This window comes from Mauremys reevesii, linkage group 21 (genome assembly GCF_016161935.1).
Source record: "Mauremys reevesii isolate NIE-2019 linkage group 21, ASM1616193v1, whole genome shotgun sequence".
NCBI classification, from domain to species: domain Eukaryota; kingdom Metazoa; phylum Chordata; order Testudines; family Geoemydidae; genus Mauremys; species Mauremys reevesii.
In genome coordinates, this window is record NC_052643.1 from 16531435 (window position 1) to 16790807 (window position 259373).

The 259373-nt window shown below is 47.9% G+C and overlaps 5 protein-coding genes across 16 annotated transcripts; 4 read left to right on the forward strand and 1 right to left on the reverse strand.

The window, feature by feature from the left end:
- Positions 1-247: 247 nt before the first annotated feature.
- Positions 248-1189, reverse strand: LOC120388033 (olfactory receptor class A-like protein 4). The gene has a single exon (XM_039509571.1). The coding sequence runs from the start codon at positions 1187-1189 to the stop codon at positions 248-250; it is 942 nt and encodes a 313-aa protein (XP_039365505.1).
- A 25598-nt stretch (positions 1190-26787) lies between these two features.
- On the forward strand, positions 26788-101873 carry LOC120387849 (Golgi integral membrane protein 4-like). Of its 3 annotated transcripts, XM_039509112.1 has the most exons (14): positions 26790-27461; positions 47292-47366; positions 51270-51319; positions 53529-53582; positions 62124-62274; positions 67907-67989; positions 74201-74356; positions 74529-74837; positions 77477-77634; positions 82760-82959; positions 88057-88124; positions 90332-90499; positions 94301-94372; positions 101294-101873. In XM_039509112.1, exons 1-14 carry the CDS (start codon positions 27275-27277, stop codon positions 101402-101404), a joined length of 1842 nt encoding a protein of 613 aa, XP_039365046.1. In that variant the 5' UTR covers positions 26790-27274; the 3' UTR covers positions 101405-101873. The 3 variants fall into 3 exon arrangements, with proteins under 3 accessions (XP_039365048.1, XP_039365046.1, XP_039365047.1); XM_039509113.1 differs by lacking the exon at positions 90332-90499; XM_039509114.1 differs by lacking the exons at positions 88057-88124; positions 90332-90499; positions 94301-94372; positions 101294-101873 and adding an exon at positions 84371-84763 and having other exon boundaries at positions 26788-27461.
- A 10450-nt stretch (positions 101874-112323) lies between these two features.
- FNDC10 (fibronectin type III domain containing 10) lies at positions 112324-145769 on the forward strand. 4 transcript variants are annotated; one of them, XM_039509612.1, is made up of 4 exons: positions 112324-114494; positions 128635-128705; positions 140299-140504; positions 143777-145769. In XM_039509612.1, the coding sequence occupies exon 1, from the start codon at positions 112824-112826 to the stop codon at positions 113535-113537; it is 714 nt and encodes a 237-aa protein (XP_039365546.1). In that variant the 5' UTR covers positions 112324-112823; the 3' UTR covers positions 113538-114494; positions 128635-128705; positions 140299-140504; positions 143777-145769. The 4 variants fall into 4 exon arrangements, with proteins under 4 accessions (XP_039365546.1, XP_039365547.1, XP_039365548.1 ...); XM_039509613.1 differs by lacking the exon at positions 143777-145769 and adding an exon at positions 143683-143708; XM_039509614.1 differs by lacking the exon at positions 143777-145769 and adding an exon at positions 142577-142676.
- A 1440-nt stretch (positions 145770-147209) lies between these two features.
- On the forward strand, positions 147210-206382 carry SSU72 (SSU72 homolog, RNA polymerase II CTD phosphatase). The gene is made up of 5 exons (XM_039509379.1): positions 147210-147449; positions 162850-162993; positions 199447-199586; positions 203829-203947; positions 205781-206382. Exons 1-5 carry the CDS (start codon positions 147370-147372, stop codon positions 205880-205882), a joined length of 585 nt encoding a protein of 194 aa, XP_039365313.1. The 5' UTR covers positions 147210-147369; the 3' UTR covers positions 205883-206382.
- A 9364-nt stretch (positions 206383-215746) lies between these two features.
- Positions 215747-241839, forward strand: TMEM240 (transmembrane protein 240). Of its 7 annotated transcripts, none has more exons than XM_039508538.1 (5): positions 216275-216340; positions 217157-217447; positions 217687-217793; positions 232993-233201; positions 240447-241839. In XM_039508538.1, exons 2-5 carry the CDS (start codon positions 217391-217393, stop codon positions 240593-240595), a joined length of 522 nt encoding a protein of 173 aa, XP_039364472.1. In that variant the 5' UTR covers positions 216275-216340; positions 217157-217390; the 3' UTR covers positions 240596-241839. The 7 variants fall into 7 exon arrangements, with proteins under 7 accessions (XP_039364475.1, XP_039364479.1, XP_039364477.1 ...); XM_039508540.1 differs by lacking the exon at positions 216275-216340 and adding an exon at positions 216739-216868 and having other exon boundaries at positions 217388-217447; XM_039508541.1 differs by lacking the exons at positions 216275-216340; positions 217157-217447 and adding an exon at positions 215747-215791.
- The last annotated feature ends 17534 nt before the right edge of the window (positions 241840-259373 follow it).

Sequence of the window (259373 nt, forward strand, 5' to 3'; positions counted from 1 at the left end):
CACAAGACCACCCAGCTTAGCAGCTAACAGTGCTCTGATAATAAATCATTCCTGATCCATGTGTGTTACAAAGACTTGGCCAAATCCTGAAATCCTCACTCAGGCCAGTAGGCTGTTGTCCTCTATAAGAGCCTTGCATGAGTAGAGAACAGGGAGCTTTGATGGTTACGGATCCAGTGGATAGAGTTTCTTCTGGCAGGAGTTTGCAGCTCCCTGTGTCCCTGTTGCATCCATGCCCGGAACCCTCTTAGCGCGCACAGATCATTCTCCGGAGCGTCCTTCGCAGCTGGCTGTGCCCTGCCAGGATTACCAGGGGGCTCATCCCCAGGAAGAGCGAGGCACAGAAATTTGCAGCCTGAAGCAGGAAGGGTGCGGCAGGCCAGCTGGTGAAGCTGTGGTAGCCGACCGCCAGCGTGTTGGTCCCCCAGCAGCCCACAAACAGAACGACCAGGGCCAGGATGACCTTGGCAGCTCTCTGCTCAGAGGCAAACCTGGCCACCCCGTTCTCAGCCCCCATGGCTCTCACGTGCCCCTTCAGTTTGTGCAAGGTGTACACGTTGGCGCCCAGCATCAGGACCACGGGCACAGTTTCGTGGATGACTAAGGAAGCCATGGCATAGGCCAGCCCGCTCTGCTGGGAAGGGAAAGCCCATGTGCAGCCCAGCAAAGGCCTGGTGGTACTGCTCACTAGCATCGGGGGGAGAGTGGTATTCCCAGCCGCGTGGCTGGAATACACCAAGGCAGGAAGCGAGTACAACGCGTTCGCCATCCAGAGGGCAGACACAGCGATAGCTGCGTCCCTGGCCCCTCTGGCTTCCCTAGCCCCGAGGGGATGCTGCTTCCTTATGGTACGGCAATGGAAGATGCTCAGGCCGGAAGTGGCCCAGGTGCTCATAGCTCTCAAGAGCACCCACGTGAACATGAAGACCCTACACCAAGCGGCGGACAAGGAGAGTTGTAGCCCCAGGTCAGCTGTGAAGAGCAGCGTGTTCCGCAGCGCTGTGAGAAGGAGGTTGACGGTGGAGAGGTTGGCCAGGAGAAGGTCAGAGGCAGCCATGGTGCCATGCTTCACAGTCATGGCAAGGACCGTTAGGAGAACCAGGCTATTGCCCAGCAGGCAGAGCAGGACCAGAGCACCATACAAGGTCACCTGCACCACATTGCCCTGAGACAGCGCATCCGATGTCATTGCTCTGGCATGCCCCGAAAGCCCTGTGAAAGCAACACGAGGCAGGCCTGTTATATCCATCCAAGTGCCCGTGCCAGCCTGGGAAACCCACCTCCTCCCAGAGCCGGAGCACCTTGGCTGTGCAGGCATCCAGAGACGATCCCATCGTCATGCCTCCAACCTGTTCTGCTTCTCTGGGATCAAAACAGGGGCTTCACCTTCAACCCACGTTAACGGAGACTCCCAGCAAGGGGCCAGTTGGGTTGGGGTTTTTTTATGTGGATGTTATTTCTGGGGACTAGCCAGGGACACACACACGGCCAAACTCGTTACGCCTGGGCCACTGAATAACCTGAGCAAGGCAACAGCTTTTGGTCACTACTGTCCTAGAGCAGATCCAGGACAGTGACCTAGAGGTGAAAGGCTCTGGCACCCTACCACCAATTCTCAAATCCCAGGAATGTAGATTCCACTTAGATAAAGGGCCTAAGTGACGGCTCATTATTCACTGTCTCAGATCCACTCACCTGTGTGTTGGGGTCCTGGAACCTGCACAGAAAAGCAAAGGCCCCTCTCCTTCAGTACTTACCATCCTTCCAATTCCTCTCTTCGCTGGTCCGCTCGCTTGTTTGTGTGAACTGGTACTTTTGCTGACTCTGCTAGTTTTCCACTCATTTCATCTGCTCATCAGATGCTTAGCAACTAAACAAGCATTTATACAACCCACTGATTCACCAAATGGCTACAGCTGGGACTTTAAAGGCCTGTGACTCCAGATTGATCCTCCTCCCTTGCTAGAATGAGACAGAATAGGCCTACAAAGAGTTGCATTGTCTTTCTTTAACACTGGGAGGCGAGTACTAAAAGCCAATCGGTGGGAAGGAGTTTGCCAATCTAATATAGTTGCACCTCTCAGCTGGTGATCTTGGAGAAGTTAAAACCACTGATGCTCCCAATGTCCCCTGAAGCAGGTAGGTATGTACCTTTGCATCTACTTTACACCCGGATAGATGGGGAGGCACAGAGGGGTGCAGAAACGGGACAGCCCAGGGCGAAACCAGGCCTGGAACCCAAGCATTTTGACTCCTGTTGCCCTGCTTTAAAGGCTAGCTCATGCTGATGACTCCTACATTTTCTCACGGGAAGCGTTGTCTTTGCAAGAGGGATTTGCTTCTGATGCATTTCAGCAACAGGCTTTATGCACATGTCTCCCGAGGGCAGCCCTCCTTTACAGCAGTCTGATCTCCTCCCTGTGTTTGAGAGGACCCTGACTCTAGGCCCTTTGTTCTCCCCTTCACCTCAACATGGCAGTGGTGGGGTGACCAGCTGAAGAAGGTTTAGGGAAGATCATGTTGTGACGTTACACCCCATATTCTTCAAAATATGGTATAACTAAGATATACTTTATGCAAGATGGGTCTGGTAAGATGTCATTGGAAAGGTTAGAATTTACTGAATGTGTTTATCCAATTTGTATGCGTGTATCATTTTTGTATCTGAAGCTGGGAATATTGACCATGTCTCTGTATTTCAAATGGGCTACGTTGCATGAGGCCAAACAATATTAGTGGCTTATTGAGGAAATGCACACGAGCACAAGGATTACCCCAGGGATGGTGTGCAATAGAAATCTCTCAGAGATCGCGCTGCACAGTGGGAACTGTTTGACCCGGGTTACAGCAAAAAAGCTTTCCAGAAAGAGGGGGGACACTATAAAAGAAGGACAATGACAACATGAGGTGTCCTCTCTGTCCCTAAAACAACACACCTGGAATCACCTGAGGAACAAAGACTGAACAGTGGGAAGTGATGGTCCCAGGCTGGAAGGATTTTTAGCCTGTGTAAGAAAACATGGGAAAGCCAAGGCAGCTAGTGCCTTAAGAATCTGCCAGCCTGTTTATCATTCAGGGTGAGAATTTGCTAATTTGTATCCTACCTATCTAGTGTGTTAAGATCAGTTTGTGGCTTTTGTTTATTTACTAAGGTTATCAGCTTTGTTCTGTTTGCTATCCCTTTAACTACTTAAAATCTACCTTTTGTAGGTAATAAACTTATTTTGTTTATTATTAAACCCAGTTTATGTGATTTCTAACGGGGCGGGGGGAAGAAGTCATGCACATCTCTCTTCACATGGAGGAAGAGGGTGGATTTTTGTGAGCTTGCGCTGTGCGGATTTTTCTATACAGTGCAAGACAGTAGTATTTTGGGTTTGTCTCCCAAAAGGGGTGGGCACGTGAGTGCTGGGGGAGCCCTCTCAAACAGAGCTGACTTAAGTTTGTGTCTTCTGCGGGGTGTGGGCCTACCTGTGTCTGTGTGCTGCAAGAGGCCGGAGAACCTAATTCTTTAAAGCAGGGAGAGGGAACCTAGGTTGGTTGAGCAGGAGGGGCTTCCAACCCATCACACATGTGTATTATGCCACATCAGTGGGTTGCCATAATACTTCTGCCCTACAGCAAAGGAGAGGACGTGACATGTGCTGGTATGGAACGCCTCTTGAGCAGACTCAGCTGACTGGATCACACCATTGCAATCGATCCAGCCTTAAAGGTGACCTGCAAAAGAAAAAGAAACTGGGATTATGCCCCTTTTTTGCTTCTCTTTGATGGATAAAGAATGGCTGAAAGGATTTTTCTGGTCGTTCTTACATTAGGAACATGAGGTCTCCTCTCTGCTATTCTTGCTCGAGGACTCCATGGAGGACTGGAGAACTAGGACATGGCAAGAAGTGAGAGGCTAAAACCTGAGCAGTTCTTATTGTAGAAACCCTTCAGGGCAGCGACTGTCTCTTTGTGATTTTGGGGTCTAGCCCTTTTTTTTAGGGTATGGCTTCACTGCAGGAAAAGAGTGTGTTGTTACCTTGATTAGCAGCTCAGGTGCAACCCTAGCCCCCCCTTGAACTGCTAACCTGAGTTAAAAGCCAAGTTGCCATGTCTTCACTTCTAGTTTAACCCGAGTTCGGTAACCTGAGCTTAGAACACACCTGTGTGCAGTGAAGACCTACTCTTCGCTTCGCCGATGTTTTTGCTGACTCTCCTTTAGCCTCCGCTGCACCTTTTCCTCTCAAATCGTTTTGTCGGTCAGTGGGAATTTCCAAGCATCCCAGCCCATTCTGCTAATGACCCGAGCTCTGACAGCCAATCACTACATCCGCTCTATGCGATTCAGCTCCTCCTGGAGTAAAGCAACGCCGCCGGCTCCCCTTCTTTGGAAAGACAGTTGAATGGCAGGTTGGCTAGTGGAAATGCTGATGGTGGTGTGGGGCTGCCTGCTCTGTGAGCTTCTCAAAGCCCTGCTACTTAGCATGGCCTCACTGCAGCTCCCTGCTAATGCTCCTCTAATTGCTTCGTTTGTCTGTGTGTTAGCAAAGCTGCAAGGCCGTGTTAACTGGCTTCATGGACGGTAGCTCTTGATAATCACACAGCTTATGGAAGCACTATAGCTGCCTCAGAAGGATTCTCCAGATCCGCTGGCCAGACACCATCAGTAACATCCACCTCTTGGAGAGTACCCGTCAACTCCCAGCAGAGGAAGAAATCAGAAGGAGCTTATGGAAGCATCCGCCACTAATTATACCAGGACTTGCTCTCCCCAAGCATGATCGCCTGGCCTGCAAAGGACGACGGGCTCATCCCGCTGGGCCCGATGCAAACTGGGCTGTGTTGCTCTATGCTGCTGTCACCCTGCTGCCAAGCTTCTCTCAGCTTTGGCATCTAACTGAAACAAAGCCTGGTCCTTCAATCATGGGTGGCACAGCTCTAATCTTGGGAGTTTTGTGATTAAATCGGGGACAATATCACCGGTGTGGGCCCAATCCTACAGTCAGTGCTGGGGCGGTTGCAGAGAGGCTGGCTACGATATTGTTGTGGTGCATAGGTCCTGTTCCCGCCGCGCATGGGCCCTTGAGATGTTCAGGGCATCAATTCCTGTCTGTCACCAGCTGTCCGAAGTGCTCAGAAGAGGCTCCAGGCCTCCATGGACACGAGGAGCAGAACTGAGGGTGGTGCTGTGGTGGGAGCCAGGATCCCGTGCAAGAAATCTGCTCCCTTCAGATGGGCACACGAGGAGCCACAGCACAGCCGGCTTCTTGGCAGGTGAATTTTGAATGTCTGGGCTGCTTTGACCCTTGTTTGTCTCAGTCCTGATGAGATCTGGTTGGTGTTGTTGGCGGGTCTGGGGTCCCACCTCCGCCCCTCGGCCTCGCTGTGCACATCAGCACAGGGACATGCCTCTCTCTTCCTAGGGAGACAATGGGGCTTACTTACGTGTCTGCTTGTTGACAGGCAAACAGCGCCTGCTCCTATGAGTCACGTCTGAAATCACTTTGTGCCTTTAGATGGCACCGTCCCCAAAGCTGCTCTGAGAGGATGTTCTGCCAGCTCCAGGGCCAGCTGTGCTGCTCAGACAAAACAGAACAGCCCTCCAGGGCTGCTGGTGAGTGACTTGCTGTGTCAGACGCCAGTGCTCCCAAAACCCTGGCGCTGGTGTGGCCCGGGGCTCTCCCCTCCTCGCGGCCTCTGCTCCATCCCACCAGCAGTGACATCTTTAGCCCTTTCACTGGGCCCTATATGCTGCTCCCCTGGCGTATAGAGGCAGCAAAGGGTTTCAACAGAATTCCCACGGCATGGGGCCGACACACATGGCCCTGTGCTGCCCCCACTCCCACTAGACCTAGTGACTTGCTCTCTGGATACTCTGGGCTACAGCGCAACTCATAGACAGCCCTGGCAGGGGGCCATATGTTAGGGCAACCGTGGGGGTGGCAGTATCTGGGAGGCACAAGGGGGGGTGAAAGCCACTCTCAGTCCCTCCTTCTGAGCTGTGGCTTCTGCACCTGCCTCCTGAGAGGGGCAGTGTGGGGCCTGACTCATCCTGGGAACACTGACGCGAGCTGAGACCGCGCAGGAACGTTTGCACCGAACACAGAGCTGAAATGCTTTTAACAAAGATGTCAGGAAACATTTCTGTTGCTCTCGGGCGGGCCCTCAGCTCCTGACAGGGCAGCTCCTGGTTTCAAGCAGAGCTGGCGTGTTGGCAAAAGTGAAACGGTTTCCCCGAGGTAAAGTTGGAAGGTGACGGTCACAGTGTTTTATGTTGAACTAATGGGGCTGGGTATTCAGAACTCTCTCTCCCTTCACACACACAGTCCTGCGCTGGCCCTCACTTCAGTGGGAATTCTGTCATCCTCTGCTGGCCAAGGGGCAAGGATCACACATGGAATCAGCTCGGCACAATTCTTTCCTTTAGCTTTGAATAATAATAATACCTAGTTTTATCTAGCGCTTTTCATCAGTGGATCTTAAAGCACTTTACAAAGGAGGGTGGTTTCATTATCCCCATTTTACAGATAGGAAAACTGAGGTACAGAGGGGTGAAGTGACTTGCCCAAGGTCACCCAGCAGGCCAGGGAATAGAACCTAGGTCTCCTGAATCTGAGTCAAAAAGCTTTTTCCAGTAGGTCACACTGCGTCCTTGTGTCACCCATACATGATGGGTGCCCTTTCACCACTAAGAGACTGATTCAGGGCAACAGGTCCATTGGCATAGATTTAATACACCAGCCACCATCTTTGTAAGAGCTGGATTACCTAACTCTTTCATCCACGCTGTTCTGGTGCCATTTAAATCCCCACAGCATGAATCCAGCCACCTGTCACCTTCGTTCACTTCCCTGTGTATGGAGAAAACATGTGACAGGCCTTTAATAATTGATGGTCTTTGTTAGCTAGCTGTTTCTCACACAAACTATCCTATATTTATTTTTCTCCTCCAGTTCAGAGTTGCTTTGTTTCATTTGTGCTCTGGCTGGAAAAAAGAGCTGCTGTTACACAGAGATACATTTGTTCAAAGCAATGATTATGTTTGCACAGGTAACATCTAAACAAGTGCTTCACTGCCCTGTGTGTTGCAAACAGCTAATTAATCAGGAAAATATTAACAGCCACTTTTTTTCTTTCTTTGAGCAGCCGGCGCTGTGATGTGGTGCTGCAAAATGCAGGAGTTGATTGAGCCCTAAATAATTGATAACACTAGAAATCACGTCTGTGAGTGAGAGTGACAAGTGCATATTAGGTGGGTCGCTTTCTGAATGGAAATGGGCTGCTGTTATGCACCTGGAAGCTGAGCTCAGTAAACGTAGATGCCAGTTCAGAACTAACCCCAAGGAATTCTGTTCAGTGAAACTAGGCACAAGTAAAGTGTGCAATTCTTTGCAACAACTGGATCTTAGAACCACGGGATAATGGAGTGCTTGGGATTATCCGGGCAAGGTTATTTTTTGTTCTGTATTGCTAGGGGGCTGAGGTTCTGGGTGGGGGGCGCATCCTGCAAGCCACGGAGGGCCTGATTCTGTTCCCCTGCAGCATGTGTGTCCTCACTTACACCTACACTAATGCAAAGAGGGTGTCGAATTACTATAGCAGCCAGAGACCTCCGCAGAGCTCACAATCCTGTTCTGTCAGGAGCTGTGCATGCAGCGCCTTCCCCAGGTGACTAAACAGCAGGAAGGTGGCAAGATGGAGGCACAGGGCAAAGAAGCCACTTCCCCAGCTCACCCAGCAAGTAAGCTGCCCAATCAGAATGAGGGTATTTTACACCCACTTTGCACTGGGATAAATCACACCAGGAGCTGAGCAATGCAGGGTCGGACCCAGAGCATGCCCTGTGAGGCGCGGGGGGCCCTCCACTCCCAGCGGCTCCAGGGGAGGCTCCAGATGTTTAGCACCTTGCTCTTCCCCAGCTAGCAGCGTGGCCAGGCAGGCTGTGGCCCAAATCCCACGTTGCTCCTTTCTCCCCTTTCCTACCAGCCACCAGCTGCACACTCCACTTCCCCTTTGAAACTTGCCAGACGTCCCTGCTGGGAGGTGAGGGGCGATTTGGGAGGTGAGGAGATGGAAAAGGACAGGAGGTGGGGGGGGGGAGGGTATACACTGGGGCACTGAGAATGCTAGAGCCCTGCTTTGGGGGCTGTTAATTAACAGTTAAAATAAACTGTCGAGGGAGCCTAGGCTTGACTTTGACCAGCTAAATCAAGCAGAAAGGTTTTCCTGTGCATCTCCCCCAGGGGATATCCTTGGTTAGGTTGGGGTTAACTTCAACCTCTTTTTCCTAATCAGGACATACCTACAAAGTCCTCTTCTGGGGTGGTGTTAAGAAGCTCTCCAGAGCTCTGGCTTTTGGCATCTGCATACCGCTGACCTGAACAGGGCTGTTCTCCTCTCTCAGAGCTATTGTTTCAGGCTCTCTGCAGACTCAGGCAGGCAGCACTGCATAAATCACGGTCAATTCCTATATTCAGATTTTTTTTTCACAACCATGAGAGCAAGAATCTTAATTTTTCTTTTGAACAAAAGCTGAGATTCTGACAGATTCATTTCTCCAGGAGCTGGAGCCCGAGGCCCAGGCCTATGATGTCAATGCCTTCACACGACCATGCACATCAGGGGCACTCTTTGGGTAGGAGAGGGCTGAAAAGTGCATCCTGTGTGATGAAAGGTGCCATATGCCTGGATTAGTAATAAGATAGAAGTGTTTTGCTGAGTAGGTCGCTCTCTGCACGTCACCCTGGGATACGGCTATGAAGTTGTCATTCCCTGTGTCGGGAGCCTGCTCTCCAGTTTGCACTCAGAGTCGTTTTCATTGCTGGCTTCAGCTCTGCTTAGTGTTCAATGGCAGCCTCGTGCCAAGGCACTATTGCAGGTGACTGATTTGTCCATCTAATGGCCCTCTGGGAGGGTCAGACGCCCACTGAGGGAGGACTCGATACCAGGTGGCCTTTCTGTGGATAGTCCCATCAGTGCTGTATCTTCTGGCTAGCAAATGAACAGCAACACCTGCCATCCAGCTGCCACCGAAGGTCCTGAGGACTGGTTGGTCTTTCAGCCCTGTGCTCATTTCCTGTCCCAGGCCAACCCTTCCTGCTTTAGGGCCTACTCCACTTCTTCAAGCCGGGGCCACTTGCCTGCTGCCTGCGCTAACAGCTGTTCTGGTTCTCAGGGTAGTTAGAGCTCCAGCGACAGAATCAAAGCAAGGTTCTCCCTACCCCTGAGTATCCTCCTTGAGTCCTGCCTTGTGTGCAGGGGGCTGGACTGGACGACCTATTGTAGGACTGGACGAGACCTCACGTCTATGATTCTGAGCTGGAGGGGCCATTTCAAAGAGGGAGAGACCAGTTTAATCTCGGTGGCTCATTCGGTCCTTACCCCCTCCCTGCTGAAAGTGCCAGTTGTCATAGCGCCAGAGAAGGGTGCGGTTAATGCACAGGACAGGGACTCAGCAGAGCGGCATTCAATCCCAGCTTGGCCACACGTTCCCGGTGGGATCTTGGGCAGCGTGCCCAGGGCCAGTGCACTGAACTCTGAAAATTTGCCCCTTCATCACTCTGCACCCTCTCAGTAAAATGGGGATAGTGTTAATATTTCTGAGGATGGCTGCAAGGATCAATTCCTTCGTGTTAGTGAGGTGCTCAGATTTACGATGGGCTGGGCCACATAGGTAGAGTATGTGATGTGGGCAGTTGCCAATCAGGAACTGACTGAGACCTGCCAAACTCATTTCACCCACTACATCTGCTTTTTAAAAAGGAAAGGCTGTGGCAACACGCCGGCTGGGAAAGTGTATCAGACGATATGAAGAAAAGCCCAGTGGCAGAAGAAACGATCTGTTATATTTCTCTGGCTGCAAGGTACCGGCAAGAGGATTTATCTGGCTGTAAAAGCTGTGACTTATTGCTTTAATATTTTACCAATGTTGCTGCATATTTAACCCCACTGAATGAAGGAACCTGTTAATCTTCCTTCCCAGAATGTTTTACAAGGGGCCTCTGCAGCAGTATCCGCAACAACTGTGCTATTTCACAGCAGAGACTAAGTAGTGCAGGGGAACTCAAAGGGTGTGGCAATGTGTCTCTAGCCTCGCAACAGACAAAACCACGCTGGGTCACTAGGTTTGTTTCTATTCCACTGTGACTCTGGGAGAGAAGCACGGACTACTCGGTAACCCACTCGGCCCTTCCTCTGTTTAATGCACTCATTGTATTAGCAGCCCTCATTCATCTGCTGCTCAAAAAGGACCAAGTCCTGTTTCCCTTACTTAGAGGATTAGTCCACTGTTGTCATCCAGCTTTCTATCCTGAGTAAATTGAGTGGGGTTGTCTGTTCCTGTAGGGTGAAATTATTGCAAGCTTCTGAGGGCAGGGACTCTCTTTATTCTGTTTGCACAGCACCTGGCACCCTGCGGTCCTGGTCCAGGACTGGTGCTCCCAGAGGCATCTGCAATAAAAAGAATGAATAATAGTATTCCCCTGAGCAGAGAGTCAGCTCCACCCATCCATCCAGCTCTAAGGCTGCCATCACCACGGTATCTGTCTCCTGTAGATTCAAAGAGGACTATGCTTTCTTCAACTCCACCAGAGAGGTCCTTTGGGGCCATCTGCCTGTCCCAAGTCAGGTCAGGGGGGGGGGGAGGCGGGGGGGGGCTAGCAACCTGTAAAAATCAGCTTGCTACAGAAACGCCAACAAAAGATAGAGTTAACAGACACTTTTGGAAAAGAAAAAGAAGTCAACTCAAAGATGCATGACATGGTGGTGTGGTGCCGAGAAAGCCACTAAGCCGATCACCCTTTTCCAGCAGGGAGGAGGATTACCATGGCATGCACATGGAGGACCATGACGAAAGTCAGGGAAAGCAAGGGCGGCGCAGAGGCAGCAGCAGCAACAACCTGACCCTACTGACCCTACTAGCGAGACGAGAGGACAGCTGGACAGCTGGACAGAGAGACAGGGAGAGCTGTTTGAGATCCAGACCTTCATTAATAGCTGCCTCAGAAGGATTCAGATTCTCCCCAGATCCAGACACCATCACACCATCAGTAACACCAGAGGAGAGATCAACTCCCAAGAGAGGAAAGGAAGAAAAAAAAGAAGGAAGGGCTGGGGGGGATATAACACAACCAAAGCAGCAGCCAACCAACATCAGAGGACAGGCACAGCAGAAGAACCCCCCCAAGGCAAAGCGGAAAGAGGGGCGAATAAAAAACGACGCTAGCTTCAGGTTGATAGCAAATGGCCTATACCCTGAACCAGCAACTAGCCGGAGAAGCAGGGAGAAGAAGACTTGGGAGATCTGTGTTGGGCCACCCCCTGTGGGGTGGGGTGGTGATGCTTTCTTCACCTGCCAGGCGCTGGGTGTTCTGTTGCGAATGACTGGGTGGGAAGGAGGATGGCAGGCAGGTTTTGCAGATCGCTCTGAGGCTTGTGATTGTTCTCACTTCTTCCAGCCGCGAGTTCCATGTGCCTGGGCCAGCTCCTACGAAGGTTCTGTCTCATGGCCATTGGCTGACTACCATTGTTCCAGTTGAACACAGCTGTCATTGGAATGATGGTCACAGAGGCCGTCTCTGTACTAGCCGGGATCAAAACAGGGCTTGAGGAGGAGTCAAATGGGTTTGCGCTGGCCGTACACTGGGGTGAGTTTTTTTGGTTTTGGGGAGTCCTTTCCTAAATGGATGTGGGATGGAGCTTGAGGGCCTTGTTCTACCCCTGTGTTACTCCAATTTTATGCCAGTGGAAGTCCACTGAAAACAATGGAGTTGCACTGACGTAAAACTGGAATTCCATTGACTTCACACTGGAGGTGAATCAATCTTGTTCCAACATGTTATCCATTGGCTGAGATTTCTTGTGCTCCCTTTCAGTTCCCCTCGCCTATTACACTCCTCTGAGAAGTGTCACTGTTGTGGCTAGTCAATGGAGATGCACACAGAGATTTGGGGTTGGTTTGTTTGATTAGCACGTATCACCCACAGAAATACTGCATTGAAAGAATATTATCGAGGTTCCAATGTCAAGCACTCAAAAGCTAGGAAATGCCAGAGTTAATGCACCTTTAATTCAGCCTTTGTGTGTATAAGCATTTTGATACCGCCACTAATTACATGATCAAATACTATTTTTCCACCTGTTTCATTCGGTGCACGGGATGGAACTGCTCTGGGGATAATTTTTCAAAGGCTTATTACTTGGCCAGATGTGGGCAGATTTTCACAACGATGGCAAAAAGCACGTGCCTGCCAAATTTCAAGTCCCTGCTCCAAAGCCAAGAGACTTGTGGACTTTTCAAAGAAATGGGCACCAGAATTTTTAAACAAGAGCAAAGCAAAATATTTTCCCCAGCCTCATTTTTGGAAATGTCCAAACCACTTTGGCTTAAATTGTCCAAAATCTTCAGCCTGAGGCAGAAACTTGGCATGGAACATGCACCCCCAGATAGTTTAAAATTTGGCAAAGCTATCAGCAACTGAAATCAGGGGCTTCTCATGGGAACTGTTGGGCAGCCTTAATAACTGGCAATCTCATACCAGCCCCACCCCCCAACAATATAATATAGATGGAGCTATATGTGTTCAGGAATAGAAAGGGTTCCATTTTTTTCAAAAGCAGTCAGGCAAATAACCCCATGCCCATAATTAATTAGCTACGTACAGAAATATTTGCATAGCTTTGAGAAACAGTCACCGAATCAATGACATTTGCCATTTTTTTTGCATGCTCAATAGTTATTATGCCTCACTCCTCCTATTGTGTTCCTGGCCTGTGCAGCTCTAAAATGTGTCTAAATGATGTACTTGGCCTGAGTGCTTCCTTCCAGATGAAACAGCCTGGAAGAATTGGATGATTTGAATCCACACTTCCTCATTGGAACTCATCAACATATTTGTTCTGTCTACTGCCATGTATAAAACACCAAGTGTACTTGGCAGAAACTGCTCAAGACCATTAAAGAGGGAAAATGGATGCAGGGATTAAAAAAAAAAAGTCAAAATCAAGCATTTCTGCCCCAGTTGCAAAGGAATTCGTGTGAACTAGAAGCTGGACATGCACACGTGTAATACAAGTGGGGATAAGGCATTGTATGACAGAGAAGGTATAAGATGGAAGCAAGAAAAGCTAATTGCTGGACATTTCATACAACATACAACACCAGGCCAGACACCGCTGTGCCAAGGTACTGAATGACATACTGACAGCAGAACTAGAATAGAGGGAATATATACCAGAGGTGAACTTACACAGACACACTAGTACCAGAATACTAGTTAATACCACCCACTTTACGATTATTGATTGATTTATACTGGATGTTTGCAAGCTTCAGTGAGTTCACCAAGTATTTATGCCGTGACAGTGAAAACCAAAGGAATAACAACAAATGAGTCACCACTTAAAACCCCCTACCGTTTTCAAAGCGGTGCTCCACAGAGTTAGCATAATCCTAATAATAAATAACAAGTTACACACTGCACGTATGTTATGCCTGGACTACCAGGATTGCAACGCACTTTAGAAAGGTGCGGGAATGTTATCACCCCTATTTTACAGATAATGAAACTGAGGCATAGGGTGGTTCAGGTGAATGCTGTCTAATGGGGTGCCCAAAGTAAAGCTCCTGTCTCCATATTTCAGCACCGAAATAAGTGGTCTGATTAGGTTCAGAGCCAGTGTACTCAGCACCTCTTCCTATCATCAGTCCCTGTCCTAACTCAGGCACAGAGGTCAGGCAGAGGGTGTGGCCACTTGGAAAGGATTTACGGTTGCCAACAAGGAAATATTCCTGATGAAGAATGTCTGAATGAGTAGATCTGTTCTCTAGCATTCGGTAGATATGTCTCTGGAATCTGGAAAACTGAAAAGATAAGGAACAAATTAGTATTTAAATATATGAAACCATTCTAGTAGCCGAGGTTCTATTTACGAGGACTTGCAAGAAATGGCTTCCCAGCCTTTTCCTTTGACATATTTTATCAACCTAAATGAGTATTGCACATGAAAATCTGCCAGGGAACTCTGTCCGTGCTGGTGTAATTAGCTAGCAGGGCGTACAGCAGGCAGCCTTGCTGCTTATTATCTTAGGATTCTAGAGGTTGTGTTATGGCATGAATCTGTACTGCAACAGAATGTTAACGCCTGATAGAGCCTGTGACATGCAGCATCCGGCTGCACTGCTCTAACCTTTGAAATGTTCTGGATCAAATTCATCCCTGCCGTGACTGCAATTAAATCAATTGGGGTTACATCCGGCATGACTCTGGCCTCTCTGTCTCTTGATAGACTGGGATCCCACCTTTGTCGCAGGCGGGAAAGGTACATCGTGACCTTGCAGCACCCAAACAGGTAATTTTAATATGCACTCCTGGGGTCCGATTCAGCTCTGGTGTATGCAGGTGCAGCGCCAGGCAGTTGCACCTGCTTACACTGAATTTCTGAATTTGCCCCCTCCCACAACCTCTTTGACTCCTTTCTCAAACGGGTTTGATGTATGGACACACTCCATGGGAAGCAGCCCCTGCCCTTTGCTCTCACCAGGGCCCGTGCAACCCCATTAGGCAACCTAGGTGGTCACCTAGGGCGCTAGCATTTGGGAGGTGGCATTTCGGGTCCTTTGGCGGCGACCGCGGCGGCTGGATCTTCGGCCGCCCTGGTCGTCGTCGGCATTTAGGCGGAGGGAGCTGGGGCCAGGGGGCGCGAGGAGGGCCGCCTGCAGCAGTAGGGGGGGGGCAGCACGCAGGGGAACCACTCCCCGCCCCAGCTCACCTCTGCTCCACCTCCTCCCCTGAGCACGCAGCCCCGCTCTGCTTCTCGCCCTCCCAGGCTTGTGCCGCCAAACAGCTGATTGGCGCCACAAGCCGGGGAGGGAGGAGAAGTGGAGCAGTGATGGCGTGCTGGGGGAGGAGGCGGAGCAGAGGTGAGCTGGGGCGCGGAGCTGCCACACGGCTCCCCGGGCCGGGGGGAGCTGCTGCGGGGGGGTGCCTCAGGGCGGAGGGTGGGAGCTGCCGTGGGGGGAGGGTCTCAGGGTGGAAGGGGGTGGGGAGCTGCCACGGGGGGGGGCATCTTAGAGCAGAGGGGCTGGGGCAGAGAGCTGCCACAGGGCTTGGGGAGGAGGGGGGCGCAAGGTGGAAGTTTTGCCTAGGGCACGAAACATCCTTGCACCTGCCCCGGCTCTCGCTCCACCAGGACACCTAGGGGATGCAACATGCCCTGGCTCTATTGGAGCAGTGCAGGGAGGGAGGACCAAAGCAGACAGGCCCTTGTGAAGATCCCCCTGACAGCTGCCTTCTCTCTGTGACGTGAGGGGGGACTCCCATTCGAGTGCCCCTGCTGATCTCCATGGGGGCCGCATGTGAACAGGCAGAAGCTGCTCATGTATAAGCTGGTTCTTCCCACTTTATTCACCTCCTCTTGGGCACTGTCCTCTATATGCCAGACAAGAAGCCTGCTGTGGCGGGGAAACATCAAGAGGGCTTGAGGGATTGATTTAGGAAAGTAGATACCAGGAGGTAAATATGCCTGGCATAGATTAGCTGGGGGCAGGACGTCTGGAGGGATCTGTGGGGAGTTGTTGCAGGAGTGGGTGGGTGAGATTCTGTGGCCTGCGTTGTGCAGGAGGTTGGACTAGATGATCATGGTGGTCCCTTCTGACCTTAAAGTCTATGAGTCTATAAGAGGCAGAGGAATTGTCTGGGGCGCAGTAAGGGGTGATAAGTAGGAGAAACTGGAGTACCGTCAGAGAAGGAAAACTTGGTCTGAGGATCAGGAAAATGGTTCTATCTGATTGTGGGATGTTTCCCCAAGCCAGGCACCTGACAAAGTCCCATTACTTCAGAACCTAAAAGCAGCCTGCACAACTCACTAGCAAAAGTCCCACAGTGAACAATCCTACACTGTCCAGGAGGCGAAGGAAATAAGCCCTCACTCTAGATTACTTCAAAGAGGTTTTTTCCAGTGTCTAAATTATGTAAAGTGGCCAGGAGAGTCACTTTCCACGAGGTTTGTCGTTGACGTTTGTGTACAACTCAGACTTCATGCGACTGTAATTGCTCCTTGAGATCAGATTGTTCAGGCAGTGCTGGCTAACCCACACAGTAGGGTGCGAGAGAGGAGGGCCTGGTGCCTGCTTGCCCATTGGGCAGGGTTTGCAGCTCTCTAACACAGGTGCCTGTGTGTATTTTGTCTGACAATTTCGCCTTTTGAATTTCTGCGGAAGTGAGAGACAAACAATCGCCATTTAAAGCCACTCTGACTTTTCCTTTTGAGGCCAGTAACAATTTTTCATGTTTAAAGATCTCTGTGTAATTAGCTTAGTGTCAACTTGATTGTTGGTGAGAGAGAGAATTTCTGACAGTGTAATATAGAATGGAGGCTGATTTTCATTACTGTAGCTTCATCTCTTGCAAGATAGAGGAACAACTGCCATTAAATGGATCCAGTTGGCTTTTTCCAGCCACTGGGGATGTGTACCCGGACAGAGGCTGCTGAGGGCTATCAACTAGCCATAGGCTCTTCAAAGGAATAGTTGAGTGGTTAATGCTATCTCTTTAGCAAATCATAATAGATCTCAAAGAACATACATTGCACTGCCGTGACAGATATATTTTGAAAGGTTCCCATTACAAATGTACTGTATGGTAGAAACAAGGCATGGGGTCAAATTTTCAAAAGCACCTAGATGGTTGCGGAGCATTAGTCCTATGGAAAATCAATGGGCCATTTTGAAAACCCCACCATCAATGACTGACCCATCCAGCTGGCCACAGTTATATTGAACCCCAAGAAAATAGGAGAGAGTAGGTGGAGCTCTTTGATCACTCCTGGGCATGTTGATTTACACAGTTCTAACTGGACTTCCGTGACTGACGCCCTCATTAGTGACTGGCCAAGGTAGCCAACAAGGGATCTGTCCAGCTCACCACGCAGTGCATTCTGAAAAGCTGCCTCAGGTTTTCATGGACATCTAGGCAGTGCAAAATATTTGTGTGTCCAACTTTAGTGAAAGCTTGCCTAATACAAAGGAATGAATGTTCCCAGAGAAGCTTGGACCCAGAACCACTAGATTTCAGTACTAGAGTTGAAGATTTCACACACATCTACTAACAGTGGGAGCCATCCTGGTATAGTGGAGAACACCAGACTAGGAGCCTGGGGTCTGTTCCTGGCTCTGCCACTGACTTTCTGAGTGACCTTGGATGAGTCACTTCCTTTCTCTGTTTCCCCTCCCTCCATTTGTCTGTCTTGTACCCAGGTCACAGACTGTCTCTCTTTATGTGTGCGTAGCAACTAGCATGATGGGATCCCAATAATTAATAACCCACTAGCAACTCTGGCTGGACTCTGAGAGAGCAGAGGGAAAGGGTAGGTTGTATTCAGCTAGGATGGGTCGGCAACCTCTGGCACACGGCTCGCCAGGGTAAGCACTCTGGTGGGCCGGGCCAGTTTATTTACCTGCCGCATTGGCAGGTTCGGTGGACCGCGGTTCCCACTGGCTGCGGTTCGCCGTCCCAGGCCAATGGGGGCAACAGGAAGTGCTGCGCGCTGAAGGATGTGCTGGCCACAGTTTCCCACCACCCGTATTGGCCTGGGACCGCGAACTGTGGCCAGTGGGAGCCACGGTTGGCTGAACCTTACGACGCGGCAGGTAAACAAACTGGCCCAGCCCACCAGGGCGCTTACCCTGGCGAGCCGCATGCCAGAGGTTGCCAACCCCTGAGCTAGGAAAACACTTGTAACCCTGGAGTCACTCAGTGCAGCCAATAGATTTTAAACTGGGTTCAGAGGAGGGGGATGTATGTTTGTTCCTCGGATCTGCTCTTGCTGCAAGTCAACATGCTGGTGTTTCTTCTTACTTAGGGCTTGTCTACACTGGCAAGTTTGGGCAAAAAAAATCTTTCACCCCTGCGAGAGACTTTTGTCTTTTCCCCTCTCTTTATTGTCTGTAAACAGCCAGTGTAGACACCACGCCGTTTCTGCCTTCCCACAGCACCTAGCGACAGACGGTGTCGCCAGGCACTGTGGGATACATACCCACAGTCCATTGCTCTCGCTGTCAACATGTGGACATGATCTGTCGACAAAGGGAGCAAATGTAGACTTTGCTTTTGTTGATTTTTTTCGTGTCAACATTACTATTTGAAGCCTTTATCTTGTCTGGGTTCTACAAGCAACTCTTATTGTCAAGTGGAAGCTTGTTTCCACTGCTAAAGTATGCCAGGAAGTGGATAACTGCTTGGCTCCGAGCAGGGTTTTTTAATATCCGGATATGAGAAATTGGTTACACTTTGTGTCTCTGATGCAATAAAATACAGTCACAGGTAGATTAATTTCCATCCATCAGGTTCTGTGCCAGAAGGTGGCTATTAGCTACGGAGATGTGTACCTGTGCCTCTAGCATTGCCCAATAGCTACTTAATTACCCAACACGGAGATGCAGAGATCTATTTTCAGTCTGCTTCTTCAGGGACACCTGCCTGCTTGGTTTCAACTGATGCTTCGTGTAAGGCGGAAACACACAAATTCCACAGAGGAGCACAGTTGTGCTCGTACAAGAATCCAGCAGTTCTGTAGTTCATGCATGTGAGTCCTTGCCGTTGCAATGCCAGGAGTGCATTTATCCTTATGCTCTTAGAAGATGGTTATTCAGTTTCATACAAGAAAGAGGAAGGGAAGAAAGAACATCTTCTTATACATTGATAGGATTTAGAGGACCCAAAAGGAAACCCCAGACCCAAAGAAGCTACCTAGGAAGCTCTCTGCAGCATTCATGATGATTTTTCAATATATCTTGGAACACGGGGGAAGCTGTGTCCAGTTCTGGTGTCCACAATTCAAGAAGGATTTTGATCAGATGAGTGGGTTCAGAGAAGAGCCATGAGAATGATTAAAGGATTGGAAAACATGCCTTACAGAGACAGGCTCAGGAGCTCAATCTGTTGAGATTATCAAAGAGGTTATGAGGTGAATTGATGGAGATCGCATGGGGAACACATGTTTTATAATACAGGGCTCTTTAGTGTAGCAGAAAGAGGTCTAACAAGATCGAGTGGTTGGAAATTGAAGCCAGACAAATCTCTAAAACTGGAAATAAGCTGCAAACTTTTAACAGTGAGGGTAGTTAACCACTGGAATAATTTACCAATAGGGACATATTACAGCCAAAACTTCTTTCAGTGAAATGGCATTGCTAAAGTTCAATTTTTACGTGTTATCAATTTTGTTTTCACTGAATTGTTCATGTAAGTAAAAAATAATAACCTTTAAAACCCAAAACAAAAACAAAAAATTCCCCCCAAGTCAAATTGTTTCTGATTCAAAATGTGCTTACATTTTATTCAAAAACATTAAAAAACACTTGAAATCTAATCAAAGCGTTTAGTTCAACTCAAAACTAAATGTTTGGGGTTTTTTGATCTGCTGAAAAATTCAAAAAAATTCATTTTCAGTTTGACACTAAATAATTTTTTTTTCTGAGTTGTCAATGAACTGAAAAAGACATTATTTGCACAGCTCTACCCAGGAGTAAGAGGTGCATTAGCTGTATGGCAAAGGGGTAATATATATATCAGAGTTGATGGAGAGTGCCTTCAGTTTTGCAGCACTTTGAAAAAAACCCAAAACCTTAGCCTGAGATTTCCATTGTTTTCCTGCTAAATTTTTTAATTACTGCTGGGAGCTGGAATGTTCCCTGGCTCTAATAAAAAGCCATGCTGGCTGCACCTCAGTAAAGCGGTTAAGACTGTGCATATTTTACAGGGAAGTAACTTCCTTTTAAATTACTTCTCCTGCTTTGCAGGCATTGTACAGACACAGGCAAGGGAGCTATAGAGCTCTAATTGCACTATGATCAGCTTTCTAAGGAGAATACATTCTTTGCCTCTTTCTGTTTGCAGCTTGTCACTTCAAAACCAATCCTAATTTCCTTTAATTAAAAAGGTACCTGACTCCCACAGAAGCACTGGACTTGCCCGTAATAGCTTCTTGTCATGCACGGCCAGGTGCAGTCACTGCAGCAGTATTGCCAACCCAAACAAAGATCTTGAGTTGTGATTAAAAAACCCAACCCAGGTTATTACAAAAAATATTTGGGGTTCTCTTTATTTGAATTCTGGTTTCTGAGCTTGAAGGTGAACTCAGTTCATATTTTCAAGCTTTTCTTGGCAACCATGATAGAACCTTACTCTCTTTTTTTTTAATGAAAATTGAGATTCTTATCTAATCAGTTGACTCCAGGAGCTGGGGCTTTAAGGAAAAGCACCAGCTATCATGATAAAATATCCAGACACCAAATATCATGGGATAAAGTCGTGAGAGTTGGCAACACAATGCAGTGCCTCAGAATAAGAATAGCTGAGCCTGATTGGAAACTGTGATTCAGAGAGTGTAGACTTTGGCTCTGGCTGTTGAGTTTGTCCTTTGAGTTGGAGGTTGCAGGAATGTGTCTGGGAGTTTCTGCCATCTTGAATTATGGTGGAAATCTGGTGAGGTCTTGAGATCTCAGCCACACTCTAACTGGAGTAAGAGAACATGTCCCTTCCCATTCTGGAGCCAACCCAGAACCAAAACCATGGAGGTGGACTTGAATCAGGGGACTCACACGTGACCCCAAACAACTGACAGCAGTTTTGAGTTAGGTTCCAGCATTGGCCTATCTCTCTCTCTCTCTTTTTTTTTTTTTGGCGCAAGCCACTTTTCCTCCTTGTTCCTCAGAGAGATGTGGTTTGAGTGAAGGACTGGGAACCAGGAATGGCTGAATTCTAACCTTGTTCACATAACTTCTCCGTGCCTCAGTTTCCCCATAAGTAAAATGGGACTAATCCTAATCCTGTTCATTGGGGGTGGGGGTTGTGAGGGTTAATTTGTGTTTGTAAAGTTCTCTGAGGATGGAAAGTACTTAGTGTTGTTGAGACTGGTGCAGGCTAAAAATCAGACTCTGTTTCTATAAACCATAGTGGGAGAGTCCCCTATAGTGGCTTTGTCTCCCTTGAATGGCTGATACACATAAGACTATCAGAGTCTACCTCTGCTGCGATTTAGCTAGAGAGTCCATTAGCCCAGGTAGTCGAGGCTCATGCTTTTGCTCTTAGAGCAAAGATCTAGATCTAGAATTGCAGCCCAAATGGAGGCAATTCTGTTTAGTATTATGGCCGCACAGCACCATCTCTCTGCTCCCGCCCCCTCTGGTCTGCAGGATTGTCCCTAAAACATAGCAGAGTCCTGGGGGCATTGGGATCCCGGCGTTCCTTGGAATAGCCCCCAAGCAGGGGAGCTGTGGGATGACTCAAGGTGCTCGTGTGGGTCATGAAGTAAAACCAAGGCAACAAATCGAATTTGAGATCAGTCACCAGAGCACCCCCCGACCCTCCCGCCCACCAAAACAACAACAAGAATAATTTGAACAACATATTTTGAAAAATGGCTTAACCTTATAGATCCTCCTGAGGCTCCTTCTAATGGAACCTAATTATAAGCTGTCAGTTCTCATTATGGGAACGAGTGAACAGCTCAGCTTCTTAGACCCCTAAATTTGGTACGCGCCAGAGCCTCTTTGTACTTTAGGTATAAATGCCCCCTGGGAATCAGACAACTGGGGATGGGACACTAGATGGAGAGGGCTCTGAGATACTACAGAGAATTCTTTCCCGGGTGTCTGGCTGGTGGGTCTTGCTCACATGCTCAGGGTCACATGCTCAGGCATATTTGAGGGCTGGGAAGGAATTTCCCTCCAGCTCAGATTGGCAGAGACCTGGGGGGTGGGGTTCACTTTCCTCTGCAGCGTGGGGCATGAGTTACTTGCTAGTTTGAACTAGAGTAAATGGTGGAATTCTGTGTAACTTTAAAAGAACAGTTGAGGACTTCAGTAACTCAGCCAGAGGTTAGGGGTTCTATTACAGGAGTGGGTGGGTGAGGTTCTGGGGCCTGCGATGTGCAGGAGGTCAGACTAGATGATCCCTTCTGGCCTTGGAGTCTAGGAGTCGAAAGCATTTTGACTTGTGTGAGAAAGCAGGTGGAGTCTCTCTAAGAAGCCAGCATGCACTGGGGCCGGCAAATATTGGAGTGCACATGCAACATGAAAACTGTGTGTGTTTGTGTGCACAAGTGCGTGTATTGGGAGGGATCCCTTCCAAAGATTCTCAGATGACATAAGAAGAGCATTAAATGCAGCTAAGAGCAACTGTTGTGAAATTCTTTAACTAAACCACTCTTGAGCAGAGCCCATTAATTGACTGATCTAGGAGAAAGGTTTTGGGATCCATGCCCAGTGAGCCATTAACTTATCAAAAGTGCCCAAGAGATGCTAGAAATAAAAAGAGTCAGTGTGAAAAATGCAACGATACCTGCAATCATTTCTACAGAATTCTCAATGAGAACTAGTCAGGAATTTTTTGACTAAACATTTTTTCCATCAGAAGATTCTAATTGATCGAAAATTAAACGTTTTGAGGGAATGAATGGCTTGATTCTGATGCATTTTCAACTCAATAAAAGTTTTGACTAATAGAGATTTGAAATTGTCATTGTCTTGTTTCATCATTTTCAAAATGAAAACATCAGGTTTTTTCAGTTTGAATGACTTTTTGTTTTGAAATTTAGACTGATTTTAGTAATAACAAAATTAAATGCTCAAAACTGAAACAAACCAGTTCAAAATGAAATGTTTCAATGGGCCTGAAATGATTTTTTTTTTCTGCATTTTTGGTTTGTGAAAATTTTCAAGCTTTCGACTTTTCCTCCCGATTCATGGTAGGATAATTGTTTTGACATCTTGAAAATTTTCAGGGAGAAGAAAACTGCTTCCTGCCCAGCTGTGTTTCAATCACTAGTGCAGAATACCGCAAAATGTAGCTGTTATCAGCATGGCCACTAACCTGCTGTGCCTACTTCCCCCTCTGCCTCACACTCTTGTCCCACCAAGACAAGTGTTGATAAAGTGTATGAAAGAGACAAGCTCCCTGTGGTATCTGTCAGGGGCCGGTATGGCCCATCCAGGGCTCCATGCTGCGTTTGTGGGTTTCAGCAGTGCTCGGTGCTGTTGTGGAACCCTTCCCTTGTGGCAGCCTACAATGCTCTGTGAGTTCCTCGATGGCTATAAAAGAGCAAAGTGTGACAGAATACACCTAATAAACAATGAGATGTATGTGGACTGGAGAAACACTACCCTAGGATGATGTTCATCATGCTTCTTTGTGACTATTCCCAAATGTATGGAAGAGGAAATCTGTCTTGTGAATTAGTTCACTGGCCTGGGAGTCAGGTAATCTGGATTGCAATCCGTTGAGGCATCTGGCACTGGTCACTGTTGGAAGACAGAATACTGGGCTAGATGGGCCATTGGTCTGAGCCAATATGACCATTCTGATGTTATGCTGGGCATTTATGTTAGATTTGAATACACTGGCCACATTGCGACAAGATGATTGTCATGAAAAGGCAGAGGTAAGCGCATGGAAGAACCTTTCACTTTAAAATGTGATTTGCAGCTGAACATGAAGGATCAGGGAAGAGCCCACAGCCACTTTGGAAACACCGATGGCTTGGATCTAAGCTCAACTGACTGCTCAGGCACAGCAGGCTCTGGCACTGCACGGAAGGAGCTGAATACTTACTGCAAGGACAGCTTCTTTGGAAGGGCCTGCAGCACCTTTAAAATGATCTGCTCAACGCAGAGATGCCGCTCAGGTTAGAGAGGACAGTTTCCCAGGCTTTACCCACCCATCGGGCCCGGATGCCTTTCGTGGACTTGTATGTTGCTAAAATTAAATTGACAACACAGCATAAAAGAGAGATTTTAAAACGTGATAAAAGAAAGACAAACCCAGAGAGATTTGATTTTATCAAATGCAATTTAATACAAATGCTCCAACTCCTCCTGGTGAAGGTGGCCAACAACTTTGACGTATGATCCTAGAACTACAGTCACCTTCACTCATTAGATGATGAAAGCATGTAAGACGCAATCCTGACCCTAATGACGTTGACAGGTGTTGTGCCATTAACTTCACAGAGGCCAGGAATTCACCCATGGACCCTCAGCTTGGTGTTGGGTCTTTCAAGATATTTCCGACATACCATCACTGGAGTTAATCTAGGCATAGTTGAAAAAGGCATTTCTTTCTGCAAGGTCCATCTGCTCCATCTCTACTTGAGTAGGTAACTGGCAAACCTCCAGAGGACCAAGGTTTGGTTCAGATAAACACCTAGAAGGTGGTAGGATGAACAGCTAGAGAAGTGCTGCTCAAAATGTGGCTCACAGAAGCTTTCCTGGTGGTCTGCAGAATGAACCATTGCTGGGTAACATCACATGGCCGGGGATTGGGAGAGATGGGTCAATGGAAGAATCTTTCTCTTGTGAAGTGGCTTTCTGAATGCAAGAGCTGGACAGCTACAGCAACGTAATCTTTCCAAACCTCTTAAGTCTACAGATTTGGGATGGAAACCTCACCAGCCCTTGCTTCCTTGCAAGTCATCGGGATGTTTCTGCAGTAAGTGGATTATTTGTTGTTTAGGCTACAATTACCCTAAAGGACTCTCTAGTGGTATTTTGGCACCTTCCGGACTCAGGTCAGAACCAGAAGAACAAGAGGGGGTGACAGGAAAAGCAAGAATAAGGTAAGAAAAAAGGTATCCCCACATTTTTGAACAGATGTTTGATTGAAGGGAGAAGGTTGGTGACACTTTCTGAGCGAGAAACCCAAATGTTGAAGTTCTTACTCAGGCAAAACTCATTAGAAAACCCCCCATTTCCCTTTACCCATCAGAAAACAGACCCCCCCCCAGTCCCCTTTATCCCGTTACCCATCAGAAAACAGAAACAATTCCATAAATCGGTTGTTTCTTGTCTGCCGCAGCATCAAGCTCTCCTGCACTACCCCACCCCTGCTACATGCGGAGATTGCGGGGGGGGGGGGGAGGGAGAGCTGCAGTCCATCCACCTGTTTCCATTGGATTTCTAGTGGCCTGAGGTGCCAGAGAAACTTGTATTAAAAACAAAAATCACAAACATGTCAGTTTGGGACCAAATGTGACCTGATGAATGTTTAACTCTCAGCCAGCACCACAACAGGCAGAAGCTGCAGAGCGCTACAAAAGTCTCCCTTGCTTCCTTTACAATACTAATAAGACACTGAGCATCCTCTGGTCCATTAGCTGGAGCTGCAGGCACGCATCATCCCCAGACACTGTGCCACCGCCAAGCTCTCCATCTTCGGGGGCTGCTGGAGCTTGGAAAAACCAGCCCAGATAGAAATATGCTTCCTCATAACAACAGTGACTTATCGATCTTGTCTGCTGGCCCTCGCTTCCTGCCGTTAATGCCTCTGGCACCGCCCTATCGACCTGCAGCTGGGCCAGCCTGGTTCTCCCTGAGTGCGGGGAGAGGAGCAAGAGGCAGAGGCAACCCCCTGTTGCAGAAAGCGCCGCTGGCTTCTCCCCAGCACCACTTTCACCCCCCATTGTTCCCCCCTCAGACCAGATGCTCCATCCCCAGCCCCTCACCCTCTCTGCAGCTGCATGCTGCCAGCCTCAGCTTGTCCCGCAGGCCATATACATTACCTCCAGAGCTGCCTGCAGTCCATAGGCCTGGATCCCTGTTATAACCTGGGCTGGTATGGACCATTACCCAAGTGCATCCCTGTGTACCCCTCTCCCCCACCCACCCCACATTCTCCCCACACTGCAGCCTTGCCTGCCCCCCTTCCCAGGAATACCCCATCCCCATGCTGCAGCCCCACCTGCCCTGCCCCCCTTCCCAGCAATACCCCATCCCCACGCTGCAGCCTTGCCTGCCCCCTTCCCAGCAATACCCCATCCCCACGCTGCAGCCCCATCTGCCCTGCCCCCCTTCCCAGCAATACCCCATCCCCAGGCTGCAGCCCCATCTGCCCTGCCCCCTTCCCAGCAATACCCCATCCCCAGGCTGCAGCCCCACCTGCCCTGCCCCCCTTCCCACGACTACCCCATCCCCACGCCGCACCCCCACCTGCCCTTCCCCCCTTCCCAGCAATACCCCATCCCCACCCTGCAGGCCCGCCTGCCCTGCCCTCCTTCCCAGCAATACTCCATCCCCACGCTGCAGTCCCACCTGCCCTCCTTCCCAGCAATACTCCATCCCCACGCTGCAGCCCACCTGCCCCTTCCCAGCAATACCCCATCCCCACGCTGCAGCCTTGCCTGCCCCCTTCCCAGCAATACCCCATCCCCACGCTGCAGTCCCACCTGCCCCCCTTCCCAGCAATACCCCATCCCCACGCTGCAGCCGTGCCTGCCCCCTTCCCAGCAATACCCCATCCCCACGCTGCAGGCCCGCCTGCCCTGCCCTCCTTCCCAGCAATACTCCATCCCCACGCTGCAGCCTTGCCTGCCCCCGTCCCAGCAATACCCCATCCCCACGCTGCAGCCCCGCCTGCCCCCTTCCCAGCAATACCCCATCCCCACGCTGCAGTCCCACCTGCCCTGCCCCCCTTCCCAGCAATACCCCATCCCCACGCTGCAGCCCCGCCCCCCTCCCCAGCAGTTCCCCCTGCACGCTGGTACATCCAACCTCTTCCTCCTCAAAACAGCCCCAAGCCCCCCTATGCTGCTACAACCTCCTCCTCCCCACGGCTCGGCCCCGCCTCTTTGATCCTTCCTGGGCGCAACCACCCCCCACTTTCCTTCCCCTTCCCAGCTCAGCTCCTCCCCAAATCACGCCCCCCTCCAGCCTGGGTCCTCCAGCGCCTCCTAAGGGGGCGGACTCTCTGCAGCAGCAGCTCGGGTGCATTGGTCAATTTTCATGTCAGTTCCCCCTCCCCAGTCCCCGGGGGCTGTGGTTTCCTCTTTGAAATTGTTGCAAGTTTGAGGCGGGGGGAGGCAAGAGCCGGAAAGTCTGGAGGTTCCCGCAGGAAGGGAGGGGGCCGGGCCCAAAGCGCCGCCCCCGCATCGATCTTGGATCGATTGATCTTTGCAGCACATGGGAAGCAAAAGTTTTCCTCTCCCCGCGTTCCCCGCCGCTGCTCCCCGCCCCTGGTGCCCGCCGGCGCAGCAGCTCCCCGGGACCAGGCTCGGGCGCCTCGCTGCGCCCTTTGCAGCTGCGCCGCTCCGCCCTGGGTACTTCGGGGTGGTTTGTGCCCCGCTCCCCCGCGGGCTCTGAGCGGCGAGAGGCGACCGGCAAGGGGAGAAGCAGCCGCCCCCAGCCAGGGCACCCGGGGACGGGAGGAACTTCAGGGATGTGCCGTTCGCGGGCAGCGTGTTCGAGCTTCGCCCGGCGGCTTTAGTGGACGCGGGGAAGCGACGCGGCTCCGGTCTCGGCATGGGGACTGGCATGTGCTCGAGGCGGCAGAAGGGGCTCCTGCAGACCGGCTTCTGCCTGGTGGCGGTGGCTTGTGTGGGCGCCGGAGTTTTCACGTACAGTCACTTGCAGCAGAAGGCGAGGAGCGCCGAAGCCCTGGCTCTGAAATTCAAGCAGCAGCAGGAAGCTCTGTCCGCCCAGCTCCAAGGTGAGTGAACCCCCCCGTGCAAAGTGGGCTGTTGTAGGCTTCCCCCACGGCCCTGCTAACAAGTGTTGGCTGCTGGTTGTAAACAGGCTCGGCTGCTGGTTTAAAGGGGGTTAAGAAGACATTGCTCCGGTCTGCTGCTTTTTTAACCCCTCTGTCTGGAAATAGGCTAACTGTGCATCTCAGGCGCTGTCTGCCCACAGCACTAAGAGTCCCCCGGGTCTGTGTTTAATTGTTGAGTTCAGTTACAGCTAATCTGCCCTGGTTTGTGTCCTGGTAATTTCTTCCGATCATTGGCACAAGCTTTATGTAACTTTATTTTTTAATTCTATCAATTGACTCTTATTTCGCTAGGCAGAATCAGACCCATAGTACCCAGCCCTTCTGGATGAGGAAAGTTAGGTGCCAGGATACCGAATTGTGGGAGGGAAGATGCTTTAAGTTATCATAACATCCGGTACAGCTGTTTTGAGCAAAGAAACCCCCTCAGTTTAGTGAGAACATTGATCTGCTGTTCCTGTAGTGTTCCTGCCTGTCTGTTTTGTTGTTGATGGATGCTAATATAATGCCACAGCAATGAGGCGTGCTTAGGCGGAATTGACTATGCAGAGCCCATCCCTGGAATCCAAAGGGAAATCGCTTTTGTGGGGCTGTCTCTCTCTCTCTGTAATTTTTCCAGAAGGACCACCCACTTAGACCAGCAGAGTTTCTGTCAGCAAACTTTTCTAGCAGCAAACTTTTTAAAAAAAAAGTTGTTTTCCCCCTTTTCCTTCAAAAAAAATCTCCAAACTTGGGAATATTTAATTTTAGCTACTGGAGAGATTTCCCAGAATGGCAGGATGGAAGACGCGTGTTGTTCTTGTTCTGAACTCTCTTCCTTTTCTAGATTCTGCATTCTAGACTTTTTGTCTCTGCTAAAACTAGAGCTCCCAGTATTAACACCAGCATTCTCCCTAGGGCCTGAGCCAGTCTGTATCTTTGTTAGATTTAAGTAGAGGGATTTATTCCTTGAAGACCAATTCTCTGGAGCCCAGAGCTCTGCATCTGTAGGGTGGACTCAGCTATGGAATGAATGCTCATAGAACACATTTCATATGGCTACACGCCACTCTGATTCTGGTGTCTCAAGGACAAGAGAATCACTTAAACATATTTCTTGTCATAAATAATAGACTAGATTCTGGCATGTAAAGCCAAGATTGTTCCTCGGACTCAGAACAGTTATGACCTCCATCAGATATAAAATTATATCTTATGGACAAGAGCCTGCATTGCTAAGAAGGTCTACTGGTTCCATCACTGCCATTGCTTCAGCATAATCCTGCTCAAGGCATTTTCTTTTCTGGGTCAAATCTTCCAAAGTGTGCGCATGCTGCATTGCATGCGCGCAGGTGCCAGTGTGCATGTGCTGTGCAGAACTTGGCATGCAACTCAGCACATGCTCTTCTTACAGTTTGGACTCTGTTCCCATCTGTAAAATGGGTAGAGTGACTTTTCACCTGCCTCACAGGGGTGTAGCAAAGTGTAAATCTGTGGAGTGCTGTGTATGTGCTCAGTACTTACAGTTCGCTTCTGTTTTTCCTGCTAATCACTTGTGGCATTAAGGCAACAGCTACAGGTAGTGCCTCCAGCACCACCTCACCAGAGGCCTCCCACGTGGACCTCTGATCAGAGGCAGCTGGGACAAGATAGAAGGATCAGTAGTGCAGATATTCAGTCCACGTTATTTCTGCTGACGCTCACCATCGGGGTGGGGTGGATGTTAAAAGAATAAGTTGAGACCACCAATCTCTGGGACCTGGTTCTGGGAGCAGGACAGAGGAAGTTACTGAAGCCAGGCTCATCATGTTATTCCACTCAGAGAAAGTTTGTTTAGATGCGTGGACAGGTAGTAAGTAACCTGGTCGCTTTCAACACTACCACTAGCAAATACAGGCATTGCCATGGAAACCTTTCACATTTTGGGAACATTTTGTCCAGTTATTTTAAGAAAGATAAAAGTTTGATTCAGATTCTGCTGGCGAGAGAGTCAGAACAGGCTGGCATTTGCAAAGCTGTCAGCACTGTTCATAGGTACCTTCAGGTTCATTGGTAGTTGCACATCTTGCTGTATAATCTCATGCTGTCTTCCCATACCTCCACCAGCAGCATTGGGCTGGTGCTTAAAGCCGGGGAGTGGGCTCAGGGTTTCTGGGGGCTGTACCCAGCTCTGCAGCTGTCTTGCTCTAAGACTTCGAGTGTGTCGCTTTACCCTCTTGGTGCCTCAGTTTCCCCCATCTGTGTGTAAAACGGCGACAGTATTTCATAGGAGGCTGAAGCAGGCAATGTTTATCCAGCACTCTACATAGCTCTTCCCGTCTCTCAGGTACTTCCTGTTCCCTTCATAGCCAGCATAGCAAGTGGCCAACACTTCTGGCTCTCCTGTAAATAAAGTTTTAAAGTGGAACGACAGGCCACAAATTATTGCCAGGGGAAAGTAAAGCGAGGGGAGGAAATGAACCTGTTCTCCTTGCAGGGCTGCCCCGGAGCCAGTGACGCGTGGCCCATGTTATGTCCTCTTGGTTGGCACAGGGAAATGTATCTTCCCTTGCTCTGCTGTCAAACAGGAGCCAAGCAGCTGCTGAAATCGCTTTGGAATAAAATGGGCAGGCCCTGAACTCGGCTGCTTGTATCAGAAACGTGAAAGGAAGAGAGGGAGACTTTATAAGTGTGGGGCTGCCTCCTGTCTGACCTAGTCTTGCTGCCACCAAGCCAGGGCATGAACCATTGGGGTCCCCTGCAGCTGTGACCTGTGGGGCCTGAGGGGGAAAGCTTGCCTGCCGCTGCTCCGGATCCGAGGCACGTCTGGTGCCTGGGGGTGCTGGCATGAGAGAGAAACTACAAGGCCTTCTGGTCCTTGGCTGGGCTCAGCTTTCCTGTCAGGGATGAGGTTGGGGGACCCGTAGCGGTTCAGTGCGAGGTGGTGAGGGGATTACATAGGAGCACTCTGTCAGGTTGCAGCCTGGCGTGCCCTGCCTGAGATCTCGTGCCCGCTGACGCTCCAGGTTCCCCAACCCCAAACTAATGCAGAGCCCTGACGTTTTGTGGCAAGTGGCTTTAAAAATGCCTCCCTTTTGCGTGCGTGCGTGCGTGCGTGCGTGTGTGTGTGTGTGTGTGTGTGTGTGTGTGAAGGTTTTAGATGCTCTTTCCCCATGACCATATTGACGGTGGAGACTGAGACTTGTGTGATCTTGTTTCAGTTATTTTACTAGCAAATGCTGCTGTCGGAGCATTGGAACAGAGGGATGGGAGGGATGTACTTATAACCCCCTCTGGTTCTCCCTGACCTCTGCCCCGTGGCCTGGCACGTTAGAAGGTGGTTTTGAAGTGACATATAAAGAGGGCGTCTGATTTTAGGTTTTAACCAATTAAACACCGATAAAACACCTCTGCCCCGTGGCCTGGCACGTTAGAAGGTGGTTTTGAAGTGACATATAAAGAGGGCATCTGATTTTAGGTTTTAACCAATTAAACACCGATAAAACACCTCTGCCCCGTGGCCTGGCACATACGCTCACACACTCAACAGACTTCTGGGCCGGAAGAATTCTCCATCTCTTAAAGAGCCGCCATCATACACGGGTGACAATAAGACTTTAATACTCATACCCCAGCCACTGGGCATCTGTCATGTGTTTTGTTTCCTTTGCCACCACTCGTGATTAGAAGGAGCTGCGTGCTAATGCTGGCTCTCATTCTGGTTTGTAATCTGCTGCTCCCTCTCCCCCTCCCGTCCCCATGTGTGATTTCTTGAGAGCGGCTGCAGTTTGGTGTTTTGGGAGATGGAGGTTTGCTACGCCAGAGATGGCGCCAGTGTCACAGGCAGTGGGTGGTGACGTGACTGAAGCAATCTGGCAGGAGGACTCGATTGATCTCTGTAGAGGAGAGAGCGGCAGAGAGAGAAGCTACCTGAGTGGTTAGCATGTGGGGTGAGGAGGAGGGGCACAGGGCAAAGTACTGCATTGAAGTTTGTGTGGGACTTCGTGTGCTGTGAAACTGCCTGAAGTTTGCAGTTCTGAGATGTATGTTTGGTATCCTGTAGTCGCAATTGCTGCAAACCCACTCATCCTAGCAAAGCACGAGCCGTGGCTGGTTATTGTAACAAATCCAGGGCTACCTTGGAAATTCTCTGCCAAAGCTTCTGCTCCAAAGCCACTGGCTTCTTACTCCAGACTTGAACATAGAATCTCCATTAGCTGTTCATGCTGTAGGGCATAGGACACACAGCTGAATTCCTGATTCCTTCCAGTAGAGGTCAGTAAGCTATGACCTTAACCAGGTCACCCCATAACATTTGAAGTCTGAAACTGTAGATTTTTATTAAGGACAAAACGATTTGTGTCACCAGGTAGCTGAGGACATGAAACAACTTGTCATAGGAAAAGATGCACCAAGATTAACAGCAGAGTCAGTAAGGTGTCAAGGGCGCTCAGATCTGGCCCCATCTACACAGCTCATGTATGTTAGTATTTCTAAGCAAATCCTCCAGCTCAGGGGAATGTGTGTAATGGCAGGAAATGATTAGGAAAATCAAGTCCATTCTTTTCAGAAGTTCAGGGCTTTACATTTTAGTTTGCTTGGCAGCATGTGACACTGCTTTAGCCCTGGAATTCTGGCTAAACTCCAGCTCTGTTAATTACAATCCGACCTCCTTAAATACCCTGCTGTAATTTCAACTGGCTACAGAGTTCTTCACTTCCTGCCCTAGGCTGCTATGTAAAACTACTCTGCTCTGTTAAACAGCTGCTGTATTCCACCTCGGAAATGGGTGAAGTGATCCTTCTGTACAGATTTTACTTCCCGGTTTGTGCAAAGCTTAATCCCTGTTTACAAGGTTCTGGTAGCTTTGCGTGAAAGGTGCTCTGGAAGGCCACGTTTGATCCTTCTCATTGGCTGCAAGGAAGGCTTACCTATCTCTTAAAGTACCTGGCCCTGGGAGTCAGGAGCTATGGGGTTTGTGTTTGGCTGTGCCACAGAGTTCCTGTGTGATCTGCAGCATGTCATTACCTAGAGATGGCCCTAATTTGTGACGTGTGGATTAGGATTTTTGGATCTGGGTTTCGGTTCAAGTTTGTCACTACATATAGCTGCTCCATGTCTCAGTTTTCCCATTTGCATCATGGAGATAGTAGCACCCCATACCTTATGGGGCTGTCAGAGCAGACCTATGTTGCACAAAGGACATGGCTGAGTGAACACTTGGGTATCGCAGAACACATGCGAGTGTCTCTTCTGACATGAAACTTCCCTTGCGTGGTGCACCATGCACTTGGTTCTGCTGTAGTTCCTAACAGCACCGTGCGGTTTAATCAGAGCTGGGGGCCTTTGGTCTTGTCTGGGCTTGGCTTGGCAGCTGTTCCCACTGTTAGAAGGTGGTTTTGAAGTGACATATAAAGAGGGCGTCTGATTTTAGGTTTTAACCAATTAAACACCGATAAAACACCCTTGATTAAAAAAAAAAAAAAGTGTTTATCCAATAAACACCAGAAATAGTTCCTTGTATCTAAGGGCTTGCCTGCATGGAGCAGTAATATGTTCTTTGGGGGTGTGATTTTTAAAGCGCATGAGCATGCGCACTAATTGGTCCATGTAAACCCTGCTGGTGTGCGCTAGAGGTACTCTAGTGTGCTGTTTGAAAGAGTAGTATGTTATAGCACATTAGGGATCAATATGAAAGATTACTCATTATGGGTGTATACTACTGTCGTGAGCAGTGTCTATAATACACATGATTATACAAAGAGAGAACCTTGAAAACTCCTGGTTTTGGACATCTACATAACACTCAAAAATTGCTAAAAATCCCCCAAAGATTAAATGCATAACCCCTGAAAAACAGAAGCCTGACATATAAACAAGCCCATGTGGTAGGGGTTTGTACTGACTGTGTCCAATATTGACCTCTCAGGTCAGTGCATCTTGATGATCCGTTGATTATGTCTTGAAACTATCCGTGTTCTTGGAACTAGCGCCACTCACTGAAATACCCTCATGCAAAATACTGTACCCAGAGGGGACAGTTCCTCTTTGCTGCTCAAGCAAATGTAATGAACTTCGGTGTGAAATTGTGAATCAGAGGGATCCTAAAAACCAGCGGTGCCATCGCTTGCCGTCTTCCAGGCGTCTTCATTGCTAGCCAAAGCAGCCACACCTTCTTCCTGCTGGAACACCATGTCCAATCTCCCATCCCACCAAAGAGTTGTTACCATCCCTGGCTGCGTCCCAGTTTAACTTAGACTGGGAGTTCCTTGTGGCAAGTGAGAAACTTGCAAAAAAGGCCAGTGCAGAGAGGGCCTCTGGAAGGTGGCTGACCTTCTTCAGATGAGAGTGTCATTGACTGAGGCTCCTTCATGTGGGTCTGTGTGTTGACCTTAGCTTGGAGCGAGCAGGGCAGGGAGACCTCCCCCTCCCCCCGGGTGACCTCTCGCTGAGGAAATAGCTGGATAAGTGCTTCTAAAAATATAGTTGTTATTGAAGACTTGCGAGTGCTGTGCCGGTGTTTCGGCTGGCTGAGCCACTCCAACAGAGGGGGGCCTGCGTCGAAGGATGATTTCAGGCCCTCAGGGTGGAAAGTTAAACAGCAGTTCCTGGCCTGAGTTACGAAGAGCCTGTTGAAAACTGAAAGGATCACTCTTCTCCCCCTTCCCCTTCAAATGTACAGTTTTTCAAGAACCAAACTGACAATCAAGCAGCTGTGACAGTGAACTTTAACTCTTCCTGATCCCAGTACTAACAATCCCAAGTGTTCAAACATTATGAGGCGGGCCCCAAAAATCACAGGATTGACTTGAAAAACATGACAAGTTTTACACTGTTTGGGTTTCTGAGCCTTGAGGTTGCACTCAGGTCATGCTTTCAAGCTTTTCCCTGTAACCATGAGAGCTAGAAACTTTAATAAGGAGCTGAGATTCTCACCTAATCATCTGACTCCAGGAGCTGGGGCTTTAAAAACACAAAAAACCCACCAGATAAAGAATCATGGAAATGTCAGGCTGGCAGGGACCTTGAGAAATCATCAGCTCTAGCTCCCCTGCACTGAGGCAGGACCAAATAAGCCTAGACCATCCCTAACAGAGGTTTGTCCAATCTGTTCTTTAAAATCTCCAATGACAGAGATTCCACAACCTCCCTTGGAAGCCTAGTTCATGGGTTGTAAAACCTGCAGGGGAACGATTTTAAAAAAGAGCCAAGCATTTCCCTTGTTCTCAGGGTTGGCTTAGCGTCTAGGCCACAATTGACCTGACAGTGTCCTGGCAGAATGGACAATGCCTTTATCTTTAGTGGAGTCTAGAAGCACCAACCAAGACCAGGTCCCTATTGTGCTGGGCACAGAATAAAAGACAGTCCCTGCTCTGAAGAGCTTACAGTCTAAATAGACCAGATGGCCAAAGAGAGAGTTATCCCTATTATATAGCAGAGGAATTGAGGCACAGAGAGACTAAGTGATTTGGCCAAGGTCATACAGGGAGCCTGTGGCAGAGCGGGGAACTGAACCCAGGTCTGAGCCCTCATCCAGCATCTTACCCACCGGTCAAACGACTTCTTTATGATGTGAGTAGTAACCGACCGTCTCTTTGCTCTGTCGCTGCTGGGCTGTCTCCCTTGGCCCCCTCTTTCATGCTTCACTCAGCCACGTTAGCAGGCAAAACCTTGCTGGCAGAGTGAGGCCGGCTCCAATTTACTACAAGATTTTTGTGTTGTTGAATTGAATGGGGCGGGGAGGAGGGCACTTCTTACTGACCCATTCTGTGGTTCAGGCGCGTTGTCGTGGGCCATGGTGCTGAGGGCTCTGCCAAGAATGAACAATGCAGGGGCTGTGCAGCATTGGGAACGGAGGCTCAGCGAAGCTGCAGGGCCTGGAATAGTTACAGGGACATGGAAACATTTGCAAAGGGTTGGGGCTCAGCTGCCTCCGCCTGCCCAGCTGTTTCAGTCACCTTCTCCCTATCAGCCACACTCCTTCAGGGGCTTGGAAGGTCCTTGCTGGTCAGTTGCTCCCATTGTTGATCCTCCCAGAAATACCCCGAGCGATGAGGATTCTGTGGAAACTCTACGCTGCCCAGCGAAACTTGCATGGCTGCTGGGTTTGCTCTGCTTACTCCCCGGGCAGAAGCCTTTGCTTATACACAAGTTCTGTCTGCCAGACACGGGACCAGTCCCGTTACTTCTTTGGGCTTCACTCTCGGGACCTTTAAAATCAGAACTTGTTGCCAGTTAATGTTGTGAAGGCCAAAAGTATAACTGTGTTCAAAAGAGGCTGAGAGAAGTTCATGGAGGGTAGGTCCATCAATGGCTATTAGCCAAGATGGTCAGGGACGCAACCCTATGCTCTGGGTGTCCCTAAGCTTCTGACTACCAGAAGCTGGGAGTGTCTGACAGGCGATGGATCACTTAATTGCCCTGTTCTGTTCATTTTCTTTGAAGCCTCTGCCTCTGGCCACTGTGGGAAGACAGGACACTGGGCTAGATGGGCCTTGCTCTGACCCAGCATGGCCGTTCTTATGATACTCGCCTGCCTTCACAAAGCACTTGTGGGACCTGAAGCTGACGTGTTGCAGAATTGCAGAGCGTGAGAGAAGCAGCCTGGCAGGGCTGCTGCTGGAGGGGTCCCCTTCGCTCCGTTGGCTGTGCGTGCCCAGCGATTCTGGGGGCTGTGCGCTCTCACTCCGTTTTCTGCTCTCCGAGGGACCTGCCCTCCGGTTGGCTCAGGGCTCAATAGATGTTTGAAGCAGGGAAAGTGGTAATTGTTTTTAACACAAGCTGCGCTTGGCTCTGTTGGCTTAGCTAGAGAGGAGGTGAGGGCCAGTGGTTAAAATGCATGTCTGGGCATCAGGAGATCTGGGTTCTAGACTGGACTTTGTCACTGACTCACTGTATGATCTCTGGCGGGTGATGTCCCTGCTCCGTGCCTCACTTTCCCCAGCTGAAAAAAAAGACGTAGCTCGGTCTACACTGAAAACTCAACAGCTATGTTGCTCAGAGCCCCGAAAAATTTTGCGCCCTGAGCACTGTAGTTAGGTTGACCTATCGCCCCCCCCCCGTGTAGATTTGGGGATGGAGGGATTTTTCTGCTGACCTAGCTGCTGCCTCTTGGAGAGGAGGATAGATGGACCTACATGGATAGAAAAACCCCTTCTGTCGCTACAGGAAGCGTCTACGGTATGGGGTTACAGAGGCCCAGCTGCAGTAGTATGGCCAGAACTGAGACTTAACTTACCTCCCCCTTGAGCGTGTTGTGAGGCTTTATGCATTACGTTGGAGGTGCTACAAAGGGGCCAGGTGAATGTCTGGTCTAATGAAGATCAGCGAATTTCACTCAGTGATTTCTGCATCGAGCCCCTAACTCCTGGCTGTGCTAGAGCACGTCTTTTAGGGAGGCTTCCAGTCTTGATGTCAGGACTTCGGAGTTGTAGGTTAAGCTCATGTCTATATAATAGAGGTGTGTGTGTGTGTGTGTGTGTGTGTGTGTGTACACTCCCCTGTGGGTGTATAAAATAACATACACCGACATGTACGTAACCCTAGTTTGAAGCTGGGTGGCTGCACAATAATATTTTAGACACAGTCAAAGCATTCCCTCTGATTCTGAGTCCCTGCTGCCACGTGTCCTGCATCCGTGGTATCCTGGCACCAAGCAGGCTGTGTGTATGGGAGGCTTTTGGATGAGGCGGGGGGGGGGGGTTGTTTTTGCCCACTGCCGTGTGATCAAGCAGATGATGTGACAGCCTTTCAAGATTGATTATAGACATCTGGGGATTTGGGCTGTGGCCCATGTAATGTGTTGCAAGTGTGTGTGTGTGTGTGTGTGTGTGTGTGCGCGCACAAAAGGGCCCAGCTGTGAAAGGATTTTCTTTGGAAGCAGCTGTTTTATCCCCTCTTCCACCCAATCACAGCCCAGCACCATGCCCCAGCCTGGCCACGTCTCCTTTCTGGAAGCAGGGGGTATTAGCGAACCAGGAAGAGCTCTTGGGTAGCTTTCAGATTTCAAACTGGATTAAAATCATCATCCATCAGGAGGTTTCTTTGGCACTTTATCTGTCATGTGGCTGATACACAAAACAATCCTTCGCTTCCCCTCCGGGTTACCCTGTGCGCAGCATAGATGTTCTTTTGTGCATGCAATGGGAGAGCAAGCTGGCTGGCCCATTTATCCTGAATGGCTTGTGTCCGCTTTAGGACCAATTAATGGGTCGGGGAGTGGGTGGGGGGGAGGAAGCGTTTGTCTGGCTGTCTCCTGCGTGCTGCTGACACAGTTTCAGAGCAGCTGACCTGGGAGGCACTGGGCAGCTTGAGTCTTGCCGTGGATTCGGCCTGGAGCTGTTTCAGATTTGCGACAGAGAGGAAGCATATGATTTAGCTGGCCAAAGGAAAACAAACTCCCAGGCTTCCTAGCTAAGGCACCAAAGCCGGCCTCCGTTGTGATAGAGGAGCATCTCCTTTGCAAACCTCCAGCCCAAGCAGCTCGTTTGCTGATGCTACGGCACAGGGCAAGGTATCAGAACCTGGAGAGAGAACTAGTTTGTATCCAGCCTCCGGGCACTTTTAATGCAACCGTGATTTGCTTATTGTGCATACATAGCAACTCGTCGCACCTTGAATGCTCCAAAGCATTTTACAAGTTGGTGTCTCTGTAGAAATAATGCATCTAGGGATCTTTCACCTGACACTTAAATGCAGCCGCCTATGCTGTTGAATGCAGTAGCTGCATGATCAGTTGGGAATAGTCTCAATTGAAAGTACGGTGAGTGGCTGCTTTTAAGGTAGAAGGTCAAATTGGAATCACTCAAACCGCAAAAACTAACCCTCACCTCTTGTGAAAAGTCTTTACTGATCACACATGGTTGGAACATTCTACCTCCAGTAGCGCAGTGCTCCCCCAACACCATGCTGGTTCGATGCTCACGCAGAGTTCGTCCTACCAATTCACCAACACCCACTTTGTGCTGCACCCAGGATTTCCTTAGCGTCCTCCCAATCCAATTATTGGCCTGGCCTGGCCTGGGGCATCCAATCAAATGCAGTGTCTGTGCGCTGGCTTGTTTCCACTGGAATCTTCAGTTCAAATCCTATCTTGGGCCGAAAGTTCAAATAAACGTGGTTTCCCTGGTCGTGCCCAAAGCTCCGATGGTGCGGCCTGGAATGACAGGTCCTCTTCAGTGGGAGGGGACAGAGGATTAGAGCAGCTGTAGGTCAGTGGAAGCTTGTGCAATGAAGACTCAGGTCAGCACTCTTGAGGCTCATTTTAGAGCAATCCCGCTTGGGATACAGTGGGCCCATAGTAGATTGACTGACTGAGCAGCATGACTTGTCTTCTGGACAGGAAATACTTCCCTCCACCCTGTTCCTTCTGTCTCTTGACCAGGGGCGGCTCTAGGATTTCCGCCGTCCCAAGCAGGGCGGCATGCCACGGGGGGCGCTCTAGCGGTCGCCGGTCCCGCGGCTCCAGTGAACCTCCCGCAGACGTGCCTGTGGAGGGTCCGCTGGCCCCGCGGCTCTGGTGGATCTCCTGCAGGCATGCCTGCGGATGCTTCACCGGAGCCGCGGTCCCAGCGGCCCCTCCGCAGGCATGTCTGCGGGAGGTCTACCGGAGCCGCGGGACCAGCGGCCCCTCCGCAGGCATGCCTGCGGGAGGTCCGCCGGAGCCGCCTGCCGCCCTCCCACTGGGACGCCGCCCCAAGTGCGCACTTGGCGCGCTGGGGTCTGGAGCCGGCCCTGCTCTTGACACACTTGCATGGCTCTCTCGCTGTCTTTCATCATGCTCTGTCTTCCTTTCTAGGAGTGTGTTTTTCCCCTGCAGGAATTTTTGTCAAAATCAACACTTTTTTTAAAATGGTTTAGAGCAGACTGTGATGAAAACAGCCTTTTCTGTCGAAAGAAGGTTTTGGCGATACTTTTCCGACTAGCTCTAGTTCCGAGCATGTCTCTGGCCATGGGTCTACTGTCACACCCTTGATTCCCCTCCAGTCTCTCTCCCTTGGTCATTCCTTGAGGATTCTCAGAAATGTTCAGCATTGGCCTAACTTTGCAAAACTCCCATTAATTCCAGCGGGAGCAGAATTGGGCTGGTGCTGAGGGCTTCTGAAAAGCCCACCTAGGATTTGCCTTAGCTGTTATGAACTTGCCGTTATTGCTAACGGAGTTCGTTCTTGATGGTATTTTTTAAGGCTGTTCTTTTGTTTCACACCCTGTCCTTTAATGTCCCATCAAATGTAATTGTCAGGCGCCTTTGATCTTATTCATTGATATACGCGGGGGTGGGGAGGCGCGGAATTGCCCATCCTTTAAAGACTTTGTTGCAGATGTGAAATTGCTCACTAGACAGATGCTCTTAGGAGATGAAACTCTTTGATCTCTACCAGCGTTTAGCTGGAAAGTCTTTTACTAGGTTAAGCTGATGACTTGGACCACCTGAACCTGCAGGTTGGACTAGATGATGACAATGGTCCCTTCTGGCCTTGGCATGGATGCACCTATGAATCTGAGCTATTGGTTGCAAATCTGTTCTCTGCCTGTGGCACGCAGTAGTGGAGTCTCCGGAGGGCTGGAACGCTTTGTTTGAATTCTGGTTGTTGGGCTTGGTTTGTGGGTGCTGGGGGGTGGCCTGTGTTATACAGGAGGTCAGACTAGAAGATCAAGTCATCCCTTCTGGCTTTTAACTCTCTGACTCTAAAAGCAACCACGTGTGTAATCCACAAGTGCTACAGTTCCCGTTAGTCCGCTCTGGGCCCCGTCTATAACTGGACCCTGGTGTGGCTAGACTAGAAACTCGTATCATTACCCCTCTTGCCTGGATAAAAGCAAGGCCTGCAAAGAGGCGCTCTGGTTATTCACACACGTCTGTCCATTGGGAGCATTCACTAAGCGCACGGCTCTCTGTGTTTTCCCAATCCGTTGGAGTGGCAGAGGGGTGATTGGCCTTTTAAAGAGAAGCTTATGAAATACCAAGTAAAAGTTGTTCCTGCCCTGTAGCTGGGCCTCATATCCCCGCTCCCCATGTCTGTGTGGGCTTTCACCAGCTTCCTTGCTGTGCTGGTGGGTGAAGGGAGGGAATGAACAGAACAGGGAATCATCAAGTGATCCATCCCCTGTCGTCCAGTCCCAGCTTCTGGCAAACAGGCTAGGGACACCTTTCTAATTGCTGGTAACCAAACCCCTGAGGCCCCACCCCTGCCCCAACTCTTCCCACAAGGCTCCACCTCCATCATTTGCTCCTCTTCCCCCCGCACCCCATCGCTCGCTGGATCGTCTCAAGGAGCCTGCCTTCAGGTAGGAGGTGGCCCCAGCTGAGCAGGGGCTGGCGTGGGTTAATGACCCAGCACTGCCCCACGGTAACCGGACTTTTGGTTCAGGTGCTATTTAGGGTTGCCAAGTCCCCTTTTTGAAAATCCGAGCACCTGGCAACCCAAAATGGCACCCAGACACAGATGCCAAAAACCAGACTGTCTGGGTAAAAACCGGACAGGTGACAACCCTAGAGTGCAGGAATTTTTTGCTTCAGAGGGACCCAACAGCGACTGTGATTATGATTGTGAAGGGCTCCTTGTTACCACAGTCCACAAAAGCATGCGCTTGGGCACAAAGGGTGCTTCACGGTCTCAGGGAATCTGTACCATTGACTGGCTGGCAAATGGCATGTGACACTTATACTCAATACATGGCATCCTTCAGAAAGCCATGGCTCTACTGGAGGGTCTGTCAAACAGTGCAACTAATCCTCTAATACAGTGGTTCCCAAACTGGGGTTCGTGAACCCCTGGGGATTTGCGAAATGTTACAGGGGGTTTGCAGGAAAAAAAATCCCTAATGGCAGACAGAGCTGTTCCTAGGGACCTCAGGCAGCACAGGGCCAGCAGCCCAGAGCTCCTGGACTTCCAAGAGCTAAGCAGATGAAAGCGAGCATATCTATCACACTTCAAGACTCCTTATAAGAAATGGAAAGGGAGGTGGATATTTTTTCCTGTTTTTAAAATTAAATAGGCAGCTAGTCTTGTTTTTTAAATTATTATGAAGAACAAGTTTACGCTTTGTTGTAACGTGCGTTGTTTGCCTGGACTGCTCAAGCCCTGACTGCTTGTGGAGGAGGAACTCTTTGAGTTGGCTTCTTAAATACCTTCCTGCTCTTTCACATCTGATACTCCTTGATGAAACACAGGAGTCTTGTCTTATAACAGGCTTATTCAATGTGATACAAGCTACAAAAGTGAGATCTTGGAAGAGTGTTGCCGTTTTCATAATGTAATAAAAATACTGTAATGATAAATAATAATAAATAGTGTGTAATAAGCAAGTCATAAAAACAAATTTTATATTTCCAGGATCACTGATTTTATAATTTATACTCAGGTAAAGGAGAAAATCCCTAGAAAGATTCATTTTTAGGAGGGTGTTCGTGAGACTTGACATTCTAGTGAAAGGGGTTCACAGGTTGTTAAAGTTTGGGAAGCACGGCTCTAATACCATAGCGCGCATTTCACCATCCCTGAGAGTGGGAATCCTCTCCAGAATACCCAGAGACAGAGCTGCCAGCAGCCTTTCTGCAAACTCACTGGCAGGGTGGGGCCTTGCTTGTAGAGTGGGCTGCACTCTGTGGTACGCTCTGGCTCTTGTTTTATTACTGACGCCAGCTCATCGGTTCCCCGGAGGTGAATCTCTGACTTTGAAACCTCGCTTAGCCAATGGGAGACCCTCAAGCGCGTCCTAGAACTGAAAGGGCTAAATGAAGGGAAATCTTCTCCACATCCTCAAATGCCCGTGCGGCTCTTTCTGCTCTACCCGCTAATGGACTGGCCAGCTGGGAGCCTTAACGAAGGGTAAGGTCTTTATTCTTAGTTCCAGGAGGATTTTAGCAGCCATTGAAGTAACTGCTAGTGCTAGCATTGGTTAGCTGGGCACTTACCACAGCAATTCATGCGGCTGTCCCACAGTGCCCCATGTCCCTGCCCCTTGGAATCAGTGGTAAAATTAATTCTCCCCCTGCTCTCGCCCCCTCTTCTAAATAAATATGTAGGTAGCTTGACCAGTTTATTTTTAACAAGAGAAGTTGTTTCCAGCTGTCCCCAATACCTTAAATTCCCCATCTGTAACTAGGGTTGCCATCTCTTCAGGTTTCCCCAGGGTTGTTGCCTCCCAGATCGCTGTCTCAGAAATCTATCGGGGTGCTCAGTACACACTGCCTGCAGTCCAGTTTTATGGGCTCAGGATTATCCCAGATGTCCTGGAGTTCTTTTGGGTTTTTTTTCGTATGTACATCTGAGATGGCAACCCTATCGGTAACCTGGGGATAATGCTATTATGACTGGCTTTTGTGGGTATGCACCACTGCCCTCTAATGCATGGAACAGGAGCTGCTTACATGTGTCATACACTCTATACAGCTCAAGAAGATTTTCCGTTAGCTCAAGTGGTGGGCTTCTGGGGCAGGAGGATGAGTGTTGTGACCACACTGCTGCTGTGATGTTCTGAATGCTCATGATAACAACCAAGACGTTTCTAAGTGACCATAATTTGTTACAATATTCTGCCTATTGCATCACAAGGATATTGTTAGTATTCAGTTAGTTAAGGGGCCACACTTAACTTACATTTCAATCTGTGTGAACAACGACTTTTCTAAGATGGAAGTTGTTGGGGAATCGTTTTCTTGAAAATAATCAGTCAAGATTTTAAAACCCATGTGGAAAAGTCCATTAGCATTTAATAAAGATGGAACCAATAAGGTTCTATAGAAGCTAGGCTAAAAAGCTACAGAGTTAATATCCATTGTAGAGAACTTCTTAAACCATCTAACAGAATTAAATGGAAAATTCTACTCTTGCTTCAGAATTTGATAAATCTGTCTGCAAATTCTATAGGAAGATTATCCTTCTTTATTGAATTCTTGAGGCGTTTTCCATAATTCAGTGATTGGCTGTCATTCTGAAGGATCCTTCATAAGTTTAAACAGATGGAGATCGATACTGAGTTGGTGTAAAATGTCATTGCTAAATCAGTGGGGTTATTAAAAGTTATACCAGCCAAGGATGTGCCCCCTAGTGAGCTAAATGATTCTTGGACACACATTCGTCTCTGGGGTGGAACACAGCAGTTGTTCAAACAGTGCACAGCAGCACTACGCAACAATCTAGGACAGAAAGTGAAGATGCCTGTATCCAGTAGCCTGCAAGTGGCCCTGATAGCAGGTGGGACCTTTACATGCTACTGTAGAACAAGTGTTACAATTCAGTCACTGAAATATTCAGTCAGACCAGAAATGTGCAAAGAGTGAAGAAGCAGCAAGATGGTTGTGTGACAATGACATGATTTTACAAAGGCCCAGTATCTGATGACCTGGAAGGCTGCACTGGCTGGAGTTATACAAATGCCTTCAACACCAATCAACTTTAGGTCTGGGCTTGTGATCACAAATGAGCGCTGTTAATGCAGCCTTACCTGGTCCAGTATATTTTATAAATGGAATAGCCCCAAAATGCCTGTGTCGTCAGATGCTCCTGGTGTGGTGCTCTGCTCTGTTCAATGTTGATATCAATCGGCTGCGTGTGTGTGTTCCCTCTGTGTGCTGCCCCGGCTCTGCAGATTGCTGGCACAGCAGAGCCCGAGAGAGCCCCCAGTGACCACAGACTCTGATAAGGTACGAAGGCACCTGGGCCAGGTTTATTGTCAAACAGAGCACAGTAATAGTTCCCTCTAGACTGTACTCTACCGGGCATACTACGAATATGTGCCCCCTGGCAATGGACTCAGCTCAGTCAGTGGCGGGACTCTCCACTGCCCCCTAGGCTGGACAAAGACACCACCCCAGGGACGCATTCTTATACACAGCTACAAACAAGTTACACCTCACTCCTGACGTACTGAGGTACAATCCCTCTACGTAGCAAGGTGCCGCCTCTCACCTTGTACATGTTGGTTCAAACAAAACAACTCCGTCCATCATGTTACCCTTGTGCCTCGTCTTTAGGATGGGTCAGCCTGTTCCTTGTTATCTGTGTGGAGTGTACGAGTATGCGAATGTTCTGATATCTGGTCTCCAGTACCTTTTAGGTCTGTCTCTCTTTGCAGCATCAGCCCTTTCCTTGCCAGCTTCTGTGAGCAGGGCCTGCCTCTGTTCACAGCTTAACTCTGCTTTATGTTAACAAAGTCTTGACCATTACTTTAGTTCAGGCCTTAGGCCTCATACCGGGCCACTGATAAGGGTTTATGTTTCAAGGCCTCATCTTACTACAGCCTGATCATCTGGTAAGATTGCCAGGAAAGTTCACTAGCCTAAGTGCAAAAACCTACTGGATATTTTGCTCACTGGTTTTTAAAAAAATAAAAATAAAAAAGGCTAATGGCCTCAAGCAAGTGGGTAAGGCAGACGTCCCTTGATCTTGCGCACACAACCTGCAAGCTCTTGGAAGATAAAGACAATTCGAGTTGCTAGATTCGGGTGGAGCCGCTAGGAATGGCTGGGTCTTGGAGCCAGCACAAGTTGGAACAGAGCCTAAGTTCAGGGGATGTTTATTCCTAGGATTGGAGCAGCTTAAAAGAACCTGTCAAGCTGTGGTGGTTTTTTTAAAAGTTCCATCACTTTTTATATCCCCTTGTGGGCTGGTAAACAAGGGGCTGGACTTGGTCCCTTCCCATTCAGCGATACAGGGTGTGGGATTAAACAGCAGCCTTGTGGTTTTTTGCTGGAAGTTTCTTGCAGAGAAATACTGTTGAGCTTCTCAGGTAACTGCATGCGTCAGCCCAGTGGTGAGCCCCGGGCTCACATGCTAGCTGGTGATTAGTGGAACCTCCTTTTAAAAATCACTTTCTGGTTTTTTGTTTTTTTTTCTTTCTTCCTCAAATACATGGATAATCCTGTCTGACCCAAAGTATCTCTAGCACTAAGAACAACTTTTGCATTCTGTGTGGATTTAAAATATAGACACATGCACCACCCAAATCTGCTGCTGTTGCTTCTAAAGTGTGTTAGATCCAGGTCTTAGTGAGGATGGGTTGCACCAGTGAAGTAGTGAACTGTGGGAGAATGGGTCCTCCATGTTGTGACAAGGCACCCTTGTGCTTGTTATCTGGTATGTTAAAATTCGCCCACCATGTTTGCCTCTTAGCAGCTGAACAAGAGACCTTATAAATGTGTCTGCACACATCAGCCAGGTATAAAGAGACAGTCAGGTCTTCTGCAGACACTGAGTCTGTGAGGCAGGGACGTGCTTTACGGATGAGCAAAACGAGGCAGAGTTGGGTTAAGAGACTGGCTTGGCCTCAGACAGCGCTGGGAATAGCACCCCCGAGCCCTGACTGGTGCTGTTGTGTCCTCCTTACTCCTGCCCTTTAACACTTTCAGAAGAGCAACTGAAATTGGTTTGAAGTAGCAGTGAGTGAATGAAATTGACTTGAGTAAATCAAATCAGCGAACGCTATTACTTTGTATAGTCCCTTTTTCTGACCCTAACCGTGCTTGACACACACATTGTTCACTTGAAGTCAGTTCGGGTTGCCACGCTGGGTGTGTCTGGGGAGGGTTTGCTGAAGAGCCGGCTGCGTTTCAGTGCTGGCTGACATGATAGCTGTCTAGCTGGAAAAGCTCCTTGGGATGGTGCAGGTTGAAGGGGGGCGGGGGGGTGGAGACGACAGAAGGCGTGTGTGTGTGTGTGTGTGTGTGTGTGTGTAAGATGTGAGCTGGAGCATTCTGTGAACTGAAGAGCAGCCTTGGTAACTTATTACGAAGTAGGACTTTGTTACGGGTCGCATCAGAGGTATAGAAGGATTGTATAGCTCCTTTAAATATAATCCTGCTTTAAAGGATAAGGAATCCCTTTTTAAACCCAGTAAAAAGCCGCTGTTAGCTTCTCAGCATTAGAGAGAGACTCCTGATTCTTGTCACTGGGAGGGGTGAGAAATGGGGAGTGTGTGACTGTGTTTCTGGTGCATTTAAATCAAAGCCACACCAGCTTGATTCCCCCCACCCCCTGCCCCAGGGACACATCCTCGGCTGGCGTAAATCGGTGTAGCTCTATTGACTTCAATGGAGCAACATTGATCTCTGCTGGCTAGGGATATGGCTCCTCAGAATCTAGGGGTGGTTCTCAAAGTAGCAGTGGATTTGTTCCACTCCGGCCTGCCCAGTGCGAGAGCCATTTCTCCATGCAGCAAAGGAGCAGCAGTGCGGGATCAGCCGCAGGGGCGGCGGGGTGCTGTCAGCCTGTAGGGCGGGGGTCGGCAGCCTTTCAGAAGTGCTGTGCCGAGTCTTCATTTATTCACTCTGATTTAAAGTTTCGCGTGCCAGTAATACGTTTTAATGTTTTTAGAAGGTCTCTTTCTATAAGTCTATATTATAGAACTAAACTATTTGTTGTATGTAAAGTAAATAAGGTTTTTAAAATGTTTAAGAAGCTTCATTTTAAATTAAATTTAAAATGCAGAGCCCCCCGGACCGGTGGCCAGGACCCAGGCAGTGTGAGTGCCCCTGAAAATCAGCTCGCGTGCCGCCTTCGGCACCTGTGCCATAGGTTGCCTACCCCTGCTGTAGGAGAAGAGCTTTGAGAAGGGCAAAGCGATGCATCACCAGTAGCCCAGGGGTGGGTAAACTGTGGGCCGCAGCCGTTTTAAACCGGCCCACGAGCTCCCACTGGGGAGCGGGGTCTGGGGCTTCCCCCACTGCAAGATTCTCTGTCCCGCTTCAGGGGAAGCTCAGGATGCGTCCCCTGCATGCACTTGTACTCCGTGGCTGTGGGGAGCAAATGCAGGGGAATGCATAATTGTTTGGCTGGTTTATGTCATGCTTTCCCTGTCTCTTTGCGTCCCTAGTTGTGTACGAGCACAGATCACGTCTCGAACGATCCCTGCAGAAAGAGCGAGGGGAGCACAAGAAGACTAAAGAAGGTGAGTCTCTTGCGCAGGCATAGCAGAGGCCGGCAGCAACTCGGATAGTCTCGCCAGGGAATAAAACACAGCACCTAGAGTGGTTTCCACCTTCACAGCACTGTTCAAAGGTTAATGAATCCTCCCAATGTCTTCATGAGACGGTAGGTGGGAATTATCCCTGCTTGACACATGGGGAAACTGAGGCAGAATGGTTCGTGCTTCACCCGAGGCCACTGAGGGAGGAGGTAGTGTGGGATCAGGGATTGGAACTCTGGAGTTAATGGCTCCTACTCCTGTATTTATCAACCCGTCTCTCTGGGCTCTTGCATTGACACCTGTGATGTAATATCTGGGTTCTTCAAACCCATTAACTAAACCCAGCACTGGACCATGCCTCTTCTTTCTAAATAGGTAAACTTTATGGCAAGGTGAAATAGCTTGTTCAGTTTCACAAAAATCAATACAGCTATTACAGGTTCAGTGTTTGCAAGGTGCTCTGAAGATGTGCAGCTGCATAAGTGCTTCTTAATAATAATAGCATTATTGCAAGCTCTTTGTTATCGACATCGGCTACAAATTGTAAAACCTCCCATTAGCTTGAAATGCAGAGATGAACGTGTCTATTTTTAAGACCATGAAATTGAATAGGAAATAAGAAGCAAAGGGACTAGAGCCTGTCTCTCATAGTAACGCTGAATGCTGGATGGCAGATCACTTTAGCCCTGAATGTTGCTGGCAATTTAACAGCTTGGTTTGTATCATCTGTGGAGAAATACGTCTCTCCCTTTTGGCCTCATTCCTAAGCTCCCTGCATTTCTGGAAACGTTGACATGTATCAGCCGAGTTTGTCATGAGTCTGTGGATAAATAGTTGACTCAAATGTTGAATGTCTGTCTTCTAATATTTAGATTTCTTTCATAGTTTGTCAGCGTTGCTCTAGGAAAGGAGGCGCCTGCCAAATGGATCGCTGCAGAGCGTGCATGGACTCTGAATGGCTCAGGGCTACGTGCATCTTGGCTCTGAGAACGCTGAGGAGCTTTTCCCCATGACTGGGTCCAGTAGGCCATTTATTTCAAGCAAACCTCGCATTGCTCGTGAAGTGAAGGCCGAGGAGCGCTGTCTTTAGTTAGCCTTCACCACGCACTCCCCATTGTCCTGACCTGCTGTACACGCTGCAATTACTCGGGTAGCCTCCTCTTGGGAAACCATCTATAGTGAGCCATGTAGTGGTTTTGTGACTGGGGCACAAGGAAGTTGGCACGGTTACGCCACGAGGATCTGCGAGGCCAATGCCTTAACTCCCTGTACCCATCCTTTCCCAGGGGGGTTTGATTACCATTCATTGTGTTGTGGTAGCACCTGGGAGTCCTGTTCTTGCACCACGATCCCCTTGTGCCAGGCGTTGTACAGACATAGATCCAACAGACGGTCCCTGCCCCAAAGAGCTCGTGCACTGAGCTGATGTGCTGCTGTGCCCTTAAAGTGAAGGGTGGCAAGTCTGTGAAATATTGGGCTAGAGTTTGCTCAGCATTTTGGGGGGTAAAATGAAAAGCTCCGCCCACAGAGCATCCCTGCAGAGTGGCAGGTGCTTGGCTCCCAGTGACACAGCAGTTGGGGTCAGTTCTGTTTCTCTGAAGCTTCTAAGTAAGTTGGGGGCAGAAGTTTCATAGAGCTATTACCTTGCCTGACCAAGATACGGGCCCCTTTGCACTCTGCGCAACAAATGTGCCATCTAAATAGACAAGATGGACAAAGGCTGGTGAAGGGAAACTGAGGCACTATGTCAGGAAATGACTTGTCCATGGTATCTCAGCAAGTCGCTCACAAGGAATAGAGCCCAGGTCTCCTGAGTCCCCTGGGCCGCTCTGCCTCCCAGCAGTAGTGATTCACACAGCCTTCTTGGGAGTGAGAGCACAGAGCCGGAGTCCTGGTGGGGCTGCTCTCGCAGTAGGAGGGAGAAATCTGAGGCACACTGGTGCTCCCAACGGTATCACCCCCTTGTCTGGTGCTTCGTCGGAGCTCACTTCTGATCTCACGGCAGCCCTGATGACTGAGCTGAGCAAGGGAGGGAATCTCTGGCTTTAGAACTGATTGGACAAAGCATGGGTGCTTCTGGCCCTGTGCTGGTCTCTGCAAGCCCACCAATACGTTATGGGGTCTAACTGTTCTGTGTTAACTCCTGCTCCCCTGATGTGGTACCTTCAGCAAAGAGGGCTGGCACTGTCAGATCCTGGTTGCTTAGGGGAGCTGCGTCTCTCCCAGCAGGGACAGTCCTCTGGAGAATGCAGGGGAACCCCGGTGGTGGGAATTTGGGAGATGCATGAGAGCACCAGTGCCATGTTCTTCATGGAAAGGCCCTTCTTATTTGTGTGTTTGATTCAGAGGGAGGAGCACGCAGGCAGACACCAAATAACTGAATCCCTTTCCCAATTCCAATAACAGATTTACAATACCGTGATTGGATCTAGTTAGTACCGAGGTGGGGTGAGGAATTCACCTAATCTCCCATTCTAAGAGGACACAGTGTAGCAAATAAATGACGCACCTTTGTGAGGCTTGCAGGAGCCAGTGCTTCCCCATTGGCTGGTGCAGACAGGACTGAATGCAGTGCTGTTTACGCCTGTCTGCTGGAGTTGGGTTGCACGTGAAAATAGGCTCATAGACTTTAAGGTCAGAAGGGACTATTATGATGATCTAGTCTGACCTCCTGCACAATGCAGGCCATGTGTGCATCTCGCTTTGCTGGGCTCTTATTTACATCAAAGTATCCACCAGGCAGCTCAATTAGAGGCCCAAGCGCTGGACTATCAGGGGATGCTGCAGAGCAGGACAACGAGACGCGCTAGCAGAGCTGCATGTGTGGCCCCAAGACTGGACTAATGGGGGATGCTGCAGATCGGGGTTGATGGACATTGCTCGAAGCGGGCAAGGGACGCAAGCCTGGAATAGCAGCTTGGTGCTGTAGCGCCCTGTTGAGGTGCAGCGCCAGAGTGGAGTGGGCACTGAAGGGAGGTGAGAGGTCATGGGAGCTTGAGGAGGCCAGAGCCAGCAACTGGGTCCCTCACTTGGCATAAGCAGTAAAGCCTCAGGAAAGGACAAGGCCCTCTTTTTCAAAGGGCTTTCTGGGTCGAATGCAGCGACACTTGTGTTTTCCTTAACCCTAGACACTGTTGTCTTCATGTTTTGCCTCTTGCAGTGGGTTAAGTTGAGTCTGTTTGAATCATTTTATTACGATGTGTTTTATGGCAGTGCCTAGGGACCCCGATCAGGTGCTGTACGTGCAGTACAATGACTTTCCCTGCCCTAAAGAATTGACAGTCCAGCCTTCCTATGTAAGTCGTGTCGGAGAGAGGATGAGATGTCCCAAGGTTCTCTTTGGACTCTTTGAGCTGGCTTTGGCTCACTAGCCACAGCCCTTGGCGAAAGGTGTGCGAAGATAAATCAGTTTGCTGTAAAGTGCACTGCTTCCTCCACCTGTGTATGCTGTAGCTGTGCCGCTGATGTTCTCCTTCAAGCCCACAGCCATGCTGGGAGAGATGCCACTGTGTAGCTTTAAAATGTATTTCTCACTAGCATCTTTCATCTCAAAGGGCCCCCAAAGAATTGCGCAATCTTTGCACCACTGAAATGCTGCCATCCCTGGGGTGCAGCGTGGCAGCCATCTAGAACACTGTACTGCAGTGGGAAGAAGGGAAATTTTGGCCATGGCAGACGGGTCTAATGGAAAGTACTTACACGGTCTGTGATTGCACAGAGCAGAAAAGACCTCAGTGTTCTTTAAGTCTCTTAAAAGCTTTTGCATTCCATTGGGCTGTATCACAGCCTTTTGTCCGGCTAGGAGTTTTTCCTCCTTCTGAAAATCTAAAACACATCCTTGTAAATTCCATCCAATTAAACTCTCTCTTCTTTTTTCCTTTCTAGATTTTTTGGTGTATAAATTAGAAGCTCAAGAGGCACTCAACAAAGAGAAGGTAGGTGCAGTACGTCCCTGTGTGTGTTTGAGAGAGAGAGATGTCCTTTTAGTATTTCCACAGCTGCACACCAACATACAGCTACCCAGAGGGAAGTGAAAAAAGACTCATTGGGGATGATGCTGGCTAAACGGTATATTTGCTTTTAATGAAGAAGTTAATAGGGTGTATTTGTGAGACACTCCTGTGAATGTGAAGAGCATCTACAGTTACTGGGGAAAGAACGACAAGGAATCTTGATCCTCATGCTTCAGGGCTTGGGTCAGGAAGAAATGCATCCCTAGGGGGTAACCCACTTACTTTAGATTATAGGACTTGTTACTCCCTCCCTGAAGCATCTGAAATTGGTCACTGCTGGAAACAGGGCACCAGACTAGGTGGAACATTTAATCAGTTCTTCTGTGACTGCTAAATATCATGCAGTTACAGAATTAGTATAGTGGATATACTTGCTAAATAGACTGATGGCTACGCAGCTCCATAGCAATTGTGTGTTCTGGAAGCTTATTAGGTGGTGGTATTTTGTGCCCTATTGAATATATAATTTGAGTTGTGGGTTAGAAGATAGCAATAACTATGCACTGTGCTTAGTTTGCAATTCCATGGTGCTGCCTGTGATCTGTCCCGTGCTGTTTAAAGCTGCCCAAATACAGATCTGAGCAGAGAAGCTTATGAAAAGGCAACAATTCTGCATCTTGTTCACCACCTGCCCCCTGCAAGCGCTGATTTTTCACAGGGAAGAACAGAATCTGGGCCCTGTCTTCTGGACTTGTCATTGCCAGGAAGGTAGAGAGGAGTCAGAGAGCTTTGGGGTGCTAGGAGCAGGGACCAATGGAAGGGCGCAGGGCGGAGTGAGAAGTGCATGAAAGAGAGGGAAGGTCCACGCTTGAGGGAACAGGGCGTTTGGGTAAATGGCAAGAAATCCTCTCAGGTAAATGAGAGCCAGGTGGTGCCATTGAACTGTACATGTTGGAGAGACCATGTTGCCTTCTGCTGCCACCCAAGGAACACAAGTGGTGGAGCTGCAGGCAGATGAAATGGGTCTTGGTCCTCGTCAGCACACTAACTGCCCTGGTTTGATTAAAATCGAGTTGGTTTAAAGCAATGCAAATCATTCTCTGGGCACGTTACGTATCTGTAAACACACATCTGGTAGCTGTGCCCATATCCAGGAGTTTAAACGGATGCAGTAAAACCAGCGCAAAGATTGGTTTTTAGTTACATTTGGTGTAATTTTCGCATGTAGGCGAGGGCTTAGGGCTTGTGTTGTGTCTCTCTCCCCCCTACGGCTCGTTAACAAAAGTTGACAAGAGCCGTCATCCCAGTTCTCAGGGAATTCTGTCCTTTACAAAGCTCAGGTGCGAGTCACAGGCCAGCTAGAATTACTCTGCATTTGCACCAGAGGAATGAGAGCAGAATCCTGCCCCTTAATTTTAAATAACTTCCCTGTCTGCATCTCAGTGCATGTACTCAGGAGCCAGATTCTGATCTCGCTTACACTGGTGTAACTCCATTGAAGTCAGTGGAGTTACTCCAGTTTTATGCCACTGTGAGAGCAGAATATAATCCTTCATTTTCTTTAAACTGGAAAAAATTCCTTGAAACCAATATCTTTTGTGAAACAGGCAGGTTCGATGAAACACCTGTACTGAAAAACTTCTGGTTTTTAAAAAAAAGTTAAAGCCTCTCATTTCAATATTGTCAAATCAGAAAGTTTTTTGAGGGTTTTTTGGTCTCAAAACAACTTTTCACTTAGAAATGTTAGTAAATTTTACACTAAATATTTTAATCAAAATGAAAATGAAATGTTTCAAACTGATCAAAAAGAAATATTTTGATTAACCCAAACCAAAGGGATATTTTTGGTTCACAAAATTTTCAAGCTTTCAAGTTTTTGTCCAATTTGTGATCGGACTTTTTGACGTTTAAAAAAAAAAAGTCTTATGGGACAGGAAAACTGTTTCCTGCCCAGACAAAACTAGTAGTTTGGTTATTTTAAACTAATCCATTCTAGCAGCGCTTCCTGAGAAGTGACCCTTCTAGGTTAAATGGATACATTGCATAGTCTTATACAGGAGACCAAACATCGTGTGCGTTGATTTGCATGTACTTTTAATGGCATGATTATGTAGCCACGCTGATGTTTGTGTGTGGTTTTGATCTGCTTCTGTATCTTCTGCATTCTAATGTTTTTATGTATTTGTTACAGCAAGATTCTATGAACAGATATGGGGCCCTCAGTTCACAGCATAAGATACTGAAGGTAAGTCAGTGCATGACTGGTGAAAACACACCTGTTTCTGCAGTGAAGACATGGCCGGATAGATTAACGTCGTGCCCTTTTAAACTTCCAGAACTGTCTGTGCCTGGCTTATACCATGGATCTTACCCTCCTATTGTGACCCAATAGGGCTCATGTTGGAAACAACAAAACAGTTCTTTCCCCCTCACTTTGAATCCGCTCAGGCTTTCACAAAAGGTTTGACTAACACACAGGTGCTGGGAGACTGTGCTGTTGAGTGGCTAGAGCAGCAGAACTGGGTGTGGGGGCTCTTGGCTTCCAGTCTCATTTCTGCCAGTGACTTGCTGTATGGTCGTGGGACGTCATTAATATCTGTACCTCTGCACAATGGAGATAAGGTCATCACCGGAGCGTGAGGTGGCGTAACTACAGTGTGTAGGGGTGCGTTGGCTGAAGGGGGCTGTGTAGCTGGTTCCCAGGCTGGCTGTAGGGGTGCGTTGGACGAAGGGGGCTGTGTAGCTGGTTCCCAGGCTGGCTGTAGGGGTGCGTTGGCTGAAGGGGGCTGTGTAGCTGGTTCCCAGGCTGGCTGTAGGGGTGCGTTGGACGAAGGGGGCTGTGTAGCTGGTTCCCAGGCTGGCTGTGGGGCTGCATTGGCTGAAGGGGGCTGTGTAGCTGGCTCCCAGGCTGGCTGTAGGGGTGCGTTGGACGAAGGGGGCTGTGTAGCTGGCTCCCAGGCTGGCTGTAGGGGTGCGTTGGCTGAAGGGGGCTGCGTAGCTGGCTCCCAGGCTGGCCGTAGGGGTGCGTTGGCTGAAGGGGGCTGTGTAGCTGGCTCCCAGGCTGGCCGTAGGGGTGCGTTGGACGAAGGGGGCTGTGTAGCTGGTTCCCAGGCTGGCCGTAGGGGTGCGTTGGTTGAAGGGGGCTGTGTAGCTGGTTCCCAGGCTGGCTGTAGGGGTGCGTTGGCTGAAGGGGGCTGTGTAGCTGGTTCCCAGGCTGGCTGTGGGGCTGCGTTGGCTGAAGGGGGCTGTGTAGCTGGTTCCAAGGCTGGCTGTAGGGCTGCGTTGGCTGAAGGGGGCTGTGTAGCTGGCTCCCAGGCTGGCTGTAGGGGTGCGTTGGAAGAAGGGGGCTGTGTAGCTGGTTCCCAGGCTGGCTGTAGGGGTGCGTTGGCTGAAGGGGGCTGTGTAGCTGGTTCCCAGGGTGGCTGTGGGCTGCGTTGGCTGAAGGGGGCTGTGTAGCTGGTTCCCAGGCTGGCCGTAGGGGTGCGTTGGCTGAAGGGGGCTGTGTAGCTGGCTCCCAGGCTGGCTGTAGGGGTGCGTTGGACGAAGGGGGCTGTGTAGCTGGTTCCCAGGCTGGCTGTAGGGGTGCGTTGGCTGAAGGGGGCTGTGTAGCTGGTTCCCAGGCTGGCTGTGGGGCTGCGTTGGCTGAAGGGGGCTGTGTAGCTGGTTCCCAGGCTGGCCGTAGGGGTGCGTTGGCTGAAGGGGGCTGTGTAGCTGGCTCCCAGGCTGGCTGTAGGGGTGCGTTGGATGAAGGGGGCTGTGTAGCTGGTTCCCAGGCTGGCTGTGGGGGTGCGTTGGACGAAGAGGGCTGTGTAGCTGGTTCCCAGGCTGGCTGTGGGGCTGCGTTGGACGAAGGGGGCTGTGTAGCTGGTTCCCAGGCTGGCTGTAGGGGTGCGTTGGCTGAAGGGGGCTGTGTAGCTGGTTCCCAGGCTGGCCGTAGGGGTGCGTTGGCTGAAGGGGGCTGGGTAGCTGGTTCCCAGGCTGGCTGTAGGGGTGCGTTGGACGAAGGGGGCTGGGTAGCTGGTTCCCAGGCTGGCTGTAGGGGTGCGTTGGACGAAGGGGGCTGGGTAGCTGGTTCCCAGGCTGGCTGTAGGGGTGCGTTGGACGAAGGGGGCTGGGTAGCTGGTTCCCAGGCTGGCTGTAGGGGTGCGTTGGCTGAAGGGGGCTGTGTAGCTGGTTCCCAGGCTGGCTGTAGGGGTGCGTTGGCTGAAGGGGGCTGTGTAGCTGGCTCCCAGGCTGGCTGTAGGGGTGCGTTGGCTGAAGGGGGCTGTGTAGCTGGTTCCCAGGCTGGCTGTAGGGGTGCGTTGGCTGAAGGGGGCTGTGTAGCTGGTTCCCAGGCTGGCTGTAGGGGTGCGTTGGCTGAAGGGGGCTGTGTAGCTGGCTCCCAGGCTGGCTGTAGGGGTGCGTTGGCTGAAGGGGGCTGTGTAGCTGGCTCCCAGGCTGGCTGCTGTTCTGTATCACCTATTTTACAGGATGCCAAGGAGCTGTGGTCTGGGTAAGGAGGAGGTGCCAGCACCACGGGATCTGGGGGTGAAGCCATTGGTGCTCTTTTGTTGCCCAGCTGCCCCATTCTGAGAGCTGTTACGGGCCATTGGGAGGGCATAGGCGCTACAAGCAATTATTGTCAATGAACCTTCCATAAGGATAGCTGCACAGGAGATGCTGATTGCGCCTGACGTGTCATTGTACCTCTAGGTGATGGCTGAATGCCATGGTGATCTTGAGTTAAAATTAGACAGCCTGGGCCTGAAATCTTGATTTGGGTGAAGGAGAGGGTGCCCTGTCTATCTGTTATGAGGGCTGCTGCGTGTGCAGAGCCGGATAGGGCCGAATCAGTTAAGAAAACAGCTGTGTCAGCAGCACCTTCCCTTTCTGCAGTTTCCTTTCTGCCTACAGGCCTATCGTTAGCTTTCTGTGTTAGATCTGTATCAACCTGCGGACTGCGTTTCGCTGTTGTACTGGAGGAGGTGGGCATGGGCTGGGGGACATGACCAGATAGAAAAAGCTCCACGGTCCTCGGTGGCTAGTCGTCCAGCGCCCGCCCCACGGACAATGTTGGGGCCCACTGCCTCACTAGGTGTGTGTGAACTGTTCAGAGCGGAAAGCCCAGCTCTGTGTGTTCAGGACTCTACCGGGGGCTGCATGCCGAGCGAGAGGTGGGGTGGAAGCTCTTTGTCAGATGAATCTGGCTTTGCAGCGTCAAATGTGAGGAGGGAAATACAAATTTTCACAAGTTTTACACAAAAATAAAAGATGGGCGTTTTGTCAAAATTTCCCCCAAAACCCAAAATTGGAGGAGGGGGAATTGCGCACACCACCACAGAAGGGCCTCCTGTCTTGCACAGGCCTGTCTGGGAGCAGAACTTGCCCAGGACAAATGTCCCTTTGTCTTTTTCCACACTCGGGTTGCTCCTCTCCATCATCCCCCCCCTCCCCTGCATTCCACCTGGACCCTGGAACACTCTCTGCCTTAAAATCTTCCTTAGTGCTGTTACTGCACCTCCCAGCTGAAGATTTCAACCTGCTTCACAAATGGGAGGGAATTAAACCTCACAGAATCCCTGCAAAGTAGACAATATCCCCTCTTCCACCGAGGGGAAACTGAGGCCCTCTTCTGGCTTCCTAGAGGAAAGGGCGCATATATGAGAGAAGCCACCAGCTTGGCTCACGGGCTGCTGCTCCCTCTGTATCTGCGTGTGATATTCATTTGTAACAGGAAATGAGTCTCCTGGTGGAAGGTGTGTGGCTTTCTCCCCAAGTAACAGCAGCCTGTGACCGGATTGCTGCTGTCTCATCTGCGATGTGATTTCTCACGACTCTTTGCATCTTGAGTGGAGACTGAATTTTTTTTTAAAACGTTCATCAGAAGAATGCACCCGTCACCATTTACTGTCTGCAAAGGCGAAGAGCTGGATTCGAATGAAAGAGATTTGTAGACCAGGACCTCCTAAAATTTGCCATACTCTGGGAACTTGCAATGAATGGCATTTTCCTAGCACTCATGGTACAGGGCATGTATTATTTACCTCTTCATTTTTCTAAACTGACATTTGCAGAGCTGCTTTGTACGCCACGAGAGAACCGTTTATTTTGTACTGCATTTCTCCAGTGCTCTCCAGAATTAAAATTGCAGCTGGCAGAGAGGTCTCGGGCACTGTACACCCTCTGAGCAGGAAAGTGAATGTGGGGGTCTTATGCCGTATTCCACATGGCACAGATCAGTGATTCTCAACCTCTCCAAGACTAGATGTCTTGCTAACAGATATACCCTTGCTCAGCTGCAAATTGAAGGGCTTGATGTAGGGAACACTGAATAAGTTTTATGATAGATCCATAATACATCTTAAATACTTTATGGCTTCCATTACCATAATACCTGAGCACTTCACAACACTTCTCTGAAGTAAGAATGGATTAGTGCCCCCCCCTTTTTTTTTACAGGTGGGAAACTGAGGCACAGAAAGATTAAGTAACTTTCCCTGGGTCACACAGGAAGTCTGTGTCAGAGCCAGGAATTGAACCCTGGCTGCCAGCTAGTGCTCTAACCACTGGACCATCCTTCCCACAGGTCAGATCTTTAAAATCAGTCTTTGGTCAGCAACCCAAAAACTGAGCAAAAAACTTGTCCTGCAACCTACTATGTTTAAAATAAATAAATTAAGAAACATTGATCCAAGGCTAATGAAATGTCAGTGTAATTTAATCCAAGATGCATCTTTTCGTGAATTCCTTTTAAAAATAAATTTAATAAAAATGAATTGTAAAAATTTAGTTTTATATTAAGTCAATCAATTATTTTAATGTAAGAAAGTAATATCAAACTATATTTGGCTGAAATCACATTAAAAAGGGACATACGCAAGTCCACTGTGAATGTATTAGAGAAGGATTGCAGCTAAAAGTGCTAATTAATGATCGTTAATGTGAAATGTGAGCTTGCTTGCAGTACATCATGTTCTCTGTTCTTGGTGCAATGCACTATTGAGTGTGTTCTCAACCCGACTTGTGCCCATTCCACAGCAGAGAGAGGAGTCTGTTATAGTTCTCAGTTACTGGACTTTGACTCAAATTGTAGAGAGTCATGGCTCAATCCCTGCTCACAACCAGGATGGTGGTGGTCCTGCTTCTTTAACACGTGGTGTTGGATCACTCTCCAGGTTTAAACTTGTTCCTGTATTTTTGTCTATAGGAATTGGGTGAACATGAAGCCGAGAGCAGCAGTTAGACCTTCTGGTTAAGACCTTCTGTCTCTGGCTCCAAACTTGCCCCTGGCTTCTCTTTCTCTTGCTGAGTTTATGCTCAATGCCTTTTTCCACAGATTGGAGCATACCACGCTCACTCGGGCCATGCAGTTGCTTTTGCACGGTCCCAGAAGCTCTGGACACTGCAACGCTGTTGGCGCTGTTGAGGGACCCACTTCCAGGCTGCTCCTGGGACTTGAGAAGTCCTCCTGCATTTATAAAATGAACCATGTGCCGTGTATGCCAGACTTCTGGCTTGGTACACCGCAAGGTGTGAATACTCAGTGTACTTGTAAAGGGTAAAATGGCAACCGAGACTCATGGCTTCTCTCCCCAACATTGACTGAGGTCTCGAGCAGGTTTATTTAACGTCACATTCCCTATTTCTTGATGTTTCCCACTTTTGAGTTGCAAGCATTTTTAAGCCATTAAGTTTGCTCTAAGCAGAATATTTTTCCAGAGGCTGATTTGTGGCTGACCAATCCCCTGGAGCATGTATGTTTTTCAGTTACTTTGGACCCCTAGTAAGCCTTGCGTTCACACAGCATTACAGTTCTTTGTAGCTTATTTAAAATGGCAGGCAGGGAAAGATGCTCTTGTGGTGAAGGAGCTGGACAATGGGCCAGTCTACACTGCAGAAAAGGGGTGTGCTTCACTCAGAGTGGTTAACTTGGGTTACAATAGCAGTGAGGACGTAGCAACTCCGTTAGCAGCTCGGGTTAAAGCCCATAGAGCAGCCTGGAGCTCAACGTGAGCAGCTAACCCTAGTTAAACGCCAAGTTGCCATCTCTTCACTGCTATTTTAGCTCAAGTTCACTCACCCTAGTTAAGGACACACCTCTCTTGTAGTGTAGACATACCCTGAGACTCAAACCTGGGTTCAGATCCTGATCCTGCCACAGACTCCCTGGATGACCTGGGCAAGTCGATTAGTCTCTCTTTGCTCAGTTCCCTATCTCTGTAAAATGGAGATCGTAATCCTTCCTTTGTCTGTCTAGACTGTAACTGTTTGTGGCAGGAACGGTCTCGTCTCTCCTCTATACAGCGCTTACAGAATGGGGTTCAGATCTCAACTGGCGTCTCCAGGTGCTACTGCAATACAAATCCTAAACCAGCACTGGGACAACGCTGTGGATTATGGGATACTATTTTCATCCGTAATGTATGTATGTGAGGACCTCTGTGGCATCTCTCTCTTTACCTTATTGCTCTGAGTAAGATTGTTCAGCAGGAGACGGGTTGTGCTATGGACTTCCCACAGATCTGAAGGCCCTATAAAAGTACGTCCCATTGTTCTGTGAAGCCGCGAGGGTGACTCCAAGCACTGATGGCATTTTAAAAAAGTCATTTAGGGGAAACAAATTGGAATTACTGCTGTAGCCCTGCAGAGTTATTGTACTGAAGGGCCAGGAGTTCACCTGCGAGCCAGTCGATTTGTATATGTAATTGGTGCTGGCAAGCTAAGTGTGGAAGGACTCCATGGGTTACTATGGGAAACCAAAAGGAGGTGAATTCTGGTTCACTGGGTTTGAGCAAAAGGATGTCTCGGCAGGTTTTGTTCTCTAGTGTGGGGAGGGCAGGGAGACGGAGTCTGTTCTCAAATTATTTCAGCCTGCATTTTTGAAACTCCCCTCCCTCTGAACCCAGCCCCTGAGTCTCCTTAGGGCCCCTGGTCCCTGTGCCCTCGCCTTTGTCTGGAGTAGAGCTGATATGTGGCCTGTTGGCTGTAAGTGTCACCCACGGGTCATATTGAGGCAGCAGATGTGGGACTCCCTCCAGCGCTGAGCCATCTGTACTAGTGGAGAGGGGGTCCCCGCAAGGGATTCTCTAGCAGTTTGGTGCAGTGGCGGAAAGCAGCTAGCAGGTTTGCAGAAGGCAAACCCAAAAGAGAACAAAAGTAAATCCCCATGCAAGAGCGCAGTGTGTGCGCGCTTGGCAGGCAACGTCGGGACGCAAAATGGCAGCAGGAAGGGGAATTTGTCCTGTTTAAAGGCGCGGGACTTAGGAAACTTGGCTTAGCAGATCAAACTACACACCCCGTGGAAACCTCTTCTGTCCTTCCGTGTAACGTCCTGCAGTGCGGCAGGAGCTCTGGAAAGGACGTCTGGGTTGGTGCAGCGTGCCACATGCATAAGGCAAGGGAAGGTCATGGTCTTTGGCTGGAACGTTGGGTGAAATCCAGAGCCATGTGCCAGACCAATGAAAACGGAACGTAACGCAGCAGGAGGCCACGTGGGGTGAGGAGTGTCTCCAGGAAAACACGTGCTAAATCCATCTGCCGGTTGGAGACTCTGGGACAAGTAACGGCACTCCCTCCCGGTTAACGTGCACCATGCGCTGCGCTAAGCTGGGTGGCTTCCATGGAGAGACTCCAGTTCTTTCTTCCCCCTATTGTTACTCAGAACAGAGACGTTTTCCCCCTTGGCTTCTCGGGCCCTTCCTCCCCCAAATCCCTCCCTCAGCGTGGGTTAGAAACTCTCTCCTTGACGTGTCTGGAATTTTTTGGTGCCTCACTTCAGGAACCATCTTCAAGAGGAATCCTCCACGCTCTACCCCAGGGGACAAAACGGGCAAAGAACCCCTGAAAACAGATCCCCGTGTCCCGCTCCTCCCCTTCGTCAGCCTCCAGTGAGATGACAGCGGGAGGTGCAGGAGGTGGCCTGCTTTCGTTGGCAGTAATATGAAGTTTTCTGGGCTTAAAGGGCCAGGCAATTTTGTGGCTTGTTGCCATTTTTATGATGGGGATGAGTCAAAAGCCTGGATCCAACACCCCCGCCCCCCCCAGGAATTCATAGTTCCATATGGAAACTTCACGGCCCCAAACGTCACCCGGGGCAGCGTTACTTAGTGGTTGGAACACATCAGAGGCCTGAATGAAACAAGCAGGCGGGTCACAGTCCCAGATCCCATCGGACAAGCTTTGACAGCCCGACACCCACCGTTGTGAGTGGCTCTGACTGCGGCCTTCACAACCTCAGCCAGGAGGCCGGGATTGTGTAGCGCATGGAGCCTCAACCCTCTCGCCTGCACACGTTTCCCTCCAGCTCCAGGGCGTGTGAAGTAGAGTGTGTGGGTGATGCTTGTCGGTGGACAGAACAGCTGCCTGCAGTCTCCTGGGTTGCCAGTCCAGCACCGTGAGATCTGGGTGATCAGCACTGGAAATAGGCCAGGGAATAGCAATGCAGTCATGGAGCTGAGGGCACTTCAGCTTGTGGTGTGGCTACTGAAGAGCATGGGATTGTTACTCTGTAAACTATTCTAGCATGTGCCTAAGTGGGGAGAGGGCCAGGAAAAATACAAGCGTTGAATGGACTTTTGGCTTTAACTCCATTCCTGGTTACCTGGGTGCCAGGGGGACTTTGGAGACGGGGAAGTGAGGCTGAGTTGGGCTGCAGAGAGGGCCCTGTAGTGGATAGGTGCGATAGAGGTGGAACTGCAAAGGCATGTGCTGCCAGTGCTTTGGAAACGTCCCAGCAGAGGGAATCAGACAGCCACGGGGGTGGTGGTTTGCACCAACCCTGAGTGTTGCTTTTTTTTCTCCCGTTCAGAACCAGCACGAAGACGTCAAGAAACAGCTGCTCGACCTGCAGCTGCAGCACAACAGCTTGAAACTAGAGCATCGCAAGACGCTGGAGACCCACAGCCAGAAATACACGCAGCTGCAGCGGGAGAAGGAGAATGAAGTCACGGGTTTGCAGGGTGAGCATGGCGGGGAGCTGGGCTGGAAGGGCGTTGGGAGGCGAAGGTGTAACTGACGGCCTGGGTGTGGGAGAGGGCACCCTTCTTCCTGTGAGCTCCCTGCTAGTTCCCTTCCGCAAATGCTAGAAGGATCCTGAACAGAGTACGGGCTAGTTGGGCATCCGTGTATATGAGAGGCAGGGGAGGGAGGCTGGGGCAGTAGAGATAGAAAGCTGTGTAATGGTCTATATTCAGGGAGTTTGTGTCAGTTGGTTCCCAGTGTCCATAGCGCACACCATCCCCATTGGCAGTCTCAGCAGAGAGGCCAAGGACGAAAGAGTTCGGGCTCCACGACTCTCTCTCGCCGCAGGAGGTTCGGGATGAATCCTGTTGGCATGGGACAGTGGGGAAGCTTGCCTTGGTGCCAGCCAAGCAGACACTGTCCTGTGGCTAAACAGACGCTGTTGGACCTACCGTTCTCACCCACAGAGCTGAGCGAATAACGGAGTTTTTGGCTTATTGGCAATTCCGAAAATGTGGTTTGGGTCGAACACAATGTGTCATGCGACCCGAAACAAAAGGCTTGGTCTCCATTTTTGAGTGGGTTTTACGCCTTTTTGGAATTCTAAAACTAATGAAAGTTGAAGTTTCAAACTGAAAATGTGTTTAGACTTTTTTTCTTAATTTGAGGTGGGGGTTTTTTTTGTTTGTTTTTACGTGAACCATTTGGTGAAACGGACACACACAATGTTTCGGCGTTGCCACATCTGCATTTTTTTAACCAAGGGGTGGGGGAAGTTTTGGATAAAAAATTTCACCCAGCATTAATCATGAGCACCAAGTGGGATCCCAGTTAAGGGCCTTCTGAGTAGAATTCTGCCCAAGGGTGGCCCCACTAGTCTAAGTGGTGAGTGTTTTAAGTTCAGCAGAAGTTGTATGAATTCCACACTTCCCTCTTTGTGTCTTGGTATTGCTGCCACACCCCTCACCATGGTATCTGGGGCCATGTTCTGTTAGCCAGAGTCCTCATGGTGCTGCCTGGTGAGACACTGACACAGTGGAAGGGAACGGCTTGCTCTGGAGGATCCTAAGGGTTCTCCAATTTTGGATTCGGACGCATTGAAGTGCTGTTGTGCTAGCCAGTGTGTTGCCCGTGTGGCAGGAGCTTCTGCTGGAGCAGAAGGCTAGAAACACACTGTGGGAGCTCTGGCTGGGATTCTCCGTGCCTGTGTCCCATGGTACCCCTGTGTCCTACTTTCTCTGAGCACCATCTGCATATCAGCATCTGAATTCTCGCCTCACTGTTATTCTCTGAGGAGCTGAAGGCCGAGCCCCCATATTCTTTCTCTCCTGACTCCAGTTTCCCGTCTCTTGCTTCACAGTTGGCGGTTTGATCAACTACATGTGCTGAGTTTGGTTCTGGGATGCTGTACACAGTGTAACGCTCATGTCCTTCAGAAGGGTGCTCAGCACATGTGCAAAGAACACTTCAAAACGCCAGCTAGATGGACCCTGTGGCTTATGGCACAGGGCCAGGGGATCAGGCTGTTTTAACCTTGCTAAGTCATGGTCATCGTCTTTCTTGCCACTTCCCTGTTTGGGGCTGCCGTTCACCCACATTTTCTCTTTCTTAAGAATATCGTTGAACAGACTTGTGAATTGCTTAATGGCGTCTCTTCTCAATGATGTTAGTGCATCCAGGTCAGCTGGCCTAGGGGTTTTCTCCTTTTTCTTTTTCCTACGTGCTTCTCCAATTTCCTCCTCCTGCCTGCAATCTGTCGTGCCTCAGTTTGGCTCATGTGTTCTTCCCCGGTCATTTTCTCTCTTGCTGCATCTGACTTCACTAAACCCACGGACACAAGGGGAGCATCACCAGAGCGCCACTGAGTCATGAGCATTACCTGTGTGTGGGTGCAGTCTGGTGACAGCATCCAAGGGCAGTCTGAGGTCATGTTAATTCTTCACTGCCCGTGTGCAGCTCTGGGTTGCTGGCATGTAACGGTAGAGAAAGGATGGCCCAGTGGTTAGGCCCTAGCGTAGTGCTTGGAAGACCCAAGTTCAATTCTCTGCTCTGCCACAGACTTCCTTAGCCTCAGCTCTCTTTCTATAAAATGGGAGTACTAGCACTGCCCTACTGCCCAGGGGATAAATATGGAAGGAGTGTGAGGAGCTTAGCTGGTTGTAATGGTGGGAGGCCAGTGTAAATCCCTTCATAGAGCAGACCTTCAAGAAGTGACCCAGGCTGAATGCTGTGAGCAAAGAGACCTGGGCCTCAGGCACTGAGTAGAGTCAGGGTTTTATCCCAGTTTCAGAACATTTCTCCATTTAGCACTCACGGGTGGTCCGGCGGGTGCCCCAAAGGCTGGATCTGGCCCGCCGGCCGGTTCTGTCCGGCCCCTGAATGACTTCCAGCTGTGCTGGGACATGCTCCGGTGCCAGGGCACGGCACAGCTTGGAGAGCGCAGGGGGAGCTGGTACCGTGCAGCTCTGTGGATCACTGCACCCCTGTTGAAAGCCCCTTCGAACTGTGCTGCACCCCCGTTCCCCATTGAAAGCCCCTTCGAACTGTGCTGCACCCCCGTTCCCCATTGAAAGCCCCTTCGAACTAGCGTTTGAGCCACTGTCAAGATAAAGAGTGTAGATGAGTAAACCCCAGCCCCTGGTGACAGCCAAAACCATGGTGAAACCCGGGGTTTGGCTAACCAGTTGCTTCCCTCTGTGGATTTTAGAGGTTCCTTGGAGCTGGAGCTCAACCTCTGGAACTCCCTAAGCCATGCAGGGGCGGAGTCACAGGGGAACAGAGTTACTATATTTGCCACAATCCCAGGGGATATCATTTCACCCCTGGTTAAAGTGGAGCTCAGAAAATCCAGGTCACACTGGTTTAATATTTTGAACATACTTGGCCTAAATCACTGCCCAGAGGTCCCCAGTCAAGATCAGGGCCCCCTTGCGCCCACTCCCTGCCCTGATAAGCTTACAATCTAAATAGACAAGGAGTGGGAGGGGAAACTGAGGCACGGAGCTTGGCAGTGACTTGGTTGCACAGCAGGTGGGTGACAGAGCTGGGAATAGAATTAGGGTTTCCTAAATCCTGGGCCAGTGCTCTACTCACAGGACCACAATGCCTCTCCCTTTCATTTCATTCAGCAAGGAGAGTGAAACTAGATTAGCCAGAGTCACTTCCTGCTGCACTAGTCTGGCATGGCAGCGTTTGGGTGTCCCACGTTACAGGAAGAGATTTAAATGGAATCTTCTTGCTTCCCTGTAAACTACTTTTTCGTTAAACAGTTTCTGTTCGGATATTAGATCTTGTAAATTCTAGAAGCTAAATTTTGGAGTAAATGTAACCCTCCCTTTTTAATTAGTGGTACGTGTATATAAAACTCTTCTAATGGCAAAAATTGTTCCAGGGAACCTCTAAGTCCTGCAGAGCATATCTATTTAGGTCAGTTTTTATTGAGGTTGTGAGATTTTTGAGGTTCATTTCTAGCCCCTGGATTGGGTCTGGGAGAGTGAAAGCTGCTGGTGTGGTGTGTTTTTTAAAGAATCACTGTAGCCTAATATTTGAGTAATGCTGCTAGGGTGGAAAAAAGAAACCCTACGTGCAAGCTAAATAGATTACCCAAATATTTGATTCCATCTCGCTCTTTGAAACACACAGCAAAAAACAGAGTGAGGAAAATGATCTTTATCAAAGCAAAGGGGGAATAAAACTCAGAAAAAAACACTTAGGGGTGGGAAAAAAATCTACTCAAGGAATCCGACTTCAGCCTGAGATAATTGATATTCAGTGTCCATCTTCCCGGCTGCTCGTTCACTCGGTACGATATCGTTCCTGTATTATTAACTCTACGCTGGCTGGTAAATCTTTCCTTTGTGGGAAGGGTGGTGTTTGAAACCACGGTCTATGAAAGAGCATAAGTGATCCCTCTCTAATTGAAAATAAAGGAGGCATCAGAGCAGCAGGAACCTTTTTGTAACGCAGCTGGAAACCAGGTGGCTCTTAGCAGGTGTTGTGACGAGAATTACCCACTCTTGCACCAGGGAGGTGGTTCAAACAGGTGACTGCTGGCATGGCAGCTGGGTTGTGTTCTCAGTTCTATGGCTCATTTATGTCACTAGTCACTTTGCTGTTTTGTGTCTCTGTCTCCCAGCTGGGAGCATGGAGATACTACGCACTTTTGTAAAGCCCTTTGTGATCTTTGGGTCACTGCATACTGATTCTTCCAAGACCTCCGAGGCTTGCAAATACTGCTGAGCGAGCTGGGCTCTGCTTCTCTCCCTCTCGCCCCAGGTCCCCACGCACACCCCCACTTTATGTTCCCTGCTGTTTTTTCCACTCCCTCGTTATAGGACTTTACGTGTAGTAACACCAGGTCTCTCCCTTGCTCTAATCCACACAGTTTGGCTCTCTCCCGCCACGTGGAGCTGCCCCTCAAGCATCCCTGCTTTCTGCAGATTTGACCAGGGTTGAACTTGCACTAGAGAAACGCCCTAAAGACAAGAGGTGACATCCTGGCCCCGCTGGGTATGTTCACACTGCAGTAAACCACCCGTGGCTGGCCCGTGTCCGCTGACTTGGGCACAGGCTGCAGGGCTAGAAAAACCGCAGTGCAGACGGTCAGGCTTTAGGCTGGAGCCCGGGCCATGAGACCCTCCGCCCTCGGGTGTGACACACGCAGTGAATAGAGACACCATGGTAATTAGAAAGCCCGATAATCTCAAACAGAAATCTACCCTGCCAATTCAGCCTACAGTGCAGTGGCTGTATGGTGAGTGGAAATACCACGCCCTCGCTTGGCATGAGGCCCCTCAGATCTGTTTGCAGGCTAAAATACACACCAGGGTAGGTTTGAGGTTCTAGTGGTGTTTTAATACAGCCTCAGGCAGAGCCCAGAATAAGGCTGGCACAGTCTGTCTCTTCCCTTGGGGATATAGAGTCAGTTCCTGTATTCAGTGCAATGCAGTATGTCGAAATTGGTGCCTGGCCTTTCATGCATTAGTGAGGGTATGAAAAGTTTGCAAGGAGTACAACCCTGATGCTTCAGGGCATAAGCCAGCCGCTGAACAGGTTAGGAAGTAAATTCCCCCATGGCCAGGTTAACCAAGAACTTCCTTCTCCAGGCTTTCTTGTGCCATCCTTTGAAGCAACTGATTGAGAGATTGGAAACAGGAGGCAGTGCTGGCTTGGCACCCCCGGTCCGATGTGCTTTGCAGTTGCTGTATGTGCTTGAGGGTTGACCGTACTCTGTCACGGATGCCCTGCCTGAAGCGCCTTCCTTCCAGAGTAGGGGCTCTGGCGTCACTGCCTGCCTGCCAATAAACAGCAGGAGAATAGCTGGGGTGCAAGTGAAGGGAAAACGTCTTATTCTGACCTAGCAAAGGGCATAAATATGGTGACTGCCCCGGCCAGCCCTGCGGCCATCTGGTGTTAGGTCCCTCTCTAGAGGAGGGAGTTACTTGGGTTGACTGGAGGGGCTGGTGGCTTGTATCTGAGAGGCTGCCCCAGTGGTGCCTGGCTAGTGCCAGCTGATCTTCCTCGTGCTTTGAGAGCCCCGGCATTTCCATCTGGGTGAAAAGGATGCGAGCGAGAAGCTGCGCTTAGCCACACCATTGTGTTCACCTGTGTTCTCTTTCTCTCCTCTTGCAGATACTGTCTTCAAACTCAGAGAGGAGAGCAAGCTTCTCCGGCAGGCCCACCAGGATGTCCACTCTCAGCTCCTTGATGCTCAGGTAATAGATGCTGTGCCGTTGCTGGGCTCGTAACAAGGTAGCCTGAATGCAACGGCTTGATCCTGAAGTCAGATGAATGGTGTTTGTAACCGGCTTAGAGCAAACACGCCAACGGGATAAGGCTTCCCAGCTGCAGAGGGATTAATGGCAAGAGGCCTTGTGCTTCTAAAGCCGGTTTGGCCTAGTGACTCAGTGCACATAGACCTTAAATTGGAGACTGTGCTTTGCTACCGGCTGAGATGAGATGCGGGCTCTCCTGACCTTAAGGTTTCCCAGGGCTTTCCACTGTTGTTGGTTTGTGCCCTGGCCTCTTGACCAGCACTAGTGGCTTTCTAAAGCGATGTGCTTGCAGAGCGCTTTGAGAAGGTGCTGTGGGGGGGCTGAGCAGTGGTTTCATTTGAAGTGTGTGGATACTAGGAAGGGAGGGGATTTGTTTAGGGGAGGTCACAGGAGGTGTGGATGAAGCTGAAGACAGGGGAATGTGAGAAGAGCATCCCAAGAATGAAAAATGTCCCCCAGGGAATAAACTCTGAACTGAAGCGATGGGAGCATCATCCTTGGAGTGCTTTCATTATCCAGAGCACTAGGGAGTACTGTAGGGAACGGCTCTGCACTGGCTGGGGCATGGACGGATCTCCCAGCTAAGGCTTGTCTGCGGAGTCAGTGGCATGTGCTTAGTTGCACCGTAGAATTTCCTGACTCTGCAGCTCTCCCATCCTGGTGGGATACCTGAATGGAGAGGACTGATTGGATTTCATGCATAGACTGGGAGGTCAAATGAAAACGAGGGGTGAGGACTCCCTGGCATCTTCCAGAGGTCGTTTGTTATTAAACGGCAGAAAGAAACCCACCTTCTTTGCTCCCAGTCCCGAAGAGCTGGCTGCACCTGGACGGAAATCTGCCACAACCTGGGCACTTCTTATGTTCAGTATTCGTTGAAGCTTTGTTAGGGAGATGATTCTTGAAGGAATCTTCCATTCCATTCCTGATGCTCGACCTTTTTGGCTCTTCCTAGGAGGGCTGCAGCACATCCTCCACCTCCGAGGCCCCGGCCTTTCAAAGGGAACTGCTGCTCCCTTACTACCTTGAGGGATCATTCAACGGGGAAGCCTCTTGCCAGCTGAATTTTCTTTTTGCCTCCTCTTCTGAGGCGGGGAAGACGATATCCAGCCCCAGTTCCAAGATCAGCTCTGCCCTCCCTCCTCCCACCCCAGCTCGGTTCTGTGGCATTGAGATACGCAGCCTTCCAGCTGTTCAGTGCAACGGGAAACTGTTCCCCTCTGATGCTCTGTGTGCAGTGACTTTATGCTATCAGCTGAGGGGTCTGCGTTACAAGACCCATGCTGCAACTGACTCTCCTCGGTGCCCTTCTTAGCAGTCTCGGCACAAAGATGAGGGCTGAGGCAGGTCTGGAGGGAGGTGTCGGGGAAGGGTGCTCTGATACTGTCCATGTTGTGTCCACTTTTTCGCCAAGGGAAGCTTTCAGTCTCCAGGGCTCTTCACCAGCACTGAATTCAATGGAACGGCTGTTTGTTTTTCCTGTCTCCGTTCTAGCGCACAAGTCTCAGTTACACAATTCCCAGATTAGGCAAGGGAAGCAGCTGGTGTGGTTTTAATGCGATCCATCCAAAAGTGTCTGGCAAGTCCCCCAAGGATCTACTTACCTCCAGCACTCAGCTCTCTGTATTATGAAAAAAACCTGCTTTTTTTTCCAGTCTGAATCCTTTGGAGAGAGCTTTGCAGCCTGTGTTCCTGCAGGGGCTTGGTGGGGTTTGTTGTACGGACGTTTTCCCCTGACATCTTTTAATCCTGCTTATCCCAAACTGACCCAACACCAATATCATCCCAGAGATCAGAGGTTACACTGGTCTGGGGCTGGTCCTGTTAGTCTTGGGACTCATTCTGGGCCGATCACGCTGCAAGAACGGGAATCAAAACCGCGGAGCCAAGTGACCCTTGGCTTTGGGGGCGGGAATAGATTCAGGAACATCTGCCTGTAAGGGGATGAACTAAAACCCCGAGCTGGGGAGAAATCTGGATCTGAGCTTTGGGGGGCTGAGGCCCATCGCTATACTAGACTAAGAGACCAGTATGGTCCTGGCATGGTTTGGGTCCCCTAGTACTAGGGACAACTGTTTTGCACTCTTAAAAGGTGCTAGCAGGGTGTGAGACCACTGACGGTGAGATCACGGCATTCTGATTAGTAGCGTGCTTCCTCCCCAGCCACTGGAGTTCCAAGGTATCTTTGCTAAAATCTTCAGAGACCCTGCTCTCAAATGGCCTGAAGTCTCCACTGCTAATCCTAGCTCTTGATGCAAGCAGCTCTTCAGAGATTTGTGTTTTCATTAGGTGTTTGCATGATGCATATCACGATGGGGAGCCCGGATCCCTCATTGAGGTCCATAGACGCTACCATAGTGCAAACTGCTGAACTTCTTTGGCTGAGATGGTTGCAAAGGTGCTTTGGTTGGTGGAGCAGGACAGATGCTTTCAGGACCAGTAAATCTCGCCGAGCACTGGGCCCGGCCAGTCATCGGAGTTGCAGTGATCCCTGCTGCTTGGCTGAGACAGTAGTTAGCATTAACCAACCTCTCTGTGGGTTAATACCTCCCGCAATAACCAGCGTGTGTCATTAAACCCAGATCTCAGGATCATTTCCATCCCGAGTGGTGTTCAGTCACCTTCTGCCAACGGCGATCAGATTAATTGCAGAGAGAAATATCGCCGGGCAGTCCTGCCTGGTTGAGACGGGGACACACTTGGGAATGCAAAGGGTAGAAAACGTCTCTCTTGCTGCTTCGTGCGCTGATGCTTTTGTAGAGGGGGCCTTGGAAGGGCTCCTAAGAGTGACACCAACAACGTGTCATTGTTGAGTGTAAAAGCTGTTGAGCGGGGGTTGAATTTTTGGGGCAGAGAGGGAAACCTGACAAGCAAGGAGCATGTAACGCATGCAGTTTTCCTGGAGAGGCGCTTGCGATCAACACGGCCCCTGAATCCCAGCACGTTGCAGGAGTCCCACTGCTCCAAGATGGGGCTGGGGGCCATGGGGCCCTCATGACGGGCAGGCACTGCGTTTCCAGTGAGGCACTGTGCAAATCTGGATCAAGCTGGGACTTTGCAGATTATGGAGGAAGAGGAGAGACCGAGGGGGAGATCAGTGTCTTTCTGAGGCCCTCAAAATGAGCCAGACACTCCAGCAGCTTTGTCAATAGATTTTCGGAAGTCATGTCACTGGCTGGATTAACGTATTCTGTTGCTAATTAACAGCCTGCAGTCAAACACTCTCCTGGGCTGTGAGCTAAGCTCAGAAGCGGGGAGCTGGCTGTGGTTGGATGCGGCTGACAGCCGATCCTTCCCCTGAGCCAGGCGCCAGGGTTGCCAAGGGCTGGAGAGGAGGGGATTTTTCTTCCCCTTATTTGCAATGTTGTTCTTGTCTCCTGGCCTGCTCTGCTCTGGCACTCCCTGGAGCCATCCAGCTTCACGAACAGTTCATCGCTTCAGGTTAGTTACCTGAAGCCAACGCTGGTTGTTGGCTCAAGTCCTGGCCGCTGGATCCGAACGCAGTCGCTCTGACAGCTGTTGGCTGGCCCATGTGACATTTCATTGGACGGATGAGGGGGGATCTCGGTAAGTTTCCCCCTGGGCAGGTGCCCAAACAATCACCAACGTACTCAGAGACTAGCCTGGTGGTTGAACTGCCTTCCCTGCCTCCTCGCGGCTGAGGCATGGTGGTGGGACGGCTCCCATGGGCCCAGTCCGTGATGTGCCCAATCTGGGAATAAATAAAGGACCTCAGTCAATCCAGCACCCTCCACTTCTGTCCCTCACTGTTTCACAAATCCATGCAGAGCTCCCCTGGGCAGCATCCACTCGTTCCTTCAGGGAGCGGTGGGCGTTGTCCGGAGTCCTCTGCTTGGGGTCTCCAGCTGGCACCCTTGTTTTGACCCTCACTCCTGTGCCAGTTGTCCTGAGAAATCAGCCGGGTCCTGGTGCTGGTGCCCCGCCCTCAGTTGTGTGAGCAGGGCTTTAGCTTTGGGTGGGCCTAGGCCCTCCCTCCCGGGATTCAAATAGGCCAGCACTCTTAACCAGCACCAAAACCAGCAGGTGATGCAAACTTCTCCAGACATGTGCCCTCACCCTACCTGGCAGCACCCCTTCTGCAGATTGAAATGCAGCTCAGCCTTTCCACTCATTCACCGGCTTGGCCTCTTTACCAAAACTCTAAGAAATAGCCTCAAATGTGGATTTAGTGGTGTGGGCACCTGTCCTCTACGAAGTAGACTGAGACCAAGCCAGCTCATATAGGCCATTGAACAGCTGTTGGAGGGTGACAGGTTTTCTGGAGCAGCCTGGGTCAAAACCCGAGGAGCTACCGGCTCTGTGTCCATTACCAGTCACCCTTGTAGCTAAAATATTCTTGTCTGGCTCACTAAGTGCTGAGAGCATCTGCACCTTGGCAGAGAATGCAGGATGAAGGGTGAATTATTCTCTAGCTAAGCACCTCTCAAAGGCTCTTTTGTGGATTCTGTGCTGGGGATATGACAGCAAAGCAATCAGAAAATCAAGCATATTGTGTGTCTGCGTGTGTATCTCTCACACACAGACACCTCCCCCTTTCTCTCTGACATTTAAAAAAATAAGTTAAAAGATTATTACAGGTGCAAAGTCAATTACTTGGAAATTAGGAGATGCCAGAAGCAAGGATGCCTGTGTTACCTTATTTCACCCCCTTGTGCTGTGTCCTGTGGAAAAAGGAGTTTGTGATCACACGGTAAAAGACTCTCATAATGCGTAGATGCACAAGGGGGTTGAATTTAGGTTGCCATTGACTTCACTGGGCCCAGGATTTCACTCTTGGTAGCTAAGCAAGCAGATTCCCTGCATCTGCCAGCAATTCTTTCTATTACTGCAGTGCTGATTTGCACCAATCCTGCCTGCCTGCTGCAGACGACAGGTGAGCGTTTATGCAGAGGGAATTTACGTAGCGTGTTCATTGTCCAAGGACTGCAGAACCTTTGGCATGCCTTAGTAAATTGACAGGAGCATTGAGTAGCTGGTGTTCTGATCGTACAGATGGGTGAAATGAGGCCCAGAGGGGCGAAATGACTCCCACCCAAGGCCTTGCAGAGTGAATCAGTGGCTGAGCTGGAACAGAACCCAGGAGTCGATACATGAAGTCCTCTGTGCTAGACTCCAAATAACTTCCCGTAGATCATAGTCTATTTAAAACCTCCCCACTGTGTGCCGGGTTTGCTAGAATGAAATCTTTCTAGTTTGTTCTAATTTAGCCAATCTTCTCCTACCAGCTGGGCTGATCCGCTGTGTCCTGCAAGCCAAACCCCACCTACTTTCCCATGCTGCCTTGTCTGTTCTTCAAAAACCACGCACCGCCACCCCTGAGGTCAAAGCAAAATATGATCACAAAGGAGAAACTTGAAATCAACCATCTCTGCTCAAGGAACTTTCCTCTCTGCTCGGAAGACTTACCACCCAACCCCGGTTTGGCAACCAGATGCAAAGAATTCCCCACCCCTCCTCCCACACAGACTTCCCTATGAATAAAACCGAGAGGAGCATCCAGCCCTTCCTGAAAGGCTTTTTCAAGCCCTTTTGCTTTCTAGGGTGGGGAGGGAGGAAATGAACTGATAAGCCGCAGCAAAGTGAAAAGTGTTTACATTTGCCTTGGGGTCCAGGGGCATCCGTTTTCATTGAAGTAAATTGAATGGTCAAGCAGAATTAAGCCAATTATTGGGTCAACCCCTCTGAGATGAACACGTCCGCTGAGAAATGGTTCCCTGGAAAAGAGCCCGTATGTACGTGTGACCCAGAATGAAAGGGACCAGAGGGGTAAGGGCAGAAGGAATCTCTGTTCTGCAGCGTAGGCTGTAAAGTCGGTTTCATGGGTCAGCATTTCCGATGTAAAAAACGGATGGTAAAAGCTGGACGCTATCAGGGTAGGGAAACACTGAGTCTGAAAGGAGGGACAAACGGGAGAATGACCAAGGCAGAGACTAGCTCTTCTTGGGGGCTTGCTGCAGCCCTTGATGGGGTGGGGCTGGACAATCGATGTGAATTCTCTCCAGCCCCTTCTTGCACACGAACGCCCAGCCCTAGCCGAGAGGAGAGCAGGACTTTAGTGATGGCTTTTCCCAGTGGGGAACTATTAACCCTTTGTCACCCGAGTTTTTATTTGCCCTTCTCGTTGCCCTAGACCCAGATGGAGGAGTTCAGGCAGCTCAAGGAAGCTCTGCAGAAGATGCCAAGTTTCAAGGAAGTGGGACCTGCGAAGGGGCACGAGCAGCTCCGGGCAGTGAAGGAACAGCCCCCGGTGCTGGGCAGCAACCATTTGCAGCTCTCTAGGCAGAAGGTACAGTACCTGGCATTGGGCCTTGCTGGGTCCAAACCCAGGCATGTGAAGTCTCCTGGGAGAGGAATGCTGCTTGATGCGGTGGCTGAGTACCTGGGGTTAATTCTCCCCCTTTCCCGCTTTCCGTAGTTAACGCAGCCTTGCAGAATTCTTTCTTCCCTCCTCCTTCCAGGTGTTTGCAGCCAACGGGGCCAAAATGCCGCAGAGCCCCGTGGATCGGGAGAAGCCCGCTGGTGGGAGCCTGATGAGACCACAGATCTCGGGGGTCAGGAGCCAGGGAGAGGGGACTCTGCCCCAAGGCCAGACCTCGCATAATAATGACGGCCCCAGGCCTCAGAGCGATGTGCTGTTCGCCCATCCGGCCCCACTGCAGGAAGCCAACCCACCACCAGCAGCCCTGCCTGCCCGGCCGCAGGGACACGGGGACAGCCCTGTGATCCGATTCACACGGACAGTGAACAGTGTGCAGAATGGGAACTCGGTAAGTGGAGTGTGCAATCCAGGCCAGGACTTAGGGAGAGCCTGTCACACTAGACAGCACAGGCTGAGAGCTAGGGAGTGAGAGAGAATCCCAGGGTCTGTCGGGATCCAGCAGCCTCTCTTTAAATTTGGAAGGGAATCCAGCCTGCCTGGAAACCAGCCCCCTGTCCTGGGAAACAGACATCGTTCAGCACAAAAATGAGTCAATTCCTGCAGTCTGTAACGAAGCAGCGGCACCCGCAGCCATACACATGTTACGCACGGTGCAGACCCTTGGCAGGGGCATGGTTGCCCGGGAGGGGGGTGTGTCAGAAAGGGCAGTTTGCCCCAGGCTCCCATTTGAGGGGGCCCCCACACTGAGTGGCCTTGTGACCCGTCGTTCAGTGCCTCAGCGCCACTCAGGTTTGGCTCCGTAGCTCCTCCATCATGATGGAGGTGCCGGGTCAAATTTTGGTGAGCGGCATTGGTGGCACCGCGATCCCACGAGCTGGGTCATGGCGACCAGAGTGGGGAGCCAGGCCCAACCACCACTGCAGGGTGAGTGCGCCCCAGGTGAAACATTTCCGGGGGTGCCCGTGCCGTGAAGTGTGGCAAACCTTGAATTCTGAGCAGCTTTGCACTTGAATCTGACCATTTTCCTAAATGTTAATGTGCACCCCGCGTTTTCCAGTCCCCGGAACGCTGTGGCATGGTTTAATGTGCTAATCTGCCGCGACTGCTGCCCCTAGATCCCTTGCGAACAAGCAGGGCGTTTTTATTTGTGTTGGTCGTGAGAGATTACTTTTTTCCTCCCCTGGAGTCTGCTCATTTTTGGTTTCCAGCTTTGATTTTCATTTGGAGATTTCTTCCCTCTGAGCTGAAGGGAAAGGTGAAGCCCTCTCTGGCTCAGTCTTCAGGAAATGATCCTTTGCGAGGTGTTTGCATTTCCTCTTCCCTGGGTGTTCTCCGCCAGGGGGAGAGTGCTGACTTCTGGCCTGAGGTGCAGCCAAGCAGGATTTAATGAAGTGATCGGACTGTTTCCGCTTCTCATTTTCCCAGTTCTCTCTAGAGTCTGATTCACTCTCTTTGCAGACTGCTGAACAGTAGTACAGAGAAGGGTTGGCGCTTGCAATCCCATGGCAGCAGGGATTCCTGCTCCTTGGAGAATGCTTGCTCTGCAAATAGTTCACCCTGGGTGTCTTCATCTAACCTCATCCTGGCTACCCCACTTTGCCATCTAGCTACAGCCCAGAGGTGGACCTAGAGCTTCAACCACATACTAGGAGGCGCCTGTCCGTTTGCTCCAATGGGCTTTGGATAAGATCCTTAAAATCCCAGGGTATCAGCTACAGGCTGGTTTTTCTGCTGTGCAGCCAGTGGAACTGACTCCACCATCAGCCACTGGACAGGGAATAAGTGGGTGACCAGCCAAGTCCTCTACTTCTCCTCCTTTTCATTCATCTCGCTCCGGAGGGCACTGCTCAGCCATATTTATCCTAGTTATTCATGGCCTTGTCTATTGCATCTGAGCACTTTGTAGCCATCATGAATTTACCTGTCCCCCGGGGGAGTATGATCATCCCCCGCATTGCAGCTGTTGCAGAGAGACTGAGAACCTTCGTTCCCGAGCTGCCGAGCGCCTGCAGCTCCCATTGCCTTCCCCCAGCTAGTGACTCGCCTGGTGTCACACAGCGAGTCTGCGGCAGAGCCAGGAACCCACATTTCAGGGTCCCACAGTGATGGGCAGGTAGAGCTAAAAACGCTGCCGTAGCCCGGCGTAGAGACGCGAGAGGTGAAGCTGGGCATTGGTGTGTGTGGGAAGACCGGAGACGGGGAGTGAGGGAAACATTCTAGAGCGCAGGTGGGGGAAAGAGGCACCAGAAACCGTGTTGGTCCCTGATCAGTCAGTGCCTGTTTCTCTCTCTCTACATCGCTGCAGGCATCTTTTATGCAGCCACTGGTTGGGGAGCCCCAAACTATATTTATCTTTCAAACCACACGTGGATGTGGATTTTTCACGGCTGGCCTGGTCCAGAAACACTCCTGGTCTCTGCCTTGGAGGAAGGACATCCTGTGTGGACTCAGGAGGATGGTCCAGTGACTAGGGCCCTGGCCTGGGACTCGGAAGAATGGGTTCAACGCCCTACTCTGCCACAGACTTTCTGTGTGACCTGGGGCAAGTCACTTGATGCCTCAGTTCCTCATCTGTAAAATGGAGTTAATAGCAGCACCGGCCTGTGTCCCAGAGATGTTGTGAAGATGAGTAAGTGTTAATTACATCCTGAGAAGCCAAACCACAATATAATAATAATAATCGCAATGTAGTTACATGGTAGTTACTGTACCCTTATTTTAAGGTGTGACCCTAGGCTTGCCCTTTTGTCCAATGGACGTTGGCCTGCTGAGGACAGGGCAAGTACATTTCACATAGCCTGCCCGACAGAAGGGTATTTTTCTTCTCTCTCTGGGACATGAATTACTTTCCTTCGCTCAGAAATGGTAGCATGGCTGGCAGGGAATGCATCTCCCCTGCAGAGCGATTCCTGTCCTAATGTTCCCTGATGAAAGATGTGATCCAAAACCAGGAACCTTCCAAACCCGAGGCGGCCGTGAGGGTCCGAGTGGCCAGGTAGATTGTACAGCTCTTTGTCCTCTCTGCAGGATGACAAGGTGGTGGTGAGCATTCAGGGGAAAACCAGTGAGGAAAACCATGCTCCCAGAGGGGTGGTGCCTAATCTGAAACACCCATCTACGTTGGAGAAGGAGGCGGCTCCAGCCAACCATCCCTCGGCAGGGAACAAACCGGCGCAGATGCAAAGGTTTGTATTGCAGGGCTCTCCTCTCCCGCTCAGGCTTCAGGGGGAAGAATGCTACAGAAGGTCATCAAGACTGGCCCATTGAACTCTTCCCCTTGCTGGGATGTTCAGTGTTATCTTCCATGTAAAGAGCTGCAAATGAAGACTCCAGGTCCCAGCATGCTCTGCTCTTTCTTGATTTGCCCATACAACATCCATCTTGCTTCAAGCTGCCAGGCCACTTGTGTCAAGATGCAGCGCTGCATGCTGGGACGCATGGCCTGGTGGGTTCCATTTCCATGAGAAAGGGGAGGGCAACAGGGTGGCATGTTGCAGAACTCTCCGCGGGCTGTATTTAGCCAGCAAAGTGGGCTTTGGCTACCAGTCCTGTAGGTGTCATGCAGTAAGGAGAGACTGGGGAGCTTCTGTTGAGCAGGGTGCAGGGCATGGATTGAGTCTTAGCCAGAAGAAATGGCAGTGCAGAATTTTGAGTGGACTTCTGCCAACCTCTCTGCAGTGGGGAACTTAAAAATAAAAATTGTGTTGTTTAGCAAGCTGAAGATATACAGCAAAGTGGAGGCCAGACATTCTCAGCAGAAGGGCTGTTAAGGGATCCCATCAGCTTCTCTAATTAAGAGGTGTTAAGCTGTGTATTAAAGCTGAGGCTCACTCATTTTTCCACTGATTAATCAGTAATCCGTCAAGCTCTGTGGGAACAACCAAAGCAAGAGTTGAAAGCTTGTCATCTTCAAGATTATATGGTAATGGAGAAGTGGCAGGCGACTGGCCCCAATTGAGATGCTGACTTTTCTCCTGGCTTTGCATCCAGGTTTGAGGTGACAGTTCTATCCTCTTCTCATTTGTGGATTTCCTTCCATCTTGTGGATGGAGCTGTTGCTTGGGTCCATGTCTCTGTCATGCCAGCAGGGAAAGGTTCTTTGAAGAGCCTTGCATGATTGTAAGGTGGACACCTACACCTTATCTACATACAAATGTTGCACTGCTTTAAAATGTTTGTTAAATCTCTTTGAGTTAAACTCTGGGGCATTCTCCTGAGTAGATGCATTTGAATTGTTTTGCAATTGGCTTATCTCGACTTTAGCTTAATTCAGTAAATGTAAACCAATGGAATTATCTCCACTCAGTGGCTTGCACGGCTTTAACTAAAGAGATTTAAAACAGGTGCAACTTCTCTTTTTAGGTGAGGCCTTAGTATGGAAATTTTCCCGCCTCTTGGGGGCTGTAGTTTTTATTAGACAAATGCAGAAGGCCTCTTTGTACATAGCAACCTCCATCGCTCGGCCTTCATTCCATGGTATAAGGGAGAGGAGACGAATGCTCTCTGGATAATTTACAAATAAAGGTGGATTCAGAAGTAGGCGGAGACTGTTACACTGAGATCATGAAATGGATACTTATTGTTTGTGTTGCACGCACGCTTAGGAGCTCCAGTCATAGACCAGGACCCGTTGTGCCAGGCGCTGTACAAAGACAACAAAAATACTGATCGTCTGAGTGAAGGACTCTGCTGAGCAGGTAGCAGAATGAGCGTTCTGCATGTGAAAACACTTTCTGATACTGCAGTTCTTCCAAGTCTGGCTATGATGAAAGATGAAAAGAGCATCTTTCTCGGCTCATCTGCTCCCTACAGGTTACATCTACTTACTTTATTGAAACAAACAAGATGTGGCTCCCGTTAGATCTGCAGATGCAGTCAAGCTGGGGGAGAAACAGCTTCTGAATTGTCAACTGAGTTCTGATGGGAACAGTAACAGTTCATTTCCTGCCCGTTGTTCTTGTTCACTTAGATGCCAGGGCAGGCACCGCCTCTTATGTATCTGTACAGCACCTGGCCCTATAGGGCCCTGATCTCCGTCTGGTCCTCTACGTTCCACTGAAACAGCAATTGTACTAATAACCAATGGAGTTAAGAAGCAAAGGGGATGCAGAGCAACGAAAGTCAGTGGAGGTGGGCGTCACTGAAGGCACCAGCGCTATATGTTGTTGCATATAACACAGAGGGGAGTTTGTCACCAGTAAATAAGTCAGAGCACACAAGCGTTGAGCTGTTTGGCACGTGGAGACGGAGGCCGCAGCATGGCACTGACGGAGCATTGTCCCTGAATGGATCTAAGGTCAAGAAGTCGTCAGAGCAGCTAGGGACTGTCATGTTACCTAGACAGTGTTTGAGGGGGTGGGGGAACATCAAAGTGACATTCTCTTGGAGATGTCAGTGCCAAAAATAACACAGCCTGCCAGAGGCAAAGAAGCCATTTGTCCAGTGTAGGATTGGGAACTATTGCAGGGGTGGATTAGATCAGCAGATTCCAGAGAGGCTCTTGATGGTTGATTTACATTTTGATTGTTTCTGTGGTGGGTGATCCGGGATGACATTCTGGCTGCGGTTTCCTTTCTAAAAGCTTGCGCAGTGCAGCGTGCTGGCTTTAAATGCAGCGGCTGAGCCTGGTGGGAAGGGAGGAGTGTGCAGAGCTGCTGTTGGTGAGCCCAAACCACTTCCACACAAGGGTTCGGGGAGGACAGACAAGTTCTACAACAAGCCAGGAACCAAATCCTAGAGTGGCTCCAGTTGGCTAGGCACCAAGAATTCTGGGATACGCACCCAGAAATCCTTGCACCAGGCACAGGTAGCTGCAGCCCCAGTGTGGACACAGGTATACAGAGTGTAGGCACGTTTGGCATAGCGATGTGGATTCTTGGAGGCGGGCTTAGCTAACGTGCTTGTGTGTGCATGAGCCAGGACCCAGAGCAAGCCTGCAATGTAGACACATAGGTTGGATGCGCCAGTCCCACTAATTTTAATAGCAACTGGGTGTCTAGATCTCTTAGGCAGATTTGAAAATCTCAGCTGGCATGTGCATCTGAATCGGAGGTCTCAGGCTGTATAAAAGAGGAATCTGAATGTGAACTGAAGCTGTTTTTTGAGGTTTAAAAGTTCTGGTAGTGCCCATCATTTTTCACTCCTGAAAGTCTCCGTGCCTCTGGGATGGGTGTTGGAAGTGGTAACCTGTTGCAAGCATTTGTAGCTGTTCTGGAGAGTTTCCCCTGCTGCTTTCGAGGAGACACAGTGTTCAGAGAAGCAAATTGGTCTTTTGGGGGCTTTCCCTGCATTCTGAACCTTTAAGGTTCACTCCCCAAAATGTGAAGGAGTTCTTCAGAAATCAGGGCCGAGTTCAAGCCTAGTGTAGGTAGGTGCCACTCAAGTGAATCTCAAGGTCTGGGTTTGGCTCGTAGTGTATTCTAGATCTTCAGAAGTGTGAGGCTAGGTGCTTGAGTGATTCTGAATCTTATCCATTGTGTTGCGTTTCTTCAATGAGTTGGGTGGAGAACAGCCTCCTTGTTGGAGAGGTCTGGGCCATCTTTGTACTCTATATAAAAGACACTTCCCTCTAGCACTGGTTGAGAATATCTGCATAGGTATCCTACCTTAAATACCCCTGTACAGCCCCCTCCACAACCCATCTCTCTGCATCTGTACTGCACGTTTATAGACAGGGAGTGGAGCCTCTGACTGGCCATGTAGAGATGGGCTCCTGAGCCCAGTGGTTGGTACAGATACCATGCAGAGACGGCAGCATTGAGGAGAAGAAGGTACGTGGCATTTGGCATTTCTCCTGTCGCCGACCATCATTAAAGCCTTGTTGTGCCAAGAGGGAAGCAGGCACACAGACAGTGGTTCCAGGTAGCAACAGGAGCATGTTTGAGGCAAAGCATTCACAGGGAGGGATCAGACTCCCAGCCTAGCTCATGGCTGGCCAGAAGGAGCTGCCCGCACTTTTCCGGAGCTCAGAGGCAGGCTCGCAGGCTGGTCACAGAGATCGGGCCCCCACACACCCCAAATAGACTTTCACCACAGCATCTGTCACAATTACTACAAACCGCTTATGAGAGAGATTGTATTAAAATAGACCAGCAAAAGGCTCTCTGCTGTGCCACACTGCAACAAGTTCCTTATATGGTAAAAGCTGAGCTGTCTGGCACTTGACCAGCCAGAAAGCTCTATAAACCGGCATTTCTGATCTTCATTGAAAGTCTGGTTTATAGTCCGGTTGGTGCGGGGCCAGCAGGCTCCCTACCTGGCTCCCTGGAAGCGGCGACATGTCCCTGCTGCTCCTAAGCGGAGGAATGGCCATGGGGGGGCTCCGTGTGCCACCCTAAGCACTGGCTCCACATCTCCCATTGGCTCGGAACTGTGGCCAGTGGGAAGTGCGGGGGCAGGTCCTGCGGGTGGAGGCAGCGCAAAGAGCTGCCTAGCCACGCCTCCACCTAGGAGCAGTGGGGACATGTCACAGCTTGCGGGGAGCTGCCCAAGGTGAGTGTCACCCAGATCCAGCACCCTGAAACCTCTCCTGCACCCCAACCCCCAGCCCTGAGCCCCTTCCTGCACCCAAACTCCCTCCCAGTGCCCCCACCCGCATCCTGAACCCCTCATTTCTGGTCCCACCCCAGAGCCTGCACCCCCAGCCCAGAGCCTGTACTCTTAGTGAACCAGAATATTTGACTAACTGGCAGCCCCCCATCCCTCAATATGCCGGATGACAAAACTTTTACTGTATCATTACTTCTCTTTAAAAAGGCTTTCTACACTCGTCGTCCAAAACTCTACAGTTCTCAATAATGATTCTTCAGAGTTTGGACTCATTATTCTAGAAGACTGTGGTACAAGCAGCATTATTACTTTACATAAAGGTTGAGACATAAAGAGGACTTTTGGTTTGGTATTTTTCCAAAAAGGCAAATTTATGCCGTCTAATATGTGGGAAGCATGAAAATGTATCCATTTGGAATTATCCATATAGCAGTGGCAATATTTTCTAATTTATCACAGTGCATGAATAACAGATTAAAGCCGTTCTAATAATAATACATTGCATTTATAAAGCATATTTTATTTGGCATTTGTGTAGCACATAAATTGTTCTGTAGCTTTTCCATGTAGCTTGCAGCGATAACTAATGCAATCAGCTCCTTTGCCTGAGATGTACAATTAGGCAGGAGTTTTGAATGTGTGGGAGGTGGGTTTCTTTTTGTTTTTGTTTGTGTTTTTTTTCTTTCCCTGTTTGCATTTAGCTTATGAAATGCCAACAAGCTGTGTGGCTTGTTCTGTTTTTTGTTTCTTACTTTGCTGCAGCTGGCAAGACATTGTTAGCAAAGTGAATGCCCGAATGGACGAGGAACAAGTGCACGGTTACCCAAAGCACCTTCACTTTGACACCAGATCTGAGCAGAATGGCAATCTGTTGCTGGCCAATCAACAGAGAGGGGTGGAGCATCTGATAGCCAATCGGGAAGGAGACAAGGAAGGGACAGATGATGAGGAACTCGAGATGGGTATGGTTTCCATAACGCAGTGAAGTACAGTAATGACCTATGCTTAGCAAGGGGTTGCTTTTTGAACAAAGGAAGTCTCTCAAAAACTTCAAGAGAAATTTTAATTGGAAAATTTTGTCAAGAGATATCGTGTATTTTAAATAATCCAAACTTGGTCACTTTTACCCAAGTTTCTAGTCTCTTTTGTTTCCTCTGCCTCATGCCCTAGCTTGGTCCTGTTTGGATTCTCAGCGTTGCAGGAGAATGCTTGCAGCCCCCAGTGTCTCCAGCATTAATACGTGCACTCCCCAAGTGTTCCTGGGAGGACCCCATTCAAATACTGACATGGCCCACCCCTGCTTAGGGTTAGCACCGATAGACTCAGCGCACAGGTAAACCAAGGCATGTGTCATTGTGAATGAGGTACAATTGCTAGGAGTTTTAAAAACTCTTCTCCTCCCTGCCTTGCAAAGTGCAGAAATGGAGCCTGGCTCTGGGAATCCCCTGACATCCTCCCTGCTGCTGTGTCCGGGAGGAAGATGTTAAATCCGCAGTCCCCTTATGGATGACTAAGGAGTTTGTTTTCCTAGGGATGGAAGGAGAAGGGACCCACCTCCAGTAGTAATTTACAGGAGAGGCTGTCATCTGAGGAGTGCACTGCATCATCTTATCATCAGGGATAGGGCAGCCCTTTCATCCAACCTTGACCTGTCCCCTTTCTCCAGGCCGTGTGCATCATATGTACTAAAGCAATATGCTCACAGGTCGCGGCACTTTGTTTCCCATCTATAAGAGAGGGATGGAGAATCCCCTTCCATTGTTTCTTGCAAGACTTGAGTTCAGTCTCCCATGTGATTTCTTTTTGCTTGTTTTGTTTGTTTGTTTTTTGTTTGGAAGAGGGATTCCAATCTTAATCATGGTGATGAATTTCCCAGCATCCTTTGGGGGTGATGAGCAAGCCATTTCAAAGGCCAGCTAATTCCGTGAGTCAGTCAGGCAACTGCAGCCATCTTGGAAGACTCAAACTCTGAGCAGCTGGGGGAGACCAGCCCTCAAACCATTTGGCACATGTTAGAATTGTACCCTCTGCTGCTCCAACTGCATTCAGACTCCCTGGACTGGCTCAGCCATCTAATAATGTATTTGCAAGGGAAGCCGTTAAAAAGGGACGAAGGGGGAAGCATTTGACCCGGTGTGACCCATCATCAGGCCAGGAAACTGGTTCATGAATAATTCACCAGTTGAGGTTTGTGAGGGAAGAGCCTTTATCTCTGCTTCACTTCACAGGCATAATGTATCAATGTAAACATAATGTATAAATATTGTTAAGCTGAGGGTTGGGCGATCGTACCGCCTCATTGTTGTCATGCTGGACAGCTTCGGCCTTCCAAACAGGGGAATTGGGGGAACAATGAATTTCCCCTTTGTTTAGCGATAGCTGAAACAATAGAAGATGACTTCCCAAGGACTAGACTGCTTTCAAGCCTGGGCAGTGTGTGAGCCATGTGGTCCAAGGAGTTTCCTGGGGATCTGATAACAAATGCAAGGATGAGGGATGTATTTGATTGTAGCCGTGCATCTGTGTGCAGGAGAGAAGCAGCAGAAACACCTCAAAGAGTGAAGGCAACAAGGAAGCCCCAGAGACAGCGAGAGAAATGTGTGACCTTGAGGGGGAAAAAACGAAAGTGAGAGCTTTTGAGCAGAGTGCTGGCTGGAAAAGGGCTTGGAACTGTGAACAGAGAAACTATCTCCCTTCTTTTTTATTCCTAGCGTGTTCAGGGAAACAGGACTTCATGTACATTCTTTGTAAATAAACAGGATTGCATCAAAGAAATACCTGACTCCATCATCAATTTCTGTCCCTAACTGAAACAATCCATAAGATCCCAAATATTGATTAACTTCTCAGGTCTAAAAGGCTAAATTTAATTACAGTAAGAATGCAGATTTGATCAGTGCAACCGCATGGGGTTACTAGACCAAGCTGAACTAACAAAGTCTTTGTTGCCTTTGGTCAGTGACCTGTATCTAAGTGTCACTGGGATTCTGAATGAAATATTCCTTAGACAGGTTGGCTAGTAGGTGGGGCAGGAAGTTTAGGAGTCAGGGCTCCTGGATTCTATCCTGGGGATCTGGGTTCAAATCCTGACTTAGATCACAAGCAAAAATGAGTTTGGTGGTCTCAGCCTGAACTCTTGCCAGTGGATGTTGGTGCAGTTTTCATTCTCTGCTCAGGAAAGGGCTCGGATTAGGAATAGCGGTGGTGGTGAGGGGCAGAGGTGCAGATCGGTACGAGTAACAGAGCCGTAGGTAATAAGGCCATAATAAAGATAGGGAGGAAAGGTCTAGATCATTGGGTCAGTGCCCTTCCAGTGCAGGAGAACCTCTCAGATATTTGACATGTTAGATATTAAACTGATCCTGTGCTGATCGGGTCCAGTCAACTGGACACAGAGAAGCGTGGGGGTTGTGTGAGAAAGAGAGGAGAAACCATGTTCTTGTTTCAAAGCCCAGATGCCTTGTCCCTTCCCATAGAAGGACCCAGCTGGTATTTCATCTTTAAATGACCTGCTTTCAACAGGTTCCCCCAGAAGAATCAAACTAATTGCCTCAAATCAAAGCAAACTCCTCTTTGAAGGAAACAGGCTCGCACTGCGGGGGTGGGGATGGGGGGAATGTTGGGACCAGCAGGACTTGGCCTCCATGTCTTAATTGGGATTAACGCCCTAGGGAACGACTTTACGGCCCAGGCCATGAAACTATCTAATTGGGAGCCCTGTTGCCTCTTGGTCTCTTACTTAATGTTTCAAGAGGGAAAACTTGGCTAATGCTGATGACAGACAGCACAGAAACACGGCCCCAGCTCCCTGCCCCCGGCCTTCGTTAAGGTCATTCTTGTCGAGGATTGTTAGGAGAAGGATAATAAATGATGCACTGTCAAAATGGGCGATTCGTCCTCAGCTCTCTTCCCCGCCCCGTGCGCCCCCCCCCCCGCCGGAGTCCTGAGAAGCATCTCAGGCAGGACTTATTTTCTGTTGCTTGTTTTTGCTATTAAAAAATGCATCTAGGCCTCAAAGACACTGGGTCTAATGCAGCCAGACTTGGACCATGAGCCTGGAGGGAGAACCATCTCCGCATCCCAGGATTAGAGACTACAGTGAATGAAGCTGTTTAATTTTTTGGCGGGGGGGGGGAGTCACTTCTGAGTGGGGGAACCATCCTGGAAACTCAGCTCACTATTCTGTTAGCACCCCGTGGTTCCTTCCAGCACGTCCTGCTTTACACCCCCGAGTCTGCCTTCGTGTGGTCACCAGGATTCTCAGTGGGATGTTCTTCACAGCTCATAAACCCTGCTTCTAACTGCCCGGAGCCCTATGGGCTGCCCCTCCTTTGTGCACCCTCAGGGGACCTGGGTGTTGCCGCCTCGGTTCTCCCAGCTCCTGCCACTTTGGGGGTGAAAGAGTGGGCGTGGCGCCTTGCATTCCCTCAGAGCGCTACAGATTGTTGCTGCAGCCGTCTCTTGGGGCATACTTGCCCTCTAGGTTACACAGCAGGCCAAACAGGGGCAGCCCGATGCTGGAGGCTGCTTTGCATCACCCATATCAACCTGCTGTGCTTGCCGCTGCAGTGGTCAGCATGACCATTGGAGCCAGCGCAACCAGATGCTGTAGCTGGACCTAGTCAGCTCCAGATCTGGTGGGGTTTGGGCCTCCCTCTGGTCAAAACAAAGGGCTGTGCAGGGTCCAGAATGTATGACGGGAGAAATAAACATAATGAGCCACCTTGCTTCCCCCAATGGACTCTCGGTGTGGTTCCCCTTTCCTCTCTCCCTTGGCACATGGAGCACTGGCCTTTCATTTTCAACCGCCATGCGCTGACAAAGGGCGAAGTGGCACTGACCTGTAACCCACCGTGGCACAGCGGGGCCGGCAGCGATTCTCTGCCTGGCTGCGCAACTGGGTTGTTTCCATGGATACCACCCAGCCTCTGCAGTAGCCCAAGGGATAGAGAGAGAGAGACTCATTCCTGAACGTACAGTTGAGTGACTGAGCATCCGGTGGCTCAGTAAGCCAATCACCCTGTGGTCTGACTCCAGCTACCTTGCCACCTAACAGGAAGTAGAGGGGTGTCATTGGCACATCAGGGATCATTAAGCCTCCGAAAAGGTGGCCTTACAAATCCCTTGCCCGTAAAAACTGTTACTGTTACGTGGAGTCGTTTTTCTTGCAAACTTGACATGGAGAACAATGAGTCACGGCCGCTGTCTTACGCAGCACACAAGACTGATGCCAAGATTTGGACCCTGAGAGGATGTACCCATCCCCCCCAGTGTCGCCCGTCTGTGCACTGTTTGTGGGAGTGTACATTTGTTTTGGTGTTAAATGTCTTTTCCACTCTTCCCCACGTTGTCAGTGGTCAATAGACCCAGAGGTTTTTGTGTCGCCAGCATGTACTTGCACCATAGATGCCAGGCAACGTTTTGGCAGCTGGGTAGAGGGGGTTTCTGGCACCCACGAATATGCGGGAGGTGGTTTTGGATTTTGGCACCGAGGAGGCAGTGGAAGTGCCTCTGCTAAGCTGGGGCAAAGGTGACTTCAGATCTTGGAGGCAGGGGACTGAATTGCTCCTTTTCCTGTTGCCCTTGACCGCAACTTGCTACCCGAGCGCTGTCCTTACATCCAGCCATGGCAAATAAGCACTACTATTATTATTTAGATGCTACTAAAGTGGTCGTTGACGAAACAATCAATGTTGACATTTTAACATACCATCATTAGGCACCAGGATTAACCCTTTACAATGAATGGGGAGCAGTTCACACCCCTCCACGCTATTGTGTCAGGCTGTCTGCAGAGACAGGCAGACAACACTGCATCAGCTTCCACGCTATACCTGTTCTGGGGGGTGGTAACCAGCCTGCTCTCTGGTTCCAGTGATGCAGTGTCTTTCCCAGGTAGGCACGAGTGATCAGTTCACTCTCTTTCTTTCTCTAGGAGAGAGAGAACTTTCCACGGCGTACAGGGCCAAACGGTCTCATTGCCAGTGCCCTGTGGGTTTTGCTGCTCCCTGGATGAGCCTTTTGGTTGGCTGGATTGACTCATTTCATTTGTCTTGCAGATGCTGGGATGATCGAAAGAGAAGAGACTATGCACATGCGAAAAGAGGCGGTGGTCCAGGAGCCAATGGTAAGAGAAGTCGCCATGATGTCATCACTCGAATCTGACTGACACCAAACTCTTCCGTTCAAGCAGAAACTTTCCATGCAGCCCACGTAGCATGTCATTCCCAGATCTCTCTCACCCCCGCCCCCAAGAGGGTGGTGTTTTAATGAAGAATAGTGGGTGTTTTCCTAGCATCCCTTCGAGTGCTAACGGGAGGTATGGTCAGCACAGGGTGAGCGCTGGGAGTTCTAATCCCAGTCCCTGCCATGAGTTCTCATCAGACAAGTCACTTCTATGCCTCCATTTTTCCTACCCTAAAACCAGGCAAAATTACCTCTCTCTGATGGGTGTTAGGTGGAGCAGAGCTGGTCAAACAGAGCATGTGTGGTATGAGGGGAGGGGGGATCTTTATTTGCTGTTTGATGACATCTTGTATATAGTCAGTTGCAGAATCTCTCACCTTGGGGGCCACACACCTGCTGTTTCAGGGGCCCTGAGCACCTTCCCTTTCCCATATGGCTAAATAGGTCCCAGTTAGATCTCTGCTGTGTGGCTGGGGGGGGAGGGGATCCCGAGGAGCGGGTGCTGAGTGTTGTATGGAAAAGGGGGTTGTGGTATGGAAAAGGACCGAGAACCGCTGCCCTAGCGGAAGGAGGTTGTTTCAATCATCTGTAAAGCTGATCAGATCGCAGGGAAAAAAAAATATACTGGCACATCCTTTTCTCTGACACGCTCCGGGAGAGGCAAGGCAATGCACTGACTGGTGTTTATGACGATGGTCGGGCTAGCTCGGCTAATTCACTGGTGGTTTGTTAAGTGCTCTGAAGGTGAGACGCGCTATGGAAGTGCCAAGTGATATTCGTTCGGTAACCGATGTCCATTGGGAGAGCTTCAGCTCCATTTATCTCCCTTCGCTTAGCTTGGAGAGGCTGAAGGAGAGAGCCCAGGCTCCCCTAAGAGGAGCAGTAACTTCAGAGAGAAGTGATCTTTCCCTACCCATTTCTATAGTGTTCCCCCATGACACTGGCAGGGCCTTGGCCCTCCAGCCTGTTTGACTTTCCTTTGCCCACCGTGGTGCCTACAGGTCCTTGGGACATCACACCTTTATCCATGACCTTGACTCATGCACAGGCTTTCACCTTTCTCTGCCCTCCCTAGAGGGGAGGACGTCCATGTTTTCGTTGAGGATGCCAGCTGATAATTCTCCCCCCACCCCGCAGATAGGAGTCAATGCTGATCCAGCTGCACTAGAGGAAACAAACTCTTCCCAGGTAACCTAGGAGGAGAATACCAAACCAAAACTATGGCAGATATTAAGCACGGGAGATGATGGGGCCTCCTCTCCCTCCCAGTCCATTCTTTTATTTCAGTGACAGGGTATGTTTCTAGCTGATCTGCTACAAGGTAGAAGTCTTGCATCTCCCACAGCCTGGAGCTGTGTGTCTGCCTCTCTCTGCCGGAGCTCAGGATTCGATGTACCTCCTGAGAACATCTGTGCCAAGGAAACCATCCTGGTTTTTGGTTCCCGGAGCTTTAGATCTGAAAGCATCATGCACATAACAAAGCGTAGAGCATTGTGTCAAAAGGCAGATTTGTTTTGGCTGAAGGCAGCTTTTTCTTCTGAGGTCGGTTTGATAAACAGGGAGTACAGCTTCCTCCTTTCCGGGGGACTGATTTAGGGTCATCGCACCTATTGCCAATGAGTTGGTTTGCCTCACAGGCAATGAAACAACTTTCTGATGTGAGGTGGTTTCCTTCCTTTGGTTGCTAAAGATTCCAGGCAATGACTTCCTAAGAACTTCATTAAGACTCAACTTCTGCTGAGTGTTTCTTCGTTTACCAACGTAGCTGGACCGATGGAGAGACCCACAGGATAGACACACATAATGCCATGGGATTTCAGCAGGGGCAGAAAGTGAGATGAGGGGGGCAGATTATTGGTAAGAAAAGAAGATTGTCTGTTCTTGCTAGGCCCCATCACCTCCTTTAGCCATAACTTCTTACAGTCTCATCTGAGGAGACTCTGATCTGGCGAAACCCCTGAGATCCAGCCTGAGGAGGACTGCTGCAGTGAGGTGGGAAGCCTCCTTCCTGGAAGCTGGTGTCCCCAGCTGTTGCTTCTCCCACTCATTGGCCTGGGCTTAAATGCTGGAGAAAGCCAGCTCGTATTGGCCACCGTGTGTCCCGGGTGTGGGGGTGTTGGGTGCTCACAAGAGGTTTCTCTCACCCAGATGCCTGATGATGCTGCAGACCCTGCTCAGGACCCCAATAACCAAGGGGAAGATGAGTTTGAGGAGGCCGAGCTGGAGAGGCCGGATTTTGAGGAGAAGGTGGTCCAATCAGACAAATACAAGGAACCCAGCATGCTAGGGAAAGAGGAGACACAGAAGCCACTGAAGGTAATGTAATGTGATGGGGAAGCCATTTCTGCAGGGAGGGCTGTCAGGGGATTGATGAAGAGGGTTCTTGGCCCTACAAGTGAGAGGAGGAAGAGGATACATGCCCCCCAAGAGAATTTTCACCCCCAAGCCCCAATGCTCTATTGTGATGGGCTGGCAGTGAGAGAACCCTTCCCCCATCATCTCCTGCTCCTGATTCTGGGCAGCTTGTGGCTATGGAGTTCCAGCTGGGTCATGACCAATTTTCTTTTGGCTTCCAGGAGCTACTGGCAAGCTGCCCTTCTTTTTCCCTCTTCCACCTGCTCTGAGGCTGACATGGAAGCACCCCGCAGCACCTGTTCTCTGCCCAGCTATTGTATAACATGTCCCACTTGCTCTTCAGCCCGTTCCGATGCCACTCTGGGAGCTGGGCCTCCCAAGACCATAATTCTTCAGGGGGCGAAGGGAAGGGGGCAGAAATGTGGTTGTAAGGTGGACTTTATTCCAACTGTGGCCACTTGCCACCATTGGCAATAGGTGTAAGCACAGGAGGGCTGAAATCTGGGAATCCTGGCAGATGCCATGTCTTTAGTGTTAGAGCCTTAAGGGCCCGCGGCTCTCGATACGTGCTCCTGAGCTGATGCCAGGTCTCTAGAGAAGGTAACTCAGAAACTTCTCTCCTCTCGGTCTCACAACACACGAGCCAGGAGATGTTCAATGAAACTAAAAGGTGAAACATTCAGAACGGATCAAAGGAAATCCTTTTTCACGGACCCTGGGGCAATGAGCACCACAGTTTAATCCCAGGAAGCTAAGGCTGCGAATTTAACTAGACTCTCAAAGGGGAACTGATGGAATATCCTGGCTTGTCACACTTAAGGACAATCAAATTTCTCCAGAATTTTGATCTTTTACTTTGGGGCTTAAGCCAACTTTGCACGATTAGAATCCAGGGTGAGATCTAACGTGGGGGGCCGATTATCCCCCTCTCTGTCTACTTCAAGATTCTCTCGCCTTCCTCGGAAGCAGCTGGTTGTAGCCATGGTCAGAGACAGGACACGAGACTAGATGGACCCTGCTTGGTCTAGTTTGGCGATTCCCATGTTTCTGTGATGTGGCCGTGGTGGACTGGTGGCAATTACGCTGTGTGAGGGAGAACCTTGTCTCCAAGGAGATGCTCGCTTGCAGAAGGAAGCCATTCATTTTGTAAAGTGCTTCTTGCTGTCTGGAGCGAAACTCTGCAGCAGGGAAATATTAGCTTCTTTTGACAGGCTGCCGAGAGTTCTCTGTGTCGCTTGTTTTTAAAAGCAGCATTTTATCAGTCAGGCTCTAAACTGATGATTGGTAGCAAGTCTAAAATCACTCCAAACCAATAGAACAGACATTGGAGCAAAGAGCCTCACCGCTGCAGGATTGCATCCGCTGAATAAAACCCTCCAGCTCCTTCGTGGGAAAAGAATTTGTACCTTAACTATTTCTCTTTGCACAGTGCTAGGCTGAGCTGTTCACGCTGTTTGGACAGAGCACAGGTACCTTAGGAGGAACGACCTGAGGGTGCAGGCAGTGAGAACTTGTGCAAACTTAGCACTCCTTTGGGAGGGAAATTTAAACTCCTTCATCAGCTTGGTCAGTTTCTTACTAATGAACTACTGGATGGAATCAGAACTGCACAACTGTGTGTCATAAGTCCTGTATGGCTCATAGGAAGCGGTGATTCTCCTGTAGTCCAAGTGGGAGAGGCCTGTGCTTTTGAGGAAGTTCTATCCCTGCTGTTGCCGTTCTGTTCTGAATGGCTGTCATTACGCGTTTGTTACAATCTATATTGCAGCATCAAGACACTGCGGCAGCCAGAGCTGCATAAGCACAAGGTATAAATACAGCATTGGCAGGCAGATGGCTGACAAGAAAGGATAAAGTCAGCAGCCCTAGGGAGGACAGAACTAACCAGAGGCCAGAACTCTCCCCGTCTGTCGTTTTTTTCCCCCTCTTACCTTTCTTGTTTGCTTCCCTTTCTCTCTTACTGGATCTCCCCGCTCAGCCTGCTCCTCCCCACCATGCGAACGCTGCAAACCTTAGCACAATGCCTGGCTTCTGTTCCACCCGCTTGCTTTTCTGACTGGGGCGGTCAGCTGGGTTTGGTGTCGGAGCACTGCTCCCTTAGGCTGTAATTAGCTCCCTGCTGGGCCCAGTGGGGAGGGTAGTCGCTTCGGTCCCATTTGTGGGGTCTGGAGGGCGGCATGTGTTGGTGCAGCTCCGGGCAGGAGCAGGTGGCCTGCTCACAGCTCAGCCCGTCGGGTGAATGAGGAGATGCTGAATCGTTGCCCCGAGTGAAGGTCTGTTAATCAGCAGCTGTATCAGCATGGCTGAGTCCTTCTCTCCGGGAGGTGTAAATTATTGGAAGCATTAATATTTCATGCTCGCCCAGCAAGAGGTTCCAAGAAAACCCCCTCAGATCCAGCTCTGTTGGTCTCTAACTCTGCGGCTGGGCAGGCTGCTGTGGGTTGAGTCAGGCACAATCTGCCCCTGCCCGATACCAGTCCTGGTGCTCTCCTGAGCCAGGGCCACTAGTGCCAACCTCTGACTCAGTGGAGGAGCTGGGCCTAGAACCTGGTGTCTTCGCTCCCAGCCTGTTGGCCCATGCTGCCCCCCAGAATAATGAACAGCTGAACCGATTCAGCCAGGATGCAAACCCATGAATATTCCCAAGTGAGCAGGGAGCCCTCAGCCATTGCTATTGAGAGGAGAATGATCCAGTGACTTCCCCCCTCCATGGACCCTTTCTCTCATGGCCACGCCCTGTTTTAAGGGGCTCGGCCATGGTGCCCTGCAGCAGCCCGGGCTCCTTCCCTGCTAGCCTGCAAGCAGGCAGTAGCCATGGGCCAGATCCTCAGCTGGTGCGAATCACCGGCGCTTACCTGGAGTCGGAGAAGCTGCATTGATGGCCCCCAGCTGAGGCTGCGGCCCTGCACGTGGGTGGAGAGTGCTCGATCGTGACTCCCCCTTGCGCTCCTGTTCGGAGACCTTCTCGGTGCGAGCCGCTCAGCGCGGCGGTTTCCCTGGGCGAGGGGGTGCTCTGCAGCCCTCCGTGCACTAGGAAGGCTGAATTGCTCTTTGTTTTCTCAGGCTGCCTCCCAGACAGCTGCCATCTCTCATTTTAATGGGCAGCAAATAGAAGGAATGGTCTTCGCTGCCGGCTCCTGGCTGGAAGGTCTGCACTCGGCTGTGCTTTGCTAATGTGGCTTGGGCAGCTGCAGTGGCGTGGAGGAGCAGGGATCGGTGACACTGTTCTCCCTGCTGTCTCCTAGAGCCCCGAACGGCTCTCCCCTGGCACGTGGATGCTAGCTCCCCTGTTCGATTGCTGCCCGGCTTTGCCAACGAGCTTGTTCTCTCGCTTTCTAACAGATGCTTCCCCACTGTCTGCAGGGACTGTTCAACCCAGGGTGGCTGCTTGCACACCCGGGCTCCGTGCAGAGCTCTGACACAGCGCTGATCCCTACCGTGATAGCGCTCCCATGCACAGGCAGATGCAAAAGGCGGGTGGCTGCTGGGAAATGACTTGGCTGCTTCCATCCGCCCCCTGGTTGCCTGCAGGATAAAGGGGACAGAAGCGTTGATTGGGGACAAGCACCCAACAGAGATGGGGTCACCTCTGATGTTCCAGGGTCTTGATTCAGCAGCCTCCAGACCTGGGGCTCTAATACATGAAAGTCTGGGTCTCCAAAGCGGCTTTGCTGCTCTGTCGGGGTTGGGGTGGGGAGGGGGGTGATTCTGGGAGCTTTAAACCAGGCCGACCTACCAACGTCTGCCCTCCTGTGTTTCCAGGGTGCCGCTGGGCCAGACAAAGCCAGGGAAGAGCCAATGGACGACTACCAAGAAGATCAGGAGCAAGAAATTGTACGGCACCGAGGTTCCTCTTCATTTCCTGTTCGGTCGTGTGGTTGCGGGCGTGTTTGAGACCAGGAGCTGAGCCTGGTGCAGTGGTTGGCCAGACCTGTGCATTGGGACAGCCGTTAGGGGAAAGCTCTCAGCGCCCTAGGAATAGGAGTCAGGCTCTTCGGGACAGGAACTGTGCCATTCTGCAATGTAATGGACTGAGATTCAGGAAAGCTGGGTTCTATTCCTGGCCCTGCTGGGTGACCTTGGGAAAGTCCCTCCCTGCTCTGTGCCTCAGTTTCCCTATGTATAAAATGAGCATAATGATACTGATGGGAAGCGCTGTAGAGGAGCTAGGTGGCATTATTCTCCGATGCCGTTGTGCCGCACCTAACAGAATGGGCCCCGATCCCAGCGGGAGCCCTCGGGTAGTAGCGTGATGTGCACACAAGCCCTTCCTTTCAATGGTGTTCAGCACCCCCCAAGCTGTCCTTTTCTTCAGTTAGACTCGCTGGTGCTCAGCACCTGAGTAAATCAGGCCTTGGCTGATAAATAGGATGAACAAGGCTTTTAATTTTGTTAACCCTCATCCCCTCCCCCGCATGTAAGTAATGACATACACAAGATGTTGCAAAGCACCGAGGCCATACAAGTGCCCCCTTGCTGTTCAGGGGCTTCCCTTCCATCCCCCACCCTGATCAAACCAAGCCCCGATCCTGCTAAGAGCTCTGCACTCAGGCTCAGCACCCGCCAGCAGGGAGCCCCATGCAGGAGTGGGGTCCAAACGCTCTGGCTGGAACAATGAGGTGGGGGTGAGAGGAGATAGTTCATCGAAATCTCAGGATCGGCCCTTGTCATCTCCCCTCTTTCCCTGGTAGTTTGATCTCCACAGCGAGCTGAATCCTGCCCCCTAGCAGGTCACTGAGCACGGCCGAGATGCCACTTTTTGTTTAAATTGTCTAATTTGGGGAGCAGAGTTAGAACACCGCCGCCCCGCAATCTCCTTGGTGCGTCTCTGCCTGTTGCATTTTGCTGTGGCATCTGTTTATTCCGGTTATTAATAATGGATGGGAGATAAGTGCCTCCAACAGAAACCGTCCCCTCTGGGCTTCTGCCCGCTTTCAAAGCGGAGCGATTACCTATCTTCAGCTACTTCTTGTTAACTCTGCCGCAGCCAGAGCCAGGAATCCCAAGGCTCCTTCTGGGGATGCTGACACTGCTGATGTAAATGCATGATCAGTGGTTAAAAATGGCTTGTTGCTATGCAAGCTGAGAGAGGTGGGTGATTGGATTTCACGCCTCGGGCCATGAAGGCCCTGAGTCAGCAAACACGCAAGCATGTACACAAGTCAGTGGGGCATAAGCACATAGTTAACTTGTGTGAACAAAACAAAGCTGCAGATTTCGGAGAGAACCATCCTACCAGGGGGGTAGCCTCTCTTTCTGACTGGCCTGAGTTTTCAAAAGTGACCTGTGATCTCGGGTGCCCAACCTGAGACAGCTGTAAAGGGGGGGCCTGATTTTCAGCCTGTGCTGAGTACCCACCCTGTGAAAATCAGGACCCTTTAAGGGGTCTGAAGTTAGGCAGTCTCTGTCTCAACTCATTTCCGGACAATTTAGGCCAAGGGTTTTATGGTGCGTTCTCAGGGCTTAACGCGGTCTGAAAAATGTAGCGGTAGTGGTGATGTCTGCCATCATCTGGGAGAAGCAGATTTGGTAAGACAATGCTTAAAGTTCACCCTTCAGCAACCCAGCTCAATGTAAATTGTTTTTTGCTGGGTCTGCAACCCTTTGCTGCCTCTCTTCCCTAGCTTTCCCCCCACCCCCATTTAAACGCTGGCTGGTTTCTATCACATCTATCACTGGGCTACATCATCTCAGAGCCAGGAATAGAACAATGAGAGATTATTTTCATGCCAGAGGCTTTTTAAAATAACAGTTTTTGGTGGTTCTTCCTGTGGTAATACTAATAATATATAATATTTGTCTTCTGGTTATGGACCTTTTAAGGGTCACATTTTCAAAATTTTCTCCACAGCCAGGAGGGCTAGAAACTTTCTTTTTTTTTTTTTTTTTTTTTAATTAAAGCTGAGGTTCACACCTAATCACAGGACTCCGGGAGCTTGGGCATTGTCAGAAATGGTCAACGCTACTGGCGAGTTTTATTTTTGGTGGTTTATTTGCCCTGCCCTTAGGCCAGTTCTCAAATTTTTGTACTGGTGACCCCTTTCACATAGCAAGTCTCTGAGTGTGACCCCCCCCTTATAAATTAAAAACACTTTTTTCTCTATTTAACACCATTATAAATGCTGGAGGTGAAGCGAGGTTTTGGGTGGAGGCTAGCAGCTCGCAACCCCCATGTAACAACCTCCTGACCCCCAGTTTGAGAAGCCCTGGTTTAGGCAGTGACCGCAGCCATGTCAGTTTCATTTCTGATTGTAGCCATGTTGAGTCACTTTCGCTGCCTGGCACTGTGCACTAGAATAACCGGATTGTTGCAGCCATGCTGGCAGAGCTTTCAATTGAACCATTTCCATTTAACTTCAAAAGAGAGACGATTGCGGGAATGATTTTCCATTTAAACGGGGATTTGTGTACGTATGTGTATGGGGAGCTGTTTTATCAAGATCTAAGTTTTCGTCCCCAAAATGAATTCAGTATCTAAATTGCAGCACCCTGGCAAGCTAATTTTGCCTTGGATACAGCCTCCCTGAGGTCTTTGATTGCGAAGAGCCAGGGAGATGCCCTTTGTTGCCACCTGTGGAGTCGTCTTGAATTTTTACTGCCATTTGATTTGTAACATTTAAATGCAATTTCCACTTCAAAACCATGAAAAGAGGGATCTCTAATTCTGAGGCGCAAATGCGACGCGGGGAAGGAGGAAGACTTGCAGGGGGGGTTAATGAGCAATTTCTCTAGCTAATGCCCAGCTCTCCTCACCTGCTCCATGCTGTGCCTGAGACGCAGCCATCTGTGGAAGCTGGATGTGTCTTTGCCCGCGGGGATTCTGAGGTTTCCTGGCTCACATTTAGGGAAATGAATGACCTTCTGCAATAGCAGAAAGGGGTCAGATTTTCAGAGGCCCCCCTGAGCCTCAGTGGGAGCTGTGGGTGCTGAGCCCTCCGCAGATCGGGGCGGCTGATCTCAGTCACATGGAAATCGGTGAAATAACGCCCTTGACTTCAGTGGATACTGGAGCAGGCCCCCACAATCTGCCAGTCTTGGCTGGGTTTGAGGGTGGCACATGGAGGAGCGCTGACCCCAGCTCTGCAGTGCGACTTCTGTCATGGAATAAATAACCATGATAAAAGGAGAGCAGCTGGAAAACGTGAACCCTAAATGCTCCAAAGGCAAAGAAAAAGACCTCACACTTATGTATTTTTAATCTCATGATTTTTTAAGCCAGTCTCATGATTTTGGGGCCCCACATGATGGTTTTTGATCATGTAGGGTTGGCAGTGCTGTTCCCCTTAGTGCCAGCTAAACCAATGCAGTGTCCCCTTCCCTCCCTGTCTCTGGCTAGGGGAAGCTTCAGTTAGCTATCTGTCCCAGTGCTGCATCCTGCCCCTCCCACCGCCATCTCCTGCCTCTCTTTTACCACTGCCCTTTGGCTGATGGGGTCCACTTGCTCCCCTGTTTTTACTTAAGAGCTGGCCCAGGGATGGCCTTAAGCGCAAGCTGAATAAACAGCTCTTAGGGGCTTGCAGTCGTCAGCCAGATCCCCACCACTAACCCTGTAAAAGCTTGGGATGGCTTATGCATAACACCATGCATACTGCGAGATCAGCCCTTAGCCGTAGCTCCAGTACTCTGGCCCTGGAGGGGAGCCCTCAGCCTACCATCTCCACTGAGCCCATTGTACGTTCTCTCATGGCATGTAAGAAGAATAAATAGTTGTTAATGTCGAGCTCTCTTCATCCATAAATCTCAAAGCACTTTACAAGTGAGGTATCATTATTCCCATTTTACAGATGGGGAAACTGAGGCACGAAGAGGCAAAGTGTCACCCAGCAGGCCAGGGGCTGAGCCAGGAATAGAACTCAGATCTGCTGATTCCCAGGCCAGTGCTCCGAACACTAGGCCCTTCTTGCCAGATGCAGGCGTGGGCTTCCTTGGCTCAGCAGGGGCATTATTTCCTAATGTCAAATGACAGTGTTACATGAGAGGAGGCTGTCTCTGGGGGCGTTAAGATATTTTCCTCTGTATCAGAGGTTACATGTGCGGCATTTGATTGATTGATTGGTGATAAATCTGTGGGCTCAGCCTGAAGTTTGGAGGGAGGAAGGCAGCAGTCCTGCACAATATAGGACATGAGTTTCGCTGTTCCTCCCTGCGGGAAGGGTGGTTGCTGGGAAAGGAAGGGGCATGACCAAACGTGGGGTATTACTACCTCCTTTACTCCTCTCCCTGCCCTTTGTCATTGACTGCACTGCTTTAGAAAGCTTTTCCTGTGGGCCTGGGTAGTGTGACATAACCTGCCTCTGTCTTGGCGTCATTTGGGTTCCTCATGGGACTCCCCTCCACCCCCCCCAAAAAGGCTATTCATTCACCATCGTCAGGGACTTCCTCCCTTTGTAGCGAGAGCTAGCCCTCGCAATCTCTGTATGCGGCACTGGAGGTTTCCTGCAGTCCCGTGCAGGGAAGCTCAGCAATGGCGCAGCAGCTCAATAATGACGCACCAGCTCAATGTTCGGTGGGGATGGAGCCCTGGCATTCGCTCAAAAGCAGCGCTTCCCAAACCGCATGGAGCTGGTGGTTGTTGGAGACCTCATGAGGCTGGCTCCTTTTCTTTGACTCCAGCCGCTGAATTGCATTACAGTGTGCTAAAGTACAGCCGAGTGGTGTTTTCCCATGTAAGTGCTGTAGTTGTCACTGGGATGTTATGTGATGGCAGATGGGAGACAATGGGGGTGGGGTCAGGAAATGGGAGGGGAAAAGTCCCCAACGGAGGGATAGCTCAGTGGTTTGAGCATTGGCCTGCTAAACCCAGGGGTGTGAGCCCAATCCTTGGGGGTGGCCCATTTAGGGACCTGGGGCAAAAAAAATAGTTGAGGATTGGTCCTGCTTTGAGCAGGGGGTTGGACTAGATACCTCCTGAGGTCCCTTCCAACCCTGAGATTCTATGACAATCTCTGTGTAGATGTTGGCCCCAAACAGAGGTTTGCAACCCCCGGAGCTAATGTGTGTCTAGGAAGTCAGTTCCAATAGCCTCTAGGCAGCAGATCTGGAGTGGAGTCTTTCCAAAGCCTGGGGGTAGGGTTCTGAGCCCGAGCCGTGCTTTGTACCCGATTCAAGCGGGCCCGCGCGGGCTGGGATCTGAGATTTGAGAGAGGCCTGGAAGCACTTTTTGACTCTTCTGCTATTTTAACGGCTCAATGTGCTTGTTAGAAACTGGGTCAGAGAGCGAAGCTCTAGGCCTGGCTGATTCAGTGAAGCTGGAAAGGAGTAGAGAGCAGACAACAGCCAAGCCAGCAGCAGCCTGTCTCCTAGAAACTGATGAGGAGAGAGAGACCAAGCTGCTGGCGAGCGTCATTGGTAATAAAAATCTACCTTGGAGCCCCTCCCTCTCCTCTGCCCCAAAGCGTCCCTGCTGGTCAGCCTTCCGGGGGGAGAAAGCCCATCTTGCCTGTCCCGTGTGTGTGCTGCTGGGGGTGGGGTGGGGATGTCCATGGTGCAGGAAGCAAGTCGCCTCGGGCTTCAGCACAAGGCTTGTAACTGCTACGTCGGCGCCAGATGTGGCGTCGTGTTCAGACGGGGTCTGTCTCTCCCTAGCCTGCTGCCTGTTCAGTACCAGTCCGGGCCCACCAGCGTAATGAGCAGGTGCACGGCTGCATGTAAGCACCCTGCAGGGGAGAGAGTGATGCTCTCACAGGCCAACAGCTCTACTACAGCTGGTGCTCAGGGTCCTAGGCTGCCGGGAGAGGCTCCCCCTGTGGAGCTGGGGCCAGCCCGAAGGTTGCTGAGCTCCGGAGCAGTATGAGGCCCTGGGATGTTTTGTTTGTGCTGAATCGTGAGTGCCGATCTCTGAGTAGTTCGGCACAAGCCAAGTGCAAGCTGTAGGTGGCTGGGTATCCAGGCCTAAAGATGCCAACTAAGTGCATCAGAACCCAGGGAATGACAGGGTGTTAATTGGCCAATTAATTGTAAATCACAGCCATTTAATACCCTGGGAGTCTATCCTCTCCCACCCTTTCCCTGAATCCCAAGGATATGTTCTTCTATACGTCTGCAGGAACTGAGATCATACTCAAGTAGTCCTTGAAAAACAGGAGGACTTCGGTCAGTTCGCACCTGCGGGGTTCATGCAGTTAAATCCTGGGGGATGTTAACTAGCTGTGAATTACAGCTAAATGGCCAGTTAGCACCCCTGGTGCTTCCCCGAGTCCAGAGTATTGTGCCCTGGGACCAGCTCCCTGTGAGTGTGGCACAGTGCGACACACAGTAAGGGCTTGACGCCACTTAAAACACTGCAGCTTCACTGTTAGCTTCAGCGTGGACCCTGCCTAGGCCGGTGGGAGGGTTTCTCCTGTGGGAGTAGGTGTTAGCGCTGTCTACACCGGGACTTAGGTTGGCTTAACAACGCCACTCGGGGGTAGATTTTTCACACCCCGACCGTACCTCATTTTCTAGTGTAACCTAGGCCTAAGAGATGGTCCTTGCCCCAGAGACCTGACATCTAACCCGATGAGGCAAGACACGGTGCGAGGGAGGAAGGATGGTCATCCTCATTTAACAGGTGGGGTAGAGACTGTCAGTGACTTGCCCAAGGTCACCAGGGAAGGCTGTGGCAGGGTTAGGAATCAAACCCAGATCTCCTGGATCCCAGCCCACGTTAACTGGTAGCGAAGCCACGAATGCTGGCGACCACTTAGCTGACTGGGTTGGGCTCTTGCTTTCTGTTCCGTGTTGATTTCCCCGTCTCTCCTTTCTTCCTGCAAATAGGAGGATCACGGAGGGGAGGTGGACGATAACGAGGACCTGGAGCTAGTGCAGGAGCACAAGGACCGTGGGGGCGTCCCAGGAGCTGAGAGCAAGAAGGACGATTACTACTGAGGGTGCCAGCGGCTCAGAGCGCCTGGGAGGAGCAGGAGGGAGGAGTTGCAGGAATCTCCTCGAGAGACATGGCTCCGGTATGACCTTCCGAAGGCGAGGCCGGAGGAACGTGTGGCCAGCCCACAAGCAGGCCGCTTCCAAAGGCACAGTGTGTGTGTTCCCGGTGCAATCTTGGCCACGCCGCCCGCTGGCAGAGAAAGCAGAAGTGCTCTCCGACCCCTGGCGCGGCCACATCCTGCTGCTTCTCTTGGGGGCGCTAATTGATTTCCCCCCGTTTATTATTCCCCACTCCCCTGTTTCAGATGAAGGGTTTTTTTGGGTTTTTTTGTTGTTGTTCATTTTTTTACTGCTTGGGGCATGGGAGAGGCAGATGTCTGCAGAACTACGAGACACCAGTGGTTGCACTGGCCCAGGCTGCTGCCCTGGACTCACTTGACTGATCTCTAATACAAAGGAATCTCTTTATAAATCCTTTGGTTAATGTTGCTTCTTTAAAACGACGTCTGTTTGCTATCTTGGCTCGTGCCTCCGGCTGCAAACCCCACCTAGAAGTGGTGTTGCTAGGAAAAAATGAGCGTCATGGTTGTTTAAACACTTGGGGTCCATCAGCAACTGACCAGCTGGAGCCCAGAGCGGGGGCAGTGGGAGTGGAAACTAAAACAGAACTTTGGGCGCAAGGGGCAAATATCTCAACTTGGTAAATTTTTGGGTCACTTCTGGTGGCTTGATGGGATCCTGACCCCCCTGGGGACTGGGGGTGCATGGGTGGTTAGGAGTGGGGGAGGGTTATACCAAAATAGACACCCAGGGTGGATTCATTCATCTGTCCCCTGACCAGAATGGTCAGCGGAGTTGAATGTATCCTTGATAAATCTCTGGCAAAGGGTAGAGGCAGCAATCATTTTACCACTTAGCAGCTGCCAACATTACCAGTAGCTGGGTTCTTCCTACGGATCCGTGGCTAGACCCCTACGACCTGCTGTCCCACTGGTCCCGATGAAATGCTTGTGGGAGGCAGGAGCAGTGGTGAGTCTTACTGAGTGGAGAGAGTCATCTGGGGTCGGGGCAGGGTCTGAGTAGGACACACTTTTGCAGCAAACCCCTAACTGACATTTTTGGCTAGTTTGAACGCTCTTGTGCATGATTTGGAAGGGACCATGGAGGGGAGGTGAAAAAAGCCAGCAGTTTGACTACAGCAAACAATGCTAACCTCCCTGGTGATTGTACAGTCATCTTCCCCCCTCTCCTGTACCATCCCCCACCGAAGTATTCCATTAACATTGCTACTGGCCCTCAGCAATATTGCAGGAAGGTGCGTTTCAAAACAACACGTTAGGGAGCAGATGTACATAAGAACGGCCAGACTGGCTCAGACCAATAGTCGATCTAGCCAGCGGTATCCTGTTGTCTGACTGTGGCCAGTGCCAGGTGCCCCAGAGGGAATGAACGGAGCAGGTAATCATCGAGTGATCCATCCTCGGTCTCCCATTCCCGGCTTCTGGAAAACAGGCTAGAGACACTTCAGAGCATGGGTTTGCATCCCTGCCCCTCCTGGCTAATAGTCATTGATAGAATTAGATAAGTTCATGGAGGATAGGTCCTTTTTTAACCCTGTTATAGTCTTGGCCTTCACACGAAGTCCAGGCGGGAGTGTGTTCTCAGGGAGATATGGACCAATCACTCCCCAGGAGCCTACTTTTGAATTTACCACCAGGCATTCGCTTGCTGTGAGCCCGACATTGATCTTGGATTTATTATTAGAGCAAGCTGTACTGATCCACAGACACTTCTGTCAGTGCTATTCAGAACTTCCCGGAGATGGTGGGGATGCAGCGAAAGCACAAGCACACAAACATCCCCGAGCCCCCTCTGTGCCAACCCACAGAGGACGTGAGTGGTTATAGCCACCAGCGAAGACACCCTGACTCTTCAGCTCATGCTTTTAGCTCTGAAGGTGCCCAGTTCAGTTCCCAGTGTGTCAGCCAAGATGGTGGCCATTGTATCTCCTCCCACTCAACTCTGTACCCTGGGGGGGCTAAATTGTGTTCTGTTAAGCTCGTGCACCCCCACTAATTGCATAGGTGTGAGAGCAGAATTTGAGTTTACCATGCCTTTAAGAAATCCTATTCCCCGATTTTTCTGTCTGTCAAAATAGCTGCTATGCCTTCGTCGAATGAAAAACAGCCTGAAGTTCACAGGAAGATGATGTGGCACCTCCGGACATCCCCAAGCCGTTCTCAGCAGAAACCTCACTGCCGGCCAGGGCAGTGCTCCGTGGGAATGGAAAGGGGGGCTGGTTAGCGGACGTGCTGGGGCTGCATTAATATCTCTGCACAGCGCGGAGCTGCTCCCCTCTCCTTGCCACGCACCACTTGTAACTGGAGTACTTCCCCCTTTCCAGCCATGGGCCAGAGACCTGCAGCCAGATGCTGTTCACTTGCCCACAGAAGTGAAGCTTTAAGTGGGTCCTGGGCTTTGGTGTGTTGGGTTTTTTCCTGATTTCTGTGCCTAATTTAGAACAATTCCACAAAACCCCAGTTAATGAGCATTGCTCCCCAATCTCTCTGCTTTGTACAACTCAAGCAACGTGTCGATATACCCTGCTGTTTTAAATATAGGGGGGAGCTGAGGGTTCAGAACTTAGTTGGGCACCCGTATAAATATTTTGGAGAGACAAATTGTCCACATTGCAACAGGCACTAGCTGGTACCTTAGCTGCCCGCCTCAGCAAAGAGGCCGGGGACAGAGTGGCAAATTCCTTGCCTCTAGTAAGACAGCCTCTTACGCCAGGTTGTCCCTGGAGGTCAGGGTGGAGGCACATTAGCCAAGCTCCACTGCTGCCGGTGCTATGTTCTCCCTCTGGATGCCACACCATGATCCGTTAGGGGGAGTTCAGTGTAAACTCCAAAGGAACAGGCGTCACCCAGAGTGATGTGGATGAAACAGTTAACAGTGTGCCTACGCTCTGCCTTATCCTCCTTCAAACCCTGCTGCAGGAAGCAACACGATTCTGTCTCCACCGCATGCTATAAATAGATTCATCAGAGGAGAACGTCTCTGCCCAGCTGCATCCCAGTCAGAACCATCCCTAATTGTCAGCTGGGCCCCAAGAAACGTCGTTGTTCCACAAACCAAGATAAGATCAGCAGTGACTCGTAGGGTCTGTGGTGTGAGGGTTTCATCTCTGCATGCCCAAGTCGGCAGCGTGAGATGAGTAATGCTGGTAGCTTCCTACTGAACTTTGTTTCTCCTCCTCCATTCCTTTCCCTGTTCTTCACCAGTAGCTCCCAGATGGTGGGAGTAAGGACAGGCTGGAAAATAAACTCCTAGTAGTGATGAGACCGGTGTGCTGATCTAGAGAGACTCAGCAGAGGTTATCTAAATTAGGAGGCTAATTCCCTGCCTGCATAGCAGCAGTGAGTAATCTTTGAAATTATGACTTGGAAGGAACATAAGCACTCCAGCCCTAAATGCAAGGCTCCCTGCTAAGAGAATGCATTTAACAGCCAGCCATTGTATGTTGGTCTCCGCTGATACCTAAGTAGCTCCTCTCTGTGGACTGTCTAGCAAATCCAGGTGTGGGTCTAAAATCTACACAGCATTGTGCTAATTTTGTCAGCCTGGGGTGATGTGGACCCTAATTGTCTGGATTATAGCCAACTGCCCCCCATTAAAATACCTCCTCTAGTGTCCCCTCTAAAATGGGGTCTGGAATAGGAGGTGTATTCTACTCCTATTACTCTGCCCTGGACAGACAAAATGGAAAAACAGCGAACTGGTGGGGATACATCTGTGTGCAAGAGCACTAAAGTTTGTTTGAAGGCTGCTTAAAAGCAGATGATGAAGCAAAGGGTTTGCCTGGGCAGCGTGGCCTGAAAGTTTATGGCAGATTAAGGACAAGCATGAAAGTACATTTAAATATGACTGAGGTGTCAAGGGAACAAATGTTGAGCCAAAGCTTTGGTTCAAAACCTTTCATGGCAAACCAACCTAGGGGAAGGCACAGAATCATAGGGTTAGAAGGGACCTCAGGAGGTATCTAGTCCAATTCCCTGCTCAAAGCAGGGCCAATCCCCAGACAGATTTTTACCCTAGTTCCCTAAATGGCCCCCTCAAGGATTGAACTCACAACCCTGGGTTTAGCAGGCCAATGCTCAAACCACTGAGCTATCCCTGCCCCCCCAGCATGCTGGGCTTAGCTCTTTGACCCAGTCAGAGAGGATCCAGGATTCAGTCCTGTATATAGCTGACTGGCTAGTGCAAATGGGATACTGGGTGGCCCAGCTCAGAACTCCCCGTACTCCCATTTTGAACTTGAGGGGGCCTGTTGGTGAAGGTGATCTGGGACACTCAAACTGGAGCCCACCAAACCCAGCTCCTGGTCCCCAACCAGTACTGAACCAAGAGTTAAGGTTAGCCCATGATGTCCTGTGGGCAAGTCACAGGGGGGTGGAGAGAACTCAGGAGAGGGCACTGGTCTGGTTCTTTCAGGCATGTGTTTATCAAGACACTGAGGCTTTGGCTACTAAGTGTAGTCAAAGCGCCAGCGCTGGGAGAGAGCTCTCCCAGCGCTGTCCGTACTCCACCTCCCTGTGGGGAATAACGTACAGCGCTGGGGCTTTGACCACACTGGCGCTTTGCAGCGCCGCAATTTTTTCACACCCTGCTGCAGCGCTGCAAATTTGCAAGTGTAGCCAAGGCCTAAGGATTATTATGCATCCTGACCAGGCTGCCAGGTGAGGGGCTCTGCAGTGTACGTGCAGGTGACAGATGTCTTTTAACCACATCAAGCAAATGCCACAGTTTCAGGACAACAGATGCAAATGGATGGACATTTGCTGGATGTAGGATAAGATGTTTCCTGATGTAAAGTCTCCAATTGGCTGATTAAACATGTGTCTCAGGAACTGAAGCAAAACATTTTGTTGTTTGTTTTTTTCCCTTCTGGCCATTCCAAAACCTGATCAAAAGCGAGCGTGGATTTTTGTAAACAAGCACATTTCAGGGTTGGTATGAGGTCAGAGAGTTAAGTGCAGCTTCTGTCTCTGATATTGACTTTCACTTGCAACCTCACTGCTGGAAAAACACAGGCACAGCACACGGTCTAATTCGCCTCTCTGCAAATTTCTCCTGCCATGGGGCTGTCTAGGCAGGGCATGGCTTTTAGCTGCCTCTTCCAGGCCACAGCCTCACAGCAGGGTTGCAAAATGTACAGTCAGCCTCTTACTAGACAGAAGGCAAAAAGAGACGTAGAAAGGAAATAAGGTAGGGAAGGAACAAGAGACACAAGGGAAAAGGGCCACAAAGGTTCACAGCTCAGGGGCCGTCTGGGATGTAGCCAAAGCCAGGAGAGGTGGCGAAGTCAGCTGGGTTCTTCTCTCTGGCCAGGATGTGTCTCAGGGTCAGCACAATGCAGGCCTAATGGAAGCCTGGGTCCCAGGAAGCGGTGAGGGCAGCAGCCACCATGGTGAAGTTGGCTCCTTCTTGTTCTCTCATCTTTCATTCCACCAGCAGCTGTGTCCACGTCTCTCCTAGATGAAGGATGCCAAAAGGGAGCGGTGGGTGGAATAGCCCGTCCTCCCATTGTTTTGTCCGCCTAATTTCTTCACACCAAGTTTGGGTCACTGATTTCCAGTTTTATGCTTCTCTTGTTTACCAGGCATGATCTTAACACAGTCCTTGAGCTATAGCAGGTTTTTTGTTGATTTAGTCCGTCTACCTTTTGCACCTTTTTCCTTCAACATTTGTTGTTACAGGTTATTGTGACACTTTATGAACTTTCACTCACTTTTCACAGTTCAGCTCCCAAACAGGGTCAATTTGTAGGCCCGATGATCACAACAGCACAGTGTGTTGTCCCCTTGAAGAGGACCTGAACTCACAGCAATGTGTTCAACTGAATGCTTAGCCAGAGGTGTTACATAATTAAAGGTTGGTATAATTGTTCTGGAAGGAAATTTGTCCCCTCTGGAAGACTGTCATATACCGACAATGCTCTGAGTTTTGGCTGGCAGAGTACCACTGCTCTGGGATTTAAGAGGGAAAACTATCATGCATAGATATAAAGAAATTGTAAATAACAGGAGACCACTCCCCACGACTCTTTCCAAATTCACTATGAGCTGAATCTGTATTCAGGGGTCTCCAAAGGCTCTCCCCTCAATGACTAACACTTCTAACAACCTTTCAGCCAAGGGTCTCCTTTGGAAACCCTTTACTCACGCAGAGCAGAATGTTACTCAGTGAGTCCCCTCACGAAGGGTTCTTTGTGCGGTTAAAGTACTGTTCAGCATGAGGCAGAGTAGCTGAATTAGACTCAAAGGAAGCAATGTTACAATATTGGCCACAGAGTGGTTAATCAAAATCCTTAGCGAATCTGGCCACCTGCTCTGAGGCATTCTAGGGCACGCCCTTCTACTGCAGTAGACTAACAGGACGTCTCTGGTTTGATTTATTTCCCCTCCCCATAGGTTTTAACAGGGACATAAAATAAGGCCCAGGCTAGGGCCATGTCTACACCGCAGGGGCTCTAGTGGCGTGACTATGGCAAACTTTGCAAATATTCCTTAGTTACGCTTGACAAGCCGCCTGTGAGGCAGGTACAGGATCACACCCTTGACCACCAAAATGAAGCCAGCTTTTGAGTGGAATCTGTTTTAATAGCGGACAGCAGTGCTGCACAGACTTCGGGGAGGCAGGATGGGAGGATGGGAAGTGGAATGGGCTCTGAGCACCTGCCAGACACCCCCATCTTTTATGTAAAGTGTTATCAGGTCCTTAATGCCAATACATTTTCCTCAACGGGCCTCTGACCTGAGAAGATTAGGCACCTCTAGCAGCATACTACCCTCTATTCCCATCCTGGTGTAACGGGTCAGTGCTCACTTAAAATGAAGTGATCTCCTACAACATGTGTGAACGCTGCCTGCTTAATCTGCCCCACCTTGTATTCCACTTACTCAGATTTCCTTCCCCAGCCCTGCAGAATAGCTCTGTGTAGCTTGAAAGCTTGTACATTTCACCAACAGAAGTCGGTCCAATAAAATATTACCTCACCCACCCTGTCTTGCTGCTATCCTGGGACCAACAGGGCTACAACGCTGCAAACAACAATTAAAAAGGTAAGTCACTCAGAGAAGTTGGCTCAACAGTAGACAATTTGGTCATATAAATGCTCAACACATTTAAACGAGGCTATATTTTAATAAATCTCAGACCGGAGTTAATTATGCTTTGAACGCGTTCAACTAGCTGCTTGAATTCAGGCCAAGTCATTTTCTGAGGCAGTAAAATACATTCAATCAAACTTCAGTGCTTCAACTTTTGTTATACATCAAACTTTCACAAGCTAGTAAATGTTCCTCATGGAAAAAGCATAAAAACTCATTATCCAGATTTCTCACTCCTGTATTGTTTATGTTAGGATCCATTGCTTGCATTTTCCATATTACATTGTTATTTCCACTTAAGTATTTGTTGCACATTCTGCTGTTAGCCCAAACGTCCCAACCACATATATCAGTCATTCTGCACAACACAGCTAAGATTCCCTTTTCTTCCCATTCAAAGGGATGCTTCTGACCACTTCCTTATAATAACGACGAGTCCAGTGCCACCTTAAAGACTAATGGATTTATTTGGGCATAAGCTTTTGTGGGTAAAAAAACCCATTTCTTCAGATGCATCATTCCTTATAATGGCTTTTCATTCTCATTTTGTGCCCTCCCGTTTACATTCTGGTCTCATTTGCTTCAGCCCATGCTGATTTTTCCCTGCATTTGCCAAACATTGATTCCCTCCCCCCTTGCATTTGACAAACATTGATTTTTTCCCTCCTTTCTGTGTTAATTAATCAGAAGCCAATACTTCACCTTGATGTTTCCTCTTGTGTGTATGCGTGTGCAGCATTACTGATGATGTAATTGATGCTGCCCATAATATATGCATGCCAGCAGGGGCAGCACACACATTATCTGTGACAAGAAGTGGTAGCTATTTTTAAAACCTAATTCTTGGCATCAAAAGCAGCAGAAATAATAGACAAAGAGGTAATATAAATCTCTATATATGGACCATATCATTATTCACTAATGGTGTAGGATGGGAGGCAGAGGAAGAAACCATATGTTCTCAGCACTATATATGTAATACTATGCAGCTTATACCATACGTTCAGAGAACGGTCACTGTTATATGGGTGATATGGGCTGAGTGAGTTAACGTCACTAAAGAAAACATTCAACTCTTGATTAGGGAACATTAACCATATTCTTGATCACAATAAAGTTTTTCTACATAAGGTAATTTGAAAATTCTTCCTTGCAAGATTTTGCAATGATGGGGCCAGTGTTGGACCAGGAAGTATTTTACAGTTAAAAAACAATAACAAAATGAAGCATCTTGTCCTTCAGCAATATTTATAGTCTCCCTTGACTGGTGGAGGAGGGGAAAGTACAGTAGTAACTTCCGGCTTCTCTGCTGCTTAAAACCTCTTAAGACTCTTCATAAAGTTGTTTATAAAACAATTAGAGCAAATGATAGCGTTGGGTGGAGTCTGGGGTTAGGCAAGATTTAGAGCAGCTTCCACCACTTTAACTGTGCAAAGGATCCTCAAAGAGTTGAGGTTACATGTGTATTTTTATCATCCTTTATTCAGGAATCTCCTGCTTCCGCATTTTGACAATGGCAAGAGCGGCAGGAACACGCTCCCAGCATAAATCTTTCAAGAGCTTTCTGAAAGCATTATGCGGTCAAGCAAGTGTGCCTGGTGTTATGTCCCCACCAATGGTTGTCTTCACTTTCCCTCTGTATTGCAGAAAATGGCTGACCCCAGGAGACTGAGTGAATGGATGAGTCCTTCTGGCAACTGGAAGTGGCTTTGGCTTACAAGTCTCTCTGGGGGTGTGTGTACATTGGTTAAAAAAACCCACAGCACCGAGTCTCAGAGCCCATGTCAGCTGCCTCCCGAGGCTCAGGCTGCAGGGCTATGACATGTCAGTGTAGACATTCGGGCTCTGGCTGGAGCCTGGGGTCTGAGACCCCAGGAGAGGGGAGCATCTGAGAACCCAGGCTCCAGCATCTTCACTGCAATTTTCAGCCCCGCAGCCTTTAACCCTGCCAGCCCCAGTCAACTGACCTGAACTCTGAAGCTTGGTGCCACATACGTTTTATTGCAGTGTAGACAGGACCCAGCTTCAGCCCGAGCCAGCTACGGGAGCCAACCACGGCCATTTATTGCAGCGTAGATGTATCCTGAGCTAGCAAGGGACTGGACTGCATGTCTTAACGAGTCCTTTTTCTTCTCTAATTGCTATGATGGGTGTAGCCAAGCCATGCCACCGACTGCCTTTCTCCTAGCCTGTGTCTGACTCAGTATGTCGTGCTCAAGTCTCCCCCCACCCCATTCCTCTGCAGAAAGGCCAATAAACCCTACCTGGCCCCCAGGGCCATGCTTAATAAGATTGAAATTCTAAACCTGAAAGCATAACCTTTAGTTTATAAGAAAATCAAAACAAAAACACTTCCATGACCAAGATACCACTCACTCACCTTGATGTAGCCTGGTCCAGGGGGCCAGGACACCTGGGTTCTATTTAGGGCAACCAGATATTAAGTGTGAAAAATCAGGACAGGGTGGGGAGTAATAGGAGCCTATATAAGAAAAAGCCCCAAATATCGAGACTGTCCCTATAAAATCGGGACATCTGGTCACCCTAGTTCTATTCCTGCTATCCACTTACTGTGTGGCCCTCTGACAGCATTTCTGTTTTAACATTGGGTCAATATCAGTCTGGTCTAAGCAGGGTTAGGTGATGGAGTGTTAGAAACACCTGGCAGCCTTGCAACCTGTCTCCACCAGAGCTCTCAATGTTGCTAATGCTGGTGGAGCTGCATGAGTCTGAGCAATAATGGGAAACTTCCTACAATTTTCCCTAGAAAAGGGCCCTCAAACATTTCCCATCCAGTACAGTGCTGTCAATCAATGGGATTACTCTGGGCTACATGGCAGGAAGTGCCAGCTGGACTGGGCCTACCCTGTACAACAGGGGTTCTCAAACTGGGGGTTGGGAGGTTATTACATGGGGGGCCATGAGCTGCCAGCCTCCACCCCAAACCCTGCTTCGCCTCCAGCATTTATGGAGGTGGTAAATATATAAAAAAGTTTTTAATTTATAAAGGGGGTCACAATGAGAGGCTTGCGCTGTAAAAGGGGTCACCAGTACAAAAGTTTGAGAACCACTGCTGTACAACATGCAGCAAAGGGATGAGGGCAGAGCTAAGTGTGAAAAACAGATCCGTAGTGATACTTCGTTCCAAAGGGAACGGAATTCCGTTACTCCCCATTTCAGTCACAGCTCTGTAGATTTTAAGGGCCAGATGGGAGCATCAGGTCATCTATTCTAACCTCATTCCTAAGCAAGGCCAGAGACTTTCACCCAGTTACCCTCTGTCAGGCCTGGTAACTTGTTTGACTAAAGCACATTGTCTAGAAAGGCATCCAGCCTTGATTTGAATCTACAGGAAGGAAACTGGTCCAAATCTCCTCTCATTGCTACCGCTAGCAGAACTGCGTAGGTGCAGGGATACTTTAAAAGTCAAACACAGATGGAACTTTTGGGTAGAGGCCCCTGACTTCACCCCTCTCCATAAAGTACAGTGGATGTTGATAGGATCCAAATGGGGGGTGCCAACCCTTTAGGATTGTCCTGGAGTCTTTAATTAAAGCTTAGGTCATGTGATGAAACCTCCAGCAATAGGTCCGACCAAAACTGGGAACCCTCATCCAAATGTATGTGGGTCTGATCTAAAACCCAGTTGAAGTTAAGGGGAATCTTTCCATTGGCCTCAAAGGCTGTGGGATTGGGTGCTTTTTGGCGGAGTGGGGCAGAAGCGAGCCTTATTTCCCCCGTCTTGAAAGACTGACAGTGTTCAGTGCCTGCCTGCAGGACGCGGGAGGGTCTGAGCTATTCGTTGCCTGGGCTCTGGTTTAATCACCGGCTTCATCCTCTCCCCATTTGCGCTCTGCCGAAGCGCAGGGCAGGCGGGTTTGTGCTCCGCAGCCCAGGGAGAGTTAACGCCGGAGCCGGCTCTCCATTGGCAGCCGGGGGAAGCAGCCCGGGGGGCGGCGCAGCCCTTTCGCTGGAAGTTGGCGGGTCTGCAAGGCGCCTGCCGCCGCTCCGCTCCGGGAGGAGGAAGGAGGCAGCGACTGCTCCCTGCACCGGGGACTCCCGGGGCTAACTTAGCCGGCGCTGGCGGAGCGCGGGCGCGCTAGGAGGAGGCTCCTTTCTGGGCTCGGCGCAGGACGCTCCCGGCCTGGCTGGGATGCCTGGTCCCCGCGGAGCCGGAGGGAGTGAGCTGGCCCGGGAAGCGCTGCCCCTGCCCGCCTGCTAGGGCTGCGGTGCCGCCCGGCCCGGCCAGCATGCTCCGCCCGGGCACGCTGCTGCAGTCGCTCGCCCTGCTCTGCCTCTGCCAGCGCCGCCCCGGGCACGTCTGGGGCCGGCTGATGGGGGGCTCCGGGGAGCTGGCGGCTGCCTGGGACCCGCCGCCGGCCAACAGCTCCGGCGCGGCGCCCTGGTGCCCCTACAAGGTGTTCAGCGAGGGCCAGGCCGGCGGCCGCCTCTGCTTCCGGAGCCCGGCCCGGGACTTCCAGTGCCCGCCGCCCAGCTGCAGGGCGCACCGCTCGCCGGGCCGCGCCCTGGTGGCCAACGTGCTGCGCAACGGCAGCGTCCTGCTGCAGTGGGGGGCGCCCGGCGGGCCGGGCCGGGACCTGCGGGGCTTCGCCCTCAACTGCTCCTGGGACGGCACCTACACCCGCTTCCACTGCGACAGCGTCCAGCTGGGGGCCAGCTGCCGGGACTACCTGCTGCCCGAGGCGCACGGCAGCGTGCGCTACCGCCTGTGCCTCCAGCCGCTCTACCGCGCCGGCGGCCCGGGCGCGCCCCGCGCCGACTGCGTGGAGTTCAGCCTGGAGCCGGCCAGCATGCGGGACATCGTCATCGCCATGACGGCCGTGGGGGGCTCCATCTGCGTCATGCTCGTCATCATCTGCCTCCTGGTGGCCTACATCACCGAGAACCTCATGCCGCCGGCCTGGGGCCGGGCCGCCGCCGCCGCCCCCAAGCGGGGCACGTAGGGCAGCCGGCGGGGGGCGCCCCAGAGCCGGCGCCTGGAACCGGCCCTAGGGCGCCCTCTGCAGGCGGGGGCACGGAATCTGCCCTGGAGCTCTAGAGCCGGGGGTGGGGAGCCACCCCTAGACCCCCCAGCCTGGAGCTTCCTCTGCGGCCAGGGGCCTGGAACCCGCCTCTAGAGCCAGGGGGCTGGGATCTGCCCTGGAGCTCCTTCTGCAGCCAGGGGATGGAACCAGCCCCTAGAGCCAGGGGGCTGGGTTCTGCCCTGGAGCTCCCTCTGCAGCCAGGGGGATGGAACCAGCCCCTAGTGCCCGGGCCTGGAGCTCCCTCTGCAGCCAGGGGATGGAACCCACCTCCCCTGGAGCCTGGGCCTGGAGCTCCCTCTGCAGCCAGGGGATGGAACCCACCTCCCCTGGAGCTCCCTCTGCAGCCAGGGGGATGGAACCAGCCCCTAGAGCCGGGGCCTGGAGCTCCCTCTGCAGCCAGGGGCCTGGAACCCTCCACCCAGCTGGGGCATGGTGGATCCCTCTCCATCAAGGGTGGTGATGGACACTTCTCTTCCTAGCTGACTCCAAAATGCATATTGATCACAGTGCTGTAGGGGGTAGACTTTGATTAAAGCGTCACTTTGGGGTTACCAAAGCCTATAACTTTTCTATTCCTGTTAGCAGCGACAAGGACAACTTAAATCCAGAGGAAACCAGTGCCATCACCCAGAGCAGATCTGCAGCAACCTGAGGGACCTCAGTGCCATTGTATGACTCAAAGATCTTTAGAGTTGTATGCGGTATTATTTTCCATAGAGGACTTTCTATAGATCGGTCTTAACTAGACCAAGGGAAGTTTTAAATAGCTAAAGAAAACTGTGTTTAGAAAGAAGCAGGGGAGAAACAGTCACACATTCAGGTGTCTGGACATCAGTGTTCTGTGATAAAGAGCTTATACTGTGAAATATTTGTGAGGTATGTAATTGTGGTTGGGCATGGTCATGCAGACATTACTAATAGAAAAGTAAGTATTGTTATGGAATCCTGAAAGATTGGGTTATAAGCAACCTCCGAGATAATGTTGATGTGTGCATTTTATTGTGATTTTTAGAACTAAACATTCCACAAAGAAAGTGTGAGGAGTTGGGGCTATGTGCCATAACCTAGATTGTTGCATTGTTTTGCAGTCGTGTTACATAGGAAAATTCACAGTAAAATTGAGTAAGTTAGTAATAGGATCAAAATTAGGCATATTAATTAGTGCTGATTTAAAGCATTCAGAGATATAAGCCTGTTCTTCAGCACATATATCGTTAGGTACCATCTTTTTTGTGAAGTTGTTTTCCTTCATTTTATTTGCAGACCAGTTGTTAAAATACCAAGATCTTTTTGTTTTAATAGCAAATTTGCCAAGTGTATCATGTAAAGGTTTGGAATATTTTTTTTATTGTTTTATATTTTTAGTAAAAAAAAAAAATTTAAAAAGCAGCTATTCTGCCTGAGCCATACCCAGTTTTCAAACTTAAAATATCTCAGTGAGTTAAAAATAAAAATCAGGTATCTGCTTGAAGTGCCAGCAAAATTGCAGTTTTGAAAAGTGAACTAACGTATTTTCAGGGGCCTCAAATAAAAAAAGCATTTAAACACATGTTTAACTTTAAGCATATGCTTAAATCCCATGGATTTAGATGTGCTTAATTGCTTTCCTGAATTGGAATGCTATCCTGAAACGTGGCCAAAGAGAGTAGATCCATAAAGCTTAAGAAACTCTGGGGCTGATGCAAAGTCCACTGAGCTGAGTGGAAAAACTCCCATTGACAGCAGTGGGTTTTGGATCAAGCCCTATGCTAAGCAGCTCAACAACTCAGGGGCCCAGACCTGCCCCTATTGAAATCAACAGTTTTGTCATTGGCTTCAACAGCACTAGGCCCTTTGAAAAGTAACAAGTGTTTTTAGAAAAAAACATTGGCTCTAGCCAATGTGTCTCAGGTGTCTGCCTGCTGCAGCTTAAAAAGGCCAATTTAACGGAGTCTGAAAACTGGGATTCATAATGGAAACATGAACTGAGCTTTAATTATAATGGTGTGAAAAATACACAATAATAACTACTGTGACTAGTCTTCGCTACCCCATCTTTTATGACTGCAATACACCTTTGTTCCACTAAGGTACCACCTCCTAAACTCTGAATTCTGTTCTGTAGTGGCTGAGTATTTTTAATATAGGAACACTAGCTGTAATCCATTCACTCGATGCTACAGTAAACTAGGAGTTTAGTTAAACTCTAGTATTCGTTACATTGTGCCTTAGTATTGAAAGTTTGACCCATTAATATTATCTTTTCTGTTCTTGTTATAACTGTTAGAGGAACATGTGTACCTTCCACAGTGTTTGTCTATTTAATAGGAAAATCAACCTAGGCTAGCTGAATATTACTTGAATTTTAATATATATTTAAAATAGAGTAAATTACCTTCCTAGAGCTTCTGTGTTAGTTTTTGTTTAGTATTGTCTCCACATAGTTTACTGGTATAACAAAAATCTAACATTATATCACATTAAAAAATAATGGTGGGGGGAAATAGGGTTTATGTAACAGTGTATTATTAATAGATCACATATGAAACAAAAGTGTTTGTCTGAATAAACAAATATGTTTATAATCAGTAAATGCCCAGTGGGCATTTCTTAGGTAGGATGGACGACCTAAAACTTGTAAGTAGATGGCATATGTAGAAACCCTCTAGGATCTGTTAAAATACAATATTTGTACTAATCAGATGAGCACAGCCATACTACAGCCTACATTTCTCTCTCTCTCTCTCCCCCCCATGTGTGTTTTTAATCCAGCAAGCAAACTTATTTCCTTTAGGACTGAAATAATTTCAGGGTGGTCAGGAAGCTGAAGGTCTGTATTTTGTCAGACAAAAATACCTCTCTTTTTCATTATTTCTTCATGTTTTCCTTCTAACGAGAAGCTTGTTGTAAATTACACTTCTTCCCTTCATGAGTTTCTTGCCTCTGAACCTTGGTTTAAAACCACCTGACAGTATTTAAAATATAATTGCAATCGGGGGATGAGCCCTGACAGACAATTTCATTCACGTTTTTCCCCAGAGAAAGAGAATGTGTGAAATAATCTGAAATTAGTTCAAGGATATTAAGACAAGTTGTACCTAGTGGAGTCATGTCATCCTTTGTGTAAATCCATTAAATTCAGTGGATTTAAGCCCACAGTGAATTTGGCCTAGTTTCCTTTGAAGGCCTCGCATGCATCTACCCTATGGTCAATCCTAGGCAGGATTAGTAGAGTGGAACTAATATTGTACATTTCTATCCATTTCCGTCACTTGCTGTTGCTGTCTTGTCCTTCATCTTGCCATGAATTGCCAGACTTGAAAGTTAAATGTATAACTAATGAGCCTTGTATCACCTTGGAGTTGACCTTAATGCATTAAAAGAACATAATATACACGTTATAGGTTCTGACTGATACCTTTTTTGATCAGGTGAGTTAGAAGTCCTTTCTGATTCACATAGTGGATAAACCCACCTAAGGCTTGTCCTAGTTATATTGCTTGCTGTAAAATTATTGCAACATTGTTATACAGGTAGAAACACATGGAATTTTTGAGCAGCTGCCTTATGGAAAACATTGCCAGCATAACACTTCTGCACAAAGATTCCCCCCCGCCCCCAACATACAGGGTTTCTGTGCACACCTTTTATTTTTCTTTGTTCTTGTTCAGTGTCCCACATGTCTACGAACCTGAAACAAAACCCAGTGAGGTCAATAGAAAGTCACCCATGGACTTCACTGGGCTTTGGATCGGGCCCTATAGTGCTGCATCTGTTGTGTGCTTTTCTCAGCAAATTAGTTGTAAAAATATTTCCTTTAAAAAAAAATTAACACTGGTGGTTCAGCTGTACAGCAAGTATGTTCTCAGCTGTGCTGGAACTTTCAACACCCATATTTTTGGTTTGATTTCTGGCCAGTATACTAGAATTGCAGCGGTGCTTCATTTGAGAATCTCAAGTAATTTGCAAGCAGTTGTAAGTATTTTTATTTCCATTTTAAAGATGAGGAAACTGAGGCACAGAAAGGTTATTGAGTGACTTGTCCAAGGTCACACAGAACTATTCTGGCAGAACCTGGATTAGAATCCAGACTATCTGACTTCTAACCTGCTTTTAATAAATAGAATCAGCTTTAACAACTGTTTTATTTTCCAAATAATGGGCCGGATCCTCAGCTGATGTAAATTGGCATCGTTCCGTTGAGATCCAGGGAGCTATGCTCATTGACATCAGCTGAAGCGGTGGCCCAATCCATTTACTTCTTACTTGGCTTGATATTCAATGTTCCATTCAGATTTATGTGCCGTTTAAAATAAGAGCATTAAAAATTAACTATTTTCATTTCTCATCGTCCATCATTGATGAACCATAGTTTGGGACAAACATTACACAATTTCTTTTCACATATCTTCTCCTTGAGCTTCTTTGTAAAGAGGGGATCACAGTAGCGACCGTATTTTAATAAGAGGAGTTAAATTCATGCACTAAAGACTCTGAACACACTACGGTCCCTACTGAATCACTTTCCCCACTAATAACAACATGGTCAAAACAGCCCTGTCTGGTAGTTCATCCAGTGCAGTCCCCAGCCCAAAGGTGGCTGAATTTCTGCAGTGGGTGAAGTAAACTGTTATTTATGTGGAGTGTGGTAGTACCCCTAATCGCTTTCCAAACACTGAGGGGGAGAAACAAAGCCCCTGCCCCAAAGAGATTGCTGTCTATATAGGTAAATCCAGCATACAGGTAATGGCCCCAGCCCTTCAATCAGATCTGATAGTGCTGATCTTTCCCCTGTGAGATGCCCCACGGAGCCAAAATGATCAGTGTGAGGATAGACACCTCTTTTGTTTTTAAATAGAAACTATCCCAATCTAACCTTTTATTGGGACGTTCTTAGCTCCAGACCCAAGCCTCCTACAACCACAAATGACTTTTTAATCTATGTACTCACAGAACCAGCTCCTGATCTCAGTTACGCTAGCAGAACAACATCAGTTAATTCCTAGATTTATGTGTGGCTCTTTCAAATAAGCTGCATTGGTAGATACTGGTGGGGAAAATGCACTTGCTACAACATCTTCCCCTCCTATAAAGAGAGACCCTCTAGCAATGACATCTGCTTTTGTGGATTGCATTTCTGCAGCATGTTGGGCGGGAGGGGTAAGAAACAAGAGCAACAAGATGTACTACAAAGGATTAATCCTGTTGTGGGAATTGCTGCAACTCTCAGAAGGTTTATCTTATCAGCATTACATTCATTTCTATGCATTATGGATGGGATGTGTAAAACAATATCGAATGGCTTCTCATTGGCTTTCAGTGGATTAAATCTTGACAATATATTGCGGCGTCGGGGCAGGAAAAATGAGATAATTCTCTCCCTTTGTATATGGTTAAGCAAAACAAGAAAACAACATGTTCAATAATAACCCATTTGCAATTGATCGTTTTGATTTTTTTTCTACAGCATGAATAAGGAAATTCCTATGTAGCAATAATGGGGATGCTACTTGTATGGGCCTTGATAGCAATTGGATCCAGACAAGCTGTATTGTATAAAATGGGGCAATTAAATTAAACATTCTTAGCCAGCTTATGCTGCAGGGGTATGATTGATCCTGTTCCATTTCAGACAGTTCTAAAGAGCTGGGCTAGATGCTCAGCTGGTGTATGTCTAATCTGCACAGTTCCATGGACTTCAATGGCGCGGTGCTGATTTACACCAGCCAGGGAGCTGACCATTGTCTAGTAATATTATGGAGGGAAAATGGAAATAGCTTCTGCTGTGTTGTCTCTGCCTTAGCAACTGGGGTGTTAAAAATCCAAATGCTGCAGTCGAAGGGGTGTTTGGACTCAGGGCTTAGCTGCTAATTTTCCACACAAATACCCTGCAGTCTGCAGGCCACGTGTGCAGCTGTTAAAATAGGATGCGGCTGAATTATGCTTGCAAGCAAATTTTCTCTGTGCCCGTGTGCTAAATGGGAGAAAAATCGGTATTTGCGGAAAGGTGAGCAAATGGAACTTTTCGGACTGACTTTGCCTTTGAATCATCTCAACTCCCAGGCAGAGATGGCCTCAGCTTCAGGCTAAGGTGGGTGGGTTGTTTTTTTTTAAATTACGTTAGATTTTGTGTTACATTAAAGGGAAAGTTCAATGTGCTTTGCTTCCCTGTGTGGTGAAGGGAAGGCTGGTACTTTGCTTCCATGGACACCTGGAGTAGTAATCTTGCAGGGTTGCAGACCACTAGGCTGTTTTTCACCAAAATGTTGTAGAAAGAAGAGGGGGTGGGGAGGGGAATGGTAGATAACAGCTACCTTGTCATGTTCCTGTATAAAAGTCCTGTTGCAGGCCAATTGTGAGCAGATGCATCTTCTGTCCTCCCCCCAGTGTTATTTGCACTCTCTCTTTGAGGGCCACCCAAGTTGAAAAACGGATCCAGTCTTTGCACTGTTTTCAGGGTGGTGGGGGTTTTTAAGCTTCCCTTGCAATGTCCAAGCCTGTCTCAACTCAGACCTGGAGAGATTATCACCAGGGATGAAAGAGGGACCCACAAAAGCTTATGCTCAAATAAATTAGTTAGTCTCTAAGGTGCCACAAATACTTCTGTTCTTTTTGGGCCTCTTTAACTCATTCAGCCCTTGAGTAGAGAGAAGGGGGTTTGGTTGACCAGGCCCCAGGGCAGGGAGCTCCAAGGAAACAGAGAGACACTCCAGGAGGGCTTTTACTTATTGATTTGTTTATTTGTCTCCTGATTGTAAAATAGAATGGAAGGAAAGGCAGCTAGAGGCTGCGAGATCAAGGAAGGATGATCTTGTAATTAAGGCACTGAACTCAGACTTGCTGTGGTGGGATGTACCAGACCCTTCCTGGCCCATGCTGGAGCCCTCGTCACACCTGATGCAGTTTCTGGTTCTGCCACAGACTCCTACCTTGGGCATGTCTCTTAATCCCTCAGTGACCCAGTTCCCCATCTGTGAAGTGGGGATGATGATAGTCCCTTTGTCTGCTGTGTCTAATTACAGGAACCAGTCCTTACAGTGTGTGTGTGTGTGTGTGTGTGTACAGCACCGAGCACAATGGGGCCCGAATCTCGGTCAGGGCCGCTAGGCATTACCACCATGATGGTTCTAATAAATTGGTGTCTGTTTGGATTAAAGCTTGATTACCCAGTGGCAGTGATTTTGCATTCAAATCTGAGCCTCCTGAGAACTTTTTCTGCCCTGCAATGGGTACAATGGGTACGTTTACTGCAGAGACAATATTCTGCCTCCAGTCCACATGCACAGGGCTCAGGTTCTCCACAGCCAGGCATCCTGAAGCTGGTAGCACTGGGTGGCGTGCAGGGGTGGCTGCAGGCACCAGCACGCCAAGCGCGTACTTGGGGCGGCAAGCCACAGGGGGTGCTCTGCCGGTCGCCGCGAGGGCGGCAGGCAGGTTGCCTTCGGCGGCATGCCTGCGGGGGGTCCACTGGTTCCGTGGCTTCAGCGGACCTCCCGCAGGCTGCCGCCGAATCCGCAGCACTGGGGACCTCCCGCAGGCAAGCCGCCGAAGGCAGCCTGCCTGCCGTGCTTGGGGCGGCAAAATGCCTAGAGCCGCCCCTGGTGGCGTGTACTTCAGGGTGGAGTCTGGCCTGAGATGATTTAGCAGATAAGTAACAGCAGCCAGTTAGGACTTGATCCACACGGAGAGGTTTGATCCTTCTATTATAGGTACTTCTCTGGGCCCCGGCACCGCAGTCCCCGAGTGCCTCATAACCTTTACTGTATTTATCCACATGACACCCCTGCGTGGTAGGGCAGTGCTATCATGCCCATTTAACAGACTTGAAACTGAGGCCCAGAGCGGCTTTTTAAAGGGACTTAGGTGCCTTACTCCCATTGAAAACAATAGAAGTTAGGTGCCTAAATACTTTCAAAAAATCTCAGCCTAAGTGAGTTGCCCGAAGTCACCTAGGAAGGCTGCGGCAGTGCAGGGAATTAAACCCAAGACTCCCAAGTCCTCAGCTGACCCTGTAACCACTGGACCCTACTTTTTCTCTGCTGACCGAGGTGGAGCTGCCATAGTGGCAGGGCACAATGCCATTTCGTCGGGCAGTCCAAACCCTGTGTGTGCAGTTTATCTAGTCGCTAATAGTGCTTGCGCCGAATTGTATTCCTCTACCTACACGGTAACGAACCCACTATTACTTCTCTTATCTCTCACCCCAGAAGAGATGCTTGTATCATTTATTTGCTTGGCAGGCTCATGTGTTTGCATATGATGGGGCTGGTGTTCCCTACCGATAGTATGAAGATGAATGTGCTCATTTTCCTGCATGCAGGTTTCCAAAGCTCGGTGACTGAAGTGGAAATGTCTACTGGGAAATAGGCAAGAATCTGCTTACAGCAGCCCAGCAGAGTTGGGCTTTTCCCCCCTTCCTCCTCCTCCTCATCCCAAAGCATCTTTACAGACATGGGGAGCAGAACAGCATCACCGTCCATTTCTGTCCAGGGCTTTTTCCTCCATTGACCCCCATCTGGCCATGTCCCCGTGTACCATGTCCTGCCAGCTACTCGGTGGTCGGCCTCTAGGTCTGACTAACCTTGGTTGCAGTTGGATTATGTTATTTGGTATCTGTCATCTGTTTATCTTCTGCAGTGTCCCCACCATCATTATCTTTTCAGTTGCAGCCAATCCCATACCCTGACTTCACATTCTATTCTCCTTCTCACGTCTTCATCTGTCTGAAGATCATTCCACTGTACACCTGCCGTCTTCCGAAGAACTCGCTTCCCTACTGCCTCCAGCTTTCTGGCAGCTGTTTCATTTAATGCAGCTGCTTCCAGACCGTAGAGTAATACCCTTAATGCACTGGTTTGATACATTTTCGTAGTTGGTACCAAACTTAATATTTTTTCCCAGTCCATAATTACATCAACTTCTGTGCATCACTTGTACCTAAAGCCCATCTCCTTTTTAATCTCATCCTTGTTGGAACTGTCTGCACTGAGCCAAGCTTCCTAGGTACACGTATGATTGACTTGTTCTAGGATTTCACTGCTGCTGCATTTCAACACTTCATCTATTGTGTCTTTGCTAAGATGCAATCACTTCTTCTTGGCATTTATTGTAGGGCCAAGGCAACCACACCAATTTTCCAAGGTAGCAAAGAGGATCATTGTTCCTTCAAACATGTCTGCCAGTTATCATCTGCATAAGCTGACCTCTAGATCATGCCCTCCAACCATTCCCAACGTCCCATTTAAGAACATGGTGAAATGCGATGGTGATTCCATGTCACCTTGCCTTACTTAAAACTTTGGCTTGACCCAATTGCTTAATTTTTCACCAATTCTTATGGCACTACAGGAGTGTTTGTACATAATTTATAATAACTGGAATTTCATATGATTTTACCACTTTCCAATAATGCTTCTCTCAAACCAAATCATTTTTCATAGCACCCTCCAACTGAGGATCTCAAAGCACTTCATATGCGCGAGCAGAGTAAGCCTTGCACCTTGGGGTGAGTTGGTCTGGATAATTATTCCCAGAGGGGGGGAGTGAGATACAGCGTCTTGTCCAAAGACGCACAGAACTCATTAGCAAAGACAAGGATAGAATCCAGCAGCATCTTATATAAAGGGCTTGATTTGACCACCTATACTCATGCTGAGCAGTCCCTTTGTTCTCGAGCCATCCCACTGAGCGGCAGTGTGGTGTAGTGGGTAGGGCACTGGCCAACGACGCAGGGTTCTAGTTCTGGACCAGCTGTGTGAACAGGGCAGGTTACGTCTCCTCTCTGTGACTCTGCTTCCAGCCTGTAAGCTCATCAGGGCAGGGACTGCCTCGTACTACGAGTTTGTCTACACTGCAGCTGGGACTGTGCTTCCCAGGGTGGGTTGACAGGTGATAGCTCTGCTTGAGCTAGCATGCTAAAAATAGCAGCGTGGCACCGACCGCACAGGTGGTGGCTGCTGAGCACACACCTAGGTGGGTTTGTACTCGGTGGCTAGCCCGAGCTGCTGCCCATGCTGTCATGGCCACGCTACTATTTTTTTCATTTGCTAGCTCGAGTAGAACTAGCGTTTCTGCTTACAGGTGCTGGGAGACATGCTCCCAGCTGCTGTGTAGACGTACCTGTAGTGTCTGCACAGGCCCTGTTCTCGAGCACGGTCTCCAGGTACTACAGTAATACAGATTGCAACACTAAAATGATTTAAATGGAGCTACTTTATGTAATAAGCTATTATCCAGTGTGGATACGGGTGGGTACTGGTGTTTTCAATGGTGAGGTGTATGCGAGTGAGAGCTCCAACACCCACTGTCTTGGAGAGCTTGCTACCTACAAAAGGAAAAGTTGAAATACATGATTTAGCAAAGACTGGCCACTTCCACCGATAGCCTGTTTGTCTTTGTTTCTTGCAGGCTTTAATTGCACTAGTCTCTGTTGTCCATTGAAATATGATGTCTCAATGTTATTTAATTAAATGCAGCACCCAAAGGGCTCTGGCCTGGTAAATCAGCAGTGCATGTGCACACACACACACAGACACACACACACACGTGGCTTGGTGGCATGTTCATTTGTTCCTAGCTTCATGTTGCCTTATCTCCTCCAGCCACTCTGGGCTAATTCCTCTTTGATTGCAGTGCCACAGGCCAAAGAACAAAAAGCTGCACAGATCGGGCTCCCCTGCTAGTAAATCAGGCCGCAAGCTTCTCTGCATCTTCTCTGTTATTGAGCAATGGCAAACTCGACATCATGTGTAATGCCCCCACCCCACCCCCATGAGGAGCAGCGCAGTCCAGTGAGGACCATCATGTGAGAAGGTACAAGTGCACTTTGGGTACTGCAAGCAAAGCCTGTTCAGTAATGGATAAGACTGAAGGGACTTCTCCTCTTGAGGATCATTCATACTATGGTGAGCTAACGCTTTACTGTGTCTGAGCAGCTGGACAAAAAACTAAAATACTGTAAAAAAAAAATCACTGAGTGCCAGGATAAAATTACCACTGTCCCATTAGTAAGAGTTCATAACAGATGTTTGGATCTAGAATTGCCATGGCTAATTGGATCAATGATCCATCTAGTCTGATATCCCGTTTCTCTGACTGGGTCCAGTGCCAGATGCTTCAAAAGATGATAGATTATTCTATAATATTCCAACAGAGGAAATTTCCTTCCTGACCCTTGTGATTTAGAGGTTGGTGTATACCTGAAGCATGGGAGTGAGTTCCACAAATTAATTATGCAATGTGTAAAATATCTTAATGGGTTTTCAGTGGTGTAACAGATGGGGGAGAAAATCAGCTTCTAGCTGTTGATTACTAACTGAAATTCATCATCTTTTCTTTGTTCCTGCACAATGGGACTTTTCGTTGCTTTTTGAAGAACAGGAAAGCAAATATGTTTGCTGAGACCAAAACCCAGATTAAAGGATTATCTGCATCACTCTTGCATGGAGCAGAGTCAGCCAAAGTACAGCCCAAATATAGCCCATGGAGTCCTTCAGTGCAGTCCCTGCCAACTGCCTTAATCTTTAAACACAGACGTGCTCATTCCCGCCCTAGGTTGCTCTGTCTGGTTCTGATCCTATCAAGCTGGAGCACTGCATGCCAGGGTTTGTAGTCTCTTGAATATTCAAGATATGGGATGAAATCCTGGCACAATTGAAATCAATGGGAATTTTGCCATTTACTTCACTGGAGCCAGGATTTATTTTCACCCATGGTTACCTGTTGGGCAAGGGTGGGTCTCCCCTGCTAGAGAGGCAGAGACCTCTGAGTTTCTCAACAAAGAGGCTTGCGGATTACTTGTGCTTTAAAATGTGTTAAGTACACAGAGAGCCTGAAAGGAAGTGAATGTGTCTGAACAGAAGCTGGTTTCCACAGACAACAAGATTAAATCTGCTAATACACTTACTATCACCAGCCCCGGAGTCCGGCTGATGCGGTGCAGCAAAATGCGACTAAAATGCTATTGCACGGATTAGGCTGGCAGCTGATTCTCTTCTGTGTGGTGGCAGCAGCGAATGTAGCTGCAGTTGGGCTTGGATAGGTCCTGGCTGTGGGAGTGGAGCAGAGCAGGATTGTCCATTATTGAAATGCTTAAGGAGACTAGTTTCAGGTTGTTTGGCTCATCAAAGGGAGTACGTGTTATGTGAAGCCTCCGCTCAAATGCGACTGTAAGATCTGTAACTTGTATCATTAAGTTCTGCAACCTTTTTGCCGGCTTTGTAACTTCAGTGGTGGTTAGCACAGCCTTTTACGTTTTGTAACCTTTTCAAGTTACCACTTGTATGAACATCCAAGCTTTGTAATATCCCATCACGCAACCAGAGAAAGTGTGAAGGAGGGAGTGTGTGGGGAAGATAAGGGAGTGGATGTGGGACTGGGTGGAGAGGAACTGCAAGGAGAACAGAGCCAGGAGCCAGGTGTGCCTGATGTAATCTGCCCGGAGAAGGCAATCGTGGGGTGCTGTAAAGAAAAGAAGACCCTGGTATGCATGAAAGAAACTGGTCTGGGAATAGGGTGACCGGATGAGCGACATGAAATATCGGGATGCGTGGGCGGGGGAGGGATGTGCCAGCGGAGCAACAACAACAAAGAGCCACCGGAGCATAGGAAAAATTGGTGGGGGCTGAGCACCCACTGGCAGCTCCACACCCTGCCCCCCTGCATCAGCTCACCTTTGCTCTGCCTCCACCTCCCCAGAGCTGGCTGCCGTGTCCTGCTCCCACCTCCCTCCAGCGCTTGCACCACCATACAGCTGATTAGCACAAGCATGGGAGGGAGGGGTGAGGAGGAGGAATGTGACGTGCTTGGGGCCAGGGTGGGGATTTGGGGGGGGGGAATCCGATAGGGCAGTGAGGGGGCTGGGCTGGGTGTGGAGCCAGGGCAGGGATTTGGGGAGGGATCCAATGGGGGAGGGGAGGGGCCGGGGTGGAGTTGGGCCAGGGAGGAGTGAGCCCCCTCCACCTGTGCGCCGGAGGGCAAAATATTGGGACAATTTGCGTCCCGACCGAACATCGGTCATGATGCGGGACAAACAAGTAAATATTGGGACAGTCCCGATAAAATCGGGACATCTGGTCATCCTATCTGGCAATGCTTCTCAGTGAGGGACACAGAAGAAAAACTCAGTGTACGTGACAGGAGCCACTCAGTTCCAGAAAACGGAAGAAGGCATGCACACAAGCTGCTGCTCCTTGACCTGCTCACCAGCCTGGATTCATGACCGCAGGCGGACACACCAGATCTACCACGTTTTGGCTTCTCGGCTTCCATGCTGTCTCTGGTAACTCTCCGCCTGTGTAAGTGTGTGGGTGCATAAGGGTATGAATGCGGTGCATGTGTGGATAAGCTCCATCTCTTTTCTATCTGACCCAACAGCGGTATTGTAATAAAACTAATACAAGTGTGACCCTGGGTTGGTTTTTAAGGAAACTGAGGTAACAGTACGGTGTCTATCTCCCATTTCAGTGGGAGTTAGGTACCTAAAAACCTTTGAGGATCTTGGCATTAGTTCCTCTAGCCTTTCACAGCTAGAAACACAGGCTCAGTCCCTGACTTGGTTACAAGTGAAAATACGTGAGCATCCAAGTTTTAGTCTCTAGCGCACAGTGGATGTTTCCTCCCACCCCTGAACCACCCTCCAATTCTGGATCATTAGTGATCACAGATCAGATGGTGGCCTAGGCCAGGAGCAAGGTGCGTTGATATGGAAAGGACGCTTGGACAGTGTTTGCCTGCACAATGCCTAGGCCTAGCTAATGCTATCGGCTCCTCCATTCCATGAACATCAAGTTCACCCCCACACAAAGCCAGGTGTCATTCCCAGATTCCTGACACCTTTATTTAGAGGGATAATTTTAGCGCTCACTAGACCCTTTGAGCATTGTTCGGTGACAGCCCCAAAGCTTCGAGGAAGAGCTGGCAGATGGACCCACGCAAACAGGAACTGGCTTCCAGATGGTGCTACCGGTGCAAAGACATTGAGGATTCCTAACTGCAAACTCAACATGATGTAGCAACCTGATTGGAAAACACTTCATGTCGCACCGTTTGCTAGATACGTTTTGTGTTGCAATCATTGATCATATGGTTGGAAATTACAAAGTTACCTACTTCTGAATAGGCCTCCTCTTTGAAAACAGCTGTGTGCCTAACAGAACATAGGCTCAAGCTTGTCCTGCAGTGTCCCCCTCTCCTGGAGACTCCTTTGCAGATGAGATCTGCTATTGCAGGGGATTATCCTGGTGCTTGAACATTATAAACGAATAGGCAAAGTACCCAAACAGCTGCAAGCAGCGTGAGAGGTTTGGGTTTGAGGCTCATCAAAAGTGTTTCTACCCCTAGTTCCTCAGATGGTTTACAAAGCCGGGTAACTGTCATTATCCTGGTTTTACAGATGGGGGAAAAATTAGGCATAAAAATGTTGACTTGCCCAAGATCACAGTGAATCAGCGACATAGCTGGGAGAGTCTCCCAATGTCCTGTTCTCTGGCCACTGGACCACCCTGCTTCTTGCCCCATTAGCAAATGCTCACATTCCCTCTAGGGCTCTAGAGGAGCAATTAAGGCTGAAAAGTGGCTGTGGGTCTAGCTCTTTAAGAGGAAGAAAGCAGGCTGAGGTCAAGTGGTGCTGCGAAATGAGCTCTCAGATTGTTCCCTTTAAAACCGTCTTTGCCTAAAGAAGCCAACATATGAGTTTAGTGCCACAAAACTGCTGGTGACTTGTCTCTCTTGAAGGATGAAATGTGAAAGGGCGAGAGCCTTGTGCTTTATTTCTCAGGGCCAACAGCACCGCAACAAAGCGGTCAGGAGACAGAAACTCAGAGGAAAGAGCTTAGAGATTAGAAGGAAGCGGGAAAGGAGCCTAGGAGGGAGAGGAGATGACGGTAAAACAGCCATTCCAGGAAGAGGGGCATAGACTGGCTGGCTAAACAGGTTTTACTGAGGAGATGAAATTAGGAAGGGAGAGGAAACTAAATCAGATCAGGGAGTGGGCCAGAGAAAGTTGATCTTTTAATATTCTTTGTTCTTCTTTTCCGAGGTGAATTTCATGTTGGTGCCAGGCGCTGGACTGAGCCATGGAGGTTAGTGTCCTCGGCCCACAGAGCACAGGTAAGGTTCCCCTGGCCTGTGGATGATGTTGTTATTAATTTGTATTGTAGTAGCTCCTAGAGGCCCTGTAATATAGGGGCCTTTGTTAACTCCCTTTTGTGAAAAGATGGGGAGCTCCGTCCCCCTTATATCACCATACCCCATTCTGGGCAGGTCCTCAGTAGTCTCTGTCCCCTTCAGAAGGCTGGGGAGTCAGATGTTCTGTAGCTCTGGTGGGGCTAATCAGCCCTAGGTCTCCTGGGTTTAAGACCTTCTCCAAAAGCCCCACCCACTCCACTGGGTTCCAGCTCAGGACCCTCGTGTGGAACAGGCTGAGCCAGTCCCTTGCTGCTCCTTGATCTACCTCCTGCCTCTTCTCCTCTGTGGGCTTCCCCAGCCTCTTGTCCAGCTTCTCCCTCTTTGGGGTGTTGTTTGTCTCACCTTCTCACCAGTTTGCTGGAGGGATCCTCACTCTGCAATTCCCTCTGCCCCGGCAGCTGTCCCAGTCCCCTCCTGCCTTGCAGCCCTTTTAGCCTGACCCTGACTCCCCACAGCAGTGAGTTCCACAGGTTGCCTGTGTACTGTGTGAAGAAGTAGCCAAGCCTGGAGTGTTTTTCTTTGTAAACGAAAAAAACTTTGTTAGGAATAAGTGTAATTTTTCAAGGGATCTTAGTTGCTTTTATCAAACCTGCCGTTTATTTCCCCCTGGTGACTTTTTTTTGACATTTACCCAAGTGTGGTTGGGCTTTGGGAGCATTCCTGAAGGCTTTGACAGAGGCAGCTCAGGACTCTTTAATGCTGAGCTGCCCTCTGCTGCATGGTGGAGCACTTGGGATTTTGATTCCAGATGACTGACAGCTCAGCACAGCCTCGCTTCAGAAGTGACACATGTCTGACATCTCCAAAGTCACAAGAAGTGTGTGCACTGCTATTAAATTCTGCACAGGTGTAATAATCTCAGCCATTTCAGGGCTCCCTTTAATAATGGCTTTAATCTCCCTAAAAGCAGCCCTGGATAATTATGGCTCTCATAAAAATGCTGCTGCTGTGTTCCTATCTAGCAGCCCTAGAATTGCTCTGACATATTGGAGAGGCTGAAAATAACTTTCATTTTCTTTTCTCCAGGGGAACCTCCCCTCCCCCCCAAAATCAATAAAACTGACCTTGAGCTAAGAATGAGCTTTGATCATTTTATGATAGAGCCTCCCTCAATTACCCTTTCTTATTTAATAAGCAGTTTGATTGCAGGCCAGATCACACTGAAGATTATGAAAAGTGATGTGCTGCAAAAGCAGTGACAGCTCTCACTTTGTATGAGGTTATAGTTTAGAGAGGAAGATGCAGAGAAGAGAGAGACTGGCTTTGGGAAGCAGAGATGGGTGGATACCACAAATAATTTCCCACTGGCATTAGATCTACAAGATCCAAAAGATCTACAAGATCTCAGAGCTCCATTCCATGGGGAGACTACGGCTGGCAGATCTGGACCCTGCCTTCTGCCGTGTCTTTCGCAGATGGGGGTCCGGCTTTCCGTGGCAGTTTTGTTGTTTTCTGTCGTCTAAATTCTCGTTCTTCAGAAAACCTGACAGCTGGTTCTCCGTGGCTGGGCCCAGCACCAGCAATGCCACAGGAGGTTCCTCAGGAATACGACCACGTTCACCAGGCACCTCCCGGAAACTGGACTTTCGGAAAGACTCATCATTGGATTTAGAACAACTGACAGCAACTCCTGGGCACCTGATTCTACTGCAGGGGAGGCAGCACAAAACCACCCTCAATCAATCAGCACGAACCCATCCCCCGGCTGGCAGCCTTGGGCCTGGACAGGGCAATGGAGACTAGACTATCCTCTCGCTCCTCCAGGTCAGGAGTGGGAGTGGGGGAAGCTGGGGCTGCTCTGCCTGCTCTGAGCCTAAATAGAGGGTTTCACTTCTTGTGCTTGTAGCATTTGAGGGCCTGGGTTCCATCCGCAGGGCTGACCCATGGGGTCACGTTATACCAGCGTGACATTCTCTGGGAGTTCTCTCCGAGAGCATCTCTGCAACGTCCTGGGACATCCCCACCACACTGCCGACCAGGACTATGGACGTGCTAAAGAAGAAGCTGCCCCTAGACAATCCATTGCAGGTTTTGTACTGAGCCCAGTGCTTGATGGGCCACAGCTTTGGGGGTCTGGCCAGTGCTGTGTGAGTACGTAGCGCAGACTTGGGGGCCAGGTCTGTTCTCATTAACGCCAGATAACTCACTGGAGTTACTGCAGACTTAGACCAGAGGGACCGAGGGCTTGTTTACATGGGAAAGTTTGACCAGTTAGACTGAGTTAGTTATACTGCTATAACCCAAGGGCAGGAGTGGCCAACTTGAGCCTGAGAAGGAGCCAGAATTTACCAGTTGGACATTGCCAAAGAGCCACAGTAATATGTCAGCAGCTCCCCATCAGCTCCCCCCGCTCCACTCCCAGCGCCTCCTCCTCCCTCTCTGCACTTCCTGATCAGCAGTTTTTTGGCGTGCAGGAGGATCTGGGCGGGAGGAGCGAGAGCACGGCAGGCTGAGTGGAGGGGTCGGGAAGGGGCAGGGCCTGGGGCAGATCGAGGGGTTGAGCCGTGAGCCCCCTCCCCCCTCCCCGGCACATTGGAAAGTTGGCGCCTGTAGCTTCAGCCCCGGAGCTGGTGCCTATTCAAGGAGCCGCACATTAACTTCTGAAGAGCCGCATGTGGCTCTGGAGCCATAGGCTGGCCACCCCTGCCCTAGGTGGACACTGTCATCCTGCTACGAGAGGTCCTCTTCCCAGCTGAGTTTATGTAACTTGGGAAGGGATTTAAACTAAACGATGCCCCCCGCCCCGATATCAGTTTAAATGTCACACCAGATTATACCAGCTAAACCTCCCATGTAGGTAAGAGCACACACAGCTCATGGGGCCAGATCCTCAGCTAGTGTAAATCAGCTCCATTGGCTTCAGTGGCACTTCACTGATTTACCCCAGCTGAGGACCTGAGCTACCGCTACCAAGTCTCAGTGTCTTGATTTAAGGAGTTGTCAGTAAATGGGGGCTTGGTCCCTCGTGACTGAATTCCCCCTCTCCCCGCGTTTAGTAAAGTCTCTGGTTACCTTTTTCCCAACATACCTCTGATTTTCTAGGCATGCCAAGAAGCATCTTTGGCTGCCTTTTTCCAGTTGATTAAAGGCTCATAAAAGTGTGATATACAAACAAGGATGTAATGAGACGTTTATGAGTTCTGTCGCTTTGAGTTAATTAGCAGACGGTTAGGTTTATCACCGACACACGGTTTTAATTCATAATCATTCCTGCTTTTTTAATAATCAAATGGTGTTTAATTAACAATAACTGGTTTTCTGAGTGCACAGTAAGTACACATTGGAGAGACCCCGTAAACAAAATATATATAGCTGGAGAGATTCCTAGAGCAGTTCTCGGTTTAATAACAACTTGCCTGCTAATTTATTGTGCTGTTGCACTGGGGCAGCCCAGACCAGGGTACGTAACCCAGGCTCTGCTTATTGCAATCATGAAATGGCTGCAATGTCATAAGAGCAGCAATAACACCCAGTTCCACTTGAATCAAAGCGGCAGCCTGTTTCGGAGTTGGCCAGGCTGGCTTCTGTCCCTGGTTTGAAGTGACTTGGTATCAGCATGAGAGCCAGTAAGGCAAGATAGCAGCTGGTTGTGTCCTCCCTGACCTGCAGGAGATGGAGACCTACATTTCGGTTTGGACTCAAACTGAAACAAGTGACCAGCTAGGTTGGGAAGGGGCGGGGAGGTGGATGCGTAAAGGGTAGATTGCAAAGTCAATCTGCAGCAAGGCCTTGCAAAGAGGTCATTTGAAGTAGGTTTGCCATAGTGCCCCTCTCCCCGGGGAAGGCTTGCTACAGGCGATATTGATTTGTTTTTAAAGGGCAGGCGACAAATATCCCCATCAAACGGTTTCTCTGTTGCTCCCGCTGGGGTCATATGGTTTTGGCAGGCGTCAGGTCAGTGGAATGGCATTGTGATGAGTGTCTGTGAAACTGACTCATTCTCCCTGGAGCCCCGGGCCCACATAAACTCCATGTTGTTTGGAGGTCTGCTTGGCGCCCTCACGTAGGACCCGCTGCTGCGCCCGTGTAAGCCGGATTGCACGCTGTCCTGGCACCTAAGGAAGCAGGAACTACTGATTAGCACACAGCCCGGAGGCTGGGCACCTGGGTGCTCGGCGTAGCTCTTCCAGCTGATTCACTGCGTTAGCTTGGGCAAGTCATAAAGACCCAGATTCTCAGACTTATTTAGGCGCCAGACTCTGCTGAAATCAATGGGAGTTAGGTGCCTAAATACCTTTGAGAATCGGGCCCATGGGCCCTGTGCCTAAGTCAGTAGCCAGACTCCCATGACCTTCAGCAGTAGAGGAGCTGGTTTGCTATATCTTCACAATGGCCAGTCCTTCCAGCTGGTGAGTACCCCCTTCCCGGGGAGCCCTCCTCTCCCATTGCTGGGGAGCCCTCCTCTCCCATTGCTGGGGCTGGGTGAAACTTTTCCATTCACTTTTTTTTTTCTCAATGGAAGTTGTGAGGTTTGACAAACTGACTATTTTTGCTGAAGGTCTGTGATTTCCTTGGAACTTTGGATTTTTCATTGGAAGCCTGAACAGTTTTTGGAGGATCTGTTTTTGATTTATCAATGAAAAAGTCAAAACTCTCTACAGGGGGAGAGGGAAAAGCCATTTTCCGACCAGCTTTACCTGTTGCCTTTGGCAGCTCAGGGGTTTGATGGGCACGAGACCTGCCAATTCCCAGGCTGGCTGAGAGCCACCCAGCATGGCCTGGCCCCCTGTGGTGTCACTCAGACCGGCTTTGGCAGCATTTTCCACTCCCTAGGGCCTAGGCACTGGTGTAAATGATGACACACAGGGTGGAGAAACAGGCTTTAAGGAAACAAAACCCTGTATTCCCCCAGCTGTGTCTAACCCCCCCCCCAGTCCCCGCCATGATCCTCCTCCCTTCCCTTACTCACCCAGATTATCCCATACCCAACCCTGTACCCAGACACCCCGAACTCTGGAAACAGAACGCAGAGCCTTGGGTCCAGCTTTGTGGCAGACCCGCAGACCCCTCCCCTTCCCAGCTCCCTCCCCAGGGACGCTATGTCCACCACCAGCTGTTTGGACTGAAGACACGGATGGCGCGGTGGTTAAACCATATGATATGACTGCAGCCGGAAGGTTTCCCATCTCAAGCTATGGAACCCCTGTCCTCTGCTGCCTGTTCATTTAAGCCGGTCCTTACGTGCCACGCTGCAGACACCAAGCTGGGAAACTGGAGCTGTTGTTCCGGCTGTCACGTAGGACGGGAGAGAAAAGCTGTCAACAAGCTTCAGGCAGGGAGCCGGCTCCCTCAGGCAGGAGAATGCATAACGTCTGTAAATTCAGCCAGACTGCTGCTGGCAGAGTCCAGAGCTTCCCTCAGCCCTGGAGCAGAGAGAATGCAGCTGGGAGAACAGGATTATTTTATAAGGGGGGCACTGGCTAACTAGGACCCCAGCACCCAACAGCCAAAGGATCTTCTGGAAACACCACAGGTGGCTAGAGAAGGTGGGAGGCCAAAGCTCTGCGAGGCACCTGAGGTGGGCATCGCTCCCAATACCGGCCCCGCTGGGCAGCTGCTTTGGACGGAGAACCCGAGGTCCGTTTGAGGGCTGGGAAGTGTGTGATGCACCCCCCCACACCTCGCCCCCCAGAGGATGTGAGTCTGGTATGGGCCCAAGCTGGACAGCTCAGGCTGAAGCAGCTCCTGCTTTTAGCTCTGGAGTTTCCCAAGTCAGTCCTTGGTGTTGGCCAAGATGGCAGCTGTCAAACTACCACAGGATGGGCCCAAGTGCCGTGGCTGCGTGCAAAAGAGCTCATCCCATCAGCTTGAATTCTGGAAGAAAATAAAAATGGCTGACAAGAAAATTTACCTTGCAGTCCGGCGTAGTATATTTTGTAAAAAAAAAAAAAAAAGAAAGGTTAGTAACGCGAGACCTCACCACACCGCCCCTGCTATTAAATCTTTACTGAGAAGCTGGTAACGCTTATTTTATGGAGCCTAGGGATTAGCTAAATGTGTATTAAGGGCACAGGAAAATGTTAAGCCAATATAATAATAATTAATTACTAAAACATTAAACCCGACACCATTTCTGAGGTTCTAATGGGCCCCCAAACGCCTGCAGCTTAATTCTGAAGTTCTTGTTAGGCCCATATTGTACCATCAATTCTTACGCAGAATTTCCCACTGAGTTCAACTAAAGGGTCTATTTCAAACCCACTGGTCTCAGGGGGAGACTCACCTGTATAAGGATCTCAGACTTTGCCCCAAAGAAACTATATTGCAGTACGCGCAGGCCCTGGGATTGTATGTTCCATGGATTTATATTTCACAACAAACACATTGTTAATTTGCAGGCTAAGGACGCAGAACAAATGTAAAAGTTAACAGAATAAACACTTAATTGTGGGCCACCTCCTAGGTTATTTCAATCAAAGCACTAGGACGAGATTCCGGGGTACAGAATTAAGAGTGGTCTGGATTGCGTCTACACCGCATGACCATTCACACTGCGCTGATTCCAGCTCCACAAGTCCTGTCCCAACATGCACTGGGCTGAATGCAGAGCCTTGGATTCTCTGGGATGAGCCTTTATTTGATCCGAAGTCCTGGATGGGACTCAGGAGGGGACGTGGTCAGGGTATTCCAGGGACACTCTGATGGAACTTCACGCTGGAGCCCCTGGAAGCCATCTGTGCTCTGCATGCAGCAGCAAGGGAGCAACCAGCCCAAGCACAATCTGGGTAGCTAGACAGCTGATGCCTTCCTCAGGCAGTCAATTAATCGTTAATTACCAGCCCTAGCCACCGCTTCTCCCGCTTGGTACAAGGATGCTGAGTCCTCATTTTAATATATTCATAAACCCCTCAAATACTGACGTAGGGCCCAGTCCTGCAACGCCCAGGTGCCCTAAAACCCCTTGGAGTTCAGTGGGAGCAAAGGGTGCTCAGTACCCCACGGGATCCGCTCTTTAATTTGTACCTATCTTCATGGCAAATTGATTTTGCTACTCAGCTGTTCCCAGGGCTCTTAGCAGTTGATTCATCCTGGCCTTTTGCATGCAGAATTCATTCTGGTCGCTCGGCGGCCAGGGAAGAGGGGGTAGGTGCGAGCAGAAATGGTTTCCAGACCATTCTCCTGGCTGGGCTGCAGCACAGTAGCTTCGCGGCCAGCTCCAGCCTCAAACAGCGTCACTGGGAGCTCTTGAGTAATGAGCATTTTCTCGCCCTCTGTATTTTATAATTACGGAGGGAGCTGGGGAGCAGGAGCCTGCTTAGCGCAGTCTCTTCTGGCATCGCCATCCACTTCCCTTCAATTACATTAATCACTGAGTACTCATTGCCTTTCACCAATACACCGCTCCAGCAGAAAATATTAAACAACTCATCAGCTCGGTGCCCGGCGTGTGTGGCCCGGGGTGAGATGAGCCAGACAGGGCCTGGAGCGTGGGGTCATCATCTCCGCGTCACATTGAATAAAGAATCAATATTTTTACTCAGGGTCTGTCTGAATTCAAATCAGAGCTGGTCGTTACTCCTGTTCTTTTTGCAGATACAGATTAACACGGCTGCTACTCTGAAACCTGTGTGATTCCTGGGTGGGACTCTGATGCTGGATTGCCCACCCTGGAGACCAAGGCTTCTGTCCACTATTCCCAGGGACCACCTGGAGAGTGGTAGGGCAGTCTGCCCGCATGCTGATCTGCCAATGTGTTGTGACCCAGCCCTGGAGGGGCTGCCTCTAGGACTGAGAGGGGCGTTCAAGTCCCCATGGGCCATTCAGTCCTTGGCCATTCTGCTGTCCCAGGAAAGGGGACACTGCAAGTTGTGTGTGGCCCAAGGCAAGACAGCCGAAGGGAGAGAGGTGATGATGGGCCGGGGGGAAGGGGATTGAGAACAGGATCTGGCCGGTTCTCCCTAGTTAGGAGGGCTGTGATCATTTTTTTCTCTAGCTGCTCACCAGGCCCAGTGCATTTCAGTGAGCACCCAGAGGGGCCCCGTAGTTTTGGACGAGGGAGTTTTCCCTTGTTAAATGCCTGCAACTCAAACCTGGAACACCATGCCGCGCACCACAGAGACAGAGGGAGGCATCTGCTATTGCTTTAAACTAAAGGGATCCCAGGAAGAGAATCACCTGGCCTTGGACACAGAGATGGGAGCTGATCCAGGATCCCAAACTGCTTGTAATTTGGGGAGAATTCAGCTCAGGATCTAAATGTTGCAGGTCAGCCTCATCTCTCTGTCCCGACCTGCCTGCATTCACAGTGACACTTGGCTGCCATCTAGTGTTAAAAAAGAACCTGAAGCAGCAGCCGCTAAAACGTCAGGGAACTGCTTGTGGGAGAGTGCTGATAGAAACGTCTGGACGATTATTTTACAAGACAAGCTAGTGGCTGGCCTAGTCTACACTGATAGGCAAGTGGAGAGAGACATATGAACATAGTGTTTTAATGAGGCATATTTAGGAATATAGGGCCTGCTAGGAAAGCTATTCACGCTTATTATTTATGATTATTTTATTAAGCATACTTTAGTAACATTGGACATTTACATGGTGCATTACAAACACAGAGCAAAATATGTTCCCTGCCCCAGAGATCTTACGATGCAAATTCTCTTGGACATGGTTAAGCCTCAGGGATTTTTGGCCATAGAGATTAATGGAGTAAAACTAAACAAGAGTTAGTCCTGATTAAATGCACAAATGGACACGCCTATTCCGGAATAAGAGCATCCACACATGGAGTTAATCAGGACTAGTTAATCCACTTTTAATTAACACTCTACTTTATTATGTATTAATTTTCATGCGCTGCAGGGCCCGAAGAGACCAACGTGGTATTCTCTGCTACGCCTGCAGCAAACCTTGTTGCAGTGGCAGCATCTGGTCACAAGAGGGCAAGCTGCGAATGGCTTCTGCTGATGGGCTGGCTCCTTTCACTCTATGCATGATGATTTTGTGCATCAGGAGTGAGACCATTCCCCTAAATGGAAGGGGTCTGCCTAAGAAAGAGGCCAGTAAGGCACTGGCTGTGGAGGGTGGATTGGGCTTTGCCTGGATGTTCTCCCTAGATGAGCAGAATCTCCTAATGATCTTTCCTGGAGAAGGGATTGTGAGTGACAGTCTGCCCTGGAGTTGCCTCCAGCTGGCTCAGAAGGCATGGCCATAGCTGGGGAATCATGGGGAGACCTGACCATAGGTAGTGTGTCGGTCTTGGCAGCTGGCAGAACGCATTCAATTGGTTCAGCAACAGCCTTTTATTTGAGTGCACAAGCAAGCAGCAATTGCATCTCTTCCAAATCCTTCCTAGAGTGTCCAGAGATAGATTTGAATAAAAAACTGCGATCCAGACCCAACCAATCTTTAGCCGAGTCCAAGCCACTGGTCCCTAAGCTTAGACGATGGGCTGGGACATGACCTGATTCTCCACCCCAGACTTTGGTGAAGTTCAGATTCAAAATTTCACATCTGCCTCTTCTCTCCACAGTGGGCCAAACTAACCCCAGCATCTGGACAGCCTCTGGCTGGAGCCAAGTTTGGATCTGGATCTCAGCTTGTGGCTTGGACCCATCTCTGGATGGATAAGTGAAGAGAGGGGAAGAGAGGGCTGCTTGGTGCATAAATATGTGTCAACAGACTCCGTGAATAGAACTCCAGAGCAGAAGGGGCAGCCCAAGGCAGGGGTGTGCTTTGCTGCATCAAATATTAGGTTGCAGGCTGGTGGGCAGGAGCTGGAATCATCACCAACTACACTTCATGTAGCACTCTGGTTGCATGGGGTCTCTCCCGTCCCTCCCAGGACTGACCTGCCCAACCCAAACCAGTGAGATCTGATTGCATCAGGGAATCCTCTGGCAGAGCTGCTGGCTAAATTCCAGCTGGGTTACTGTCATAGTTAGAGCTTCTGTGGCCTTGCAACTTGGCCCCACTCAGCTGTCCAGAGACAATCCACCCTCAATTAACACCCATCCTCCTGCCTTCTATGCCAACGGCTAAACAAACAGCTGCGGTCAAGAGAGGTGCTTGATTAAGCTCCAGGAGCTTTTGGATGCCTTGAGGAGGTTATGAAAGGAATTAGTGACTCGCTAAGAGCTTCTCAAGAGCTTGCCGTTTGTTTTCTCTGGATGATAGATATACACACATTTGGGAAGGCAGAAATTCTCCCAAACTGCTCTGGAGTCAGTTCCTTTTTAATTGTGGATGAAAGCCCCTCATTAGGTTAGCATTTGTGTTCTCTCCAGATGGCAGCGTCTATGTGTGCCACTGCAGTCTAACTGCAGCCATTGATCAAGATTACAACCAGCTGATTTCATTTCTGCCCTTAACTTCAGCTACTTGTGCCTATTAATACTCTTTGTTCATCACATCCCCACTGGTACTGTCCAACTCTAGGCCCTGGCGCCATCCACTGAAACCACATCACTGCTGGCGGCACTGCCGGGGAGCCGTTGATCTTAGGTTTGGGGTTGTTGTTTTTTTAAGACAACACTAGCTGAAAAGTGCTGTAATTAATGAGGAACTTGGCATCTGCTGGTTTGGCAGAATCAGGCTGCATCCCCCCACACCTCCCCGGATGCTATCAGGCATCGAGGTGAAGAACAGCTTAAGAGAAAGAAAGGGGGCATGTTCTAGCAGGGGGAACAATTGGGATTGGGTGAAAAGGGGAGAGGATCACACAGTGGCTAATGAGTGTTGGGGTCTGTTTGGATCTAGCCCATGATTTCCCATTTAAAAAGTCCAACAGGTGATGCACATTTCTCCTCCTGCCTCCTCTAAATCAGCTAGAGTAGCACTGGAACTCAACCTGGGGGCCATCACTACCCTGCTATTCCCATATTGCTAACCAGGGGCCTGGCTAGGTGGGGGTGACGGTTCTGGGGATTCCTAGTTTGGAAAAGGTTGAGAACCGCTGTGCTAGAGGATCGTTGCCTTGAGGGCTGAACTTCAGCACAAGCAGGGATGGAGCATCGCAGAGCTCAGGCTGGCTTTTGACTAACCTTTGGGAGACTCTAGAACCGCTCTGTGTATTGGAGCAAAATGTTGGTGGCATGACCCAGCCAGACTGTGTGTCTTTTCCATCTCTCGACTGGGTGAGTGACACCAGGTAAAACTCAGTGGATTTGAACTGTGCAACCAACTAAAAAATTAAACAAGTTTCCTGGCGAGTGTGGCTCAGGCTTGTGACTCATTTGGGGTGGTCTGAGTTTCCAGGGGAGCCTGGCTCCCAAGTCTCAGGGTGGCTACAGGCTCTGGAATTTCAAGATTTCCAGGCAAAGCCAAGTGAAATTCAGCCGCTATCTCTTTTGGAGTTTGCTGGAACTTGAAATTCGGGGGCTGCAATGCCCGTTGGAGTAAAGGCCACTAGACATACCCTACGCGTTCATCTGCCTGGCAGTGTTCTGCAAAACGCTGGCCTTTTCTGGGCATGAAGCTGAAGGCTGCCTGGGCAGCTCAGAGACAGGGTTTACTGCTCGCTCACAAAGTTAATCCATCAAGCACTCCTGATGGTGATTTATTTCCCTTTGTTTCAAAGCTGTTCTTTGCAGGTTTTCAGTGGGCAAATATGAACTGGGAGAGATAACGGGAGCAGGATTTCTGCATTTCAAGACAAGGCTCTTCTGCTTCCCATCACCATCAGGCTGGATGGCCTCCTTTTTCGCCAGGCACCCGAAGGAGAAGGTGGTCTAGTGGTCAGAGCAGGGGAGCCGGAGTCAGGAAAGCACGGTTCCTATTCCTTGGGTGAGTTCCAACCTTTCTGTGCACAGGTTTCCTTGTCTGTCAGATGAGGGTCAGCCATTTTATCATCTATTATTTGCAAAATGCTTTGAGATCTGCCCGCATGAAGGTACCCTTGACATGCTAAAGACTCCCTTGCTAAAGGTGCTCGGGGTTAGTGGATTGAAGCGTGACGTGCTTTCTGAATCAAAGCATCTGACACACTAACAACACTTCTTGGCTCATGCATTTGTACACATCCATCCCCCTCCTGCTGCCACTGAAGTCTGTGAGAGGTTTCAAAGGGAGGAAGGAGTTGGGACCAATGGCTCCATCAAATCCTGGCATGCAGAGGGGCTGTGGTGGCTGGTGGCACTGCAGCCACGCCACCCAGCTGGAACTGGGCCATGCTGCCGCCGCTGCCACCACCACCACGCAGCACAGAGACTGGGTCAGGCCGGGCTCTGCAGCTGCGCTGCCCCAGAAGCTCGCAGTCCAGATGCCCAGAGCTTTGCGCTGGCGGCAGAGCGAGTGAGTTGAGGCTGCGGGGAAGGGGCTGGGGCTAGCCTCCCAGGCCAGGAGCTCGGGGGCCGGGCAAGACAGTCCCACAGGCCATAGTTTGCCCACCCCTGAGTTAGCATATAAAGTGTAGACACTTTACTTTGACAGAATGGGCAAGAAAAATATTGGCCCAGCCAAAGCATAGAAGCAATTTGATGTAACCTCTCTTCAAGCAGGCCATTTTAACGCTTCCCTTTTACATACTATCTTCAGGGGCTTTATGTAAACTCCCCATCAGTAATGATTAACCTGGGAAAAGCGTAGGATAGAAAAAGCAGATGTAGATAGCAGATTCAAATAGACTGTTGCCAAGTCTGTTGGCATCTATAGGAAACCAAGAAAGTCAGCAACTCCAGTGCCGGCGCCGACTCTGATCATAAAAAAAAATCCCATTTTTAGACTCGCTCATGAGATTTTGGCTACCTAATAACTGGACCTGGAAGAAGCACACCTACTGGTTTTTGGATCTGTTTTCTATTCTTAAACGTGGAGCAAATTCATATCCCACCTGTCAAAAAACACAGAAAGCGAGATACATATTTTTCTGTGGTGGTTTCTTTTCATAATTTTTAGTGTCTTTTTTCTTCATGTTCATCCCTGTGTATTTATTCAAGGCACCCATTTTTGTTTTGGGGAGGATGTTTTCTCCATTCTACTAGACACTGTTATGTCAGGCCAGCGGGGGGGCCCCCCCGATGAATGATCTGGGGTGGGGATTGTCATTCCCTTTCATGGACACCCAGTCAGCCAGTTAGTTATAAAATCCTTCTTAGCTCTTGATTTTGAAATTCAACACATGTCAGGAGCTTCCAACAAAGTAGCTTATGCACTCTCTTGTGAAAGTTTCCCAGAATCAAATGGTTAAAAAGTGTTCTTGAAATGTGAAAAATCTTGTTGTTTACATACTTAGTAGTATATGTAATGGTGCATTTGTTTTGTTAATCTGTTTATTTTAAAGTTCTAGGAAGAAATCGCCACCAGTGTGGTTCCCCCACTGTCTGCAATTTGGGGGGCGTGTCATAAACAGATAGTTAAGGGTTAAGGTCTCTTTTACCTGTTAAGGGTTAACAAGCTCAGTAACCTGACGAACACCTGACCGGAGGACCAATCAAGGGACAAGATAATTTCAAATCTCTGTGGAGGGAAGTCTTTGTCTGTGTTCTTTGTTGGGTTTTTGTTCTCTCTTTGGATCTAAGAGAGGCCAGATGCATTTCCAGGCTATCCAAGTTTCCTGAAGTATTTTCTTCTATTCAGTATAGTGAGTATTAGAAAGGCGGATTAGTCTTATAATTAATTTCTGCATTTGCAGTTGTGTGTTGCTGGAGAAATATCCTTATTTCTGTTTGCTGTTACTTTGATTATTCTGAGAAAGGACTGGGGGGGGGGGGGAAGCCTCTCCACGTTTATAAGTTAGACCCTGCAATTTTTTTATCCTGGTGTTACAGAGATAGTGTACTTTCTTATTTTTTCTTTCTCTTAATAAAATCTTTTCTTTTTAGAACTTGATTGATTTCTTCCCTTGTTTGGATTTTCAGGGGAAGGGGATGCTGTCCTCGTGCATTCTGTGCTGGCAACAACAGTGGTTCGTTGCCCGGTGTGCTCCGCTCCAATAAACACACCAAGGTGGAGAAGCAGACAAAGTTTATTTGAGATCTCAAATAAGCTGGATGCTCGGAGACACACACGTCTCAAATCAAGCACACAGATGCAAGCTGTGTTTCCCTTCTTATACATGATTTCAGCTAGGCATTCTCATTACCCCCACTATTCCCCCCTCCCTCTAATCCCCTCCCATATAATAGACACATTGTATAGCTAGCAATTACACTAAGCAGGTTAGATCAGCAAACAATTCATCTTGTTAGTAACTTTTCAAGGCTGTTATCTTGTTTTACTTTTGGATTTATTACTTTGCCCCCCCTAAGCCAGGCACAAGCAGGCCTCTTTATTATCTCCTGGTACCAGTGTTGCACTGATAAGGAGCTATTTCACATTCCATTCTCGATTGCTGCCTGTAAGGTCGATTAGGGTTTAAACATGGAAGCGGTTTGGGCAAACATAGCATTAACTTTAGTTCATTCAGGCCTGGTACAGAAAGGCTTCATTAACACTGTGGTTTTCCACCCTCCTGAGTTACCTAGGGTTATGCCTAATGACACCAACAGGGAGGGGGGAAAAGTGTATCACTCTTTGTTTTGATTCAAGGGGTTTGAATCAAGGGATCTCTCCCAACGACTAGGGGAGGGAGGATGAAGGGGGGGTGGAATGGTTTATTTCCCTTTGTGTTAAGATTCACGGAGTTTGGATCTGTGTTCCCAGGGAAGGTTTGGGAGGAATGGAAAGTGTACCAAAACACTATATTTTTGGTTGGTGGCAGCATTACCAGATCTAAACTAGGATTTTAGTTTAGAGGAGTCCATGCAGGTCCCCATCTTGTGGACGCTAAAGTTCAAAGTGGGGACTAAACCTATGACAGGCCAGTGGGGGGCCTTTTTCATAAAGATGTGATAAATGATGTGGGGTGGGGAATGTAGTTCCCTTTTATGGACACCCAGTCAGACAGTTAGTTATAAAATCCTTCTTAGCTCTTCTCTATTTGCTTTACTTCTAAAGGGTTAAATAGTCTCACTGCATTTCATAGGTAAAAGGAAGTGAGTGCGCATGGGGCTTGAACTTTGTAAAACTGAGGAAACGTCTCCCTTTGTCTGTCTTTCTGTCTGTCCTCCCAACTGGAGATAAGGACAGGGTAGATACCATTGGCTCGCTGACCCAGCCGGAGGTGGCGGCACCATACCCCAGACAGAATCCATGACAGTGGTTGTCGATCCAGTTCCTGGGACCCAGCCAGAACCCATGCAAGGATCAGATCAGGCAGAGCGGTCAGCATCACAGCCTGCGCTTACAACTCCACCAGAGTCAGGAGCCAGCACCAAGGAGCTCCATGGAGCCTGCAGCAGCAGCTAAACTGGTGCAAGGTCAACTGGAGCCTGAAATACCACCTAGCACACCAGCGGAGAGCAGTTCACAGTCAATGGAGACACCCACATCATCTGCATCGCTTCGTGTGACCCAGCTGAAGTTCACAACATAACGAGGAACTAATGTCTTATGGAACACCTCCCAGGACGGTCCCTTTTATAAACCCGGCCCTGGTACCCTTATTTAATCCTCCTTCTCGGGGCTAAACGTGGCCTTTCTGGCATCTTGTCCCTGGGTTTGGATGTGAGCTGCAGAATTTGATCATGCAAAGCTTTGCCCCCTTTCTAAACTGGAAACAAAGCTGTCGGCCATCAAGTGCCTCCCTTCATCCGGCGCAGAGGAGGAAGTTGCTGAGTGCAGCCCAGCCCTTGTCTGCTTCCTATCTCAGGAAGGCAGAACTCACCATGGGAGCTGCCTCCCACCACCCCGGCGCTGGCACAGGCAGTTTGCTGAGGAATCACATATGTTGGAAGAGCAGTTTTTGTTCCTCTGCTTTCCTCCCATTTAGCTGTGAATTTCCTGCCGCCCGCTCTCCCACCCCAGGCCGAGAGAACACATGGATTTAAATCCCACCTTGGCCGACCTGCAGCTTGCTGTGGAGAGAGGCAGACACAGGAGCCACCTATCTGCTGGCAGGATTCACCTGTACTCCGTTCAGGATGACAGAGACAGGTTGGAGGTGGGGTTTCAGACAATAATGAGTGAGGAGCTGGGGGCCTGAGTCGGGAGAGAGGTTAAGAGTTCCTGAGTACGTCTAGTTTGGCTGGGACAGAGCTAAGGCGTGGGAGGCATGATGGGCCTGATTCTCAGTTACTCCACTCCAGTGCACAGAGTAAAGGTGGGGGGAGGGGGTCAGATGGCTTGAAGGCACCTTTGGGCAGCATACCTGGGGCAATACAGGGGCCTGCCCAGCTCCCATTGCATAGTAGAGCATCCTCAGGACTGCTCTGACTTAGACCCTACTTTCTGTTGCTCCCAAAGAGTAGCTAGCTGTAAGCTGAGACTTTAAAGCGCATCTCCCCTGCATTGAAAGGGCCGAGTCCGGCAACCCACCCTGCGGGTGGGTAGATTGCTATGGACCTGCTAGGGCTTTTACTTTCTCTGTATCATTTAACTTGAGTAATGCTTCCTCCTCCATCAGCCCTGTTGCAGGACCTCTATGGGAGCCCTGCTGAGGAAGGATTACAGGCTTGAGCCTCTGACCTATCACATGCCCTCAAAATGCTGACCGTGACTCCTCCTTGCAAGCTCGTCCCAGGGTAGGTTTGGGTGGGCCATCCGTTTGCTCTCCAAGAAGCTCTCGTACGGCGTCTGGAACGGTGTGCCTGGAATATTAAACAGGCAGGCCCTGGAGTGAGCAGTGGAAGAACATCTGCTCAGTGAAGGGGTGAGGAGAGAGAGCCCTACTAACCCTTCAAACTGACGATTAGGTGTAATAATGACGCCAGCGCCAGCCACGGCATCTGTTTGTACTCAGTGAGACAATAGCAGCAGCCTTCGAATAGCGCCATGCTGGAACTCTGGAGCGGTTGTGCCCCCACCCCCACCAGCGTGATTAGACAGTGCCAAAGCGTGCTTCCTCAATGATGATTTATCTGTGCCTGCGTCTGTCAGAGTTGGATGGGAGCTGGGAACAATGTAATGGCCACAATTAAACCACTGGCCACACTTCCAGCTCCAGCATATTTACCATGCTGATCAGATAAATAAGAAAAGTGAGGGATAAAGGGAAACCTCTCAGGATAGTCCTGAGAGATTATAAACTGCCTGATGGAAATGCCATCAAAATTGGTCTTCACCTCTGCAGAGCACCAGAAATTATTTCCGTGCAGCATTGGCATTGATACACCAGAGCTTCATACTCTGATTTCCAACAGCATTACAAAGTATGATGGGGATATTTGCCAGCATGTGCATGGCTCAGCCCTCTTTCGAGGACTACATGAGAGGCTGTTTAAAGAGATAGAGCAGCAAGTTCCTAAAGGAGTTCATGTGAGGATTGTAGCACCACCAGGCAGGAAGTACTCTTTGTGGATGGGAGTTTCCGTCATTACTTACTTGGCATCCTTCATGCCAATGTGGGTCACTGTTTGGGACTACAAAGAATAAAGATCTTTTGTTGTGTACAGAAAATGCTTTTAAGAGGCCTGAACATGGGTTAGGGTGGAATTGTGTCAGCTACCATTGAGAATTGCATTGAAGACTTAACTGGAAAAAAAAATTGTCCCGCTTGTGTGATGGTGATTGAATAAAAGTGAAAAAGTGCATTCAATGATCTTTGCAGTGTTGTTGTAGCGGTGTTGGTCCCAGAATATTAGAGAGACAAGGTGGGTGTGGTACTATCGTTTATTGGACCAGCGTCTGACGCTGAGAGCGACAAGCTTTCGAATTATACAGAGCTACAGGACCTGGAGAAGAGCTCTGTGTAGCTCGGAAGCTTGTCTCTTTCACCAACCGACGATATTACCTCACTCAGCTTGTCTCTGTGGTATTTATAAGATGCTCATCATCTTGGAATCTATGGTATTAGTCGTTATTATAGCCTAAAAAAAGGATTCTCTGGGGATAAACTGATCACTCCAATTGTCAGGCAGGAATTATACCTCCACCCTCTTGTTCCCCTTCCCTGCCCCAGGCTTTGCACTCTGTGTAATCATTTGTGGCCATGCCAAGTGTGTGCCGAATGCCTCCATATTAGGATTGTAAATGTAAATGGCTGCATGAAGGGTCAGGGCAATGGCCAATCAGGCCCCTTTTCTATAAGAAAGTCAGCTCTAGAGAGTTTCCCTGCTGAGACTGTCCCTTAGTGCCAGAGGCTTTTCTGATGGTGTCCCCTGCCCTTTACGGACTAGACAAACTAATTTCACACCAGCTCCTAAGTGCGTCTGGCTTTTATGTCTGAGAGCCTGGGTGGGATTCGAACCGGTGTCCAAGAGGCAATTCGCTCTGAAGTACCATCTCTGCCCCCTCCCCTTGGCATGGGACGGAGGGTTGGGAGACCTTCTTGCTCCACTAGGGCGGCGCTGTCATACTGGTCCTCCTGCTTTCTATGGCTGGCGGCCCCTCGCTATGGTATAACATATCCGTCTTCTCGATGGCTGGCGGACCGTCCCTAGGGTGGCGCTCTCTCTTTCGTCCCGCCTCTCTATGGTATGTGAAGGGCTCCGCTCTCGTGCGGTCTCTATGGTTAGGGGAAGCAGGTCGACGCTGCCCCTGGTGACACGTCCCGGCGCCGCCCGTCGTTGGCTCTGGCCGCCATTTTATGTGAGCCGCAGCCAGAGCCGGACGGTCGGGACCAGAGGAGCCACGATACCGGCGGAGGGGAGCTGGGCCTCTTCCGCGTCCCGCCATGCCCTCCTCGCCGCTCCGGGTGGCCGTGGTGTGCTCCAGCAACCAGAACCGCAGCATGGAGGCGCACAACATCCTTAGGTAACCGGGGCCTGCCCCTCCGGTCCGGGCCTGCCCGTCGTGACCCCTTCCCTCACCGAGACCGGCCCCCGTCTCCCCCCTTCACGCCCACAGAGGCTGCTCGCCGCCGCGTCTGCCCCGGGGCCGGAGCCCCGTCTCCCCGCCCACGCGCCCGGCCCAGCCCAGCCCGCTCTGCCATGAGCTCACACCGGGAACCACCGTGTGTGTAGGGGCGGGGGGGGAGAGTCGAGATATCCTCAGGCGACTGAGTCTCCCGGCCCTGGGCACTCCACAGCCGGGCTCCCCTACCGCCCGCTTCCCCCCGGCGCCTCCTTTTGCCCGAGCAGCCGGGGCCCGGCCCCGCTGGAGGCCGGCCGGGGAGGGTTGAACCGGTCCCCGTGGGCCTGGCCCTAAGTCCTGGTCTCTATCGGGTTTCGCCCCCGTATTGAAATGTGGGGCGGTTCGGTTCACACTCTCGCCGGAAGAGACCAATCGGGCCCCACCTCCGCCAGCGTCGCTCAGGTCCCAGGCTGGGTTGTCCGAGAACCGCACTTAGCCTCCCTGGGCAGGGGTCTGGGCCCTATCCCGGCTCCAAATAACCAGGCTGCGTCCGGCCCTCTGCTAAGGCTGGGCTGGTCCCGGGCCTCTGGCGGAGCCTTAAAACCCGACCGCCCCGCTCATGCTTGCAGGCCCGGAGCAATCCCATGAGCTGGCTCCTAGGCGCTCGGCAACATAAAACCAACCTGCCCCCGGTATCATCCGTCCTCTCTGAATACACCGGCGGGATTCAGAGACTCGAGCCCACTCTCTCTGGCTTGTTGGAGGGAAACTGGACAGGCCACTCAGCTCTGAATGTTCAACTGCACCTTCAAGAATATGGCCGCTCGCACATTTAGTGCTGCACATATTTTCAACTCTCCACTTAGTTTAGAGAGGAAAATACAAGAGAGAGACGGAAAGGAGGGAGGAAAAAAGTGATTAGCCAGAAAGTGTGTGTGTTGAATCTCTCTTATCTAGCACAAGGACGTAAGCTAGGTCTTTGTTTAAAATCACGCGAAAGGAAAGCTTAGGAATAAACTGTGGAATGTATTTAAAATGTTTTAAAAGTACAAATGGCATGTGAACAACAAACTATCACTTTGATGGTGGCAGCCATCTTGGTCCAAGGAAATTTACCATGTCAGTAATATTCAAACTCATTTTAAGACTTAATGAGACAATAATATTGTGAACATTCCATTGTAAACAAACACTGCCTTTGCTGCTACTAAACACTAACAAATATTAAAAATGAAGGGATTTAAAAAATGCAGTATATTTTTCACATTTTGCTCTTTTACTCTTTGTATTTCTCTCAGCTCCTACAAGGGAAACGGATGAAGTCACTTTTAGGTTCCCAATGCTGCAAGTTCTGTGTTCAAACACAGTTCTGTGTTCAAATATTCCCAAACATTTCTATTGGTCTTAAATCTTGCAAATGAGCTCTTAGCTTGTTAGCACAAAACTTAGGTTTTAAACAATATGAGTTAATAGTTAGCCATTTAATGTTGATTTTTAAGGGACTGTTTGGATAAAATTATTTTTTCTTGTGTGCTGATAATGCTTCAAACAATTAAAATAGCAATAAGTTATAAAAATAATTAACTTCTTCCATTTCCAAAATGGCACATGAAATTCAGTGTTGATAAGTGCAAAGTAATGCACATTGGAAAACATAGTCCCAACTAGACATCCAAATGATGGTGTCTAAATTAGCTTTACCACTCAAGAAAGAGATGTTGGAGTCATCGTGGATCGTTCTCTGAATACTCTGGCTCAATGTGCAGCAGCAGTCAAAAACGTTGTTAGACTGTTAGGAACCATTAGGAAAGGGATAGATAAGACAGAAAGTATCATAATGCCATTAAATAAATCCACAGTATGCCTATTCCTTGAATGCTGCACTTCTGATCACCCCATCTCAAAAAGATATATCAGAATTGGGAAAAACTACAGAGAAGGGCAACAAAAATGATTAGGGGTATGGACAGCTTCTATGTGAGGATTGATTAAAAAGACTGGGACTACTCAGTTGAGAAACATTATGACTAAGGTGGGTATGATAGAAGTCTCTAAAATCATGAATGGTGTGAGGGTGAATGAAGTCTTTTTTTTATATATAGATACATAAATACACACACACCCCTTCACATAACACACGAACCCGGGGTCACCAATTGAAATTAATAGGCAGCTGGCTTAAAACAAACATAAGGAAGTATTTCTTCACACAGCACACAGTCAACCTGTGGAACTCGTTGCCGTGGGATGTCGTGAAGGCCAAAAGTATAACTGTGTTCAAAAAAGAATTAGATAAATTCCCAGTGGATAGTTCCTTCAATTACTATTAGCCAAGATGGTTAGGGACGCACCCCCATGCTTTGGGAGTCCCTAAACTTCCAACTGCCAGAAGCTGGGACTGGACGACAGTGGATGGACCACTCGATAATTGCCCTCTTCTGTTCATTCCCTCTGAAGCATCTGGTGCTGACTGCTGTTGGAAGACAGGATACTGGGCTAGATGGACCATTGGTCTGACCCAGTATGGCCATTCTTGTGTTCATTTATACTGTTTTATTGTTTACATATTACTAATGTGGACAATGGAAAATATTCATTTTCTAGTGAAGTTCAGTTTGTGGTTTATAGACTCCTAAGTCAGAGATCGAAAATACCTACTTGATCATCCAGTCCATCTTGCTATTGTGGGATTTGTGCCCTACAGTACTTTACATGTTTTTCCAAAGCACACTACAACTAGATATTGCAGCAAACAATGTGGGAGAATGTTTCAATTGAACAAAATTGTTACTGAAATTTTAAAATAGCATAGAGGCATTTCTATTGCATTTTATAAAGTTTCTAAGACAAAAAATTAGATTTTATAATACAGGGTACCATGTCTTTGAAACGATGGGCACAGATTTACATGACATCTAAAAATACCTTTAAAGAGCTTTCTGAAACATGGTGCTCTGAGGGGTTGTAAAACTTTATTCTGTTTGTAGTTTATTTTAAAATATTTGCACTGAGAAACTGAAACAATACAATTAAAACCCTATTACGGGTTGAGGAAATTCTGTTAAGTTCCTGTTTTAAATATTGTTTACCCTTCTCTCAAGTCTCAGTAGTCACTTGTATAAGCTTTATGGATAGTCTTTTAAACTAGGTACAGATTTTGTTTTTAAAAAAGTAGTTTTTTGTTTTTTTAAGTCTTTTTGCTTTGGCAATGTTGTTTTTTCTAGTCCTTAATTTGTGGAGGATACGTTTGTCACTACTGCCCATAGTCGTAAATTTTTAGGATTATTTTTTGACCTGCCTGAAGCATTATAGAATTTAAAACAGTTTGTTACTCTTAATACATGGTTTGAGGTTTTTTCAATATTTTTATTGTAATAGGGTCTTATGCGTTTTTTTAAAAAATAGGCTTGAAATAAAATTGAAAACTTGTCCTTGACAGAAAATCAATATTTGTTGCTGTTTTGGACTCAGAAATGCCAATTCCAAATACAAGCATTTTTCTGGCATATTTCAACTTTTCCTCCTGCCCTCCCCCAAACAGTGCTCTTCTGAATAGAAACTTCAGGATTTGGGATGGCTCAGAATTGATCAAATTTTCTTTTAAAGGTCTGCTCTCTTCCTCCTCCTCCCCCCCCCCCCTTTTTTTTTTTTTTTTGGAAAAGGGGGTTAAAATTTGAAGATTTTTTTTTTTTGAGAAGTCTATAAATTCTTGACCCTTTTAATTGAAGCACTGGATTCCATGTAGGATATGGTTTGGTTTGGATACTTAGTTAAGACTGGTTTCAGAGTAGCAGCCTTGTGAGTGTGTATCCGCAAAAAGAACAGGAGTACTTGTGGCACCTTTAAAGACTAACAGATTTATCTGAGCATAAATAGCCCACGAGAGCTTATGCTCAAATAAATTTGTTAGTCTCTAAGGTGCCACAAGTACTCCTGTTCTTTTAGCTAAGACTGTTTGTCAGACCGACATTCTGTATAGCTTTATAGTATCACTTATTCCTTACAGAGTCAGCTGTCTGTACGTTTTCTGTATTCTCTGTGGCTGCAAATGTCCTACAAGATCAAACACTAGCTGCTTTCTGTTTTTTTTTAAAATGGATTTCCCAATGTCCCAATATAGTCCCTTATCTATTGCTTGCTACAAATATATTTAAACTTCTTACAACCATAACACTATGATATAAAAGTCTAACGAGCTGTGAAGCTACTGCATATATGTAGCATGTTGAAATATAAAACCAAAAACAAAATACCTCAAACAATATTGACCAAATAAATGACTTTCATGATACCTTAAAAGTTGCCAGACCAGATGTTATTCTGTAACCATACTCAGCCACACCTGGCTTATCCTGTGTTGTAATTACTTTTATAGTTTTCACTTGGGATACACTACAACAGGCGTTCTCAAACTGGGGGTTGGGACCCCTCAGGGGGTCATGAGGTTATATGGGGGGTTGTGAGCTGTCAGCCTCCACCCCAAAACCCACTTTGCATCCAGCGTTTATAATGATGTTAAATACATAATGTTTTTAATGTATAAGGGGGGTTACGCTCAGAGGCTTGCTATGTGAAAGGGGTCACCAGTACAAAAGTATGAGAACCACTCCACTACAAACAACAAGGTAACATGTTCTCTTGCATAGTATTTTAAATGTATGCAGTAATACTGCATAAAATCATAGTGATCTGTGGGAATTTGCACAGTGAAAGATGGTACCTTTGTATGTGTATATGTAAGCATAATACAGTAGAATGTTACCATTTCTCTCTTGGATCATGAAAATTAAATACAGAGGTGTCTGCAGTACACTGACAAAGTCAAAGTCTTTGAGACAGTTTGCTACTCCTTAACTCGGGTGGCCAGCCTGAGAAGGAGCCGGAATTTACCAATGGACATTGCCAAAGAGCCACAGTAATATGTCAGCAGCTCCCCCTCCACTCCCAGCACCTCCCACCCACCGGTAGCCCTGCTGATCAGTGCCCCTCCCTCCCTCCCTGCACCTCCCCATCGATCAGCTGTAAGATCAGATGCAAGAGGCTCTGTGGGGAGGAGCAAGGGCACTGCAGGCTCAGGGGCCGGAAGGGGTGGAGTGGGGCAGGGCCTGTGGCAGAGCCAGGGGTTGAGCTGTGAGCACCCTCCGGCAGATCGGAAAGTTGGCACCTGTAGCTCCAGCCCCAGAGTCAGTACCTATACAAGGAGCCGCATATTAACTTCTGAAGAGCCGCATGTGACACTGGAGCCACAGGTTGGTCACCCCTGCCTTAACTGGTTTAAAGTTGTTGTGCAAGAGCAGTAGCCGTTTAGGGAATGGGGAAGAATAACTTTGACTTAAAACTTGTCAGTGAAGAATCCTAACGAAAATGGATTTCCTATAGTTTAAGAATCTGATCCATTCATAATGTAACTATTATTTGTATAGTGGCAGTCCTCAAAGACCTCAGTTGGGATCAATACTTAAGTTGAGTATTGTATAAACTTGTAAAATGACATTTCCTGCAAGTATTTTGGGTCAGTCTAAGGCAAGATGCAACAATTGAATCTAGCAAACAGTAGAAGGGATTGGGGGAGAGAGAATGAAGGTAACAGTAATAAAGTTCCATGGTTACATAGGTTAGTTGCACGCACAGCATCATGGTTCTGAACCATTTAATATTTGTATAAAAATATAATTAAATATCAGTTTCTGGGTTTGGTGATAGTATTGCTACAGTATAATGTGTATCAGAATGTGAAACTGCAGTAGATTAATAGAGAATGTATATAAAGCAAACCGAATCCTACACTGAAAAATATTTCAGATTTATATTTCCTTTTTATGAAGACACACTATAGTAGTAGTGTTGCCAGAAAAAAATATAAATTGATGTACATGAACAAAGTTATGTTCTACGGCTACATTCTTCAGGACAGGGAACTGTTTGTCAATTCATTATTGTAACCACATTGTAAATGGACAGCACTCTGTAAATTATATCATCTCAACATGGCAGTTTGAACATATGTTTATATTTATATACTAACTACAGGAATGAATGATGGTGTGATAAGCCAGTGAAGGAAAGACTGAATTACCGGGGTAAAAGGCAGTGTGAAGCCTCCAATATGTACGCATAATATAGGGGCTATAGCAACTGCAGTTATTGCCTTGCTTTTATCAGTTTGCATCGCAGTCCAGTGTTCTTTTTTGTTAGTTTGTAAGCCTTAAGTGAAAGAGATTAACTCATTTACTGAACCTAGTGTCTGTTTCTAGGCCCACATTACAAGGGGCATTCCCTTCCTCCTGGTCTGAGCACACTGTAATCAAATAAGAAGAATCACTGGCAGGTTCCAAAGGCTGGGAAAGTCCATCTTCCATTGAGAACTAGAGAAATAAAATCTACCCTGAAGTAACACAAGACAGGACAGTGAACATATCTGAATACAGAATAGACTGGGTACAACTTGTATAGTGCATTGTCCAAAATTGTAAATTAAGCATGTAGGGAATTACAAATGGAAACAGGATTAAAGAAATTGGGATTAGTTTACAAAATAAAATTTAGAAGCTTGCAGTATTATCCCAGTTGCTCTTTACCTTGAGTATGCACAATTTATCTGAATCAGATTGTCCTTTTCTGTCACTTAATGCAGATATAAGGATTTTCTTTTATCAGCAAATCTTTCAAATAATTTCCAAATTCATCATAATGAATGTATATACTTTATTATATAGAGAGTACCTCACTGAAAGTGCCTTCCTAAAAGGAAATGTACTTTTGAATTGTTTCAGTGTAGAGTTCATGCCTACTGTGTTTACACTGTTAATCTGTTGCGTTTTCAGACTAATATTGTAACAGCTCCTCAGTCTCTTGAAATTAGGATTTCTGTATTTGTAGCTGACTTCTGGTTTTATTCAGAATTTGTAGCTTTTGAGTGAGGGTTTATGCATTACATATACATTCATACAAGCTCATTTTTAGGAAGTTGTGTGTTGAGAATTCAGGTGCGGGGGTGAGGTATATTATTAATGGTGTAAACAGGATGAGAGTTGAAAGCTTATAACAGAAACTTCATTAGAGCTTTAAACCACAAATCATGTAATATTGGGGGTGTAACCACATAAGAGAGACAAGTTCAACTAAGTACAGTTTACAATAAACAAGCTTCAGTCAGAGTTTCTATACCAATTGGGTAGTATCAATCAGCAGCTGAACTAAATGCTTACCTTTTTGTCAAATTTACAAACATGTTTTTGTAAACTAAAGGGGGAACTGTGTTTTAGCTTGAAACCAGCAAGAACGAGCAAATGCCAACATTGATTTATTAAATTTTTATATTGATAGAATTTGACTATTTAACACACGTATTCAAAAGAGCAAACATAGAAATTGAGCAAGTTGTCAACTTTCTGAAGATTTCAGAGGCAGAAACCAGTCAGCAATATGCTTTTAGATTGCAAATGCAGTTTTTAAGAGTAAAGTGCATGCCGGCTGAATGGGATCCAACTTCAGATTAAACTGAAAAAGTCATTTAAAGAGATGCTGTTCATTATTCTACTTTTATTCATTATAATATGTGTTAAACTTGCCCAGGAACTGAATGTTTACTTTTTTCTTAAATAATATTGTTGCCATTCAATTGCAATAAAGCAGTTATTTTACACCCCTTTATATTCAATATTGGCCATTCGAGAGAAGAATCTCAGCAGTATTTTGAGTTTAAGGTTAAGTGAGATTCCCTTTTTAGAACAAAGGGTCATATAAGGTTCCAGAATATTAACTTTACCTGCTTGGTCCAAAGTTCTGTTTCTTCTGCTTTAGATGTCACCAGCGTCTAAAATGGAATAAGGACTGCTGTGTCCTTTTTCAAGTGTTAGTGATTCAGCAGTGCTGTGGAGCACTGCTGTCAGCTGTTAAACTGGTTCCTAGAAGTAGAGAGTTCTATGTAGAGTGCTTAAAGATCCTTCTGGTGGAAAATGCAATTGCCCCAATTCAGCAATGTACTTAACTTCATGCCTAACTTTAAGCATATGAGTAGCCCCCCCCTTATTTCACTGAAACTATCTTTGTGCTATAAGCCGGGCACATGCATGCTGAATCAGGGCCTATCTGTGTAAAGTTTTTGCTAAACTAAGGCTATGTCTACACTTGCAGAGTTTTTGCACTGTCAGTTTCAATGGTGATAGTGAACCGGTGAAAGAAAAGCACTGGTTTGTGTACTCACTTCCACAGGTATCAGAGAGTGTTTACATTTGCAGCACTTCTATCGCCGATGAGAGAAACGCACTGAGGGCAGCTATCCTACAGTGCAACTCTCTCTCTTTTGACGATAGGCCTTGTGGGAAAGGGAGGTGGGGTGATCGCGGGGCATCCTGGGTCCCTGCACAGCCTCCTCTCCCCAAACATTGATCAGCTCCAGTAGCTCAGCATTGCTCCAAGCAGGGAATCGTTTGTTCCATGGAGCAGGCATGGTCACCTGGCCAAATGATAAGTGAGCATTTGCCAAGAAAACAGGAAGAGGAGTTTCAAAGTTCCTGGGGCTTTACATGGGGGAGGGGTGGATATCTGTTTACCTGGCTTCAGAGCAGCGGAGCTACTGGCCAGAGTGGTCACCTAGGCACTGTGGGATATCCTGTGGAGGCTAAAAGCTCTGTAAACAGGAAGAACATGTCTTCACTTGCACATCACCGCAAAAGCATCACCAGTAAGATCTGTATGCCTCTCGTGGAGGTGGTTTTCTTTTTGCAGTGAAACTTCTGAGTTTCACTGCAAAAAGGCATTGGTAAGTGTAGACACTCCCACTGTCTTTGTGCAAAAAAGTGACTTTTCTGCTTTAAATGGCAAGTGTAGACAAGCCCTGAGTGGGTACAATCTCCTATCTAGGCTCATAACTTTAACTAGCATTAACAAAAATCATTTACATAAATCTTACATCCATCAATGCATTGGGTTAGAATTAGGCATTTGCAGTAATCAGATCTGAGGTGTTCTATTACTATCGTTGCTGTAGATGGTGTGCTTGGAGTCATCTTAATATTTCCCATATAGCTATAAATAACTTTTACTCTGACCTTGATAATGCAAGACTCTATAAATTATCCTTTACTTTAAATGTTAGATTTTTTTTGTATTACTGAAGATTGGTGCTAGCTATTTAATAAGTTACTTGATTCACTCACTAATCCAAACTTGTTTAATTGCTTAGCAGAAGAAGGCTGTGCTGAATAACTCAATTGGTGCTAGAAATCATTTTTCATACAGTTACCAGAAATGTGCTGAAACATTTTCAAATTATGTCAAAGTAGCACAACCATGTTGTGTAACTGACACACACAGATGTACTCTGGCAACTACTAATGCCATGTAAAGACGTTGGTTTTGAGAGATGTGCTCTGACTGTTTAGTGAAGAGAGGCCTCTCAAAAATAAGTCAAAATGCATCAAAATTTCAAATCTTGGGGTAGGAAGCCTTGCCAATGAAAGGTTTCTATTATTTATTATTTCAGATGGGATGCAGACTTCTTCAAATGCAGCTTTTACCTTTTGAGAGAGGGTGGCTGTGGTAAGTGTTGAGGTGAAAGCTGTGGCCAGTATGTCTGCACCTCCCGTGACTCATTTCAGCCAGTGGTATTGTGGTATGCAAACAAAAAAAGATCAGGGAGAAAAAAGTGGAAGAAAATGACTTGACTATTGCAATTCTACTGTCCTGCCCTAGGAGGGAGGGTGGGCGGAGAAAGAGGAAGAAGAAAAGGGTACAGTGCCAAAATCTTTCGCTATTATCTTATGGCAGGGTTGTGTTGCGAAATCCCACTACTTGATGAAGTGATGGCTGTAGGGAAGCAACAGATGGGTGGAGGAGGGGAAGGAGAGGGATAAGGGAGCTCCCTTTTACAAACCTCTTCTCTTCCACAGGTACGGACTGGCTAACTCACACTATTCGTAGTCATTCCAGATACCATTTTACATCATGTAGTGTACAGAATTTATTAGCCTTATTTCCATATCAGATTTTTAAATGGGGGTGGGATTTGTTCTTTTACTGAAGTGATTCTCATAAGTGACAACCTGTTTTCATGGACTTTAAAACGTCTTTATTGGTTATTGTAGCTGCAGGAATGAAAGTTGATGTAAATCTGATGTTTACTTCAGACCAGTGTGTGTTCACATTTCTTGTATAACTGCATCTCAATTGTTTTGAAGTTAAAATATTTAAATACTAGACAGCAGTATTCTTGCATGAAAATTCAATTTTTATAATGGGAGACTGGTGCTAGCCACCCATGAAGTTATTTCTGTAATAAACACTGCCTTTCTGGGATTCCACAGGTAGAAACATACTGATTTATTTGAACTACAAAACAGATTTGGTGTTTTAGTTTAGATGCAGCAAAGTTTACAAAAACTGAAAAGTTTGAATTTAATCATTAAAATTTCTATCTGTCATGGTTTTCCTAGTGTACTATTTTTGCCCAGTAGGGGCAATAGAATGGAACTAATGTAAGTATGGAAAATGGCCTAGACATGAGTAGCCAAGATATTAGCCTCTGTGCCAAGGATTGGGGAAGGCAAGAGAAATCAATTTTTTAAAAAATAAGTCTTCCTCTCTTCACTGTGGGGGAATCATACACTCTTTCCACTTCCATCCATCCATCCCAGCTGTCCTCCCATGGTCTAGCAGAAAGAAACTAACCAGGATCACCTCAGTTTCATATCACAACTCCTGTCTCCACTGTGTGCAGAAACAGTAGAGCATTCAGAATTATTAGAGAGGGAAAAAGTATAGGAAGGTGAGAATAGGAGAAGATACATTACTAAGGCAGCCTTCCTCCTATTTGTGGTGTCGCAGCACACAAGAGCTTAGGACAAAGCTTGGTCCTTCACAATCTGTGCCAAGAAGGTGTTGAAGCACTACAGAGACAGAGCACTCCGCCCCTGGGAATAAGATGTGCATAAACACTTAAAATTAAACACTTGTATTTTATTTTTGTTTCTTGCAATTTGATACTTGGAGAGCAAGGAAGTGAGATGCTGAAGGTCAGATGCTCACATCTTCTGCTCTGGATCTCAGGGCTTGATAACTTTTTGGTCTTCTCTTTTCTGTATTGATAATTCAGTGAAGTTGCAAGTCTGGGTCTTTAAAAAGCAAGCCAGACTCTCTTGAAATGCCTTTCCAGAAATCACACCAGAATTAGAAAGCCAGATGTTTTTACCTCCTACACAATACTGACCGACCACTTCGCTCAGATTCTCACACCCTCTGCTTTCTGACAGGTTCTTCTAATGGACAAGTTCTTCTAAGTGCTGATACTCAACAAAACTTATCATTATTACAATCCTTTGTTTTCAAGTGGATGCTGGGCAGCTTGCTGAGGCCAAGGGATTGGTGGTACTTAATATATTCGTAAAATAGCCAACCAAATAAACATAAATATGAGAAGTATGGTAGGCTTGAGCTTGGTGATACAGCATTATGGTTGGGAAGCCATACTAGGAGTAGCAGATATTTGCAGTGGGAGCCGTTGTATTGCACTATATGTGAAGCCACAAACTCTGATCCTGCTTCTCCTAATCTTAACTCCACAAATTCAATGGCATGTGTGTGCACGCATGTGCATACGCACCCCCAACCCCTTTTCCATAATGACCTAGTGAAAAGATATCTAAAAGTCAGCACCATGCAGTTGATTTTGTCTGGCCCTCAAAATCTCTCTTCTGTTGTAATTATTAAACTAATAGCTGCTGACAAGAATGGAATGGAAGACATGCCTAGTTTATTATGACTTTTTTGGCTACAAGTCAGGCAAAATTTGTGGACAAATTAATTTTCAGTCTGGCTGGAAAAACTTAGTGGATTCCAATGCTTGTACTTTTATTAAATTTAAACAAACATTTGATGCTTTTTAAAAAAATATTTGGTAGAAGAAAGGTTTATATAATTCTCAATTTGAAAAAAATTACTGTTCTTGAAATATTGAGTACTATCATTTCTGATACTGCTCCTTCCTCATGCTTTCAGACGTCTTTCTGATCTGTAACAGTGAATGTTCTGCATTCATACTTGTGCAATTCAGCATGGACTGATTTAAATGAAAGGAGGAGAGTAACTAAAAGTAGTCCTAATCGCTGCACAGCTGACTTACTTTGCTGAAATGGTATAGCCATCTCTTGGAAGCTGCATATGTGCGTTTTTAAACAGTAAATTGACATTTCAGGGAGACTTAGCCTTTGTGGTGGTAAGCATTGTATGTTTATCAATTTAATTGGAGAAGTTTTTAAAATGGTAGAATTCTTTCAGAAGACCTGTAATTTGGATCAAGAAGTAGAGTCTATAGGAATGAGTAAAATCTCTTATTTAATCACTTGCTTTATTAGATATTGAAATTGCAAAGTGCATTTCTTAAGTACGTATCCTGAAAGCTGAGGTAGAGGGACTTCAGTTAAAACAAGCGAGAACCAAGCATAAGGGGACCTGTCACTTACACATCAGAACCCAAATTCTGCAAACTTTTGTGTCTCTTAGCACATTTTTTCCTGGTTAGACAACCAGCTGTTTTGTTGGTGAGGTGGATGGGGCGAATGGAATGGAATAAAATGGAAAAAAACAAAACTGCCTTTCTTTGCAGCGAAAATAATGGATGGGGTTGTGGTGTTTTTTTGCTGTCCCTCTTCATCTTTACCCCATAATGATTGTCAATACACTGTACACATTTGCTTTCTTGCTTAGTATGCAAAGTTGTTAGTGTCAATTAGCTACTACTAAAACTTTAATTCAGTTATTTACTTGCTGGTCATTTAATAAGATGTCAACTTATACTGTGTGCTAATTTTCCACAAAAAATTTCCCCTCCCTGGTAACAGTAGGTGTGGTACAGTCTCTTGAGTGATCTGTGGGTCAAAAGGGGAGTCTGGACAACAGCCAGAAAGATTGAATCAGAGATTAGAAATGAAGAAAACCTTCTAGCTCATCTTGTCGCTCACCCTGCCAGTTCAGCATTGTTACCTACAGTATACGTTCTGGTATTCCATTGCGTAGTTTTAAATGCCCACGCAGGGCTGCTTCCATCACTTTCTCTGGTAGCATATTCCATAGCTTAATAGTTCTTGCTCTCAGGAAGATTTTTCTGATAATCAGCCCAAATATCCTTAAAAGGGTGTAGATACAGCGATGATGCAGTTACAGCTTTTGGTAGGGGAAAATACTTGGAGAAGTTGAAATTCATGGTATTGGTATTCTATTTTTTTTTTTTTTTTGCACAATTTTTACTTCCTGATTACATCAGCGTCTAGCAAGGGTGGGGTGGGGGTAGATTCTGGTAGTTTCGATTTATTACAGTGATTTATTACAATTAATCCAGTAATCATGGTCCTGTGTATCCTGTATCACATTAGAATCAAATTCTGTGGCAAGCACCCTTAAATTCAGCAGCAATATTATTTACTCATTTCCTTGAAATCTCTTCACTCCCTTCCTCCTGACTTCTATGAAACTCAGTGAAGGCTCATAGAATGTAAATTCCGTGATTTTAATATGATGGGTTTTTTCATTATGCTCTCCAGATTGCCCGTTTCCATAGAACTTGGCTTCCGTGATGTCTAGACAGTCCAGCTCAAACCTCCCTTCTCCTCCCATCCAGTTGTGTGCCAGAGGAGGAGAGGGATGTTTGTGCATGCGTATAAAAGTCTATTCTGGTATAAGATTACGTTTTCAAAGATACAATATTGTGAAAATAAGACCTACAGGTGCACTAATAACTTTTAATAAAATTTTAGGCTGGTATAAATTTATTTTCATAATTTTAAATGAGGAATCTCTTCCTTTAGGGACTGATTCCAAAGCAATATTGTATCTGTGTTTAGTAGTGGTCCTGATAGGCTATCAAGTACATATTGGTCATACAGTGTACTGCAACTGACTTCCCATGGTGGAATGTGAGAGCATCAAACCAAGGACCGGTGCCAAACTCTAGAGCTGCTATCTGCTTTCTTTTCCTGGTGGAGTCTGAAATGGAGATGCCAAAATCAATAACTCAAGCTGAAGGGGAGACTCGTACTTAGCTGTCAGAAGTAGCACACTGAATCTTATGCATTAGTCCCACGTATCTGAGAAAGGATGCTATATAGGTGCAGATATATATTATAGTTATTAAATAGGCTCTGTGAAAGGAACTTACAGCTTTACAGGTTCCATTTTTGAAGGCCTCTTTTTTTTTTTCTCTCTCCATTAAACCCTACCCTTTAATAAAGGGTGGGAAATGAAGACAAATTTCACTTTCTTATGTTACATCCTTCCCATATCAAAAAATCCTTAGATAGCATCAGTGTTTCAGGTGCACAGCTGAAGTCTATAGGAGAACTGTTACTTTTGAGTATTGCCGCTTCCATAGAAACTGATTTTTGGATTGGCAAAAAATTGAGTGTTTTGACATTTTAGTATATTAGAACTACACATTATCAGCTGTATTGGTGATAATCAGTCTTGTGGCTAAGGCCTTGTCAGTACTTGCTGGGTTTTTGCATGTACACAGATGTCTAAGTACCAGTCATGACTACACTAGGCATTTGCACCAGTACAGCAGTTTTGAGTCCCTTTACTAAGTCTTTTTTGCAACCAGTAATATCAGGAACATCAAGATGAACTTTTTCAGGCTCAAAGCTTTAATTTTACCTTCCTTGGGAGATGGAGGTGAGGAGATTGTTCTAAGTTTTGTGTTGTTTATGGATGGGTGCGGAATGTTTGAAAATAAAGGTTTGTCTTATTAACCATGTCTCTTTTTTTCATGGTTTCTGTGCTCATCAATAAAGCTTCCCCCTTCTGTTTTCAGTCTCTCATTGTGCTTATGCTGCATATTAGGGTTGCACCTGTACAGATGCAAAATTTGGGAAACAGCAGGAAATATAGCCTTTGATTATGTAACAGTTTTGGGTTTTTTGCAAACTTTTCACTCTGCGGTTGAACAGACAACTCGTGGCTTGAGGATATTAGAGAAACAGAGTTAAATAAAACCCACATAATTTCAGCTTTGTTAGAACACAATGGAAAAGTTTTTGTGAGATTGAAAAAATACAATCCAATTTGTTTTGTTGTGATAACAGACAAAGGAGACACTACTCACAACTTCACACTTTCTGGCTGTCACTTTTTTGAAACATAACTAAAGTTATTTAAATGAAGTGTAGGATATGTATTGTGCACCAAGACTTACATGAAATTGCAAATGTATAACTTTTTAATCTTAAATTTGCTGAGAAGGTTGGATTCAGAGTTGATAGGTCTCTAAGAATATTTTTTTCCAAGTCCAGTGCATTGCTGTTCAGCACCTAGACATGTAGGGTTTTAAATCTGTCCAATCTAATTATAAATCCCTTTTTGTGTCTTTCAGCAAACGAGGATTCAGTGTTCGATCCTTTGGAACAGGGACTCATGTGAAACTGCCAGGACCAGCACCAGACAAGCCGAATGTTTATGATTTCAAAACAACATATGATCAGATGTACAATGATCTGCTTAGGAAAGACAAAGAACTGTATCCCCGTGGAATGACCTTTTTAAAAACCCAATATGGTTCATCTTTGAAAGGTGTAATTCATTATTTTGCATAAGGAATACACAGCTGCTTGACTGGCAAGAGCTTTGTTTTAAGGTTCTAGGCAGGTGTTTCACTTTATTTTAGGATCTCTAACACTCCCCTTGTAACTTGCTATTGAGTTATAATGCATGCATTCAAAATCCTCTTGTATAGTAAATTAACATACTTAGTTCTTGAACAGAACTATGAATACTTTACACCTTTATCCATGAACTGCACTGCATTGTGGGCTATGTTTTCCCAGTGCAGAGCCCTTTCCTGGCATTCCAAGAACTGCCACCAAAAGAATTAAAATCAAATTTAGCTCAGTCAAGCAAACAGGTAAGGTTTAGAATAAACTAGTGGCCTAAAGGGAGAGAACATAATCCATAAAATATTTTCTCTTCTCATCAAGAAGCTAATTGTTAATTTCTGGTTTTGGCAGTCCATCAAAAACATATTCCTTAAGTATATTTCCAAGAATGGGCACAGAAAGCCCAATTAAATGTGAGGTTTACTCCCAGAGACCAGAGGTGACAAGGGTCAGGCACACTACCTTTCTTCAATTCAGCCATGAGCACGCAGTATTTTAGGACATTTTAAATATAAAGTATAGAACAAAAACAAAAAACTCCCAAACACCTTTTTAGTTTGCAAGATCAGGGCACTTGTTTGGGGTCTTTACACAGGATCTGATTTTCTAATATTAAAAATATAATTTGGTGTTAAAGGGAAAACTAAATTTATGTAGGTTTTGCTTATTAATTTCTACAATGGTAGATTATGAGGCCCGTGTTACAAAATGTGATGCCTCTGAAGTGAGAGTTTTTGGATAACAAGGTATAATATGGCAGTCTGTCCCATTCTTCACTGTTGCGTGACCTAGATTTTTAACTTCTGGGGAGCTGCATAAAAATAACCCTGGATCAAATTAGTAAAATCTTGCTAATGTTAGATTTGATATCTATTTTCTATAGCTATCTGGAAATGGCAGCTAAAATGTTGTCATTTAAATATTTATTTTTAATATCTTTCAAAACGTCACTATTTATTTAGTATAAACATACTAAACAGTTTATTTTTGTATGGCTGAAATTTTTCAATTTTTTTTTAAAAGACTGAGAACAGGCACTAGATGAGGATTAGAAAATGGGGGATACAGTGAAACCTATTTTAAGTGGCCACCCAAGGAATCAACAAATTCAGTAGCCCAGTAGAAGAGATGGGCTTTCAATTATTGGTTCAGCAAAATTGTGTACTGCAAGACTTGAGTAGACATTTAAAAGATTGTGTAAGACATGGAGGAGGTCCTTGGTGCAGGTTTCACTGTGGCTTGATTTGAGTCAGCAGGTTTTTAGTTGTGTATTTGCTGACTAGAAAACATTAAATTTGAGCTCCATAAGACCCCAGTAGTGGTGGTTTCTTTTGTGTTGAGTTTTCTGAATGTACTCAGCTAAGATGAGCAGCTCCATAAAGCTGTACAGTACAATTAAATTTGATGCTATGTTGGAAATTTCCTTCCACATGGTTTTCCCCATGACAGATATCTATATTATGCAAGGACATTAGGGAACCCAATTTCTGATGAAAAGGCTGAGTAGCAGTATCTCTTAAACTTGAAATTTAGGGCATCCATTGAATCTGTACATAATTTAATTTTGTATAATCACATCTTTGGTGAAGAAAAGGGATATTTCCCAGCCAATCCATCCTCTAATTGAGATGGTGCACATCTCAATGCAAACACTTTTTTTTTTCTTCTCCCCTTCAAATGGAGGACCGTTTGAATTGTGCAGTCCTCATTTCCTCAAGCACTTAAGATTTTGCAGTGACTACTACTTTGCCTATACTGTTGTATTGGGAACATAGCACTGTTTTAAGATACACCTCTACCCCGATATAACGCTGTCCTCGGGAGCCAAGAAAAATCTTCTGCGTTATAGGTTAAACCACGTTATATCGAACTTGCTTTGATCCGCCGGAGCATGCAGCCCCGCCCCCTTGGAGTGCTGCTTTACCGCGTTATATCCGAATTCATGTTCTATCGGATTGCGTGATATCAGGGTAGAGGTGTACAACAAAATTAAAACACATCTGGTCCTCTATCCAGTATCTTCTCTGGAGTTCCATTTTGGGCTCTGCTCCACATTAGAGTTGGAGTGGCTATGCTCTGAGCCACAGATATTTATGCAGACAGAGTGACATTGAGCACTCCTTTCTGTTTTGATTTTTTTCCCATTCAAGAAAAAGCCCAGTTTGGGGTGGGGAAGGAGTTATGTCTGTATATTTTATGCCCTCAAATGTTGCAAATTCAAGTTCTTTGAAACAGATATACTTTTTCAGTACAAAAGGCAGCTCAACTTCCAGACTCTGGGTGAGTGGGTAAGTTCTTTCCTAAATTCGTGAAAACCAGAGACCCCTCTTGTTCCTGCCTGGGAGCCAAGGAGCGGCTATCTTTGGGACCAGGGCATTGTGGGACTCCATTAGGGCAGCTGATTACTCTTTGGTGAAGTGGGGGGGGGGGTGCTTTGTCTTAAGGTGGGAGGGACCTGCTTTTCCTTTGCTGTCTCAAAGGGGATGTGGGAGAAAGAACGGGTCCAAATTCCTTGGCTTGTCCTTATGCTCCCTAAATCCTGCTTTCTTCAGTTAAGTGGGGAGAGCTGCCATCTTCAGCCTTTCTGCATTGTCTGAAACAGCAGTTCTTAGTGACAAGGGCCAGTTTGTGTATCTCATTATCTCAGTATGGGAATATAGGTCCAATGCAGCACTGTTTGCTCCTGTGTTTAGGAGTGACTTCATGCTCGGGTTCTGTAGGCCAGTGGGGAGACTAGGTGCACTGTGGACACTAGATAGCGGTTTTGGCTAAACTGCTCCAGCCCATCATCTGCTAGCCAGTCAACGAATTGATAGCTGCTTCGGAAAGCAGCCGTCCCAACTGGGGCCTGAAGTTCTACGATGGTGTGGACATCAGTCAGCTGAGGTAAAAAGCGACTTAGAATGGCAAGGTGTGTGAAAACTCTTTTCTCTATCAGTGGTGGGGAGGAGGGAAGAACAACAAGATAGAATCCACACTTCTACAAAAATAAAAAGCATCTGGATTGCACTAATCTCATAGTGGGGTGTGTGTGCGTGTATCTATATATATAGTGCAAATTCAAGTGTTATGGCTGTAGGTTATAAACGTTTCCATATTTAATCTTCCACATTAAATTAGGACATACCTACAATTGTAGGTACTTCTCTGTTGTATCTAGAAGAATGAGAAATACTTTTAAAAGAGTAGCTTGTTAAAAAGGCATGCTGTCAGTTCAGAAGGGGTGGGGATGCAGAAGTAATGAAGCTAGGTTCTGCAGGGATATACATGATGTACTGGGAGATTAACTTCCATTTTAATTTTAAAATACTGTAAACACTTAAAATGAAATCACCATAGTTGTCAGACAAAGTAATCAGTGCTGCTGTTACTATGTAGGAGAGATGCATCCATTTAAATTTCCAGAGCATTACTGGGAGACTAGTAGCAACATTTTCAATAGTATTGAAGTCCCTTAGTTGCCCAAGTCCTGTTTTCAAAAGGCTGTAGCGTAGACATAGTATACGCTAGCATAACTTGTGTCGCTCAGGGGGTGTGAAAAAACTCCCCCTGGTGAGTGATATACGTTGCACCGAGACAAGCGCTTGTGTGCATAGCACTATGTCTGTGGAAGAGCTTCTCCCTCCGACATAATTTCTGCCACTTGTAGAGGTGGTTTTATTATGCCAACAGGAGAGCTCTCGCGATGGCATAGAGCGTCTTCACCAGATGTGCAGCAGCGCTGTACGTATAGGCATCGTCTTAAGCTCAGAAGTGCCCAAGTCACCTTTGAAGATAAGACTTTAGATGCTTTTGAAAATTATGCCCTAGACCCTGTTAACGGTCAGCATACAGAGTCAGATAAGTAGAATAAATATGAAACAAGATGACACATAGAAAATAGTAATTTTATGTCCATATGTTTAATCTGAAAAATACTTTACCCAGTAAAGAGTACATGACAGGAGGCAGAAATATTCGTACCAATACCTGTGTGCCAAATACACTTGTTCTGTAGCCCATTCTGTTACTAAAATATAGCTCCAACCTTTTATATACCCCCTTTTACTACTAAGAAACCATCTGCATGGGTAGGGAAACCCACTTGTGGAGTCAGTTTTGAATCTGCTGCTGCAGATACCAGCAGTTATCTGGAAACCCATCTTTAGTTATTGAGCATGTCAACTTCAGCCATACTGCCTTTTATCAAATCCCTCAGGTAGGGTCATGCTTCTGCAGGCCTTGAGGCCTGCTACTGATGGAATTTAGTGGGAGTTTTCTCATTTGCTTTAATAGAAGGACCAAGTTCGTAGCTGGTAGTCTTTCAAAGAAAACCCAAGTGATGCGGCAAATATTGGTGATCAATAGGTGGCATTCTTTCCTCTGAGTCCATATTAAAAAGTGAATGGGAATGGTTAATTTAAAAACAAACGAGATCCCAAATTCTTAGCAGAAATTCATGTGCAAATACATAAACTGCAAATACATGTTAAAATTATCTGTTGGTTTATTTGTAATTTAAATCTGTTTCATTAAGCTTTGGGATCTAAACCACAAAAAATCATTTCAGTTAAAAACCAATGCCTCATATGGTGTTAATTTTGAAAAATGTCCTGCTGGGGATGTCATCTTTTAAATGAAAAGTAGAATCACAGTCCTCCTGACAACTTGTAGTCACTGAAGAACTTGTGGCTCTTCTCGTCCCTCCCCTCCCCCCGGAGAAGTGTTAATGTCACTAGCCTGGCCAAAATCCAACTTTATTAATTACATTCTGCCTAACTAAATTCTCCTTGAAGTTTCTAGTGGCTGTAGTACAGTGGTTCTCAAACTTCGTATTGGCGACCCCTTTCAGACAGAAAAAATCCCTCCCCCTTATAAATTAAAAACAATTTTTTTGTTTAACACTATTTTAAATGCTAATCTTATAACCTTATTGTTAAAAATGAATTTACTTTTTATCACCACTTTTAAATTGACTAAAACACATTTGTTTCAAATTGTTATAAGCAGAAGTTTTTAATATTTACTGGTTAATAGTGGGAGGAAGCAAAAAGAAACTTTGTCTATCACTTTTCGCAGCAGACTTAGCACCCTGTTGCTTTTACTTCTGCGCTGCTGCTGTTGGCATGTGCTGCCCCAGAGCTGGGCAGCTGGAGAGTAGTGGCTGCTGACAGGACACCCAGCTCTGAAGGCAGTGCCACTGCTAGCAGCAGCGCCGAACTGCAAAAGTAAGGGTGGCAATGCCATGCCATATGCCACCTTACTTCTGTGTAACGTTTAACCTTTCTGCTGGGAAGGGTGGCTTCGGGGGTGAGCCTTAGCCCCGTCAAATTTTGAGATCGCTATAGCTCTTCAGCTGCTGAACAATCACGACCTCTAATGTTGTCTCAGTCTTACCTTTTTAGTCTCAAGACAACAAACATGCATGCATGATACTATAATCCCCAGAGTCCAGTTTCTGTAGGGTGGTGATAACACAAATATATATTTCGTTTAGGAACAACGATCGAGGCATTATACGTTTACAATAATTTTTGAAGTAAATACACTACATTGTGAAAGAAAGGTGTGTAATTTTCTAAACCGCTAGATTTAAGTGATGATATAGCAGTTGGTCTCTGTTTTGTGCATGTACGTGTGACCCCCTGAGGGGTTGCCACCCCCAGTTTGAGAACCCCGAATGTAGTACCGCTTCCTTTACCACCACATAGCAACAGTAGTTTAGGAAACAGTTGCCTCCCACCTTAGCTGGTGGGTGAAATTGTTACCTATTAATTTGTAAATTGCTTTGGGATCCATCTAGATAAAACATGGAATGTAAATTTATTATCAAACTAATTTCAGCTACGTTAAACACAAAAAATAAAAGTTTTTTAATTAGAAAAGATTATCAGTATTGTGAAGCTCTTTCCCCGGATCTTTAAAAGGGTATTACAGTTGGGGGAAAGCTTGCTAAAACCAAACATTTTTGAAAATAGCTTTTGATTAAAGTTGATGTCTTGGCAAAACAATGGCAAAATGCTCCATGTTGCAGAGTAGTGCCATTTTTGCCATCAGAAATACGGAGCTGACTAAGACTGTGGCTCTGGGCATTTGTCCTGATTTTACCCATCACTGTAGCTGTACTGGTGCAACCCCTAGTGAAGATAGGCAAAGCTGTTGTTTGCACCAGTGGGGCTAACCATGGTTACCATCAGGGATAAGTTCTGCCAGTGCAAATAGCTACTTTGTCTACTGTAGGGGTTTTCACTGGGCAGATACACCTGTGGTTGGTCACTGCTCATTGTAACCAGGGCACATCTCCAAAGTTGATATGGCAGCATGAGAAGCTGCATGCGAAGTGCCTCTGATGTTCCAGTGAAGTGGTGAGTAGCTGACTAATTTCTGGTTGGTTGATAGTGGGAGATCCTGAAGGGGTCACTCTGGAGATCATTGAGGAAACTCATCTCCAAGGTGTAGTGCAGTTCAAGACCCATTGATGTTGCTAGAGGAGAGAAAAGCACATCTCAGTGGGGATAATGGGTTAATATTTTTGTTAGTCTCATTCCTTTCTCTCCCCTCCAGTAATATCCATTGAATTACTGCATCCCTATAGCTGGGGTAATTCCCAACCCACAACCCCAGGAAATGTGCTTACGTACAGGTCTCCTTCGTCTCGGTTGCTCATGAGGCGTGGCCATCTTCAGGATAGGTTGGAATGATTACTTTTGCCTCTTTTTATAGCTGTGTGAACAAGGTCATAGGTTCATTCCGAAGTACATAGTGATAAGCCTTTTAAAAAGACAGTGACACTGCAGAAAAATAGACCCATACATGCAAGAAGTCAAGGACTAAGTTTCCAAAAGCCAGACATCAACTGTCTCATCAGGTTGGTCTCTGTACACAGCCCTCTGTTCCAAAGCACAATAGGACCAAATTCTGCAGCAGTAACTCCTAAATTCTGTGGAAGTGTTAATTTATTCTGATGTCATGAAATGCCTTCATTCCCATTCCTCCCACACATGTCTATGGGTCGTAGGTGAAAACATTTGTTGATTTATTTCCAAAGATGGGGTTTCTGTTATGGTCTCTAAGCAGCTAGCTCCACTCCTTGAGCTTGGGCTGTTGCCCCGCTGACCAGCCTGTGCATCTGGCTTCCCTGCTCCTTGGCTGTAAGTTGCACTCCAGCTCTGGGTCTTCATCACCTGGGACTGACAGGAAAGAGAAAGTATATAGAGACTGCCAGAAGTTCTATTTAATGCAGGGAGTAACTTCCCTAGTCTTAAAAACGACAAGGAGTCCGGTGGCACCTTAAAGACTAACAGATTTATTTGGGCATAAGCTTTCGTGGGTTTTTAAGTAAAAAACCCACGAAAGCTTATGCCCAAATAAATCTGTTAGTCTTTAAGGTGCCACCGGACTCCTTGTTAGTCTGTATCCACAAAAACAACACGGCTACCCCCTGATACTTAGTTCCCTAGTCTTAGTAATCAAGAAGGATGCTTGAAGCCAAGTGTATGTGAGTTTGAAACATACAGATTCTTTTCTGGAGATGAGAAAATGGTGAAAATTTAGGTGAGTGGAACTGAGCTCTGCTCCATAAAATCTAGACCTGTTTAGCCAGCTCACCATTATAAAACTTTGTTTTGTTCTTGCTGGGGAGTTGAACTAGGATTTATTTTGGTTTGGTTAAGTTGCTTTCAGCGTGTTAGGGTTCAGTTCGGGTTCAAGCCATCAAAAAAAAAAAATAGACCAGTAGTAACCAGTTCAAATCAAGTTAGACCTTAATATAAGAGTTAACTTAAAATTGAAACTTTTTTTACTGTTTATTTTTCAACTTTAACTTCATGTGAATTTTCCTAGTATTTTCTGTTGTCAAATTAACATGATTATTTCTTATGAACATCTTGAGCAAACTAAAATAACATCTGATATTTGATCTCATATTGGACCTATACAGTTAAAGGATAAATTTGAGTTTGGGGCAACTGGAGTCAGGAGCTGCCTTAGGGGTTGGGGATAGGTGGGAGGGCCTGTCTAAGGGGGAGAAGGGTTGCGGGGGCATTACCGTTTTCTTTGGTCTTGAAGAGTTATTAACTTTTGGGACCAGGGAGCATTCTACCTCATCTCTCCCCAGTGAAGAGTCTCAGGGATGGTTTGTCTTTCTCTGGGAACTCGTGGTATGTAGGTAGCTCCTAAGTTTCCTCTCTCCTTTCTTGTGGCCTAGCTGCTTTCTATTCTCATTATGCTGGAGGGGCCTTTCTGGTAGCATTCACATATCTATCTTACTTTTTATAAAGAGAAAATAGTTACAATAGTTTTTTTTTTAAATATTGATCTTAAAAAATGCTCAACCTTTATTTTTACTGGTAACTCAAATTTTTTTCAGGTTCAGTAGGTAGGACAATATTATGGTTCAGGTCTGGTTCTGCTCAAAGTAAAAATTCCAATTCAGTTTGACTCCCTGGTTCTTACTAATCTTTGTTTCAAACAAACAAAAACCAAACCTGGACAAATGGCGGCTGTTGCTTATGTCATGTGGACAGACCAACTTGCTGACAAATATGGCCTTGTGGTTTTCCTCCATAGCAGACCCTTACCCCTGGCTTACTCCCCTTTCTTTCACCTTCCCAAGAAGATGTTCCTCTTCACTGGTGAGATGCAACATGATAAAGCTCAGTGAAGAATAGGGTGAAGTACTAAGTGTTGGAGCAGGTCTATGCACCTCAGTTGAGGGAACATTCTCATCATCCCAGAGTTTGAGGCTAGAAATTTGAAGCATGTGTCGGCATGGAACATTAGAGCTGCGTGAATAACCAAAAAAATGGGGGGAAATAATTTTGAGTTGTCTTCAAATGAAAATTGTTCAGTGAACCAAAAGTCAAATATTTTGCTTTGGGCTGACCAAAATATTTCATTTGAAACAAAATACTTGTTTGAATTTTGAGATGTTTTAAAATGTGTTTCAAATAAAATTGAAAACTTCAAAACAAGAAGTTGTTTAGAATCAAAACCCGTTATTTAAAAAATGTCCAAATGAAACATCTTGAATTTTTTTTGACTGAAATATTTTGGTGAACTCAATGTTTCAATTGACCCAAATCTGCTTTTATTTATCTTTTGGGGGGGGGGGGTTGTTTTTTTTGTTTTGTTTTTCCCCCCTAAACATTTACCCAGCTCTAATGCACATAGTCTCCACAGGATCCAGATGAGCACAGGTGGATTTAATTTCTTTTCCTGAGCATGGTGGTAGGCTCAGAAGGTGTACAGCGATGTGTTGTTGCAGCAGATCTGACCTATATTGAGAACTGTCTGTCCTGGAAGCTGTCAGTATTTGTCTCCCTAAATTCTTCAGTTTTGCTTGGGAAGGTGTCTCAAGTCATTGCTCTTAGGGGTTCTCCCACTGCTCCTCTCTCCCATGATTGGTCCAGAGGCAAATATTGAGAGGAGGCTTTCTAAAGCTTCCCAACACAGCCACCCTGGCATAGATTCTGGGGGGTGTAGTTGACTAGCTCTTCCTCAAGAGAAAAGGCATCACTGAAAGCACTTCTCTTACTCAGCCCTTTCAGAGAGCATGTCCAGAAAGAGGTCTGTATAACTCCAGAGAAGACTTGCTAACCTTCATCTGCAGGAATGATCACTGTGATGAAGCAGCAAAGAATCCTGTGGCACCTTATAGACTAACAGACGTTTTGCAGCATGAGCTTTCGTGGGTGAATACCCACTTCTTCGGATGCAAGTCTTGCAGAACCAGACTAACACAGCTACCCCTCTGATACTTGACACTGTGATGAAGTAAGGAGACATTCTCCTCTTCTGAGAAGGGAGATGAGCGGATTGCTTTGGCTTTAAAGTCCTGGATCCAGCAATTGTTCAGAGCAGGCTATTTTCTTGCAGAACGTCCAGATTTCCTATCTGGAAGTTTCAAGGGTTCAGCTTCTGGAGGAAATGTCTTTTGACAAATCTAGTTCCTTGTGTACTTGCTCTGATCCTTTTTATGGCATAGTTTTCTTCTTCCCAAAGTTGTGTACTACAGTTTTGTTAAATTTAGTTGCCCCTTTAATGTCTGTCAGTAGTGTGCAGTCAATGTCCTTTTCCTGATGAGGAAGCTCGTATTTTAATCCTTTTGTATATTTACATACTTTTATCTACATGAATACAAATATAGTCATTTCACTTTAGTAGCTTCTCCATTCAGAAACTTTTTCATTTGATTCTGTGGACTCATAGTTGTAGGGCATAATTCCTCACCTCAGTGGCCTAAACTGCCTTTTCTGTATAGTTCATAGTTGTAGAAGATCCCTGATTTTAGTGATTTCACTGTTTGAGCTAGGCCTATTATGTTAAGTTAGGCCTGTTATGTTCAATTGCAAGGCATTCTAGTTCACTTTTGTTTTAAGCTTCTCATTTTGGTATGTAGATAGTCTCTTCCCTCCCTCCCCCCCAAATACCTATTAACTTCTTAAACTACAGAAAATGTAATAGGGTGTAAGATTATCTCTGATCTCACTGTCCTTCTACTTCAGCTGTGATTTCTGTCCTAAGCTTCTAAAAGAGCTACCTACCTGGCAAGGAATTTCCACCACTTGGTGGATCTGCATGCTCAGGAACCAACACAAGTTGAGTTAGAAGCGCAGATCATTCATTCATGGAAATCTTTTCTAAAGGGAAAAGGTTTTGGAGTCTTGGACCATTTATCTTCTCCCTTTCCTAAACTCCCTCCCATGTACTTTCTTCTTTCCTAGTACTCAAAATTGGCAGCCACCCTCACCCTAGGCTTGATGTTGCCACTTCTAGTGCCAGTCAACACCACCTTCAGCTGTTCAGATTGGGATCAGAGAATTATGAGGCCTGTTCTGTCTTAGACCAAGATTTTGAGACTTCTGAATCTGTTACCTATTTGTGGTAACGAGGATTCCAGGTTTTACAGGACTACAATATTCACCTCTTTCTCAGCAATCGAAGGCAGCATCCACACTATGAAGTTTTAGGAAACTTCCCACTAGTGCTTCTATCCTTTCAGTTGCAGTGGTGAAAGCCCTAATATAGGCCTGGCTTCAGCAGCTTCTGATGTGTTTACCCTTGTGTTGGTTACATCTGATCCATTCAGCTGGTTTCATAGTTAATACCTTACTGAAGTGAAAGTTTAAACTTCAACATAAATTTTGCTGCTGATCATTTTAGCTTGAAACTTCCAGTTACTGTACTTGTCCCCTATGTTGGATTCACTGGTAGATATTGGGGGAGAAGTACACTGTGGTGGCTGTTTACTGTCAATGATTGTTGAGGCTGGGAACTAGTAGTTGAAGTCCATCCTTCTCCCCTTCATCCACCTTGATTTTGGATCTTTATGGCCTCTCAGTAAAGGGGTGGAGAAGGATAAGAGGAGATGTCGTCTACTCTAGTGCCAAAAGCCCGAAAGGGGAGATTTTCAAAGGCACAAGCAGAAGCTAGTCACCCAGCTATAATTGGAAGTCAGTGGGAGTTGCAGTATTACCAATCTGAAGCACAGAAAAATCACAAGTCAGACACCTCAAATCATGAGATTTTAAATAATAAATCTTAGGGTTCTTTTTATTTGCTTTCTGCTGTTTGAGTCACTAGGGTTCATGGTTTTTAAGCTTTTCTCTGAAACCATGATGGCTATAACTCTTGGTAAGTGGAAGCTGAGATTCTCATGTAACAACGCTCCTGGAGTGGTGGTAAGAGAAATTCCAAATATTGCAAGACTCATGATAAAATGGCAACCTTGGAGTAGGGTGCCTGATTGCCTTTTGTTCCTTTGAAAATTTCCCCCTAGCTGCCTCTGTCCGAGTCCTGGGTTCCATAAGTCCTAGCCGTGGCTACCCAAATTACCTGGCTTCTTCTGGACCACTTCTGCAGTGTTGTTATGCATTGTCACTACAGAATTCTGCAGCTCATTGAAAACTGGGAATTTGGAAGCTGTGACAGAACAAAATCAAACAAAACCCAAAACCTTTTTATTAAATTCAACAGATCTTAATTTTAAAACAACACAAGGAATGGTGTATTAATGGTCACTTTTTTTTCCCTTAAATTCAAAACGGTTTTAATGAATTTAATTGCCGCAAATTCTAGTGTTCTGCAGGATTCAGTATTGTGGTGCCACAAAAATCTGTGTCGCAGGGATCACTGGCTCTGCTAGCAAGCATGAATTTTTAATGTGTGCACAAGATTTGAGTTAGTGAGGCTGAGTTACTGCCCTGTTGGGTGTACGATTAGAATCTTGCACTAAGTAGCTCTGCAAGATATCACTGGGTTTTCTGCTACGCTGCACATCTTGTCTTAACGGACTGACTGTCATGCACTGAAGAACATATGTGGCCTTTGAAGGTGCCACGGTCCCAACCCCTTGTATTCGGTAAAGGTCCCATAGGTTTTTCTCCAAAGATAGTGGTGTTTTAGCCACATGTTCTGCTCCAATTCCAGTTTGGTGAACTTTGCCTATGTAAATTCCCTCTTGAGCATCAGTTAGATATCAAACGGATTGGTAGATCCTTTTTTTGGTGGTCTACGAGGCTGCCAAAAACACAGTGCAGGTGGGAAGGATAAAGACATTAAAAGGTTTGGAGTGGTCCAAGAGATGACTTCTAAGAAACAATTCTCAGAAAAATATGAGGAAGGCCATAGAGTTCTTCACTTGCCTGGAACAATTGCGTAGTTTTGCAGTGTGCTGTTTAACAGCCTCGCTAAACCCCACTGTCAGCTGACATTCAGTGGTGGGTGACATGATATATCACCTTTCCAGTCTCTTACTAAAAACCTATATGATGCTTTGCAATCTATTTGGATAAGAAGTGCTATAGAGATATGCAAGTCAGTTAACAGGGTCTATATGTTATAATAGGTAGGTTTTTATAAATATCTTTATTTTAGTGTTGGAGATGAGGGGAGGGACTTGCCTTACCTGACACATACTCAGGTTTGCTGTCATTGAAATTAAATCTTGGAGAAAAAAATACACCGTACAATGTAGCCAATAGGATGCAATTAAAAAGTGAACAGTCTTCGGGGGATTTGGGGAGCAGGGAGGAGCTCTGCTGAACAGGAAGCCTTCCATTTACCTTTTAAAAAGTATATAAATAAATAAAATCAAAATGATGGCCACTGAATCTGGTCATCATCTACAGTCAGAAGATTCTACGGGCTTAATATGAAATCTCTCTAATCTGTTAAAGCTATTTAGGGTGGGGAACCCTTTGTGTTATGTAGCTGAACAGAGCTTAGACTCCTAATGTAAATGCCTCTCTTGGACTTGCTAGCCTTTACGTTGAGTTAAGATCACTGGTCTTGCAGAGCCTTGTTAATAAATATTGATTATGGTACCACCTTGGAGTCCTGTTGTGCTGGGTGCTGTACAAGCATAGAAAAGAGGTACCTGCCCTGAAGGACAACCTGGCTAGTTCTGGTGGATCATCTATATGCAGCTGTAGCAGTTGGATTGGCTTGATAAACTGTAGCCACTCAACTGATTTGTCAAGCTTGTGTCACAAATGTAAGGGGAGCTTTGTAATCAAAACATCTCCATCTTCATTATATCTCAGTCTCAGACCTGATCTCTAGTGCATGGCTATTGGACTTGAAAGCTTTTAAAAATCTTGTAACGTCCTTGTGGGAAGGAAAGCACTGCTAAAAGGGCAGCTCCTGCATTTCTTGTGCACCCAGAGGCTCCTGCTGGGTGTTATGAATGCAGAATTGGGCTAAAAGAGAACATCAGACAATAACAAGTTATTGAAATAAGGGGTAGCACAATGAGTAGAGAGCCGAGTGATTCAACGTTAAGCCTGCTACACCATCTTGCACTCCTGCTGTGATAGGGGGATGGGAAGAGCCTGACAGCATGTGTTAAGAATATTATCCTTTTACATTTTCTTCCACTTGTCAGTAACACCCTTAATGTTACTTAAAAATAGTCTGTCTGTCTGAATCCGTTTAATACTACTTGTATACTGCTGGCATAAAGATTGCCTGCCTGCAATTTACAATAATTGAGACAGCTTAGCTTGAGAACAGAGTAATTCTTCACAAAACCGTAGAGTCTAGTTCCGAGAATTTTATTTTCTTGGTTATTTGCAGTTATTCTTATGTCTGATTTCAAATGCCCTGAAGAAAATGCACATTTTCTTTAGAAGCAAAAATAGCTGAAGCCTTTAAAATTAACATGTAAATATCTCTGCAGCTAAATATTTTACATTTAAAAAGTTGCAGATAACCTGGGTTGCTTTGGCTTTATCTATTCAAGTGAAGTCTATTGAATTTTCTCCTTTTACCAAAAAAAAAAGTACTTGTGGTACCTTAGAAACGAACAAATTTATTTGGGCATAAGCATTCTTGGGCTAAAATCCACTTCCTCAGATGCATGGAGTGGAAAATACAGTAGGAACACACACACACCCACCCATGAAAAGATGGGGGTTTTCTACTGTGTTTTAAACTTTGATTTTTTTTTTCCCCTGACATTTTATTGATCTCAAAGATGAATACCCTGGAAAAGCACCTGTGTATCTTGGAGAAAGCAGCGAGATCTGAGGGTGAATGGACGTAGTGTGGGAGATACTTTAGTTAAGAGCAGAATTAAATGGACATAATATTACTTACTGTCCTACCAGCTTTGGTTGTCCATTAGCTCTCCCTAGCAAAGCAAGGTAGAACCAGGCTAGTGCTGGGGTGAGACGCTTCCAAGGAAAATGCAAGGTGCTGAAGTGAGTCTAGTGGTGATTCACTAAGGATACTCTTTCTTCTGAATCAGTGCTGAAACACTGTCCCAAAAAGGTTTTAAAAGGTGCTGTGCTGCCTGAGGTGCCATTTCCTGAATGAAACCTAACTCTTGGGACTTGTTTACTTGAGTAAGTTCTGCTCCGGTTTCTTTTCCCCTCTTCACTCCAGACCTTTTTAATGTCCCCAGTTGAGCTTTAGCTTTCAGCTCTGTTCTCCCTGCCCAGCTGTAATGGAGAGAAACAAACCTTATCAGAGATGTTTCATGGCCTGAGAGAGGGGGGGCTAGAGAAGGGGGCTCCTGGCAGTGAAAGTGGGGAGCAGACAGGGAATTGGCCAGGGATAGTGAGGCTCACTTGCTGGCCTCCCTTTTATTCAGAAAACCTCCTTTGTGCCTCAGAGTCTATTCACCCCCTCATCAGAACCCCCTAGAAAGTGTTTGAATGCCTAATGATTCAAAGGGCTCCCTTTCTGCACTTTCCATAAGAATATCCTGGCCAAATTCTACCTTGGGTAATGATATTCTGCCTCTCAACTCCCCCTGTAGTTTCAATTGGCTATAGATACTCTTTACTTCCTCTCTTAAACTGTTCTGTAATGCTAATAAGCTGCTGACATCTTCCACCTAAAGTGGCTGCCATTCAGTGGTCAGCGAAGTGGTTTCCTGTAGCTAGTTCGTAAAGCACTCGGGCGTCCACCTGGCTGGAAGGTGCCAGCTTACTTTATTACATTCCTTGTGTCCTGGCCCTTGGCTGGGAGACTGTGCTGAGTGGAGCTTGGGCTGGGCTGTGCTTTTTTTTTTTTGATACCTGACACTGAAAGGCTTTAAACCCTTGCGTTGAAATTCTGGCTCCATGGAAGTCAACAGCAAAACTGATTTGAATTAAGTGGGGCCAAGATTTCACTCTTTGCTGTTTGTTCTTCACTAGAAGACTCAGGTGTCTGAGAAACTGAGTTGAGGGAGGGAAATTAATACTAAAAATTTGAATTTGAATAGTCTTTAAAAGGTCCAATTTTCCGCATATCAAAAAGTTTCCAGTCTTTTGTAGGAACGAGAGCTTACTAGAGCAGGGACTGTAAGATTCATTGATTCAAAACCTTAAAGTTCTCAAAGGCAACGTTCACTGCTAGATCCTTTTAAAATTAGACTCTTTTCTACAGGGACTTCATCTCATCTTTGTTGCATTCATGTTAAAATGGAAATACTATTAGATTGGTATTTCCATTTCAAGGAAGCAACATTAACTGTAGGCTCCATTCAGGGATCAAAGAATAGGTCTCAAGACTTAAAAATACCATCAACCTGTTTTCTTGCTAAATTTTTACTCAAATACATTTCCTCTCTTGCAATAGTGAATCTCAGCAGCTCAGGGGTATACCCTAAATGATCCAGAGCCTGAGGTTCATTCATATGTAAAACTGATGTTTAAGAAGTCTTTAAAAATTGTGTGAAGCAAATCTAAATTCCTTGATTGGTTGAATTTCAGTGATATCAAATGAAATGTATGTCAGCTGGGCCGCTTTGGATGGATTTACCTTTTTAGAAAAAAACAGACCAGGAGGTAGTCCATAAAAATAGCATGCTCAAAGTAAAGGTGAGACCTTAACCTAAGCACACATCTACTCTGGACAGACAGTTAAGATCTTAAGGCAAGTTGAGGAGTTGGGCCTGATGAACTTAGCCAAAACGACTACCTCTTCTCTCTCTCCTCTTGCTATGGCTGTTGAGGCAACATGCTATGCAATTGGTAAACTCCCTTCCTCCCAGGTCTGGCTGCTCTGTAGTTTGTAAAACACTCCTAAGTTTCATTCTGAAGGATTCTAGAGTACAATATTTATTACATTAATGTATTCTAGAAAAGTGTTATAGATGCATTGCTCTGGCTGAAGCAAATGGCTCTTTTCTAAGCCAATCAGTGAAGCAGATCAGTAATGAACACCTCTTACATTATTGCACCAATAGCCATCTGGCAAAATAACTCACAACCCTACGTCTTCCATTAGTGCTGAGCTCCATATAGCCAAAGGTCCCTGGAGCAGTGCAACACTTTACTCTTATAAAACTGGACAGTTCGTTAGCCTCTTTCCCAGGTAACTTGCACAGTGACTGCAGCTCCTCCTGGTCAGCTTCGTTCTCAAATACGAGTTCCCACTGCCTCTCTTCCCGTTTCCACTTCTCCTTTCCAACCTTTCACTTTTATGCTCTTTGCATCAGGTTTCCTCAGCTGCCACTGAGGCCTGGTCTACACTTAACTGTTTTGCAGGTGTAGCTATGTCCGTTAGGAATGTGGGGAAAAAAGCAATCTCCTAACCAATATAGCTTTGTCAGCAAAAGCCTCCATGTAGATGGAGTTATACCAGGAAAACAGTGTTTTGCTGATCTAGTTTAGTTTGTTTGAGAAACTAGTATAAGCTGTTCCAGCAAAAGAATTGTTCGCTGGTAGCAGAAGCCCATCCCAGCCAGGGCTATATTGCATACAAATTTTTAAAACAATTTTATTATAATATCTAGGTATTCTTACTTCATTCATAATCACGATATTTGAGCTTTACATACAGCATGTTTTGTAAATACGGGTTATTTTGACTAATAGCTATTGAAACCAATCCATTTGAAAACTCACTCTTATCCCAAATGTTGCAGCTGGGGCAGCAAATCCATTCCTTCAAAAGAACTGGTTCCCTGGGAAAGCTTGGGTTGGGCTCTAACAGTCTTGAAAATGCCAAGGGGGCAATATGAGGCATCAAAAGAAGGAAGAGAATTTTTCAGCTTAGCAGCTGGCTGAATTGAACCCTACCTAGGGAAAATAGTAGTGGCCTGAAGTAGGTGACTTGTAAAACTCTCTAGGAATTGAATTCTTCAGAGCTGTGTGACCGTTTTGGAGTTGTGTTGGGGGCTCTTGGGATTTTAACTGTTCCAAAAATTAAATCTAGATATGTGAAATCACCATGCCATTTAATGGGAGTGTACATGTCTTAAAAACAGCAAGGAGTCCGATGGCACCTTAAAGCTTTCGTGGGTAAAAAACCCCACTTCTTCAGCTGCATGTCTTAAATGTATTCCTAAATAGCCTGTAATTTCCACTTTATAGCTTCGTTTACAGAGCAAACCTTCCCCTACACACCTGCTTGTATGTCAAGTGCACTGCGCTGCTCAAATGGGATGCTCTGCCACATCAGCGGATTGAATCTCCCATTACAATCCATTTGTTCTGCTTCTTACATTACCACCCAGGCAGTTTACTTAAGCAGCCTTAGTCGTGATACAACAGAGCACCTGTAACAACTGCGTTGTTGCTCGGGTAAAATAATTTTTCATCACCGGCTAAGCGCTAAGTGTGCAGAGGCCATTAAACGTGGGCTCATGATTCTTTGACCAATAGCGGGTGTATTCATCCTAGATTGCAATTCTAGCTTACTTCATTACAATTAACTAGCAGTAAAGACTTCTTATTTAAGAGTCTAGCTCTTTGGTCTCCAGTTTTCAAAATTGTTGCACACGCTTTATTTTTGGCAAGTCCATTGAGCAGTTGTACCCGAAGTTGGTTGATTGTTTCTTTTATGATATTGAGACAGATTTCAACTAGCATCTTTGTTAGACCGCCAATTGGAACTGGTAATGGATCCTGTCTGGTTCAAATCCAGCCCAGATTGGTTGTGTCCCCTAAGTGATGAGAGTTTAGTTTAAGGCCACAGCAAAAAAGATTGGCAGCTTTAACAAGGACTGACTAGGGGAGAGGAGTTTATATACTACCCTTTTTCCGCTAAAGGTGTCTCAAGTAAGCATTGGGGAAACTTGGGGACAATGTGAGGGACGCTTACACCGCTCTTTCCTTTGATAGCCTTTCTCTAGTAGTAGGTTAGCAATCTTCAGGACTGCCATGGTAGTGTCACTAGTCACACTCAAGCCAGTACAATTGCTAGGCCTGACTTTTCCTTTGAGGACGTGTCTACCGAGCCTTTACAATTAGGTTGGGTCCATTTGTAACAGACCTGTTAAAAAGGCAGCCCAGAACATTGCCATTCTATTTGAAGTTTCTCCATAATTGTAAGCAAAGCCATTTCCTAGTCTACTTACCTAGCTTTTTGTGACTGTCTAGGATCTTAAACACGTATCTGAGCATTCTGTCTTGAAGGCTTATCTGCAATCCATTTGCAGTGAGTGTGGGTTATTTTTCTGTATATGTAACTCTTATATGATGTCTGCCACTTGGTAGTATGAAGGGGCTTGGCTGTAGAATAGATTAATTTCCCTTCGGGCAGAGCTAGTCTCTCTGCTACCAACAGGATTCCTCACCAAACTTCCCAAGCTAAGCAGGTACAGATATAGTCTCTAACTGTGCCTTGTGGGATCACAACTGTTAGTTTTCCTAAAGCATCTAGTAACTTGCTGCTAGTACCTAACAATTCAGATCATAGGAGGTTCTTTTGGGAGAGTCCGTGAGTAGTGAATTTGATTTACATCTCTGATCTGAGCCTTTATAGTTTCAGTGATTTAATCCTGCTATTCTTGCCACCAGAGACATGAAATGTTGAGCTCAAGAAAACCAAGCCTGTTGGCGTATGCAGGTATGGAAGAGCAAGTGACGCTTGAAGTTTAATCTTTTTGATTAGTGGTTCAAATCACAAATGCAATGTGGAGTAAAGTATCCATAATCTCAAAGATGCAGGATACTGAAATTCAGAGCGAACTGAACAAAAGTCCTCTGGCAATAAACTTGCATCTGAGGGAGGGTTAGGCATAAATTATATGTTCCCCAAAAACATATTGAGAATAAACTTCTGTGTAACTTGTTTTGTGAGGCTCTGTGCAGGCAGATGTGATGGATGTCAGATTCAAAAGAGGGCAAAATTTTCAAAATGGCCTAAGATGCCGGTCTCATTTTCAGAAGTGGCTTAGACAGTTAAGAGCCTAAGTTGTATGACTTGAATGAGATCTAGGCTTCTAAGTCACATGGTGCTTTTGAAATTTTATCCATAACCTACATCATGGGAAGAGAGGAATCAGGAAGAGGGTAGGAGCAGGAAAAATACAGCCCTCAGTCAGCCACATCGTATCTGTCCTGCTTCTGGTGTGAGGCCTTAAAGTGTGTGGCTAGGCATGTGTGGGGAGCAGATTCCGTTTGTTTTTTAGATTGGAAGGACGATTTATACCGCAACAAGTGTAGGCGAAGCGGAGTGCTTGCTCTGTGCTTAAACATGAATGTTCTGGCACTATTTTCCTTTATTCGGGGAGAGAGGCCCAGAAGTGCACAGGATCGTAGAATTTTATAGCAATGGATCATCATGCTGCATACTATATCTGGCAGTGTGAGTAGGAAGGGCTATTATGGGAGTGGGAGGATATGTAATGCATTGCCAGTTGCAAATGCACATGCAGTGCTCTCCCAACAAGTTGGCTCAAAAGTATTTTCCCAAAAAAAGCCCCAAACAAAACATTCTATGTATGAATTTACCCCTGGCTTTGAAGCATTCTGCTTGATGATCTCTCCATTAATATATGCTACCAGCATGGGTGCAAGAAGTGTCTGGAAGAGCTTCATGTCCCAGATAAAAGTGCTTAATCAGCTCTGAGAAATGTCTTTAAAAAGCAGCACTTTTTTTCAGAAATAATTTTCTACAGTGAATTTCTGAGATAAAGGGCAGGCAGCAAATGGCTGGGTGCGATATAAATAGCATTATGCAAATGCCTGCAAACTATCATTTAAACAGCCAAGGCCACGGCAAATTATGAACAAGTGGGAGAAAATGCTGTTAATCCTCTGATTAGGAATGAGATACACTGAATACCATATGGAGCAGCAGTACTCAAAGTATGTGCTTGCTAATGCTTTGGATGCTAACCTTTCCTCAGGGGAGGGGAATGCAGCTGCACTGCAGAGTGGATGCTTTAGACTGGTCCAAAACAAGGTGGTTGAAGATAAACCTATTGCTAAACCTCTCCTTTCTCAACCGGCTATATCTCATTGCTCTTGCAGCGTGTGGAAGAAGAATCTTAGGACTGTTTACAGTTAGATGTGGACTGAAGCAAGGCAGCTTAGAAATAAGTTGGCCACCTTTTTGGGCAAACAAAGGCAGAGATGAGGAGGGATCCCTATGTTCAAGAGGCAGTTTCTCAGCTGTTGCCCTTGGGTCCTGCGGCAGAGAAAGAGGTTAGACTATCATGCATTGTTGCTGCCCGGTGGAAGATTTGGCAGTCTCCAGCAACATTACAAGCATGTTCACAGTGGGAGTAGACCCAGGCTAGCATTGAGAATTGATGTGAAATGGGTTTGCTCTGAAAAGCTTGTTATAAAAGTACTGTAGGCAACGCAAGGTATTGGTATATAACAAGCTCCTCAAAACTGAATCCCTCTCCATGCTGGTCAGGAAGTTGCTAGAACCCAGCCAAGAGTAAGTACATTCAGATATGGTTGTGCTAGAACAGAACTGTATACTATTCTGAAAACCTCTTTTGAAATTCCCTTGATATGTGCCCAAATCATCCTTTGCAACCAGAGCTTTTTTGGGGGAGGGGACAAGGAATATGGACTAGGGAAATGGGTATCTCAGTTCAGCCGAGTAGTGATGAGTAGGTGTTGAGCAGTTTCCATGGATGCTCCTGTGGAGGAAAGTGTCAGCTGAAGCCAGCCTAAGTCTGCTCCTGGAATGATGCAGGCCTGTGCAGACACCTAAAGCTGCCACGTTCATGACAGGGCACTGTTTGAAAAACTGGATTGGAATGGGGAGGAAATTAGCCTTTGACTCCTGTATGCCATTTTCTAACCCATGCTACGTTACTCCCCTGCATTTATTCCGATCAGTGGGGTGAATGTGACTGTCCTAACTCACAGAATTTACTTCCAGAGACCTTTCCACGGTGGAGAGCAGTCTTGGCCAGCTGAAACCAGTTTGAGGGATTGTGACTGTGCACAGAACCACGCTCTCTGGTGACACTAAACAAGTTAGAAAAAGACAATGCCACTGCTGTCTCGGAGAGGGTCAGCATCTGGGATAATTAGCCCACCCTAAAATCCTGCTGTGGCCTCCTGCCTCCTTCCCTTTACACAGGCTTTAAGATTGCCAGTAATCTAGCCAGACATGGCCTTCCTCATCCCTCCAGGCTCCCCAATTCTAAAAGAGAGCCTATCTTTGATGTCTTCTACTATTATCCCCTCACCCTGCCTCTTTGCTCCTCCGAACATCATCTTTTGGCTGTTTGACCATCAGAGGAAAGTCTGCCACTTATCTGAACCCTTGTGACGGGCTCCCTCTCTTCTCAGTTGCTTGAGCCTCTGTGTTCATTCTCAACTCCCTCCCACTGCTGCCAAGTTAGTGTGCCTCTGCGTGCTGTTCACTATTAGCTTGTCTGCATTCTGCAGTTCCCTCGCTAAGTGCTCAATGTCTATCTGACTGGGGACCCCCCCCCCATTACTGTAAATATCTTTTCCCACAGATGGGCTCTAGGGAACTGAGTGCTAACAAGTGAGTGGTGAGGGAAGCCTTGGGGCCCAGCAAAATGCTGCTAGGCATGCCGAGAAAAGAAGCAGCCATGGGATAGGGAGGGAATTTTTCCCAGTACAGCTTGGCTTTCAAAAATGCCCGGTTTTGCCTGCCCACCTTTTAATGTGATGTGCTGTGATTCCTGGGAGTAAAAATCGACTGGGACACATTAGCACCATTACCACCGGCCAGGTGTGGGTAGAAAATAGCTTGCTCTGGGAGCACTAGCAGTGCTGTAGGCCAGCAAGCAATGCAGCTGAGCAACACAAACTTTTGTTCTGCTCCTTTCAACTTTGCAGTGAAAAGGGAAAATTGAATCGTGAGGCAAGGGTGAGGGCAATTGTCCTCTTTGTAAATGCCCCATGCACTAACTTCACAGGCCAGTCTGTGCATTGTAAGGAAACAAAGGTGTCCAGTGGGAAATGCCTTTTGATTAGCATATCCAGCTCATCTAACCCAGTGCTGGGTTTTTCCCTAGAAAAGGCGATTTTTGTCCGTGTCTGTGTTTATAAATGACTCCAGCAGTGGTTCCTCCACTGCTTCCCTCAGGAGACTATTTCACAGTCTAATAGAGCTCACTGTTACAAAGTGTTTCTCTGCTACTCGGCCTCAATTTTACCTTGTTCAGTTTCATCCCCTTACTCCTAGTTGCACCTCCACAGCCATAATTAGGAGATCTGAGGGTTGCATTTTACTTGATTGTGATCATTCTCTCAAATCCACACTCCCTCCAAGGCACTAATTTTAAAAGAATCAATGTAGGTTAAAATGCAAAAGCAATTGAGAAGCTTTCTCAAGTAGGAGCAATCAAAATTGTGCACAGCTGCTCTCTGTTAATAGGAAAGAAGGCCAAAGCTTAGCCCAGCATGGGCTAATCTTTTGTCCCTAGCATGGGTGTGTAGTATAAAGTGGGGAAGGCTTTACAGGGGTTGGTACTTAGGTCCTCTGTATAGTACGAGCGCTGTACCATTATAGGAATTCCAGTAATACTATATCTGCAAAGTGCTCCTAGTTTAGGGGCAGCTATACTGGCAAAGCTGCACTTCATACCACTATGTCAGTAACACCTAGCTTTTATGTAGCTCTTTTCATCAGTAGATCTCAAAGCGCCTTACAAAGGCGATCACTATCTTCCCCATTTCAGTCCTGAGGAGCGAAATAAACTACACCAAGAAAAGTGCAGTTTTACCAGTACAGTATAGCTGTGTCTACACTCAAGACTTCTGCTGGCACAGCTATGTCACTTAGGAATCACACCTCTTCCCACTCCTGACCAACCATGCTATGGTGTCAGAAGCCTGTAGTGTAAACAGGCTCCATTCACAAAGGCAGCAGAGAGACCACCCTGTCAAAGGTGAGAGAGGGCAGTGAAGTTAGAGGCAAGACCCACAGGACAAGGAAGAGCGTGGTGAGACATGCTCGCTGGAGGTGGGTTACTGACCATTTTAGAGAAGACTAATAATTAGAGCCTTTCACTTTTAGGTTTCCAATTTGAATCTTTCCCATGTATCCCCAGTGAACAGAAGCTGTTACTGGTTGTGGATGGTTTGGAGACTTGTGTGAAGTGAGATGGGTGGCTGAGGCATTTCAACACAAACCACTATCATCATAATTGGCCCCCTTCTCAGCAGACTGAGCAGACAGGATATGGACTGAACAGGCTGCGAAGACTAAACTAAGCCAGAGGCTGTCCCTCCAGAGCAAGGTTGAGCTGTACTGGGAATCCAGCCTTGCTGCTGCCCATTCAGTGGGTAAATATTGGATTTCATTCTCCTTGTTACAAGCACTAAGCAACAAAACATTACATTCGAGATTAAAAGCCACTGGCATCACAAGGAGCATCTTAATCTCACACCTATTCCCTGACGTAAACTGAATAGGTCATCCTAAGGATGACTCTGAGCAAACCAGATCGAGGTGGATTTGCATAATGAAAAGCGTTGCATTTTCATGCTGAATTTATTCATCCGATGCAATAGAATAAAATGACCTCAGTCAGGCTCGTATAGGGGAGTATGTTGCTTTAGTTTGATCTTGAGTGTTCTTGGTTTCCCCCCATGAAAACATGTTCTTTGAAAACCTGTTTTGTTGCCATTCCACCTGGTGGTGTGGCTTCCTTAAGTGAAGAACATCCCTGACAGGTGTTTGTCCAACCTGTTCCTTAAAACCTCCAGTGATGGGATTAAAGCCTGTTCCAGAACTTACTCTACCCTTTGGTCGTTAGAAAGCTTTTCCTAATATCTAACCTAAATCTTCACTTCCTGTCACAAACTGTTTTGTGTGGTGCTACTGTGCGCTACTGAACCGCTCCTGGTTGTAGTTCAGTGCAGGGTGAGACAATTCCTTTGTGTAGGTCAGTAAACACATTTTTCTGGTGCCTCACAAACGCAGGATAAGTGTTGCTTATTGTATTGTGTGATGTTTGGGAGTAAGAGAACCAAAGGTTATTTGAGTTGAAATGTAGAATCATAGAATCGTAGGACTGGAAGGGATCTTGAGAGGTCAATCTAGTCCAGTCCCCTGCCTTCATCCTACTTAGATCATTTCCAGGTTATGAACAATTAAACATGCTTCAAGGGTCACAAGTTAGTTTAGGCCTAAAATTTAGATTTTTATTTAAAAAATGCTACAAAAACTAAGATCAGTTAAAGGATTCCCATCATTTGTGATACAATTATATTTTGTTTAGTTGTAAACATTCCCCTGCATTGATTGCAATCCAAAATTCGTAGCATTGCTAGCACATGATCCAGAAAAGTAAAGTAACTAATCTTATTTTCATTGCCCAAGTGGAGAGGAATATAAAAATCAAGAACTGGCATTAATAAGTAACCTTGATATTTTAATTTTATTTCCAGTGTTGTGTAAGGCATTGACACACACAAACTTTTCAAATGTGTTTTAACCCCAAAGTATCCCATTTTGGTTTTTTAAGACACTCAATCTAATACTCGTAACCTGAGTTACGTTACACAATACAATGAGCTCTATGCACAAGATCTGAATTGCATAAAGGTATGTTTAAAAACATGCAGTTTCCATGCAAACTGAAGTGGATCTAGCCATATTCTTGCAATAGTAAATTGCAGCAGACTGGAGTGTGGAACCTCTAATCCTGATTCTTTTTCAGTCTTATTCCCTGGAGAAATAAGGAAGGCTCTTAAACTACTGGAAAGCTAGATCAGTGGCTTTTCTAGGTCCCCTGGAGGAAATGTTTGGTTTTTATTTCTGCTAACAGGACACGTACACAATACAGTATTGACATTGTAAATAGTAGCCAGTTAGAAAGTGAAGATGATGCCATGGAAAAATGAGACCTTCAAATGCCATTCCAAACAACTATAATTGGCTTGTCTGCATAGCAAAACAGAACATTTGGTTTCTACAAGGAAAAATTATGGTATCTGTACCAGTATGTTGACTACTGTACCCAGAGCATGAGTCATTTGCATGTCAAATTTTTATTTGAAGATTTAAAAGCCCTGAGTGCTGGGGATAGCTCTGAAAATATGTTTTCACCAAAAGTGTGTCCACTTCTTTGGAAAATGCACAGTTGAAAGCTGGATACAATTTACCAAATAGTTTTTAATAAATAATCCCCAGTATGTTTTAGGTAGCGATAAACTTTCATCTTAAATCAATTATTAATTTCTTGTTTAAAAGACTCATTTGGTAGGTGTATAAAATGGAACATCTGAAATACTTGGGTGGATTGAAGCTTAACTTGATGATATGTACAGGATGTTAACGAATACATGCCATAGTTGTACTTGTGCACTATTTGCATATTGTCTTTTGTGGGCCTGAGATGGTTTTCTGGAATTAAACTGTGCACCATATTAAACCATATATTCAAACTCTGCTTAAATGCAGCCCTTTGAGCATTATCATGGTACCAACAGTGCTACTCAATAGGGGCAAGAAATTAAAATTAGGGCTGTCAAGTGATTTTAAAAAAAAATTAATCGTGCAATTAAACAATAATAGAATATCATTTATTTAAATATTTTTGGATGTTTTCTACATTTTCAAATATATTGATTTCAATTATAACACAATATAAAGGGTACAGTGCTCACTTTATTACAAATATTTGCCCTGTAAAAAACACAAATTGTATTTTTCAGTTCACCTAATACAGGTACTGTAGTGCAATTTCTTTATCATGAAAGTTGAACTTACAAATGTAGAATTATGTACAAAAAATAACTGCACTCTAAAATAATGTAAGACTTTAGAATCTACAAGTCCACTCAGTCCTATTTCTTCAGCCAATGGCTCAAGACAAACAAGTTTGTTTACATTTGCAGGAGATAACGCTGCCCACTTTTTGTTCACAATGTCACCTGAAAGTGAGAACAGATGTTCTCATGGCACTGTTGTAGCCGGCATCACAAAATATTTACATGTCAGATGCACTAAAGATTCATATGTCCGTTCATGCTTCAACCACCATTCCACAGGACATGCGGCCATGCCGATGATGGCTTCTGCTCTATAACGCTCCAAAGCAGCATGGACCAACGCATGTTCATTTTCATCATCTGAGTCAGATGCCACCAGCAGAAGTTTGATTTTCTTTTTTGGTGGTTCGGGTTCTGTAGTTTCTGCATCGGAGTGTTGGTCTTTTAAGACTTCTGAAAGCATGCTCCACATGTCATCCCTCTCAGATTTTGGAAGGCACTTCAGATTTTTAAACCTTGGGTCGAGTGCTATCACATCTTTAAAAATTTCACATTGCTACCTCTTTGCATTTTGTCAAATCTGCAGTGAAAGTATTCTTAAAATGAACAACATGTGCTGAGTCATCATCCAAGACTAATATAACATGAAATATATGGCAGAATGCAGGTGAAATAGTGCTGGAGACAGTTCTTCCCCAAGGAGTTCAGTCACAAATGTAATTAATGGATTATTTCTTTAACGAGCATCATCAGTATGGAATGGTGGTTGACGCATGAAGGGGCATATGAATGTTTAGCATATCTGGCATGTAAATACCTTGCAATGCCGGCTACAAAAGGCCCATGCAAACACCTGTTCTCGCTTTCAGGTGACATTGTAAATAAGAAGTGGGCAGTATTATCTCCCGTAAATGTAAACAAACTTGTTTGTCTTAGTGATTGGCTGAACGAGAAGTAGGACTGAGTGGACTGGTAGGCTCTAAAGTTTTGCATTGTTTTGTTTTTGAGTGCAGTTATGTAACACAAAATCTACATATAAAAGTGCAACTTACAAGATAGAGATGGCATTTGTATAAGGTGAATTGAAAAATACTGTTTTTATTTATCATTTTTACAGTGCAAATATTTGTAATATAAAGTGAGCAGTGTACACTTTGTATTCTGTGTTGTAATAGAAATAGATATATTTGAAAATGTTAAAAAAATCAAAATATTTCAATTGTTGTTCTATTGTTTAACAGTGCGATTAATTTTTTTAATGACTTAACTCATGCGATTAACTCAAAAAATTAACTGCAATTAATTGACAGCCCTAATTAAAATAGAATATCCTGTCCAGCTATGACAATGGCTTCTTATGCTGGAAAGGGCTGGCAGAGTGAAGTACCCCTGGCATGTATTGCCCTTGCCGCTTCATGCCATAAACACATGATTGTCTAGCTGTGTCTGAAATTTAAATGCATCAGATACTACTGCTCTTTATATTAAAGTTTAGTTGGCCTAGGAAGATGATCTGTGCATTGTTGTCTGTGTGCCAACTCTAATTAACTAGAGCTCTGTGGCTCAGATGCTATTGAAATCTCTATGAAGAAACAGATTATGCTTAATCCAGTTTGGACAAAGAATGAATAGTACATGAATTAATGGAAAACTCAGAGTATCAGGCTGCACGTTGTTAGTGATCTATTCCTCCTTCCCTCACTTAACTCCCATCCCCTGGCATAACTGTACAACCCCAGTTTTATTTCCTGTTCCTCCCATTTCATTGTCCTCAGACCCTCCTTAGTTACTTAATCAGAAGTAACTTGTGGCAGTGCCTCAAAGCTCCAGTCATAGACCAGAACCCCAATGTGTGAGGAGTACCAACACAAAACAAAAAAGACTGTCCCTCCCCCACAGAGCTTACAATCGAAATAGTGACCCAATAAAGTTACCGCTGTCTGAGCTATGCCATTGTTCAGGCCCAGAGCTGTTTCTTTTGAAGGTGAAACTATTTTCTTTGTGCATTAAGGGCCTAAAATTTCAAAATCTACTAGTTATTTTAGGTGCCCGACTTGATACTCCAATAGCATCCGCCCTTGAAAATCAGGCCTCTAAGATGTCTGAAGTTAGTCATGCAAAATCACTGGTCACTTAAATTTAGGCCTTAGAATTCATAGAATCAAAGTAAACATCCAAGGGCATTTGAGGGAAAGGAACTTTTTTGGCTGTATCCAACTGCTATATCTATTCTGTACATAACTTGTGTATGTAAAATGCTCAGTTAACCATAGAACATCAGAGACCATGAGCAGACAAAATAGGTGGGTGTCTAAATGCAAAGTCCATTGCATCTGGAAATGGATATGAAGAATGTCCTATGTTTAGGAATGGTCGTGTTTTAAGAAAGGAGAACTGTGAAGGTCTTTACATCTAAACCATATAACCAGCCAGTATTATACTGTCCTCTCTGTATAGGAAGTTTTTTGTTCCACATCCATCAATATGGAATTTGACCACCCTACACAGCAACAATTGTCTACAACTACAGTGTCCTTCCAGCTATGTTTCATGCAGGATCCTCTCTGTGTTTTGATAGAGCTGGTGACTGATTCTCCTCCACTTTATTTATAATCAGAGGGGAAAACAAGCCCAAAGAAAAATGGAACAATTGATTTGGGACAACTTTTCCTGACCTATTTTATATTGTGTTTAAAATGGACTTTCTTCTTTACTGTTACAAGCATTGTTACAAGAATTGCCTGCTTATATACAAGTAGTTCTTGCCATGGTCTGGCTGAGATAGCACAGGAAACCATGTCCTGTGACACTGTCAAGAATAATCTCGCTCGCTCTCTTTAATAGTAACTTCCCTATTTTAATGCTTGTGAAAGGTGCTGGGATGGAAGTCCTGGAGACGGAAGCCACAAAATGTACATTATGGCCATTAGCTTCCTCCCCCTTGGTTCCCCCCCACCAATATGCTTTAGTCCTTCTCTGAATGGGTCCATAGGTGAGTGTCCCTTGGTCTCTTGAAGACTGTTCACAATGGGTACAATGGCGAGCGCTGATAGATGTGGTTTTGTTTTTGTGTGTGTTTTGCGGTGTGGCCACCTATGTGTTGAAAACTTGACTAGAAGCTCCCATTCTTTCCCTGTTGGCATCAGAGGGTGGTAACTTCTGGCAACCTAATGGTGGAGAGCTCCCTATTTCTTACTAACTCACTGAGTCATCTAGTTCCCCTGCAACTCTTTCTTTTTTTTAAACTAACAGGATGTTAGTGTAATAACTTCATCCCTTTTCATTTTAAGGTAAGATTATACAGAGTTGGTTTCATTAATTAATTAGGATTATCTTCATGCTGGATTTAATACATTAATACTGAACTTTGCTATTTATTTAACTGACAGGACTGATAAAAGCATGTGATAGGCTCAATTTGTGAACACATCTGCTAATGTACTTAAGTCCTGACTTGCAATACTCCTGCTATTCTACTTCCATGCCTCCCCCGATCAGAGATTCCCAGTGATGTCACACTGCAGGACAGTTTTAGGAGTTGGACTAATGTTTCAATGTTAAAGGGAAGTTTTACTAGCCAGCTGTACTATTTAATACACAATATGTGTCTATATTTCATGGGACCTTGAGAGGTCATCTAGTCCAGTCCCCTGCACTCACAGCAGGACTAAGTATTATCTAGACCATCCCTGACAGGTGTTTGACCAACCTGCTCTTAAAAATCCCCAACGATGGAGATTCCACAACCTCCCTAGGCAATTTATTCCAGTGCTTAACCACCCTGACAGTTAGGAAGTTTTTCCTAATGTCCAACCTAAACAGCCCTTGCTGCAAATTTTGTGTGATATTGCAGGAGTTCTTTTAATAAATCTCCCTTTCTGGGGTGCTTGCCCCTTCACAGTGCAGTAGTAGGTTAATGCATGAGGAAAATGCACTAGCTTTGGGTTAGATTTTTCAAAAGCCATTTTTCCTGATTTCTGTGATCAAACCCTTTCACGCTTCAACAGAGGGGCAGATTTTGATCTCGGTTACCCTGATGTAAATTTGGGGTAACTCTCCTTGAAATTAATGGAGTTAATTGCTTCTGATTCTCCCTGGTGTGAAGTGAGGAATCTGTCCTCACTTTGGGATGTCCCAGAACACAACTATTCTGTGGTAGAGAACTTTCAGATAACAATCTAATTCTCTTGTCTCAGCAAACTTTGCACTCTTTTTTGCCATACAAAGTGCTTACAAGAAATCTGCCACCATCAAGTGCATGACTTTTCCGTAATCCTAACACCAAAAGAATAGGCTCTGTTCAGGCTAGCTGCTTTCTGTGCTCCAAATATCAATAGAATATCCGATGCCCTGGCCAAGATCACAGGCTTGCTAAACTAGAGTTTTACATCACTGTGAGCTTGTATGGTGGTAATTCTTTTCCACCCCCCACCCTGCCTTACTCACAGGTGGCAGTTTCCTTTTAAGGCCACCTTGTCTTTGTTCCTGACCTTCCTTTTTCTCTTATTGTCTCCTTGTGGTTCCATACACGAAGTGTACTCCAGTTAAAATCCTAATCCCTGAAAATGGTATCGACAGCTTTAGAATTGGGTTAGGTTTTACCTGCACAGTTGTGCAGGTGCATCTTTAATGTGGGAGAGAATAGAAAATATCTGGATGCTGACACCAAGTCAGCTTCTGAGGGACCTCTTCCATTTAATGCAGCTTAACTTAGCATCGCTTCCAGGGTCTGAGTGTGAGGCTCACAGTGACTTCTGTCTTCTGTGATGGTAGTATGCATTTCCTTAAAATCGCTGTATTTCCTTGTTCCAGGATTGCCAGTGGTCAGCTATACAGGAACCATACAGAAGAGTGTTATCCCACCCTCAGAGAAGTTTGCACTAACACAGTATTTTACGTCTCCAATCATGCTGTTTTCACGAAGAACAGAATATTGCTCTTACTAGACTCCTTTGTAATCTTTGGGGAGAGAACCTAGCCTTTAGTACGATTGACTATGCTCTAACTTTTTTTCTTAAAATTTAACTTCTGAATAGAATTGAGAATAACTACAGTTCTCAAAGGTGGTGAATAACTTTATTGTGGTATAAACATAAACAGAGAGCCTGGCTCTAACACATTCAAGCCATGCATTTTTTGGTTTGTTTTAAAAAAACAACCTGCCCAAAACTACTGTATCTGTATTTTATTACATGATTCACTGTGTTCAAAAGTTGTACTAAACATGTTTAAAATAGTTGCAAATCATAGACCTATACATCCTTAGGCCTCTGGAAAACTTCAAATGGGGAATTGGGAATACGAAAAAGGACACCCATCTGACTGGTTAGAAGCACAAAGTAGTAAGAAAGAGAGTACTGATACTTGGATAAAGCAAACTTCTTTAAATTTTTAATGAGAAATTTGTCAGGATGAATAGCAGAAATACATCTTTTAGATAATTTATTGAAATAGGAAGCAAAGATATTTAGATAAATTTAGAATTTAGAGAAATGTTTGCATGAAGATAATTCCAACTGAGAATGTGTAAAAGGCTCAGGTTATGCTGCATTGTCTTTAAGTATTTACTCAGTGGGCCTCATTCTCCTTACACTGGTTTAACATCAGCACAGTTCCACTAACTGCAATGGAGTTACTCCAGTTTGACATTTAAGTGAGGAGAGCTGGGTTCATTACGTAAGAAGAGAGACAATGCAGCAACAATAGGATGGGAGAACCCAGCAGCACAGGCTGGCCACTGGCAGTGCTTCATGCTAAACAAATCCAATATAAATCCAGTCCTGTAGAAGTTATTTTGGGTGGGTGTTCAGAGAAAGTGATTGCTTGATCCAGTTTTCTTAATCAAATTACCATGGTTTGGAAGCCCAAGAGTGTTTTAATATTTTAGTAGCTGACTAAACCTTATAATGATAGGACATTGCTTCACTGTTCAGCGTTGGCTACAAAGAATCCCTGTTGATGTCTTAAATACTTAAGTTTAATTCCTGTGCCAGTATTTGTATAGCAATATACCAAAGTGTCCTCTTACTATACAACACATCTTGACATCAGATTCTAAGCCGCCTTCTGTGCTGCACGTAAGAATAGCTTCTTTAGTGTGGATGAAAGCATGACTATGGTAGACTAGAAGCTGTGTTTGAGAGGAGTAAGAAAAGGAGGTGCCAGCGTGACATGTAACCTAAACTTGTTCAGGCAGGTACTTCCCCTGGCTTTGGCATCGAGCTAGACTTTGAGGTGGGAATAGTCTGAGCTCCGAGTTGTCTGTTCAGCGCATACACTGCCAGCTGTGCTGAATTGCTTGGGAGGGTTTAAGATGCATATTGCTAACTATAAGGATTGAAGTAAGACACTTGGCTGAGGACTTGCCTGTATACATCTGCCAACTAATACTGATAGCACTGATATTGTATATCTCTGTGCTTGAATTCTATGACTTGAGAGGTTACGAATAAACTGATTAGAGGGGCAAACAGTGGGTGGGCTTACTCTTGTTTGGGACAATCCACTGGGTGGGAGGACAGAGTAAACCTTCTATGAGATGATCTCTTTAAAAACAAAACTTAGTTTAAAGTTGAGTTTTACTGTTCATTGTGATCTTTTTGGCTTTGTGTGGAATGAGTGCAGGACAGCTGATGAATTGAGTTTTTTTTAAATTTTACAAAGACCTAAAGAGTTTCTCCATATCAAGAAATGAACACAATACATCTTTAGTAAAATTGAGAGACTGCTCATGTAAATAGCTTGTGGCCTATTGACTAAAAATTAGTACATAGTGATAAGGGTACGGGAGAAATTAGGTGTGCATGCAGGCAACATTTTCTGATTAGAGTCGAACGCATTTGAGCCTAATTCTAATCATACTTCAGTCCCACCCTTGTGGGATTCCATTGACTTCAGTGGAGTTACTGTGGTATGAGATCAGAATCAGGCCCATTATAAAAGACGGTGGGATCAAGGATGTAAAATGGGCATAATATAGTTGACAAGCAGTGGTTTGTCTTGGTTGAAAACAACCTGGAGAAATGCATATGCTTCTAGTGTTGACTTGCTGAACATCATAGTGGTGAGATTGCTGCTGTAGCTGAGAGCCAGCATTGCTGTTCAAAAGTCAAAGTGTGTGGATACCATCTGGAGATGTGGCTATGCCAAAAAATGTGTCTGGAATGCATAGGATAGGAGACGGTGGAGATGGGACACTGGGCAGAAGAGGAAGGTCTGACTCATGACTCTCAAGATATCTGGGCAAGCATAGTAGAGGTCATGACAGAAGTGTCAAACCATCAAGGCATATTGAAATTCACCCCAGCTTGTGATGAGGGAAAGAAAAGGATCATGAGTACATAATGCAAACACTCACCATTACCACCTCCACTTGTTGAATGTGTGGTATGGTTGTTTTTTCAGGTGCAGTGTGTATAATAGCTATATGTAAATGGCACAAATCTTAAAATACTCATTTCTGGACTCTTATTCTGTATGCAGGCAGATGGCCTCTGGGAGAAAGTAGCTGTAAGTTGGCAGAAGAGGTAAAACTTGACTGTGTGGGCTTTTTAGTAAATTTAATTCCCTGCCTTAGTGTTCGGCAAAGAAAGCTAAAGGACAGATGCCAGAGACGTATTTTATCTTAGAAAGGAAACATACCCAAAAGAAGCTGATATTGTGCCAGAGCATGTGATTAAGAGAGTATGTAGACAGAAAAATCCAGGACCAGATGGGAGCCAACTCAGGATTCTGAAGGAAGCAGAAATTGGGGGCATACCTGATGGATTGGAGAGTAGAAGGAAAGCATATGTGTTAGGCACGTCCACGGAACTAACGTCCATTAAAACAGAAGGATGATCAACATGGACTCCCAAAAGGATGAACGTGGCTAGTAAATCCAGTGGAGCTTTTCAAAGATGTAATCAAGAGTGACCTGGTGAAACTAATGACCTAGTAAGTGCTGCAGAACTATTTGAGTAGATAACTAATTGGCCATTGTAGACCAATCATAATTCCATGTGGAAGCATTTTTGAGAAAGGGATAGCCAAGGCTTGGGGAGTGATTTTCATTAGTGATCTGGAAGAAGGAAACATGCAGTGAGATGACAATTGGCTGAGGATAAAAAAGATTGGTGCTGCCCTTTCTTTTGAAGAGCAAAAGACATTCAGAAGAATGTTGTCTTTGTTAGGCAAGTGGTCTGGACAATACACTGCAGAGAATGTAAGCTGATAGCAAAAGACCAAAATAATAAAAATAGAATATCCATTCTATATACAGCAGAACACTGAGTAGGCAGAGGAGCTGGGGTTAATTTTTAATGCAATTCAAAACTTTTATTTTATGTTTAATAAAACATCAGAGTTCAGGAGGGCTTAGGTGAGCACCTGTAGGTTAGAGGAAGTGACTTCATGCAGTTCCTTCAACAGCACTTGAGAATGTATTTGGGATAGTATATAGATCTGGTTACCCAGGCAGCAGAGGGGAATTTTAGAACTCGTAGGATAACCAAAAGAAAGATACGGGAATTTGAGTCCTAAATTATTTCAAAGATTTAGAAACTAGGTCTGTGTTCTTTAGAAAAGTTAGAGGGGATCAGGGAGGAGTATGAATCTGTAAAGAATGTAAGAATGGATAGCTCACTTCAATGTTTGCAAGATTCAAGATCAGAAAGGGTCTGGCTACTAAAAAGGGGAATGTCTATACACAAAAATCACACATTTGTAAATGGTGCATCTTTACACTGCTAATAACTAGTACAAACTTGCATTCTCCAAAGACTTGTTTGTAAGTATCACTGCTTCTTCTAAGGTGAGAAGAGAGATGTGCATTGGCTAATAGGTTTCCTTTTATCCACACATTTTTGGTGTTCCTAATGCACATATGAAACTTTGCCTCCAGATGGGGTTTTGCCTAAGGGCTTTAAGTTTGGTTCATTACCTTCAGAAAATACCTATTTTTAGAAATGGAGTGTCTGGAAATAAATGGTCTTTCACCAAGGTTTCAAATTATAACAAGACTTTGTATGTTGAACAATTTAAAAAAAAAAGGGATAAATCCCTCAGGCCTGATTCTGCAGTGGTTTGACAAAAAGCCTAAATGAGCCACAGGTTAAAATGGCCCCATATGCTGGCACATCTTACTGAAACCACATATTTCAGAAGCCTGGGAAGATGATAATGATGGTGTTGACAGCAGTATGTCCCATTCCTGTATGGAATTGGAATACAGTGTGTGAATCCTGGCCCTGAGATTAGTCATACCACTGAAATAGATACTAAGCAGCAGATGAAATTCATCCCTTTCATATGGAGACTGTATAAAGTTCCAATAAGCATAAATCAATGTCTTTCTCCAGCACACCCAGACTTGGTGACATATTTTCAAGGTACTTTTCTCCTTTTGGGTTTTTTAATTCCCTTAGGAAGATCGGTTATACAAACCCAGTTCTGAGTAGGTCCCACACATTTTTGCAACTAGCATTAAGAGCACAATATGACTGGCTTTTAACATACAGGCCCTGACTGTGGGAAATGTTGTAAGCAAACAGAAGACACACATTTTTATATATATAAAATGGGTACATGTCATTAATTGTTCAAGTATTGTGGCTACAGAACTTGCTCCATAGAAGACAGAAGTTTCTTCATTTTCAGAGAGCCTTCGAGGGTCATCTTTGCCTCTGTACTGACAGTAATAGTACATTTCTGTGAAGGTGGCTGTGTATTCCAGAGAGACTCTGAATTTTCCTGATTGGGTTGTTTTACCAGCTTTTAGGAGATTGCTGTAGAGTTCAGTTAAGTTCATTGACTTTTATATTTTCAAATAGGAGACAACTTTTAGCTCTTCCTTGGGTTTTTTTGGTCCTAATTATTAGCTTTTAAGCAAACAAAGGCAAATAAAGAGTAAAGGAAGCATTTACTTTACTGAAAATACATAAATTTACTTTCCAAGTTACTTAACTCTAGAAACTTCAGATATACACAGAATGGGATTTTACACATGTTGGACAGAAATAAGCGAATCAAGCCACGACCAGAAAGATTCCAGAACTGCAAAGATGTGTTTGATCTGATTCTAACTTGCGAAGAAAGAGTCTATGATCAAGTAGTAGAAGGTAAGGACCTTGGATGGTTAAACTAAGTTTACTTCAATTACCCTTTTAGTCCCTCTCAAATTGGAAATATCTGTATCCAACCCTTATCTGGCGTCAACTGGAAGATGCATCTGGGAAAAGACTAGCAGTCCCTTATGTGGGGTCAGATGTATCACAAAGGTGATGTCTAGCTGGGAAAATGCCATCTATATCTGTAAAAGATGTTAGTGGGTTGTGCAGGTGCCATCAAAGCAGATAAGGGGTTGGTGGGATTGGAGGAGCTATCCTGAAGGTCAAGTATATTTACAGACTAAGATTCCAAATGCTTCTGAGGTCGGAAACCCAGCAGGCTGAATGTGGTGCATCCTGCCTTTATGGAGCAGGTGTCACCTGGCAGGAGAGAGATGCAAGACAACCCTCCTACCTCCTTCCCTGAAAGCAGAAGTTGCCATTTGCAAATGAGTCCATACAAAAGTCTAGGTGTGTCACTTGCCCCATCTCTACTACAGTTCAGACCACGTTAAGAGGCTCTGGCATAACTATGGCGAACATAGGTTCAGTGTCCACACAGCAGTGTCTCACCAGCTAGGTTGGCCTGTCCACATCTCCATAATACATAACTGTCTGGGTCTGTTGGTTCTAGGAGAGCTGCCTACATTTTTCCCCCAGATTACTGATTCATCTGAAGACTGCCAGAGGGTTGTGGGTGCTCTTCTAACAGAGCACGGCACCATGTGATATCCCTTCCTCCCCCCCCATGCAAATCCTGGCAGAGGGAAGACTCAAACTTTAAGGCTGATCATCTAGTCTGCCCTCGTGCACACTGCAGGCCAGAGAACCCCACTCAGCCACTCCTGGAATAGACCACTAACCTCTGGCTGAGTTACTGAAGTCCGCAAATCATGATTTGAAGACTTCAAGTTACAGAGAATGCACGCACCATTTACGTTAGTTTAAACCTGCAAGTGATCCATGTCCCATGGTGCAGAAGGCGGCAAAACTGGCCCAGAGTCTCTGCCAATCTGACCTGGGGCAATATTCCATCACAACCTTATCTGGCGATCAGTTAGACCCTGAGCATGTGGGCAAGACCCACCAGCCAGACACCTGGCAAATAATTGTCTGTAGTAACTCAGAGCCCTCCCCATTAGTGCCTGATCACCAGCTGTTGGGGATATTTGCTACTAGAAGTCACAGATGGGCTACGTGCCACTGTAGGCAGTCCCATCATACCTCCCCTCCATAAACTTATCGAGCTCAGTCTGAAGCCAGTTAAGTTTTTGCCCGTACTGCACTCCTTGGAAAGCTATTCCAATGCTTTTAGAAACCTTCACCTAAACTTGTTAATGGCCAATTTATATCCATTTGTTCTTGTCAGCATTGGCGCTTAACTTAAGTAACTAGTCTCCCTCCCTGGTATTTATCCCTCCGATATATTTATAGAGAGCAATCATATTTCCTCTCAGCCTTCCTTTGGCTAGGCTAAACAAGCCAAGCTCTTTGAGTCTCATCATAAAGTATGTTTTTTTTTTTTCCCATTCGTCTGATCACCCTAGTAGCCCTTCTCTGTACCTCTTCCAGTTTGAATTAATCTTTCTTAAACGTACGAGAGAGCAAAATTGCACACACTATTCCAGATGAGGTCTCACCAGTGCCTTGTATAATGGTACTAATGCTTCCCTAGCTCTATTGGGAATATCTCGGCTGCTGCATTCTAAAATTGAATTGGCCTTTTTCACGGCTGCATCACATTCATGGCTGATAGTCAGCCTGTGATCAACCAATACAACAGATCTTTCTCCTCCTTTGTTGCTTCCAACTGATAAATCCCCACCTTATAGCAAAACTTCTTGTTGTTAGTCCCTAAGTGCATTAACTTGGTCTTTGCACTATTAAATTTTGTCCCAGTGCTATTACTCCAGTTTTTAAGGTCATCCAGATCTTCTTAGCTAGCTAGGCATGGTTAGAGGGTCCGAGCTGCATTTCAGCAGACCTGCATTAGAGCCTAGTTACCGCCTGGCAATCATGGTACAGCCCTGTCTATAAGCAGGTTTGAAGCAAGGTATGCCAAAACAGTTAGAAGCCATGGGCCAACAGTGTTGCGTGTGGATATATATGGACTCAGCTCCATTACAACCTGATTATAAACTTATTTAAAACTATAACATGGATGATCCTATAGTCTGAGCGCCATCTCCAATGCTTAATGGTATCAAGAAATGTTAAGTGTGGTTTTTTTATTGAGAGAAGTGGAAACTGGTTCATGTCACACTAAGTAAGCCACCATTCAGTTGCCTAATAGTGAATGCTTGATACTCACACAGCTCTCGCCATGATAAAGGCCTCTAAACAATCCTTATTATGTGCCAGAGAGGTAGAGACGTGCTACCCCATCTTGTGGATGGGGTAAACAAAGCCAAGAGGTGACATGCCCAAGGAAATGGAGGTTCAATCGCTTTCTTGGTGGTTCTTTCTCAGTTGAAGCCCTCTTTACCTGTTTCTCTTAATGCTGTCACAGAACAGCTGCCACTGTTGACAGAGCCCAGCTGAGTGTGCCAGAGGGGCTGTTGGAGAATCTTGAGGAGCCATGGGCGTGCGCCTCCTCACACTGACAGCTAATGCAAATCTAATGGTGCTTAGAAGTGAGAGCGGAGGCAGGAATGGAGCAGTGTAGCCAAATCACTAGAGGAGCTTCTGCTGGAACTGTTGCCCGGCATTTCTCTTTGGTCAGCTTTGCCATCACCAAATATGAAGAATGCACTCTGGTTTCATTAGAAGTCTCTTTATTCCTCCACAGGAGACAAAGTTCCTGTATTAAACATCCCTACAAAGACTGTCCCTTAATATTCAGTGTGCTTGGCTCCAACCAATGGTAAAATTAGCATGGGCAGTATGAATATACAGTATAGATGTAACAGTGCTTTGCACTTACATGGTGCTTTTCGAGGGGGATTGTCCCCATGTTACAAATGGGGGAAATGGAGCACCATGAGGCTAAATCATTCGCTTGAGGGTAAACAGTCAGCGTCTGTACCAGGAACAGAACCCAGCCTCTTGGATAACCATTCAACATGCAATATCCCATGAATGGAGAGGAGTTATCTTTAAATTCATAAAGCAGCCAACCAAATCCAGTATCTTATATGTTTAAATAAAAGTTTTTGCCTGCCTGCTTAGTCCAGCATCAGCATGTTGCCAGCTCTCCGAAGCACTGTGTATTTACTTCAGGTTTCTGTCAGTTGTACTATTGCAGAGCTCTGGGCACTTTAAGGGAGCTGGCTTAGAACCACTTTGGCTTTTATGAGAGGTAAGCACCCTGAGATCTGAATGAATTGCCACTAAATTCAGCACCCGCTGCTCACAAAGAACAGCCCTTGCTCTAGTATTTTAGAAGAGCGTTTTCTCTTTGAGGGTCGGCGGTGGCAGGCAACTGCTCATTCAATTTCCACATTGTGCACCTCTTTCCTAGTGTGATGAGACTCTTCATAATTGGCAAATGAACGAGAGTTTGAGTGCTGCTGCATAGCTCCTGCTATGAATGGATGATGAAATGTTAAACCGGAGCCTTTGGCTAACTTTGCCAAGCTGAGGTTGCAGGAGGTGGGCGGGAAAGAGAGCCTCTCATTAATGCAGCACACACTACTGGAAGCTTATAGAGCGGCGAGGCACCACAGTAATAAATATTCCACAGCCTTGCAGAATCTGCTTCCCTGGGAAGAGTTAGCTTGTTTTGATCTGTGGGTGAAACACATTAAGGCCAGTTATTTCAAAAGTGACTGGTGAATTTGAGTCCTGGCTTTTGAGACACCTTAAAGGGACCTGATTTGCATAGGCTATTTGCACAGCATTCTCTGAGAATCAGGCCTCTTTAAGGTGTCTCAAGTTGGGCACCCAAAATCACCAGTCACTTCGGAAAATCTTGGCCTAGGTCTTTATGATTATCCAAGTAAAGGCTGGGCAAGTAACTTCTGTGCTTGGGCAGGTGAACTCCCATATCCTTCTGCAAGGTTGAATTATTTTATTTATAGCCCATCTCCTTTTGCTTCACTGAATACTTGGGGGCAATGCACAGCAAAATAGAAAAACATAAAATAGCCTGACCTCTTAAAACAAGATTCAGGGAGGACTGAGACAGGACAAAGACCTGTTTCGTTACTATAGCCCTCTCTCCCCATAAAGGCCTTACAAATATTTTCTTGCATGTCCATTTAAAGCCTGATGGTTTTCTAAAGTGTTGCTGTTTTGTGTGGTGTTCCCAACTAGATTTAAATTCCAGAGAGCAGGAGACATGCCAACCCGTACATGTGATTAACGTGGACATTCAGGATAATCATGAGGAGGCGACTCTGGGAGCTTTCCTTATTTGCGAGCTATGTCAGTGTGTAAGTATAAAGTTCTCATGCCCTATGGGCACCTTGGACCTAGCTGATTAAAAGGTTTTTGTTTTTTAAATTACTTAAAGATGCTTCTTAGAGCACTGCCTATGGTAGGTGATTAACCTGGGTGAATCTTTACCTGAAGCAAAATCCATATTGACAGACTGATGTTTCCTGAATCCTTCCCTAAGTTTCTCTTCAGAGCGGATGTGCCTAGATGGATGAATCATCATTGAATTAATGTTTTTTCTAGGGGAAAAAAAAGTTAAAACAAATATATAATTAGCCATGGGCATTGTGCTTGAATGAATATGCAATGCTTTTAGCTACTATTGTTTAAATCCAATATTGCACAGCCTGCACACTCAGCACTTACTACACGTTGAACCCCAGATGTGCTAACACTTCATTGTGTGCATAGAAACCATATATACTTAAAGAGGCTTATGTCCATTGCAACACCAGCTTTTAATATACAGTGATTCAGTTTAGATGTTCAGTTCTGAGGCATTACAAGAATGAGGAGTGCATCTTTTCGGAATGTTGCCCGGAACAAATCCCTCATTTGTGTGTGTGGTCGGGGAGAGAGAAAAAGCTTAAGCAGCTGGTAGCTTCTACTTTCCACCTTCAGTATTCTTGACCCTACCACCTTATTTAATCAACACTTGTATCTTCACTGGCTGATGCATTAAATTCTAAAGAAATGTAGCATTGTGTCCACGACGGCAAAGGGGAAATTCTTCCATGAGCCTCGATATTCCACTGTCATGGCAGACTGGAATTCCACAGGAAGTCTGGTCTCTTCTCTTGATGCCACACGCACACTTTCAGTCTCCAAAATCTTCTGTAGGCTTGATGAGATGGCAAAGCCATGTTTAAAGCTCTCAAGTCTCCTGTGTGTGCTTGCACCTAGTGTGGAACTTGCAGCTGTTTTGATTCTTTCACAGGGAATGTTGGGTGGGGTGGGGTAGAGGAGAGGTCTCTTCATGTTGCATGATCCAGGAAGATGCTCAAATGTAGTGCTGCCAAGAATATGCTCTAAGTAAATTGGTTTGTTTTTATGCTATTGTTGCCCAGTCTGATCTGAAGAAAAGTATCACCAATATGTTGAGTGGGAGCTAGAAGGGCTGTAGATGTAACTTTTTAAGGTCATATATAGTCTCTCTCTGTCTTGTCTCAGACAAAAGAGAATTCCTGGCCACACTAGTTAGGGAAACAATGTTAGAATTCTCCACTGCTAATATAGGTACTAGGGGACAAGGATCACAGTGTAGATGGGACCTTGACTAGGTTTTGTAATCAGGCTCAAGTCTTGGCTGTGTGTTGAAATAGGATTAAGGTGCCATCCACATTGCAAAATGGAACTAAATTGTAACTAGGTTGGGGACAACAGTATTGTAACCTGCTGCCTCGCACAGTGGTCTTTCTAGTGTATATGGGGCCACTGTGTGTGTGTGTTTGAAAAATGGTTCTGATTCCAGTGTTAACGTGGCCCAATGTGCCAGTCTGTCTGCCTGAATTCCTTTGAGGATTTGTTTTTGTTGCTAGTACTGAACTCAACAACCAAGCCACATCTTTAGTAATCAAATGTGGTACAAATTACATGTCAATATTATAGTTGCATGTTGTTTTTTATGTTAAAGAATACATATGTGTATCTACATATTGGTGCAGCCTTAGGATTACTGGCAAATTGCCAATGAAGTCCTTAATGTTTTATAATTTGGTCCATCCCAAATTCAGATTTAGAAATAAACCTAAACTAAGAGGAGCTACCTTGCTGCAAACTCCATCAGCATTCTCTGATGTCAGTTACTGATGTGTTCTTCCTCTTCTTAGATACAACACACAGAAGACATGGAAAACGAAATAGATGAGCTGTTACAGGAATTTGAAGAGAAAAGTGGAAGGACTTTTCTTCACACTGTCTGCTTTTATTAAAGCACGTCCGTCGCTTAGGCCTTAATGCAGATGAAAGAAGCATGTGTGTAACGTTCTGACCATACTGTACTTTCCCGGAAGATGAACTTCGAACTTTTTTTTGTTAATAATTTTCCTTTTCAGTGTTTGTTTTTACGTTTCAGGTGTTCTGCTACAGGCAGGCAGAGAGACCTGCTGAATTGTACATATGAAAATGAGAAAAAAAAATATACGTAAAGGCCACCTATTTAAAAATAAAAATCAAGATTTTTTTAAAATCCTACTTTAATTGTTACAAGTGGGATTTTAATTATAAAGAGAATGTTTGTTTCTTGGATGATACAGTTTATATTGTATTTTTCCAGCTTACAAATTTATTTTATTTCAGTTGTGCATTTTTTTCTTCTTTTAATGAAACTGACTGAATGGCTGGAATATGCAAAGATGTGAATGGGAAATGAGTATCTGTATATTATTAGAGATGACATTGGGAGCATCCAATAAAAATGAAAATCTCCATTTCTTCCCTAGCTTTGTTTTCAGAATAGAAGCTGGATAACTGCCTGTTGGTTCCTTGTGATGAAACTAAAGGTCTCTAAAACAGCATTAGAGAAAAGTGGGTTCAAACAAATGAACGTGGGTTGAGGGTATGGCTCTGAACTTGGACTTGGAAGTTCCAATTTCTAATGCTGGTTCTGCCAAAGATTTCATATATCACCTTGGGCAAAGTCCCTGATCCTGCAGTGAGATGCATTGAGGTCAATGAGACTCCATACAGGTGCAGGGATTTGCAGTTCTCATTGCAGGAATCAGGGCCTTAATCTGTCTCTGCCTCATTTCCCTGATGTGTCACTTATAACCAAGGTGTGCTATGTGAGGGTAAAATAATGATGTTAAGGCCTTAAGATACTCTAATGACATGCCACAAGTAAACAGACGTGTTCCATGTGAAGAATGGGAAACCGTAAAATCTAGAAATAGGAATGATTTAATTATAAACGGAAATTGAGTGTTTTTGGGATCTAAACATTCCCTCCTGTGTTATGGTCTCAAACAAGATTGGTTAGTTTTTGGCCTGCCAGTAGAAACACAGTTGCTGTTTATAAAGAAAACCAAAACATAATTGTATTGCTCAAACTGAGGGAAATGCCAAAAGTGAACAGCATAAACAGTGAAAATTAAGTAATTTATTAGAAGGTAAAGAATGAAAAAAGTGAAGAGCTACTGGTAGAAGATGAGAATCGTATGTTGATGATGTCTCTTTAAAGGTAACCTATCAAGGATTGAGAGAGAACTAGGTTTGTGTCCTTTTTACTTCTTTATGATGTATGTAGAGAGGAACTGAAAGGTGCTTGCTTATTTTAAAATGACACTGGAGTCAGATTCCAGATTCCTGTGTTCTATTTCTGGCTCTCCCATTCTTGCTATGTAGTCTTGGATAAAACTCTTACCCACCCACCCCCATTTCACAAAAACACTTAAGCAGGTGCTTAAAGCTCCATTGACTTCAATGGGATTTCAACGCATGCTTAAAGTTAAGCAAGGGCTTAAGTGCTTTCCTGAATTGGGGCCTTTGTGTGTCCTTTCCAATCTGTAAAATGCCGATATTTATCCACCTCTGTGAAACACTGTGAGCTCTACGCATGAAAAGCCCTATGGAAGTGGCAAGTATCTACCACTTTCCTAATCTCTAACAAATACACCTACAGTTCAAAGATGTATTTCTTCAAAGGTAGAACGGATGCAAGTCAAGTATCTGACTGTGTTGCTTTGCACCCAGAAGCTCTTAAAGCTGACTCGAGAGCTGTCTGCCCTATCAAGGGCACCATGGAAATTCTTCCCCTCTTTGCCCATGCAAAGGCTGAGTCATGATTTGCTTTGAAAAGCCATGACCCTGTAGGCTGACGTGCTTTTCAGGAATGTCCTAAGTAACCACTAAATTATACTCTGATCACAGAAAACCCTACCTCACTAAAATACCCACACCCCATTTCCCCCCAAAATGTAATTCTCCCCCCCCCCCAATTCTTGTGAATACATTCCTATGGCTAGAGGTGAGTTAAAACTGTGGCACTTATCAGCAGTATTGCTTGCATAGTAAATACATTTTCTTTGTTTCTCTTCTCATCCTGTTTCCTTTTGTTCCTTGAGACTATTTACTTAAAGGCAGGATTTCATCCAACTTCATCAGCTTCTGGTCATTCATATGTTTGTGACATCATAGCTGGTTGCTATGGGAATATTTGCAGTCAAAGAAAGATGGTTAAGATGACTCTAGGAGGGCTAAAGTGCTTAGAGATGGCCTCTTTAAGAAAGGTGTTCCGTGTGTCAGTCATCCAGAACGATTGAACAAAAATGTAAAGCAGAATTATTGCTTCTCACCTCAGATAGCATCAGCAGCTCTGCAGAGTTGCACCCATGGGGAGTAGAAGCAGGCACAGTGCCTGGAGCTGTATCCCACTTCCATCGTCACTCTTCATAAACAAAACTATTTATTATCACTTCATAAAAACTGAGTAAGCATCTGAGGATATTGTTGTACATGGCCAGTGAACATGAGTTTTGTTAGCTTTTTTTTTAAGCGAGTATGTGTCCATATAAAATATATATACATATCCAGGAGATCTTCAGAGATATCCTTTTTGATTACATAGGAGTGTGTGTGTCTCTCTCTCTCTCTCTCTCTCTCTAAAAGGGAAGCATCCTGATTGCTCTAGCCATTAAGTGTGGAGTCATATATAGACCTTGAAGAGTTCAGCCAAAATGATTCCATTTGCCAAACGGCTAATCTGCTGTTCCTGCAGATTATGCACGAACCACTTGAATCCATCCCTCGCCCCAGCTTTGCCTCCAGATTTACACAAAAGGCTTTGATTTAAAAGAATGCTCTGGGGTTTGGGATTCTACAGAATCATCATCTCCTTTCTAAGTTGTGCTTTGTCACTCACAGGTGCAATTTAAACTGGGAGCAAATATTTATCAGTGAGGCAGGAAATAAATTATAATGTTATCAGGCCTCAAATTTCATGAGCTAAGTTGCATGCCGAAACATGCCTAGTTAACAGCCTCCTGAATGGGTAGACTAGTATTAAGAGGGGCCCACAACCCAGTGAAAAGTGATTCTAGCTGCCCTGTGCAGAAATTGCTTCCCACTCGTACCTTGCTCTGCTGCCTTCTTGAGCTGTTCATGTGCTGACACGTGTTGATTCTGAATTAAGTTTATATGGTGGCAAAGGAAAGATGTATTTGTACTCTACTCAGATGTTTGCCTCTAATGCCTTTCATCTTCATCAAAGCCCACAATAACCGGGTAGGGCCTAGAAAAACCCAAAGGGTTCCTTCTTTTTAAATAAATAAATAAATAAAAATCCCACTTGAGTGGTCTAGGTCCAAGCAACCTCCTGTGCCAAAAAATGGTTTTCAAGAAACAGATCAGACCACTGGGGATGAAAGGAAAAAGGAGATGAATTTCTGTTTTTAAGAATATAGAGACACTCCATAAACCTCATGGATGATACTGGCAGGAGAAAAAAATTAAAAATAGCAAGTTTAAAACTTTCACCCAGACATCCCAATGACATGCAAGTGATTTTGTAATGGATGCAGCATTTTAATTGTATGGCTATTCTGACATCACTTGAAGGTTTAACAAGAGTATAGATGGAAGAGTTAATCTATATTTATTTTACCATCCTCACATGTCTCATCAATGATTGGGCTGGGAATATGTTTGTCTTCTGAACCGAAAAGCATTCAATCATTTTTCCTCATTCTGGGGTTGATGCTCTTTACATCCAGCTAGGAAAAATAATTAAGGGTAACACTCCTCGTGGGGTCTTGGCTACAGTTGTTTGTCCCTCTGTTGGTCAGAGTGGGGGGTAGTCCTGGCTAATCTCTCCAATCTGTATCAGCCCAGAAGAGGTGGCCTGGAGTGACAGATTCCTCGCAGTGATTTCTTCTTACTAAATTTAGTGACTACCTTTCGTCAATATTGTTTTCACTACATTGACTTCCCCTGAAAGGCCACATCGATTTAAGAATCTTTCATATCGACGTGTGTTTACAAGGCCTGGCTTCCCCTTGCTTCTAGAAGATTCATTATTTCTTGTAGATTTAGGTCATCTAACTAGGAACCCAGAGTAGTTCTGATCTCCCCAAGCTGAGTCCTTAGCAGATCACACCCCTAACTGGTTTGGGGACTTGCTCCCGGTGCCTGTCAGAGATGTGAAGTTGTGTGGGTTTCCAGGTTACAGTTTAACATCCCTCTTTTTACACAAGTCGCTTCTGATTCAGCGTCTTGGCTTTTCCTGTTGTGCTTATTTATCTTGACTTGTACATGAACTTCATTAAGGTTTGGTTAAGGCTCCTTCTTTTTGTCAGAAGCATCAGGATAATGTTTCACAAATGGGCTTCTGGAAATAACTCCGCAATGAGAGAGACGGGTATTTTCTTGGGTCTGTCCTGCCGATCTCATCCCTTACGTTCTCCACACACGGGCTTCCATTGCTGCCATAAGATGTTTAAGACGTTCAAGACACCAAGCAAGTGCAAATGGTACAACAGACCTGTGTACAGTGGCGCAGAGAGAACTTACCCTAGGATTGTAATATGTCTGGAGCCAACCCTTGAGCAAATTTTGTGTCTAGAATCCCTACAGACTCTCTGGGCTCCTTCACAAGCTCGTTGCCAAGCAATCCCCCTACCTCCTATTCCTGGCCTCTTTTTTCCCATGCCTACAGGTGCTAGGAGAGGTTCAGAGCACTCTGCAAGCCACCAGTTCTGGGCGCAGCATTGACGGAGAACCATTTAGCTGCAACAAGGAGTGACTGCTGTGGGCCCTCGATCAGTGAAGGGATAATGAGGAATGAACAGCAGCACTGATAAAGACAAAGCTCGACAGGTCATCTATGTATTTAACTCTCAAGCTTCTGAGTGTTAAATGTTTTAATGTTGATACCCTGGGCCAAACTTCTCCCTGACCTATCTCCATTGCCTTAGAGGGGGGCAGAATTTGGCCCATTTTCATTATTCCCAATGGGATAAAATGAAGAGGTCTATTTTATGCAGATGCCTGTGTGTGTTCTAACAGCTTGTATTGCTGCACTGGCTTCTGCCACTCAGTAGGCGAACTGAAGTGATTTTAAAACAATATATTTGAATCTATCCCTAGGGTGCCACCTGGCTGGTTTTAAACTGACCTGGCTGGTTCTTGTAGTGCTTTGCTGGTGAAGATTTAGTGTCATTTTTTTTAATTTTCCCCACTTGGGACCAACATTTTGTGTAAGCTGCAAGCACCCACAAGCTCGCTGCGTGATTACAACTGCCACCCGTGTCACGTGGCTGGGAGCGCGGCCCACTCTGTGCGCCAGGCACTCAACCTGCTGAAACTACAGCAGGCTGGACCTGTGAGCGGTGCAGGGGGATGCAGGGGCTTCTGGGAAGGAGACACCCTCAAAAGCTGGAGCTCCCGGCAGGGGCTGATTGTAGGGGTTCGTGAGGGGTGTGTGTGTGGGGGGGAGAATAGGTCTAGGCAGCACTAGGACCCTTTTTGTTAGTGTGTGTGTGGGGGGCTAGTGGCTGGTTTTTCTGCATCTGGGAGGTGGCAACCGTACTTACCCCTAAACTGTGATGTGAACCATCCTGCCTTTGAAACTTGCCTATTGCAGCTGTTCTAGCCCTGTCTGTGATCTTCCCCTAGTGCCTCAGCAGGGGGATGCTTCCTTAGCCAGGATCCTGCATATGAAGTCACACCTGGGGAACCTAAATACAGGCTGTTCATACTGGAGCCCAGCCTGAACGGCCGAGTTTGGAGCCAGAGCAAGGTATGCTTTTCAACACTGGTGGATCTCAAGATGTTAGATCCATCCCCATGCAGAGTTGGAGCAGCCCCATGGTGCTGACCTAAATTTCACTGCAGTATAGTGTATACAGGACCATCTTTGTCTTTACTGCTGTGCAGGAAGAGTAGTTAAAAGTGAAGTGTGAGACGTTCAATACCCAGCATCCTGAACTATCCTTTCTGTTATCCTGTCTTGAGGTGCTGTGATTTGAATATGTTATAATGGTGCCAAACGGCACAGTGATTGTATAATGCAAACTACAGGTGCTTGTCTACATGGGAATGGCGTAAGGTGTGAAGTTAAACTGCTATAAACAGGGGCAAAAGGCTGTCTGGACACCAAGTTTAATAGAAGAGTGGCTTCTTTCTGCTTAGCTTAAGTTGATTAGAAACAGGTTTTAACTCAACCCGATAAGCAGTTCTCATACCAAAGTGTCCGAAGGTCCTTTAGCAACCATTGAATTACATTGGTTTAAAAGCCGATCCCTGTGACACCAGGACAACTGTCCCATTCAGACAAGCTGTCTTATCCCTATCTACAGGAGGCTGATGTCATGGGTGACCCTGGCTTCTGCAGTGGGGAGATGAAAGGTTATCCTAACTGAATAGCGCCTTGCTTTTAAAGCTGGAGTTGATCTGGTCAGCTAACAAAACAATCTCTATTGTTAAATTGGAAAAAAAAAAGGCGAATGTCAATCTGCTTCGGTTAGGTCAGACAGACGCCATCACCTTGTCTCCAGGCAGCTTTATCTTAAAATCTCCCATCACTGCCCCTGCCCTCTGGTTGGCTCTGCTGGCAGTAGCACCAGTGGAAGTGCTAAGCTAGACAAGTCACCAGCGAGTTAATGATTGTGTCGCATAGCCCTGCTCTGTGCACGACAGATAAAACACCAACTTGTTGTCTACTCCTCTCCAGCGTTATATTGGTCAGACCAATGGTGGGGCGCCCAATCTGGGTTTGGATGCCTCTCTATGGCACCACCTGTGTGTGGTCTCTGCTTGTGCTACCCCGGTAGCAGTTTGATGAGTGGGAGGTTTTATTAAGAAAAAGCTCAGTGTAGGCACAGCCACTGAAGCAGAGCTGCACGGGGGCAGGAAGTGAAGCCACTGAGGGGCAGGGTGCTTTGTCAACAATAAAGTTACTTATTGGAATAATGATCCCCGTGAAATCTACACAACATGATGCTTAAAAATTGGTCCTTCTAAGGACCTTGTACCCAGGCATCAGCTTCAAAGCTGGTGTGAGAGATAAAGCTGGGGGAGTGCTGGACTTCACAATGATCAGGCCAGGAGGAAGACTGTAGGTTAATTTAATAAAATAAATAAAGGGTAGAGAGGGCAGTGATGAGGGAGGGAAAGTCCTGCTGGAGTCTATTGTGAAGTAAAGAAAACACATCAGATTCCTGTCAGAATGACACCTCCCCCCGTTTGTTCCCTGCCACTCAATTAAATGATTACAGGAGTAGGAATTCCTGATCATTCAATGTCATAGGAGGTCCTGGGAGTCCAACACTCTGCGCTGTGACTGGATTTAATAAAGGGCAGGGTGATTTCATGATGGCTAACAACAGTTATAGCTTTGTGAGCTAATAAGGGTGATGAAATCCTAAACTTTAAGAATGGCCAGTGGGAGTCAGAAAGAGTTTACATACATGCACACAAGTATGGTGGCGAGGTGCTGACGATGTCGGGGGTGGCTTCACCCCATTGGTCCAGATGATAGATGAGAGGAACATGATTTATATAGCACAATGGCAATGACTTACATCTATGTAGGTCCCTCTGTCGAGCTGGGTCCTAAAGGGCTTGAAAACACTTTGGCTAATACTGAAATATGGGGTGAAATATGTCAGCTGTTTAGCAGCAACATTGTCCAACTGTTTAACATGGGATGTGAAGAATACTCAATCCAACTGAAACTGCAGCATATGGAGAACAAAATTAGCTGGAACAGCGTGTGTTCAGGAGGACACTGCCGTTAACAACTCTACTGTCATGAGAAAAATCCTTGGCATCTTTTATGACCGTGCATGATCCGGACCTTTGCTTAGAGGCAACACCTGGAGGACCACAGGGCACAATAATGTCAGGGTAGGGAACTGGTACAGGAGTGATTCAAGAGAAGAGCTCCACCTACCAAATCTCTGGCACCTGAGAACTGATCCCATCTAGCTGGTGAGGTTGGACAGGATCTCAGCCATGCTGGAGTGGCTGCAGGCCAACCAGAAATCCCAAGCACACACAATTCCTCAGGACTCATTTTAGAGCCAACTGTTCTCTGCTTTGGTTTAGCTTGGTTGTTACTTTAAAAATGCTCTTCTACAGCTAGCAGAGCACTAGCTGCATTACCCCACAGCAGGCTGCAGCTGGACCATAGAAATTGTTTCACAGCTCAACGAGACATGAAACCAGGGCCAGGCTGGGTAGGGCAAGGAGAAATCCCCACAGATTGTCACACTGCTCCTTGGCGAAGGGCTGAACCAAAATAGTCCACATAGCCCCCTTCTCCACTTGTCGTTTGTGCCCCTTGCACAAAGGATCTAGAATATCAAATCTTTTATGTGCGCACTTTTTGTTTTCTTTCTTTAATCTACAGTGCAATTTGGGTTCTAATTTGAGGACACAATTTAGTGATGTTAATTATGTGACAGTATTTTGGTCTCTTCCACACCCAGTAGTAGGTTAATGACTGCTCCTTAAAGCATGGAGATTATATAACAAAGTCATTATATAAGGAAGGCTGCTTGAATGCCGTTATGGGCCGAAGAACAAAACCAAACAAACTACTCTTCCCACCCACCCCTAAAATCTGTTTCACTCTCTCTAATAAGCTTCAGAAACAAATGGTACCACCAAGGTGAAACTGAGCTCCAGGAAGGACAGGACTTTCAAGATGAAAGCACTATGTGTTAACATAGCCTAACAACCACTGAGCTGTTGTTTTTCACAGGGTTCCTTCTCTTCTCCTCTCACACCCCCCATTTTAAAATACATTCGGGAGTGAAATTTTTGAAGGGAAATATCTATACTGGCTGGTCACTTATTTTTCCTGAGAATCAGTGATGAGGTCAGGCTGATCCAGTGAGGTCAATGGAGTTGCACCAGGGATGAGTTTGGGTTTTATTATTACTTATTTAGAAACCAGCTTTTTAAAAAAAAATGGTTGAAATGATGCAACAGCAATGTGTTTTTCTCCAGGAGAAGAATGGAAGCCTGTGGCTCTAACTTCCTTCTCACTCACACCTGTTCTATAGTGGTGTGACTGACTCCAGATTTATCCCAGGGTAAGAGAGATCAGAATCTGTCTCTATATTTTTAGAATCCCTTACTGCTAATAATGTACTCTAATGCACCACAAAAATGAATGGGCTTAATGTGCAGCAATGGATATTTAGACTAGCCATTAGGACAAACTTTCTGACTCTAGGGGTAGTTAAGCTCCGGAAGAGGTTTCCAAAGGAGGGGGTGGAATCCTCAGTTTTGGAGGGTTTTAAGACCCAGGTTAGACAAACACCTGTCAAGGATGGTCTAGGTGGCCCTGCCTCAGCACAGGGGGCTGGACTTGACTTTTCGAGGTCCCTTCCAGCCCTACATTGCTAAGATCCTCCCCCTTGTTCCCCTATACGTTAATAGGGACCCCTTCTTCACCCTGCAGCTGGAGACCCATAACGATGAGTAAAGTAACTCTGGAGAAAAGGATGCTGGGGCCCAGTGGAGAGCAATGATCAGGCCTGCTACCATCCCTTGTGGAGGGGCTGACAGACAAACCCCCTCCAAAAAAAGAATGAAGCTGTCGCGCTCTGCGATGGAAAGCGACCAGCAGAGGGCGATAGTAAGACAGGGAAACGCCACACCGAGGCCTATTGGAGACTAGCTGCAAGGCCCAGGGGGAGCTCAGGTGGAGCGGGTCAGGTGTTCGCGTCCCGCCCCCTCCCACATCCTTTGTAACATAGGCCATGGGCTGCTAAGCTCAGTGGTATGGGCACGGTGCCAGTGTCACTGGGATCCCCTAGCAGAGAGTCGCCCCCAGCCCTGCCTCCGCTGAGCCTCCCCCCGCGGCCATGCCTCCAGCCCTGTGCCACCTGTGCGCGGTGCGGGACAGCCCCTGAGACAGCAAATGCCTCTGCCACCCTCATTCCCCCTGTGTGTGCTGGGGACGGGGCTCCCCCCCCCAAATCAGCCTGCTGGGGGTCGGGGGTGTCCTTCGCTCCAGTGACCGGGTCCCTCCCTGGCCAGCGCTAGGGACCGAGGGAGACGCGCAGGGGGGGAGCGAACGCGATTAAAAATCGGGGCCAAACCCCCTTCCTTGCGCCGTGATCCAAAATCGTGCGGTGTGTGTGTGTAGGGGAGAGATGAATGATTGTGTGTGTGTGTGTAGGGGGGTTGTGTATGTGTGTGTATGGGGTGAGATGAGTGTGTGTGTGTGTATGGGGGAGATGAGTGTGTGTGTGTGTAGGGGGGACTGTGTGTGTGTGTATGGGGGAGATGATTGTGTGTCCGCCTGTAGGGGGTATTGTGTGTGTGTAGGGGATTATTGTGTGTGTGTGTAAGGGGAGGGGGGATAAAGAGCAGGCAGCTGTGCAAGGCGCCCTCCCTCCCCGAGCCATGAGCCTGGCGCTGGATCACTGCCTCCTCCTCAAGTAGGTAAATGCCTTTGATGGGCAGGGATGGCGCCTGTGTGTGTGCGCGCGAATCGGGGGGGCGCAGAGAGAAGCCCCCCCCCCCCAACGCTCAGAAGCGCGGGGGCGCGGAGGCAGCAGGCCCGGGGGAGCCCGCCCGGATCCTTTCTCCCCGGGGGGGGGGGATATTCCTGCTGCCGTGCAGGGTTTGTGCACGTAGCGAGCTGCAGGTATCCAGCCTCCCGGCTGCACGGCGCGCATACCAATCCCAGCTGCAGCCGCCCGAAAGGGAAGCGGGCGGGCGGGGGCAGCGCAGCTAGCGGAGACTCCCCCCCCGCTCACGTTCGCTTTTGCCGGAGAAGGGGGCTCGGGCGGGCAGCGGCAGCGGATGGGGAAGGGGGTGCCTCTGGCCGGGGGGTGGAATCTGGTCCTTACAGCGATTGACCGGGGGGAGAAAAGCTCCAGCATGACGCTCCCCCCGGCACAGGCTTGTCCCTCGCTCTGATTCCGCCTCTCTCTGCGGCCACGGGCAGAGCTTTGCACCAATTGGTTGGTGATTTTTTTTTGGAGAGGGGTGGGGGAGGAAATGCGGGGGGGGGTAGTTTGTATTTTTTTTAACCCCCAGCCTTCCAAATATTGACTGATTCGGCCACTTCTGTGGCTCCCCCCCCCCTCCCCTGTTTATTTTGTGGAGGTTGGATCCGTCTCCAGTTGCTGCATGCGGGGCTGTGTTTGGGGGGGGATGTGCAGGGCTGGGGGAGCGGAGCGCACCTCCCTCCACTGACGGGGGGAGGGGGGAGAAGGGAATTTTTTTTTTACCTGTCACATTTGTCCTAGAAAAAAGACAGCGAGAGGGAGAGCGAGGCATTCCCGGCGCAAGGGGGACAGGAGGGGGGGTGTTGGGGGGGTCAGGCCCCCCCCCCCACGCCCCAGGATTGCAGCTTGGAGAGAGAAGGGGGCATATGTGACCAAACCTGACCTCTGGGAATAACCCGGCAGCTGCTTTTTTATCTGGGTTTTTTTTTAGGGGGGGTGGGGGGAATAGACAAAACATTTGTCAATTTCCAGTTGATGTCCATGAATGCAAACACCATGATTTTCATGATCCTGGGGGCCTCTATTGTTATGGTAAGAGATTTTGCTTATCACTTTATTTCCTTCCTCCCATCACGTTAGGGTGTGTATAGTTTATTGTGTGTGTGTGTGTGTGTTTGTTTGTTTGCGTGTGTCTGTCCCATTTAAATTTTTTTTAAAAAGCAGCATTTAATTTTTTGATGACTGCTCCAGTCTTTAGCAACCAAACTAGAGTCAATGTTTTATTCCATCATCTAGAGTTGACCAGATGCCTTGGTTGTGGGCTCTTACAGGCAATAGCTTGCTTGATGGACATGAATGCGCTGTTGGACCGGTTTCACAATTACATCTTGCCGCATTTAAGAGGAGAAGATCGAGTTTGCCACTGCAACTGTGGAAGGTAAGTCACCCGCATGATATTTCTTACCCTTCCCCCCTACTCGTCTCATTGGAAAGGCACAGGCCAGGTTTAAGAAACTCAGAGGGTGCAATCCCATCGCACAGAGCATCCAGCAAGCAGCATGCAATGGATCTCTGACTCCGAGGGTTTAGCATTTTTAGGGTGACCAGACAGCAAGTGTGAAAAATTGGGATGGGAGTGTGGAGTAATAGGAGCCTTTATAAGAAAAAGACCCCAAAATTGGGACTGTCCCTACAAAATCGGGACATCTGGTCACCCTAAGCATTTGCATTGTGGATGTGCCTTGTGTGTATATTCACAGCAACCTTCTGCATGATCAGAATGAATTTTTTGGAGCAAGAGTTTGCTCTGAGCCTAGCATCCCCCTTTTCTTGTGTGTGTGTCAGCCCATGAAAAGCGAGTAACTTTTGCTTCAGCACTAGCCATGATTGTTCCATTGTCACCAGAGACCAGGGTACTTAGGTGTGTGTTTGTGCAATTGGGGAGTGCTGTTTGTTCTGCTGTGGTTTCAAACAAATTACCTCGAACTGCTTGCGAGACTCTCTGCTGAGGAGGGAATGATGCTCTCGAGGACAGGGTCACTTTGGGATCGCTGCTGCTGGTGTGTTTTAATCTTTGACTTGCTTTGAATTCTTTGTGGCTTTTCTGTTTCCGAAGATTATTTGGGTGCTTTCCGGGGCATAGTCAAGTTGTTGGTTGCAGCTGCTGTGTCTCTGTTAACAAATCAAGAACATATGGTGGACTTTTCTTTAAGTAGCCTTTTTTCGATGTAAGATTATAACTGAACAAATACATCCACTATTTATGATTGTGTAACAATGAGGTTAAGACCCCCCCACCCCACCAAAGAAAGAAACATTTCTTAAATTGTACATAGCCACTGCATAGCCAGGCTTTCTGGAGCTAGGGAAAGGCTGCTCTGTAGACATGGAGATTGGTATGTCTAGAGATGGATATCTGCAGTGGGACCATTTTCAATGATTTTTTTCCAAACTTCTGTCTGCTCCCCTTTTGCGCTGTGTTACGGTCTGGCGTGGGGTAATGGTTTTCTGCCCATGGGATCAAAAGGGTATGATCTGACGCCAGCCAAAGGCCACATCAAGGCAGCCTACGTACTGATTTTAAGGTGTCCTTCACTCCCCGCTTTGGGCTGCTGCTGTAATCCAGCTGCAAGCCATTCTCGGGGCATCACACACCTTCATTGTCCTCGGGGAAGACTTTAGCCCTTGAATGGGATGGGGGAGGGGGTTTAACCCAGGGAAATTCCTCTGGCCTTCCACCCTCTCCTTTCATGGCATTATTCTACCAAGGGGACCAGTGTTGTTCCCCTCTCATGGTCTCTCTTCAGTTCTAGCCCTCGTGGGGCCATCCTCTGTCTCCAAGACAGAAAGATACACCGGAGGGGCCCAGAGCAGGGCTGAATGCACTCCACTCCCCGTCTGAAAATAGTTTTGTGCATGATGCCCCTGGCCACTCCTTGCCTGATGTGTGGGGCCTCAAGGGGTTTTGGTGAGGCAGTGCATGGGCCTGGGGCTGCCAGTTTGAGGGCTATCTGAAAAGCGGATGGCTCAATGGCCCAGTAATTGGGTTCAAAACACCTCGATTCCATGGAAGCTCAGGTGTGATCCTGGGTGGTTGACGCAGCCCATACGTGGCGTGCCATGCAGCTTTCTGCGCTGGGGCAGATGGTCGTTCAGGGTGACCTTCACATTCCCTTGGCAGTTGTCCTAAGAGGAGAAGTGTGCCCAGTAGCTATGGCTAGAACATTTCCCTGCTCACCGCAGCTGGTGGGTGAAATGAAATATTGCTTGTGACGTGCTTTGGGATCCTCTGGGATGAAAGAACAATGTAACATCTTCTTATTTCCGGAGTGTCCCTGCTGCCCAAATCTGATGGGTGCTCCTCTCCCCTGGAATTCTGCATGGCCCCAGCAACACTGTGTAAACAGACACACATGCATCCAGTATCACTCTTCCCAAACACAGACACTGGTTAATTTCTTAGAAAGAACCAAAGGCATCTTCCCAGCTTCCTAGCCCAGTCCCGGCCCCAGGAGAAAGGGGAGCAGAATTCTGGGGAATGTCACCAGTTTCCTGTCCTGTGAAGAAGTAATAGCCATTGTCAACACAAATCGCACTAGGTGCACACCAGTCCTGTTTGTTACTGGGTTCTGGCTGTGTGTAATTGATGGAGTCCTTTGCATGTACACTCTGATTATCTATATGTAGGAGAGACTTCAAAAGGGCATCCCTGAGCTGTGGGAGCCAATGTGAACTAGGGAACAGAGTAATGGACTGGAATCCTTCGCCACCAAGCTCTGCTGTTGATTCACCATGTGGCTTTGACAAATTGTGCTTTGGCCCCATTTTACAGAGGGGGAAACCAAGGTGAACCTGCCTTGTCAGATTCATCAGCAGATGAAGTGCTTTGAACGCTTGTGGTCTGATCCGCAACTGGTGTCAATCGGCGAAGAGCCGTTGAAGTCAATGGAGCTGGGTTGATCTGCACCAGCTGGGGATCTGGCCTGAGCCGTGTGATGTGAGTGATACTAATGATTAATTAAAGGATTCTGCGTAAATGCTCTAGGATGAACCCAAAGGAATCCTTCTAAAAGAAAAATCCTGTGGCTAAGGACGTACTCTAAGGAAAGTGAGTGACTGGCTAAGCAATGAGAAGGACAAGGGACAAGGATGAAATCTGAGTAAATTAGAGGCACATGCTAAAGGGGAAAAGTGCTGAGATCAATTCTGAGGTTTTTTTTTTTTCCTCACCATCTCCCCAGCTCAGTCTATAGAGTTACAGTCTCACCAGCTAATGAATCCAGGATTGTTTTTCCTCTGTTCCCTTCGGGGAGTCCGGTTGTATTATTTTCACTGTGATAGGGAGCGGGCGAGAGCGCCTTCTCCACAGGACTGGCCCTGCATGTGCAAACGTCTTCGGCTCTCAGCTCCCAGTCTGGGGGTGGCGTTGCCTGGCCCCCTGGGCACACCCCAGAAACAGGAGGGGGCACCTTTCCCACAAGTACCAAGGATCGTTATTGATCTCGTGTCAGATGGGAGAGAATCAGGAGCGTCCCCTCCTCCATGAGGAGGTCGATTGACAAAGATGAATAATTGTTGAGCTGATGTGCATCCATGGGTGGTTCCCTCCCCCGGCGCCTCCAATCCCAGGAGAAGATGGGGCAGATGATTACACAATTATGGGCCTATCCCCAAAGTTTATCATCCTGAGAAACACGTCTCAGTACAGCGGGGTCCTGCCTGCGTGCAAAGATGATATTGTGAAATCAAGTGGTTCCAGCAGCCCCTGTCTAAACCACGCATGGCTAGTGCTGGCCAGCCCTGGTTCCTCATCACCAGCTCTGGGAGCCACCTTCCCAAGCGTAAGCAGGAAGCTGGGGAGACCGGATGACTGGGAGGCCGGTGAGTGGATATGGAGCCTTCTGCCTCTAGGTTACTTAGCTCGGGTTGGGAGTGACTGGAAACGGTTGCCCTCCGATGGCCTCTTTGTGGCCAGGTCGGTGCCGCCTCACTTCGAAACCCGCCATCCCGGCAGAAACTCTGCCGGCGCCCTCAGCAGTGCCCAACGCTACAGGGACTGGGGGGAGGTCCTTAGAAAGAGGCCAAGGACTGAATGGGCCATGGAGACCGAGCTCCCCTCTGCTGCCAGGTCAGGACTGGGGGCCCTGGGTGATGCAGTGTGTGTGTGGAAAGCAGCGTGGTCAGCGCCATTCCTATTCTGGGGCAAAGCCGAGGGCTTACAGGCTGCACCATTAATATGTGAGAGCACCCGGCCCCTGGGTGCGTGACAAGGCACAAAAAGACACTTGCGGGCATGGGTGGGAACTGTCAGCCTTTTGCCCATCTGTATTCTCTGCTCCGACCTCACCAGTTGTGAGCTGAGGGGGGGTGTAGGGGGGGGCGAGAGCGAGGCGAGCAAACAGTTAAAATGCCCCACGGTCTGTCTGTTCTCTTTTCTTCAAGCCTCCCGAGGCAGGAAATTGCATGTGGTGGCGTTTGCGGTCCTTAGTCTCTCTGTACCCTGTTCTCAAGCCCCCCGCAGCAGTAAGCTGTGAGCACTGACCCGGAATCCAGGCGTCCGGGTTGGTGTCTGTCTCTGGTGTAGTGGTGGCAAGAAGCCCCCTGAGCCATTGCAGTGGGCCCCCCCGGCAGCGCAAGGCTCGTTAATGTCAATCATGCAAAGGTACAGAACTGGGAACCATGTTCTGCCTTGGCTGCCCGGCTCTGTGGAGGGCGCGTCGCCCGGTGCGTTGGCTCTTGGTTGGAATCTGTGGGGTTTGATAAGTCCTCTGTAAGCTCCGCCTCCATCCTCAACCCCCCAACTCCTTCAAGGTGGGACTGCACCTCTTCTCTGCTCCCTGAATGTGCACATATCTAGGCCCTTTTCATCCTCCCTTTCAAGGCCCTTCCCCATCTCTGCTCATCCTGTCCTCCCTCGACCCCTCACTCTTGATGTTGCGTCTCACCCTCTCTTCCCCCTGCCCCCTTTGGGCTGGATCTGTTAACTCCTGTGCCCACAGAACTGCCCTGAGAGCTCTGTGCATGGCGTTTGCAGCCCTCTGCTTCCATCGCCCACCCACGGCGCTGCGCCGCCTCGCATGCTGCCCCGTACGGCGAGGGCAGCCACTCGCTTCCCGTGTGCAGAGCCACCTCCTCCGCCCCCCCAAAAACCCCGCATCAGTGAATCCTTGCTATGCTGCCCCCACCACGGCCGAGGTCTCTGCTCCTCGGCCTCAGCTGCTGGCCTGCAGAGCATCCGCATCGGAGTGAGCTCAAGGACCCTGTCTTTCTTGCATGGTCTCTTCGGCATCATGTTGTTTATGGTGCTGTACGAATAATCCAGGGAATATCAGGCCGGGCCGGGCATGTCAGGGAATTTGAGCCAGGTTCATTGAGTGCAAATCTGTTGCTTTATAGTCAGCGTGGGAGGGGAGTGGTGGAAGGAACTAGGAGGCAGGGGCTCCTGGCTCTGGAAGGGAAGTGTGGCCTAATGGGCAGGGCAAGCCAGCGGGAGCCAGCGTTCCTGTGTTCTGTCGCTGGCTGGCTGTGTAGCCATTGGTCAGTTGTGTATCCTCTCCCAGGCTGAGGCGTTGCAGCCCCGGCTGTGCACCGCGGTGTCTGTGCTGGGTCTGTGGCACAGCCATGGCCGAGTGGAGGGAGCCATCGTGACAATATTAGCAGAGAGACGGTCGTGACCTGGGCACCCGCTGTGGTGCTGGGAGTCGGCAGAGGTGGGCGGTGCAGCAGTGACGGGGCCTGGCGCACGCTGAGCCCTATTCGGACAATGCGCCGGGGCACCCGCTGAGAGCATTGTCGGGGCCCTTGGCCTAGTGCAGGGTTCGCTGTGCATGTCACTGCAGGCCGTGTGGCCCTGGGTGCAGTTGGGCCTGGTCTTCGCTGGCCAGTTGCCCCAGAAGTGGCCAGTCTCGGGGTAGTTGTGCGAACCCCTAGCCTAGAGCGTTTCCCAGGCGTTATCCTGTCATTTGTGCTGGTGTAGCGTCCCCTGGATTGAAGCAAGAATAGCTCCACCACGGGTCGTGTGACCCCCCCCACCCCTGGGTGTGTTGGAAGCAGTGGGATCGAACCGGGGACCTTGGGATCTAAAGGCAAGACCCTCTGTGGCCTAAGTGAAAAGAGCCGGCTCAATGAACCAAGGGTTGGTCCGTCTCTGGCCCTGCCACTGCTAGAAGGGACAGAGTGCCACGCCCAGTGGGCATGGGTTAACCTGGGCCTGGCCCTAGGGCCTTTGCCTGTCTGACTGGGGCAGCAGTGACTGAGGCTGGCTGTAGCAATCCCCAAAGCAGACACTGGGAAAGGAGCCTTTAGCGCCTTCAGAAAGGAGGCCACTGGCTGTAAGTACTGAGCTGGGCTGGTTGTCGGGTGTGCACAGCGCAGCAGCAGCAGCATCTCTCGCTGGCTGCTGGGCATGGACTCTGCTGGGGCACAGCAGGTGGGTGCAGAAGGGTCGGGGATTTGGCTGTGCTTTGTTCTGCACCCCTGGCAGGGTCATACTCCGTGGGGATCTTTGTCCCCTTCTAGTGGCTGATCCATGTAAGATGCTTTTCCCCCACTCTGCCCTGCTAAAGGAGTGAGTCCTGTAGCCCAAGCAGTAAAGGCTTGGAAACAAACCCTGGGAAGCGCAGCGGAGCCAGGAAGGGCTCGGCCCAGCCTCAGCCGTCGCTCAGTCTGTGTGTACCTAGGCCTGCGGCGAATGGAGACGTGGCAGCTGGAATAGGCACATTGCTCTGATAATGCCAGTACAAGAAGAAGCAGTCAGATCTCCTGGGACAGAGAACCTGGGGAGGGTGGAGCTGGGACCCCAGCTGCTATCTCTGGATGGAAGCTCCAAGTCTGACTTTAGGCATGGGAAGATGGAAAGGGGACCCCGGGAGTGGGGAAGGGAAGGGCTCTGTATCCCTGGCCCAGGGAAGCCCATTCTGGAGGAAGTGCTCACTCTCCTGCACTAGTTAACTAGTTGTGTCTCCATAGCCCCTGTGTGTGGAGGTAGAGCCGAGTGAGAGCCGGCAGAGCGCCCCCCGCAGCATGCCGCCGTGCTTGGGGCGGTGAAATGTGTAGAGCCGCCCCTGGGGTGTGGGGGGAACGTGAGTGATTGGCCCAAGGTTGCACAGTAAGGCAGAGTGGAGACTGGTAGTGGGGACTCCTGCCCAGTCCCCCAGCTGACCTCGGCAGAGCCCGGGTGGGCAGTCGTTTCTCAGCAGTTTGGCCAGCCCTGAAGGCTAATGATGCAGATCTGCAGGGTGAGCCCTCCCGTGCCGTGATGCTGCAGGGGTGTTTTATTGCTGTTGCGGGCGTGTTTTCATGCCACAGGATCGAAAGCTGTCAACCAAAGTCCCCGCAGCTTCCTTCTGTCCTGCTGCAGCGCCGGAGTCGGACAGCCCAGGTTTGGGCGCGGGGACGGGTTGTCACCGCACTTTCGCAGCCACTGCAGCATGGAGCCAGGGGGCGTGCCGTGATTGCCACGCAGGCCTCCAAAAGGATGAGGGAGCGGAGCTGGGCCGAGGCATCAGACTGCGCTGACGTCCCTGCTGGGGAGCAGAATGAAAAGACACTGACAGTTTCATGGCGTTTAAATGAACAGATCAATATGGTTTTGCTGAAGTTCTCCCCTAGCTGCATGCAGCCAGCTGCACCAGCGGGTACGGGATTGAGAGGGAGGCCCAAGTAGACAAGGTCACCGGAAGGAACCTTTGAGCTTGTCTGCAGGCCGGCTTCTCGAGCAGCTTTGAAGAGAAAGCACCAGCCGCTTCGGTGAAGCTCTCCTGGTTCAGGGCTTCACTCAAGCCTCACTGTGTCCATGTTTATCCGACACCATCCTTCACAGGGGAATCCCAGCATGCTTCGAAAATCAGTGAGGCTGCTGGAGGATTGAGACAGTCTCAGCCACAAAGGTGTGGGGCTGGTTTTTAGGGTTGGATTTTTTATTTTTGCCAATTTAGGTGCCTAAATGGGAGCCAAGAATGTTGGGAAATCTCCCTTTTTAAACCATTTCAGAATCACCACAGCTGGCAATAATCTGACCTTTCGTGTCTATAGGACGGTCCATCCTTGAAGCATTCTACAGCTCTACCTGGAGGGGTCTTTCACCTGCCACTGGAATGCGCCACCTTTTGGGGGTGGGACGTGGCAGCTCTTTAACAGATCTCAGCAATCTACACAAGAGTTGTTTTGGAAAGGTAATGGATAAGAATCCTGCATCCAGGAGAGAGTGCAGGGCCAATGGATGGAGGCTGGATGTAATTAGCTAAACTGGAATTTGGCCTGGATCTGTTGTCAAAACTGCCAATGGATTTGTAATGACCAGGAACTGGATCTTGATTTATTTTCCAAAGCTTTGTCAGTTCACCTTTTAAGAGATCTGGACGGGACCTGATGGTGTCTTTTTAAAGACCTGTTTGCCAGGGTGGGGTCTCTTAAAGCCTGGCAAAAAAGGGATGTTTAGTTTGTGGCTCAGAAAGTTTGGATATCGGCTCCTCCAGAACAAATGACCCATCTCCTAGACAGCACCTTATTGAAGAGACACTGCCCCGTAGCCAGGGGAAAGCAGGAGGAGACATGGAGGCCTGTCTGACCCAGAGAGAGGTCACGAGGGCCATGTGTGAGCCAGCCTTTCTAATGTGTAGGTGGGGCCATTCTCCCAGCCCCCTGGGCGAGTGAGCCACTCAATGGCCTCTGCTCGCCTTTCCTCACCCCAGATGTAAAGAGTGCGAGGGGAGTGGGGCTCCCAGGCTCTATGAATGGGGTGCTCTGTGCCCGGGGATGTTCCCTGAGCTGTGGGAATCACATGCCAGATGCGTGTGCTCTCTCGCACATGCGCAGAAGCTAGTGTCAGGAGGTGCCCAGGACGTGCCCTTGCCAAGGGAGGCATCTTGCAGCAGGAGGATGGGGGGGGGCTGACTCCCTTACGTCTTCAGCCTGCTTACCCCCTGCTGTTGGTTCTTCTCCTGTTACGATCCCACCCCTCAGCCCATACCTTACACCCTCCAGCTCTGCCGTTTACACCCCGCTCTTAGTTTGGCCCCACCTCTGAGTCACTCACCAAGCACCGTTCTCGTGTTTGCCCATGTCCTTAAAGCTCCTGCCCTGCACCCACTGCATGGAGAGTTTCCTTTTTAGTGGCTGCGCGGCTGTACTAGCCACTGGGCTAGCAGCTAACGGACACCAGTCCCTGGCTCTTTTGCTGCGGCCGTGTCGGTGATGCCTGTGTGCCACTGCCACTGTACGGGATGTGGGGAGGGCAAGGCACCTGCCTCGCGGCTCGAAAGCTTTGCCTTTGCGAGGGCCAGGAGAGTCCCCAGGACGCCCTGCTCCAAAAGCACAGCCTCTGCTGAGCGAGCCACCTTTCCCGGCCGACCCTCGCCCAGCGGTGCCGAGCTGCCCCAAGGCACAGGTCACTCACAGGGAGCCTGGCGTGGGCTTGGCCGTATCCACCCCCTCTTAAGTCCCAGGTGAGTCCAGTCTGTGAAACCTTGGGGTTGGGCACCTGCAGCTTCTAAGAACTGGATGAGTTCGGAAGCTGCTCTTGGAAAAATTAGGCCATGCTGCAAGTTTGTGGCCGAACACAGGAGTCCTGGCTCCCAAGCCCCTTCTCTAGGCGGTAGAGGATGCTGCCCCGTACCCCAGGGGGCCGTGCTGATTGGCTCCAAATACTAGTTCATTCCCCTGGTGCCGGAAAGGGCCCAGAGTGTGACGTTGCACTCCATATGTTTTATGGAAATATGCTAATGAGTGTGAATATAACGTAACTGGAACATGCTTCATGCAAAAGGTCTCTTGTAAGGTATCATTACAAACCTTATAATCTACTGAGTGTGTTCATGCTATTTGTGTGAATGTATCAATTGGTTGTGAATGGCTCTGTTTACTCGCAGAACTTCCTGAGTACGTGCCAGCCAGCCTTGGAAGAATGGAGACTAGGGGTCTCACAGGACATGTGACCATGTCACATGATAATGGAATCCATCTTAAACCTGGTGCTTTTCCATTTAGGAGGGGTGGGAACCCAGAGAGAGACAAAGGATTCCCGCCTTGTGCCAAAGCTATAAAAGGGGGTGGAACAGAACAATGGGCGGCCAGTCATGAGAAATCCCTGAGTCACCTCTTGAGCTGGAACCAACCAGGGCTGTACCAGGGGAAAGGATTGGGTCCAGACTAGGATGGAGTCTAGTCTGTGAAAGAAGCTTATTGGAATATCTCTGAGGATGAGATTTTACTTGTAAACAGATTCTTAATGTATTAGGCTTAGACGTCTGTGTTGCATTTTATTTTGCTTGGTAACTTACTTTGTTCTGTCTGTTATTACTTGGAACCACTTAAATCCTACTTTTTATACTTTAATAAAATCACTTTTGTTTATTAATTATCCATAATGAGTGATTAATACGTGGTGGAGCAAACAGCTGTGCATCTCTCTCTGAGTTTAGTCTGCAGCTTTGGGGGCGTGATCCAGACCCTGGGTCTGTGTTGCAGCAGGCTGGCGTGTCTGGCTCAACAAGGCAGGGTTCTGGAGTCCCAAGCTGGCAGGGAAAACGGGCTCAGAGGTAATCTTAGCACATCAGGTGCCAGTCCCAAGAGGGTCTCTGTGACTGAATTGGTCACACAGAGGGAGTGTTAATCTGTCCCCAGGGATGTTGGAGGGATGACCGCTGGCTGTAGATTTGAAGCACCAGTAGGTGGGATATGCCGGGTGCCGCCGTAGCTGCGTCTCCATTGCTGGGCCTTTAGTGCTGGTTTCTGAGGGCAGTCGGTGCTGGCTCCCCCACACCGCCCCTGAGGCCCAGGCAAGGTGTCTCTGCCTGCCCTACAGGGCACCTCCCCCTGCACAGCCTGCTAACACGGGAGCCGGCTATGGGGCTGCTTCCTCCTCTGGCCAGGGCACCTCTCCCCACAGTGCTCGACGGCTAAGGGGATGCAGGGTCACCCTGTGGCCAGTGTACACCAGTGAAGCCATCGTAAAGCGCCCCCAGTGTAGGGCGTCTCCCCAGCAAGCTCTGACTGCACGCCCTCCCCCCACCACAGAAGCCCCTGGCGCACAGGGCATGGTGGGGGCATTCCTTCCTCCCGGTTAGCCCCCACTAGCAAACCTGCCCTGGGTCCTGTTCCTGTTTGTGCTGGGAGCCTGGTCAGCCCCAAAGCCGCGACGCCCTCCGCCCCTGTATGTGACTCTCCACACTTATTTCACATCCATCACACGGGTACCAGCCTGCGGTCACTGGGCCGGATTTGGATCCGTTCTCCATCCCCCACCCCCTCTTGAGCCGTCTCGTCCCCGTTCTGTTATAAAACTCCTGTTTCGTTCAGCAGGGCCCCTGGACCTTTGTTCTATGAATAGCTCTCTGTGCTCACGTATCAATGCCTCGTGAACGATGCCGCCAGAGTCCCCGACAACTGAGGCTAGAATGGAAACTCAGCAGGTTCCCCACCCCCCACCGGGGTTCGATCCAATTTGTAATAACCCCCCCAATCCGTGAATTAGCCGTGAGACTCGGCCCTTTGTGCCGGACAAAGGGAACGTGATGGTATCTCTAGAACCGTTCCTGGCAAGGAAGTGTGGTGTGGAGCCCCGCAGGCCGGTGCGCGGCAGTAATCAATGTTATCTCCACAGCACACTGTTCCTCTGATAAACCTCCGGTGTTTAGAAAAACCTGCTCGGGTTTTAGCGATCACAATTCAAATGCCAAGCGCTGGGGATTCAAGGTGGCCTGAATCGGCACTGCGGCGTGACTTTCTGGGTGCGCTGGTGCTGGGTGGCTCCTCTTTCAGAGGAGACGTACGATTGAGGTCCCTGCCACCTAGGATTTCTGGCACTTTAGAAGCCAGGTATTAACCCTGCTAAATTTCAACTCCATCGTGCAATTTTGCCTCCATAAATCCTGCCCCCTCCCCATACTTTTCATTGGTTCAATGCTTAGCACAGAGGATTCCTGATTCTGATTAGGACCCCGAGGTGCTATTATATTACAAATAATAATTGTTGTGTGGTGGTGGTGAGTGCTGTTAAGCAATTTCTGTGTTCCACCCCAGAGTTGGCTGCATTTCGGTGGTGCATGAAGTGATTTCAGGTGGGTGGGGCATGTATGTAATTTGTAAAGCACTTATGATCCCTGCGGATGACTCTCCCAAGAAAAACATAACTGATAGTGTCATTGTAATCTATGGTTTAGACGCCTTTGATACAGTGGTGGCTCCTCTGAGTTTGGATTCTCAGAACTAGCTGAAATCTCATTTTTGGCTGAAATGGAAGAAGAAATGCAAATAGAGCGGAAAGTGCTCAGTGCTGCCCCCTGCAGGTAGAGTTCCCTCCAATGACCGTGCAAGAGAATTCTTGTTGAGGTTTGGAGTGAGTCTCAGTGAGTGCAGTTTGCACTGGGCATCTTGCCTTGCCCCTACCAGAGGGGATGTGAAAGAGGCAGCTGCTCGCTTTCCCTCTGACTGACCGTGCGGTGGGAAAATGCAGGCTCTGACCGAGGCCAGGTGGCTCTCAGGTGGCAAAGGAAATGCCTGCTTTGGAGCAGCTCACGGGAGGCTGAATCAGCTCATTCTCACCTGCAAATATATTTCTAAGCTAAGTACACATATACTCACCCCAGCTGTATGTGCACATGTGTGTGTCCCTTGAAGCGCTGAAAGCTTGTTTCCACCAGAAGCAAAATCCGAAGCCCAGGCTCTTGGTGGCTATTGAAGATCTGGTGGCTCTTTCCTTGAGTACGCTGTGTCTGTGATGTCTTGGGGGCAGAGGTAGGCAGGCTCCACCCCAGAGGTAGCTGCATTTTAATGGGGCTCTGTGTACATAGGGGAATCCTGCTTCCGTTGAAGTCTAAAGACACAAGTCCCTATAGAGCAGATGACCTTATTCCCGGCTGCTGGGGGTACAACGGCAAGGAAATAGCCACAGAACCCCCCAGAGTTTTTCTTGGGGCGGTGGAGGGGGGGCGAGATAAAGCTGAGCTGTGTACGTTGGGAGCATCAGTGTTCCACCAGCTAATCCAGCCCCTGCCACTGGTATAGAGACCCCAGGGCCAAACAGCCACTAGTCTTACGTTTGCCCAGAAAGGAGCCTCCTTGATGAGGGAGACCCCCGACCCCCTGGGTCACACGTCCTCGGTCCCCAGTGTTGGCAGCCTTTGGGGGTTGCCCTTGTGCCCAGCGAGGGAGATTCTCGTGCTGCGTTGGCGGGGCCGGAATGAAAAGCAAAGGCAACAGATGCTCGCGAGCCGGACATGTAAGCGGGGCCTGTGGCTTGGAGGGCACGGTCACCTTGAGAGCTCCTGCTAGCTGGGGCGGCCTCTTCCCCCGGCAGTGTCTTGGCCCCCTCTCAGCATCAGGGAGTCCTAGAAAGGCGGTGGCAGCTTGGAGCAGCGGCAGCGGGGTAACCGGACAGGCCGCTGCCACTCACCCCGAGGTGGGGCAGATGGGAGTGAGAAGGGCTCGGAGCTGCTCCCTGGGGTTGGACCTGGGAACAGACTGGCCCCCGGTAACCCTGCTCTGCAGTGCCCTGGCGCTGTTCCCCGGGGGCCGCTGGCGGGTTGGCCCCCGCTCAGCGATTGCGGAGCTAGCGGCTGTTTTCAGAAGGTTCCTCTGAGCCGCGGTTTGTTTGTGTAAATATTTGGACGTTTCTCAGGCGTGATTATGCAGCAGCCTGCTCCTCATGCATATTCAGAGGCCTCCAGCGACTGATTTCCCCCGGGAATATTGGCTCAGGGCTGGGGTGACGGGCCCAGAGGAAGGGAAGTGGGTCTGATGCTGGTGGGGGGTGGGTGGAGGAGAGGGGTGTCTGTGCCACTGCTGTGCCCTGCGCTGGGAGCCCTGGCTGGGCTGCAGTGACCAGGTTCTGCAGGGACCTGCTGCAGGCTGCTGTGATGCTGATGGGCACTTGGTGGTGGTTACCAAGCACTGATTGGCTCCGTGCCGGAGCTGCTCCCCTTACCGGGGGGGAATTGAGCAACACTGGGGGAATCTAGAGCTCGCCAGGCCCCCTGTCCCCACCTCTCTTGTCTTCCCGTAACTCATCCCTGGCTATCCCTGCCCCAGTTACCTGGCTGTAACTCTCCTGAGCCTCTGGGCTCCTTAGTCTTTCAGCAAGTTCATGTTCTAACCTTTCTCTCATGGTGCCAGGCTGTAGCATATGGGGATCCCACCGCACACACCAGCCAAACCCAAGCATCCCGTGCTTGCTCTGGAGCAGCGGAGAGAGCAAGGAGTGGGGGAGCCCCTCCTGGGGTAGGGCAGGAGGGGATGCTGGCAGGTGGAGTCTCCAGGCAGATATCAGAGGGGGAGCCGTGTTAGTCTGGATCTGTAAAAGCGGCAGAGAGTCCTGTGGCACCTTATAGACTAACAGACGTTTTGCAGCATGAGCTTTCGTGGGTGAACACCCACTTCGTCGGATGCATGTCAAGGCAGGTAGAGCACTCCGTGGCTTGGAGAGTACAATTCTGGAAGGCTCTGCTGCCTGGGGGTGGGGTGGATCTGGGGGCCTGGAGCCTGTGATAACTCCCAGCCCTCGCTCCGGGGAGAGGCACTGCGCTTCCTGACTCACCGGCTCTGATACAGCAGCATCCCTGCTGGCTCTGCTGCCCGGCTTCTTGTTGGCTGGAGTCTGTGCCAGTCCCCTTGGCTGTGGGGGGGCTGGAGGGTCTGGCTGGAGCCTTCGGCTCAGCTGAGTGGGGACTCGGCTCTATTGCCACCTGAATGGGTTGGCACGGAGTGAGATGAGTGTGCTGGGTCTCAGGCCAGCTCCCAGGACTCCATAGCCCAGAAAACACCTCCCCAGCTGGAGCCAACCAGCCTGTGGGCAGGGTCCGTGCAGATGGGCTGTTGGGACGAGCTATCTTGAGAGGTCTCACATTTCACTGCCTGGGTAAGGTGGGAGACTATGAAAAGCTTTTCCGTGCTGTGCTGCAGGAAGTGGCTTAGCTGGACTCTGAGCCTTCGCCGTGGGCCAGTGTGCTCCGGGCTGGCCAGTTCTAGGCTGGTGTGACAATTTGAGAACTCTTTCTATTCTGTTTGACACTGGGGACGCTGGGTGTATCTGTCAGCCTGCACACTCCATTTTCCGTGTGGGGCTTGTCTGCTTTCTCTGGTGTCGTTTTACCTCCCTGTCGGACTGAAAGCGCAAGGGGTGGTGACACAGGGCTAATAGCAGAGTCGTTAAACTTCCATGGTCCTCGATTCACATGGAAGCCTGCCTGGAGAAAGAATTGGCTCCCCTACCACCCAGAAGAACCAGTCTGCCCAGCTGTGCTGGTAGCTAAGCAATGGATCACCTGATGAGGCTGATCGGGGGGTCACCTGATAATGGGACCTGGAAGTTATTAAAGGGTTTCTCACTGGCCCTTGGAGAGAGAAGGCTGTGCCCAGGAAGCGTGCCAGGGAGGCCAACGCTCAGTCTCAGAACGGGATCGGGAGTTCTTGATTCCCTGTGCTCACGGTACTGGACCTCCTTCCCTAAAATACTGCCCCGGTGACATTACAGATAAACTCTGTGAAAACACTTCTGTTCCCACGAGCGTTGGTAGAACAGCAAACAAAAAGGGCTTGACTTTCCCCCTTGCAGCATAGGGGCCGATGAATGGAGCATGTTTTCTACCATCATCTGCTGATGCTTCTCCCTTTTATGTCTCCCTCCCCACCCCCCGCAACAGGCATCATGTACATTACGTTATTCCATACGACGGGGACCAGTCGGTGGTGGATTCCTCGGAGAATTACTTTGTGACTGACAATGTAACCAAGCAGGAGATTGACCTGATGCTGGGACTTTTGCTGGGCTTTTGTATAAGCTGGTTTCTGGTGTGGATGGATGGAGTTCTCCACTATGCTGTGCGAGCCTGGAGGACCAGCCGACGGTACGGTAAGTGCCTCCTTGCGAGCTCCCCACCCCTGCCGGAGTCCTGTGGCTCATCAAAGGAAGTTTGAATAGTTGTTCAGGGTTTGGGGGGTTTAATATTCTTTTCAGAGGGTTTGTATGTTTGACTAATTTGTCACAGGCTTGTTTGGCTGAATTCCAGCTCTCTGCTTAAAAAGTGAACTTTACCTGTAAATATTTACATGAAAATCCATGGCACCGTGCGGGGGATTTGCTGGAAAGTGATATTTACTTGTGAATGCATGATGGAGCCAAGGGGTGTTTGCTGGAGAACAAAACGTATGTGAAAAGTCGTATTGTTTGCACGTGTAAATGTGTTGTATGCGGTGTTGTTATAGCCAGGTGGGTCGCAGGAGCTCAGAGATTCACGGTGGGGGAGGTAATTAATATCTTTTATGGACCAACTTCTGTTGGTGAGAGAGAGGAGCTTTCGAGCTTACACTGGGCTCTTTCTGTCTTTCTCACCAACAGAAGTTGCTGCAATAAAAGATATTACCTCCCCCACCTTGGCTGGGTAAATTTGTGGCATTCTGGGAAATTGATGGCAAGATTAAATGTGTGTAAAGATTTCTGTGTATATATTTACAGCAAGGCAGCAACTTGCGGTGGGAAGTTGATGTTGGCGGCAGGGGGAAATTAAATGTCCATGTGTACTCACCATGTCCATGTGTACTGGTGTACACTGGTGTACTGGTGTACACTGGTGGTGACACAATGAGATTCTCTCACACGCACCCCGCCTCTGGTCTTCAAGCTTCCCTAGTTGATCAGCATTGTTCCAGATGTGGTCATCTGTGCTGTGCGTGCTGGGGAGTCTCCACTTGGCAATGGCAGCAGGCGGGAGGGACTGGGTGGGCTGGACGCCACTTTTAGCCACGAGCAGGAGTAATAGGAACGTAGCAGTTACCGCGCTGCATCACACCTGTGGCCCATCAAGTCTAGCAACCTGTCTCTGCCAGCGGCCAGCCCCAGATGCGTAGAGGGAAGGTTCAAGACCCCCTTTCTCTAGTCCCACGGTTTCCCAGCGCAGGTTCTCCCTGGTATTGTGACTGGAAAAGAAATGGAGAAAACAGAATAAAAATAAAAGGCAACTTGAAATTCTATCATCTAATCAGTGTCTGTGTAAATTACACTCTCTAAATGCCAGTTGATGTCTGTTAAATTACAATTTTTTTTTTAAGAAAGCTTTATGCGCAAACCTATAAAAAATTCTAATTAGGGAAACTGACTGCCTCTTTCTAAAAACTTCCATCAAAATGATATTAATTTCTCATTAGAGCTTCCCAATCCCCAGCAACCTGCTCAAGCAATTTCTGAATTGGGCTGTCTCTTGAGACGCTTGTGCTGTCTGTTCAAAGGCTCATTTTCAGAGGGGTCCTGCAAGATCTAAGGTATATAGCTAATGATGGGGCCCTCCAGCCATCCCACCTGCAGCCATCATCTCGTCAGATCTCATGAGCTAAGCGGGGCCGAGAGAGGTTGGCATGTGGATGGGAGGAGAGAGAGAGATGGCTGGAGCATCCCAGTCTCTGAGAGCTGATTTCTTTAGTTATGTGTCTGGTTGAAGTATCAATAACTGTAAACAGGGTCTTCATAGACAATTGTTAATAACTTAAAGGGGGAAAGGGCCCATCTGTCTCTTTGATCTAGCTGGCTTTTCTTTCATTCCTGCGTTTCTGTGTACACATGCCCAGTGAGCGTTAGGGGGGGTTAAGTAGCCAGTGATTCATTAGGTCAGTAAATTGCAGGCCAGAGATGTAAATGTTCAGGACAAAATAGGACCCAGCTGGAAAAATAAATACCTTCCCTTCGAACAGCCCGGCGGTGACGTGGAGCTGGGATGCGTCCAGCGCTTTGGGCATCCCTGGGTAACAGCTGCAGAGGGGGAAGCCGCAGTTTGTCACTTGGCCGGATGTGCAGAATGCAGCTGTAATGGTGGTAGTAGGGAGGGCAGCTCTTGAATACATTGGGGGAGGGGAGGGGAGCGCCCCCCACAGAGTGTCTGGTGAATCGGCATTTGGGCACACTCCCGCGCTTGGCTCTGTGTGTTGGTTTGGATTTGTGCACAGGTGTGTTCTTGTATCCGTGTGTGCCCGTGGTTTGGTGTGGTGCGGGTGTGTCTAGGCATTTCCACGTGAGCGCACGTGCAAGAGTCGGTGCGCCGGGGAGCGAACTCCGGGTGGCTGTGTGAGTTTGGGAGCGGGCGTGTGTGCGCACACAGGCAGACAGCTGTTTGTGCGTGGGGGGGTGTCCATGTGAACGCCCCTGCTGGTGTGTGCGGGGCGGCTGTGGGAGCACCCTGGCCTGGCTGTCCCGCTGAGCTCAAGCTGAGTGACGTCAGCGACTCTGGAAAGTGCCAACCCCCTCCCGCGGCGAAGAGGAGCCCTCCAAGCTCCTGGCAGCAGAATAACCGCTCCCCCGGTGCAGGCTTGGGGAAGGAGGCAGGAGCCCTGCTCAGTGCATTGCCCCCTGCCCAAACTCCTCCTGGCTCTGCTCCAAGAACGCACCCCCCCAGTCCGACTTGGCTTGGAGCCTCCTGTACTGTGGCCGGGCTGCTGTCACTGGCGCCTTGCAGAGCCCTAGTGGAGTCTGGCAAAGCTGCGACATGCCCCAGTGCAGCCGGTCCCTGGCTTCCCGCGGGGTGGAGAGTCTCCCCTGGGATTTTGCAGGGGTGCAGCTAGAGGGGACTCACAAACCCCAGAAGGGCTTAGAACAAAACCTGGGATGGAGTCTCTGAGCTGCCCAGGAGGCTGGTCGGCAGCTGCAGAGGCTGGCGGGGATCCTGGCACAGCTGCAGCCCCGCTTGCATGGCCCCAGGGGGCGCTGTGTAAGGATTCCGAATCGTCAGACCCCATCCACTCTGCCTTCCTGGAATCCCCTGCACCCAGAGGTCCTGCAGATCCAGAGGCATTTGCAAGGGACGGAGTTGACCTCCGCCCTGACCTCTTTTGTGCTAGCGGAGGGGTGCAAAGGGGCAGTGTTGAACTGGGCCCTGTGGGGGCAGCCTGTCCTTTGGCTGTTCCAGAGCTCTCATAGGGAATCTGGAAGGGCTGTGCCCGGAGGTGTCACACCCTGTGCTGGGCGCCTCGGCCAGGCAGTGCAGGCGTTTGTCTCAGTTTATCCTACCTTGGAACCGCATCTCTGACCCTGAGCGTCCGACAGAAAAATCACAAGTCAGGCCCCCGCAGTCGTGAGATTTTCTAAGACAACCACTTGGGGTTTCTGAGCCTTTAGGGGTCCCGTTTTCAAGCTCTTTTCTGCAACCAGGGAAGCGAAAAACTTCCCCTTTCAAACGAAAAGAAAGAGAGCTGAGCTTGTCACCTGACTCCAGCCGCTGGGGCTTTAAGAAAATTACCAAATAGCATGAGACTCGCCAACATGTGAGGCTGCACACGTTGGCTGGACGGTGTTTTTAGTCTGAGCTGCCTTTTTCTGTTGGGAGTGTGGAGAGGGGCAGTTTTCTCTCTGTTCACTTTGCTCCCATGCTTGCATTGCTCTCCTGGGAGGTTACAGCCGAAGAAAGGCAGGCTGCATTTCATAGCTGGCACCTTTATTGGGAACCAAGCATGGGGACTGGCTCCACTTGGAATAATTAAGCAGCTCCATTGCTGAGAATTATTAGCCACTGTTGGACTGGGATTCTGTCACTGACACGCCGGGTGTAACAGAAGAACGGCCCAATAAAAGTGAAATAAAAGTGAAATAAAGTGGCTGTAGCTGAGCAGGGCTGGAAATGAAATTAACACTGTGTTTGTTGCTGCAAGGCCGCACTGAGGTTTTAACATATCCGGCTGCTGTTGTGTCCTGCTTTCCGGCCTCACAGCATTTTGCCAACTGATTAGTCTACTCACGAGCCAAGAGTAATTATTACCATGAGCCGCATTTTACAGAGGGGAAGCCAAGCAACTCAATGATCTGCCCAAAGGGGGGGAGGCTGAGATTAGAATTGTTGTATTAATTTAGATGCAATCTATGGCCCCTAAGAGTGAAAGGTGAAAACAGGACCCTATTGCCATCCAGCATCAACCGTTTTAAACAAGGGTCAGCCTGCTTAGTACCATGGCAAACACACCACTTAAAAGCCTTATATTAAAGATCCAGAATACGAAGGAAACCGAGTTAAAGCCTTTGCAATGTAAAGCATCACGTTCATAAGAACATAAGAGAGGCCGTACCAGGTCAGACCAAAGGTCCATCTAGCCCAGTATCTGTCTACCGACAGTGGCCAATGCCAGGTGCCCCAGAGGGAGTGAATCTAACAGGCAATGATCAAGTGATCTCTCTCCTGCCATCCATCTCCATCCTCTGACAAACAGAGGCTAGGGACACCATTCTTACCCATTCTGGCTAATAGCCATTTATGGACTTAGCCACCATGAATTTATCCAGTTCCCTTTTAAACATTGTTATAGTCCTAGCCTTCACAACCTCCTCAGGCAAGGAGTTCCACAAGTTGACTGTGCGCTGCGTGAAGAAGAACTTCCTTTTATTTGTTTTAAACCTGCTGCCTATTAATTTCATTTGGTGACCCCTAGTTCTTGTATTATGGGAATAAGTAAATAACTTTTCCTTATCCACTTTCTCAACATCACTCATGATTTTATATACCTCTATCATGTCCCCCCTTAGTCTTCTCTTTTCCAAGCTGAAGAGTCCTAGCCTCTTTAATCTTTCCTCGTATGGGACCCTCTCTAAACCCCTAATCATTTTAGTTGCCCTTTTCTGAACCTTTTCTAGTGCTAGAATATCTTTTTTGAGGTGAGGAGACCACATCTGTACACAGTATTCGAGATGTGGGCGTACCATGGATTTATATAAGGGCAATAATATATTCTCAGTCTTATTTTCTATCCCCTTTTTAATGATTCCTAACATCCTGTTTGCTTTTTTGACCGCCTCTGCACACTGCGTGGACATCTTCAGAGAACTATCCACGATGACACCAAGATCTTTTTCCTGACTCGTTGTAGCTAAATTAGCCCCCATCATGTTGTATGTGTAGTTGGGGTTATTTTTTCCAATGTGCATTACTTTACATTTATCCACATTAAATTTCATTTGCCATTTTGTTGCCCAATCACTTAGTTTTGTGAGATCTTTTTGAAGTTCTTCACAATCTGCTTTGGTCTTAACTATCTTGAGAAGTTTAGTATCATCTGCAGACTTGGCCACCTCACTGTTTACCCCTTTCTCCAGATCATTTATGAATAAATTGAATAGGATTGGTCCGAGGACTGACCCTTGGGGAACACCACTAGTTACCCCTCTCCATTCTGAGAATTTACCATTAATTCCTACCCTTTGTTCCCTGTCCTTTAACCAGTTCTCAATCCATGAAAGGACCTTCCCTTTTATCCCATGACAGCTTAATTTACGTAAGAGCCTTTGGTGAGGGACCTTGTCAAAGGCTTTCTGGAAATCCAAGTACACTATGTCCACCGGATCCCCCTTGTCCACATGTTTGTTGACCCCTTCAAAGAATTCTAATAGATTAGTAAGACACGATTTCCCTTTACAGAAACCATGTTGACTATTGCTCAAGAGTTTGTTTTTCTATGTGTCTGACAATTTTATTCTTTACTATTGTTTCGGCTTCTGTTTTAATAGCATTCCGGGTTCCCTTTGCCTTTAGCTGGAGAGTGTTTTTAGAAGGAAAAGACCTCCTGTCTGGCAGCCTCTGAGCTGGTTTCCGAGATGGTGCCTACTGTCCTTCTTAGGGAAAAGAGGAGTTAGCTGAGATGGGCTGGAGCTGTTTTTGGTTAAAGACCAATCCTATTTCCTAGAACCGTGGCTCCCAACCTTTCCGGACGACCGGCCCCCTTTCAGGAGTCTGATTTGTCCTGAATACCCCCAAGTTTCACGGCCCTTAATAACGACTTGCTTACAAAATCAGACCTAGAAATACGAAAGTGGCACAGCCCCATTGTTACTGAAAAATTGTTGACTGTCTCATTTTTACCATAGAATGATAAAATATAGCAATTGGAATATAAATATTGTACTTTCAGTCCAGTGTATGGCAAGTCATTGTATGAAATTTTAGTCTGTACTGACTTTGCTAGTGCTTTTTATGTAGCTTGTTGTAAAACTAGGCAAATATCTAGGAGAGTTGATGTACCCCCTGGCAGACCTCTGTGTATCCCCAGGGGTACGTGTACCCCTACGCGCGCACACAGAATTCTGCTCCTGGCTTTCAAATTTCATTTTAAAAAAAAAAGTTCTAGCTTTCCAATTGTGAAGAAAACCTGCCCTAAGGGTAAATTGTTTGGTGTTGTCTTCCTGAGTTTCGAAACTGCCTGAAACTGCTGCTTTGAAAAGTATAAACTATCCCATTCCTCTCAATGGCTGTTGACTCTGAACCCTACTGCTGATAGTTTAACACTCTTGACATTTCGACTATTTCACTGATGAGTGATTTTTAGCAGAACTCTTCAGCTAATCGGCATATCCCACACTCCAGGACTGCCTCCTACACTGCCCCAAAGAGGGAAGTCAATATCAAAATGAATACAGGGGTCACGGTGCTGATTGCAGAATTTTTCATTGTCGCTGCAGGGACTTTGCTCCAGAGTGTAGGACCAACATGGTATGGGGTCCTCCGAGCAGTGCAGGCTCCTTGCTTTAAAATAATACTTCTCATTTATATAGTGCCCTGCTGTCTATGGATCTGAGAGCACTTGTGGACAAATCTATACCCAAAGAGGGTGGAGCGTTTGGGGAGACTCCCGAGGGGTTACACAGGTGACATGAGGGGCTCAGAAAAGCAGGGCAGAGGTGGGCTGGGACTGCTCCACTGGAGATCGCCAGTGCTCACCTGTGTTACTACATAGCGGGAATTACGCGTCACTAATACTAGCCTCAGCTTTCAGATGGGGAAACTGAGGCATGGGAAGAGAGGACGTGACTTGCTGCCAGGCCACACAATGGGTCAGATGTTGAGCTGGGACCAGAACTCATGGGCCTGCTTCTCTCACCCCTAAATACTCTCCCCTGCTTTCTTATGTGCCACCCTCTAGTTACTCAGCATGTCGCATGCACCGGTGCCATCTTGGCCAACATGCTGGGGCCTGACCCCAAGACCTCCCAAACTAATAGTATCAGCTGCTGTCACCTGAGCCAAAGCTCTCCAGCTGAGGCCGTCACAGGCTCCGGGAGGTGACACATCCTGACCAATGGGTTACAGCCCGTTCAGCCACTAACCGCCTCTTTCTCTTTTCTTTCACCTGCCAGACAATTCTTGGTCTTGGATTCCGAAATTTTGTAACTTGAAGGAGTTCAGGAAACGTCAGCACAGGCAGTACGAGGAGGCTACCGGGAACATGGTGCACATCAAACAGAAGCTGTATCATAACGGACATCCCAGCCCCCGACACCTCTGAGAAACGCCTTCCCCTCCAGAGACTGCAAAGCGATTTTAGGACTGGGCTTTTAGGGGAACGTCTGTGAGTTCGCTCCTCTGTGGAAGACAGTGGAGGACGCCATTTTATTTACTAGGCGGTGTGATTCTGAGGCACACCGCGAATGCACAACTAAGCCAGTTCTGGCTGCAAGGCAGCCAAGACATTGCACTGTGGTCATCGTTTTATTGTCGGACTGCTGTATATATGTAAAAAAAAAAAAGGGGGGGGGGGAGATTTGCATTATACTTCCAAATCCCCATCCCCACTGGTTGAAGTTCTCCTGCACCTTCAGTGTACCTCTTCTGGAGTCTGTTCTAGGGATCTGCTCTCCGGAGACGTTAGCGATGCTCAGCCTTTCAAAGAGTTCTGCTCCATGATGTTTCCTCTCTTAGGATGACTCATGCCGCCGCAGGTGTGGATGGGGGCTCGTGCTGGCGCGTTTCCAAGGTGCAGTGTCCCTTTTTCTTTGGTTTTGAGTTATTTATTTTTTGCGGTCAATGAAGTTCTAGAAATACACAAACGATTCGTTCTTCCTGTTGGCCTCCAGCGAAACCTGCCTTAAGCAAAGGCCCCCTAGAAAGCTGCAAAAAATCACCCACCAACCAATGGGATTTTAGCATTTTAAGAGGGCTGATCCTGCTTCATCTCACACCAGTTTTATGTTGGTGTCTCTCCATTGACTTCATTGCTGTCACTCCATATTTACAGCACCAGGAGAGGAGAACTGGAGCCAGTTGCTCCGGGGACGAGAGAGGAGAATAAAACTCACTGAGATAAGTGGAGTTACATCTGCCGTGTAAGCAAGGGGAAAAATCAGGCCCACCAGTTGCTATATAAATGTTAAGTCATTCACCACCCCTCTGGGAGGAAGTGAAGTATCACCCCCCTGTTACAGAAGGGGAAACTGAGGCACAGAGAAGGGCTGTGCCAGTGAGTCGGTGACAGAGGCGGGAATAGGCTCGGGAGACTCCCCTCTCCTCCCCCCAAGCTCTCAAGCAGTTGCCTTGCTCTGTGTGTTAGTTCTCTGAAGGTCCTGCCCCGCTTGGGAATACTTCAGGGCAGCTCTGTAAGGAACAGGGGCTGTTAGTAGAGGTGAATAGATCTGAAGCTAAACCCCAGCTCCAACCCCCCGACTGCTGGTTGTTGTATCTGTAATGGGTTCAACCAGAGCCTGGGATCAGAGCCTGCACCAGGAGCTGGGGAGCTGAGCATCTGCTCGGACTCGCGCCCAGCTTTAGGCTTAAGTGCCGGTTTCAGTGGAGCGAGTGAGGGTTATAAAAACGCATTCGCGGACAGAGAACGCCCTGACCATGCTGGCCGTGCTGCTTGAGCTAAGGTTACGTGACAGGAGCCCCGGTGCATCAATACATTTCCTGCAGGGGACACGGGGAGCGAGCTCAGGCAGCTGGGCACGGATGGGTCCACTGGTTTTTCAATGGGACTATTCGCAGAACAAGCCTCTAACTCAGTGTGAGTCAGGGGCGAGGGGCCCGCACCAAGAACTGAAGGGGGAGCCCTCATTGCTACTGAGCTCCTATTGTATTACTTAGTGGGCTTGAGTTTAAAGGGCAGGGGGAAAAATGAATGTCCCCCTGTGAATTCTTGGATTCTGTGTGAACCTGCCTAGGGTTCGATTGCAATGGCTGGGGGTGGGACCCAACACCCCCCAAAAAACCCACCTTGTCTTATTTTTAATTGGCTTCCTCTGTGTGGGACTAGTTTAATTTAGAAAACAAAATGCAGACCCCTGTTCTCTATAGCTTAGATATTTCATAGCACATCTGGCCTTTTAGTCACACCTGGTTGGAAAATATGTGGCCAGCTGAGCCACATCGGTGCTTGTGTTCCGCTGCTTGCGTGTTTGGCATTCGAGGCTTCCTGGCTGGAGGCACTTGGAAACACGGGCTGGGGGCAGCTCCTTTCCAAGGCAAAGGGCGGTACAGCTGGGCTGGGTGAAATGAGCCTTGTGGGCTCAATCCTCAGCTGGTGTAAACTGGCATTGACTTCAATGAGCCCTACTGCTTGACAGGAGCTGGCCCCTTGCCGTCAGTGGCGCCTGGCTAGCAAGCTGGCTTAGACACAACACATCCTGCATCTGGACAGAGGGTTAGACCAGCTGACCCTGGCGGGACTTTCGAACCCTGTGATTCTGTGATGCCAGTTTACCCACCCTGAGGAGCTGCCTTTCATTTAGTTTAATATATCAAACAGCCCGGGGGTAGAAAATGCGCTTTAACTCAGCCTTCGACGGGTGCCCACCGCAGCAGCGAGCGGAAAACCGGTGAGCCCAGGCCCAGGCTGCATTAGAACTGTAGCTCTGCTTGGTACATGGATTTGAGTTGCTGTTTACTCGAGATGCAGCTTAACGTGCCCAGGGATGGCTCATGCTGCTCCAGCCCTGGGAGAGTTTCGGGGCAGGCCCTGCCTCTCGCGGGGCAGGGGGCTGTGCCCATTTTCCTTCTGGCCTCTCTTCCATACACGGACTAGTTTAGTCCCCCCCTCCCTGAGCAATGGCAGGCTGGGGGAGGGAGGCCCAAACATGGCTAAGCCCCACGCCGTGGAACAGAGCACATCCTCATAGCACAGGGTCTGACCGCCCCCAGGCCACTGCCGGCAGTGGCAATACACAGTGAATTTAACGCACTTTGCTCCAGGCATATGCAGCCAAAAGCAGCTGGGCCAGAGGCACCTCTATGCAAACAGGTCGGTGCACCCCTTATGCCCGGAGGTGGCTGGGTGGCGCCTCAGCACAGTGTGAATTCATCCCCTCCAGGGCCATTCTTGTGTGTTACACCCGCATGACTTTCCTAGCCTGAGTCTCTTCTCCCAGTGGGTTCACAGGGGTGGGCGGTTCCATGAACGTCACTAGTGCGACTCCAGATTTACCCCAGTGTAACAGAGGTTGGAATAGGGGAAAACGTGTGCAACAGCTGGGCCATTAGTGACCACTGCGCCCTAGGAACGGAATGGTGACATTCACGCCTGCAGAGCGGCAGCACCCAGCCCAGCCTCCGGGTTTCCAGGCACTCCTAACGGCACGGCCGGGCCGGGCTTTTTCCGCCTAGGAAGCGCTCACAGGCCGTTACAGAGCAGCATTAGGTAAGAGCGCTGGTTCTTTGGTGGGTTTTTTTTTTGAAGAGCCCCCAGGATCACCCCCATGAGCGTTAACGGGGTGGAGATTCCAAAGCCTTTTGATGGCGCAGACTTGAGGCCCACCCCATCACCGGGCTTCCCTGGCCTTGGCTGCCGACGGCCGAGTGTGCGGGCAAGCGTTCTGGTGGCCAGTTGAGCCTGTTGCTTTGCTTGTGGCTCAGCTGTTTGTGACGGCTCCCGTCCCGGCGTCCCCTTCCCCGTGCACGTGTCTGTTTTGCTTCTGCCTGGATGTTTGTGCGGGGTGTTTGCCCCCTGTTGAATTGTCTGATGTGTAATACTAGTGGCTTGTTCGTTGTGCTCTTGCCTCTGATCCAGTCTAAAAACCACAAGGGTTCAGACAGCGAGAAGTGGGGGGGTCTAGCTGCAAAGCAGGGCTGAGGGTGGGTAAAGAGCAGCTGGGTCCTTGGGAACGGGGGAAGCCTGGGCAGCAAGCTTGGTGAGTAGCCTGTGATGGCATTACAGAGGGCCGGGGACCTGGGTAGCGCTGCATGCGGCTTAGTGTTCAGGAAGCAGCTGCTTTGGAGAAGGTTTCAGCAGAAGGGGAATTTTCTGCAGCCTCAGGAGGGGCTATTTTTAGAGCAGACAGAGCTTAAAACTGTCTCGCTGCATTTGATCTCAAGAGCAGGGACTGGAACGAACGTTTTCCCCTGTAATTTCAGACCAAGAGGCCCTGTGATTCTGCCACTTTCAGTGAAGAACAGAGGCACGCGGCTGTAAGGGCTGTAGCAAAGGAGACGGCTGCTGACCCCCCCCAAAGCCTGCCAGCAGCCCCTCTTTAAAGTCAAGCCTGCTGTGCCCAGCTCGGGACTAATCCCCAGCGCCTCAGTGAAATCCCTGCAGCTCACAATCCTGCCCAGCCCTAGTTCTGGGCGTTGTTTCCCGGTCTTCTTTCTTCAGGCTTAAGAGGAGCCCCATGCTTGACAAAGGCGGGACTTTGTGCCTGACAAGCCAATCTGCTTCTTTGGTTTAGTTCTCCCTCTGACCTCATCATCACCCTCCCTGGCTGGCGTGGTTGGTGGCTGCTGAGTGTGGAGGCTTACGGGTTAGGAAGACGTGGCAGGCAATGGGTTTGATGATAGGGAGGTCAATGGAGCTGTGCCAGGGCGATGGGGTGACTAGAGTACTCAGGAGAGCAGGGTTTTATTTTCAGCTCTGCCGCAGTCCTGCTGGGTGACCTCAGGCAAATCACATCAGTGCCCTGTGCCTCAGTTTCCCCATGTGAAATGGGGGTGATGATACTGACCTCCTCTATAAAGTGCTTTGAGCTCTACTGCGGAACAGAACTAGGGGCATTAGATATAATATTAGGGAGGGTTTTGACACCCTAGTTCTATGCGCAAGTCTTTGCTACTGAGGGAAAAGAAATGCCTAAAGTATCCGCTAAGAACCCAAAAGGAGGATTCGGGTCTGGGCTGAGCACCAGCAGAAGGCCCATAGCTCATAGGCATCACCGTTTTTGCAGTCGCACTGGCCCTCCTTCCCTTACAATAGAATAGCAGGGGGCCAGCCCAGCTGAGCGCAGCGCCCCATTGTGTCAGGTGCTGTACAAACACTTAGTAAGCGACGGTTCTCCCCCCAGAGGGCTCAGAGCCCAAATGGCAAAAGAGAAGCAGAGGGAAGTGACTTGCCTCAAGTGCCCCAGCAGCTCAAGGGCAGAGCTTGGCTACTGAGCCCAGTCGAGTACTCTATCCCCTAGGCAACGCTGCCTCTGCAGTAGCTGATTTGTGGGGGGGGGGTGTCGGGGAGGCTTTCAGGATGGGAGCTTGACGATGGTGGGAGTCAGGAGCAGCTGCTTTAAAACCTTGTGTACACTGGGGAAATTATGCAACTATTTCATAGACACGTAGGGCTGGAAGCGCCCGAGAGCAGACATCCAGTCCAGCCTCCCACGCTCCGGCAGCTCAACTAAACCTAGAGCCTCCCTGCCGTGGTTGTCTAATTACAATGATGGGGCTTCCGCACCCGCCTTTGCAGAGCTTAATTGCCCTTATGGTGAAAAGCTTTTCCTGCTACCTGACCTCAGTCGCACTTGCTGCAGCTTCCGCCCATTACGGCTTGTCCTACACTCAGTGGACATGGGCTCAAAGGGGCATAGTCCCCTTTACGCCAGCCCTTAACATACTTGAAGGCCATTATCAGGTCCCTCCTCAGGCCCCAGTTATCTGACTTTTCCTCCCAAGTCAGGTTTTCTAACCCTTTTGTCGCTCTCCTCTGCACCCGCTTCAATTTGTCCACCTCTTTCTTAACACATGGCACCCAAAACTAGACAGGCTGAAGCCAGCTGCGGCCTCAGCAGGCCCCCATCGATCTGCCGTGTCTTACACACAACACTCCTGTTCATTCCTGCTAGTGCCAGGGGAAGCCTATGGAGGCTATGGCTACACTGCAAAAACAAAGGTGGGGGGGGGGGTCCTAACTCGGGTTAAAATTACAGTGAAGACACAGCCACTTGGTGTTTAACTGGGGTGAGCAGTTTGAGTTACACTGGAGGTGGCAAACCAGCGTTAAAAGCCAGCGCGCCGTGTCTTCACTGCTGTTTTAACCCCTAGGTAAGAGCACACGTTTGTGCAGTGTAGCCAGCCCCTCTGTGCGGCTGGGCATGCTCTCAGCTAACCCTGCTTCCAGCAGCTCTCACGAACCTGGGACCCCACATGCCAGTGGGCTCCTGTCACAGCTTAAGTCTCACTGAAAGTCAAGGGGATTTAGGCACTTTTGAAAATTGTGCACATTCAGGCCAGGTCTTGATGCTGCAGCCCCCCCGCTGTTCTGAGGCAGTGAGCCAGGGCTCTGAGCTGTAGGCGCGCTATTGGCACACGCTGGGGCTGCAAAGTGTGCATGCATGTGGTGGCGTGTTTGTGGTTCAGTACCTAGGGGAGGGGCAGGGAGTGCAAAAAACAGTCGGGCAGTTGGACTTTTAATGGGCGCGGTGATTCTGCGCTGTCAGTTCGCTGCGTTCTGGTGGAGCGTTCGTGGTAAGATCCCAGTCGTGCTGCTGTGTCTGTGGGTAAAAGCGGGTGTTAATCTCTGCCTGGGCTGCTGTGTGTATATGTGCTCCCATTTGTATCACACGCTATTTTTCCATACTACCCTCTAGTCTCTGGCCATATTCATTGTTAACTGTGGTCGCCCAGTTTGTTCCCTTCTTCAAGCAGAGCACTGTGATTTATGCTAAGAAATGATGCCGGCACCGTGAGTGATTAGTGTCACCCCAAAGGCCTCAATCCTGTGAGGTGCTGAGCACCCTCCGTTCACAGTGACTAAGGCAGCAGCGTCTCTTACAGGATCCAGGCAGTTGTAATAATGCTCCACTATGGGGACACTGTAGCAAAACTTGAAGTAAAACTTCCCCCCATTTTTAGTCCTTCTCTACCTGTTTTCTACACTCACAAACAATTTTGCACACATCAAATAGAGAAGTAGGCTCAGCGGCCGGTGGTATTTCCCGAGCGACAGGGAGCGATTACACTCGTACGGATTTAATCCTGGAATAAGCTCTCTCGCGATCTGAAAAGCAATAATGGCTAATTTTCTTTTTAATGCACTTGCATAAATGAATGTCATCTGCATTTTGTATTCTGGAAGTCGGGCTCGGAGCTGCGCTGGTTCTGCGCTAAGTGAAGGGGAGAGCGAGCAGCTCCTATTGAGAGCTTCAGCAAGCTTGATTGGGCAGGGCGGGGGGAGCACACTGTGATTTTTTGGAGGGTGGGGTGGGGGGGGGAGTCAATGAGTGAATGTATTTCAGCCAAGCCTTCCCTTTCGATAATGTTTGTATAATAGGTGATCGATTTAGCCGCCTGAAACCAAGCCCGTCCTTTGCTGTTTGTCAGTAAAATAGTTTTTTGCATGTTTTGCATCTGACTGGTTCTTTCCAAACTTTTGCAGCGAGGGAATCTTTTTAAAAGGAAGCAGCTTATTCCAAACACAGGGAGGTGGCTTCTCGTCAGTATCACTCCCCTGCCCCCAGGGGTGGAGGTGGGATATTGACAAGGTGGTGATGACAGTGGGGGCGGGCATCAGTACCAAACCCCTCAGTGTCTCTGCTCTGTCTTTCTCCAGCATTATCTGTCAAGGGGTAGAGATCAAACCTCTTCCATTATTCAGTTTGCTAACAGAATCCTTTGCTAATACTCATTCCCCGGCCTTAGAGTGAATGTCTAATTATATACATATATTACCACACACCCACAAAGCAATGGAGTCGTCCTTGCTGGCAGAGGATTTATAACGGTTTCCATAAAACCATTCCATTTCACACGCTCAGATACGATCACTCAGCCACAGCCCAGTGATCAGGGTCAGTTAGAATAAGCAGCGGCCTCTCCCCGCCTCCAAAATGAACACTAGCTGGATTCACCATCATTATGGGTCTCCAGGGAACTCTCTACAGACCAGCTCTCTTTGTGGGCCAGAGGTTTAAGCACAGGACTAAGAAATAGGATGTTACAAGGGCTAGTCTGCCTCCATGGCACTCCTCGATGGAGCTGCTGGGGCTAAGGTTTTGAAAGGAAGTTAGAAGTGCCACTGGCACTGAAAATTGCAGCCTCTCTGCCTCTGCTTCCACAGCTGATCAATAGGTCTGATTCTCCTCTCACTTATTCCAGTGTAAATTGATTAGCGTTACTCTTGATTTACCTGGGTGTGTGAGCAGAACCAGGCTCTCCTTTGGATTCATTAACCCATGTCTATTACGTGCTTTGACCATGAGATGGACTAGGTGTTCCTCTCCTCCTGCCTTGGAGATTTTCTCCTGTACCGGGCTTGGCTTGGCACAACTTGGAGCATGCAAGTCACATTGAACAGTTCCCCCAGCGAGGAGATGTTGGGGCATGATTTGTTATACATGCTTCGGCAGGCAGCTCAGGGCCGCAGACTCCTCCGGCTCAGATGAGACCAAATGTGAAAGCAAAGAGTGGGGAAGAAAACCAACCCATGCAGAGAAGAAATTTAGAGCCAACTATAGTAGAAACATGAAGGGAAAACCACACACATGCAGAATGAAGGCTGGTTTTGCTGGCACTGAAATTGACTAATAGCAGCTGGCACCTTCATTAAAGGTCACATCAGAGGTGAGGAAGAAGCCTAGAACAAGGGAAGATTTTTCCAGCTAGTTCTCCATGGAGGCGAGGTGCATTGAAAGAGGAACAAGGGCTGGAGGGCTACGTCTGAGCTAAGTGGGTGTTGGCACCTGTTGCAGATCACACCGGAGCGCCCAATTGCAGCATGTAATATTGGCCTGCAAGCCCCCTCCATGATGGAAGGGACCGTTTCACTTCATGGAGATGGTGCATTGTCTGAGCCCATCGCCAGCTCTTCAGGAGACAATGTGGTTATAGGCTCGCAGTTCTAAAGACCAGGGAATTATGGGGACGGAGGCAGAAAATGAGCGCACGTCCCTTTGCCCCTGCAAAGCCCCATGGTTGCGGGCAGACGGCCATATGCTGGCACTGCATCGTCACCCCCCCATCACGATTCAGGCCCGCCCACCCCGCACAGCTGCCCCCGAGCTCCGATCAACATGCTGAGGAAAGTTTGGGACTTTCCTTCCACAACCCCCCCTTTGCCCGTGGGGTTGGCAGGCCTGGAAGCACAAGGCCTTGGGCACATGTGCCTCTGGGGGGAGGCAGGAACAGGGGGTTGCACTGGTTGGTGCTAGCTTCTTGGGCTGCACTGAAAACAAAGAAAGATGTGCCAGGGCTAACCTCCTAGCCGTGCCGCTCGGCGCCGTGGGAGGCTGCAGCAGCGCTATTGCAGGGCTCCACGTGCAAGAGGAATGTCACCCACTCAAGGGAATCTACCACCTGGAGGATAGTAGCAAGCAGAATGCACATTCTGCAAGGAAGTAGTGTTTAACCCAGGCTGTTTCACTGCTCTGGAGCATGGGGATAGTTTGCGCTCTCTGCACGCTGTACAGAGCCCTTCTACCGCCGCTATTGGCACTGATCTCTGGCCTCCCTCATTAGCAAGCTGCCACGGAGCAAGACATGCTGCAAGTAGCCGAACTGCCCATTTCCATATGGATCTGGGCCATTCCATGAACGATCACCGAGGGTAAGAGCTTAGCAGGCTTGGACATTTATATGGACAACAAGCATATCCAGTGACGAGAAATAAGGATTAAGAATAGAGCTTTGGATGGTTTATAAACCCTATAGCATGAGCTGACCTCCAACAGCTGGGGATAGAGAGAAATCTTTCCTTAGGGGCCAGTTATTCCGTCACAGCCTTCTGCAGTGTTTCTTGCACCTCTTTCAGAAGCAGCTGGGCCTGAGTATTATCACAGACAGGACATCTTCCCGCCCCACCCCCCTGCTGCTGTTAATGAGCAGGAAGTGAATTGTTATTCGTATGGTGCTAGCACCTATGAGCCCCAGGCCCTGTTGTGCTAGGAGCTGTACAACTGGGCTGGTTTCTAATACCTAGGCACAGCAACATGAGAGTCAGGAGCCAGGCTGCTTGATGCTTTGCAGACGGGTGTCCCCCCAGAGGAGGAAACCCTGCCTCCTGCTAACGAGCAGCAGCCCTACATGCCTAATGAAATCAAGGCAAGCTGCATGCAGAGATCTGCCCAATCAATAAACAAGCCCTTGGACATGGTTTTGCTAGGAGATGGCCAAGACACCACCATGGGGAATGTCTAATGCATGAGCTGCCCCTACTCCCTGTCCAGCTGCAAAGGATGGAAGGGAGCGGGAGATGCTGCAGCGGAAGGTGCTGTGTGCTCTACTCTTGCCCAGTCCTAAGGGCCTGGAAGAGACGTGATCTTTGGCCTCACAAGCCCATGCTGGCTCGGCGCTGGGGGTCACAGCCACATGCCTCGCCTGCTTTGCTGCTCCCTTGCACCGGGAAGTTAGGCCTGCGGTTCAACTGCAAACAGCTTCTTCAACTATGACCCCCCCACCCCAGCTGGTCCCCGAGCTGTTATCCCCCAGGGCGTTGCCCTCCGCCCAGGGAGCTGGGGAGGGGTTAACATCCAGTAAACCCACACAGGTTCCCATGCAATGCTCGGTCCCATCCCTGCAGCACTTCCCAGCTGCTTCCGCGGCTCAAGCCCCAAACCCGACTCCGGGGAGATCCAAATCCAGCCCCCTGCTGCTCAGAGCCTGGAGCCAGAAGGCTGCTACTTGGCCACAGACCAGGGACAGCCCAGGCAGCAGCAGAGCAAGCAGCCCACGCTAACATGGCTCAGGACTCAGCCGTAGGGGAGAACCACTGGAAGGGACCTCGCTAGTCCTGCCTCAGTGCAACTGACCTAAGTATTATCTAGCCCGTCCTTGGCAGGTGCTTGTCCAGCCTGTTCTGAAAAACCTTAAATACCTTTAAAAACGGATGGAAATTCCACGCCCCCCCCTAAGTAATTTGTTCCAGCACTGAACGCCCCACTGTTAGACGTGTTTCCTAATGTCTAACCTAACCGCCCCTGCTGCATAGAGAAGTGGATGGTTCAGTCGCTTTAGCCCCATGCAATCCCTGGCGCCTCTGCTGATTTGTTCATTTTAATGACAGTTGTACAGATAATTCTTCCATAAAGGCAAGAAAAATCTCTTGGCACAACTCAGCCTTGTGTGGACTTAACACCCCGCCCCATAGCGAAGGGGCTGTTCCAGGGTTTATATTAGAACGGGGCAAACATTTTCCAACAAAACATTTTTTGGTGCGAAATGAATTTTTCCAAAACCTGGAAAATTTTCACAAAAAAGTCCACTTTGGGGTTCCCACTGAAAACTCACAAACCTGAAAATGTTCAGGTACTTTAAAAAAAAAAAAAGAAACTTTTTTTTTTAAACTGTGTCAAAAACCTGAACAATTTCTACAACAAATTTTGATGCAAACAAACAAAAACATTTTTGTTTTCTTTGAACTCGGTTCTGCGCGGGGAGAGATGCCAAATGTCCTGACCAACTCAATTTCAGACCTCTTGGAGGTGTCTCTGTCCCTAAAAAGCTTATGATTGGGGGCGGGCTGATGTTAGAACCAGGGCGCACAGCTCCTGATTCTCCACTGGAGTGATGGATCTTTTATCCTGGTGCATTATATTCAAAAGAAAAACGCTCGAGCGACTGGCGGAAGGGAATAGATAGATGACCAAATTATAAATCCGTCTCGCAGATCTGATGCTATTATGCATGGGAGAAGGTTCAGACAGCAGCGGCAATGGCAGGGAGTGATTGATCGCTCACTGATCCATTTGGTCCCAGATTCGCTCTCTGGTAGAAAATATCGTTTTAACAAAGCACCATTAGCTCATAACTCATGCTATTTCATGGATGGGAGATAACCTTAGCTGGGAAATGCCATCCCATCCCTGCCCAGAGCATTACAAATTGCCAGGCAGGTGTCACCTCCCCAGGGGGCATCGCTTATTCACCGTATTGACAGCTAACTAAACTTAATTACAAGGCAGTTTAAGGCTGGGGAAGTTGTCAAAGACTCTGCATTTAAATCTTTGATGAGCTCAGCGGCTGAAAGCAGGCCGGCACCCCCTTTTTCCCTTTGCATTCTGGGCTGATTAACAACTGTGTGGTGGCAACTGGCAGGGCTATTCAGCAAGCAGCAGGGCGTGAAATCACATCTCCTGGAGGCAGGGAGCCAAGCGCATGGTTAAAAGAGGAGGAATGTCTTCTAAAGACAGGGTTTAAAGGGCCGGCAGCAACACGTTCAGGTTTTAATCTACTTTCCTGGAGAGGCCAGCTTCAGCTTTTTACTGGCTGGTGAAATCTGCTGTGATGCTCTGTGAAAGAGGAAGGGGGGGGGGAGAGAGGAGAGTAACACCCCCAATCTCAAACCCATGGCCCTGAGATTAAGAGTCTCATGCTGGACCAACTGCACTAGCGAGTCACTAAGGGGGAAAAAGAACCCTTCATCTTTGCATTAACCCCAAGAAGAGGGACGATTTCTGAGATGTGCTGGGTTCTGCTGGCATAACAACCCATACAGGATTTCCACCACTTCAATAACCACCACCCACCCACCGAACTCTCTCTAGAGCACATCCACACCTGCATCAACTTCCTGGACACCATGTCAGCTTCACCAATGGAACTGTGCAGCCACACATCACCGCCCCCGAGCCAGTAACCACCCCAGACTCACCAAGACTTCTGCAAGCTACGGCCAGGCACTCAGATATCACAGAATATGCTCCAAGGGGAAAGTCCAGGATACACACGCACTTAAAACTGCCTTCACCAAACTGCCCGAGACGTAGATTGCTTCATGGAATGGGCCACCCAGAGACCCAGAAAGAACCTGCTTCAACAGGGAAAAAAACCCACTGACCACCCCCCCCTTGTTGTCACCTGCCACCCCACACTGGAACCCTTATGAGGTATCAGTTAAAACCCATACTTGAGGGGACCACAACCCCCAATCCTCACCATGCTCATCGTCAGAAGCAAACTCCTCACAGACCAGGACAACTCAAAGCAGCACCAGCCCATGCCATGACAACAGATGCAAAACCTGCAGACATATCTCCACAGCTATGATGATCAATACCCCACCCAACACATCTTTCAAGAACCAGAGGTCCTACACACGCCTATCACAATGTGGTGTACCTCATCCAGCGCATCGAGTGCCCCAACAAGAACTAGGTGGGTGAAACCAGACAATCGCTGCGCTCTTGCATTAACTCACACCGAAAAATGATAAAAGGCAAAGACACCCTGTCATTGGTTGGGGAACACTTTTCACAAAACGATCACTCCATAGCTGACGTCTCAGCCCTCATCCTCAGTGGAAACCTGCACAGCACCTTCAAAAGACGAGCCTGGGAGCTTAAATTCATAACTTTGCTAGATGTCTACACATGCAGTGCAGCTGCAGTGTCTGGTGAAGATGCTCTAAAACCACCTCTGCGAGCGGCGGTAGCTGTGTCGACAGGAGAAGCTCTCCTGTGCACACCAGCACTTGTCAGTGTGATCTGTGTCGCTCAGGGGTGGTTTATTCACCCACCTCCCTGAAGGACAAAGCATGAGAACACGAGCTGTCGTGGAGTTGTAGCCTAACAGTCATGGACTCAGTGGAGACACTGGCTTAAGTCTCATTACAACAATCTGTAACCCACTAACCCTTCTTTGTCCTATGACTGCCCACTTGGTCTTGAACGGTGTCTTCCACATGCATTAACTCCTTGTGCTTAACAACCTGTTCCACCTTGTATTTAGCTGTGACGCCCGGAGTACCTTTCTCAGACCTGATGAAGAGCTGAGAAAACTCGCTTCTCCCACCACCAGAAGTTGGGCCAATAACAGATATCATCACACACACCTTGTGTAGCTCTCATCTTGGGACCAACATGGCTACATAGGGTGACCAGATGTCCCAATTTTATAGAGACAGTCCCGATTTTTGGGTCTTGGTCTTAGATAGGCTCCTATTACCCCCCACCCCCGTCCCGATTTTTCACAATTGCTGTCTGGTCATCCTATGGCTACAGCAACACTGCAAACCACTTTCTTTAAAGTCAGGATTTCTCTTTAACTGGGTGAGGCTGAAAAGTCACCGAGCCACCAGCTAATTCAGACTATTTGATGCTGTATTTGATCTACCCCACAACAAGGGCTGGGAGGGATGGAAGTGGACAAGAGAGACCCAAGTGTGATGCTCCAGAGATTTCAGACGCACAAGGCACAGTCACGAGCAGCTGGCTAACAAGGTGTGAAAAGCACATATTTGTACACTCACAACGAAGCCAACAGGTGCATGGCGAGATTTCGCAGGTGAGGTTCTGGAGCTACGAATTTTGTAAGAGGGTGAGAGATGTGCAGGGTACAAGCCTGCCCCTCAATAATACGGATTTCCAGTTCTTCAGCGTAAGCCATATTGATGTGAACACCTAGAACACAAACGTATGGTTAGAGCAGGGGTCAGGACTGGAGGGTTCCAGTCCCAGTCTGGGAGTGGCAGTGCTTCCTAATGGTTTAAGCAAGGGACCGTGGCTACGTGTTCACTGCAGTGTTTTTACATCACCATCACTAACTCCAGCTGTCTGTCTTGATGTAAAATCCTGGTGGAGATGAACCCCTGTCGTTTTCACCCCAGATAGCTAGTCAAGGGCAACCCCAGGTGGGCGGTATAAAGTTGACCTCAAAGAGCTACATGGGAGATAAAAACCACCTGTGCCATGTCTCCATTGAGCCTCTACAGCCAGATAACTGGTTCCATGCAAAACACACACCTTCAGTGTAGTAAAAACACAGCCCATCAGGACTCCTGGGTTCTATTCAGGGTTCACTGCCTGACCAGAAGCCACCCAGCTTTACTGTTTGCAAAGTGATTTCAGACAGAGGTGAAAAATCCCTTCATTAGCGAAGGACAAAGAATAGTAATTCCCCCTCCACCGCACCATCAAAGGAAAGAGAGAGCTACTAGCACCATCCTCTCTTCGGTTTAGCTTGAAAAGCTTGATCCCCACCCACCCTCACCCTCCACACACACACAGCCAGGCGCAGTGTCGCGCAGAAGGCAGAGAGCCACCAACGTAGTCAAATTTCACATTGTTTTATTAAAACAAAAACCAACGGTTATAACTTGCTAAAAAATATTTTCCCCCCTCTTCCCCCTTTTCTTGAAAGTTCAATTTCCAGTTAAATTATTTGGGCAATTACAAAAGTAGTGATCACAAGACCTAAAAGTTAGACACAGAGCCTGGACAGTCACACTTAACTCACCGGAACACATGCAGAGAAGCCATCAGATCAGTGTCACCGTATGGTGTGCGAGTAATAGTCAGTGATTGCACCAATAGAGACCACAGAGACCCTGTTGTGATTCAGGAAGCAACAGATTGCTCTCCGGGGCATGGAACCTTCCTCATTCACGTGGAAATTCTGTGCAGCAGAACTCCAGGGGAAAACTAAGGGCATCTCCAAGTAATACACATCTACCTCGATAGAACGCTGTCCTCGGGAGCCAACAAATCTTACCGCATTAGAGGTGAAACGGCGTTATATTGAACTTGATTTGATCCGCCGGAGCGCGCAGCTCCACCCCCCCGGAGTGCTGCTTTCCCACGTTATATCCGAATCCGTGTTATATCGGGTGGCATTATATCGAGTTAGAGGTGTAGCGATCATTTAAAGGCAGTTTCTAAATCCACTGATTTGGCAGCAAAGAAAAAAAAATTAGTTCAAAGCCTCACGCAAACTGGCTGTCAGCACCATGCATCAGGTGGGCTAGGAATGCCACCAGCCCTCCAATTCCCCACCATACCGCCTTTAACTGGCCTCCACCTCCAGCCCTGCAAAGATGACCAGCACGGAGGGGAATGGAACTGTGTCACCAGAGCTTTGGCTCCTCTTGGTTTTTAAGAAGTAACTGAGGGCGGCCAGTGGGAGGCGTCGTAGGACGCACGGACCCAGCGGCTGCAGTGCTGCTTCGCACGGTTTAAGTGGTGTTCTCGCTCTATTTACCGGGGTCAGCAGAAGACAGGAAAGGAAGGATCGAAAGGGCTGAACAGACGACTGGAGAGCACAGTAGGAAATGGAGCATTTCTCTCTGTCTAGTAACTGGGCTCCATGTACATCAGACCAGGACAAAGCAGAGAAATACCCAGCGGTGTTCTTGCTCTTCTTTCTTACAGCTGGTAGAAGAAACATGTGATTGGGGAAAAAACTAATTGGGATGGGAAGACTAGTGATCTGCTGCTGCCCTAATAAATCAACAGTCTATTTAATGAGCAGAAACAGACAGGATAGAGGGGCAGTGAGAGTGATGGCCCATGTTCATCTCCAGGGACTTCAAATCAAGTGGGCTCAGTTTACAAGTGAACAGGATGATCCCCTCCACCCCGTCCAAGCTGCCAGTGCTGTGACACCAGCTGGGATCAGCGAGCCAAGCCGTGGTTTGTCACATCAGTTCTCAATAACCAAGTGTTCAACGTTAAGACAATTCCATTGATGCATGAGGGGTCCAGACCGTTTGGCGCTGACAGGGCTAACAGGAGCAAAGACTGGGTGTGGCATCAGGGGAGGCAGGTAGATCTCAAAGCCCATTCCGAAATGGGGGCGAGGCCCGTCCCCCTCCCTCCGCCCCTTTCACCGACAGGGAGCCCAGAGACACTCGCTCTGATGGTCAGAGAAGCTGAGCTGCATGCGCTCAGCACCCAGGACGAAAGGGCACATGGCACTTGCTCAAGATCACTAAGCAAGTCAGAACCCAGGTCACACCCCCACCCAGCCTCATGCTCAATCCAACGGTCCCTACCACTCGGACTCATGGGGGGCAGATATGTCGAGTAAGAAGTTGCCACAATTAGCATCCCCTTTCTGACCTCAGGCATCAGCTCTATTCCTTGGGCAGCTCAGCTCTCCACCCTGATGTTCTCTGCCCTCCCGCCACCATGCACTGGGCCCTGCAGCTCACCTGGGGCCCACCCCGGCCAGCCCTCAACTGCAGGGCACGCAATACAACTGGCCACATGCAGAGACAACACAGGCTGCCCCCTTTGTGAGTAATTACACCGTTCTCAGGGCTAGCGTGGCACGAAGAAAAGATCTTCAGCTTCCCTGGCCACCCAACGCTGACACAGCCACGCACCCACCGGTCTTTGACACCAAGATCTAATCACGGGGACCCTGCCTGAGATGCAGGCGAGGACACCTGTAAGTGCACACACAGCAAAAACAACAAGGGGGCTGGTGGCACCTTACAGACCAAGATTTATTTGGGCATCAGCTTTCGTGGAGACTCCGTGCATCTGAGGAAGTGGTTTTTTTAACCCACAAAAGCTTATGCCCAAATAAATGTGTTAGTCTCTAAGGTGCCACCGGACTCCTTGTTGTTTTTGTGGATACAGACTAACACGGCTACCCCAGATACCGTAAGGCAGCGGCTCCTCCCTTCCCCCGCACCCCAGCGGACGTGATGGCGGGACAGCACTGACAGCCAGGATGTCCGACACACCCCCATGTCCCGCTGCGTGAACACTTTGTCCCTCCCTTCCAGCCACCCCTCAGGGCACAGCTGCACCTGCCCCACTAGCCCAGTGTGCTGGGAGTTGGCCAGCAGCCTTGCACCAGGTGGTTTTCAGCCCGGGGAGATCCAGGGAAGCAGCCTGCAGCCGCCGCTGAAAAGCATGTCGGCGCTTAGCAATACATCCCGGGAAAGATGCTGCAAAGGCAGCTGGATAACTGCCCTGCCCTTAGCAAGAGGAGCTGTGCCCCCCATCACAGTACCCTGCAGCTGGACACCAGCCCCTGAGAGAAGCTGCACCAGCCCCACACCAGCAAGTTTCTGAAGCTGGATTTTTCCCAGGCAGCCAGATTCTCTCTGGCCCAACCTCGGATCCAGGGATGCTGGTGGGGCTTCCAGCAGCTGTAGAGAGAGGACGATGGCACAAGACAGGCGGATTTGCAGCCACCAGTACTGGTGCCTTCGTGGTGCCCCGCGAAGCTGCTTGTTTCAAGTCACCGGGAGGCCAGCCCTGCCAGTCTCTGCACAGTCACTGCGACGCATTTCTCAGAGCCGCAAGCCAGCTCCGAGCGAACGGGACCCAGACGAGCACGCTGTCAGTTCCTGTCAGGGGACAGTGCCTCAGCAAGGTACTCCAGGGCACAGGATTAGCTCAGGCAAACGCATCTGTGGGGTGCAGGCACAGAGGGGAACTCGGCAAGCGAAGCTGCTCAGGAACCCAGAGTTCAAACCCAGTTCAGCTCAAAACCAGAGGCTGTTTCTGACTTGCCTGCAGACTCACAGGCAGCTTCAATGTCACCAATCCAGGGAGGTTGGGCTCCAGGCTCCTGCCACAGACAGGCCTGTCAAGCACTCAGCAGGCCAGGCCTGGCTCAATGGCATCTCCCATTGCTCCCACCCATGATAAAACAGCATCCGAGCTGCCCCGCCGTTTACCCACTGACAGGTGCCAGGCGGCCGGCCCTGGAGACCGATATCCCCACAGCACGGACAGTGGCCAGGCCAGTTAACCCCCATGCAGCTTTCAGCCAGGAGAGCAAGCCTGCCCCGGGGGGACTGCCGTAGGGCACGAGGAGTTCTGTCGAGGGCCAGGTCAATCCTTTGCCAGTCGGGCTGGTGCTTTTTCTGCCATGGCCACCTGTTTACTAGGACCCACCAGCCTGGAGCCTCCTCCCTAATCGAACAGGGCAGCAAGAGGCTGGATGGACTCAGCCTCTCCTGGGAACGTGCGCTCCGGCAGCAGGGAACCAGTCAATCCCTTAGCACGGGCCGTCACCTGCGAGAGGCACTATCATTTTAGCACAGGCTCACCGCACCGTGTCCCCACATCGGCCACTTGCTCGGAGTCCAAGGGCTGCCTCTAAGATCGCTGCTGTGGGGAATGCAGGTACCAGCTGATCTACGTGATCCAAGCAGCCAGGGGAAGGCGGGTTTATTCTACGGTGCCACGTGTGAAGGGGATAAAAGCTCAGGAGGAATTTTGTTCTACAGCTCTCGGATACTGGGGAATTTTGTGGGGTTTGCCCCAGCTGATCTCACACCCGGCGTGACACACTCTGTGCAGGGACGCTGCACCCACGCCGCAAGTGTTAAAACTCAGCCACACACTGGGTCCTGCCTGGGGAGAGCACAATGTGCTGCTGCTCTCCGGGCAGCTCGGGGCAAGCCCAGCGCTGTTGCAGCAGCGTTT

What these genes read in the sequence shown, in the direction of transcription:
- LOC120388033 (XM_039509571.1), bottom strand. Translation starts at nt 1,189, where the DNA reads ATGACATCGGATGCGCTGTCTCAGGGCAATGTGGTGCAGGTGACCTTG.
- LOC120387849 (XM_039509112.1), top strand. Translation starts at nt 27,275, where the DNA reads ATGGGGACTGGCATGTGCTCGAGGCGGCAGAAGGGGCTCCTGCAGACC. An exon ending in TGCAGCTCTCTAGGCAGAAG is followed by an intron (nt 74,357 to 74,528) that starts GTACAGTACCTG and finishes TCCTCCTTCCAG; the next exon opens with GTGTTTGCAGCCAACGGGGC. An exon ending in CGGTGGTCCAGGAGCCAATG is followed by an intron (nt 88,125 to 90,331) that starts GTAAGAGAAGTC and finishes TCTCTCACCCAG; the next exon opens with ATGCCTGATGATGCTGCAGA.
- FNDC10 (XM_039509612.1), top strand. Translation starts at nt 112,824, where the DNA reads ATGCTCCGCCCGGGCACGCTGCTGCAGTCGCTCGCCCTGCTCTGCCTC.
- SSU72 (XM_039509379.1), top strand. Translation starts at nt 147,370, where the DNA reads ATGCCCTCCTCGCCGCTCCGGGTGGCCGTGGTGTGCTCCAGCAACCAG. An exon ending in CTTAGGAAAGACAAAGAACT is followed by an intron (nt 162,994 to 199,446) that starts GTATCCCCGTGG and finishes TAGAAACTTCAG; the next exon opens with ATATACACAGAATGGGATTT. An exon ending in TTTGCGAGCTATGTCAGTGT is followed by an intron (nt 203,948 to 205,780) that starts GTAAGTATAAAG and finishes TCCTCTTCTTAG; the next exon opens with ATACAACACACAGAAGACAT.
- TMEM240 (XM_039508538.1), top strand. Translation starts at nt 217,391, where the DNA reads ATGTCCATGAATGCAAACACCATGATTTTCATGATCCTGGGGGCCTCT. An exon ending in TGGGGGCCTCTATTGTTATG is followed by an intron (nt 217,448 to 217,686) that starts GTAAGAGATTTT and finishes GGGCTCTTACAG; the next exon opens with GCAATAGCTTGCTTGATGGA. An exon ending in TGCCACTGCAACTGTGGAAG is followed by an intron (nt 217,794 to 232,992) that starts GTAAGTCACCCG and finishes CCCCCGCAACAG; the next exon opens with GCATCATGTACATTACGTTA.